Source organism: Drosophila grimshawi, unplaced genomic scaffold, assembly GCF_018153295.1.
Source record: "Drosophila grimshawi isolate 15287-2541.00 unplaced genomic scaffold, ASM1815329v1 contig_311, whole genome shotgun sequence".
NCBI lineage: Eukaryota > Metazoa > Arthropoda > Insecta > Diptera > Drosophilidae > Drosophila > Drosophila grimshawi.
The window spans coordinates 11,885,990-12,171,865 of NW_025063098.1; the positions used below are offsets into that span (position 1 = coordinate 11,885,990).

The 285,876-nt window shown below is 39.5% G+C and overlaps 22 protein-coding genes across 34 annotated transcripts; 10 read left to right on the top strand and 12 right to left on the bottom strand.

The window, feature by feature from the left end:
* Positions 1–12,998: 12,998 nt before the first annotated feature.
* On the bottom strand, positions 12,999–15,048 carry LOC6563700 (probable cytochrome P450 6d5). The gene is made up of 5 exons (XM_001989548.3): positions 14,483–15,048; positions 14,258–14,410; positions 13,766–14,196; positions 13,452–13,700; positions 12,999–13,389 (listed from the first exon to the last, which is right to left on the bottom strand). The coding sequence occupies exons 1-5, from the start codon at positions 15,010–15,012 to the stop codon at positions 13,208–13,210; spliced, it is 1,545 nt and encodes a 514-aa protein (XP_001989584.2). The 5' UTR covers positions 15,013–15,048; the 3' UTR covers positions 12,999–13,207.
* A 60,439-nt stretch (positions 15,049–75,487) lies between these two features.
* LOC6563124 (protein lap4) lies at positions 75,488–139,974 on the top strand. 12 transcript variants are annotated; one of them, XM_032736878.2, is made up of 28 exons: positions 75,488–75,918; positions 83,869–83,986; positions 93,360–93,942; positions 94,003–94,421; positions 98,017–98,231; positions 98,954–99,274; positions 99,334–99,413; positions 99,478–99,755; positions 107,299–107,783; positions 107,850–107,942; positions 108,007–108,210; positions 108,316–108,502; positions 108,597–108,946; positions 109,982–110,266; positions 113,088–113,198; positions 113,950–114,129; positions 115,130–115,288; positions 115,419–115,632; positions 115,700–115,788; positions 115,848–116,144; positions 116,242–116,538; positions 120,152–122,053; positions 125,410–125,536; positions 126,181–126,517; positions 133,350–133,829; positions 134,402–134,537; positions 134,999–135,178; positions 137,170–138,936. In XM_032736878.2, the coding sequence occupies exons 1-28, from the start codon at positions 75,757–75,759 to the stop codon at positions 138,898–138,900; spliced, it is 10,020 nt and encodes a 3,339-aa protein (XP_032592769.2). In that variant the 5' UTR covers positions 75,488–75,756; the 3' UTR covers positions 138,901–138,936. The 12 variants fall into 12 exon arrangements, with proteins under 12 accessions (XP_032592769.2, XP_032592765.1, XP_032592757.1 ...); XM_032736874.1 differs by lacking the exons at positions 75,488–75,918; positions 83,869–83,986; positions 93,360–93,942; ... (4 more) ...; positions 99,478–99,755; positions 137,170–138,936 and adding exons at positions 101,191–101,258; positions 106,837–107,180; positions 139,516–139,829 and having other exon boundaries at positions 107,299–107,942; XM_032736866.1 differs by lacking the exons at positions 75,488–75,918; positions 83,869–83,986; positions 93,360–93,942; ... (3 more) ...; positions 99,334–99,413; positions 99,478–99,755 and adding exons at positions 101,191–101,258; positions 106,837–107,180 and having other exon boundaries at positions 107,299–107,942.
* A 16,744-nt stretch (positions 139,975–156,718) lies between these two features.
* Positions 156,719–157,787, top strand: LOC6563123 (putative mediator of RNA polymerase II transcription subunit 17). Its single transcript, XM_001989545.2, has 2 exons — positions 156,719–156,757; positions 156,832–157,787. Exons 1-2 carry the CDS (start codon positions 156,743–156,745, stop codon positions 157,741–157,743), a joined length of 927 nt encoding a protein of 308 aa, XP_001989581.1. The 5' UTR covers positions 156,719–156,742; the 3' UTR covers positions 157,744–157,787.
* Positions 157,788–158,612: 825 nt separating this feature from the next.
* Positions 158,613–159,284, bottom strand: LOC6563122. Its single transcript, XM_001989544.1, has one exon. The coding sequence runs from the start codon at positions 159,282–159,284 to the stop codon at positions 158,613–158,615; it is 672 nt and encodes a 223-aa protein (XP_001989580.1).
* A 1,220-nt stretch (positions 159,285–160,504) lies between these two features.
* LOC6563120 (keratin, type II cytoskeletal 3) lies at positions 160,505–161,396 on the bottom strand. The gene is made up of 2 exons (XM_001989542.1): positions 161,382–161,396; positions 160,505–161,305 (listed from the first exon to the last, which is right to left on the bottom strand). The coding sequence occupies exons 1-2, from the start codon at positions 161,394–161,396 to the stop codon at positions 160,505–160,507; spliced, it is 816 nt and encodes a 271-aa protein (XP_001989578.1).
* Positions 161,397–162,925: 1,529 nt separating this feature from the next.
* On the bottom strand, positions 162,926–163,867 carry LOC6563119 (rRNA 2'-O-methyltransferase fibrillarin). Its single transcript, XM_001989541.2, has one exon. The coding sequence runs from the start codon at positions 163,865–163,867 to the stop codon at positions 162,929–162,931; it is 939 nt and encodes a 312-aa protein (XP_001989577.1). The 3' UTR covers positions 162,926–162,928.
* Positions 163,868–164,400: 533 nt separating this feature from the next.
* LOC6563118 lies at positions 164,401–165,087 on the bottom strand. Its single transcript, XM_001989540.1, has one exon. It carries the CDS (start codon positions 165,085–165,087, stop codon positions 164,401–164,403), a length of 687 nt encoding a protein of 228 aa, XP_001989576.1.
* A 1,548-nt stretch (positions 165,088–166,635) lies between these two features.
* On the bottom strand, positions 166,636–167,334 carry LOC6563117. The gene has a single exon (XM_001989539.1). It carries the CDS (start codon positions 167,332–167,334, stop codon positions 166,636–166,638), a length of 699 nt encoding a protein of 232 aa, XP_001989575.1.
* Positions 167,335–168,476: 1,142 nt separating this feature from the next.
* Positions 168,477–169,337, top strand: LOC6563286. Its single transcript, XM_001989538.1, has one exon. It carries the CDS (start codon positions 168,477–168,479, stop codon positions 169,335–169,337), a length of 861 nt encoding a protein of 286 aa, XP_001989574.1.
* Positions 169,338–170,735: 1,398 nt separating this feature from the next.
* LOC6563285 (putative mediator of RNA polymerase II transcription subunit 17) lies at positions 170,736–171,626 on the top strand. The gene has a single exon (XM_001989537.1). It carries the CDS (start codon positions 170,736–170,738, stop codon positions 171,624–171,626), a length of 891 nt encoding a protein of 296 aa, XP_001989573.1.
* A 1,645-nt stretch (positions 171,627–173,271) lies between these two features.
* LOC6571312 lies at positions 173,272–174,509 on the top strand. Its single transcript, XM_001997477.3, has 2 exons — positions 173,272–173,688; positions 173,754–174,509. The coding sequence occupies exons 1-2, from the start codon at positions 173,674–173,676 to the stop codon at positions 174,450–174,452; spliced, it is 714 nt and encodes a 237-aa protein (XP_001997513.1). The 5' UTR covers positions 173,272–173,673; the 3' UTR covers positions 174,453–174,509.
* Positions 174,510–176,752: 2,243 nt separating this feature from the next.
* LOC6571138 lies at positions 176,753–177,241 on the top strand. The gene has a single exon (XM_043215189.1). The coding sequence runs from the start codon at positions 176,753–176,755 to the stop codon at positions 177,239–177,241; it is 489 nt and encodes a 162-aa protein (XP_043071124.1).
* Positions 177,242–177,573: 332 nt separating this feature from the next.
* LOC6571137 lies at positions 177,574–178,573 on the top strand. Its single transcript, XM_001989535.1, has 2 exons — positions 177,574–177,588; positions 177,647–178,573. Exons 1-2 carry the CDS (start codon positions 177,574–177,576, stop codon positions 178,571–178,573), a joined length of 942 nt encoding a protein of 313 aa, XP_001989571.1.
* An 869-nt stretch (positions 178,574–179,442) lies between these two features.
* Positions 179,443–180,135, top strand: LOC6563282. Its single transcript, XM_001989534.1, has one exon. The coding sequence runs from the start codon at positions 179,443–179,445 to the stop codon at positions 180,133–180,135; it is 693 nt and encodes a 230-aa protein (XP_001989570.1).
* Positions 180,136–182,579: 2,444 nt separating this feature from the next.
* LOC6563281 lies at positions 182,580–183,364 on the top strand. The gene is made up of 2 exons (XM_001989533.1): positions 182,580–182,594; positions 182,663–183,364. Exons 1-2 carry the CDS (start codon positions 182,580–182,582, stop codon positions 183,362–183,364), a joined length of 717 nt encoding a protein of 238 aa, XP_001989569.1.
* Positions 183,365–190,907: 7,543 nt separating this feature from the next.
* On the bottom strand, positions 190,908–229,347 carry LOC6564439. Its single transcript, XM_032737609.1, has 9 exons — positions 228,754–229,347; positions 210,862–210,971; positions 207,102–207,200; positions 206,151–206,286; positions 205,937–206,073; positions 204,961–205,177; positions 204,218–204,428; positions 193,388–193,782; positions 190,908–192,008 (listed from the first exon to the last, which is right to left on the bottom strand). Exons 1-9 carry the CDS (start codon positions 228,809–228,811, stop codon positions 191,818–191,820), a joined length of 1,554 nt encoding a protein of 517 aa, XP_032593500.1. The 5' UTR covers positions 228,812–229,347; the 3' UTR covers positions 190,908–191,817.
* Positions 199,400–200,225, top strand: LOC6563280. Its single transcript, XM_043215116.1, has 2 exons — positions 199,400–199,416; positions 199,484–200,225. Exons 1-2 carry the CDS (start codon positions 199,402–199,404, stop codon positions 200,216–200,218), a joined length of 750 nt encoding a protein of 249 aa, XP_043071051.1. The 5' UTR covers positions 199,400–199,401; the 3' UTR covers positions 200,219–200,225.
* Positions 229,348–242,857: 13,510 nt separating the features above from the next.
* On the bottom strand, positions 242,858–243,645 carry LOC6564438. The gene is made up of 2 exons (XM_001989530.1): positions 243,631–243,645; positions 242,858–243,532 (listed from the first exon to the last, which is right to left on the bottom strand). The coding sequence occupies exons 1-2, from the start codon at positions 243,643–243,645 to the stop codon at positions 242,858–242,860; spliced, it is 690 nt and encodes a 229-aa protein (XP_001989566.1).
* Positions 243,646–249,199: 5,554 nt separating this feature from the next.
* On the bottom strand, positions 249,200–266,937 carry LOC6564437 (neuroendocrine convertase 2). Its single transcript, XM_001989529.3, has 12 exons — positions 266,228–266,937; positions 255,004–255,111; positions 254,305–254,575; positions 254,191–254,228; positions 252,791–252,867; positions 252,204–252,292; positions 251,524–251,699; positions 251,140–251,453; positions 250,449–250,682; positions 250,216–250,380; positions 250,036–250,153; positions 249,200–249,973 (listed from the first exon to the last, which is right to left on the bottom strand). The coding sequence occupies exons 1-12, from the start codon at positions 266,477–266,479 to the stop codon at positions 249,812–249,814; spliced, it is 2,004 nt and encodes a 667-aa protein (XP_001989565.2). The 5' UTR covers positions 266,480–266,937; the 3' UTR covers positions 249,200–249,811.
* A 1,205-nt stretch (positions 266,938–268,142) lies between these two features.
* Positions 268,143–269,957, bottom strand: LOC6564436. The gene is made up of 3 exons (XM_001989528.3): positions 269,701–269,957; positions 268,633–269,631; positions 268,143–268,562 (listed from the first exon to the last, which is right to left on the bottom strand). Exons 1-3 carry the CDS (start codon positions 269,774–269,776, stop codon positions 268,528–268,530), a joined length of 1,110 nt encoding a protein of 369 aa, XP_001989564.1. The 5' UTR covers positions 269,777–269,957; the 3' UTR covers positions 268,143–268,527.
* Positions 269,958–270,343: 386 nt separating this feature from the next.
* Positions 270,344–272,402, bottom strand: LOC6564435 (sideroflexin-1-3). Its single transcript, XM_001989527.3, has 5 exons — positions 272,038–272,402; positions 271,379–271,496; positions 271,148–271,309; positions 270,946–271,073; positions 270,344–270,878 (listed from the first exon to the last, which is right to left on the bottom strand). Exons 1-5 carry the CDS (start codon positions 272,348–272,350, stop codon positions 270,634–270,636), a joined length of 966 nt encoding a protein of 321 aa, XP_001989563.1. The 5' UTR covers positions 272,351–272,402; the 3' UTR covers positions 270,344–270,633.
* Positions 272,403–277,582: 5,180 nt separating this feature from the next.
* Positions 277,583–283,804, bottom strand: LOC6564434 (probable sodium/potassium/calcium exchanger CG1090). Of its 2 annotated transcripts, XM_001989526.3 has the most exons (7): positions 283,332–283,804; positions 280,282–280,503; positions 279,979–280,219; positions 279,633–279,922; positions 278,189–279,197; positions 277,812–278,000; positions 277,583–277,754 (listed from the first exon to the last, which is right to left on the bottom strand). In XM_001989526.3, the coding sequence occupies exons 1-7, from the start codon at positions 283,332–283,334 to the stop codon at positions 277,744–277,746; spliced, it is 1,965 nt and encodes a 654-aa protein (XP_001989562.2). In that variant the 5' UTR covers positions 283,335–283,804; the 3' UTR covers positions 277,583–277,743. The 2 variants fall into 2 exon arrangements, with proteins under 2 accessions (XP_001989562.2, XP_043071055.1); XM_043215120.1 differs by lacking the exons at positions 279,633–279,922; positions 279,979–280,219; positions 280,282–280,503; positions 283,332–283,804 and adding an exon at positions 279,263–279,364.
* Positions 283,805–285,876: the final 2,072 nt, after the last annotated feature.

Genomic DNA, 285,876 nt, shown 5'->3' on the forward strand with positions numbered 1-285,876 from the left:
CAGAGGCAATTGAATTAAGTTGCTACTCAAAGAGAAATGTGTTTCTTTTTTATAAATATTTGAAAACAAATTAATAATACAAATAGGAACCACTCCAAGGCTAAATACAGCGACAATTACAAATTCGAGGGAGACTTTTCTAGCTTAGCTGCAGCCGCTTTATTATTAGTATTCTGGGACTCGCTTATTAAATTTGGTAATGGCTTATTTTGGCAAGCAAAAAGATTCCTCTGACAAACAAAAATGCAATCAACAAAAGCAGCAGCGGCAGCAGCACACATGAATGCGTACAAATTTCAGTCGCATTTTAGGTATAGCAAATGAAAATGAATACCTTCAAGCATGACCCAAACATAAACTCCAACTGACCACACCCAGTAACTGCAAACCTCATGTCATGCTCTTAGCCATATCCATACCCATACCAATACCCATACCCAGGAAAAATATGCGCTTGCTCACTCACCATTATAAACCAAGAGCAGTCATAGCACCAACAGCAACAGCAGCAGCAGAGCGAAGAGCACATTGAAGATTCCGGTATTCGACATAATGTTGTGGTTGAACTAAACGACTGCATAGAACAAGCTTTTTATGCCATACAGTGCCTGTAAGCAATGTCCACCCAACATCCGCACACTCACACACACACACACAACGCACACATATGTGTATTAAACCAACCCACAGGCATGGGCTGCTTTGCGGTCGGGCATATGCTATTACGGTCTGGCTCCGGTTCTTCCCTCGTTTAATGGCATTCAAATGTGTACCAATTCTATAACGCTGATATTTTCAGCATGCAATGTGATGTCATCTTTTACCGATAATTAAAGTCAGTTTTTCAATTGCAGTTTAAGTTTATCATCAACATAGATAGATACGTCTAAATACAAGATCAACATCCTAGTTGTAATAATACAGCAGCAATGCAGTAGTTAAATAGTCTATAAAATATTGAAGTTTCCCTTGCAGCGCATTTCATATTCGGTTAGGGTCCATAATGGTATCCCCGTTGCGTATTCAAATGAGAAAACCCGCAAAATCCACTTTATGTTCCGGCCTCAAGTATGCGGCTCGACAGTTGATCAGCCGTCAATGCTTTAGTTGCGCTTGGCGCATAATTCGTATTCAAGCTCTATGTGAAAGAATACTTATTTCCGAATATTTTCTGCATATTTATTGTAAGGCAGCTTCTTTTTTTTTTGGTTTCTGTGGAAACGGAAATGGGTCGTGCCACCCCGCAGCGTTGTCTGTCGAACTGCTACGGTCGAATCATTGTCGTTTACCGGAATCTGATGACAATACTTTTATTGTTACCATATTCTGAGTCTTTGCTTATATAATAATTAGATGATAATTGAAAACCCGAAACGATTAGAGAATTTTCCAATTAGCGTTGGTCATCGTATAAATTGTAAACGTGCTGGACAGCTACCTCAAACTCAAATCAAATCGAGGAATACATGCCCTTGTAGACCGCAGATATGCCACTTTTATTCGCACTTTAAAACATCTCGTATAAAGTATATGAAGTACAATTTTGTATTGTAATTAACTATATAATTTGCATTACTTAAAAATTGCTTACATTGCTTACGCATTGACTAAGAAATGATATTTGTCTTGCATTTATTTAAAGTCGCTGGGCATGAAATGTAATATCTTATCTAACAATTATCATGTAACAACATCATATTTTATTTTATGCAAACGTGTCTGATAACCTATTCTGAACCATATTTAATGATATAATTGGTTATGACATTATTTACCTGCACATGCACATTAGCCTGCAGTCAATTGGCCAAACATTTTACTCATATCTAAATAATGGGGTTATCATTCACTCTAAGTTACGGTATCAATTAAATGTTAACGGTTACAGTTTAATGAGCAGAATATACTTCGTCATTTTTTTTAAATTAATTCATTATAATTAATTTTGTTGTTATTTATTTATCGCTTAATATACATATATTAAATGATGTTTTACAGCATTAATAACCTGACTCTAAATACAATTGAATTGCAATTAAAATGTCAAATGCTCTTAAGCCTTTTATATCGCATTTAGAAATATGAAATGTCCATTTAATTTCAATAACATGGAAGACTTTTACAATTATGTTGTTTCTATATACCAATAGCACCTATGTATATATACCACATGCTACATACACATTCACATTCACATTTGTATGCACGTTTGCTTGTGTGTGTGAAGGCGAACACTTTGTGAACTTTGCGATGCTTTCACCCTATGCACTGGAAAGTTCACGCCAAACTCATCAGTGCTGGGATATCAATTTAACCTAAAGTTTGTTTGCCTTGCCAGGCACCCAAGTCTGATTGATTCTGTGGGGTTCAATTACATGGCACATCTTATTACAGACTTCTATCCCATTCCAATGTTGGGCACCAAGTCTGACAATTGGCAGTGCGCTCTTGCATGGCTCCAATTTTCCAATGTATTTGGCATTATATGTGTGCTTTGCGAGTGCTAATGGGGAATGCCATTGGCAAATGAGATTCACATACGAAAATCGAATGTAATGGCTAATGGGCGCTGTTATTGGGAGGGCTGGGCCAAAAGCCACAGACACAGATACAGACATAGACACAGCGACACCAACATCGGCATAAACAGTCAGAGTCAGAGTCACAGTCAGAGTCACAGTCACAGCCGAAGCAGTTGACAAAGAATTTCTGATAATTGACAATGCGAGAGCTGTGCTGATTTTCTGCTTATGAAGTAATAATCCAGCCACGTCAACAAATTTGATTGTCAGCATGAAACACTGACTGGCATCACCCAGCACTTAGATGGGGATATGAACAAAATCACAGTCAGCAATAGCTCCCCCTACTGCCACAGTTGAGTGAAGTGTATAACAAAATCAGTTAGTAAATCCACTCAAATATACGGCACACATTTCCATAGACACATTGACAGCTGCCCGCATGTCCCCATGATCCCCCTATGCCTCCTTACCCTCTGCAAGCCGCACCAAAGTCGCGCCAGCGCCCACCGTGGATTTCTGGCCGGCGGCTGCTCATATGAATAGAGTCAGCGGCGCATCGATTTCACTTCATTTGATTTCGACCAGCCATCGGAGCAAGGAGCATGGAGCATGGAGCATCGAGCAATGCCTAACTGACTGTCTGGTTGACTGACTGACGGACTGGCTAGCTGACTAAAAGACTGATAGACAGACAGATAGATAGACAGACAACTCAATAACAAGTCGAATATCGCACATGCCGCGGGCTGAAGTGCGCCACACGCCAGATGTTTGTTGTTGCCGATGCTGATGCTGTGACGCGAGATTTTCAATTTTGCGTACAGACATAGGCAATGGTCCTTTCGAAAAGCTAACAAATATTTCAATAACGTTCCTTTCTGATTTGGCAGACTTCTTCCGCTGCTTGTGCTAGTGCTGTTGCTGTCATTGTCAAGAGCCAATGTCGTCGAGTGCTTAATTATTTTTTGTGGTTTTGTACCCCCATCTGTGGCTAAGCGCAAAGTGAAATTGCTTGAGCCATCAGCTAGAGCCACCAAAGCCACTGCGAACGTTGCCACGAAGGCCGCACTGCTAATGAAACGCAAGCGAAATTGGATTTTCATGTACATGACAGACAGACATTTGGACATACACAGACGCCGTCAGTCAGTCAGTTATTCAGATAGTCACTCAGTCAGACAGTCGCCTCGATCTAATGGATTGGGCGTTGCCACACGTGCTTGACTAATCATGGCTAATTGAGCGCATATTCGTAATGCGAGCATATTAATTGTCCGCTATGACTAAGCTGTGCGTATAAATAAATCAAGTGCTCTCAAAAGTATTCTTGAGAGTGTCAGAAGAACCCCATTCACACAAAACATATCCTTCAAGCTATTTGTATGGTTTCCAAACGGATTGCTTCCATTTTACGTACTCTACTCTCTACTTTATTAAACTAGTTATTCAAAAACATTGTTTATATAAGTAGCCAAAATAGGAAAATTTTTATCAATCACTCATATGATCTTATCCTTCAATTAATTGACTTGAAAGTATTAAATAGCCAAGTATATCTAAGCTGTAACGTTCAAGCTTGTTCATTAAGAACCAATAGAGTGGGATGGCGGCCTGGGGCATCTGGCACAAAGTGCAATGGCAACTGTAAAATCTTAAGGATTAGATGCAATCAACAATAACAGCAGAAGCAGAAGCTGAAACAGCAGCCAGCGGTAAAGCCCGAACAGCTGGGTAAACTTTTGTGGAGCATAGTATGTCAATTCTAATTGTCATTACGTATACGTAAAGTACACAGAAAGACAAACGAGTTAGCCACTGATACCCAATGACAGACAGCAAACGAGAAAACGAATGGGCTACCGAGTTGGAATGGGATAGGGAATGCGAATGCGTCCGTAGAATGAGTGAAAAGTTTTTCGGCCAAAAGAAAAATGAAAGAGCCAACAACTTAGCTGTCGTTGAAGATAAATGCAAGGGTAAAAATAAAATTTAAAAAAAACGAGAAAGCTGAAAAAAATAGCAACGCAAAAACTAAATTCTCTTTTCTGAAATTGTATGTGCCATAAACAAAATAAAAAAGACAATGAGTGTAGTTTTGAACGCAAGGTCATTAATATTTTGAGTAAATAGCTAGGCGGCTAAACATATATCTATATTCAACTTTGTTTCAGTCCAACTTTCTAAATGAGCATTGCTTATAGTTTTCAAATAATCTGTCTACTCTATAAATCTCTTTAGGACAATTCAATCTGATATATAAGCAACACAACCGCAATCGAGAAACATCAGCGCAAATTCAGCATGAATGCCCATCACTCTGTAGATATACTCATATCCTCGGCAAGTGTATCGAAGTGGGATGAAGTGCAAGCGGCCTGCTGATAAAAGTTGATGGAAACTTGTGCATTTTATAAACTTCAACATATACACCACCCACAGCCAAAGCAGCAGTGTTAAGACAAGAGTAGAGTCAGGTTCGCTGATGGCTCCCATGGTTAGCCAAAGCCAAGTAAAAGACTAATGAAGGTAGTCGACGGTGCAGCGACTACTTGGAAAACAGCAAATCGCTCAGTTTATGCAGCATCAAGAACGTCTTGAGTTTTTTCTTTCTTTTAGGCTATTATATTTTTTGTTTTTTGACTAGATACGGGTAGGAGTAGAAGGGGACCCGAGTCAACGACGACGACATACGGCATCGATAAATTACAAAGTTAAACTAAAATTAAATTCTACGCCAAACAATGCATCTTGCTGGAATCGCTGCTCGTGGCCAACAGTGGCTGTTGTAAGTCTGCTGCTGCTGCTGCTGCTACTGCTACTGGTGTTGCTGCTACTGTTGCTGCCGCTACTGCTAGCTCTGCTGATGCTTCTGCTATTCCGCTGTTCCGTTTTCGGCTGGATTTAAGCTGCCTGTCAGCCAAGGCTCCAGCTCCTGTCCGGACTTTTATATATAGCATTTCCATGCTGGCGACTAATGCAGCTCGGACGACGGCAATGGCGCCCAGTCTCTTCGCCAATGCCATTCATTATGCCGGACATTTTTGCTGGCCATTGGCGACGTTGCTGCTGCTTCTTCTGGTGCTGCTGCTGCTGTTGCTGCTGCTGCTTAGCTGCCAACAGAAACCAATCATTGTGATACTTTCATTAAATTGTTCAAGCTTCGTCTTTGGCTTGCTATCTTCTTGTCCGCCTTTTGTTTATTGATTTTATATGTAATAAACGACATTTGCAATGCATTCCACGGCGCTTCCATAATTTGCACGCCCATGGAATGCAATTTAATTGGACAATGTTGTTTGACTGCGTTATTGTTATCTTCTTGCTGCATTTGTTGGTGCCTGCTGCTGCTGATGCTGTTTTGCCGGAGGTTGCTGCGGGGCAGTGGCCCGTTCATTATATAACAAGCATGTGCTTTGTGGGTGCCGTAAATTTGATTCACTTGTGGGCGCCGATAATTTAAGCGAGATATAGCCGCTAACATACAACACATAATGCACAAACACCAACATCTGTGACTTTTAGCCTGTGCATCGATACTATTAGCGAATATATGTGCGCTGCTGGCTTTGTTTGTGGCAAATGATGCCATAACGGTATCCGTTAGTTGAAATACCAACTGCAACGCTTCAAATCTTTGGTTTCCATTGGTTTGTTTGCTCGTCTTAATTGCATTTCGATTTCTTGTTTAAATAAATGCACTTGAACAGTGTGAGAATCATCGAAACACGGAAAATGTCTTAATTGGAATGCATTGTGCGAATGCCACTGGCAGATAGGATTTTAAAATATATTGAAAAGTACTCATTCGACTCATAGCGTAATAATAATCAATTATTTGAGATGGCACTTAAAGGTAATTGAATGGCAAAAAAAAAGCAAGTTCACATGTTGACAAAAACGATTAAGCTTCAGGAAGTTCACATTTTAACGCCTTTTATATTATATCCGTAGATTTTCGAAGCAGTCAGAATTATGATTAAATAGCTTAATTCCTTACCCAATAAGCCCTTTAAATTCAATTTATTTAAAAAAAAAAACTGAATACCTAGAATAAAGTTTTCATAATCTCGCCAACAGTTTTCAACGCGAATAATTATTACCTGTTCAGTAACCTTGAGTGTTCTTTATATCTCAGCATAGTCATTCAGCGTATCTGTCCAAGGGGCTTTGGGTGTTGAGTGTGAAGGAAGCTGCCTAAGTAGCAGAGGCACTCACAGCACCAAAATGCCAAGCAGTGCAAGCCAGAAAAATTCTTCATGGCGCAGTGCTTTATATTAATGCGACGCTTCCCTGCCACATGCTGCGCTTTTGCCTCAAGGAGCAACTGTAAATTGCAGTTGTTATAACGCAGAGTATACAAAAAAATAAAAATAAAAAACATTATAATAAGAAGTACAAATATGTTAGTCACGCGAGCTCGACGCTATGATATCCTGTACCCAGATTCATGTGTGTTTTTTCATTTAGAGTATTCAAATTTTACTCTCATTTGCTCCTATTTGCTCGCTACATAAAAATCGTTAATTATTCTTATTTAAATTTGAATATTTCTTTTTAATATTTTTGTTGTCAAAATCATATTATGCATGGAATAACTTAAAAAATTTCATATCGATTCCCTTTTTTTATAATTCTTAGCACATTTTTTTGTACGGGGTATTAAAAGAGGCAACTCTTGTACAAATTTATTTACTGCAACTGACACTACAAGGCCACATACTACATTCTAGCCCTCACACTCTCCCTTACCCGCTCTTGCACCCGCGCCCTCAATTGCAATCGCAGTCGAAGTCGCGGTCGCGTTTTCCACTTCTCACTTGACACTCGGCATCTAACCTTTTGCAGGCAAAGCATTTTGCGGAGTCCTTGGGTGGCTTTTTTCGGTTGTCGGCCCTTGAACGTTACATTAAGAGCAAGACTAGGAGAAAGAGATCAAGTGAGAGAGAGAGAGAGAGAGATGGAGAGAGAAAGAGGGACTCGACTTTGTACCACAATTTGTGTTGACATCATCAGATTAAAAATTGGGCGCAAAAACAAGCAAAAATGATTTCTTAGTTGCTGCCACTGTATCTCTTGTTATTGCTGCTGCTGTTGTTGTCTGCCCTCGTCCCGGTCCGCGCGTCCCTTTGACTGCTTGTGGCCTGGCATTTAACTCGTTTCACTTCATAAATTCACTTTTACGTAATAAGTTGGCTCAACCCAGCTCTAAGCCCCCTTTCTTTTTCCCCTCCTTCCGTTTACCATGTGTGTCGCTTCCGCAGAGTCGCTCACTTTGCATTTCGCGGATGGCTGGATCCCGTCCCGACTGCGGCTGCCTTTCTATTCTTTATTTGAGTTATCATGACACATTTCGCTGAATTCAGTCATTTCTTCTTCTGTGCCAGCATCTTTGCACGGCTGTCACTGCGACATGGCGCCAACTAACTGCGTGCGTGTGTGTTATGCGCTATAAGCATATGTATGTGTGTGTGTGTGTGTCTGCCTGTGTGTGTGTGTGTGTGTGTGTGTGTGTGTTATCTTTGCATGTGTATATGTATGCGTGGATGGGTGTACGTACCTTAACAGCCCAATGGGCGCCCATTCCACCATTGCAAAAGGCCGAGTCTGTTTTTGCGCTGCTTGGTTGCCTTTGCCATTTTAAAGCAATTTTCAAACAAATTTACTGTCATTAACCTAGACAGTTGATGAAATTTATGTCAGGCATATCAACATCACGACGTCCCACAACCACACCCACACCCACACCCCCACTTTACCCCTCCAATCAGCAGCCTACGCCTTTGTCTACCCAACTCGGTCGCTGTGTGTGGCATGCGCATGAGTTTCATCCGAGTTTGAGTGAATGACTTCAAAAGCAAAAAGACATTAAATTTTGTTTACACAAACTCAACGAATCCAATTTAATTCAATTCGTGTGTGCATATGTCTTTGTGTATCTGTGTATCTGTGTGTGTGTGTGTGTGTGTGTCTATATCTGTAAGTGTATGTGCATAACCCGTACTTATATATATTTAGTATGTCGACTGCATGCAACAGCAGCAACAACAAATCGTTTACCACAGTTCACTGCCTTACATCATAAAATGTTTTGCTCTCAGTAACTTTACCCATCACTGCCAACACTTTAGAAATTCACCAGACCCATTTCTCTGCTTCATGATTGCTCACTCTCCCTATCTTTCTCATACACATGCACACACATACACAGATATTTTCTGTCTCTATCGGTCTTAGTCCTTTCACTCCTTGCAGACAATCGATCAATTGGGCTGCAGTAATTTGTGGGCAAAGTCGCAAAGTGTTCGTCAGCTGTCGTGCATATGCCAGCAACAAAAACCAAATAAACTGGGACCAGTACAACTATAATAAGTACTACTTATACACACAAGGCATAACGATGCAAACAATAAGAATACCCAGTCTGCCTGTCTGTCTGGCACTCTGTCTGGACCCTTATGTGCCCTTACCGGCATAAGTACAATCCAAATAACTGCAGGCAGCGCAAGTTCTTAATTGTCTTATGAATTATTCAGGCTTCGATGAGAACTTATGTAAATATTACTATTTAAGTGAGTTTCAAATATAAAGCATACATATAAATACATGCCATGATAAGTTATTTCACACCAAGAGCTTCATTTTAAATAACAAGTTTTTATATAATTATTTTTCATTTAACCGAATCCATTTTCATTTTGTGCTTGACTTGTTATATACTTTATAAAATTATATATATGGATTAATGAATTTAAAAATGAAAGCTCGAGTAAATTTGCATTATAAATTTGACAATAAAGTCAGTTAAATATGCCATGACTCTGGCTGGATGACAAATGGCACGGCATAGCTCAAGTGACCACCTAAAGCATGACTCCAAAGAAAGACATTCTGTGCAAATCGTGTGCAAATTTTTATTTAACGATTGTTCGCATCACGCTTTCGCGATCGACTTTGTTGCGACGTCTGTCATAAACAGCAGTTTATGCAGCAGTTCAGTGTTGCCAGCATATTTGTCTGCTCTGAAGGAGATGGAGTACCTCGGCTGGGAAGGGTGTTGCGTAAATTAAGTGACAGTTATTTCGCACGCATCTCGTCCGCAGCATCTCGTACGAGTGCAAACAAAGATGGCCTATAAATCGCTTTAGTTCGATGTGACACAGTTTTCCTGGAAATACCAACCATTGTTAACACTGTCAGCGAGTTGTTGTCATCATAGTCATCGATGCTGTTGCTGCTGCTTCTGTTGGCGTTTGTTAATCTGGCAATGTTTGTCTTATAAATGCGTTAATTTTATGACAAGTTCATTTTATTGGTTTTTCTTGTTTGCTATCGTTGTGTTTTCGCATTGGTTTTTACAAGCCAAACATAAAACGACAAACGACAAACGACAGACAACACAAAGCAGACAGAAAAGAGCAGACATCAGACAAGGCACACACACAACAAAATACTCATTTTGATGGTCTGTTAATTGCATGTTTTAATTGTTGCCTTTGTTCTATCTCTGGTTGTGTGTATGCGTGTGTATCTGCTGTGCGTGCTAGTTGCAATAAACCACAGCCAATAACTTTAGCCATAATCAAGTTCACATACAAGTCAACGACTGTCATAGTATTATATGCTTGTGACTCTATTGTCTTCGATACTCGTAAGTGCAATCCGTTTTAATTGAGTATAGTTCTTGGATTAAATTCATTATGACTTATTTGCAATTGAGCAGTTAACAAACGGTTGCAACAGCAACGTCAATTACTTTACCATAGCTTCACAATACATTATTTAAGCATATCATATTGTTGTACTATGCAGGATATTCTCAAAATTTCTCTCTTTTATGTTTAAGTAAAAGTCAGCGTTTCATTAGTAGGCAAGTGTAATATTTGTTTACTTCTTATCGCATTATGCTTTCGACTTGCACAACTGGAACTTAATGTAATCTTGTTACCAGTTTCTGCAGAGCTCTTCATTAACCACTGAGCAGCCCTGAAGAGCGTTGTTGCCGTTGCGTATACGCCATGCTTGCCATAGTGACTATAATTAAATCATATTCGCTCAGTTGACGTAAGTTCAAGTGTCCTTTTGTAGTTACCCCTTTATTTGGTCGACTCTGCAAAATCTTTAACAACTTACAAATGAAGTCGGTCGCAGCTGAAGACATGTGGTACAAGTTTATGACAATCAATTGCGACACCTGTGCCCCGTCCCATACTCAGCAAGTCTATCGAAAGTCCCTTTATTTCACTTTCTCTATCTCTATTTCTCTGTCTCTATATCTCTAGCAGGGCGAAGCGCTGCACAACTGCGCAGTCAATCATGCATGTGATGTCGCCGCCAGGCTTCAGCTCCACATCCAGCTCTAGCTCCAGCTCCAGCTCCAGCACCGACTGGCGCAGCTACTGCGCTGCCTACTGTCTGGAAATAAGCTCGTTAGTTGCTTGTATTGGCTTTGCCCGCGTCCCCCCTTTCCCTAGCCCCTTCGCAGTCTGTATCGCTGCTGCTGCAACAGAAAAATATGTGCGCTGTGAGCGTACTGATGTGCTTGAGTAGTTGCCTGGTTGGTTGCTGGGCTGGTTGTGCAAACTGCATAAATGTCAGCTTGTTTCCAGTTATCGCACTCTTTCTGGAGCAAGCGAAGAGGCACTCAGGCGTATTGAAATAGAGGTCGCAACAAAAACGTGCGATCTAAACTTTAAAGTATCGACTATTTAACTTAATTTCAATGTCAACTCAACTTTGTTCAGAATGAGTGACATGTCAATGTGTCAACCATGCTGCCGAGCAGCTTTAATATACAGCTGCAATATATTTCGAGTCAAAAATCCTGTAAGCTAGCTTGCTTCTGGTTTTGGATTGCTCTGAACTATCGTATTTAGCTACTTCTTGAACATTGCTCTGTTTTCTCTTTATTTAGGAATACAATAAAAGCTATAATAAACGTAGGTACATTCATAAAAAAGAATTTGTACTAACAAAGATGTATTATTGTTTGACACATTCACAATTTAAGATGATAATAGTTTAAATTTAACATAAATTTAATTCATTAAATAATCATACTTTCTTGGATTTTATATTCATTTTAAGCAATTAGAATCGTTCAGTAGCCACGAATACAATTTACATACATCTCGTATGAAGCGTGAAGTTGTCAAAAGGAATCACTGATGGAACCACTTGATGCAGTTGCTCCCTTGTCGACTGTGCTCTTTTTCATTTATTGTCCCAGTATTTTATTCAGATGACACAAACACAAACACATACACACACACACACACACTCACTGACCAGCTAGAGGAGAGAGGCGACTCGTTCAGAAGTGTCCGGGCTTCCATTCTCGCTGCTTGTCATCAATCTTCCTTAATAGATGTTCACACAATTGAATTATTACATGTGTCCAAGTGGCTGGCAACTGACTGCTTGCTGTACACTCCGCTTACCTCAGACCCCAGCCCTCAACTGCTAGAGCTGTGCGCACTTGACGGTGCTCATATGCGATGGCAACTGCCTCACGTCGAGTAGGACCAACCTCAGACCAACTCGGCTCCCTCTGCCGTCTGAGTTACTGTTTGCATGTGTCAGACATTAATGTTGTTTGGAATGGACGAAACGAAAACAGTTTCTGGACATTATGTGGTTCAGTAAGCAGACAATTGGGTGCTGCTCGAGACTTGCTTAATATTTTTCTATGATTTCGAATTGTAAATATTCTCTTGATGAAATAAAATAAAGCCAGCAATCTTAAGAATAAAATCAGTTAATCCCAAGTACATGATTTCAATCCCATAATATTTGAGAGAAACTCAGTGGCAACAATAAAGTTTGTAGTCTGTGTTGCAGTGCTCAATTAAATACGAAAAGCACTTGTTGAAAAATACTCATAGTTGCACAACTGAGTAGACTGAAGTCAAACAATATGTGTATATTAAGCATATCTTTTGTATGAACATTTTGCATTTGGTGCACAAAGTTTTTAATAAGACGAACATGGTCTTTTGGGAGCAATACAGCCTACTTGGCAGACGGCTGCTGCAGCCACCATCAACTTTTAATTGAGCGGCATTAAAAGTTAGTGAACTTGTCAACGGCTTGTGCAGTAGCCTCTTCCCAGCCTCAACTACATACCCCTTTGCCAATCCCATTTTGGCACCAACAGGCATTACTCAAGTGAAAACTGATTACATGATGCTTACACATAGCTGCTACGACTAATAGGCAAACGTCGAAAGAACTTAATAGAATCTCAGTTTCTATTTAACTATAAACAGGGCGACCTATTAATGAATAAACTTTCACCGCTTGGTGATTGGAGAAATTCGATTTTGTATAAAACGTTTGGTGAATTAATCAGTCAGAGTGATCTGCCTATTAACAGGTATTAAGTACCCTATGAAACAACTATACTCACTTAAATTTATCTCTGTCTTCACATTTGTGGCGAGCTTGCGTTGTGATAAAGTTTAAAGGGTTCTAAAATTAGCTTCAGTATTTTTGTTTATGACAAATTAGTTCATTATTATATTATCAATATGATTATATCTAATGGGTAGATAACCCATGTACAACAGTTGCTATGCTCCTTTCGTCTGCCAAGCTAGAGAAAACATATAACCATCTGAACTGGTGAATTGACGCTCTGGATCGAGAGCTTATAGATTCGATTGGCCACAGTTCTATAGGGATGTTCATTGTACGTTGGTGAGCTTCAACTTCTTAGATAGCTTAACGGGAACACCGCCCTTTGCAAGCAGACCTACTCCGTTAACGGTAAACTCAATCTCGGTCACCTCACTTCGCGTCTCAATCGTATAATTGGTCAGTATTTTGGTCAATGCAATCTTCACATTAATCTTGCCCATTCTGGCCGCTGAAAAGAATTCGATAAAATTAGATTCAGAATTGGGAGCTGTGAGTTAATAACCTGCTTACCAATGCACTGACGCGGCCCAACCCCGAAAGGCATATAGGCCGCAGGGGTATAGTTTTTGTGCTCCTCCGTGAAGCGTTCCGGCTGATATTTGAGTGGATCCGGAAAATATTCGGGATCACGATGAAGGCCAAGTAACGATATAATTATTTCTGTGCCCTTTTCAAGCACTAACTTGCTGTTTGGCAACGGATAGTCCTTGTTGCACATGCGGTTCAGCAACGGTAGACCTGGGTATTTGCGAGTGGTTTCTGTAAAGCACAATAAATGAAGGAAATCAACGTCACGACAACTTTAAGATCCAGCTGAGACTTACCCATAACGCACAATTCCAGATACTTCATGTCCTGTATGCTTTCATAGTTAAGCTCTCCATTGTGCTTAGCAAGTGTCTGATTGATATCATCCATCAGTTTGGCCAGCACATCCGGGTTCTGTGACAACTCGTATAGAGTGAATGCGGCCGTTGATGCAGTCGTTTCATAGCCGGCAATAAAGAATAGAAACATCTGTGCAGCAATGTTATCCTTTGACAGGGACTTGATGCCATGTGCTGCTGCTTGACTCGACCAGACGGCATCATCGTTGCTGATTTGTCCGGTGTTGCGGAGCTGCAGCAATAGTTGCATTAGGTCACGACGCTCAATGTTGTTCTTCTCTCTAAGTGAAATTGTGTGATACACCAGATCTCGCATACCTCTCCGGCCATCAATATGCCAGCCCAGGCGATTGAAAATCTTCTCAACCCTAACAGAAAAAGAGAAGGATAAAACTGTTGTACATAGGGAACGCATTGTTCTTGGCTTACTTGGGATATAAAAAGGATGTTGTTCCACGCAAAAGATTCTTTGCAGTCGGTTTCATAACCTCCCCACTTATACGACGCATTTCATTGTCAGGATTCGAAAAACTGTCCACATCTAGGCCAAATATCGTCGAGGCAATAATATCAATAGCATAGCTGAAAAAACAGTTCAAGGCGGGAAAATACATATATATCCAGTAAATGTGTGTATTTTCAAAAATTGCTTACGATGACATCAAATTCTTCATATCGACTTCTACAGTGCCTGACCGCTGCATTTGGCCATTCAAATGGCCCATCATCTTGTCCGCGACGTCCTCCGCAGTACCAAACATGCCCTTCAGCTTGCCCGATGTAAACGAAGGCGAGAGCTTTGTGCGCATAGTCCTCCAGCTGCTGCCTTCCATGGAGAACAGATCCGCAGATAAGGGATCGTGTTTCTCATCCACGTAAACTCCACGATCGTGAAAATGGCCAAAATCCGTGGTCAGGATATCATGGGCCATTTGTGCATCGCGCACCAGCAGCGCTGGCCTTAAGGTGAGATAGATGCCCACGAAGGGTTTAGTGCTGGCCAGATACATGTCATAGATGGCCAAGCCGAAGGATCGTTTTTTCTGACGCACCGAATCCATGGCGCCAAAGGGTATCTTTCCCTCAATATAGGGGAAACCCTTCCGCTCCCAGAAACTGAAGGTCCTCTTCAGGTAGATGTACAGCAGCGCGGCTGACGCAAGCAAAAGCAGTATCACAATCATTGCGAATATGAAGTGAACGCCAATCGATTTAATTTGAAACTAACTAGCTAAATGTTTAGACAACTTTATAGTCGTACGTCAAATGTTGTCGTCTTATCGCAGTCTGCCAACACACGCGAGCATGATTCTGGATGTTTTGATTATACTTCTTATCGCTTTAAGTGCGTTGTTTGTTTTGGTACGGGATAACCTATCCCAAACAGAACTTTTGTATAATTCATAATGACAATGCACAAATATGTATTCATTTTGCTTATAAGAGTGATAACTGTAAAACGCTCACGTATAGGTAATCTGAATTTTGTTATAATTCACAATGACAAAGCATGCATCTATTTTTTTTTAAGAATGACAACTGTAAAAAGCTAAAGTCTTTAAGTAGAAACTCATCGACTACTTGATACCTCTATTAAATAATTTATCTTATATGATGTACTTAATTAGTACATATTTAATTCATTCTCTTTATAAACTCCAACTTTTCTGATATGAATTATATATATAATTATATATCTTTTCAATTTCGGCCTCAACATTTTAACAATTTCAACGATGATAATTTTTGTCTTGTGGCACTGAATAACAAAACAAAAGTATTGGTAGTTGTTCGCCAGAACAAATTACTCAAAATAAATAAGGGGTATACAAGTGTTTGGTGATGAAAAATGTTCGGAGTATGCTTGTCATGACAAGGAAACACAAATTTTATTGATAAGAGACTTCTACACAAGAATGATTTCCATTCTGCATATAAATATCATTGTATGCCTGTAGGCAACATTTTGTTCACATGACAAAACAACAATCTCGGTATTTTTTGTTTGATTAAATATCTATTTGTTTTGTATATCTGTAGTTATTTCAAGAACAATATTATCTCAAATACATTTTAAGTTACCTTAATTAATTTTTATTATTTATTTGTATTATTATTATTTTTTTTGTAAACATATTATGAATATGACCTCAATTAATTTTATAATAGGGGTGCCTAATTTAACTATGTGGTGAAAGGGGTATCTAGGTATTCTCATAATGACTGAAACTAATCTAGCGTTGATCACAACATTAGACATGCTCGATCCGGTAGGTATTTGCTCTATCAGTGACTGTGCGAATTATACATTAGTTGTTTATATGTTTTGGTTTAACCTATCCCAATACATTAGTTATTATATCTAACACATTAGAGACTTTTTTGTAGCCATGTCCAAAAAAATGTTGTTTTTGGTAAATAGTTACCTTATCAACATTATTTGAGATTATATACAGTATTTTAATCAATAGATCTTATATCAAGCGAACTGATAGCACCTATATTTGATTATAGACTCTATTTTCAATTATTATTTGGCTGAATTTGATACCCAGCAACTATTCAAATATACAATTTTTTAAATTTTTGAAACGAGAATTTCGTGTGGTTATTAAACTAAAATCAAATTATTGTTCAATTGAATTGAGTATAAATACTATCTCATTATGTAATTGGACGCTTTTATCTGACTTATTGTTTAAAGATTGTGCATTCTGACATGAAGCGCGGAAATGCATTTATTGTGCATGAAAATCAATTTCAACGCAGAAAGAGATGAAAACAATACGTACAAAGTCTCGCGCAAATGTCCTGTGCGCGAATTTAAATTTAATATATCAATAATTTAATAAATTGACGTCAGCAGGGTAGAACCGACGCTGCCTGGCCTCCAGTCCCAGGACCCATACCAGTCAAAGACGGTTGCGGAGTTGATGCCAGAGCAGTGGAGTAGTATGTAGTAACAGGTTTGAGTCCCATACATCAACTTGTGTGTTCAGTCATGGCATGTGCGAAATGCAAATGCTTTTGCAATAAGCTACCAATGTAGGTTTGTGTGTGTATGTGATAATCAATAAATCAAAATATGAAACTCTAAAAGCATTTTCAGGTATTAGCCACAAGCTGCGCCAGCTAAACACATTTTGACGCTTCGAAACCTTTTGAAGCCCAGAAACGAGCGACAAATGCGCTTAGTGCTTAGCAAACCAAACGAAAATGCCGTTGGCAGCGGAATGGCGCTGAACCAGCGTCTCATTATAAATTTGCCAGTTTTGCACGTTTCCGCCGAGCCAAAAATGTCACAAAGTTTCATCCGGCTGCACACACACACACACAACGCTCACACCGACTCACGCTCGGAGTGTGGGGTGCGCCTGTCTCTGTTTTTCCTTGGGCTAAATGTCAGCTTTTGTCTTGGCCCGCCAAAAAGTATGTTGAAACAATGTCAAGCATAATTTGCATACAATTTTTATTTTGCACCCTTGCACCGTGCACCCTTGTACCGTGCAACTCGTGCACCCGTCGTGCCTGCCGTGCCTGCCGTGTTGCCTTTGCCGGTGGTCATTATGTTTGCCGGCCGTGTCAGGCACGCACAGACACTCACCCACACTCGCTCACAATGCTCTTTTGACACTAATTTAATTTACGTCACTTCATCTCTTTCAGGCCAGAGCAGTCCAGCAGACCAACCAACTACGTACGTAGACAGCAGGCTGCTCCCAATGTCATAAAATGATATTTAACTTTTGTCATAGTGCTTAACGAAATCAACGCACATCAAAAATACAAATTTCAATTTAAAATACAGATTTTTAACAGTAAATACATTTGACAGCCACGAATACTAATGAGTATTCACTCCGATGTACAGATGTGTGTGTTCCGACAATAAAGAGTTCTTCATTAGTTACTTAGCTGTTCGCTACTGAATAACTTGCCTAAGACGAGCATTTAAAAATATTACCATATTGGTAATACCTTAATTTTGAATTGATTAAGGCCAATTGAAGTCCAACGTATTATTCTTGAGTTATTAGTTAATTCATTAGATCAAGAATCTGGAGAAATGTTTCTCATCCTGCAGTAATAAATTAATACAAATATTAAGTGACACTAAAAAATAATCATTGTTAAATGAATGGTGCAAGTGCAACTGCTGTGCAAGGTTTATAAACAGTGTTGCACTGGTTGAATCTCATTGACTGGATACAACTAGACTCATAAAATTTTACTCACCTACTCACTTGATCTCTAATTGTCATTTTCATTAACTAAAATCTTGATTTAAATACACTTATGAGCCATGGTTAATTTAAGCAGTGCTTGCTCTCTGACGCATGTTTGCTTAATGATTATTTATTCAGAGTCACGTGCACGCCTTAGATTGTTTATAGACGTGGAAAACAAAAACAAACTATGTTTCTAGGATAACTAAACAAACTTTTAAAAATCTTCGAAGAAAACCCGCTTGGCCCGTGATAGTAACTGCTAGAAAATATATAATTTTATGTTCACATAATGTGCTGCCGCCTGAATGCGTTTTCTTGTTGCAAGGCGCACATCTTTGTTGCAATAAGCCATATTCCATACTTGTGTGAACTGTGAAATGTGCGAAGAGTTCATAGACTTAATTGCTTTACGTATGAATGACATATAAAAATCAAATCTGCATACTTAACTTTGTTGCAATATGTCACACGAAGTGCAGGACTTAACAGCTGGCCCATAAATTAATTGTTGGCTTTGAACATATCAACGGAAAACAGCAGCTTCACTTTTACAAATTAACACCCCCGCTTCGCTGGCTAATTGTAATTAATAGTACAGTTCAAGAGGCACACACCTGACGAGGCCACGCCCACACACGCCTGCATCAAACGCATATGGCCACATACACCCGTACACTGCAATTAATTAATGCTACACATACAACTTGAAACATATAACGATTATGACCACTTCCGCTCATTAACCACTTGAAAAATTAACACGCGACCATAATTTATGTGCGTACAGTTTAATTCATGGCAATATAATAATAAAGGGCGTAACTGCAAGTCTTCGTTTAGTGAAATGAAACAAATGTTCCGATTGTCTACTCTAATTGATGGCATTTTAGGCTCAAAATTAAGTGTTAACCTTTGCATTGTTTCTAGTAACAGAATTTGGATATTTATTAATTTATGCGAAGGCGCATTGAACTTCTTCACCCAAACTGCTTGTCATCAAAAGTACTTAATTTAATTTGAAAGTTTAAGCCAATATCAACTCAATTTGAGAAATCTTTATCCAAATTGTTCAGCCAACGGCCAAAAACAAATGCAAACTGCATACATACGCAAAAGAAAAAGGAAAAACACACGGATAGAAAAGGGAGAGGAGTTGGAGTCGGAGCAAAGCAAACAAGGCGAAAGCTGATGTACTGAAGCACCAAGATCTGTTTGCTTTATTGATGGCCAGGATTATCTTTGGTACTATTGAGGAGTGCGTTGGCAACTACACACATATATATATAGAGCATCCGTGTGAGTATTAGTGTGTGATAAGGATTGGTTGGGTGCCAGAAGTGCAGCTATTGCTTAGACAATGATGCTGCTGCTTCAAGAATATTGGCAATTTAATTAATTTAGAAGTGTTTGTTTTATCAAGTGTTGATTGTCTCACTTGTTTGTGGCAGTTACGAGAGTGTCATTTGAAAGACGTTACTCAACCAATAAGACAATGAGGCCCAAAATCGACAAGCTGCACGAACGGTCAAACTGCTGCAGAACTGCAGGACTGCTGCCTGCATCCCGCACAAGCGCCAGTCCCAATCCCCATACCTATCCCTAGTGAGTCGAGAGGAGCAACGTGTGGAGTCGCAAGCATGCAATGCTTTTTATCTTAATCTGCTGCAAATAGACATTAAATGCTATTTCTTTAGATTTATTCAAACAACAAAAGCAAGGACAACATGGAATAGATAGAGCAACAGCAATAGCAACCAACATAACGACAGATTGGCACGAGCGGGCAGCCAAGTGGCAATTTGTGGCTTTGCACGGCAAACCGACATCATCAGCGTTGGCTAGAACAAAAGCCAGACAACTAGCCAGCCAGTGAAATGGAAACAGAGCCAGAGAGTGTAAGGGAGTGCGGATGTGAGGGAGTTGTCGGCATTTGTCCCACGGGCATTGCATGTTTGAAGCAAATTTATTACAAGCAACAGCCCGCAGTCGCAGTTGTCTGGGCCATCAGCACTTGGCTCTGAACAGTTTCGTTTGGCTTCAGTCTCAGCTCCCTCACTCCCTCTTTCTTCCTCTCTTGGCCTGTGGTACGTGTCGCCTTGTATTGAGTGCGAATCAGTTTCGTTGGGTACAGGGTAGAGGGGAGGGTGCTGTCGCTGAGCTGACCCTAGGCCAACTATCGACAAGCATCTTGGACTTGGGCTGTTGACTGTGCTGTCTCTGCTGACTACTTTGCCACTTATAAATTCCAGAAGTACATGGCCCCAACACTTGTTACATCAATTAGACGGCCACACAGTTTCTAAATGTGTGCGTGTGTGTGTGTGTGTGTATGTGTATGTTTGTGTGGCATGGTCAGAATGTGAAAAGAGATTGTTGGTATTGCCATCAAGGTGTCCAACTAAACCGAGTTGCAATGTCAAACGAGCTTAGATGGGCGTGACAATGGCATGTGACTTTAATTATTAGTCGTGAGGCCAAGCGGCAAAGGTTATCAAGTTTGTGGTTGCCTCAAATGGGTGGGACGACAGTACGAGATATGGGTCATAAGGTGTATATACAAAAGTGGGGGAGGGCAATTTGAGTGGTGGTCAAGCACTCTATTTGATTATACGCCTATGTTCCACTAGGGTAATGGAACGTATAATATTGCATTAAAGAAAGTTTAAATGTAATTATCTTCAAAGCTAATTATTTTTAGAAGTTATTTAATCCATCCAGCCTAAATATAGCCTAACTTATTTATAAAGTCTTATAACATTAAGTAATTAATATACTTAAAATGAGCTGTTATTAATTGTATAAAAGTGATTTTTTAAATGCAAAACTTTTTGATTTTATCATGCTGCTTACAAAGTAACTGGTTACAACAATTTCATAACCTTTTAGTTTCGCACCGAGAAGTTCAACACAATGTTGCATGTACTTTTGATCTAATACATTATTAAGGATACCAAACTTATAATGCTATGTACATTCTTAAAGTTTATTTAGCTACGATAATCGTAAATAGATTCGTTGTTACGTAATACATAAGTTTTTAAAAATATTTGAAAATTTAAATTAAAAATTCAAACTTCTAAATGAAAAAGGTTGATGAAGTTAACAAAATTTATTTAAATACACTGAACTCAGGAAATCCAGAGCCCTTAAAAAACATATTTTTTAGTTATGCATCAATTATTGTACAACAAAAGCTAGTTGCATTCATAAAATAATTGGATGCCAGTAATTTAATATAAATGGCATAGACAAACACAGTTGTGATCAATACACATACTTAGCCACTTGTATCCAAATCCAAATTGGCTGTGGCTTAATCAAATCAGAGTCGAGTTGAAGCGTTCATTTGAAATGTTTGTATGCATATGAGTTTGTACATACAAATACTCATATATATGTAGATATATGGTAATGAATATATATATATTCATGCTGTCACATGTGTAGGAGACGTGCGAGCACAGTATAAAATCTATACATAATTAAAATTGTTTGGCCAAATAATTTTGTATCTAAATTTGCGCGTTTTTGCGAGTTTGGGTAATTGCACTCCATAATTTTCCAATTTGAGTGCTGCTGAAGTTTTGGCCACTCAATGGTCATTTGACAGTAATGTCATAAATAATTCTCATTTTTGTGACTATAACCAAACGCCAGCTTGTTTAACTGAACAATGCCTTTTGCTGAGCCACTTTTCAATTTGATTCTTTTATGGTAAATAATTATTTTAGTCTGGCAAATTCGCATAAACTAATATCGAAAATCGAACAGCAATCAAATAAAGACAACAACAAAAAATTAAATAAAATTTCATATATAATTAAAATCAATTAATAAGCTGGCAAATAAATAATGCGCATTAAGCTGAAATTTCAAATTCAAATTCTTAAACACTAAAAACATACCATACTAATGTGCATAAATTAAGGCAGAAAATGTTTGTAATTAATGCTTCATATTTATACCTAAATTTAAGTGTGATTATATGACAATAGTTAATACATTTTATTTATGCATGCGCATATTGATTTGTGGCTCACCTTGCTTTTGCCCAAAATTCAACGCCAATTGCCAATCAAAGCAAATAAATATAGCATCAAATTAACTAATTTCTCTTTTATATTTACCATAATGGTTAAACCGTTTACGGCAATTACAAAACCAAATTGCCGAAACGACCGAATTATGTTAAGCTAAATTGTAAAATATTACAATATTATGAAAATGCATATTTAAAAAGTTATATTATATTTGTAATGTGCATATATATTTCCTAGCTTAGATTATTGTAATGGGGCAATGCAACAATGTTTTTGCTGCCATACGCAAGGAAGTTTCAATGTTGTCTTAGTGTCGTTAAGGATAAGGAAATATTGACGCATTAATACATCGGTTGTTAGAATGCAGTCAATTAAATTAGCATAGTACTAATTTGTTATTGCAATTTGAAGTAACTTGCATGCATCAGTCGTTAATCCTTTCAATTAGCGCGACAAAGTCACGCGGATCAATTTACCATGCCACAAATTCAATTTAGCTGTCACTGCGTCTCGTTCGAACACAAGCCAAACTGAAAATTGAGTACTGTGACCCACAATGAATGTCCACGCTGTTCTGACAGCCGTCCGCCCTTTGTTTGCTCACAGAGTTGGAGGGCATTACTCGCATCCTTCTTTGTGATTGTATAGTGTGTCAGCTTGAAGCAAATGAATATTTAAATCCAATATATGCAAATGCGTTGCTCGCTCTGCTTTAAACAACAGCAGGGCCTTCGCTGACATTGCAGGGGAGGAACAAAAGAGCAAAGAAAAAGAAAAAAAAGTGCAGTCTTATACATATATGTAAATACAGCATTTTCATTCATTTCTTAATTATATTAGTTGTGCAATTTTCTTTAATATCGAAAAGACACAGATAGAAATGTAAAGCTGGTCTGCTTCGACAAAATATCATTCCTGTATAGCTTCAGGGATATCAAGGATAAATATCTGTTGAAAAAAACCTATCCTTAATTAAAGTACCAAAAAAAAAAATGTCTTGTCTGCCTGTAAAAACTTTGTAGAGCAACAAATAAATAAATTGAGCGGCACAAGAAGTGGTATAAATAAAAGCAACTGCCAAAAAGTGCACAAATAGCTGTCATTAGGGGGTACAAAAAGCGGTCTGGCTCTGATAGAGAGCAGGTGCGGCATAATTGCCAAACATTTTGCCCGTTAACCTAATAAAATTGCCAGCACAAAAACAGACGCACACATGGGAGAGGAAGCGAGAAGGCGCAACGGGGAGCCACTAAGAGTCGATAGGAGCAGCGAGTAGCAATAAGAACAACAAGCTTGGCAGCTTAAAATAATTTATTAAGCTTAAAGTAAGTAAATTGCTTAATCCAGGCATATGGCAGGTCAGCAATCGAGCTGCGCTGAACTCATACTGGCCGCACCCCTCATATATAAGTAAGTATGTCTGTGTGGTATGCTCATATGTGAAGCGTCTGCTGGCACTGCTGGCACGCACGGAAGTCAAGTAATGTTAATGTCTGGTCAACTGGAAAAACAAAGTAAATTAATTGTAGGTTCAAAGAACGTCAGGCAGCCGGGGCATGTTCTGGCAAGGCGACGCAAGGACAGATCCCAGCATGAAGCTAAGCCTGCCCCAGCCTGGCGGCCATTGCTGATTATCGAATGCGACGCGGTCACTGAAGACTTCCTGGTTGACTCGTATGCCAGCCTGCGGGACTGCCTTGCTGGACTGCCTTCGTAAGCAAGTGTGTTTTGTGTGTGTGTCTCTGAGTATTAGGTTTTTCAGCAAAGTGCAGCCAAGCGAAACCAATTTCCTATACATTGAAACCAGGGCAGGCCATCGCTAATGCGGCTGAGTGGGTATGTGTGTGTGTGTGTGGGGTGCTCGATTGTGTGTCTGTGTTCGTTTCCTGATGCAACTGCCTCGTTGGGTTGACAAAGCGCGTGTTGATGCGCGTGTCAAACTTGCACTGACTGCCGGAAGTGCTGCCAACAATGTCCGCCCAGCTTAGTGGCAACAGCGCGGCGGCGCGGTGCACAACAGACGGGCGGCTTACTGACACGTAATATATCAATGCGCTCCGCTGGATTATCGGAAGATAGTGGACGCTTGGCTAGCTGAAATATGAGTTTATTTCTGTTAGAAGCTCGCTCCTTTGACGGCTTGCTTATGCAAATACTCCAGGAGAAGCTTTGGGACAACCGTGCAAGCATTAAGCTATAATATTTATTTACTTAGGTCATATGTTATTCAAAAATACCCTCGAACAGATGCTAAACACACATCTGCGTAAATATGTGCATGTATGTGTATGTCTATGTGGGCAGCTTTACTTACAAACATTTCAAGGGGTCCACATGACATATCAGTTAAATTTGTTTTATGAAACATATAATTTATGTAATAAAACTTTTATTAAATAACTTAATCTCTGGAATAGAACTAAATAAAAATTATTTTCTTAGTTTGACTTTCCAATCAAACGTTTAATTATTAGTATTGTTAAAATGAGATCTGGCATTCATTGAAATTCATTCAATGAAAAAATTAAAGTAAAAAAATCATAGCTTAATAAACATTTTAGTATTGAGAAAAAATTGTATAGTCTAACAAATTTAATTTAAGATACTAAACTCAAATTAGTTTTCATAAGCTCATAAGCGAATTAATGGTGTTTTAACTCTAGTAAATATACAAATCAGTTAGAACGCACAGTAAGAGCTTAAAAACTTCGACTTTGGCATGATTGGACTTCAACTGCGATTCAAATTTTCAGTGTTTGCAAATGCCCCAGGGCAGGGCAGCGGGTCGTGACATGTCTGTGTGTGCATGTATGCGAAAGGGCCGCAAGATCCAAAAAATAAAATCATTTGTTGACAATTTGTTTAGCTGCTGTTGCCACTACAGTATTTCTCTCTCTACTGGTTGCCGCCTTGCAAGTTGTTTTCACAAATTATTTGATATGCAAAACACTTTCGGCAAATATTGATTTTGGAAATTTGTAAAAAAAAAGAGAAAAAAACCGACGACAAAATGAAAATACAACAAAGCGACAGCGTCTACGCGACATTGTAGCAGCATTAGACGACGACGGCGACAGGCCAGGAGGCTAAAAGTCACTGAAATTCGTAGCATTCTTTTTGGGGCACAGTGGCGTTGCAGCGCGTTGCCTGTGATAGCACAGCTTCAAGAGTCGCGCACACTGACGTCATAAAGACTGCCTTTTAGCTGAATTGGTATGCACGAACCTCAACTGCAATGTCTTCGCCGCGCAGCGCCGCGCCGTACCGTTCCCGGAACGTGATGTGTGCCACATGCCAATGTGTAGAGTAGTGGATGGTGGCTGTTCGCTTGCCCCGTACAACACTTTAAATTAGCTTTAAAAATGCCCGAACAGCCGTATTATATTTTGTGTGGGATTCACCAAGACTTTCTATGGCTGCTGCACAGCATGGCACGGCACAACACAATTTGAGCTTGCATTTAATTAGCTGTCTGCGAGGCGCCGCAAGTGCAACAACCCGAAAATTTGCATACATAAACGCAGCATGCGGCGACTAAATGAATGAAATGAATCCGACGAACGTCTGCTTGAATGGTACGCGGCCACATTCGCATCTGCATTCGCATTCGCATTCACAATCGCGTTCATTTAGCCATAGTCAAAGTGTTCAGAGTGCTTATAGACAGGGCAGCAAAGTTTTTCGATTTAAGTTCATAATTAAAGTGGAAGCTGTGGCACACAAGCATTGCGAGCGCAAAGTTAAATTGTGTTTAAATTTCGCAAGTACTTGCATTAATTTGCTAAGCCTGGCGGTGAAGGTCACATGCCTCTATGTTCGCCTTTGGCCCAAGGACTGAAGGGCAGATTCTGTACACGCGTGTGTGTGTGTGTGTACTTACACACAAGCACCCATATATACACACACGCCAGTCATATTGGTGTTGAGGCAGTGCGTGTTAAAGGCAATAATTTGGGCACTTTCTGGCAGCCTAACGAATTTATACAGCCGCAACTAACCTGTCACATTGCACACACAGGCAGCAGAGTACTGGACGACATTTATTGAATAACTTGGCGGGCATTTTCAATATTTGAGCTACGCTAATGCTCCTAAAGTTAGGCACCAAACTGTCAACAAATTTCTTGGCGCATTTCATAAAATTGCGGAGAGTACTTGGGCGAAAAGTTTGCACAGTTTTTGAAGTTGTCGGATTGCTGGCGACTGGCTTAAATTGTTGCCCAGCCGGACTGAATATGGCAACGTTGATGACGATGTCGACAGCGTCGCTGACATTGTGCACAAGTTAACCATTTTGGTGGCTTTACAGTTTATGAAAGCTAAAAGCGCTTGTGGGGAAAAGTTGTGCGATTTGCATCGCATTTTCAATGTACACCTTATAATCAGAAACATATTTAATACAGGTTACAATGTACAAATGTCTAAAATCGTCATACAGATTAGATCTATCTGTTCCCCAAAACGTAATGAATATGAGTACAAATGTATTGAAATACGGGTAGAAAGGTAACAGATAAAATAGAATATCTCCGACCCCATAAGCCCGTCTAGTAAATATATTCTTGATCAGTTTAAAAATTCGGTCTTGAAATCACGGAATTTTCAAGCTCAGTCTATCATAACACTGAGTTAACAATTAATTAATTAATTAATTATATTTAAAAACACAATTTTCATTTAGGATTAAAGAACTTCATTTGTGGTCAAATTTTGAAATTATGAATTTGTTAAAAATGTTTGAATAAGGGCATCTGATTGACCTACAGGCGTTCTTAGCATATTTTTATTACCTCTGCTAGTCTGAGAGTTTTTTTTTGCCTTTTGCCAATTGGGTAAAGTTTTTTGCGACTGTAAACGAAAATGGAACCAAAATAAACTTGCGAAAATTAACATAAGGTTTGCAGAGTGATGAGTGAACTTAAAACTTTGCATTCAAATATATACAGAGTTCATTATGCGTACCAAGGCAAGCGCATTTATTTACAGACAAAAGTATGAAAAATCAAACTAATATACAAATTCATTTAAATTATTTTATTTTAAATAAACGCTTTGATATAGCGCATGCTGGCAAATTTAATTGATTTTACAAATAAATATGACGTATACGCAGCATTTAACATACAAAGAAACCGCTTTGCTGCGGCTTTAGAATTAAATTCTTAATACCGCAAACCTTTAATTGCTACTTTTTAATTGGCTTATCACCTCAGAACTCTGCATTGACTTATGGTCCGTCTGACAATTGTGAGAAGAGGAATTCATCGAAATCATTCTCGATGCTATTTTTATTTTCTGTGGCATTTGCCGAGTGCATTCCACAATCAATTTGCATAGCTTTGAGCAGTGGCAAAGCTTGCCGAAGCTGCATAAAATGATATTGTGCATTAAAGTCTAATCAAAGTGTATAGCAGCAAGTAAACAGTTGCCACATTACTCGCCAGCTGTTTGCTTTGAGGCAGAAGCAGACAGTAAAACAAAGTGAAATGTTTTATTTATGGGCGTGGCAGGGGCGTGGAGAGTTGGAGTGTCATATGCGTTGTAGGAACAAGACAAACAATGAGACAATCGCAGGCTTCACTTGCCTCCATCACCGTTCTTGTTGTTGCTGTTAGTGTTGCTGTTGTTGACGCTGTCGTTACACTGTCTGTCAACTGCCAGGCAAATGAACAACTTTAGCAAATGCAAGGCGCTGCCTTTACCGAAGACTGTCACGACATGAAAGATTTGCGCTCAAGTCAAACACACTGACAAAGTCGACAATGACAATGGGGCAGGGGATATGCATACATACATATGTATGTGTATGGTACATAGAGCAAGATAGTCGCATATCACGAACAAAGTAAAACTTTCTAATGTTATTTAAAGCACTTTAAGTGCCATATTTCCTGCTGCTTTTGCTGTTGCTATTGCTGCTGCGTTGCCTGCTTTATTTATTATGTGGTGCTGCTGTGCTTACTTTTGGCACTCCAGCAGGAAGAATCAAGTAGTATTTTATGTTTTCCGGCTGAACTGCAATGCCAACAGCCAGCGGCAACTCATTGCTGCAGTTGCACACCGAAGATCCAGCCTGTCTCACTGCCTTCCAGTCCGTCCGACCAACCAACCAACCGACCAACCGACCGACCAACCGACTGCCTGCCTGTCTGCCTGCATTCCTGCTTGCCAGCCTGCCGGCTTTTATTCAAAAGTTTAGTGAGCCACGCCAGCGCCAACGTCGTCAGTCAAGATTCGCTGTGCTACGCTTAGCTGCTGCTGCTGTTGCAGCTGCTTTTGTGAGGGTATCTCGCCAATGTTTGTTTTATGTTGCAAAGTTTGCCAGCGACCAGAAGCTGCCGCTACGTCGACAAAGCCAACACCAACGCCAACGAATAGTGAGCGGCGACAACAGCAACTTGAACTCTGTTGCCGGGTACCGCAATTTAATAGATTTTCTATGTAAGCCTCTCAAGGCTGTGCTTCTCAGATTTGACACCGGCGACCACACCCAGACACAGACACACAACACCCAAAGACTCTGTTGTTGGTGTACATATGTTTGTGGCTGTGTATTATATATACATATATATATATATATATATATATATGCGTGTGTGTGTGTATACATGCCAAGAGTTATTTTGCACATCACAAGGACACAACACAACTCGACGTTGTGTGAACACCTCAACAACTTAAAATGTAAATAACTTTTCAAGTGGTTTCGTAAAGTTTTTGGCCCAAAGTTTCATTCCCCCAAATACTCAGCCCCAGTGGCTGCCTCAGTGTCAGTGTTTCTGCCTGTGTGAAGTGCTCTAGCACTCAAGTGTTTCGTTTCAATTTTCGCACGAGTTTTGTGGCCATCCCAATACAAATACAAGCCAAATTCTGCAAATTAATTTTGTTTTGATGGATTTTCAAGCGTTGGCCAGATCAAAAATGAAAAAAAGAAATGCTCCTTGCACAAAATAAAACTTGCAAAAACCTGGTGTGAGAACACAAATTTTGCATTAAAAAACTGGTCCAGTCGATATCAATTAAAATACACGAGGCGCTTAGCATACGAAAAAAGAAAAAACAAAAACAAATACAAAAGGATAATAGAAACCGGGCAAATCAACACGAATAATGTTTGTGAAAAATTCAATTTATATGCAACGCAATAACCACAACGACCAAACACACACATATATTCACATGAGAGTAGTTATTAGTATATATGCATATTGGGTCCACAAACACAGGCAGAAATTGGCACAATAGACTGGCAGCCAAACAAAAACAATGTGTGAGGCCTTTTCACGCACCGCTTCACTGCAATCAACGCTTCATTTAAACATTCAGTGCAGCGACAAGGGGAAAATAGCATTTGAACTGGTTAAGTCTGCAACCATATCAGTTGTGACCTATGCAATCGAAAAAGAGTTGACCATCACCAACATGTGGCTGTCACAATCATACGTCATCTGGCAATGACAATTGAGAGCCGCTTGTTTTTGATATATTAACAATACAGAAAACAAAGAAATCAGTCATAGTAGCTTTAAATATAATTGTCCAGCAAAATTGTATATTTTTTTTAACATCCATGCGAAAAAAATTCGTTTCGCTAAAATAATTATGGGATGTAGTTTAAGAGCTCATCATGAAAAATTTACAGAGTTCACTAATTTCAATTTAGAAAATCTATTTTATTAACTAATAAATTTTCCAATCAATTCATCAAAACTCACGGCTTGTAAACTTTGGAAACATCTAACAATTGGCAGGCCTTAATGTCTGTAAACATTTTTGCCGCACAGTGTAATTTCATTGGACTCTAGTGCGTTTTTAATCAATTTTTCTTCTTGCACATTGAAAGCTAACTGAAAACTTCATAAAAACTGTCAATTGAAGTGCCATCAAAAATATTTTCTGCGCAACTTAACTTAATCGCAACATTTTTGGTGAATATTTTGTTGGTGCATTAAAAAAGTCATAAAAACGTAATAAAATAGTTTTGAAATACATAAACTTTAAAACAAGTGGTATTGAAGTAATTGCAGTCTTACGACTTTCAGTGGTTATTTTATTTATCTGATTTCATACCCTGCAACTATAGAATATTATAAATAGGATAAAGTTGATTTAGATAAATTTAAAATCCGTACAAAGTGGATCAGAAACAACATTATTACTTCTCTCGAAAAGATACATCATATCAAAATAATACCTAGTAACGCATTCTTGACTCGGGGATTTCAGTTGTGTTGGACATCATTTTATAGCTAGCATTTTGGGATCTGCCATCATTTGCAATATGTGTAGAATGGAAGAAAGAGTGCTTGGAAAATGTGCGAAAGCGCAAAGTAAGCGCCGCTTATATCCACTTAAATAAATTGATGCTATACTCTTACTACTTGTAAAGTTTTTGCCCCATCGCCCCATTCATTACACTTACGAGTAAAACGCCGCGCGGCAGGAAAATGAAAGCAAACCAAACCAGAGGCAAAGCTGCAAAGCCGCCGCCTGAGGCGTCGTCGTTGTTGGTGTCGTTACCATCGTAGAAAAGGCGCCACTTGCGTAAATTGGCAGCATTGTAGTTGAGGGATTAGTGCGGCATTAAACGCAGTTTTTGCACATTACACGCGTGTAAAGCGCAAATCCACAGTCCGCCAAAGGCGATGCCAAAGTCGTGGGTGTGCCTCAGACCGAGCCTGAGCCTGAGCCCGAGCCCACGCCCGCTGTGTTTCTCTTTTAAGCAATGCCAGACGGCTTACACATACATACATACATATGTACTCCTGCAGACTGAGCACATGGGATTGAGATACGTGCCCGGGGGGTGAATGCTGTTTTGCCAGTTTCTAGTTGGCACTTGGCCCCCGCCTTAACACTAAAAGGATTAAGCGACTTAAGCATGATGTGAAAATTTGTTGGCTGTCTTTTGTTGCTGGTCCACTTGATGGAACACGCTGCTGCTGCCGTCGTCGTCATCTTCTTCTTCTTCACATGCTGCTCCTAAATTGCCCAAAACTTGAAATTGTGTGTGGGAAAAGAGCAGTTGCACGTAAATAGAATTTATCACAAACACAGAAAAATGAATGACTTTTGCCTCCAAGACAATGCTTTAAAAACTCACGTTTTCACAGTTTAAATTGACGCCCATCAGCAGCCAACAAACATGCTGGCCGGAATAAATGTAGATATAGAAAAAAAATATTAAAAATGAAACATATATATTTAATATATGTTAACAATAAATTGCATAAAGAAACCTATTTTTCAAACAATTTTATAAACTGATTAGTTTTATAGAATCGAATAGATGTCGAGAGACCCAAGCTCAGAGCATATCATGGTTTTTCTCATTGTTAGTCTTGGTGTGTTTTTTGCTATATTGACTAGCTTTGCAAATGCGTTTTCAACTGTGCCAGTTTATTAAGATGGAGTTTAGAGTTAAGTACTAGGAATTTAGAAAATTATAACGCCAGAAGCCAAGTAAACAAATTGAGCAGGTGAAGCGAAAAGCAGTTAAAATCATAATTGCTGCAAATACTGTGCTACAGCCCCAAGTCGAATTTAAATTCAAAATTCAAATTTCGTCTGGGCTGTTTGAATTACAATAAATCTAAAAGCGTTTTAACTGCAATGGCTTAGACAGCTTAGGCGCAGATCAACAAATATTCGTGTTGCGGCAAAGCCAAGCCATATTTTAATAAAATTACAGGGATTTGCAGTGCGTGAGCTAGCGACAAACTTAATGCGGCCAAAAATTTGTAATGCTTCGTCATCATAAACAACAAAGCTGCCGCTTTTTTTGTGGCATGGCCAAACAATTTTGCATATGTATTGTACAATATGGTTTAGGTTCAAATGAGGAGAAGGGGCGCTGTAGGGGTAAATGGAGCTTGTAAACATGTGTAAATTCCTGAAATGAACAATCATATGCCAGTGTAATACATCACGCAACGCGCCAGAATTATTACAATGACACGAGCCTCATTTTTGCTCCCTGTGTACTCAGGTACGCGGTTTCAACATGTAGTATGTATCTCACTGTCTGGCTGGTTGACTGACTGACTGACTGAGTGTGTGAGTAACTGAACGCGTGGCATCTGGATGTGTATGTGTGCGTGTGTGTGTGTTGCTGATATTGTTTGCCTGCCACCGGTGCACAACAGGCGGGTGGCAGACAACCTGACAGACACATGAGTAGCGTGCAACATTTTTAAGCAGGCTATTAATATGAAATATATCAGAGAACGTGCACAAGTATGGGAACGGTTATATGTGCGGCGTTTCTGTGGCATGGCGCAATTTGGCGCCGCTCCGAGAGTCATAAATAATGCAAAGTGACTTTGGCGAAAATGAATCTCATGATTGCAACTGCGGTTTCAAGTTGAATGACAATATTACAGCACACTTTCTGATTTGCGCAGCGCAATTTGAGCGAACTTTTCGATATCGAGATGGCTTGTGTATAGAAGAATATTTAATTTTTCTAACATCCTTTCATGTTAGAAAGATGTTCTTGAACTATTTGAAAATTAATATATGAGTTCACATTTTTTTATGAAAATCTTTTAGAAATAAATGCCAAGTGTATTGCTTTCTGGCAGTCAGTAAATCATATTTTTTCCTCAAACATTTCAACTTACTTAACTTTATTGACAACGATTGAACTCTTCTGCTTCAAGCTGCTGATCACACCAAAGATATCGACCGATATCGATATTATATGATGGTTACTGTTATGTTACAGTCTTGGTACTACACTACTTGGCTGCTACAATTTGTCAACCATTCAAGTCAAAAAAATAATAAGTTCAATGGCAGGAATATTTTTAATTAGAGATGTAATTAAAAATGGTTCCATTAAAGCGAACTTTCATTGCATGTCCGAAAAAAATGTAAATATTAAAATCAATAATGCGGTTTACGTGCCATCAACATTATTTACTTAAAATTTCACAAAATGTAGGTTAAACAAAAACATTTGTGATTTGTGTTTACAAATCAGCAAATTGAACAAATTTAAAAGTTGTACATAAGCCAATTGAAAATAAAATAATATTTTGCGAATGCAGCCAAAACCGCAGGATTACCCACCTAGATGCATGCATAAATAATTCATAACCGGTTTATTTGCATGCAAAATGAGCTAGAACAAAAAGCCAAACAGTGAAGTGAGGAATCCAAAACAAAATGAATGCAGTCTCTGCGCTTTTTATAGTTTGCCATGTACTATTTTTTATTTTTGGGTTGTGCGAAAAAAGGTGGCAACTAACTATTCTCTCAGCTAAGTCTGAAGCCCAGTCAACCTCGCTGGGCAGCCACACATTCGGTTTTATTGTTAGTTCTGGCGATGGCCATGAAGCTGGCGCTGTTGCTGCGGTTAAGCGAACCCAACCGGAGCCGATGCCGGAGCCGCTGCCGGAGCCGCACCTTGGTCGCACCCCGGCCGCAGCGACTATCTAGCCGCAGACAAACGCGTAGGGGTGGCCAATGCCACCGCTTCCTGCCACGTGCGCGGACACTCCTACCTCTGTTGCTTCTGCTGCTGCTATTTTTGATGCTAATGATGAGGCAACTCTGTTGCCGGTAAAGCACCCCTGGGCCAAGCTCGACTATTCGCTGCTTGCAGTGGCTCTGGCTTCATGTTGACTCAGCAGTTTTTTGTTCTGTTTTTTCGCTTTTGCTCGGAGTGCATACACAGGCTTAGTTAGGTTCCTTGCCCGTGTGTCTTTATTATGATCCAGGTGGCAGGAAGGCAGGTGGGTAGTATGTATTCGTGTTCATGTCCTGCGGCCATTTGCGGCTCATAAGGCATAAAGTTTCGAGTGGCGAACAGCGCCAAGGGCCACTCTCCTCTGCTCTGGTGTCCAGCCGCTCGTCGCTGACATGCTGAAGGACAACTTTTAATTGAGATAAAATGGCAGCCTCCCCGCCCAGTTCAGTCAGCTAGTCAGCTAGCCAGCTCACCGGCTCAAAATCAGCATCAGAGTAACTTCTAATTTAGTGGCCGTGAGAGCTCAGTTCAGCCAACATGTAAATCAGTGCTCTCTGTCTCTCTCTCTCTCTCTCTCTCTCTCTTTCTCTTTCTCTCTCTTCTAGCACCTTCTGCAGCCGGCCTGGCTCAGCTGACAGCTTCCCTTCTTTCTTGTTTTTCATGGCAAACTTTGTCTTGTTATTGTTGTTGATGTTGTTGGCTTTGCTTTTTTTGTCGCTGCTGTTGTCATTGCAACACTGTGTGTTTGTTGGTGTTGCTGTTGGTGTTAGTTGTTGGGCTAGTAGTTGTAATTTGTGTTTGTGGCCATAAAGTTTGCCCTATATCTGGCCGCACAACAAACACATTCAATTTTTATTCAGTTTCTCTTCTTATTTATTATTTTTGGTTTTTCATGTAAAAAATTGTTGTTGCTTGTAAAATATTTACAGTAACGTTGTGTCACGCTTTTGTTGCCACATTAGCAAAACTTTGGCTGGATGTGGCGCACACTTAACGATTTTGACACGGTATCCCATGGCAACAGCAACACATAGGCTAACAGTCCCAACCTGAAGCGTCCAGGAAACCGCAGAGCTGCTCAGGCGATTAGTGGCCAAGTGCCGTTGTGAGTGTGACCGACCACACATGCACAAGACGCACGCATTTGTAAGATGCAACCAGTAGTACAATGCAATCTGTAAATTCTGGTTTAATTAACCAAATGAATTTACACTTATGCCAAGTAGTGCAGCTGACACCTCGATATTTCAATAGTGCGCTTACTGAGATGCATTTAATGTTCTGTACGCACAAGAAACGTGTTTACAAGCTAAATATTTCATTTTTAATTTTAATTATTGTGTTTATTTTTTAAATTCACTTCCACTGGATAATGCCATTAAAATATGCTGTGCGCTGCTGGAAATATCCCTTTTCGCATTTCGACCGTAATGTTCAACAACTTTTTGTTGCCTACTTTTCGCCGCTTGCTGAAAGGTCATCTTGCTAACAAAAGTTGCTGTTGCAAATTTATTCCGGAAAAAAGTGCAGTTCAGCAGCCATTTATTATCGTATTAAAATTCCTACATTCCACCAACTGCTCCCCATCATCGCTTTGGAGCAGGCGTTGCGGAAATTACAATTTTCGTTCTCGGAAATTAATATTTCCATTTTAAAGGAAAACTTTGCTCTAAATACTACAACTACTCTATAAAACACTGAACTTAAAAAAAATGTTCTTCTTCTGCAACTGAGAAAATGGAAATCATCAACTTGTAAAAAAACGGAAACACTTTAAAATAATATTATCAAGCTTAGTCACTAAATTTCTCTTACAGAAACTGTTTCATTAAAAATTGTTTATCATTGGTAGAGTCCTTTATCTATTGTTTAGGTCTTCTCCTCTGGATGCTTGGAAGTCGACTCTAATGTCAAATATCTGTTATTATATTCAATTTGTTAAATATATTTGTAATTTGTCCATAGAATCGTCGTTATATTTCGCTTCAATGTCAAATTAGTAGTATATGTATTCGATAGGTTTGCTGAATGATACCAAAATAAAAGTCTTGTACAAAGAAAGATAGTTTTGCTTTTTAATCTTAGATGCTAGTTATTAAAACAGATACAGCCTATTGTTTGATCCGTGTTCGTGTCACAAACGAGCAAACAGTAGGCGCCCAACACAAGTAAAGTATATTGAAATTCTTTTAAAATCATTTTTTTGTTGCCATGGCAGCTGTTCAGCGCAATGCATAGCGCTTGAAATCAAAGACTGTGGATCAGTGCTACCAACATCAAGTTGCGTCAATATACTGCAGAGTCGACACTGAATTGTTGGGTCAACCAACCAAATTGGTTGGGCAGGGCAAAAAAAAGAGCAGGTGAAGCCGGAAGCAGCCACACCAAATTGAAATACACACACACAGGCAGACATGTAGAGAACAACACATGCTTACAGTTCAGTTGAGACCGTTTAAAATGTGTAAAAGCGACCAAGGAGCGCCAAGAGGGCCTCAGGCACAGTTTGCGCCATAGATTGCACACGAAATTGCTTCCGTCCAACGTGTTTCATTTAACAGTAAAAATCGAGAAGCTGTTTGTAACGCATTGTTCGGATATTTGATACACAAAAAACTAAAAAAACGTTAAAAGGACACAAGTGTAATCATTTATTCCAAAGTCCGCAAAAAGGACACCAAGTCCACGCCAAAGTCCCATGCCCACATCAACAATTACAGCTACAAATACAACTTCAACTACAACTACAAATATTATATTAGTATATGGCGTGCGTGAGTTTTAAGCCGCTTTCTCATAATGTAGACGTTTTATGGCACACACACGCACAGCAGCCAAGCAGCCGAAAATGACAACGAATTGAAGCAGAAGGCAATTATTTTTATTTACTGCCCAGACGCGCACTATGGCGCCAACATTATTATTGTTGTTGTCGCCAACGCCAACGACGACGACGACGACGACAACGAAGCTGCCACATAAGCCGCATCATTGTCAGTTTCTCCGCCTCATCAACGCAAAAGCCCCCATTCCGATTGCCGATCCCTTCCCTGCTCGTGCCATGCATAAGCAAATTACAGTCGAGAGTTAATTTTTCACTTGCTTAACGAGCGGAAGTTACCATTTTGCACTGATTTGAAAATATGTCGCTGTTTGTGGCATTGGCGTCGCCGTTGGCAATGCCGAGCCACGCACTCACTGCGCCACATTTTGCCGAGCAACGCCCACCCATGAAAGGCTTTTCTCGCCCCGTCCATATCAAGTCCTCCATATCCATTTGTTAATACTCGCATTCATATGTGTATTTGTGTGCTTGCCTATTTCAACTGTGATTGTTTGTCTGCGGCAAATGAATGAATGAATTGCTCGTCGCTTCTCTTTATGGCAAATATGCCAATTTTGGGCGTCTCTTATTATTATCCCTCGAATCGCGCTCTATAAAAATCTCAGTCGCATTCATTGACATTTGCTGTCTATTGTGAGTGGATTCTGCCATATATTTGACTATATATCTGTGTTATTTTGTATGTGTTTGCGGTGTGTTCACTGTTCTGCCCTATGCTCATCAAAATAATCAACCAAAGCTCCTGTTTTCTTTTTTTTTTTATTTTAAAAACATTTCGCATCTACACAATTTACGCGACTATAAAAATGAAGTGGCGAGCACAAAAAACATGTAATATTTTGTAAATAAATATTTGCTCACTCGAAAATAGTCAGGCATATTCATTTTTCTAGGCATTTATTTACAAAATGTGCGCAAAGTAATATCCCATTAAAAAACAGCGTCGAATATACATTTCTTATGATTTAAGATAAATACAATCACAAGTCCTATTTAATGCTGATCTATTAAAATTAGCAATTTACCTTTCCATTTAAAATATCACGCATTTGAAATATAATTAATTTGGCCTATTACAATTTTCCGCCCACACACTTAAAATATAATAAATTTGGTTTTTAAAAGGGCATTAGAAATTCGATATTTGGGAAAAATCCAATAGTAACCTACTTTTTCATCCCCCTTTCGTACTTTACGTCATATAATTTCCCTGATGTATGAAAAAAAAAAACAGAAAAACAAAAATAATGTGGATTTGCTTTTACTTTGCATTAATTAACTAAGCTCTTATAAGAAGAGAGAGTCTAGTCAATGGCCAGCTGCATTTCCATTTTGTTCTGAAACATTAAAATTGATGTGTGTGACTTGAAGATAAGGGAGTTTCTGAAAAGCGGATTAATTATATGGTTTTTGAGCTTATACGCAACACTTATTTGTTTCTGCATATTGATCAATGCCAATATTTGTTTGGAAACTATGCCTGCCATGAATATATTGTTTTTGTGACAATAGGTGCAATAGATACAATGGCTGCTTTCCAATGATGTGGTTCTGGTCAAGCGTTTAATTAATGTACCACCGCAACATCCAATGCGACAAACATGCACATACACACGGATAACGCTGTACCCGCAACAATACTTGCAGCAGCTACACTGAATACCCATGTGTGAATGATTGTCTATCGACTGAGTGCCATGAAGGCTTGAAACTGACTCAACTCGGCATGGGGCATGAGTCAGGAGTGATTTATGTGCTCTACGTGTGCAGCTGTGATCGAATTTCCAATCATGTTTACTAGTACACACACACAGGCACGTTTGTGTGTGTGTGTGTGTGTGCGTGTTTGTGTTTGTGTGTGCTTATCTTGCATAGATAGAGGAGGAGTCAGAATCCATGTAGTGGCGATAGACACGCCGCCAACGTCGTCGATTCGTTGGCCAGCAAACGTCGGTGTTGTCCGTTTCTGTTGCTGGCTGTGATAAAAGCGACAAGAACAACAACAACAACAAAAGGAACAGTAACAACAACATCAACAATACCATCAACAATACAAATGAACATGAATTGTTCTGAACAGGTGCGCACATGACTTCATTTTCTCTGTTACATTTCCCTCTGTTGTTTATTGTGTGGATAGCTGAACCACTGCCACCCTTCTTCTCAGTCGCTTACCCAAATGGCATATGCTTGCTGTTGGTACTATTTATGTTTTCTTTAGCAAATTGTGCGTGCTATGCATTTGCACAGCTACATAATCCAGATTGAAAATTGAAAATCAGCATGGAAAAGTTGTGTTTTTGTCCTTTATGCCAAGCTCACTTACAGCATCTTCGATACCTTAGAAATGTTCAAGAAAGTATTATAACCGACAGAGAATGACACCCAGATATATGGTAACTTGAAGACTTTTAAAAGTTTGCACAGCGATAGTAAGTCGATCGATAATAAGGCAGACAGCAGAGACTGAGTACAAAATAGAGCTGGCACACTTCAAATATGGATGCAGGGTATTTCCTAGCTTAGCTCTCAATTGCTTGGCTTGTTTTTATACGCAAAGTGGCTTTTGCCCTTCCTTTTTGTTTTTGTTTTATTTTAGACTGACCGGCAAATTGAAAATTAACCAAGTTCTCAAAGGGAGCACTCGCCCAGCAGCGACTTTCGATTTACAACCGCTGCGCTGGCCCCAAAATGTGTTTTGCTTCATGGCGCACATTCAGCTTTTTAGCCCACTTTTTGTTGTCGCCTGCTCCCCGTGGACTTCTTAATGTCACTTGCAATATTTAGCCCCTCTTGCTGGGCTTAGCATTCGCGTTTAGTACATATATTTTTGAAGGCTGCAAGTCTGATTCTGAGCTTAGATCTGTAGCTGTTAACGTTTTGGTCGTTAGGCTCTTCCCTTGAGTTTTCTAGAATTAAGGAAATGTACAACGTATTAATGAAAACCTCTTAAAATTAAGCATTCTAGGCTTCTTTATTTGTACTATCCCGTTTTTTAATTTTATTTTCCTTATAAACATTCAAAAGAGTATGCGAAAATTGGTAAGGTTCCATCTGACGCCTAAGTCGCCCTTTTATTTGTAGCATTTTCCATTATTTTGTTGACTTGGTGAAAAATGCTAAATGTTTTCACGGCAGTTAATCTTTGCGAGCCCCTAACGTAGCGTTAAATGCCTCTGGCGTTCCCCAAAGGTGTAAAAGTGTTGAGTGCCCCGAAAATTATGTTAATTATTAAATGTATGCGGCTTTTATTTTAACAAAATTTAAAGTTATTTTGCGTGTGGCATTTTAATTATTTATTTTGATTAATTTACCAGAAAAACGGTCCTTAAAGTTTTAATGCAGACTTAAATATATACAAAAAAGCCTGCATAAAATAATTCCACAATCGAATAATGAATATATAAGTTTGAATTTTTTATTTCATTTTTATTTTTTTCTGAAAGACGTATTTTCAAGTTTTGATGCATAATTAATATGTATAAAAAGGCCTACATAACGTTGAAAATAATTCGTAAATCGCATCATTTTGGGCAAAGATATAGCAGTTGAAATACTAAAAACGCAAAATAACTAAAAAAAAATCGTGAAATAACGCAAAATAAATAATAAATAACCCGAAATAAATAAATAATGGAAAATAACGTACAATAATAAAAAATAGTGCAGAATAACGTGCTGTAAAATAACGTAAAGTAACCCGGAATAACGTAAACGAAGCAATGCAAAATAACGTGAAACACGGCAAAATAATGTGGTATAACGTGAAACACCACAAAGTTTCGCAAAGCACAACGAAATAACGCAAAATAATGAAAAATGACGTAAGATATGGAAAAAATAGCAAAATATTTGAAAATAACGTAAAATAACGCTAAATAATGCGAAATAACCATGCCGACTAAAAGCATAAACTTCAAAAGCGAATACCGCTCGGGGGATTGAAAATCTATGGCAATGTGTTTTCCATTTTACCTCCTGCTGGGTTGTCTACAATTCTATTTCAACCTTTTTTGTTCTGCCGGGAAAATCCTTTGACGGTAGCAGAGCACAAAAAGAGCTTCAGCTTTTCTTCTATGTACAAAATGAAATTAGTGTCAAAATGTTTTTGCGTTGGCTGTGACTGAGTTTTCATGCTGTTTTACACCGGCACCACGCCCCAAAGCGTTTAGCGTGCCTCAAACACAAGAAAGAAAGTGAATGAACGAATGGGCGATAAAATGTGCAGAAACGATGTTGACTACAAAAACAAACAAAAAATTCTATCAACAACAACGACAACAACATCAAGCTTTTTCATTCAATGTTATTTTGAGCTTTAAGCCAGAATAGATTTTGACACCCAGCAGAAAAGGGGCACGGGGTGATGATGTGCAATTTTTTTCACATACTTTAAATGTTTGTCCTTCAATGTCTCCAATGTCTAGCTGTGTGCAGATGTTGTCAAGTTTTCTTATCTTTTTTTTTTTTTTTTTTTTTGTATCATGTTTCACACTTTTACTCATATATTTACAGCCGGTGAAATAAACCGAAACCAAAGGATCTGCTTTTATTGGCTGTGTCACCAACTTTAAACAAGTGAAAGGCGTGGCTAGCTGGCTAGCAAAAGCAAATGATTAACTCATCTGCGCAATTAAAGCACATGCAATTGAACGAAAAATTACCACAACACAACAATTTGCGCCGGTCGGCGAACACTCGACCCAGAGCAAAAAGTTTATTTGCATTATGCAAATGCCGCTGGCAGCGTGGACAAGACAGCATTTTCATGGGGCATAAATAAACATTACATGTTAACCGCAATTTAAATATCCTATAACATTTCTGCTTTTCAACGTGCCATTGCACATTGCAATCTGCGAAGTGCGGCCACACACAAATTGCATAATAAACCAATAACAAAGAACTTTAAATCCATATTTATGCTTGTATTACTACTTAGGTATGTGTGTGCGATTTTCTACAATGCTAAATAGGTTGATAAAACTAAGCGCTGTCATAATATGTTATATAAAACATAAAATGACAGCTTCAGATTTTTTGGCAAAGCCATTTTAAGCTGCCTCAAGTAGTGCACGTGACCTGAAAATTAATTTATTTTTTTGAATAGTTTGTCTGTACTTTGATGTTCATGATATACTCTATCAAAATGAATGCAACCATTTGTTCGGATATGAACAACTTTAAAATAATAATAAATGATAAATTAAAACTGTACTTGCGAAATTATTGTTGTCAATGCAAACTAATCAAGGGCATAAAAAAGTTTTCAAATTATTTAATTTCATTTTATTCAATCGGTAAAATAATTGCAAAATGGTTTGTGTATAAAAATATTATTTGTAAAAATGGTTTAGAAATTGCCTCTTTGATTTGTTTCAATCTAACCAATGTTCTTGTTCCCTGAGGCAGGTACAAAAGTCTATAAATAATATGCAAATCACGTTGCTATTTTTTTCTTTGCACAAAATACAACGGAAAATCAGAAAAAAGAAAAAAGGAAAGTACAAACGCTTTTCAACCAATCGATTTTATTTGTTGGTCGTACCAAAGCAATTCATGTGCTGTGTTTTATTTTTCATTTATTGAAAGCTTCGACTGAAATGCCTTGCACAAATCGACGCCCACGCCATCTGACTGTACTGGATGAGACATGCAACTGGTTGCAAGTACAATTCGCGTAAAAAAGTCGTGCCGCCACCTGCCCTGCACGAGGGGGGCTGGTCTATCTTGACTGTACTCTAATATGTGTTTATATGTGTATTTGGAGTGAGTGATTGTGTGTGTGTGTGTGCTGTATTTTATTTGATGCTATGCTGCTTGATTTTTATTTTGGTGCTTTCTTCATTTGTTACGTAATATCAATAACTCACGCGCAGCTGACACATGTAATAATTCAATCGTGCGGACAACCATTAAACAAGATTGATGATCTTTTTAAAGCGTGTAGTACACTGCACACAGAATATCATAGATCCGACCCAGAGAACCTCGAATAGCAGCAGACCCATTGACGCCAAAAGACGACGCCAGGCGCTTTTAAAGTTTGCACGCCGTGTGAAAAATGAACGCTGTAGAACAATTAAAAGGCCACAGGCAAACAAGGATTCGAGACAGCAGCAGATACAAGTGTCTTTGCTTATTTATAGGGCACTCACACACACACGCACACACACACTCTCACTTTACAGCGATAAGCATTTGTATGATTGATGAACTGCCAACGTTTGGTTGGCTGGCTGGCCCACTGTCTGTCATTCATTGTTCAAATATTTTGATAAACATGGGTAGCCACAATCTTCTCAGTGTGCTCACATTTTATGGCAACCGCAGATTAGTTGAGATTGCTGTGCTTCAACGGCCCCAACCACCGCCCAACACCCCCGACCAGTCCTCACTCCAGATTAAGACAGGCTACAAATTCCGCAGCTGTTAAAAAGCTAACAACGTCACCTTTGGCTGTGGATTGTGACGCATAAATATTTACGGCTGAAATTCCAGCCGGGGCAACAGGCGTCGTCAGACGGCAGACAACTGACAACAGGCGGCAGACAAAACGTCAAAGTGGCAACTGTTTGAGCAGCTAAATTGAAATATCCTCGGTCCTGGCATTGTTGCGGCAGGCTTTGACTCTGGAAATTCATTATGAAAGGTGTAACAATGCCATGGCTAAGTAGCTAATAAAAGCTCGAGTCCCCAAACCTTCAACTTCGGCTGCCAAAGACAAGGGCCAACAGCGCAGTCGTTGGACGCTGTGGTCGCAAGGGGCGGCAAGTGGCAGAGGAACACGGGGCACTGTACTGCTCCCTGGTTGACTTGTTTACTGTCATCATAATTATAAAAAGGGTTTTTACAGCCATCGCACAAAAGCAGCAAAAGGTATAAAAAGCAGGTGAGTTGTCGCTTGGGACTTAAGGCGTTTGGGTTTTTATTGTCACTCTGACACCGTCGCACCCATTGGCATTATCATCAACACGACCTTGGGTCGACAAAAGGATTAAAAGCGGATTATCTTAATATGTTGACAAGATTCTGATTAAAATTGTTTGTGTGTTCCCTTTTTGTCTGGCTGTCTAAAAATAACAGCCCCAAAACCAACAAACCCCATCTAATACAGAATAAAGCTAATCGATTGTAATTCGATATTATTATACAAAAAGATTTACACATTCGACAGTGTTAATACTTTTCTGTGAGTGTAAAGAAAATATGGTTGGACCAAAAACTTTAACCAAGCTTCATTGTCAGTTTTCTTTTAACTTTAAGCCATAAATCCCTTAGGTTCGTTGCTAGGCAAAGGAAAAAAGCAAAGCGTATAAATTGAAAGCTTAATGACTGTTGAGCAAATGGATACAACGCAGGGATACAATCACAAACAAAATTTGGAAAAACCCAAGATAAACACGATTTATTTATTTTATGCCAATTCAAAACTAACAGAAATACTTCACATTTTGTTTGGCAAATTTTGGTTTTATTAAATTTGAGCTTCCAAAAAGGTTTTTATTAGGTTTTAAATTCTTAATATTATAATTCTACTTAAATTTCATCACTTTTAGATGATTAAAATTGATTGACTATAATATTAATGTTCTAGTCCTCAATTTGAATGCCAACGAAATCGTGTCGAGTCGTGCGTGTTCGTGACAGGACACGGGTCCAACGCTGATGCAGACCCAAATCAGAGTGAAACGCCATTCTATTTAATTGACTTTTATACGCAAAAGAAAATACCAAAATAAAAAATGAGAAGTTCATTAAATACAAACAGCTGGAAGCATAAATTTCATAATTCATTAAACATATAGAGGAAGCTGTAAAGCAGACGTTAAAGTTGTCCAATGTTGTTTTTTAATATTTCTGTTTGATTTTTGCAAAATGTTGCCGGGACAAACAAACAAACAAACAAACAGACAGCACAAGTATACTTATACTATATTTACTAAACATTTTTCAAGAGCTTCCGCCTGCAGCAGCGGTTGAAACCTTAAACGTTTTGACTTCAAAAAACAAGTGGTTCAATAACGCCGTAAATATACTAAGATAGCTGATAAATATTACAGCAAGTGTGTACACAACTCTACATTATAGATGTGATTTGAATATTCATATGTATTACATTTAGAGTAGATTTTAACATTTTCACATTTTCCCGTCGCTTTATGAATGACATCACCGAAAGTAGTAAGACAAGTGATGCACATGATTGACAATCTAGCGAGACTGGCAGTAAATAAAAGTAAGTTATTGAGTCAGTAAGCGACATTTGAAGTATGTAAGTTATTCAGAAAAATTAAACAAATAGTTCTTACATATATACACATATTTGTAGAAGGCATAGGCCGCAATGTCTGCCATGTCATTGAAATACTTAATATAAATATAAGCTTGTGCTTGAATTGATATAAATGTCATAGATGCAATCGGATATCTCTTTCCCTTTGTTAATGCAAGGTTGGCGCCGCCGCGTCTGCTAGTCAATTGCTGGCTGCACTTTTGGGGCAAATGTGAATCGCTTAATTTGGTCTACATTTTTGCATCAAAATGTGACAGTTTCCCCCACAGTTGCCTTCGATAAATGTCTGTCAAAGATGCATTTGAAAACTAAACATTTTCAATTAAAACTACTTTGCCAATCAGTATGGAAAAGTATTTAGGTACACCGACAATAGAGAGACAGAGACACAGATATTGAGCGAGAGATAGAGATTGAGACAGAACATCTCATGGCACTCTTCAGCTTGCTTTAGTTTAGTTACTGCGAAATTGCAACTGTAATTATGAACTTTAATCGAAAAAGTTTTTACAACTCATTGCTCATTCCTATGCAACACACACACACACATACACATACACATACGAGCACACACAAACACAGACAGCTGTCTATCAGAGCTGATGCCAAAAATCGCTTTGCCCGCGAACATATTCCAAAGTCCCCTCAGGACTTTATTTAGAGTAATTGGAAACATTAACTAAAAGGAATTTGGGAAAATAGAAACGGCTTTAAAATTGAATTTTTATACCATGATCTCTTTGAAAATGGGTGCAATGAGGCTGTGCAAAAATAAATCTTCTGTATAACACACAGAAGAACGCATACAATCCCATAAAATACCCAAGTCGTTATAGCCATATCCGTCTGTTAACCTGTCTGTCTGAACATGGTTACCTCAGAGATTATTAAAGCTAACGAATTTCAATTTATTATATAAGTTATTAAATAATTAAGGTTATTTAATTTTATCGATTACCGAATTTTCGACATAAAGTATTTCTTAGTCGAGCTCTCTCGACTAGGCTATAATTGAATTTATTAGAGCTTACTAACAGCTTACAAATTAGAATAAAATGCATAGAAAATACAAAATATTTTTAGTTTCGTTACATTTTAATCCGATTTGGAAAAGTCAAACTTTAAACAAGTCAAGTTGGCCGAGCTTGTGCGAAATTTGTTTAAGTGAATTGTGCTCAACTATTTCGATGCTCAATTGTGGCTGCCTGCTGCAGCATTGCCTTCACTCGAAGTGTGGCAGTTATCAAATACTAGCAGTGAAATCCCTAAACAATATTGCCGCCTGTGGCCGTTAGTTGGTTGGTCGGCTGAACCAATATGTTGGCGCCTATGGCTATTCAGGCCGCTGAACGAAACTGCAAAACAAATACATAAACTGCCGCTTTTAGAAAGAAATGCAAGTAGAATCGCATACAAAAACACACACTGGGAAAAAGAAACAAATTTTGGGTCCTGCCTCGGCAAAATTGCATCGAGAGTCACAGGAGTGGAACAAATTAAAATTCCCCCTTTTTTTGTGGTGCTGTTTAACCTGGGTGTGTATTTGGTCAAACATATGTATACCTCTGTGTGTGTGTGTGTATGTATGTAGTAAATGTTGACACGGGCTGCATGTCAATCAAGAGTTGCATAGGAAATTTGGCTGATCGCACACCTTCGTTTTTAGCTTTTCCCTAACGAAGTTTGTGGCTGCTGCGGGCCAAACTTTGCTCATCTATCAAAACTTTCGACAGTGCCTGGCGCGTATGTCTTCCGAGTCCCGCAGCACTTATCTGCATTTTATTTGGTTAATAAATTGAGAGTTTGCAAAGTTTGTGCTGTACGCGTTTACGGTGAATTTGCTTGGTGTCCAGCCAGTTGCCAAGAGCTGCAACAAATTCGTATACTAGTATTAATATGTATACCCTTATGTTCATATTGTTTGTGCCATGTCAACGAATATTCTCAAATCGCCTGCCCCTAATAGACCACTTGTCAACGCACCAAAAAGCTGTCAAGTGCTCTGAACTGCATTTAATGGATACTTTTTTGAATTACTTAAAGCAAACATACTTACATACAAATGTATATGTATGTATACAAACAATTTGTATGTGTGTGTGTATGGTGTGGTTGTCTTTGAGAAATGCAAAAGTTTCAACCTGCGGTTTATCGCGCCGGAACTGAGTCTGCCTCTGTTGTAGAACGTGCTACCTTTGCTTAATTACATTTTGTCGAGCAATTAAATGCTCAATAATTGTTTTGTTGCCCGCTTTAATAGCAGTTATTCAAAGGGCTCAGCCACAGCCGCAGGCACATCAACATCTCTCCCCCTAGCTTCAACCATGCATGCACCCTATTATTACTGCATCCAGGGGGCATGTCCGACGTAGATGACAATCTGCATTGAGTTACTCAATTAGATAATTGTATACAATTCTATAGTCGTCTCTGTCAAAAATATCTGTATACTATTTTAAGCAAAGCTTTCACATTATTGAATGCAGAATATTTCACGTTTACGGGCTGCAGCTATTGAGTTACTTAAATAAATAATTGTGTACAATTATAATTGTATACAATTCTATGGTTGTCACTGTCGAAAATAACTATATACTATTTCAAGCAAACCTTTAAATATATTGAGTGCAGGGTATTTCATAGTGGTTGCCCGAGGATGTTTATGTTTACGGGCTGGAGCTCGGTAAAGGTGCGTCGTGTCTCTGCCGTGTCCGTTTGTCTGCATTATTTATGGCTCTGTAATAATGATCAGGCATTTATCTTGCTCTTGGCCATCGTCTCACTGCCTTCTGTTGTTCTGTATATTTTTTGTGTTTGTTTTTTTAATTTTTCTTTTTTATTTTACTAACCGTGGCATGCTTAACTTTCGAGGGCCAGCGTTTGAGTAATGCCTTAAAGTTCGCTTACACTTAATTAATGCATACACCTATCGGTCTCAATGTGTGGTTGAAATTCCTTTGTGTAAACTAATATTATTGTGAATTATTGTCGCTGTGGCATCATATATCGATTCTAATAGTAAACAGCAGCAGGCGAGCTAAATTCACTTCAATTGTTATGCTGTGTGTACGTGGTTCGCTGGCTCAAATAAGTTGGTCACAATGCTTCTGTCAAGGTCTTATTTTATTTGCTATTCTCCTGTCTCTGATGTACTGGTTTTTTTGGTGCCTGCTGTGTTGTGAAATCAATATGCCAAACCTGTAACAAACAGCTCAAAAGCTGATGATCATCCAGCGCTTTACTTCCACACATCAATCTGATGTCCTTGCTATGCATATATTGTCAGACAAGCATGAGTTCACCTAAGAAAACTGTTGAGTTTAAGTGAATTAAAAAAAGGCCACGAAACCTTGATAACATTTCTAAGCTATGAAAACCTAATTGAAATGTATATCGCATAGAGAGAGAGAGACATCAGTTATGGTCCTAAGTATTGCCAAATGTGTTTATATTAAAAATATACAAATTTTGAAGATTATATTTACTGTAATCAAAACAATCTGATTTGGCATGTCGGTTTTCTGTACTTAAAAATATTCGCCAGCTTGAAATCCATTAGGATATTTGAATTAAGCATTGCCGACATTTAGCATTGATTTCAGAAACCCATACTTTCTATTCCGGGACTCCTTTCCTAGCTGCTTGCTCATCAGCTTATCTGCTGCATGTATCTAAAAAGTTTTGCAATAGCATTTCGCAAAATGCAGTGCACAGAACTTTTCTTAAAACCATAAGATCTGTTCCGGCACAACTCATGGATGGCGTCGTCTATGTGTCTGTCTGGTTTGGTAAGCTGGCTGCTGTCTGGCTGGCTGCTCTAGTCAACCGCACGCTACAACAATTTCCCATAAGAAATTTGCAAACATTCAAGGCAATTAAAACTGTCAGATAGAAATGGGCAAATGCTGCGAGCGGAGTGCGGTCCACTGATAACTTTTGCCATGGTACATGCCCAGTCATTCGGCTGCATGAGGCAAGCAACCAGGGCAGCAGCAGCATCAACAGCAACAGCAGCAGCAGTCGAACCAGTGGCATCAGCGGGCCATGGCCAACATTTTGACCACCGAAGCCGTCGCATTGTCCGTTGGTCCGTTGCCACTCAACAGTCAACAGAGTCAGCTGGTTCGGCTTATAGGCACGCAAAACTTTTCGGCCCACATTAGTTGGGATTTGTGTTTGAGCTGGAATATTGCGCGTTAGTGTCAGATTGGCGTTCTGTTTTTGTTTGTGTGGCCAAAAAAAAAGGGAAAGAAAAAAAAATAAAAATAAAAAACAAAGACTAGCAACAACACGAGAGGCAACAACAAAGGCAAACAACAAGGATGGCACAAATTAAGTGCACACTTCCTTTGCATATTTAAATGCCCCTATATACTTCCGCTTTGAGTGTGGCACGGCCAGCCAGTGTATGCTCATGTGTGCCATGTGTGCAATGAATATGTGTGTGGCCTTGTGTGTGCCTGTGTGTGCCTGTGTGTATGTGCGTGTGGTGGTATGTATTTTTTGACCATTTGTTTGCATGTTGAACACGGCCACACCAACTGTAGTTGCGCAGCTTTCTATGGGCGGGTGGAGTAAATGGTGGCTGCTAGCCCGATGCTAACCATTGTTGTTTGATTTCTAATACTGGTTTGTATTTGCTAAAGCAACTGACAATAATTTTAGCTTTAATTTTGCAGCCTGTGAATATAAAACTCCCATCGAGATAGAGAGAGCGAGCACCGATTTAATCGGTCTGCACACAGACCTAGCCCGAGATTCATAAATATGTATACACGTATTTATTATTCTGAGGTTGGCTGAGTTGACTGTTGTGAATGCTTCGAGAAATTCATACATTTTATAGTACACATACTTTATTCAGCTAGACGAAGCCAAGTAACAATTCGGCTTATACGGTTTAAATTTGAACATTTCAATTGTAAACTATTAAATTTGCTATTGTCGAGTGAAAATCACAATGCCAGAGTTTTGTATATACATAGACAAATTCAAATTCAAAATAGAGATATGTACTTCAGACTAACATTGTCCAAGTACGCATTGCCAATCCGATGACTTTGCCTTTTAATGCCAAGCATTGAACTAAATGGACTATTCGAATTTTATTCTCAGTGAATAACCAGGCAAAGTGCCAGATGCAAGCCGCTTTATAGCTGAATCTGTAAGTTTGTGTGTGTAATATGTGTGAAGAGTACTCATAAACTAAAAATGTGTGTGCTGCAACTTGATAATTTGAAGTTGGCAAGTACCACTGATATGTCGAAATTGTTTCCAGCAGCATTCAATTGCTGGAAAATTGTTAATCCATCAGTTACCAAACAGGCACTTAAGCACACTCATATTGTACCTACCAGCATATCACGCATAGGTTTGATCTGATCATGGTGCCTGTGGACACATCTAAAAAACTAAGAACTAAAAGCTACAATATTTTATTTTATATATACATATTTAAATGGAAAAATATGTTTGGGGGAATTTGCGTCACAGGTAAGCTTATCTCTGAATACTCATGCTACTCAAGCTACCATTAAAAAGATTTCACAATCTCAATAAAACAAATCGATCGTTATAAATGCAACAAAGTTGCTTAGCTCATAAGCTGTACCATTTTAATAAGCAAATGGAGCTAGTCTACCAGCAATAAGTTAGCTGTAACTATTTGTGGCAAAGACTTCACCAAATTTGGCAGGCATTGACAAGTACTTTGGGCTCGGTGGCTGTACTTGAGTTAATTAAGCGCAACAGTAGGCGCTTGACCACATAATTAGCATTGTAATTGGGAAGCTCAACCACTGAGTGCTACCAGAGCCGACAGGGAACGCGTGACTTGGCAACATTTTGGAGAGGCTGCGCCGTCAGGCGGCAAGTCTTTGAACTGATGTTTTCAACTGCTTTTAATTACAACGTTGACATATCTAAGCTGCTTTCGATACAAACAGAGCGCGGCTAATAGGATTATGCTCTGTCATTGCAGCTGCCAAGGAGCTGAAGCAGAAGTTTAGGCATCAAAATGGCACAAATCAAGTATATGCCGCGTGGTGGTGGTGGCGAGATTTATAGCATTGACTTTGGCATAAAGTGTTAAATGCCGCATAGTGTATTTAAAAATAAAGTGCAGACGCGATTGGGAAATCTAAACACCCGCCACATGGCATGCATACTTATGCAGGCGACTGTATTTAATGGCCACTATGCGCTGCGTGCAGAGAAAAAGGCGTAAATTTTGCTAATGGCCTGAAAATTGGGCAATTTTATAGCCTCATGAATAAAAGATTTTCATTTTGCTTCAATTACAGTCAAACACACACACACACACACAATCAGACAGCACATTTTGGGAGAGGCTAGTGCCAGAGCCAGTCATGGATGATGCCAAGATAGCAACCACATACATATACTCACACACGCACATGCACACACACATACGAACACATTTAGTCACTTGCACACACTTGCGACAAGTTGGAGGCCACAATCTTGGATTTATACGGCTTTGAGTGGCATCGTTCTCAAGTCGTCGACTGCCTCTAGTTGGTGCTGGCAGCGCTGCCTATTTAAAAATTAAGAATATATTAAATTTTAATGCCGCCTTGGCATCCATAAAACCAGCAAGTTATTAGCCAGCTTTTCACGTACCACCTGGATACCAGGCTTTCAACATACGGCAATTTGGGCAAAGTCTCTCAAGCCGCCAATCGACCGCCACGATGATTATAAAATTTCCGCTTGGGCGCATATTTTTGTGATTAATTTCGGTGTGCTATGATCCCACCGAAAATATGCATTGTGTGAATAAACTCGTTAATATTTGATGTCACAACCAACCGTGGCAAGCGCAAAGTGGCCCTTTAATACACCCAGTTCCCAGCGCCCACAAAAAAGTTCATGTAAAATAAAAAGCAGCAATTGCCAACCGCATACAAAGTGAATTTTATTTCTGTTGTGGCCACAAACGTGTCAGTTCGGACACATGAATGATGAATTATGTTCGGTTGTCGCCACATCGCAACAATTTCAAACAAATACATTTATAATTTTCAATATCAAAAGCACAAAGCCGCCAATAAATTGCTACCAATAAAGAAATTTAAAGCATTTCACTTAGTGCGAAGTATGAATACACTATTGAAAGCTTATGACATTATATAACCATTTTATATACGAGTAACTACTTGTTATATATAATCAACGCTGTTTCATATTATAAAATAATTATTTCCAGTATTAGTCAACTTTTGTTTGTTTCCAATAATATGGCAAATCTTTTCATTCTATGAAATTCTTACATTTTAGTAAAACAATTTTATTTTTAAATCACAATATGGAAATTAAGTAATGATGCTTAAGCTGGTTTGCCTGCATCAAACGTATTGGGACGAGTGAGAGCCGTACTTTCAATTCTGAATTAAGGAGGCATGCTTTTTGAAAAGTTCGCAATTGGCTGGCTAACAACTGTAATGCGATTGCAACAGGAGCATAAAATCAATTTCAATGCCAAATTTGCAGGCTTACTTTGAGAATGAGAACGATATGAACGGCCCCCGGCTTTTATTGCAACGTCTGACCGTGCCTGACCAAGAGGCGACCAAACCGACGGCGCTTAATTGAAAAACGTAATTAACTTGCATTTTCTGCTTTCGGCGTTTATTGCCGCTCATTTGCAAAGGGCGAGCCAAATGGTTAGTAACTGACCCCCTGACGAAGTTGCAGCTGCGTATTTATTTGCGTTAAGCGTCGAAAATGGTCAATGGGAATTCGGATGGGCATGGTAATGGAAATGGCAATGGAATGGGGATGGGTGTGGTGGATTATGGCTTTGGCTGATGGACGCTTGTTAATTTTGACCGCATTACGTGTGCCAGCCACTGACTAGCTGCAATCGAAATCAGCGGCCTGCAATTGCTGCTGTCAATCGACATGCCCAAAGATAATGTATGGTGCCTTAAATTCGTTGGCGGAATTTAATGAAAATGATAACCAACTGTTGTTTTGCAAAATATCCACACAATTTCGAAAGAATTTAATTTAGTTATTTGCAAAAATCTATTAAGAAAAGTTTAAAAATTTGATTTAAGGGAAATAAAATAAATTGTATAATATTTTTGCTTGGCTTGCGTTTTTGCTACTCCTGCACAATATTAGCTTTATTTAATTCATTAAAACTCGCTTGTATAATAATTATACTTGTATGCAGCTTTTCCTAGCTTCTCGTTCTAAACTAAAAGTGTCCCTGTTCACCAAAGACCGGTGCACGTTCTCTTAGCTCAAGAGCGTTGCTGACGTCATTTGGACAAGGGGTTCTTTGAAACTGAATCCCCTTGGTAAGCCAGACTCACACGTTTCCCCTAATGAAGTGCGTCAGCAAAACAAACGACAAAGGCCGCACTATACAACGGCGGAGAGAGTTCAGTTTGTGGTCCTCATGGAAAACTCTTTGGCTAGAATCCGCTCGTCATGGTGACAAAACCTGACATAAAGTCCGATTATATCGATTGTCGGTCTATACCAGACACTCGATGTGGTCCTGCATTGTCATCTATTTTTTATTTTTTGTTTTATCAGTCGGGTGTTATAAAAATTTATACAATTTAAAGTGTAAGTAAGTAAAAAGTATTAAGTCTAAATAAAACTTATTTGATCCCGAAAATGCCCGCATTGACCAGGTGAGGTTTCAGAACAAGGTTTCCAAGTTGATTAAATAACTCGGGATTATGGTGCTGACTTATTTAATTCACATTCACAGCTCAACGATAATGGATGCCCTTAATTTAAATGTATGCTAGTTATTCTCATTTAACTAAGTATACTTATACATATTTGTAATGGTTTGCCATAACAAAGATTAAAATTAAGTAAAAAGTAGGCAGCTATTATTCACGCCTTGTAGCTTAATAAAGATGACAACAGTTTTTTTCTGGACGCAGGCAAAAATAAGACCGAAAACGCACAGGAGCGCAGAAGAAATGAAAAATACTACCTGAAATTCCATTAATTAGTAATTTAAAATGGTGCACGTGCATGGAATGGTGAGCTACAAAGCTGTATTATATTGATTGAGCGCTTAAGCTTGCTTGTGTAGGGCAAACACGTTTAATTTAATTGTTGATATGGCGACGGTACAAATGAATCAGCCACAGATATAGAAAGAGAGAAAGACAGATGGACAGGCAGAAAGACAAACCGCCATTTGCCAAGGGGAATCGACTAAGAAAATCCAAGTTGACTTTGGCCTGCTGCGCGACATTGCCACATGCTGTGTTCAAATAAGTAAACATGATGGCCGCAAACATACAACCAACAGTCGACCAAAGTTGCTGACTTTACAGCAGAAACTACAACCAACAACCAACAATCAACAGTCACAACTACAACGATAACAAAAACAACGACAACAATAACAACAACAAAGGCTGTAACAGCAAGGATAGAAAATAATCAAGAGCAAGTAATCTGAGATAATTAACTAAATAAGCTAACGTCGCCAAATTTGCTGCGACAGAGCATAAAAGCGGCATGTGATAGCTTACAATATTGTGGTGGGACTGATGGCCGGGAAGGGGGTGGGCGGTGCCTGCGTCATGCTGCGCTCTTAGAAGCATAATTCTGTGCGCAGGTCAGCGGTGCGTATGCTTAATGCCATTGAAGTTTATGTGCAATGCAAAGGCTTTGTAAACTTTAAAGCTTATAATAAAGCGAGGCCCCACAAACATTGGAATATCCATTGCAAGAACTTGGATTGCCTGGTCAGTGAAAAAAATATTAATCACACGCCTGGCAATCCAACTAGCCTAATAGCTTTCAATTGTTGAAACTAAATTAATTAGCTGCTCGTAATTATTGTTGAATATAAATGCGGCACACAACGTTTAAATTTAATTCACTTATTTTGACGTGCAGGCATGCACACAACGCATAAACGAGAAAGAGAGAGAGAGAGAGAGAGAGAGAGAGAGAGAGAGTGGGAGAGAGAGAGAGAGAGAGGAGAGAGGGATATGGGGTGGAGAGTTAATTTGCACATTTTTCAAAATTTAATTAAGTGGCATAAAAATGCTATAAATGAGTGTAAAGCATGTAAATACGACAACAATAATAACATCAAAAGCCTCGTGGCTCCGACTTGATGGATGAGCAGAAAAATCATAATAATAATAAACTGCAAGCAAGCGACACATGCGACTAAGGAATAGGCGAAAGGACCCAGTTTGGGTAGTCCCTGGGCAATAATGAAATTAGTCATTGATTGAAAATATTTGAGCCGTCCGCCGGCTAATAAGGGGAAAATTATTTGCTAATTTGTTTTTGGCATCCCTTTTGTGGATAGCTGGCAAATCAGCTTAAAAAGATTGTTTTAACATGAACAAAAACAATGCGTAAGAGCGCAAAAAAGATGATAAAGCAAAAGAAAACAGAAAAAAAGCTGAAAGTGGGTAGATAATTTGGGTTGGTCAAGCAATATAATTGAATGCTCTACAAAATCAAATGCGCTGCTTACACGATGTATTATAATGTAAAGCTTATAAGATATTGTAAACTGATCGTGTCATTACATCAACTATAAACCTATTCAGAGTAAATGATATCAAAGCTCTACCCAAAATGTCCACCTCAATTAGAGCAATTTTTGCTGTCATGACCCCTATCTAACGATTTCAATGTACAGCTCTGAAAGTCACTCAAGTCAAGTTGCTGTGGCATAAAGTCTCTATTTTGGTATTTTATTTTTTAATATTGCGCTACTTTACTTTTACATTTTGTGTACTTTTTTTCAGTGCCGTATAGGAAGGGGTAGCCAGGCAATTTTCTGCTTAATAAAAATTAAAAAAGGTTCCGGGAACTGTGGAAAGTTTTTCATTAAGCTAGAAAGCAGCAGCGAAGATGACGCTGGCGCTGACGACGGCTATTCGGCTAAAAGTAACAACAAATATGCAGCTCAGCTCAGCTCAGTTCAGCTACAAACTAGGGTGGGGACAAAGACCAGTAGTCAAGACGAGAGAGTGGCAACTGAAGCGAACTGCCGCAAAATTGTATAATGAAGATAAATGTTTATCGCTTTTCAACGGGTTGTGGGGGCGTGCGTTAGTTGTAAGGCGTGGCAGGTTGCCAAAAGTTGGTAACGCAAATTTCAACGCTGATTATGCCAATAAAATCGATGATAAGCAGCCTTGGTCCAAGCAACAAGCAAATTTAATCTGCCCATTAGGTTTAATTTGAGTTGGGTAAAACCTCGTTGACTGCCAACAAAGTTTTTGAATGCGCTTAATGCTGATAAACAAATGAATTGACTAATGCATTGAGTAAAATTGATTGGGCCAAACGAAAATTTACAAATAGATACACACGGCAAAAGACGGAAAGAGAGACAGAGAGACAAATAGACAGATATAGAGGGAGAAAGCGAGGGAGGAGGGAAACTGCTGTGGTCAATGGCCAAATTAAAAGCGTGCCCAAGGTTTGGTGTCACTAGAGAAATATATTTGCACTATTCGGAACTAATTAAAATTCATTTGTCATCCTGCGTATTGCGGTAAGCACTTTTCACATTTCGCATGCTTGCATTATATTAAATTTCAATTGTTTTGTGCAATATCATTGGCAAAAATTAATTTACAGTTCGATTTGTTGTCCACAGTTTGCCGTCCATAATTATACAACAAAAGCATAAGAGGCATTCATTTTAAATCATTTATTTCGGTTAAGCGCTTAAACATTCAAAATTCACTTTATTGATATTTGATAGTTTAAACATTTTCAGTTATAAATGAAAACAAGTTAGCGTGCTATGCTCAGGAGTGATTCACTTACAAGGAAAAGAAAATAATTACATAAATAACCTCTTGATTATTATCTTCTCAACTTATCTACCGAAGTTGTCATGTTTTTTTTTTCAGATTAATGTAAATGAAATATCTTGACGAAATAATAACATTAGTTTTATATATAGAATTATAATAAATATATTTATTTAATCTATTTAAAAGAATTAAAGCATTTCACAAATTACATTTGTCACTTGCCCCACATCCGACTGGGTATAATAACTATTTTAGTCATTTTGGAATTGCTTATTTTCTGTTAAATCCTTCATACTCCTATTATGCTACACAGTTTGTGTCAGTGGGTCGTCGGTCAATGCACTTGGACAGCGATAGCCGTCTAAGACGCAGCGCCAAATGGCAGCCATAGAGAAAAGAAAACGGGGAAAACATATGGCGCCCGCAGCTAGTTACATGCAGCAGACAATGGTAAAGAATAGGCAAAGGGCGCATGAAAAGCAGTTGAAGAAGGAGAAGTAGGAAAAACATCAACAGTATCAACAGCAGACGGCTGTGCGCTCCAGCAAGGGGTTGGCGAGGGGTTAACGGGAAATGGGCATAGAGTAAGGGATGAGAGAAAGGACAGCTGGCAGAGACCAAAAACTTGTTCACGGAAGCAGATTGTCAATGGCAGCACATTTGATTCTTATTTCAAGTTGGATTCAGTGTCGCCAGGTGCACAGTGGCCATAGTAAACAGTCCTGGGGGACGACAGGTGCTTGATGAATGGATACGTGCCATGCGGAAGTTTGAGCCCCTTTTTCAATGAGCTGTTTGGCAGTAGTTTGAATACGTGTTGAAATTACTAAAAACCCTTTCCTTGTCTGCGATTTAATTTGTTCAATTTGCAGCATTTATTGCAACTCACATGTGTACAACTCTTTAATTATACTTGTTGTTTATTTTTTTACAATAAATGCATACACTTATAACAATTTGTTGCCGCCCTCTTGCCTGGGTAAGAGCAAAAAGTTGTGTACAGCGACGGTGCTGGCCCCATCAGAAGTTAAAGCAAAAGCACTTAAGCAATTTCATGTAGATTTTTATTTTTTTCTTTTCACTCGCGCTCAGGTAAGCATTATGGCAACATAACTTTGGCAGCGACTACAACTACTACAACAAAGCAATGCTGCAGGCCAGAAAATAAAAATATAAAAACTAGCTGGTTGTAAAAATAGTATGCAACTAGTATATACCCTGCAGAAAGCTCCGAATGGCGAGTGCAGTGCTTTTTTATATTTATTCTCGAATATTAGTTCAGTTCTGTTTTTATATACATTTTGATCGATTTTATATATGCAGAAGGCATACTCCAGTGTCAGTATATAATGTCAATAAATATTTTACATGCCATGATTACGTTGTCTGTCAACTAATCAAAAATCGAATATAAATATATTAGAGCGTTGTATTCTTATTATCTTTTCATACTGTTTGGTTAACTTTATATCTAGTTGAAAACATAATTGTTTGGTGATTCTTTAGAAAATAATACGCCCAAAAATGTCATGTCAAACCCTATTCTTAAAAAATATCTTATTTAATTTTTGGTCCAAACTTTTCACTGGCGTAACTTTGTCAAAGGTAAAGCGTCTTTCAAAAATTCTGCCTTTGCATTGTTAAAGGCAACATAATCGAGATTTTGATACAAAAGTTGGATAGAAATGTATTAAATGTACTTATGACCTCGTTTTAGTGATGATCTCATCCATACATGAATACGAATATGAATATTACGATATCTTTGATGGAGCTCGAAATTAAAATTGAGTCGATGTTCGTAACACAAATTTGGCTTAAAAGTGGGCTTAAGTACTTTAGTTGTGAGTAATAAAAAATAACATATTATTGTGACGAAATAATTTTAACAAATCAAACCTGAATAAATTTATTATTTTTGTCACCACTAACATGAGGTATATTAAAGTACACAAAGGGATGCCATTCTTTGAGATAAGTTTTGTATTTTGTGCACAAAATACATTGCTGGTGCAACCAAAAATAATCATAAGTTTAAAAAAATGAATTCGAGATGCTGATGACGTTAGATGGTTTGCGACAAGTGCAAAATGCAATTTGATTTTTGATGGCCAGCATAAAAAAAATACACGTCATAAGGCAAATGCCCAATAAGCGCGTAATGGAAAAAAAATAAAGTTGTTTGCCTGTAAAAATTACTTGGGACATAAACTTTTGCCACATAAATTAGAAGTGCGTGAAACATTGGCATATAAATTTAATATGCCGACGGCAGCAACATCGCCAACAACAACAGCACCAGCAACAACAACAACAGCAACAACAAATCAAAAGGACTTTTAAATGCGCACGTCGCTGCAGTAAAAAAGTCAACACATTTTCCATATATATACCTCCAAATTTATGTAATGTAGCTGTTTTATTTATTGAATGTTTAGCGGCACGCTAAAGCCCCTCATTCGCGGCCCAGCATATGGCAATCAGCGTATATTGTTGTATTTTCGTTATGGCTCTTATTGTTGTTGCATGCAAACATATACACAGGCCAAGATATGTGCGTAAATGTACATAAATCACAATTTAAGGGAAAAGTTCATTTGGACAAATTGTGATTTCGCTTAAGAAAGTAAATGCCAAGTTCTTTCGCCACATGTCTGCAGATCAAAGGGGAAGTGAATAAAATTTACATTTTGTCAGAATGAAGTGATAAGTGAATGATGTACAAAAACACAATTGACAGTATGATTATTATTATTGCTGCTGACAAAAAGTACATTTTATGCTAACGATCTTTGCTTAGGGTAGGCTTAACACAGATCAATCCTAGAGAACTTAAAATCATTTTCAAAAATTGATATAAATGGTAGATGCAATAGTTGAAGTTTTTCCCGACTTTATGGATTCAACAACAAGAAGTGCTTAGTATGAAAAGTTGTATCAGCATTTTGCATTTCCACTTTGTTGCTGAAATTTTCTGCAATAACTATCACTTAACTGTGGGCAATGTCCATGTCTTTTGCTGCTCACGACTGGAAAAGATGCAGAGCAGACCAGAACCAAACTGTACAAAGCATTATTTGGCAGATAAGACAAATAGAGAAAGGAGCATGTTTGGCATAGAAACGAATGCAAAGCCGACAGCAGCTTTGAGTGCACTTTAAATTGCTGTTGTTGTTGTCGTTGTTGTTCGTGTAGTTGTTGTTGTTACCGTGTTGCAAGTTGCATTTGCATTTGCATGCCACTCACAACTCACATGCTCTGCATATTACAGGCATTTCGACTTTTGTGTTTACGCATTGTCTACTTTCTCTTCTCTCTCGCTCTGTCTCTCTCTATCTCTCTCTCTCTGTCTCTCTCTCTCTATCTCTCTGTCTCTCTGTCTCGTTCTGTCTCTTTATCTCTGTTCAGCGCTTTGCTATGCAGTTCAGCTCGGTTTTGCTTTGCCCTTGTTTCCCTCTAATTGAAAATATTTTTGTTTGCACTTCATTAAACTTAAATGGCACATAGAAAAGAAATAGTTGCATTTAAGAAAAACTGCAAACAGCAATTGGAATATCTTAACAAAAACTATATGCATATATCCATAAATGCATATACATATACCAATCTATATGATAGCTCAGCATTGTTGTTTTTAATAAAGTCATTGCTTTTCTTGTTCTTGATGCTTTAATCCGAAATGTTATCATTGAAATTCATTTTATTTAAGCTGCACTCGGTTATTGCATTTTTGCATACAAATTTGGTTGCTTTTGTGTGCAGCTCCAGAGGAACCCACCCCATCGACTTATTTTTATATGCTTGCAACTTTTGTGCTTTACTACTCGCCGCACCGGGCTCGTCGTCATGACTCGATGTCTGTGAGCAAATTCAATGGCATTTTGCGCTTTTGGAAGTTTCAGTTGATTCTTTATTGTCAATCGAACAATAACGAAATCATCGGGCAAGTTACGTCAAACGCCGCAGACGCAGCACGGCGAAAACTTTAAGGTAGGCAGCAAGTCAGACAAGTCGCCTGAGCGACACGCCCCAGCAGTGAGATTTATATGCCCTGGCGATGTGACTCAATCAATGGCATTTGTGTTGTGCGACAACGACAACGACATCAACGACAACGACAACAACAACAGCAACTGTGGCAGCAGCAGCAGCAACAACAATGATAGCGACAAGGCAAGAAGAGCGTCAGAGGAGCTGAAGATGCAGCTGAAAATCAGACAGTCGGACGGAGTGAGGCATGCACAGCATTTTGTATAAAGAAATCAAAAATTTATACAAACTTTGCACAATGAATGAGTAACAACAAAGAGTGGGGGCACCGTACCATAGTCATGCATGGGGAGTGCTGGGTGAAATAGAGTCCTCGTTTCATAGCCATTGCCGAAAATTGTTGCAGTTGACGGCCCTTGCTCGCTCTTTGACAGCAACAGCAACAGCAGCAGCAGCAGCAAGAGCATCAACAAAATGGACACAGGAACTAAGCTGCAACTTGCAGGCAGCCGGCCAAGCAACAAAGGAACGAGCCTCAGTCGCCGGACATCTCAGGATGTGTACGAGCATGCCTGTATATAGATATATATATATACATATCTATATATATTTATATGTGTGTGTGTGTGTGCGTGTGTTCCTATAGACTGTATGTGCATGTGCAGGGGAATTAATTAAAAATTCCGAAAATATCCGGTTAACTCTTTATAACCATTTCTCATGCTGTGTGAACGTTTCATCTAGGCCAGCACAAATCTAACAGTATTGTATGCGTATGTGTGTGCTTTAATGTACTTTGACTTTTAAGCCGAACAGGTTTCTATTTTCGAACTATAGCATACAGCAGCATACATGGCATCCTTGCTTATTCAAATTACTTTTGGGCTTGGCCGCTTGCCCAGCCAAACACATAAATTAAATTATTTTGGCTTGGATGGTATACATAATATGTGCTGTTCCTGCTTTAATTGAGCGATTAAGGATGCCAACTGACTTGAACTGAAATTCGATTTTATTTAAGATAAATGCATGAGAAAATATATGATGAAAGAATATGTATACTGCAAGCATTTTTCACGTAGTCATAACTAGATCAATCGATAAGACAGCGAATATCTTTTTGGTGTACCTAAATTAAAGTATATCCGATATAAATATTTTGGTTTGATAAAATAAAAATGGTTCCTTCTAAATTATAGCCAATTTATGACCAGCTTGCAGAGTGCTTTTTACCCGGAACTCAGTGCAAAGAAACAAAAATAAATCAGAATACAAATTAAAAGGACAGCCATTGGCCGGAAGTGCTCTGACCGAGCATGACGAGGCAATTTTTCAATAAAAATGGACGGCACGCTCGTTAAAACCAAAACAATTGACCACATAAATTAGCGACATTAAAATTGCTAGGCAGGATGTCAGGATGTGCAAGCGATTGATTCAATTAATTGCCAAATTAAAATTGGAATTTTTTCCGCAAAAGGGCCCCGAAATGAAAGAAGAAAAAGAAGACGACCAAATGATAGAGGCCGATATTATGACAAAGTTACAAAAGCAAACAATAAACGATTTGTGGGGGCCACTGCCCCAGAATTGGGCCAAATGAGCGCTTGGCCGGATCTGGGCCGACAGAATAGTGACAGCCACCCGGGGGGCCTATGAGACACAATTGAATTTATTATGGCATTTCAACTCGACAAGCATCAATTGAATATAATTTTATCAACGCCCGCCCACTCATACATAACTTGACCAAAGAGTAAGCGAGAGCAAAGATATTGCGAGGGCGGCTCAGTTGCAATAGCATCATTATTGAACTAAACCGATGCTATTGGCCCTCAATGGGCCACAACACGACACATTTGTACACAAGTCCACAAAGCACACACACACACACACACATATACAGACAAAGCTGAGACACAAAGACACTCAGACAGTCAGTCAGTCGAATGCCCTCTGGGTGTATTTTTCGCCACTTTCGCTACAGTCGCCGCTTACGAAAGTGTTGTGTTGACTGCCTTTGATTCTGTTTCTCGCAACTGTCATATCACATAGAACATAAGCACTTATGTATGTTTGTATGTTTGTATGTATGTATTCTTGTATGTTATCATAGAGTGCGAGATTTCCTGTGCAGTTCTCTACGGCAATTTCAGTCTTGTGGCATTTTTTTTTCTCAGGCAATTTGTGCGGCTTTGCAAATCAGTAAATATTTATTTACTATTTATTGAGTTAATATCAAGTTTACAACAATAAACAAAAATGTATGTTCATGTTGCCGGCGATTGAATACCCTCTCTTTAAGGGAGCAAAATCAGGTTTCATTTAATAAGTAGTCAATAAGCGATGGTATTTTTAAATTATGACCAGATTCAAACATTGATCAACCAAACAGATTCAGTGTGTGGCAGGCAACAAAGGGAATTAAATATCGGGGAGGCCCTTCAAACATATACCGTTTTTATACATAATCGTTGGTTGCACGTGCAATAAACCGCAATGTTGTGCGGCAAAAACAACTATTACGACTACGTGCGTGTAACGCACAGGCAGCAAACCGGACATGCAGGACGATAGCCGGGCAACAAGCGCCAATAATGCATGAAGCATTAACAGGAGTGGCGCAGATTTTGCGTATTGGCCGTGTATTATGCCAATGGTTATTAACATGGCTTAATTAGCCACTGGCTTACATAACATGCCGAGCTTAAAGTATTAATTTAAATAATATAACAAGTGCTTAAGGACAACATTTTCAGGCACACTCTGTGCTTATCCAGCTCCCATAGCAAGAATAACAATTTCGTCTATAATATTCAAAAAACGAAAATGCAAATGCAAATAACGAAAATGTGTGAGTAAATTTCACACATAGAAATGATGGAAGAGGATCGCAGAAACCGAGATACTTTTTAACAATGCGTTGAGCAGCTGCGCCTGACTCTCCTGTAGCGCCCATAAAATGTTCGACTTTATATTGGGCTGTCTGGAACAGTATGCACAAGTTGTGGGTCAGCGAACAATGCAGGACGCCAAGCACAGCCGAAACATTCCACACATACGATATAAAATAGTTGATAACATATCTAATATCCCACGGATAGCTGCAATGGCTCAAACAAGTCTAGAACCAATCAGACACAAAAGGGGCAGCAGACAGGCCGATATCGCGGCCAGTACAAAACTTGGAGTAAATGCCAAAATTATTTTTAGTACTTATATTAGTTACAGATTTTATGTATGGACAGACAGACAAACGGAGCTTAGATATGCCAAAAACATTATACGTTCAACTTTGAAGAAGCGTAAAAATACTATAAAATATACTTTGCATACCCTCGCTCGACATACTATAAAATTGCTCAATAATCCGTTGAAAGTCCTTGTGCAGCCAGAGGATCTGTCCAAGCTTATACAACCCTAAAAGATCAACCAACACTGAGCAGAGGTCGTCGGTCAGCTTGTCAACATTTCCATGTAACGCACACAGAATGTGACAGTTGAGGGCAAAAATGTGACCTCTGACGAAATGCTGTAAATAGTCCTGTACGCAGTCTGGCAATTCCCTCTGGATGCAAATATATTAAAACCAAACTGTCGAAAGTAGACATGCTGTAACTCGAGAAACTTGTTCGTCAGCATGTTTGCAGCTTGAGTTGTGAGTGCTTCTGTCTATGTTTCTTATGTTTATAGACAGCGCATTTGACGGGACTGAGCAGCAATTATCAAGGTTTCTAATTGCAAAATAATTGGCATTCACACACATGTTCACATATATACACGTCCAATTGTGGGCTTATTAAATTTTAAGCCCGAATACCGCGCGATAATCAATATAAAGGCTCAGGCTGTCCGCCCCCATTTTGATAGGATGATATGGCATACTAATTAAACTAAACTCAAATGTTTTCGATTAAAATTCAATTTAAATGGCAAATTTTGAATCTTTTATCTATAGAAATAAAATACTTTTTTTTTTAGGAAAAACTACAGCTAATAAACGGAAAATCGGCTTGTATGAGCAAAAATTGTATTATACCCTCAAACCCATTAAAAATTGATAAAAAGGGTATAATGATTTTGTACAGAAGTATGAAACGGGAAGAAGGAAGCGCTTCCGACACCATAAAGTATACATATTCTTGATCATCTTCTATTCGTCTGTATGAACGCGCAGATTTCAGAGACTATTTCAACTAGAAACTTAACATTTTGAATGTAAGTTCTAGTATATATCGCGTATATCAAGTTTATTTGATTTCCACGCCTATGGCAATAAGACTAGAATAATATATTTAAAGGCTGGGTTGAAGGTATCTCGTAGTCGAGCTGACTCGACTAGAGCATGCATACTTTTCGAAAAGCATAGATGTGTATTGATAATAATATTGGTAACTATAATAAAACTATGGATTTGGGGTCACTAATTATGCTTGTTTAAAGTGTGAACAGAATGTGTAAATACACAAATATAGATACATATGTAAACGTATGGCTTCATCGACATTCACACGCACATTGCACATTGCATATTGCGTAGATATGCCTGAATGGCTTACTGTGTGGTCGGAAGACCGTCCAAAATGTTTTTAATATAAACATATCTGTGGATAACATGTTGATTTCATTTGCATTTATAAGTCGAAGAACTGTAAACAACAGGAAGAAAATTTGCGCATTGTGAGCTGCTTATTGTTGTTTGCGCAATAAATTATACTTAATTAAAAACAATTAAAAGCAAATCCAATTCTATTTTGCATAAGACCCTGACCTCAACCATCTTCCGGAATAATACTGAACTTTTGCTTGCTGTTGTTGGCCGCATGTGAATTCCATAGCAAATATTTGACAACATTTTCTAGCAAAGACTAAACAAATCTTTGTTACATTTGAAATATGCAAACATGTGCATACAATCCATGTCCACGAAATTCTCGTACGATGGCTCTGCCAGTGTGCCACTGATAATCTCAGTTTGTCTCTGGCATTAGAGTTGATTTGAAAGATATTTTAATTATTCAATGCCCCAGACTAGTTTAGCAAAAACATGCACACCAAACAACTGGAAATGTGAGGCTCAACAGTTGGCCAAACAATTTGGCAACCATGCAATCAGTGGCCAACAAATTCATGCAATTACTCTGCAACTCATGCAAGTGGGCCACTTACGTCACTGGCCGGTATGGCAAAGCCTCGGTCAAGAGGTGCGACCCACACACACACACACACACACACACACACACATATCTCACATATTCATATTCATGTGTTGTACTATAAATTCGAATTCAAAGCGAAGAGGTCGAAGTGAGAAGATTTGACAAATATTGACAGCATAATTAATTTGTGACTGAGTGTTTGCCGTCGCATATTTAATTATTAACAATAACAATTTAATTATGCAACTTTTGCATTTTACGACTGTAATTAATTAAAATCTTGACAGGACGCCATAGCAGGCTCAATCCCAGCTAAAATACAGAGATCCCAGTGGAATTGGGTACAAACTTTTGCCAGCTAGCCAGCGAGCCAAGGCACATAAAACAAACATTGACACATTGCCACGCCCACCCATCTAAAAGAGTTCACTTTATACTGTATTTTGTATGCTGTATTCTTGTTATTCTGTATTCTGTATTCTGTACTCTATATTCTGTAGCACAAAACTTGCCAGAAACTCAGCTGGCGACTGCCAGTTGCTGGGCAATGGGCAGCTTGTAAAACTCCCAAGAACTTTTCACTCCACGTGGTATTGTTATTGCTATGCTGATGCTACAATCGTTGTCGAGACCATACACTTGGTCCGTGTTGGGTATTATGGACAACTTGACAAGCTTAACTCTTGAAGCACAACAATATACTTAGCTAAAAATCATAAAATTAACAAATTTGTTGAGAAGAAAAAAGATATTTTAATGTATTATATTTTTATGTCTTAAAAGTCAAGTTTGTGAATTGACTTACAAGCATATGTCTCGAACAATGTATGAATTCATCTTTATGCTTTCTTCAATAGGATAAGATACGAAAAGATAATATAAGAACGGACAAGGATAAAGAGAAGACATCATATAGACTTCATCTCAGCAAAATGTTATGATTGACAAAGTGAGGACACAATATTTTCTCTCAAAGCGCAGCATTTGAAAACACTGATGAATTATTAAGAAATTACGTGCTGCCGTGAGACTTAGCTGTTAGTATGTAAAATGTATGTAATATATATTAAATACACTAATGATATTTTTTTCAACTGTTGGTATTGTTTCGTTTTGAAGGTATGCTTAACAAAATTTTCTCTCAAAGTGAAGCATTAAAAAATGTGGATTAATTGTTAAGAATTAACAAGCTGTGAAGAAATTTCATTTTACGTGTGTTGATTTAAGTAATACGTTAATGATATTTCTGCAATTTTTTGATATTAATTCAGTAAGTAAAACCTATTTATGTTATTATTAACTAACATTATATTAATAACATAATAGCTTTTTATTTATCGCTAATATTAATGTAAGTGTATCAGAAACTGCGTTATTTGAATGGTTTTTAGTTTAATTTGCCATTTTGTAGCTGCTGCTGCTGATGTTGGTGGTGGCGTTGCAATGCTCGGACAGCAGTTGAATCCAAAATGAAATACTTGATTTCAGCCTCCATGGAATTTGTGGAGCAAATGCAGCGGCAAGAAGTTGACGCAGGAACCGAAGTTGGAGCTGGCAGAGGAGTGCCAGAAACTTTGCCGCTTGCACAGGAAGTCAACTTGGCATCCTTGCGCCTGCCGACGCCAACACCAACCAGGCTGTATACGGCAATGAACAAGATGAAGATGAAGCTGAAGCTATAAGCAAAGACGCCGACGAGGACGAAGACTAAGACGAAGAGGTAGACGTTGACTGTGGAGCAGTTTACTTAAAATGTTTAGTGGAAAGTGTTTTAAAATACATTAAAAAGTTCACGGCTGCCGTGGCACGCATAGAATTTATGCGAATTTGGTGAACTCGAGAGTGGAAACTTTTTACATTTGCGAACGCCCAATCAAGTTAAATATTTGTTTGGCTTAAGCAGCTGAGCCGTTGAGCTTTTAAATAGCCAAAAAGCACAAACACATATATGTATGCCTATACCAAGAGTATAACATATATATACATATATATCTATATATATGGTGTAATTAATGCCTGACCAAACAGCATATGTGTATGGGTGTGTGATAGCAAGGCGTAGGTAGCACAATTCCAAGAAATCTATATACAAATATGTAGGTATATACTTACATTTGTTGATATAATGCGGTCTTGCCGAGAGCACCTCAAGCTATTTGTGTCAGTCATTTAATGAGCTACTTTTACCATCTCATATTTATGATATCCGGAGAGGGTGCGGGGGTGGCAAAATACAATATTCAGAATGGCGCTGGCATCGAATTTGCTCACGTCTTTCCGTTCTGACGGTGTGCTTATGCCCTGATTTGATAAGCATCCTCGAAAACTGTCGAATTTGCAAATGACGAAGTCGTATTTCATTTCTTTAACAACGCAAATACCGAAATGAATACAGCAGGAGGGCAAAAGGAAAACATGTTCACAAGTAAACAAACAAATAAGTAATTTGTCTATTTTTATTTCCTCGTTACTTGTTTATGAAAAATATTGCCAAGGTGCCGGTAAATAAATAAATTCATTAATTACTGAATTGTAACCAAATTGTAAATTGGCATATCAATTTATTTTACAATTCATTTTACAAAAATTAATAACAAAGTGGGTCAAAGAGATGGATAAGTTATGAAGAGCAAAGCAGATGGAGAAAGGTGAAAGAGATAATGGAAATTGCTTAACCCTTATGTATGCATTCACTAATCGTCATACATTTCCCACAGATGTGCAAAAATTTAGAATTTTGTTTCATTAATTATTTCGTACAATTTTCCTAGCTGCAGTGCAAAAGTTACGTAAAATAATTTTGATTGTTTTAATTATATATATATATACATATATATATGTATATATATTTATTTATATATATGATAAATGCACACAATGGTATTGTGAAATGAATATAAAAACGCATTTAATTATTTAACCCATTTAAATTGAATTGCAAAGCAATAAAAATAATAATAAAAAGCCGAGCAGAGTTCCTGTAAAGAATCTTCATATTGAATTAATTCAACTAATGAACATGGTTGGCAAAAAAAGAATGAAATTAATTTAATTTGCGTCAATTCGCAATTGCAAAAAACACATTATGCAGAATAATCGACATTTCAAATTGTATTATGCCCAAGAATATATGTGTGAAATAACAATTTTGCGAAGCTTTCGAAATGCCCTCTACTTTAATCGAGATAAAAACACACGTGAAATAAATTACTGAATTGAAAGCATACAGTCAGAAATTGTATTTTTTCTATTTGACATTTTATAGTGAAGAATACAAAACCGACCCCACAAGATATATTTATTCTTGATCAGAACTACTAAGCGAGTCGATATAGCCATCTGTGTGTTTGTCCGATTTTGTTAGTCATATATACGCAAAACTTGGAATATATCCGTCCCTCTGCTGAATACTGTGCATAGGCTGCAGATGACGAACTTGGACCACAACAATCAGCCGAAAGATGAAAGGAGGCATGACATGTTATTTTGAACACGCTCAGGAGTATCTTATTCCATAGATTAGACCAGAGTTAATCTGCTGACGTCTACATTTTTTTATCGGAGTTGCAAATGTAAGGGTTTGTAATCCTTTTTTTTATCTAATAAAATGTAATATAATAATAATTTGTGGTACTTTAGTCTCTTTTGCTTTTGCTTTTACTTGGATATGGAAAATTGTGAATTAAATGATATTAATTCAATGAAATAAATTGTTATTAAATATGAAGTATTTATAAATGACTGTTCAACTAAATACATTTTTGTATGCTCAAAGTTTAAACTAAATTCTCATATTGTGGTTCATTGAGCTCAACTGTGAAACTCAGAAACTTGCGAAAGGTGAAATCCAATGACACTTAAACTACATTTGATCCGAGCTTATACTTAACTTTAAGTCGCTTAAAGCTGATTGAAAGGCATCTTCCATCTTCCATTTCAAAACCTTATCATATCTAGCAATTCGTTTCCTGTTGAAGAGATTTGCATTGAAATCATAAAACTCATTCCTGAATGCTGTTTAAGACCCACAAGTGAGACTTGAACACCAATACGCAGTAAATAACATAAAAGGTTAAGCTTTAATGATTATATTTCATAATTTTAATTAGCTATCATTTTACGACATCTCGAAGAACTCCAAATAATTATAAATTCAGCTTGTGTTTAAATATCAGCCCGAATGCAACTGGCCAAACTGGTTAAGCAAGCGATATAGGCCATATTAGAGGATTCGCAGTTGCAAAGGGTTCTAATGGCTTATGCCTGCCGCATACCAGAAAAGCTGGCCAACAACTAAACTTAAGTGGCTACCAAACTAGAACGGAACACAAACGGAAACGGAAACGAAACATATTGAGAGAGTTCGGCAAACAGACAGACTGAGAGAGAGAGAGAGAGAGAGAGGAAAAAGTGTTTCAATGCCAGAGGTTCATTTCCTGTTGCTCTTCGCTTAAGCTTAAGAGCAGATACTCTTAAGCCAAGCGGCCATCAATGTGCTTTATAGTTTTATGCCCTGCTCGCATTTTTGTCAACAATTGGCCCATCTTAAGCGTATTTACACGCTTCGAGTATCAACAGACGACAACAATAAACAAGCGCGGGATGCTTCACACATTGCCCGGTGCCGAAGCGCCAAATTGAATTAATTGCAACGTGTTGTATGAGTACCACCCCCCACTCAATGCCACTCTACACCCCCGCCAGCCTGCTGTGATGGGCATTAAAAACGATAAAGTGGGCAGGTGTGGCCGCAGCACAACATTTTGATGACCATAATGACAACAATTAAATATAAATCACCGACCAGCAACAAGCCAAGGTTATCCACCCCAAAACAGCATCTTTTGGACTTCTTGCGGCACTCGCACTCCTTATGCCACCGCCCGCGCCCCGGCCCACGTCCACGCCCACTCGAGCCTCAGGTTCCGCGACGCAAGCATACAATTAGCTTTTATGGTCGCAGTGTAAAAGAAAATGTCGGTTTTGGCCATGGCCCGGACGCACTTGGCGTATGGTAATTTGAAAATATGGTAATTATGAAGCGGCATTAACAAAAAAGAAATTATATATATATATATATATATATAAAATGTGTATGTAAGTAAAGTTATTTATGTTTGCTTATGTATGTAGAAAAGAAAAACAAGTAGAATAAGTAGAAGAAGAAGAAGAGGCGGCGCCACCTCTGACATCCTGGCTGTCTGTTCTAATTAGGCGCACATAAATTTTGTTACAAGAACAGCAATAAAAGCAACAAATCCTAAATAACAATTAAAACAATTTGCAAGATTAAAAACACCTTACGGTCGATGCTTTAATATTTTAATTAAAAATTCTTTAGCCGCAATATGCTGGCGGCCAGGCACAGTCCGAGGTGTGGCATGCCACTCTCTTTTGTTGCTGTTCCTGTTGCAAATGCCGCGTGTTAGCCATAGCCAGCGGTCGAGTGTTCTGAATGGTCTCCGGAGGCCTATGACTTTGAATTATTGCAGGCCCAGTCATAAATTAAGTGCGCGGTCCACTGAGGGCTGAACGCGGGGTGGCGAGTGGCCCAGGTGAGGGGCAGAGTGTTGTGCCAGTGGCAAGGTGGCAAGGTGGCAAGGTGGCTGCTCAACCTTCTCGAGTGCCGTTTAGCGCGTGCTAATAATCTTAAATGGATGCGAGATGCGATCAACGCGCTCCACTCGAATCGAATTTAAAGCAAAAGGATCTGCTCTTAAAGCCAGCTGAATCTAAATATTTCAAATTGCTTCAAAATTCAAGAAAAATGTTGTAGTTTTTATTGCAGGGCATCTTCAGAATATCTCCCAGTCGGGCTGTCTCAACTGGAGCCGTCTGACTTGTGATAATTAAATTGAAAGTTGTGTTTGCACAACAAAATAAACATTTTAAAAATGGAGACATTCGAGAATTACTAATTGCTCAATGATAAAACTGATGACTTGGAATATTTCAATCAGAGAATAAATACCTTCGAGTTCGCACACTTTGAAAGATTTTGCCGTCCTGTTAATGTCGTTACTCATTTTCGTTCATTTTCCACAGAAGGACTTGTCTGATTTCTAGATTATTTTCTCATTATTTGGCACAATCTAGTTTGTGGCAAGAGCTTATTTGCATGCAATCAACACGTACAACTAAAGTAAACATGCTTCTGGATATCACCACACAAATGCGTTAGTATAAAGTCCACAAGAGATAATAATAATAAATGTTAGTGGAGAGGCAAAAATGGTTGTCATTTGAGGGTTATTACCAGGCCCAACTCCCGTCGAGCTATACGAATAAACAACTGATTGGGGGCAGCGCAAACTTGTTGCATAAACTCCGACACATCCTGTTCCATGCTGCTGCTGCTGCTTGGCCCGCTTGCTCCTTTTGTAGGCAAAGCAATTTGAACACAATAAAGCCGAACCGTCTCTGGCTGAGCCTGCATATTAAATTCACAGGCACTTGGCCGAGGCCTTAAACCGTCGTAAATAAATGCGAAGGCTGCTGAAGGACCAGAAGGAGTTAACCGTTGCGGCCGCGCAATCAAATTCAGATACTTGGTGACGCTCTTTTTGCCCCACAGTGTCCCCTCACATCTCTCTCTCTCTCTCTCTCTCTCTTTCGCTCTCTCTGTCTGTCTATCGGTCGTGGCTGTGGTACTTAAGTGTCGTAAAGTCCTTTTGCGTGCAGCGGCAACAACATCATCGGCAGGGACTTTTATGATTTATGCAACTATCGCCTGCAGCCGGAGTCAGCGTCTGTGCCACAGTCCCAGCCCCAGCCTCAGCCGAAACCGGCGTCGGGACACCAGGACAGCCTGGAGGACAGCCCATTGCCGAAATCCTTGAGGCGCTTATATTTTTTTCTGTTTCTGTTTTTTTTTTTGTTCGTGGCTCTCCAAAATGTGCACTTTTTTTTTATTTAACGTGAGCTGAGCGGTTAGCCTGGATGGGGGAGGGGGGGTCGACATTCATGAATAAAAGATTTTCAAGTGTGCCACCCCCGCCGCCCGCCGCCCGCCACCCAAACACACTCTAAGAAGCGCCCTTCTCGCACTCAGTTTTCTCTCAATTTATTGTGCTTCTGGCCTTGCCGAGTGCAAATAATAAGCAGCAAGTGCACAGCCACGCCCACAACGCCTCCACACAAGCACCTCTCTCGCTTATTCTCTCCCTCTCCACCTCTCCCTCTCTCTCGCACTTACACGCCCACACAATTGCCGAGGACAGATGAAAATGGCGCCTTTGGAAAATTAGCAAAGCAAAGAGTTGCAGTTTACTTGCCATTTAAGCGCCGCACTCGACAGTTGTGTTTGTCAGTGGCAGCAACAATAACAGCCAGCAACAACAATAACAACAACAACCAGCAGCAACAGCAACAATCAGCAACAATAACAAAGCTTCAGCTGAGGTTGCATTCGGTCTTGTTTGCCGTCACCATTTACTTTCTTTGTTTGTTGTCTCTGAAGATCGCTGGGCTGGGCCAGAAGCGGATGCCCAAAATAGCCACCTGGATGTCGGATGTTCACACGCCCCCAAAAAGCAGGCAACACTTTTGTCTTGTGCAAACTGTGCACCACAAATCCCTTAAAAGAGCTGTTGCCTCCCAACATGAGGCTTGGGCAGCATTTGTGCCTTCTACATGAAAATAGCTATAAAGCTATATGGCTATATTTATCCAGAATATTTAGATATTTCAGAATGTATTTATTTTTGTATTAATTATTATTTAAACATGTACCTGAGTATGTATACAAATATTCAAAGATTTATTTCAAATCTTGTTATTTTTACGTCAAAGCTGTCTCAAGATTAACTATTTTCCTTAGACAAAAAAATAATCACAACATAATTTATGCTGAAACTAATAGCTATTTTTGAAGGTGTATTTATTTATTCAATGTGCACTTAAAACAATCCACAAGTATTAAGGAGATTTTAAAAATGAATACTTCAAATTACATTTTGAATTGAAATTACAAAATTATATTTTAGGAAAACGAGAGTAATTAAATAACAAAAATAAAGCAGGAAATGTTGTCAAAGGTATCCTTATTTCGCTTGTAAGTTTAAGTAACTTACAATTATGCAGTGGAGGAGTCTTAAAAACGTGAGAGAGATAAAGCTAAAACTTTATTCATAGCTTTCAATTGTGTATAGACATAAGGTCAATTCCAATTCAAGGCATTGCTTCTCTATACTCGTACTTTAATGGTACTTGGAGTAAAGGCTGTTCACATATTTTGTTGAAAAGTTCTCGAAGGAATTTAATTATACGTGATATGTAAATATCTGCCACATATAAGCAAGTTTTTACTTAATTCTACATTGGGCATTTTAGCAGTTGATTTCAAATCATAAAGCGCGCCTCATTTAATGCCTCGCACTCTCCAGCACTGGGCCTGAAGTGCGGCCAACTTCATACATTCATTTTAAACTGTTATCAACAGTGCCATTGTGAGCTGAACGTGCGGTGAAGAGTTCATCGGCAACATATGTTAAGTAACAGCCTGTTAACAGTTTGCTGATCGAATGCAGTTAGCCGATTATTAAGTGCGACCACACTCTTCGATAACAGCGTGTTATTTTCCTGCTATGCCATGTTGGTCACATCGAACAGTTGCCGAATTGTTTTTGTCGTGAGCGGTTGATGTGGACGGGCGCAGCGTTTCGCATTTTATGTACGTTCATTTCTGTAAACGCCATTTATGTGTATGCGCGCGAGTGTGTATATGTGTGTGTGCTTGCATGCTAGCCAGTCGTTGTTTTTTGCGCCTTTGTACAGTAAAAATTCATATTTAGCTGCTAACGCGCTGCACTCGTAGCAAATGTGAGTGGCAAAATGAAGCGTGCGAAAAAAAAGTGCAAACTGGCGAAGCCGCTTGCCTCGCATCCAGTTGCTGTTGTTGTTGTTGTAGCCTAAGACCAGCATTTTGTTGTTGCGCAGCGCGCATTGTGTGAGAGAGTTGTGTTTGTGCATGTGTGCGTCTCTATCTGTGTGTGTGTGTGCGTATAAATTCCAAAACATACGCTTGCACAGTGGCACCAAAAGTGAGCTCACAATTATTTCCATGCCCGGCTTTGGGCATCTATGTGTGCGAGTGTGTGTGTATTTGGGTGTGTCGTTAGCCGTGTTTATTATAATTTTCCTCGTTTTTGTATTTCGTTGAGTTTTTTTTTATTTGGACCCAAGTGGAGTTTTTGTATTTTATTTCTTTCGTAGTTTTGTATTGTTGCTTTTGCTTTTCGTCTACGCTTCGGGCCCTCTTTTACAATTCTGTCATTCTAAGCCTATTCGCACCAGGCAAGTGTCATTGTGAGCTGTTGTCGCTTCGACTGCTTCTTCACGTTCTTGTGTGCGTACGTGTGTGTGCTTGTGCGTGTGTGTGTGTGGCAGAAGCAACAAATGTGGCCAACAATTATCAAAAGCTGCGATACGTGATAAAATGTGACCAGAGTCCAAGTCGAGCCAAGTGCCAATTAGAATTTATTATTATTCATTATTATTTTTTTCTTACTGCTCTTATGCTCTTTCGCTCGCACTTCGTGTGCCTTAATAAGTCGCTGTGCGCGCTCGCACACACTCTCATGCTCTCTCTCTCTATTTCTATCTCTCACTCTCCGGAGTTACAACAACAACAACTGCAAGGAATTTTAACGTGAGCTGCTTCTTCTTGTTGCCTTTTGCTACCTTTTACAAATACAAAGGCGAAAAGTGGGAAGTGAAATGTAATAAAAGCTTAATTAATTGCAGCAAATTAGCGCAAAATGTGGCTAAAACGTGTGGGATAAAAGTACAACAAAAGTAAAACCAAAACCAAAAAAAAAGAAGAAGCAAATCAAACGCAAAAAGCAGATAATAAAAGAAAACCAAAACCAGCAACAAAAACTGCGCGTGCCTCTGGTGTATCTGTATTAGTGCGTGTGCGTGTGTGTTTTGTGTTTGTGTTTGCGTCCGTTTGCAACAGATGCTGCAAGCGTTACGCTCTGTGTGTGTGTTGTTGTTGTGCAAGGACAACAACAACAGCAACAACAACGACAACGACGCCTAAATCGATAAGCATAAAATACGTCATCAACTGTGCGACAAGCAACAACAACAAAAACCATGTTCAAGTGCATTCCAATATTCAAAGGCTGCAACAGGCAGGTGGAATTTGTGGACAAGCGCCACTGTTCCCTGCCACAAGTGCCCGAGGAAATTCTACGCTACTCGCGCACCCTCGAGGAACTCTTTCTGGATGCGAATCACATACGCGATTTGCCAAAGGTTAGTAAAAAAAGTATATATATATATTCCAGATATGTATATACTTTACATATATATATATATATAATTTGTGTACATTTACTTTATATATAATTGTACTTTACTTTATGCGTAAATAAATCAAAGATATTTCTTCTAGTTATTTGGTTCACTGAACTCTACTCAAAAGCTTTTCGATTCTTTTCACTTGGCTGCAACATCCCTTTGCCTCTGGCTTTGCTCTGCAAGCGAAGATGTTTTTCTTTGCTTCTATTTGCAGCTGTTATCCTTGCTGCCGGGGTTGTTGTCCAGCGCAATTTGCATCGCTCCTCTCCTCTTGCACTTATAGGCCAGTTTGTGGCGCAACGTAGAAAAAGACAATGATTACTGTAAAAAAAGACGTCCGCTCGAGTCAGTTGGGGCGGAAGTCTTAAATTAATAACGATGGAGGGGGGCGCAGTGGGGCGAGTATGTTCTTTGCGACGCAAGTGGCATGCACGTATAATTGAATATTCAATTATGCAACAGTCTGATGCTGTTGCATATACACACATACACACACACACGCACACACTTACATATCGTATGTCAATTATGCACATCAAAAGGCAATAGCGGCCGCTATTCTAATTGGGGAGCAAGTGTCGGGTAAATGGAGGACCATAATTTGGTGATCGGCTTGGCAATTAGCAGCGATTAGCAACGATTAATGATTGCTAACAAACAATTGTGAATCATTTTGTAAATAAATTTGCTGTTGGCTTCCGTTTTATGTGCAGCTGAGAAACAAACAAACAAATCAAGCAAACAACAATTGCAACAAGAACAACAAGTAGCTGGAGCTATAAACAGAAACAGAATGCGTTGACATAGCAACAAGTGTTGGGTTGCCAGGGGGTGTGAGGGGCAGTTACTTGATTGCTTGAGTTGTTCATGTATTTACATAGATACAAATTTACATATAGCATGTACACACAGTTGCTGTTCCCCATCCCGTCCACAACCCCTGCCATGCTTTGTGCTTTGACTTGTGCGATTAATTTGCGGTTACTCCAGTTTATTTTCCAGCCATCACAATAGGCGTACTGAGTATGGAATTAAAAGTTTAGTCGATATTCAAATTGTTGATCAAACTGTCACATGTTCAGTGCGAAATAAATAAATATTCGCTTGACAAATGAGAAATCAACTCAACAAGAAAGTTATTAATTCTCGGACTTTTCTTTCCATCGGAATATTGTTTACATATACAAATATATATAAATATTTCATAGCAGTCCGAAATGAATCTAAAAATAGAACAAACATTAAATTATTTACGTAAAAAGCAGTAAAGTCAACTCAAATTGAAAGGGTATTGAAATTTCGACTTATCTTTGATTTTCTTATGATTGCCGCAGCAATTTCCACTCGACTGTAGTTTTCATGTCTTCAAATTGTGCAGTTTCCCCCTTTCTTATTTTTGTAGAGCTTCCTTCGCGGTTAGCCGCACTCGCTAATGAACTTCTAATGCAAATTTTTGTTGCTCGTTTACATCAATAAAGCGCACAACAAGCGTACACAGAAGCAACAGCATTTACTGGAGCAATGGACCCGCTGTTGCTGCAGCAACAACATGTTGCTGACCGATGACAACAACAACACGAACGACAACAACAATGGACACCCATAATAATGATGATGTTCTCTTTTGCCGCAATCGAAGTTCGTTTGTGGATGCCACAGTCACAGCGATTCTGACAGCGTCGGATGTGTTGCTGTTGGTTATTCTTGTTGTTGTTTGCTGTTGACTGTTTGCTGTTGTTGTTGTTGTTGCCTCTTCTGCGAATTTTATAAGCTGTGATCGGCCGTCAACCCTTTAACTCTTTGAGAGCTACAGACAATTTCCGCGTTGTCATAGCAACAATAAACATCAACGACATCAGCGCAAACGTGCCTCAACTCAATTGCTCTTAACTCGACGACAATCTGCCCGAATCACCCCTTGTTTGACAACACTGGCTATTGCTGCGCCCGCGCTGCTAGCACTGTTGCAAATCCAAAAGCCTCAATTATACAAATCGCAATTATGTTGGATTATGGCTTTAGTTTTTTCCAATGACGAACTCAAAGCAAAACAAATCTGTAAATGTTTATAATATTTTAACCTAGTTTTGCTCGTAAACAAGAAATAATTTTGTTAACTGCTATTTGAAATAAACCAAAGTACGCAATATTCTCACAATATTTTCTCAACAGACAAATTAAGCTGTGCATTAACTTAAACATTAAACTAACTGAAATTACAGCTTGAATATGATAAGCTTGCTATCATTGTAATAATAATAATAATCATCTTTTCTCAGCTTTCTCAGCTGAATATTAAGAGAAAAATATTTTTCATTTGATCCCACATCGCATTTTACAAGCATTTACAAGTAAGAAATCTCTAGTCGAGAGAGATCAACTAGGAGATACCCTGAACCCACATGGTATATACATTAAATCGATTGAAGTACAGATTCTAATATCACTTCAATAATTGTGCTGTATATCAAGGTAAATTATATATCAGTTGGTAAAATATATACCTTATGTGGATATGCTTCCTTCTGCCTGATACATACTTTCATTTACCCATTAATGGGTTGAGTGTATATAAATTACATAAATAATATAAGTTCCTTAACAGACTTCATATTTTTCAGTTGAATTTAGACTAAGCTTAACATGGCACATTGCCATTTCTCGAAGGAAATCACCATCCAATGAAGAAACGTACCTAAGGGGGATGTTGAACCAATATTTGATATGTATTCTCTGCTGCTAATTATATTGTATCTATAATATTTCCACTCACATTCCTATCACTAAGCACCACTGTTGTATTCAAATGGCAATTAACTGGTATTTTGCATAATGCAGTCGCTGCTCACAGAACCTACCTCAAGTGAGTGTTGTGGAAATTTCACATATTCTGTTTTTTTTTTTCACTTATGTATGCTATTGGTTTGGGTGCTCGCAGCACTCATTCATTGCTCTGCTGTTTCTTTGCTGCCAATTAGTCACGCCCGCTGATAAGATATCGGGTAATCGCCTCTTATCGCCTGCCTTGAGGTCTGCACTCCAGCTAACACACAGCTCAGGTTGTGTCTTGCCTTGCCTTCCCCATTTGGTGGACTGGCTTGTCTTTCGCAATTCGAACCGTGCCGCTGTTGTTATTGCAGGTGCGTTTCGTTCGAAAACTTAAACGGCTGTCTGGCTATTGGAACCCAATACCGGAGCGTCGGCAATGACATCATTAAGCAGCAGTAGCAGCTATGAAAACAACAACTAAACAGCTTTTAAAATGGCGTCGCTCTTTTATAGTTTGGCTTAGTTTGGTTTTCTATTTTTTTTCGCTAAACCCACAAGTAACTATTATCCCATAAGCTGGGCCAAATGATAGCAGTGGGTCTTGCAAATAGTTTGGCCAAAAATTCAACATTGATTTCTGTACTTGGCTTTTCAATGGGTCACAGTTGGTTAACTAGCGTCGTCGCTCTATAAATACGATGGAGTCGTCGAGTCGAGTTGAGTCGCTCAAAACCGGTTCCCCTATATATATGTATATGTACATATAATTAATGTTCTCGTGCAATTTCAATTAGTTTTTATACCTCGTAATTGAAACTATTGGCGCAACGGGTATAATTAACGATTTAGTAATTCTAAAATTGAATCTATCATATGCAATATAGTCACATTGAAACAAATTTTCAAAAGATTTCTTTTTGCAGGAATTTAAATTTACATTGGAAAGAAAATTGTTCATCAATCAATTGAAGCACTCCAGAATATTATTTCCATTTAGCTTCGATATAGGGCAACTTCTAGTCAGCCCCACAGTGACTGTGTCAGTTTTAACTGATTTATTTGCTGGCCGCTTTAAAACAATAACACATTAGCTGACGTCAAGGAACCGTTTGTGAGTGCCAACAATTGTGCACTCGAAATACACTTGCCAAAAAACTAATTGCATTAAAACGCTGTAGCGGAAGAGATTTATCGATGGTTTGTTTTGTTTTTGTCTAAACTTAGATAACAGGCGAATGAATAACTGTTATGACAATTAAGAGAAATATGCTGTTGAGTGCTTAAATATTTTAACGGTCGCTTGCCATAGATGTGGTCCTGCAACTTGTGGCTGCGACTGCAGCAACAACAATAACAATAGCTGTATCTATGTGCCTGTCGCAAGACAGACAAGACTGCGTCTTGTGTCTTGTGACTGTGTGCGACGCTAGAAAAATGAAGATGTACAGATTTAAGCAGGCGCACAGCTGCCACAAGCAGGCAACGGGTCTAGACCGTTGTTGCGGATGTCACAGCGTGCCATCTACTACCAGCATATAAAAACTTGTGTGAGTGTGTGTGTGTGTGTATGTTCAGCTGCATGTATCTGCATCTGCAAAATGTTGCAACTGCTGCCGGTTTGCGGAACAAGCATGCATATTCACATACACATATATACATATGTGTGTCTCTTCCAAGTGTAGCTCGTCGTTACTGTTGTGGTTGCTGTTGTTGTTGTTGTGTTCTAGCTCAGCTGGTTTTCGCATTTAGTAGATGCGCCCAGCGAGATATGCGAGTATTGTGTCTAGAACCCGTTTTTGGCCGTTGTGTTTAACTGCGTTGTTTTGCCATTTTTGCTGTTCGCCCAGTCATTTGCAACATGCACACCACCATGCATGGTTCTGTGTGTACGCATTTCTTGTGCCTGCGTGTGTGTGTGTGTGTGTGTTGTGTACAGCCAGATACATTTAGCTGATTACACTTGCAGATACATTATGAAATAACTGAAAATCAACGAAGCGCACTGTATCTCTGTGTGTGTTGTGTGTTTATGTTCTCTGTGTGTATTTCCATGCCTGTCATGGTTCGCTCAGCGCTGTAAACACCCACAGTTTTATAGCATTCAAAAGTTATCTCGGCCTTGCATCTCTGCATTTGCATCTGTATCTGTATCTGTGTGCATGGCTATTCAATGTCGCAAAGTGATTTTCGGAAAATGTGCTTTTAACAAAGCTAATTGCCTTGCCTGGTCTTTTTGTTTGGTTTTCCTACCATTTGCCACGAAATTGAATTATGTGGCTTGTGTTTTACCACTTGATGGAGCTTCCATCGCGCAACGTCACAGAAAACTCATGAGCGACGTTCTGCTGCTGTGATGCAACCCATGTAAACTGCCGCAACTTGTTGGCCTGGCCAACAACACACAATGCTCTGCACTGCAGTCAGCTAGTTGTTGTGTGTGTTGTCTGCCAGCTGCTGCTTGCTGAGCGCCTGCTCCAACTAGATACAATAGTAAAAGTGTGCTGGCTACGAGTGAGTGGGCGATAGTGTGTATGTTCCCATGTGTATACTGTGTGTGTGTGTATGCTGTGTGTGTGTGCATGAGAGAGAATGCTTGCACAAAACTGGTGGTACTTGTGCATTGTACGTGGTACGAATGTTGTTGCAATGCCGGCCTGCCGGCCGGTCTCTAATTTATCGTCATGCAAAGAGAGAGAGAGACTCCTCGCATAGATACAACGAGCGACGCCATCGCGTGGGCTCTTGGGACTAGTCTTGGGTGATGGGGGTTGCATGGTGTATTGAGTGGTGTGGGGGAGGGGGTGTGCAGTACTTGGTTAAAAGTTTACAATTCGCATTCGTTTTTATTGTCATCACGTCTTGTCCTCCTTTAGTGCTTTTTGCTTTTATTTCTTTGGTATTTTGCATTGGCGGCCATTGCACCGCTCGGCTGCCTCCTGGCCGCAGGGATTGCATTCTCCGGTCTTTTTCATATGCAATTTGCATGACTGAATTTCGTGTGTGTGTGTGTTTATGTGTGTTTCTTTACTTTCGGTGCTCATACCCTATACACATTGAAAATTGGCAAATGGGGTATAACGAAATCGTGTAAGGTATGAAGCAGGCCGTAGAAGGCATCTATGACTCCATAAGGTATTCTTGATCATGACTAACGACGAAAGCTGTCTGTCTTTACGTCTTTATGAATAAACGACTCTCAGAGACTAAAGGATTTGGAATATAAGTTCTCATATAGCACGCGCATGTCAAGTTTATTTCATTTTTCGATAACTCTACCTGTTTCGCTGGTATCGATGCATATCTATTTTCGATAGTTGATGTATTATGCACCTTGATATTAGATTGGATTATGATTGGATAAGAAACAAACGATAGTGAAACTATTGCTATCGGCAAGCGCAACCATTTTGTGTATATACAAATATCGGATGTGTTCAGGGTATCTGCAAGTCGAACGCTCTGGACTAGAGTATTCTTGGTTGAATTTGTTTTTGCTCGTTTCTTTTTGTCTTGCTGCATATTTCGCTCGTCGTTGGCTTTTGTCCCTGACAGTTACAACTCTCTGACGCATGATTTGTTGAAAGGCCTTTCGTTTTTTATAAATAGCAAAACTGAATCTGGGACATTGTAGGTGCTCGCTCGGAAGTAGAAAAACAAAAAAGTCGAAGAAAGCCATAAACATAAAGCGCACAAATGTGTACTACCATAAAGGGGAGCTTAAGTACTTTGCTTTTCAACGAAACTGACCAGTGAAAAAAGTGAAAAAGTGAAAAAATCGTTCTTCTTTCCTTTCTTTTGTGTGTTGGAGTCAATTTGTAAAAACGCAAGCTTCATAAAGAGAAAAGTCAACCAGTTAAGCGAATATACGAAAGATATGAATAGAGCGAGTAGTGCAAAAGCAAATATATTTCGTCCAGCGCACCATTTGTATTCATTCTCCATGAATAAATTATTCATTAAATTATTTGCATTAATCAGCTTTACAAATGACAAATTTTGCGTTGTATCATTTACACATCTTAGCATTTTAATACTCAATTTTTAAATTGAAAATTTTTGCAATAAGCAGATGTCTTTTCGAGCCGAATTATGTTGGGTTTAAAACGTCTAACTTCAAGCACTTTGAAACCTTGAAACCTTTATCAAACATTCTTTATATCTACAAATTGGTATTTTGACCACTTTTCAAACAATTCGATTCTGATTTACAAGTATGTACACAGTGCTTGAGCTGGGTGCTTTTGGTTTTGTATACCTCTGTCTGATGTATCTGGGTCATCAACTTTATCGAGTCACTGCCCCAGCGGCAGTCGCAGAAAACTTCTCACTTCCACAGTCATTTAAGACAAGCGAACAAAATTTAATAATGTTTACGACTACAACTACGAATTATTTTCTTTATTATCAATATGGTCGAGACTACTGCTGTTTTGTGTATGGGTGTGTGTGTGTGCTGACGTGTGTGTGGTATGCTTTTTGGGGGCAGAAGTAAGAGGAGTGACCCAACAACGGCCGATAAAAATCGCTGGCACAATGAAAGCAGCGACGCTGACGATGCCGCCCGGTGCGGCTGTTAACCTTGAGGTCTATGACTCAGTGAGTCAGCCACTAGGGGGCGCTGCTTTCTTTTCAAAGTGCCAAAAGATGAGTGAGTGTTTGAGAGTGAGTGTGAGTGTGAGTGCTCCACATTGCAGGAAGGTCAGCCCCAAATGCCTGTCGCTGTGTGATCGGTCGCGACCCTTCACTTTGGAAAGTACGAGGAGCGCCAAAATAATTTATTGTAAATCGAACGTCAAATTGATGGGCCTAGCTGGAAAAATCGTGATGCTCATAAATGAATTGTTGGCGACATGTCTGATGAAAAACCAAAAAATAAAAATAAATAGCAAGAAAACGACTTTAACGCTCGGGTTTGGGTTGCCTGGACCGAACGGGTCACGGCGTTGTACAAATGACAAACTCTGTTGAAATTTATGACCACGAAAACGAACTCGAAGATGAACAGAGACACGTCCTAACGATTGTGTCTTTTGTTTACTAGCGAGACTAGAGAAAGGCTTTCTTCTTGTGCATTGTTTGTCGTCGTGCCGCAGACTAATCCAAGCTATTTTCTTTTTCTTTTCCCTCCGCTTGCAGAATTTCTTCAGATTGCATCGCCTGAGAAAACTGGGCCTGAGTGACAATGAAATTGGACGCCTGCCGCCGGACATACAAAACTTTGAAAATCTCGTGGAGCTCGATGTTTCACGTAACGGTAAGTGGAGCACACAAGGCATGCAACAAGTGCCCGATAATTATTATTGACATTGATGGGTTGCTGTGAGAGCGCCAGGAGGATGCGCAATCTCTCTTCACTCTCTCTCTCAGGCACGAGCCTGTCCATCTAATTGAGCGACAGACAGCTTCGGGATGCTGTTATACAAATTGAGTCTCTTAATGCCCTGACATAAAACAATTGCACATCAAGTCTAATTGTATCAGCGAAGCGGTGGCTTGTGGGCAAAAGTGAATCAGCTTCACCATTTGTGGTGGGGCTTTCTCCCATTGTTATAGAGCAAAACCGCAATGAGTCTCGGTAACCCATTCAAACGTTGACCCAAAATATACTTTCAATTTTTCATATTGCAATTTTTTGACAGATATTCTATGCGGCGATTCAAACGTTTCCTCTTTATAACAACTGCCCAACCAACTGAATGAGCAACACATTTGTTTTCTGTAGAAAAAAGCTTAGTTTTATGTTCGCGCAATTCTTCAATGCAATATTGCACGCACAAGCATCCAGTTAGCAAGCCAGCCAGCCAACCAGACACTCAGCTAGTTGAAAACCGGTGTCAGAGTCGGAGTCGTATGCCCGTACTTATTTATTTTCTGCTTAGGCAAGCACAAATCCGTAAACACTAATCAGTAATTGGAGTCAAGTGCAGTGCGCAGAGAATCGCTGTATTAAAAATACAACAAATGTACACATATGTATCTGTGTATGTGGGGCTATAAAAGCAGGTGTTGCTATAGCAAATACCCTGTGGCTGAACTTAATGTTCCACACATATGTCAATCATTAAGAAACTAGCGCATGTATTATATAGAATAATGTAATTTAGTTCGGGTCTCAATATGTGTTATACATTTAAATTAACTTCCTAGCTCAACTCAACTTTACTCGGTTTAGTATTACTTATCATAAAAGCAATTGTTGTTCTAGCAATTACTCCGAGCTGAATTTAATGATCAATCATTTAAGATCTAGCACATATATTATACAGAAATAAGTATTTTCAATCAGTTAACAATATGTTTTAACATTTTTGTAAATTAGCTCTTAGCGTAACTCAAATTTACATTTCATACAGGGTGTGAACCAAAAATAAAACATGTTTTCATTAAGTGACTTAATTCATTCATGCAATGCATGCAGTCAAGGCCGGAACATGGTATTTAAAATGGAATTGCTTAATGGGCTGTTAACTAACTAAATAAATAACTTAGCAAATGTTATCTATTATGTAACAGTTGGTCCACAAACGAATTTACAAGCAAACTATCGATATGGAAGCAAAATTGCCTTAGAATGCTTTGTTTTTTTGGGATGGTCATTTGAACTTAATGTGAAGCCCTGATCTTGAGCTGACGCCTTTAATAGCCCAGTCCGCTACTGCACTTTGACTGCAAAGAGTGGATACATTTTTGATGACGTTATCGTTGTTGTTCTTATTGGTGTTGGTGTTCTGACAACTTAATGTGGCTTCCTATTTCCGTTTTTGTTTCAGACCCAAAAATACGTAAGCTAAGCAAAAGTATTGCATTACCAGTTCGCCAAGTTGATTGCACCCATTACTCGAAATGGCCTGCATTGCAGTGTTGCTGAGCCAGCAGTTCTTGGCTGTGGCTTGTCGCTTATGCATATGACCCACAAACGATCTGCAAACACACCCAAAGCAAAATAAGTGAACGGGTCTTTAAAGCTCGCCAATCGTCGCCTTGTGCTGGAAATCTGAGCTGATGCGGGTCTGGGTGAAAGGCCGGCTCAAGCTAGAGATGTCCGTAATGGTGATTTTTCACTCGACGTGATCGTAGATATCTAACTTTTGAGATTGTGTTTACAATCATTGTGTGCGCTCAATTTGTTCAGTCAGTCAGTCTGCCAGTCTGTCATTATTTGTTCCTTTTTTTGTATGGGCGGCAGCGGGAAAAGCCTTTCACATTCAATTACCATTGCTGCAATTCAGTTATTATTATTGGCAAGCCGATGTCGCCTGATGGTTTTGAACTCGAACTGGTAATAGTAAAACCTGCAATTGGCAGGTGCAAACACACCTTATATACACACACAGACACTCATACAGACGCGTTCATATTTATATTATAAGGCATTTTAATACGTTCAAATTGGCCGCATCGAAAATAAATATTTCAATACCCAACTGTGGCGCATTCTGTGAAAACGAGTGTGCGGCGCTTGTATTAGTTCTGTAGCCACAACAATGGCAGTGGCAGAAGCAACAGCAACAGCGGTTGTGCAATTGCAGTGAACAACACAACAAACACAGCGAAACGGCGAGCTGCCAAGCGCAGTACGCAAAAGTATTGTATATATACATAATTATATATATACATATATATATGTATTAGTACATTACGTATACTCCCGCTTGCACTTGACAAAAGAATTGGAATTGCCAACAATAACGACAACATGCATAGCATTTGTATGTGATCCGCACAGTGGGTGAATAAACTCTTAAAGCACACAAATATATTGTACAGATCCTAGATGAAAGCAAAACTTGCATTATTTGAACAAGATTTCGTACATTAACAGTCATTATATTCTTCTTACTTACTTTTATTTGTATTTGCGAAATGAATAATAAAACAATTTATAAAAATATTTGACTGGCGATCTTTCCTGCAAACAATATAATAAATAAGATACAAACTTTAAAATTAAAGAATAAAAAAACATGCATTAAAATATAGAAAATAATTATTATTGTATTTTGGAGGACCGCTTACCTTCCAACGAATGTTGAAAGTAGAGAATGCTGTCGCTTATGGGAAATGTACAGGCAAGCAATTTAGATTCTGAAGACATTCGAGATTGTAAGAAATGTTAATAGTAGATTAAGGCTATAAGATACAAATTGACCACAATCTGGACAATATCGATTTTTCTTATCCCAAAAATTTCCACTGTGCAGCGCATTGGCTACACTAACATTGCTAACGAATACATTAATTTGGATAGCTGTGTGCTGTGTGTGTGTGTGTGTCGTTGGGTGTGTGTGCGTGTGTATGCGGGTGTTTGCAATTATGCAGGTGTTATGGACGCTGCCATCGTTGTCGTTAGCAGCCATGAGTTTTTTTTTTAAGTGTACGTAAATCATTATGACAAGTTGACCTGCTTGCGAAACGTTCGCTGGGGGGCGCTGCAGCACTCATTTCATTTGTTTGCTCTATTTGATGCAGTTCAGTTTTCTCAGTACCGCTAATTGTTTGTTTATTTAAGCGTTGTATTTTCTATTACTTAAATTTCGCAAATTTGTTTTCGCTGCAGCTTGCAAATTGTCTGAAACAGATTTGTGGCCTGTTTATTAATACATAATACATAAAACATTTGGAAAGAAATGTATATGCAGAAGACAAGCGCATAACAGAGCTGCTGTCAAAGCAACTGTCGGTTGATAAGCTCAGTTTGTTTGTCTTGTTAGACAGCAAGTAAACAAGACGCCAGTGAATATGACCAGAGTGAATCTGTGTATATTGAGAATATACGGAAACACACAAAAATACAAGTAGCAAGAAACAAAAATATAAGCTTAAGACGACTGTGGGAATACTGTGTTGTTAAATTCCATCAGCTATTTCTGAGCCATGGGAACAACTTCAGAAACCGATTTCAGTTTGACAACAACAACAACAAAATCAACAATAAGAAGAAAATGCATCTTCTAACAAAAAGCCCAATTAAATGGCATTTGAAAGTCATGCAACGATATCCTCGACGATGTTGCACGAAAAGCCAAGCAACGGAATCTATGTCATCTTTTCTTCTGTGCTGTTGCAATTGAGGCGTCAACTGGGTCAAAGTTAAGCTCTGCGCCTAGTGCAACCAAAGTTGCCAACAACGACGACTCATTCAAGTGGCTTTTGCCCAGATTCTTATTTTGTTGTTCATTTTCGCTGACAGTAGACACAACTGTTGTTAAAGACGGTGCTGTTGCTCGGATCTGGGGGCAAAGAACAGCCACTAAGCTGCCGAAGGCCCTCGACAAAAGATCAAAAGAAGAGAGCTTTAATGAAGTATAATGCAAAAATCAGGGTTAAGTTGTGGCTACCCCATATTATTATTGGCCATGACTTGAGCATTGTGAAATGCTCTCGCATACAATTCGCTCTAGTCCAGGTATTATTCCGACGAAGTCTGAAATAAGACATACAAACACATGGTGTGTGTGAGAAGCAATGATTGTTTAATTAACGGGATTAAACAAAAACTATATCAAAAACTCACAAAACTGAAAAATCATTGCTTCTCACATTGTACTTAACCATAATAAATATGTGCATACATATTTCAAACTTCTGCTCGCAATTGACGTCACTGGGCAGCGCAATTAAAAACTAATCGACATACGAATAATATTACTGTGTGCGGGAAACAAATCAAAAATCAAGTACGACATGAAATTGCCTAGAAGCAAAGCAACACGTTGCGAAAATGGCAAAAATGTGTCGGAAAAATAAATATGCCTCCCTGCAATACCAACTAACTTTAGATAAGTGCAAAAGGCGACTTATTGAATACCCTCTTAGTTTATATATACTCAGCATAGCGAATTAAAATGTGACACTTAATTATTGTGTTTCTTAATTAAGTATATTATTTAATAATAAAATAATTAGAGTATATATTTATATTAACTGACTCGACTAGTCGCAAATGACCTCTCTAGAATTTAGTTGCGCCAAAATGGGGCCTCAATATACCCTGCAAATCACACGAAAAAAATGATTGGAAAAACTGTTGCGGTTGGTGATGGGTGAGAATGAAAGGGGGTTCGCGAAAATTAAGTGAGTTGCGGCCTGTCTTGAGTTCACTAAGCCAACGCCAGATGGCGCAGGTGTGCTGCACGAGTTTTTCGAGCTTTTTTTAATTGAAAAACATTTTAATTGATTGACAGCCGCGCAAGCCAAAGTACATTTATGTGTCAAAAAATATATCTTGACAAATGTGGTTGTTCATACTACTGAACTTCTATCGAAACAATAATAAGATCTTAAGCTGTTATTGTCTTACGAGCGTAATAAAAATAATACAAATGAAATTTGTAGCGGAATGTGTGAATACTTTGTGTGGCGTTTTGAAATTGCTACGTGTACAATAAGCGTATAACGTTGCTTTAGGCGTTTTTCTGCGCCAAATGGTAGTGAATATCTTGTTCAACTAGAATACGTGTCGCAAACGAATGCCAAGTTCAATTTAGATTTGCTTGTGACTCAATTCTAGATAATTTTATTAGTTTGTGTTTCAGTTTCTATGATTGCATGACACAACCCCCTTTTGCTCTTCGTTGACGTAGTTAAACATAATTTTCTGTACTGAAAATGTCAGCAAAAGGATAAGAAACATCTTTTGCATTATTAATAGACAATTATCAGGTTAGCTCCACATGGCTTACAAGCAATCCAAACGAAAGAAGTATAATATTAGATAAGCCTATGTTGTTATGTAAATTGTTTGTTTAACGAAATAATTTTCCTTTCCCATTACAAAGAGTGTCTGAACTTTGTGTTGAGAAACTTTTTACTTCATCTTGTTAAACATTTTAATTACGTTTAATTGCACCTGTTGCACGTCGTTGATGGCGTTGCCTGTCGCATCTTAGCATTGTAGTCGACAATTAAAGGCCATTTATTAAGCGCACTCCCTGCACGACTTAGCCCGACTTAAAGTTGGCTAAGTGCAGTCAGCCAGTCCCAGTCCCAGTTGCTGCTGCTGTGTTTGTTATGAGCCGGGCCATAAACCTTCCAGAGGCGACGGAAAGCTATTTCTATTTGCTCGCTGCCGTTTAGGGATTTGCTGGCACTGGATGTGAATGCGACTGCAGCTGCGAATGTGGCAGCGGATGGTAATGTGGATGTGGTTTTGAATGTGGATGTGAATGTGGATGCAGATGATGAGTTTTTCAACAAAACTAGACGGTAAATTGTGTACGGAGCAAAATGAATACGACTTCATGCCATTCATTCACTAAAGTAAATGACAACGTGCCATAAAAGTCGTCATAGATGCTGAGTGCTGCCTGAGCATAGATTAGTACAACTTAAAATGACTGACGGTGAAAATTGAATAGCCTGACGAAGGTTTTCATCATCTCGCAGCAGAGCTCGACATCATCTTCATTAAGTGCAATATGTGCAAGTCATATTGAAAATTGTGACCTCGATATGTAGGCCTGACTGCCTGCCTGCCTGTCCTGTATTTTCTTTGCCTTGATAGCTGACAAATCATTTCATTTTTCATTGATATGACTAGCGGCAAAAAAAACAACAACAACAAGAACAAAAAGAACAACACCAACAAACAACAATGATGAGCACTACGACGACAATATGCTCTTAAAATATTTGCTCGTTCAATGACATTGAAAAGAATTTTCATTTATGTGTGTAAGGTGTGTTTATGCTTGTGTGTGTTTTTATGAGTGTGTGTGTGTATGTGTCTTTGCTTTTCATTCACATTGTTGACGTCGTCGTCACTGACGTTTCGCCTGGCCGAATTTTGGCAGCGCCCAACAGCCTATTCGATCTTTTGTCTCATTCCCATCCCAGTTCAACGAAATGTATGTGCTTTATAAATTCATGGGCTTGCCAGCTTGTTCCTGGTTCGTGTTTTGCTATTTTAAGCAACGCTTCCTCTACATATCAAAATGATAAAATATTTAATATTTTTGGCTCGGCCCAGTAGTCATTTATATGTATGTATGTAAGTTGTTGGCATCATTGTCATTGCATAATTGCACGAAATTGATTACAATTTGGGCTGCTAACTGTGCAGGGTCGATCCAAGCATTTCCCCTCATTTCCGTTGCCACTCAATGAGTTTCCAAATGCTCGACCTTATCCGCAACATCTCTCTCTCTCTGCCTCACCCGACTCTCGTCTGGCTCTGCAGCGGAAAAGGTCAATGTATTGTGTGACGCTGCTGCTGCTGCTGCTGTTGCTGCTGGGCGACTGTCGCCCATCTAATTACCGCCAACTGTGAAGCACTGTTGAGCAATTTGGCTGCCGTCTTGCAGCCGAAATATTAAACGAGAACATACACTCGAATAACTAGAGCATCCCAGGCCACATATTGGTAGTGGAGGGGGCTCCATATGCTGTCAATTGGTAGAGTGTGTTTAAATGTTTATACAAATGTTGGTGTGTGTGTGTATTTATGCTTCTCTGTTTATAGGAAGCATCTAGCTGTGTCCATTTGTCTGCGGCTGTTGGGATTGGTTTGAGTGTTTTGTTTGGTGTGTGTTTGTGTGTGTGTGGGTCTATTGTTTGTTGCCCTCTTGTTGATGGATCGACTTTTGTTTGATGCTGTTCGCGTCTTCGATTGGTCTTGATTGTTTGGTGCTAGCTGCCACTAGCTGTTGCCATGCAGCAGCTATCGTCAAATCAATATATATAATATATACATATATATATCCACTCAAAGACCACAAACAAAATGTTTTGGCATCAAAAAGTTACATTTGGCAAATGATACTGGCAAACAAATGTTCCACTGAATTATAGTTCTTATAAAAAGAATGTAATTGCTTTCATTCATTTCGGCAGATGTTTGTTACATGAAATTTGCGCAAATTATTAATAGGTTCAGGGCATCATGACGATTATCTCTTAATTAAAGCACATTTTTTAATTATTCACACTAGCGAGGCCATTTTGTCAGCATTTGATATGTGAATTTAATTTAGTCATAAGAGCTGCCTTTATTATCTACAGCTAACAGTTGAGTACGACCTCAGCTAACGAATACCCTATAAAATACTCTTATAGAGTGCATAGAGTACGTCCCAAAATTTTGAAGTTAAAACCAATTTGGGTTTTTTTTTTTTTGATTTGAAAACAAAACATTTTCAACTTTCATACCGAATAATGATTGATTGATTGATGATGATGATAAATTGACGTAATCATTTTAGCTCATAACAGAAATCTTCTGAACTGTGTGATTAAATTGGGTGCTTTTGCTTTCCGGTCACAACATCTTCCCCCATTTTACAGGGTATTTAGTGCCACAAACAACCGGCCATTATTTATTTCACATGCTAAATTAACAAAATTGTCACACAATAAGCTTAAATGGTATGGTATGTTTATATGTATATATAAATTTTTAATTAAATTCACTATGAACGTGTTCAGTCGGAAAGAGAGTTATCTGCAGCATTCCACAAATGGATTCAGTAAGCACTTGGCAGCCACACTTAATGCAATTCAGACTTGCACGAATTTGTGTATGTTTGTGTTTTTGTGTGTGTGCGGATTGTGTATGTTCGACTCCGTCACTGTTCACTTCCGCTGCTAGTGCCAGTCAATGTGGCAAGTTCACAACAATGTCCATTGTTTGCTGCACTGCAACTCGAACATGTCCTGCTCGACAGTGCTCTGTCGCCATTATGTGCTGTGGCGTTGAAGTTGTCGCCCAGCAAGTCCCACGTGTCGTATTAGTTACATCAAGTTATTATCCCTCGTCTGGAGCATGTATATGTATGTGTACATATGTGTCTATGTATGTGTGCATATCTATTGTGTGTGTGTGTGTGTGTTGTAACTAGGTCACTTTAGGCGTCGCGTTGTGTTGCTTATAGCTGGAAAGGATTGCGCGCCCACCTGCCAGTTTCCACTGTGTTGACCTTTTGTGTGGGGCTTTGTGGGTGTGCTTTCGCATACATAAACAACCACATGAGCGAGCACGGGCATTGTGCCCACACATACACGAACACACGCCCACACACACACACACACGCGCACACACACACACACACGCGCACACACACACACACGCGCATACTTGCCATTTGTGTGTGTTACATGCCTTTGTCGATGAGAACTCCAGCTTTTGCGAGCACATTTCCGCTTTGGCTGTTGAAAATTTATTCGATCAACAAGTTTCGTTCGTTTTGTCATTTTACGCTTCGACTCGCTCTATCAAGCTGGGGTGGCAATAATAACAATACGTGCCCCCATTGAGTGTGAGAAAGAGCCGAATATATTTCATGAATTTCTTAACCTTTAGTTAAATTATAGTTTGGGTTAATGTATATTCATCATATTGATTGCAATTGTAGAGAAATTTATTAAATTAAATTATTTATTTTTTTAAGTACTTATTTTCTCTACAAAATTTTTTGCGCAGTATGCGTTGAGCTCATATCATATTTATAGCTGATTTATAAATAATTAGATAAGATATTAGGGATGTCCTCTTAGCGCAATTCATGCGTAAGCAATATGGCCAAAGCGCACAGCACAAAGAAGCTCGATAATCGATGAGTAAACAATAGCAACAACAACCACAACAAGTGTTAATGCATTATGTTAATAATATGTGTATTGCTTTGTTACAGATATACCCGACATTCCCGATGACATTAAACACCTGCAGAGCCTGCAGGTGGCCGACTTTAGCTCGAACCCGATACCGAAACTGCCATCGGGTTTCTCACAGCTGAAGAATTTGACAGTGCTGGGGCTGAATGATATGTCGCTCACCTCATTGCCCGCCGATTTTGGTAGTTTGACGCAACTCGAATCGCTGGAGCTGCGCGAGAATCTGCTCAAGCATCTGCCCGAAACGATAAGTCAGCTCACAAAGCTGAAGCGCCTGGATCTAGGCGATAACGAAATCGAGGACTTACCCCCATATCTGGGCTACTTGCCGGGCCTCCATGAACTGTGGCTGGATCATAATCAGCTGCAGCGTTTACCGCCAGAGCTGGGACTCTTGACCAAACTGACGTATCTGGATGTCTCGGAGAATCGACTGGAGGAGCTGCCCAATGAGATGGGCGGCCTGGTTAGCCTCACCGATCTGGATCTGGCACAGAATCTGCTCGAGACACTGCCCGATGGCATTGCCAAACTGAGCCGTCTGACCATACTGAAATTGGACCAGAATCGCTTGCAGCGCCTAAACGATACGCTCGGCAAGTAAGTACAGGAGTCAATGGGTTTTAGACTTTAATAAGCAATTTTAAAATCGTTTTGCAGCTGCGATAACATGCAGGAGCTGATATTGACGGAGAATTTCCTGTCTGAGCTGCCCGCCTCGATTGGCCGCATGACCAAGCTGAGCAATCTGAATGTAGATCGCAATGCCCTGGAGTATTTGCCACTGGAAATAGGCCAGTGCAGCAATCTGGGTGTGTTGAGTCTGCGCGATAACAAGCTCAAGAAGCTGCCGCCCGAGCTGGGCAATTGCACGGTGTTGCATGTCCTCGATGTGAGCGGCAATCAATTGCTCTATTTGCCCTACTCGCTGGTCAATCTCCAGCTGAAGGCGGTCTGGCTGTCAGAAAATCAATCGCAGCCATTGCTTACCTTCCAGCCGGACATGGATGCCGAGACGGGCGAACAGGTGCTCTCCTGCTACCTGTTGCCCCAGCAGGAGTACCAGCCTATAACACCAGGTAAGTTGTCCCTTCTCACTGCCTAATGGCAACCGATAACTGGTAACTGGTGACTGGTGACTGGTGCTTGAGGTCGTGAGTTGGCTGCTTGGCTGTTTGTTCATTGTGTTCTGTTCCTGGCCAAAACGCAAACTTAGTCAAAAGTAAACAATCAACATTGGCCAATAAATAAGAGGGGGCGCTTATCTGGCATACATTCCGTCGAGTATGACCGTATCATGGTACAATATCTGCAATCTATGCTCGCGATAAGATAAGACGCCCCAGCACTTGTTGGACTGCCACCAACAGCAGTGAGCAAGCGAGCAACCAACTCTGGATATCCAGTGGCATTGTGCTTTTTCCAAGTTCCAAAATCTTATCAATTAATTTCTTGTGTTCTGTCACTAAAATTTAAAACGCTATTTGGCTTTAAAAAAAACTTGATTGAAGCACCAAACACTTTTTTTTTTGTACATAAATCAATTTTAAACAATCTTTGTGTACGTTGCTTATACATTTTGTTCTTTTTCGCATTGACACCGTGTGCTGTTTCTTAAACATAATGCACTTCTTCACTCGCATTTCTTAAAACACCCCAACCAAAATAAAAAAATAAAACTTCAAAACAAAAAGATTATCCACCCCAGGCGCTTTATAGATCGAGCGAAAAGTTCGATTCGATGGATTTCTTCGGTTATCAACAGAAAGGTTTGCGTTTTCTGTTAATTATGCAATAACAAACGCTAAAAAATATAAAATTATATATATTTAGTTGCTATTTAACAATATGTATTTAGCAGAGTTGTGTTCCTCTTATGTTGAACTTTTTAAAAGCAACTGTATTTGTTACAAGTTTTCTTTTTTTGCATTAAATAAGATTTTTCGTCTGTTAAAATTGTTATTAACTTTAAAATAAAAGTAGCAGTTCAAATTTTAGATTCTTATTTTGATACCCATACACATACAAAATATCGATACTAAATTAAAAGCTTTCAAACTTATGACGATTATAGGAACCCGTTTGTATATCGAACACAACTTTAGTAAATAGAATGCTTCCTAAAGCGCATATTATAGTCATCATATTCATAGGCTTGTGCATGCCCATACCTTATGCCTGAAACCTTGAGAAGTTGTTTATCTTAGCTGTGAGAACACATCTTGCTAAGACATCTTACTGGAGAACGAGCCAAGACCAAGACCAAGACTTTGATCATTGTTTTGTTTTTGTGTTTCTTCGTCGCTTTATTTCTTATTATTAATTTTTTTTTTGTTTTCCTCAAAATATCTGTTTGCCTAAGGAAAACCGGTTTTGTAGCCATAAAATGACGTCATATAAATCAGATAACAACAAGTTGTGTGTGGAAGTGGGTCCGGGCGTTGTCTACTTGGAAACTTGGAGCTACACCAGATTGTTGTTGGTGGTGTTCAGAGTACACACCCAATAATACACACTCATAACAGAACACTCTGGCTGGCCGTGTGTGTGTGTGTGTGTGCGTGTGTTTGATTTGCTGTTTGATTTGATAATGCTATTATTTGCTGTTTATATTCCATTCATTGGACAGCCGGCATGGAAAATATTTGCCTTGTGCGTGTTTCACATCACAAATCCCAACGCATCGCATCTCATCGCTCATCACTTGAAGCATGGGACTGGGAATGTTGGGTGGCTGGTTAATGCTATTGCTACTGATTCCCATCTGATACACATTCTGTGATTGAACAGCGTTGCCTGTCAGTGGCAGCAAGCCACAGATCAAAGCGTCTTCCTCATAGCCCAGGCGCTTTCTTTGTTTCGATACTCGGCGTCTTCGTCATCCGATTTGGGTGGGTTCTCGAAGTGATGTCAACACTCATGACGTCATTTTTGGGCGAATGTAGAGCAAGATCGACGGCCAGTCCTATTCTATATAGACGAGTAATTGTATGTATATCGCTGCTGCTTAACAATATTAATCGTCTTCCAATCACTCGCACGACTTTTGACGTTGTGTACGCCACCAAAAACCGTACATTGATTAATGGCCTGTCAGACAGCTTGGCGAATGGAACAGTAAAGCCTGGGCTGTGACGAACGCCATTAATAACTCAAATTCTATGGGGAACTCAGATATATTTAAAATCACTGCCTTTTACAAATATACATATATTTTGTTAACTGATAACTGACGAATTAAACAATTGAGTAATCGACTATTAAATACATGAGCGCTAGTAGCTAAAGGAATTATATTTAATACATTGGCTGTCTCCTCAAAGCAGGCTTCACTGTAGTATTCACTGTTAACTGGTATTATTCAACTTGCTGTTTATTGTGGTTTCTGTTTCTGTTTTTTATTTCTCGTTTTAGTTATCCACTCGTTAGTTTGACATTCAATAGTAATATTTTGTAACTGTTTTCGATCGAAAACAAGTTTTGAAGCATACGCAAATAGCTGCTAAAAATACATTGATAATATCATCAGTTCTTGTGTCGCTCTTGAGCATGTTGAATTGAATGATTTACGTGAGTGCATTAAGCATATTTTCAGCAATTAACACATTTGCGTGAAAATGCTCAAGACCATACAAGTCGGATGCTCAATTGAATGTCCATATGTGGGTTAAGCTTTTGCCTCTATGTATATATATATATATATGTATGTTTGTGTGTATGTGTTTGTGGTGCAAGTGGTGTTTGCCACAGCCAGCCTCACTTAAACTATCGTCGTGGAAATTATCCAATTAAAGCTGCGGCTGTTACGGTCAAGACAGACACGCAGCCATAAAAAGCAGCGAATGGGAGACAATTTGGGCACCCCTCTGTCTTATTATTGTTATTATTACAACTAGATTGGGTTATTTACATAAATCTTCATGATGAGCGTTGCCGAATTTACAATGACAACAACAAGAACAGCAATAACAACAAGAAACAGAGACACTTCCCGCTGGGCGTTGCTCATATGTGTAAATTTCTTGCTGTTTCTGTTTTTGTACGTAAAAATTGTAAGTTACGAGCTGGCATTGGATGCAGTCATTTAAGCCAGGGCTTCCAAGACCAAACAAGCAACTACTTCCGTAATAAACAACGATTTGAATATGTTTATTGGTGTGAAAAGCACCTTCCAAGCCCCCACCTCCTACTCGCAACCACCCCCCCGTGAGGTTGCTGCCTATCTTGTATATTTCTGAGTTGCCCACATGTTGCAATTTTAAAATTGTTTACGCTGAATAGAAATTTATGGCGTACAAGCACTCATAAGTGCCTGATGGATTGTAGAGTGCCTGTGTGCCAATGTTTATGCGAAGGCCTCCAACGAAAATAAAAATCAAAATAATAATAAGTATATAAATAGTAGTTGTGCTTATTGTTTTAGTTGCTTTCGTTTTGCTTTTGTTATTTTTGCAATTGATGTATTTATTGATTTTACATAGCCGCCGACAGCCACAGCCACACGCCGTTAAGCGGACCGAGTGTAAACATCTATTATAAACCAAACCGACAGCTTCGACTAACTGTTTAAATGCATGCGCATGCCGTTTGTTGCTAATCTTTTAATTAGTTAGTTCAACATCAATTAAACCAAAATACCTCATGAACAATTTTTTAATTTTTGCCAAACCACAGCACGCGATTTGGAATCAGACTCTGAGCCGTATGAAGAGCGCGAACCTTCACGCACCATTGTCAAGTTCTCCGAGGAGGTCAGCCAGGAGAAGGATACGCCATTTGTGCGTCAGAATACGCCGCATCCCAAGGATCTGAAGGCCAAGGCACAGAAGCTCAAAGTGGAGCGCAGTCGACATGAGGAGAATGCCAATTTGGTGGCACTGCCAGAGGAGGTAAATGATACACAAAGATCAACTGAACGGGTTCAATGTTCAGGTTTATGTGCCCTTAATTGTTTTTAAACAAAGTACACCCGATTTGGGATAAGAGGGTCAGGTCTTGAATTCATTAAATGAACCCGCGACCTCTGCTTAATCAAACATATTTTATTGGCATTATATTATTTAATGCATTTGTATGGTTATGTTTATATTCAACAATTTTTTATTCTATGATCTTATAATTATCGTTCACTTTTGCTACATACATAATTATATTCAAATATTATTCGCTTTATTTTTCACTTTTAATGATTTAATAAGTCAATGATGATTAAGTTAAACAAATTGTAGTTTTATTTAATCGTTGAACAAAATATTATTTTTCTTAATTTACTTGAATAAGTAGCTATTTTAAGTTTAACAATAATTTTAAGTTTATAATTTTATCCAAATTTATAAAAAAAGCAACATTAAAACTTGCCAATATATATGTATATATTTTTGTTACTTTGATTTATCATTATGCTTTAATCTTAATGCAATTTAGATTATTATTTTGTTTGATCTACAATTATATTTGGCTAAAAACTGAAGTATTATATGCATAAGTAAACATATCTTACATTTATATTTAATTTTCTTTTTGTTTTTGATTTTCGAATCCTATTAAATCTTTACACAATTTACATTTTACCTGCACTTTCCTTAAAACTTTATTTATTTATTTTGAACAGAATGGTACAAAATCAGCGGTGGGAGAAATCCCCACTGAGACACGCACCGTGGCGAATAATCACCAACAGATAGTCGTGACTGCTACCAATCACACAACAACTGCACAGCCAGCACACAAACCCGCAGCGGTGGTGAATTCCAAGCCTGTCACAGTGGGTGCTGTTACACCAACAGCAACTGTCGTAGTTGCAGCAGCGCCACAAACCGCACAGGGTGATTCTGTGCCAGCCACGACCAAAACCAACAGTGGCAGCAGCAGCGAGAACCCAACAGCAACAGTTGCTGAGGTTACAATTGCTGACGAACAGGAAGACGAATATGTAAGTAAATACATAATTACTATATGAATATCGATTAACGTTATTGACTGCTTTCACAGGAGACCGATCGTCGCGTGGGCTTTCAGGTGGAGGGCGTAGACGATGATTTTTATAAAAGGCCACCCAAGCTGCATAGACGGTAAGATTGGATAAATAATGATTGGCAAATAGTGTGGCTAAGTAATTTGGGTTTCCCTATGCAGTGATACACCTCATCATTTGAAGAACAAACGTGTACAGCATTTGACCGATAAGCAGGCCAACGAAATATTGGCAAATGCGTTGGCCTCGCAGGAAAGCAATTCACCAACGCCGCAGCATTCGTTGAACAAAGTGCAGTCCCCCATTGAGGAGGATGCCGATGAGGAGCAACTCGAACAGCAGGAGCAACAACCACAGCAACAACAGCCACTGCAACCATTCGATGCTTCGCTCTCTCCAATACCAGCTATTACGGCTGAAACGGCTGTTGCCCCATCAGGTAAGTTATCGTGAACAACTCTTCAAACTTACAACTATTTAAGGGGCTCTCTTAACTGCTCGCAATGCAAGTCTGTGTATGTCTGTGTGTATTGCTCAATCAATAACCAATCGATACAAGTTTCTCTATGGCTTGCAATATTTTAACTCAGCTCATATTATATGAGTATTTATTGAAAGGTATTCTGAATACATTAAGCTCTTCTTTACTGAATGATGAATATTCATTTGTCAGTCAAATCGAAAACTGCAATCAAATAGCTTAAACTTAAGAGCCCTTAAATTGAAGATATTCAGATTAAAACATAAAATGACTGGGAAAACGTATAATTTTTGAATACAAAAAGTTTTTGTAAACTCTGTTGTCCTTTAAAAATGATAATTATTAGTATGGACTGAGCCATTGCCGATTTTCTGTAATTATAAAGCAGACTGCAGAATCTGTAGAATTTTAGGAGAAAGTTTATACTACACTTTATATGAAAAACCTGCTCTTATTTCGTAAAAAATAGCTCGAAAACCAACAAATATCAGATAAAGTTCTGAATCTGCATATGCATTTATATGAGAATGCCTCGTGTGCATTTTTTGTATATTTGAAAAATAAATTAAGATATTTGTAGTTTTGGTCACGTTGAGTTCGGTGACAAAAACCAATATTTTTTGTATCAAAATGCCAAGGTTTGCACAGGTCTTACAACGTCTTAGTTCTAGATAATTCGAATATTTAAAGAAGCATGTTGATATCATCGAGTCGAGACTTGTTGAAGTACCAATTCGACTTAATTACAGCAACAGAAAATTTAAGTTTATCTCCGAGCTATTAAAAGCGCGTTACGTACAAAAACAGAATTGGGCCTACAAAAAAAAAACTTAAAAAAACCACGCAACAGGTAAAAAAAAGCGTTGAAGATTTGGCCCAAAGCTACACACACAAGCACAACTGCAATAATTACGGCCAGTACCGACTCAGTCTGTATATAGGGCTTGTGATTACCAGATAGCGCTATCTATTTGTTGGCTTGCCAAAGCTGATAAAACAAGCTTTATATATAAATAAAGGGGGGAGTAGATAACTAAAGCAGAAACTCAGTGCGAACACTCGAAAGCAAAAAATTGATACATATGTATATATAAAGAGGCAAATGAGCAATGCCTCAAAAGAGCAGCAGCAATAAAGAGCGCAACAAGTTGAGAAAGTGTAAAAAAGAAAAATAAACATTAAATCAAACTGAAAACTGAAATGAGCCGCCTCATTATGGCAAACTGGCGAGTAGCTACCTGAGCGGATGTGTGTGTGTGTGTGTCTCTTCGAGTACTGTGCACTGAGAGAGAGCGAGAGAGTGAGTGAGTGAGTGAGTGTGCAATTGGCAGTCTGTCTCTGGGCCTGTGTTTGGGTCTGGGTCTCGACACTTTGCCCATTTGCCGCTGACTTTAGTCATTTTTTAGTAACGCTTGCGTTTTGTCAACATCGCGAGAGCGCGCGCTAAAAATATCAAGTCGCGTTTGTCTTCACCATTTTACAATTATTTGTTTATTATTATTATCGTCTGCTGACTACACACACACACACCCACACAAGCACTCACACTTGCAACGTAAACAATAGCCATAATAACATTGAATTCAAAAAAAAACTTCACATACCTTGACTTAGTTATAGGCTCGAAAAGTAACAAAAAACAAACCAAAAAAAATAGCAGTTGTTTGTTGAAAGTTTATTTTTAACCAGAGAGTGCGAATTGCTTTTGCTGTTTATCGATTTTGTTTGAGGCTTCCTGTCGCGCCACTGATTAGCCAGTTGCCCGCCTGTTTGGCTGCCAGTGGCAGTGGTCTCACATTGCACATACGCAACGTATGCCGCTGTATGGCCACAAATTGAATTTCAAGTGTGCATGAACCAGCTGCAGTGGCAGCTGCAGCTCTTCTTGCAAGGTCGCCAAAATACTGCTCAAGGTTGTGCTGGGACACAACGACTGTGCAGCAACGTCGTCGTTGCCCTGGGGGCTTTCAGCTGCTTCCGCTATTTGCATTTTGGTTGCAACTCACACGCAAAGAAAAAAGGAAGGAAAAAAAGAGCTGCTTGAAAGGAAAATGTTGTATGTTGTTTATATAGCTCGACTCTCCCTCTCTTTTATATATACTTATACATATTTGCACATGACAAATATGCCAAGTTTATCTGTGTGTGTGTGTGTGTGAGTGTGTGTGTGCATATCCGGTTTAGTTGCAGCTCTTTGCCTTGCTCGCTTCCTTCCTTCCTTATTTTCTTTTTGGTTGGCTGTTCTACAAGCACAATCAACATTTGCACAATACCTTTTTGCATTGCTTTGGCAAACAATACGCTGCATTTGCTGCTGCTGATTTCTTGTAGCTAGTGGAGAGTAACCCTTAAGCAACCCATCTCAACTATATGCTATATATATGTATATATATATATATATATATGTTGTACATATGTACAACGAACTGTGTATGTTGGCCAATAAATAAATCGTTGATAAGCTCAAGGCAATGCAATTGATTTTATGTATTGTGTTGCTGATTGCACGCTGTGCGCCCTTATTGAATTTCTACTCCTGTTTGTTTGTTGGTTTTGTTTGCTTGGGTTAGTTGCTTTGTAACTGAGTACAGTTGATGGGTTATTGCCGCTTTGCAGCTGCAGAAGCCATTTTGCCTACTCGCCGATTTCGATGGATTTTTCATTATGCAAATAAACATATTTATTTCACTTGCGTTCTGTTTTTGTCATAAGCGACTTTTCACACTTTAACAGTTGTAGTTGTGAATTTGATTGGCCTCGCTTCTGAATCGTCCGTCTCACCCCTCTGCCTACGGAATTGACAAGAGCCACAAAAAAAATGCAATAAGTGCCAGATAAAGAGAAGGAATAGAAGATGGTTATGTCAACTGATTTTGCATTACATTTTACAGCGGCAAAATGTGTGGCAAATGTGCGAAATACTAGCAGCTTATTGACGTGTCAAGGGGGTTGTTCGAATGCGGAGGATTCTGGTTTGACGACTGGGTAGGCAACATGTCAACGAACAAATTGTGTGTGTGTGTGATGAGTGTATGGGAAGGTTGAATGATTTAATGCACAGAAAGCGGTTTTAATATGCCAAATTCGTTGATTTGTGGCTTAATTATGCTTAAATGTAATGCAAAGTTAATTATTACAAAGCCAATAAAACTTTACAGTCTTAACTCAATGAACACTGTTTGAGTACAAAATTGGTGAACGTGATTAAACTTTTGAATGAGATTAAACTTTAGGGGAACACGTCGCTTATAGCAACTAAATCTTACTTATCACGTTTATTTCTAGACATTACGTCCATTGTTCTCTCCACCATTCCCACTTCCGTTCATATCTCTGACTTCAGCTCTATTTACTGAACATATCAAACAGCCATCTAAAGACAAATAAAATTGTTAAATGTTCCTTTTATGTCTCTCATCTTGCATCATCTGGATAATAATAATAATAATAATAATAATATTATTATTATAATAAGTGTATTTCTTGTTGGTACTTTATAGTATTTCGTCGATGTTTATGCTTCATTCACAAACGGTTGTGCTCTGGCCAGTGAATAAGGCGTCTATGATGTCATACCTTTTCTTATCAATCCCAAACACACACACTCACACACCCAATGTAATTTCTTCACTTTTATATATTAATTTCTGGTGTCCATTGCTTCGTAATCGTTGATAAGGCCACTTGGCGTACGGGCGGCTGGTTACTCGGAATTACGCATACGACAGGTGGACCAAGGTCATTAACTGACGCTTGACTTTGGCGTCCATGTAATTTTATTTGACTTTTATGTTTTATTTTTGTTGCCGCCAGCCGCCCAAAATGTGTCGCAATGATTCAGTTTTCCAATCGCTGTCGCCTTATCGCAACAGTTCTCAATTTACATTACGGCCAGCTTCAGCAGCAGCGTTTGTTTTCTGTTTTCTGTTTTTGTTTTGGGTTTTGCTGTTGCTGTCACTGTTGTTGCTCCTTATCAAATTGGCTTTAGGCATTCCAAAGTTGGTGTAGTCATACCTGATTAGATATGACCGCGCACCCCCTTTCGGGTACCCCATTGCGAAATGTGTGGAGTTTGGTGGCACCTTCGACTGTAGAGAAACGTATTTATTGTTCTCTTTTTCTGTAGTTTGGTCTGTAACAATAATTCAGAGCATTTTTCCGTTTTTTTTTTTTTTTTTGTTGCCACAAAAATGTGATTCATTAATTTTTGTCACCACATTTAAAAGCGGCGCTTGGCTGGTTTGGTGTGCGTGGTTTTTGATAGCTTTACACTTGCAATTTGTCAAGAGCACTCGCCCAACATGACAGGCAATTTATTACAGCGGCCAGCTGCCTGTTGAGCTACCGCCCGATTCAATGTGCCCCTTGCCCCATGCCCCATGCCCCGTTTTGCGCACAAAGCAGAAAATCCGCTCACGTGTACATCGATTGCTCTTTAAATGCAATTAGGCACTTGATCTTTTGCTATCGGATGGCGAAAACAAAATACAAATGTAATTAAAGGCGATTACGTTTGCGGTCGTTGCCACAGCCCCAGAACGAGAGACAGACAAAGAGAGAGAGGGATAGAGACAGAAAGAGAGATAACGATGAAGAGAGAGAGGAAGAGTCGGGGAGTCTGCAGAATCAATTGTTGGTAGTCAGAATGGAAATGAAAAAACAATATGAGAGAGGCAAATAAAAAGGTGCCTAGCATAAAGTGTGTGACATGCGTCCATTAAATTTGCATAAGGAAAATGTTTTCCCAAGTTCAACTTGTGTCATAAAGAGAATATGTCAATTCTCCACCCGACAGCAACATCAGCAGCAGCAAAGGCAAAGCAAAAGCACCAACAACGGCACCGGCATAAAGCGAACAAGTCAACAAGGCTACCCGAGAGGCATACAATGAAACACTAAATCCTGGCCTCCTGTTCGGGCTTTGGTCAGGAGCAAGTCGAAGCCGGAGAAGCTTGTCATGCTGTCATTCGCTGGCCACAGGACATGCATGGACATGTCTGGACATAAAACAGTGCAGTATGCGAAATATGAGTTGTCTTCTTGCCCATGGGCTAGGTCGGGCCCTGTTACACACATCTACATTGGTGTTGGCTGAGAATGAGGCTGTACCCCCGGTCATTTACATATAAATAACCAATGTATTCGCTTTGGAATTGATTTTCCATTTGCCAACTGTATTTCACATGGACAGACTCGGCAAATTTGCCAAAATTCAAATACGTTCAGGGAATTTTGTTTTGCTGTGTTGCGCTGTGTGAGTTTTCCCAGCAGCTCTTTTAATGAGTTTTCCCGCACATTTAATGCGTTGCCTCATTTCTGGAGTATTTAAATTTAATATGTTTACTCACAGCCCCGTATTTCTTTTACCCTCTTCATTTAAAATACTTATTCTTGAATGCATACTTAAATATATATGTTGTTAAATTTCAAATTGAGTTTCTGAGTGCGTGGAAATGCGAACATCCACTCAGATAATGGGGAGCATAGCCTGATGAGTTGATATGTTGAGTGTGCTTCGATTGTAGATAAAGAGTTTAAATGAAACCCCTTGTTTTCCATAATTGGCAGCAACTGTGAACGTGTTAATTCATTAGATTATTTATTAATTTTGCTGCATTTTAACACTTTCTGGAAAATTCGTATAAATTGGAATATTTCACATTAATATTGCTTACACTTATGAAATATTAAATTGCAACTTGCTTATTCTATGCATTTAAGCCGAGTCTTATAAGCCAACGTCTGTCACTGCTGGTGGCACCTTTTGCATGCGTTGCCTACACACTGGCGTGTGTTGCAGCTTACACACACACACATGCACACCATGGGCAACACGTGCCGTCGCATTTCTGAGTCCTCTTCGACGAAAAAAGAATCGTATTTTGTTTTATGTCTTTTGTTGGCGGCTCTGTGAACAGAAATGCAAACGATTTCTTCATGGCTCTCCTTGCGGGCGCCAATATGTGCGAATATATATATATATATATATATATATATGTGTGTGTGTGTGTCAAAAATCCATAAAACGCTTTTGTTGGCGTACCATCAGTGAAATTGTGGAGCATTTTACACATTTGCCCAACACAAAAATATGAAATGAGAATCTCTTCCTTTTTATTGCCATATTATTTATCTGCAGCTGCTTTATTATGGCTCAAATGAGAAGCCTTTTCTGATAATTCAAGCGGATGGCCAACATAAATAATTGCCATTTTATGATATAAATAAACAGTGAATAAAACCTAATTCATATGAAATGTGCACTTTAATAATTTACAATATTCGGCTTTTTCGAGCTCGGTTTTTTTATTTTTCTGGCCACGTCTGAATTAAACATTCATTGAAAATGCTGGCATCAATTAAAATGCGAGCAACTGGAGCAATTCCAAATTCGCAGTGGCTCAGTTCGGGTTGGCTTATGTCATTAGCCTTGTCAGTCGGTAAAACAGAAATAAATGTACGAAAGTGCCGACGGATTTATTGACTGAAAATAAGCGAAGTAACAGCAGTAAAAGTAGAATTCCACGCGGACAGCAGGGGGATATTTTAGGTATATAGATATATCCTAAGGAGACAAGGAGTATTGGTAACTCACCTGCTTAGGATGAGTTTGGTCAGAGTCTGTGCGACACTCTTCATTTATTTAATTATTATTGGAAAAGTTGCTCGGGGGCCGCGTTGGCGTTGCGGGGGTGTTCTTGCTGCCAAGGTCGTTCACATCATGGTCCACTTTATTGTCGTTTATTGACCCTGTCTAGGGACTCCAGCTGCGCATCTCCCATTTTTAAAACGACATTCACTTCGCCATTCAATTTGCGTAGACATTTTCGTATCATTAATGCGAAATTTATGCAAATTATTGTTTCAAATGAATTGTAATGCCAAAAATAAAATTCAAAAATTGTAATTACACATATATAATTTAATTGAATGAATAAAGATATTTTCCAATCAAATGCACTCGCCTGCCTCTGGCAAACAGGGTGCTTGCGTTATTGCAAAGTGCAGTCAAATATGAAATAGCTTCTGATCCATACAGGGTGCTCCTCCAACAGACTATCAATATGCCAAGCGGCACATATTAAAAGTGCATTCAAGTAGAAACTCAATAAGTGTTGTGCATCATGTTCAATGTTAAAATCAAAGTCAAGGAAGGCAACAACACGCTGCCGCGTAGCGGGCAGCGCAGCAATGTCAATTCCTATCTAGCTGCCACGGGCGGCGGCAGTGGTCGTAGCAGTCCAGCAACTGGCAGCCTGCGCAGCTCGTTGGCCTCCTCGAATGGTGGCTCGCTGCGCCGCAAGGGCAAACACGTGCGAATCGTGACCAGCTACGATCCCGTGGAGCGGGACTACGATCGACTACACAGACAGCAGCAGTTTGGTAAAACATTTGCGTTGCAGTTAAAGTTAAAGCACTTGATATAATTAGGCAAACGTCTGAAGCAAACGTCTGAAGCAACTCGGCAACTAATCAATTTGATCTTTATCGTACCCCATAGATAACGTTGATGGTGTGACGGAGCTGCGTGTGGAACAGTATGAGATACATATTGAGCGCACCTCGGCAGGATTGGGTCTTAGTATAGCCGGTGGAAAGGGATCGACACCGTTTAAGGGCGATGATGATGGCATTTTCATATCACGCGTCACAGAAGCTGGACCCGCTGATCTGGCTGGCCTCAAGGTGGGCGACAAAGTGCTCAAAGTGAACGGCATTGTTGTCGTCGACGCGGATCATTACCAGGCCGTGCAGGTGCTCAAGGCATGCGGCGCTGTCTTGGTGCTTGTGGTGCAGCGCGAAGTGACGCGCCTCATTGGCCATCCAGTGTTCAGTGAGGATGGCAGCGTTTCACATCTTTCTGTCGAGACGCGTCCACTGGTTGCAGAGCAGCAGCCAGTTGCCACACAGGAGCGTTACATTCCGCCCCCCATTCAAATAGTTCCAGAACAGCAGCAGCCTGTGCAGCAGCTAATGCAACAGCCAGTGCAGCAACTAATGCAGCAGCCAATGCAGCAGCCAATGCAGCAGCCAATGCAGCAGCCGCTGCAGCAGCAACAACTGGCGCCTGCCCATAGCTTTTCGGGCAATGTGTTTGCCTCCCCGACGCCAGTAGCAAATGGATTGATGCTGGAGAATGGCAAGGTAAACATACAATTTCACTTGCCACATGATTGACTACTTCATCTATTTAACAATTTGTTGGCAGGATTTGATGCCGCTGAGCTTCATACAATTACACACGACACTCATACGCGATCAGATTGGCCAGGGATTGGGCTTCAGCATTGCCGGCGGCAAGGGTTCGCCACCATTCAAGGATGACTGCGATGGCATTTTCATATCGCGCATCACCGATGGCGGCCTAGCGCATCGCGACGGCAAAATCATGGTCGGTGACCGTGTCATGGCGGTGAGTGAGATTACGACACAACACAGTTGTGCATGCGGCTGAAGAGTGGACAGACGCTAAGAGCTTTTCATTGTTTACAAATGCAACCACCCACCTTTCGCACAGATTAACGGCAACGACATGACGCAGGCCCATCACGACGCCGCTGTTGCCTGCCTCACAGAGCCGCAGCGATTTGTGCGGCTTGTGCTCCAGCGCGAGTATCGTGGCCCCCTGGAGCCGCCAACGAGTCCGCGCAGTCCCGCTGTGCTCAATTCGTTGAGTCCCTCCGGCTATCTGGCCAATCGACCAGGTTAGCACACTCACCTTATGCTTCAATGCGTCGCGCTCTTAACTTAACGCTTCTCGATGTCTCTCTCTTCTTTCTCTCACGCTCTCTCTTGCAGCTAACTTTGGCCGCTCTGTTGGCGATGAGCAGCCCTACAAGTATAACACATTGGCCACCACGCCCACGGCGACAGCAGCGACTACCAACAACAACAATAACAACATTTCTAATACGCTGCCTAGCAATAAGACAAACGGATTTTTTGCAGCTGCAAGTGCTGCTGCGCCAGCTGCAACTGTAGCTGCTGCTCTCGCTCCAGCTGCCACTGCGGCTAACGCACACGTTGACAAGAGCACAGGTCAGCCGGTGCCAGCACCACGTCGAACCAACTCAGTGCCCCTGGGCGATGGTGAGGGTACGTTAAATGGCGCCGCTTCCACCAGCAGTGGTGACTCTGGCGAGGCACAGGTAAGAAGCAGTTCATTCAATTTCTTTGCAGTAGCTCTGCTAGCTCCTCTTAGTTAACTGTTTAGTTGTCTGCACGTCATTTTAATGTTGCTCATAAGCTCGTTCGTCTTTGCGTTAATCATAACCAGGCTAGTCTTAAGTAACCTTCAGGCCAACACTAAAAACAAAAAACAAAAATAAGTAAAAGAACCCAACAACTTGCGCGACAGTTGGCCAAATCAGCAGCAGCAGTAACAGCAGGTAAGTTCTTCCATCATCTTGGCCAACTGATGCGCAAGCTTGGGCCCCGAGATTCACGCAAATTGTTGTTGATACACACATAAACACTCTTTCTATATAAATATATATAAATATTCGAATACAATACCTAATTGTGCTAATACATACTCGTATCTGCCAGATTATCAACCTATAACCCTAGCTCTTAGCCAACACATACATATATACTACATATATACAATAGTACATACATATACTATATAAAATTTGTTTGTGTTTGTTTTGCATGTGCCCAGTGCGCGTCCCTATTCGTGTCTTCTTACCATATATCTTGTTACTTTTACAATTATTGTTACATTTTTGTCTCATGCCCAATCACTCCCAAAAAAAGAACAACAACAATCAACATCGATAAGTACATACATATATTATGCACAAGCAATTTGTGTTTTGTTATCTGTCCTTGGCTTAACAATACCTATGCACCCAGAATGCAGAACAAAACAAGAACTGTATATACATACATATATCTATACATATTTATATATATAATGCTACCACGTACATACATACTATCTATAGGCAGTTTAGCTTAGCACTTAGACCCAAAACCAAACGAAATGTGTAACGAAATTTACAAAAACCAACATATTTTTGTTTCTTTTTCTATAAAACCAAATGTTGCTTTAAAACTGATATTTCCACCAAAAAAAAAAACAATCCAAAAACCAAACCAAAAAACTTGTCCAAATCAAAATACAAAAAAAAACCCACGACAAATCAACCCAATTCCAATCAACCAATGACAACGAGCAGCCTCCGTCACTACGACCATTGACCAGCGATGATTTTCAGGCGATGATTCCGGCACATTTTCTCAGCGGCGGCAGTCAACATCAGGTGCATGTGGCGAGACCAAATGAGGTGGGCGTCAGCGCTGTAACTGTGAATGTGAACAAACCGCAACCAGATTTGCCCATGTTTCCAGCAGCTCCCACCGAAATGGGGCGCGTAACCGAGACCATCACCAAGTCAACCTTTACGGAAACGGTGATGACGCGCATCACCGACAATCAGCTGGCGGAGCCATTGATCAGTGAGGTGACTATCACAACATCACGCATACACTAAACGCAAAACAATTACTAGAAAATTATACCAAAGCTACATATACTAAGCACTGTGTGTGTTAAGTGGCTCCGCGGTCCCTCACTCTTTGTTGAGTGGTGCGACAAAATTGAGACATGTTCCCGTTAACTGAGGCTGCCCCATGGGGCATCATTTCGCTGCTCACTGTTCCAGCAATCAACAACGTGGATGAGAGCTTCTCTTTTCACATACCTATGCACAGCCACAACATACACACCCCACACACAAACACATACACACATACATTCACAAAAAAATCAAAAATCAAAAAAAAAAAGAAGAAAAAAACACCTTTTAAATTTTGTATACAAATGTAATTGGCTCCTTTTTATTGTTGGCCCTCATTTTACTTGTATATCCGCTAAGCACCTACATATATAAACTTATTTGGATTTATTGTAAATAAAATTTTGTGCGTTTTTGCAAACGATTCGATTTAAACGATTGATTCTCCTTGCTTCTGGCACGCTTAACGCTCCAGCATTGATCCTTACAGGATTCCTTCCACCTATCATGTTGAAGCGTTCAACTATGCGATGCACATTATTAAATAATTACTATTGAAATGTTAAGCATTATGCAAAACACGCACATCGAACTAATTGAAATCCCGTATTTATCAATAGTTGTAGTTGTAGTTGGTTTATGGTCTTTAAACTGTTTAAATTGTATACGATAATAAGTATTTTGCATTTGGTAAATGGTGCATGCAAAAATTATATTTATATTCGTATCCTTTACATTTTCTGAATTAAAATGAATTAGCATTAATTGAAAACTAAATGATTTGGTTAACTAACAATTTAACAAAGACCCTTAACTATTAGACTTATTTAATCGTAAATATTATTTATAATGGCATATAGAAATTTATTAATAACCGCGAACACAATAAAAAATTTACATCATAATTTCAGTATTTTTTGTAACATTCAAATACCCGAGGCCATTAAGCTGGGCCAATAGAGCCGCATTCATTTGTCAGTCTGTTTGTGTGTCTTTATGTCTGTTTCGAAGTTAACAAATATATTATAATATTAAAGCTGTATTCTTTTGTTGGTCACAGCTGAAGAGTGATAAAAAGTCTTGTAAAACCAACTTATCTGAAATCGAGTAAATTAAAACTGTAGAATCTATTGGATAAATCTTTTTTCAACAAATTTGGTTTAAATGGATTCAAATTGAGACTGTATTATTGGCAATGGAACGATAAGTTCAAAAAATGTTTTCATTTTCTGGTGATCAATATATTACTCCTGATTATTTGACGTTAAACACGCTTTACTATTTGACATTTGGTTTAGTCTAGATAAGATAGCAATATCTTACATAATACGATCGCAATGGTATTCAATCTTTGGCACGTCAAAGATTACAGTTCCCACTATAAATTGTAATACCAAGGCAGCAACGAAATAAAATGAATTTTCGTTAAATTTTAGATGCCCTTTCTTTAGAGCTTATAGAAGCAAAACTTGGGCTTAGAGCTGTTCTATGTGATTTAACTACAATCGAGTTGTGACTAAAGGCAGCTTTGCACACACTCAGCAGAGCATAAGCCACTCCGAGTGTCATCGTTTAAGTCCCAGCTGAAAATCTCCGTATCAGTGCAGCTCTTGTGGTCGGTTTTCAGCCGCTCTCCACATGAATAAGTAAATCAACAAACTGCTCGTACATTCACATGAGCACAAAATCCATTAAATAATGCACGATGTAGGCAAAGCACAGACACACCAAAAAAAAAACGTTTATTACAAAGTAAATGTCAGGCGGAAACGACCACAATGAATGTGTCGTGTTAGCCGTAGTCCTTGCTCAAACTTGAAGTGAAGTTTATCTTTTACACATTTGTAAATTGGCCAAGTGTGCATGAGTCTGATGTCTAGTAAAACTTGCATTTTGAACTGCAAATGAAATATTTAATTGCTTTAATTTCACTTTGTTTTTATTTGTCATATACTTTTGGCATGTCTGTTCAAATGTCTGGCAGGCATTTGGCCAACGACGTCGATTGCATCGTTGCCATAAGAACTCAATTTGTTTAAGTGAATTTGCCAAAGTCCTGCCCAGCCAAAGAAACCAAAAATACAAATAAATATCGTCAGTTGTTGTAAAGTTCTGTAAGCCAAAGAATATTGTCTGCTATCGAATTATATTTTGACATTTGTATAAAAGGCAGTGTGTGTTAAGTTTTGAATTTCAATTGCATGCGTTAAACCTCAGACAGATCAAAGTCACGTCAGTGACTTCAATTTGTGTATGTGGTTTATATTCCTTATACTTCTATTTATTTTGCTCGTCTTGGTTGTGACGTAGCCACAAACTGTTAGCGTAATGTCAGTTAGCCAAATAATTATTTGACCTCTTGCATGTTGTTTAAATCACATTTAAGTTATAAGCATAAACTCATAATATAAGTATTGTGTTTTTGGGTTCGTAATTCTTCGGTTTTTTGTGGTATGTTTTTTGTTTTTGGAATATTTGACATTAATTGGATGGCTTTTGTTCTGTTTTGTCTTTCTATCTATCTATCCTATTACTAATTATTATTTCAACCTGAAATTCAAAATTTTGTTCATGTAAATATCACCAACAATTTTGCACACACTCACACTCATTATGAGACCACCCACATAAGGCACCCCTCATTCCGTGCTTTTCAGTTCTCACAGTGAATCAAGCAATATTTAATATGACTATTTTTGTTTATCTTAAACCTTTCCATTCAACATTGCAACACTTACTAATGCCGCATTCCATTGTGTCTCTGTAGGAAGTGGTGCTGCCCAAAAATCAAGGCTCACTCGGCTTCAGCATCATCGGCGGCACGGATCACTCCTGTGTGCCATTCGGTACTCGCGAACCGGGCATTTTCATTTCACATGTAAGTTGAACCACCAACGAATTTCGAAAAGGGGCAAGGGTGGAGATGGATGTGGGTGTGGTGTGTACCACTGCGAGGCGAAAACTAGTAACAAACTGCAAATTAAAGCAATTGAGCTGCCGCAACTTGTGGTTGCAAATGAGCTGCACAATTAGCTCGAAATGAAGTCAGCTGCTTTAAGGGCAATTAAAAAAGCCTCGCAGTCTGACGAACTCAGAACTTTTGACATCTGATTGCTGTACAAGCAAATTTATACACTGCGAAATTTAATTAACGATAAAAAAAATAGTGTTGAATAAGAAAGAATAAGAAAGTTACATGTTTAAAATGAACAGTAAAATGTTTGAGTTTAAGGGGTGAAAGTCAATTAGAGCCAAGGTTGTAAGATATAAAACATTTTATTTCAAAGCAGTAGCAAATTATCTCATTGTAGCCAAAAGTGCTAAAATTGAATGTATTCTGCTAAATATTATAATTAATAATTGGTACCATTGAAAGATAATGTAAATAAACTTTTAGAGTACCCAGCACCGAAATTAAACTTTGTCGATATATTTAAAAATCTTTCTTTTCACGATAATGCTAGTTTCAAGTTTCTATTAGTTAAGCAGCTACGCAATACTTAAGTCAAAAAAGTCATAACTCAAATGATATTCATTTTAAACGCAGTGTATTTAATTAAATTTCACGGAGTTTATGTCATACTTAATTCGTTCTACTAAAGCTATTTTTAATCCTATCCCCTACATAGATTGTGCCCGGTGGCATTGCCTCAAAATGCGGCAAACTCCGCATGGGCGATCGCATACTGAAAGTGAATGAGGCGGACGTATCGAAGGCCACACATCAGGATGCCGTGATGGAGCTGTTGAAGCCAGGCGATGAGATCAAGCTGACCATTCAGCACGATCCACTGCCACCTGGTTTTCAGGTAAGCCAAACATCGGGTAGCTTTAGTATTATTTAATGCTCTTTCGGTCTTTAGTTTGCTTTTGTGCCACTTATTAGTTATGCTGTATATAGTATTTGTATTTTGGTCACACTGAATATCTAATTGCTTTGAGTCAAACACCAAAATCCTATTTATACTTCTCTTTCCTTTATGCTCTATGAATGCTTATAAAAACATTTACGATGCAAAGCACATAGAAGTAGTTTATATTAAAACAGAGGTAAGATTTTTCAATATTCTACACCCGGCAACACTGTTGGAAACGCTAAATACACTGATAATAAACTTTATGGTTATAATTTTATTTTGAAATGATTCTTAATTTAACATCTTAACGAACCCTTTATGCAGACATTTTTGTCATATTGATTGAATTAATATTAGAAGGATATACTCAGATATCTTAACACCCGACTAAAGTGAAGTAAATGGAAATTTAATAAATCGTTTTACGAGAGTCAACTGTATATACTTACCTACTTTTTACAATAAACAAATTTGGCCAAACTGGAACTCTTTTAATAAAATACGAGTCTGTAAAATATCAGAAAATACATTTTGGTAGCTTTATAATCAGCATTATAACAAGAAGTTAATATAATTTTTGTTTATTGTTTTGATAGTAACCTAAAAAAACTATAGTATGATGATATGTAATCCGATCACAAACATAACAAAATGTATATATTGACATATTCAAGTAGAAAAAAATGTTTACTTACACTTTCCTTGTTAACTGATACGACCAATTTGTATAAAATGGCCAGGCGGTTGAATCCCTTTTATAGCTTTCTTTATCGCTTATTGTACTATATAAGCCATTTCGTGAATAACTTCCCACTGCTTTGTTTAGCATAATTATCATCTGAATTGTTTTGGCTTAGTCTCTACTCTTATTTATAATTGTTGTGCTCTTAAGCAAGCAAGCCAATGCTAATTTTTATGCTTTTGTTATTGTTGATGCTGGTGATAATCGTAGGAAATTCTGCTGGCCAAGGCAGAGGGCGAACGTCTGGGCATGCACATCAAGGGTGGCTTGAATGGACAACGCGGTAATCCTGCGGATCCTTCCGACGAGGGTGTCTTCGTGTCCAAAATTAACTCGGTCGGAGCGGCGCGACGCGACGGAAGGCTTAAGGTAAAATGCCAGTGCCAGTCCGATTTTTTGGGTTTCATGACAATTGGGAGCAGGGGGTTTGTCTGGTCAACTGGCTGAGGCAGTCAAATTGAATTGGCTTGAACTAAACTCAACTTGTGTGTATCCCCAGGTGGGCATGCGTCTGCTGGAGGTCAATGGTCATTCGCTCCTTGGCGCCTCGCATCAAGATGCGGTCAACGTGCTGCGCACTGCCGGCAATGAGATTCAATTGGTCGTGTGCAAGGGCTACGATAAGTCTAATTTAATGCATTCCATTGGCCAAGCGGGTGGCATGAGCACCGGCTTTAACTCGTCGGCATCCTGCAGCGGTGGCAGTCGCCAAGGTGAGAAAAACATTGAAAATTCGAAATAAACAATAAATTTGAACTTATCACAAATTTAACCTTGCAGGCTCTCGTGCATCAGAAACGGGTTCGGAGCTTAGTCAAAGCCAGAGCGTGTCCAGCTTGGACCACGATGAGGAGGAGCGTCTGCGACAGGTGAGTTCAAGTAAGCATGTCCACTGGGAGAAAACCTTTTAAGCCTCTGCCGTCTACAGGACTTTGACGTATTTGCGGCACAGCAACCCGACATTGTGGCCATGCAAGAGCCCACCAGCCAAACGGGCTTAGCAGCTGCGGCTGCCTTGGTGCATGGCCCACCCTCGCCCTCCCCCAAACCAACCACACCGATTCCGTCCTCTGGATCCGCGATGCCCGCTGACTTGCCGCTATCTGACACAGCAGCCGCGCAGACTGTGGCGCTTATTCACGCCGAACAATCGCACCAGCAACAACAACTACAGCCGCAGACACAAGTGGCAACAATTGGGCAGGAGAAGAGCACCCAGGAGAAGGTTAGTCAACGACCTTAACCTTTAGCTGGCTATCTGGTCAGTTGCTTAATGAGTGCGTCTTCTTTTCTTTTCCGCTTTCGTGCTTAAATCAAATAAGGTGCTGGAAATTGTGCGCGCAGCGGATGCCTTTACCACCGTGCCACCGAAATCACCGTCAGAGCATCATGAACAGGATAAAATACAAAAGACAACGACGGTTGTTATATCGAAGCATACGCTCGACACGAATCCTACCACACCCACAACACCAGCACCACTGCCTCTTTTGCCAGCGGAGTCAACGACCGCTGTGACTGCTGCTGCTGCTGCTGCACCAGTTGTTGCACAGACGCAGACGCAGACACAAACCAATCCCAGCCAGCAACCAACTCAACAGCAACAACAACAACAACAGGTATGTATTTGAAAGCACGTCTTTGCCTAACTCTCCTGTAAATGTCTGTGTGTCTCAATTTTGTGTGTGTGTGTGTGTATGTATGTGTGAGTGTGTGTACGTTACTGTTCCTCTAACCTCTTTAAGCGTGTGTCTGTCCTTTTTGATTTTACTGTGTTACACTTAACATAAATCAGCGCAAAAGCGACTGTCGCGCAAAACCAAAAACCACTCCACCAAAAAACCCTTTCACCTGCATTATTTATTTATGTATTTATTTTTGCTTGCTATCTTCAATAACTTCACTAAAGTTTGGCCTTCAAAATACGTGTTTTTCTATGTGTGTGTGTGTGTGTGTATGTGTGTTTGTCGGTATGTGTATATCTGTGCCTGTTTGTATTTCACATTTTATAAAAATTTGTACATATGACTCAAATTCATATGCCACAACATTTGCCACATCTCATAAAGTTACCACATGAATATAACACTCCATCCACTCAAAATTCACATCACATAATGCTCGTTCCACTTTGCCCCTCAAATTACCTGGCAATTGGCATCAGACTTTGTAGTCGCTAAAGGTCAAATTTGTAGAAGTATGTACTATTTTCGTTTTTACTTGATATTACTTTAAAAAAAAATGTTTAAGTAAAATGAAAAAAGTAAACAGTTTTAACATATAAAATATATAAAAATATACCCGTCCGAGGGAACACTGTCATTCATCAAAATTACAACTCCAACAAACTGAGTGCAATCAATCAATCACACATTTTCTCATGAGTATTCATTATAAATCGTGTTGTATGTATTTATGTTGTTTGATGCATTCTGATTTAATAGTATATAGTACCACATATAATCATACTTAGCAATGCCTCGGGGAGTGGACAATTGAGTGGGGACACGTGTCGCATTTAGGTATGAGTTATAGTACAGTAGAGTGCTATGTGCATGCTGGGGTGCTTTGCATGGCCCCCATATATGTAGCTACAGCTGTTGGCTCTCTCGATAAAGCCGGGATCCAGAGTTTAGGAGCTTCTGCTGGGACCACATGTCCCACATTCAATGAAATGGCAGCAGACGATTTATTATTTATTAGCATATTCGAACGGGGATTGGGGGTGGCAGGCGAGGGTGTGCCAACCACCGATTCTTACGTATTGCCTGCTCGATATTGTTTTTGTTGTTGTCGTTGTTGATGTTGTTGTTATCTTATTTATGCTACTTAAATATTATATCAATTTCTGTTTGTGCCTTTATTGTTACCTTTTGGATGGCTGCTACTGCTTGGGCGGCATTATTATTGTGTATGATTGTTGTGCCTGTTGTTACTGTTATTGTTGTTGTTATTGGTGGATGCTGACTTACCTTAAATCCAGCAGCATTTGAATTTACATTGGCAGCAGCAGGAAAAGAGAAAAGAAAAACATAATATGCATAGATGGCACGTATAATAAATGTGTATTTTTTGTTGTTGTATATATACAGATATATAAGATTCGTATATATATATATTACATATATATATATATATATATATATGTAATTCAAAAACTGCTGAAAGGAATTTCCATTAAAATGTTTCTCTTATCTTCTTCTCGTTCTTCCTTTTTATTGCTCTCAATGACGTGCGCGCCGTTCGCTGCTTTTCAACATATTGTTTTTCCTCATTTTTATATTCATTTTCCTTTTTATTATAATTTCCTTTTTCCGTTTTGCATTCGTATTGCTTCGGAATTGTCATTTTCCGTGGCGTTTTGCGTAGATTTCATTGCAGCGTATTTCTTAACAAGCGGATGTTTCCCACTATAAGACTGAGTATTTAGTTTAAAATACAGGAAAATAAAATTGGAACAAATGCTAAAGAACAACAACATGAAAATAAAGGCAGCAACCGGGCAAATTCTCGTTGTTCAAGATCTTATTTACATATTAAGCCTAGTCGTGTTCAACGGGCAAGGAATTACTAGTTACTTGTTCACTTAACGCAATAGACAGAGGCATATACATTCATAAATATATTCTTATATAGGACAATATGTGCGCTGAAAGACCCTCTTGAAAATACTGAACACACTTGTCGCAGTAAATGGTTTCAATGTCCCTCACCGATTATGCAAAAATATTGTATCTATAAGAGCAGCAACCTAAAAAAAAAACCAAAAACCGAAAAAATTGAATCTTTGGAGTACCGAACCGAATGTGTAATCTTGCAGACAAATTGACTCATTTCCTCATTTACGCAAGTGAAATAAGTAAATTATTTGATTCTTTAAAAATGTTCTGATGATTAAATAAATAAATAATGATAATATTCTATTTCGTTCATTATATCTTTAAAAACAAAAGCAGTCTTGAATTAAGTTTTAACTAACATACCTGCCAACAAATAAATAAAAGCAATAAAACACTCTGCAGGGGAATACAATCGGCTCCAGTAACCACATTCAAAGCCCCTTCCAATTTTTTTAAATACAATACCAAATGCAAACTATATAAATATACTTCAAATTCCTGTGCCGCCTTTTTGCGGCCTTCAGTATTCGCATACAGTATAAGTATTGTTGTCTTTCGATGTTTATAATGTCATATGTGACATGTGTCTATAATTGTATATTATTGTTATATGTGTAACACTGTGCAACAGGCACACGAAACGGTCCAAATACGCAACCAAATCCTACTATGTTAAAAAAGAAACCAAAATGTCAGTGTTATACGAATCAATTTGTATGTACGGATAGGAATAATTCATTTGTTATTGGTTAAAGTGAACTTGTGAGATATTTGTTGCTTTAATGAAACTCGCTTTTAATTTTCAAAATTGGGTTTCTTTTCTGTTGTTCGTTACTGTTTGTCAATATTAAATAGTGGAGTGTGCACATTTGATGTCAATAAATTAAATCTAAATGTTAAAGAAAACTGCAACTTGCCTTATTTCTGGGGTATTCCACAAATTAGTTGTAAAAGGAGAAGATGAGATAATTAAGCAACTACGATTATGGCTTTGATAAATATACAGTGTTTTCATTTCTGCTCCTTAGAAGTAGGTTCAGAACGATTAGAAAGATTAGTTCGACATGTTTTGTACAATTCACTTTTCATTGTAAGTTTTCCCATTGTTCATTTAAATATGTGTTTTTTGTTTTATTTTTCTTTTTTTTTGTTACTTGTCCCTGTCTTTGTTTCGGTCTCGCTGTACACACTCGTTTACATAGTCGCGACAGTTGTGCAGCTCATTCCACATCCATCAAGCAAATTGGCCAGAGCAACGCAAATGCACCAACTCTCATCATCAGGCAGCGACATTGCTAATTGGCTAACAAAAGTGCTGGCGGCCCCGTAACGTGTGTACGTAAACGTTAAGAAAAGTATCGTTGCCGTTGCAGCACCGAATATGTATCATCATAATGAGCACCAAACCATCAACACAGCATATCAACCGAACACACCAACAGTCACAAAAACTCACTCAAAACGCACTCAATTAACGCCGCACATTGCAATTTGTGTTCCATGCTTGTGTGTGTGGCAGCAGTTGCTAAAACGCACCCACCACCAACAACAAACAAACAAGAAACAAATTCGTAAACTAAATGAAAACCCCAAACAATCCAAAATCCAATAGCAGCGCGGAACACAAACACCGGAGCGACTGGCGCCTGGATCACGTTACTCCTATCAGCAAATGCTGGAAGCTCAGGACTTAGAGCAGAGCAGCCGAACGAAAGAGCCAACGGCCACGACGCCCAAGAAGGCCGAACCGGTTTATATTATAGACGACGATGATGATGATGACGATGACGACGACGACGACGTCCAAAACGAGATTGATGTCATTGCCGAAGAGGACGAGGAGGAATCTTCACCTCCCACTGACATGCAGTCGCCGCCTTCATACGTCGACACCGACTCCGATTACAATGAGCGTCCGCGCGGACGCTACACCAGCGATTCGGAGAGCGATTATCGCCCCTATAAGCCGACGCGCTCCGGTCGTAGTACACCGGAATATGGAGGACATCGCAAGTCCGTCAGTTTCGATCTGAGCGGCGATGAGCACTCCAAGTCGGACTATGAACGTTCACGTTCTCGCACACCGGATCGATTCGCACGCGCCTACGACTCAGAGCAGGACACGCGCACGAAGTCCGCCAGCCGCATGCCACGTAAGGGCATCCTTCGCGCCACCAGTCCCAGTTCCTCGACCAGCTCCACGCTGGAGCGTCAATCCGAAAGGCCAGCGCCTATTGTGCCAACAGTGGCGCGCATACGTGAGGTGGAATCCCCACAGGTGCAGCGCGTTTCACGCGCCACATCGCCCGACCGTCCCGGCGAACTGGAACGGGAGAATCCCTTCCGTAACGCCCAGTCTATCGAAGATGATGAATACACTCAGATTGCCAAGGCTATCAGCATGTCGCCGCGTTCACCGCGCGATCAGTTCTTCTTTGGTGCCTCGCGTTCCAGTGAGGATCTGCTCGAGCAGTCGCACTCCAGCGGACGCAGCACACCCAGCACCGTCATCTCCAAATCGACGGAGAATTTGACGGGCACGAGACCTAAAGTGCCGCCACCAACGCTGCCCAAGCCGCAGCTCAAGAAGGCCGATCTAGTGCGCAATGTGGCCTTGGAGACGTTCCAGGCCACCGATGTGGGCCAGGGAGACTTTGCGGTATTCGAGCACGATGCCAGCACAAATACCATACACCAGCTGCCCAAGCTGCCGGTGCGCATGGCCAGCAAGACGACACCACGACCACGCGAGTGTCCACCTCCGCCGCCCGTCAACTACTCCACGTTGCCCCACTCGCCACGGCCCAAGTTCGAGGAATCTGCGTATATGGAGGCTCTGCCGCCAGCGCAACGGCGACCACACGATTTCCTGCACGAGAACTCTCCGGACAACATACTGGTTACGACGGAGCAGCATCGTGACTTTCTACTGCGCGAGAATGAGATGAGGAATCAGCTGCGAGCGCCCCATGAACCAGCACCGCCCATACCATTCAACAGTAGCAGCGGTGGCAGCAACAACAATAACTTTGCGGTAAACAACCCTTTTCTAGATTGTTGTGATACAGACATTGACAGCCTGCCACTGCCCCCACCGCCCCCAATACAATCATCACCACCAGAAACACCACCTACAACGCCCGTCCAGCACTCACGTCATTTGCATGAGCCGCCACTAACCGCTGTCGCCACTAACGCATCAACATCTTATTCTCCCATTGCCAATGCTAACAACAACAACTATTTGATGGATGCCGCGGCACAGCAGCTGCTGATGGCGCCAGCTTCGCCCGCACAAATCTTTCCCACGGCCCAAATACTGCCCGTCCAATATGCCAGCCTACCACAGCCGCAGCAGCCTAACAAACTCACATTGGGTGGTGGTGGTGCGGCACAGTCGCAGTCGCAGTCGCAGCCCATTTTCAATCTGCTGCTGCTGCCCGGCGATCAGCAGCTTTATCTGCAAGCGTCCACGACTTCATCGTCGCCGGCAGCAGCACCACAATTATTACCGGTGAGTGAAACGCGTGTTGCTGCCCCATCGTCGCAGTCGCCGCAATCGAAGCTTCCGAAACCATTGCCATCGCCATCGCCCTCGTATACCACAATGAAATTCCCAACGTTCTCGGAAATTGTGGTCAGTCCCGACAGCAATAGCAATTATCAAAACATGACCACGGCTCGCGTTGATATATCGAATTCGTCGCTGGGCACCGGCAGCAGCTCCTTCTCCATTAGCTCGTCCAGTTCGTCGACGATGCTGACGAAGACACCCACCACAACCACACCATCTGCCGTTGTGGCTCAGCCCTATAGCAGCTACTACGATACAGCCGAGGAAATCTATGCGACCATCGAAGAGGAGGCCATTTACAGTAATACCGCATTCTTTGACTCGCGTCGCAGCAGCGACACCTCCCTTAGCTGTCGGGCCTCCAAATCACCTACGCCGCCGCCTTTGCCCCCCAAGCGACCGTTAAAGCCAAACAAGTTGCGCAAAGCGCCAGCACCCCCCGTGGCCCAGAAGCCGCACGGTCTACGTGGCCTGGGCATGGGCCACTTTAAGCTGCGCTCCCAATCGCAGCCACAGCTGCTAACAATAGCATCCCAAGCGTCCCGCAGCATGCCCCAAACACCCACAACGCCAACAGGCAAGGAGACCACCGTGTAACTGAAATGGCTGTCCACTTGAGTTCAGCTTCGACTGTTGCCTGTTGCTTTATATGTCATGTTGCCAACGAAGCGTTAGCCAGGCTAACTGTGCACCCCACCCTAAGCCTCTCTGCCTTCCTTGCATTTCGCCCATTTTAATTAAAATCCAACACCCTTTTAACCATCAATTAAAAGTGCAGTAGCAAATTAAGCAACGCCCACTGCGCAGCTCTTTAGTAGCTTTTGATATTTCTATTTGATTGATTGAAACCTCCCACCTGCCACCTGACACCTGCCACCCACCACCTGCAACCAGCCGCATCAGTCTTACTAATTAGATACGACTTTTTGTTGACTTTCTCGCCAGCCAGCTAGGCAGTCACTGCAATCCGTTTTCAGAGCAACCACACACAAATTGGTGCTGCTGACATAGATCAGGCAGCCAGTGAAAAGTACAAGAGTAATTTGCGTCCAAGCAACCTGTCTCCCATCTCTCTCTCTCTCCCTCTCTCTCTCTCTTTCTCTCTCTTTCTCTGCCTTCCCCTCTTTCATCTGTTTATCTCACACTTTTTGCTCGGGTCGACTTTAATTTGACGTTGATTGAAACAGTTCGCTGCTTGAAGCACTGCAGCTGCCACGCCACGTTTTCTTCTCGTTGCTCTCCTTTGCGAACACGAATAAAAAGCCAATGAGAAAATTGAAATAAGCTAACACACATACACAGAGACACCTCCGCCCCACCACCCACACAGAGTAGACATACAAAATACAAAACTAATAAAAAATAGAAAGGCAATTTTGTACAATTTTACCATTTATATAGATAATTTTTGCCGTAGAGCTCTTAAGTTGATGTTATTGCTAATTTATTTTGACTAACAAATCGATGAAACAAGTTGAATATAATTTTTAAACGCGTAACCTAAATAAACGATTCTGTAATTCGATATGTTGAATATCTTTCATTTTGTGTTGTCCCCCGTTGCGTTATAAACATATCTAGATATCTAGATCTAAAGATATGTCATTCCTGAACTGGTTCCACTACACATCGCTGGTTCGCAATTCGTTCAATTGAATCAGTGTCAGGCTGAACGCATCACGCTTCTTGCCGAACTCTTCGGCGCCTGGCACTGCACTGATTTCTTACATTTTGCTAAGCGACGCTTTTGGCTGTTCGCGGAGCGAACTGGCAATCTTATCTTATCAGTTAACACTATTAATTGCGACATGCGATAAGCGTTGCCAATCTCAGTGTGAATAGTCTGTGTGTGTGTGTGTGTGTGTGTAACCCACTAACAAAATGATAAAAAATAAAAGTCAGAGGGGCAATGCGTCAGCAAGCTGCCTGAATTATTCAACAGCTTATTGGCTTTTAATGCGCTGGCCAAAACGACTTGACTCGGCTGCAAGCAGACTGTGGATGGTCAGTGGCCACATTCTCAGCACTTTCAATGCTCAATAAATTTCCGTTAGCCCAACCTATCGTCCTGTTCTGCTACAAGTAGCAAAGTAAAGGATGTAAGGGAAGCTGATCACTGCTGTTATCTCAACCTAAGTACGAGTATTGAGCTTAATTGAAAATCGAAAAATCCGATACGAAATTAATTTCTTTGCTAAAAATACAACTCAGCTCCATGCTCGCATCCTGTATCCTTGATAACTGACTCTGAGCTTCTGGCCTGATGCCTGATGGCTTTTGTATATGTAGCCATGTACTTGACGAATCTGTCTCGGGTGGAGGGTTGTAGAGAGAGAGAGAGTGGATTGGTTTGCTAATATCGCCCTCCATGCACTTGTCGTTAGTTGGTCGCTTGGTCGGTTGGTCGCCTCCTTTATTTATGAGACTGGCCTTGGGTGTTATTGGCCATTGTAGTTGTTGCTCTCGTTTATGCATGTGTGTGTGTGTGTGTGTGTGTGTGTGTGTGTGTGTGTGTGTGTGTGTATGTGTGTGTATGTGTGCCATGCCAGCCAAAGGATAAGGTTGCAATTTGTGCAGTTTAACGCTGGCTTTGCTCTTGCTCTTTCTACTGCCGTTTAATGACTTTGTCGTCGTCCACTTCGGAACAGCCAACAGCGTTGCACCCACAAAGTGTAGTTGTCGCCCCTCCTCACTCCTTTGGCATTGGCCTTCTCATATTGCCTAAACCGAAGAAGTTGCATGAAAGCATAAAACAGACAGTACATGACTTTGGATGATAAATGGCCTGAGCCAAGTCCTGTACACTCTGCTGTCCTATTCTGTTTGGTCCTGCACTGCCCAGCCCCTTGCCGCAACCGCAGCTGTAATTTGCAACCCCCGCGACCGTAAATTATATGCCTTGCGGCAAAAACAAAGCTCTGATCTCATCTCGCCTCCAGCTCCACCAACTCTGTTGGCCACTTTATGATTGAAACGCTGGCTGTTGTTCCCCTTCAACTGATACTCCTCTACCTGCTTCTGCTGTTGGCAGCGGACAAACAAATGCTTTTCCATCGTGCCATGTGCTTTTTAATAAACTTGTGCAGTGCCATCAATTTGGTTTATAGTCGTTTTGGATTTCTTTGACTTTCACTTTGAAAATTGCCGTTTTCCAGTCGTTTAATTGAAAATTGCTGAGCAGCAACAGCTGGCAGAATTTTGTACATTTTTTTTTATGAGTGATGTTTTATCTTTGTATTTTTTATTTCGTTTTTTATTTTGCTGACTTTCTAACTAGAGCTTTTGCATTTTTTCAGTTATCACCTGCTGGCGAGAATGCGCCGGTATTGGCAACGCCCAAAAAAACTCCTAAATCGGTGTCCGATAAAAAACGATTCTTTGAGTCTGCAATGGAGGACCAACACAAGCCCACACAAAAAACAGGTGAGTCAACAGTGGATGATCACAAAAACATATAGAAAAGAAAAAGCTTACCAAAAGCGATGCGATTTAAATTCAACATTTTTCTGTTAGATATTCGAAGAAAAAAAAATGAATAAAAAAAACCGTCTTTTATGTATATTTTAAAACACATTATCTCCTAATAATGGCATATACATATTTAGGATAAGACACTAAATACCACAGCCATTGCTTACTAATATACACAATAAATTAGGAATGAAATAGTTGTTTTAGTAGTTTCCCGGCTGCGTATTATACAAGCAATCCTTATCAGGTTTTTGCTCAGTGATTTGTGTAATTAGAATACGAGGCGTGCATCACCAAAGGCATTTGCATGACAAAGCGAAACGGCAGAAGAGCGAACCCGCAATGCTGCTTGCGGTTGAAGTGCACGATTGCAGTTGGGACTTAAGGCCAGCAAGTCAGCCAGCCAGCCGTCCATGATAGCTGTGTGTAGGCAGCAACAGCTACGCTATTTCTTTTAATTTCCTCATTTAATTTGATGTGGTTTTAGTGAGAGTGGGGCAGGGGTAGTAGCTTTTGCCAGTTGCCCCTGCTTGGTAAGGAACTAACTCCCCTGTTGGCCTGTAGATGATTTAAATGAATGTTTCTTTGAATTGCAGAGAAAGTATTTTCATTCCTGTCAAAGGATGAAGTCGAAAAGTTGCGCCAAGAAGAGGAGAAGAAAATTGCAACACTGCGTCGTGATACGAAATCCAGATTATTAGATGCCGCCAATGACAACATTGACAAGGACGATGACAGGCATGCTGATGATAAGCAGCAGGACAACTACGCTGACAACAGCAACAGCAGCTCGAACAACAGCGACAACGAGGACGACGACGACGATGACCACAACGATGCTTATGACGAGCAGGAGACGACCAGCCGGACCAGTCGTAAGGATGTCGTTGATAACGCTTTGCTGGCTCAGCTCGATGAAGCGGAGGACATTAGGTGAGTGCCTGATGGCAAAGTCTTATTGGATTATTGGTGCTTGCGCTCTTTCTGCATTTTATGTTACATTCGATTTCAATGCACAGACACGTCCACAATTGGTAATTCCACAACACAATTATGATAATGAAACACATACACAACCTCAACACATATACACACACATAACATACACTCTTAATACTACATAGTTATAGTTAACGGTGTTTGTGCGTTTCTTTTATCTATTTGCTTCATCTTAACTTTTAAGGTTTCATTGGTAAAGTTTCTACTGCTGCCTTTGGTTTGGTGCTGGTGCCGGCGCAATGAAAAAAAAATGACGCTTTGATTTATGTTGCTCTTATATTAAATTTTTTATATGCATACTGTTACACAATCACACTTACACACCCAAACATATGTTTACATAAGTAGTTTATATTTTTCACTCTTCATGCCACACGCCAGCCAACTGACGGACTTGATCATCATCATCGAAATGTAGAGTGTGTTATTAAATAAGCGTATAGTATGCTAGTTACCTAAGTGGCCCTTATATGTACTACTACGTAGTAAGTACTCTACTCGCATACTTGCGTATATGAATGATATACAGTTTACACCCTAAGCGGTTTAAGTTTTAAGTAGCACTTAAGTATTGTCTGGACTCGTAAATCGCAGGGTGTTTCTAAGGCATCTTGCCACTTAAGAACACGTTATGCTTCTTGCTTACTTTATGTTTTTGTACGCCATCAGACACACAAAGCGAGCGAATGAGAAAGCCAGTTAATTTTTAATAATTCCATTGAGTTGCTCATAGCTTTACATCATGTATAGAAAGTAGGAGCTTTGCTGCCAGTAGCAAAAAAAAAAATTAAATTATGTTCGCATTAGAGCGTTTTGTGCGTTTACTTTGCCACGCATTGCGTATACGTACCATTTTGCCTGCCACACCAAGGCCCACGAGCTGCTCATCTATCTGCTCGTGCTTTGCGTTTGTGCACTGGCATAAACTGGATTCCCTCAAGCACAATGCCAGCTGTTTTTGCAATTGGTTAACTTCATCATACAGCCACCCACAAATTGTGTTTGGTGGGCTTCCCAAGTGGCCAACTGTAAAGGTCGGAGACTCACACGCATAATTTAGTTGAGGCGTTGATTTTAAATGTATTCCAGGTAATCATGTGGGTTGCACCCACAAATCTTTCATTTGCTCCTAAATATTATTCGTATTTTTCTAAAGTGAATCCTATTTACTGCTCAGCCTTTATATCTATAAATAAATTATGATTGCTTTCCGTTTTCGCACTAGAATTCGGTGTGGCTTAAGTCGTTTGAAAGTTTCGACAGTGTTTGGCCGTTTTTACACGTTGTGGCAATTGAAATTAGTGTTGCTTTGTTAAGCTAGCCAGTAGAAAACCGACCAAATCCCTGAGAGTTTCATTTGAAGTTGCATGCAACTTTGAACCTTCGTCAACATTATCAAGTTGGTATATCATTTTGTATGTCAAAAAACAGCTGGGACTCAGCGCTGATGTCATTCTCATATCCGCCAGCTGCTGGCACCCTTCAAGCAGTTGTTTTTATTTAATTTTATTTTTTGCTCGACTGTGTGTCTATGTAGCTGGTATTCCTTACATGCTTATCAGGGGCAACGTGTGTCTAGCCATCGCCCACAGTACGCTTCTAGTTGTTGACTCTCGTATTATGTAATGAGCAACAACAATGTAATTTAATACAATTTTATCCACTCCCCACAATGTTGAACGAGAAAAACACCAGCTTTGAGGTGAAAAGTTTCGAATACCCTGTCAAAATTAAAAAATCAGTAGTATGTTATAAATATAATATTAATATAATTTATTATATTATTGTGGCCAGTTGGAGTTTCATAAAAATCTGGCATTTTAGTTGCCAATGGACTTGAGACTTAGCTTAGTACATAAAACTTGTTGATCGACATTGATATGTAAATTGTACCTGCCCAGATCGCAAAATATGGTAACAGGTTCAAATAGATTATATGATGAACCAAAAATAAATATATAATTTGGAATTTAAATTAAAATTACATGCCTTAAGCCAAGTTATAAAATGTACTGGGGAAATATGTTATTAGGCAACCATTAATTGTGAGATTCTTTCACATTCGATGCGTGTGTGTGGCAACATTCTAAAAAGTTGCGTAGCCAGCGTATCAGGCAAACAAAGTCGAGGCATGTACTTGAAAGGCTGGCAACACGAGATATCATTTAGCGGCACTTTACAACAGGTCACAAGACATCGGAGCCCGCAAGGCAGGCAACTGGCTCAGTCTCTCGCCGTCCGAAGCTTGTTTGCGAATTAAACGTATGTATGACATGTCTCCGGGGAAGGAGGGCTATGAAAATATTACATAAATAACGAAAAAGAACGCAGAGCTATTTTGTCTGAAATGCTTATGTACATTTCATTACGCAAGCGTCTGCAACAGGACATGCATGACCTTCAAGGAATAAACACCGACTGCAAAGTAACATTAATTCTTGCACATTAATCTATATAGGGAAAAATGTTCTTAACTGTTGGCGCGAACTGTTTATCATATTGCCATCAATTCTGTAAATGATCCCTCATGAATTTATACACTCGAATTACCAGCCCAAAACATATCGCCATAAAAAAGAATAGACTTTGCACCTTATTTATACATCTTACATGGCAACGTTCGTAGTCAACAAATCAGTTACAACCTTGAAGCCAAATTTGCGGAGCTTCATAAATTGAACGAGCCGACTGACCAAATGGCTTAAAGCCCAAATATTTACATAAATTTCAATGTGTTATTATGCTGGCATCGTTCGGCCTTGGAATTCATAACGAAGAAAAGAAGATAAACATGTTAATAACCTATTTAAAATTTTCCAGCAAGAATTTCTACCAGTCTGTTTTTTTCACGCATAAATTTACGTTTCGGCCCGACAAAAGAATTGCGTCCGAGAATGAGAAAAAAAAACAATTCATATAGTCATGTATATAGCCACTAAAGCCATATCAAATTAGCCGGCAACGCAATGTTCTCAATGCGATTTGTATTTATATTCAAATTAAACTCGTTTAAATCTATAAAAATTGGTGTAGCACAAAGGCTCCACCAGATCCGTGTTTATGAATTCTTTTTGAGCTTCCGCTAACGTCGGCGTCGATGGCGGCAAAACGCAATCGATTTACTATTTGTGCATTAATCGGCTAATTTATAGTTTGATAATTTATGAACTATTTCTAGATGGTCTGCCGACGTCGCCAGATACCTAAACGCTTTGGCTAACCGCTCATCAGCGGTCAGCGGCCAGCGGCCAGCGACACTCGACTCCCTCACTCTTGCTTTCAATTGGCTTTGGCGGGCTGTCTGGCTGGCAGGCAGTTAGTTTGGCGGTTTGGCGCAGTGGTTGCCCTTGAATTGATCGCGGTGACAAGACAATTGGTCAGCTTTAGTTTTTGTTTTGTTTTCTTTGTATCTTTTTTTCTTCTTGTTGCTGTTCATTTTTTTTTTTATATATTTGTTAGATATTATTTTTTGTTTTTTTGTTTGGTATTTACATTTACGTACGTAGGTTTGTGACCGAGCGCAGCTTCTTGGGCCGCTTTTGTGATTTTATGCAGATGAAAATATTTATGTTTTGTTGATTGCGCATAAATTAATTTATATTTTATGGCGTTGGCGCTACGTTCGGTCCACAAATGGACCGCAGCGCACCGCATATGCAAATCGTCTTTGAGTTTGTGTGAGTGTATTTCTGATATAAAAGCATAATTTGACCTTAAGCTAAAATGAGGGCGTTAATGATGCTTTTTATATGTGTGTCAGTGTGCGTGTGTATGTATGTGTGCTTGTACCTATTTTTTCTTCGAATACAATTTTTGTTTTTCAGTTTCTTTTTTCTCTGTGGCATCTTTTCAAGTGTTTTTTTTTTCTACATATTGTTTGTTATTTTTGGCGCATAAATATTAATTAAAGATGGAAAAACCACAACAAGCAGCGACACCACCACCAAAACCAAATGCAGCTTATAAATTTTATGAATTTTTAATTATTGTTTTCCTGTTTGCAAAAAAGTGCACTTTAATTGTACATCACAAAAAACTTTCTGTTTCTGCTTCTCACCAACTTTTTTCAGGAATCCACTTGACGAAATTGAAGCAGTATTTAGAAGCTAAAATTAAACTAAGTTCCACTCAAAACAATACATACACAGTAATGAGAATGTGACACGTTTATTAACTAAGTTCCGATATCTAACTAACTAGATAATACCTAGCATACGTATAAACAATTAATAAGCGAGAGAATTTGACTATAAGTTACCACAACATAAAACAAAAAACTAACTAACTCTATAATATATATATAATTATAAACACACACTTTTATATGCAGCACCTTTTTATAAAGACTACATAAATCAACTACACACCATAAAATACAGCAGCAACAGCAGCTCACACGCCAACTTAATAATCATAATGTTAATGTTGACGTTTTTCATTTTTAATAGCAATTAATTCTCTTTCCATTAATACAAAAAAAAAAAGTGCACCTTTAAGTTGTATACTTTGCCAGCACTTGAAATTCTTTTACAAACATTTTCCACCCTCACACGCCTGCAGCGTTTTTGAAATACTCACACACCCATACACTTAAACTTAGTGCCTGGGGCATGTTATTAGCATATGTATAATAGTACACACGCATTTTGTATTATTAATAGAGAAAAATAAACAAGGAGAAAATACAAAATAATGATTTTTAGAGCAGGACAAGGAGACTAATTATAACTCTCCATGCACGTTTAGCTAGTGGGGTAAGGAATGAATCAGAGAGAGATGAAGCGATAAAGTAAAATATAGTGCCTAGATGTATGCGTAACTCCAACTATAAAGTTATATTTTTCAATTCCATTGTCCAGCTGTGGGATCAGTCAGTTTTCTTCTTTTTTTCCATATTTATATTATAGTTAGTTTGCAAGTTGCAAGATAGAACCTATCTAATGAAATTGTCTGATGGGCTACAAAACTTGAGGGGTTAAACCAAGTCCACAGCTTGAACTTGAAACTCAAGTGGTATCCACAATTCCATTGACTTTTCTATTAAATATATTCCTGCTAAACGCATTCACGTTAAGTTTATGATATTAATAAATGCGTTGTTGTTGCCAGCGTTATATATTTTTATATATTTTATAGATATTTGTATGAATGTATAGGTATAAAAAAAAACATAAATTTACCATGTATTATTATAATTACACACCTACATTATATATTAAGTATACGTAACACATGCATCATCATCCGCATCAACACGAACTAAACATCAACAACTATTTATGCTCACAAATTCGCTAAAAACATATTCTGAATAACATGTGCCATATTTCTATGTATTTTTTGTTACCACCTCATAAATGGAAATATGTCTACAAATAAATGAAATAAAATAAATCCATTTCAATTTACTGCAGTTTGTAATACAATTCATACTTGGTTACAGTGACGATCCTAACTTACCAACAATTATGTCTCGGTTATGGTTATTTGTAATTATATCTTAAAAAAATTATATAACATACAATAAGCTGAAGCGAAAAGTTCACGAAGGCCATAAATCTATCAATTGCAAAAGTTGAATGCGCTTAAATACTATAAAGTCAAATCCCTAAGACGCCTTGTGCAAAGTTCATTTAAAAGTCGAGAGGACAAGCGAATGAATAAAACAAGCAGAGCGAATCCCAGCGCTAAAATGCAAGCAAAAAAAAAAAGGAAAAGTGGAAATAAAGAAAGTGCAGTTTGGCCAGGTCAAGCCCGGCCGCACTTGGCCAACGGCGTAGCTGGCTTACGATGCGCTTCTTAGCTGTGACAGCTGCTTACTTGAAGGTTGGCCAGGTGCTTAGACGCCGTCGCCGATGGCAGTGTGTAAATTGGAATACATAAATCACTCAAGCAGAAGTGGTTGCCGCTGCCTCACCGATTCAGTCGCTATAATTTCGAATCAAACTTAAACCGAAAGTGTATAGCAATTTGTTTAAGACAAAAGCCACTTGCAGCTCACTCGCTAGAACCATTCTAAAAATCAGAAAATAAAGTTCGTCAGCGGCAGATGCTGAGAATGCGGTAGAAAAGTGCTTAGGGCAAAGAAAAAACTCAGGCAGATGAAGGCAGTCTAAGTGCACTCAGTTTTAAAATTAATTTTGCATACATGAGTCTATATCTCTGATACACATATATACTTCATTTTATGTTTGTCTGTAGAGCGCAAGTTTTACCACTTTGCCGACTTGCAACTGCTTTTGCATTATCCGTCTGGCCATGGCTTGTCTCGAGCTCTGACTCTGACTCCGACTCCGACTGTGCTCTCCGTTTCTGGCTGTGCTTCCGTACTTTGGTTGTCTGCCTTAACACGCTAATCTCCAGATGCCATGTTATTGCACTTGTTGGCAAACTTGTTCAAAAAGTGATTTTTGTCAGTGATGGGGATTTAGAGTAGGGCAAAAGTTTACAATGTGTTTCTTAGTTTTTAATTACAACAAATTTGACTGGCTAGGGCAAAGTTTGTTGCATGGATCAGTCGCTGGCACGTAGACATGTGACTAAAATGAATTAACGTCATTGTTTTTGTTTGCTCTGTAATCGCTCATATCATGTGCTAACCGTATTTAACATTCACATGTTTGTTTGGCCAATCGACATTCTGGTTTATTTTAAATATATATATATATATATGTACAATACAATATATCTGTATATTTATATGTGTTTTACTTTGCACAATTGAAACACCCAAAAAATTACGAATCCACCAAAAAAAAAATGACAGAACCGCACCAAGTCCGGCTCAAACAACGCACGCGCCCAGCAAAATACCCACGCAGCTCAAGCAGCAGCAGCCGCCGCAGCAGCAGTATGTCAAGGCCACGCCCACGACAGTGCCTGCTAGCGATACGCCCAAGCCCTCGTTGCTGCCGAAGCCAAAGGTCAAAGTTGTGATGCCGCCCGCGCTGCAGCAACGCCTTTGGCAGCACCAACAACCACAGTCCCAGCACCAATCTCAGCCCGAGGAGCCAACCATACCCGAGGAGGAGCAAGCTGCTACAACGCCCACCAGCTCCGGCAGTCGCATACCCGTGCGCACATTGAAGGCTGAGCGCCGCGCCCAAGCAGCAGCTGCTCGCCAGGCAGGCGTCAGCCTGGAGGAGTACCTCCTTCAGATGGGGGAGGAGCAGCAGCTGGAACGGAATCACGACACCTCACCAACTACGCCCACGTCGCCTGCGGGCAAAAGCCGCGTCATGATGAAGTAAGTCTTATGCGTGGCGGTCAACGAGTTGACCGGCGTGGAAGCCGAAGTTGATGCAAAGGTCACAGGTCAAATGTCGTAGGAAATCAACAGCTCGTAGGCGTAGCCATTTAGTTTAAGTATCCGTTTGCCATTTAGGTTTGACGGCAAACACATTGTGCACCAAATCACAGGCACACCCACACACACACAGACAGACACAAACACAGCCACAACCACAACAACAAATGCACACACACAATCACAATTGTAAGGCAACTATCACTGAACGGATATTTTTCGACCTAAATCTATGTGTATCAATTTATATATATTTTCGATTCGAGGGAAATACTTTCAATTCTCTATAATCTTAACTTTAATATTGTTTTAGTTTTGTGCGGTGTCTGCTTTAGTCACTTTCTGTATATAAGTATATAATATGGTCTATCCTATAGATACATACTTTTTCTTGTAATTTGCCACTTGCTCTGAAGCACAAGATTAGTTATTCTCTGTTGCAGCTGTCTTAGAATTCCAATCCCTTTCTGCCAACTGCTGTCTAATAATATCTCATTTTTAACCACTCGCAGTGCCGAGAAGCGTGCCTCTTGGCGTGCCGCACGTTTGCGCTCCTTGGAACAGGGCGCGGTCGAGGCGCAGGATGTGATCAAGAATATGCGTAAGATGACCGACGATTTGATCACGCATGAGGCTAAGGCCAGCGAGGTAAGTTCCTAACAATTGTGCCAGCCGCATTTCTTCACACTAACCAACATACAAAGAAAACTCCTCAAAAAAAGAAAAAAACCAATTCCCATTTCCAAAAAAAAAAAAAACAGAAAAATTAACATGCGTGTTCTGCCTGAGGAACTTGGCTGAGTATCTCCTAACCAGCTAATGAATCCAAACCCATAGAGCTACATGGTTTGCTTTACTAACCGCAACATATTACTAAAATTAACCAAAAAATAAATACATTTCAAAATGATTCTCTTTCATGCTCAAGTGTTACTAAGAGCTACTAGTTTACGCAAAATATAGCTAGCAAATATGTGTATTAAACACATTGGAAATTATCCAATGAGGAGAAACGAAAGCTCAACAAAATACATGATACAAATTTGAAATCGCTTTAGCTAAAAACCAAAAATCCATCTTTTCCAAAATATTTTCTTTTCGTAATGCAGCCGAAAATAGTATTTCCAAAAATTGCCATAAAATCAAGCGATGGTCCGGTCATCGTGCGCGAACGTGAGAAAATACTCGATGAGAAAATCGTGCGACGCACTGAGGAGGTACCATGCCCCATAACGGGGCAACCTCAATTGCGTACAGTCGAGTACATTGAGAAAATCATCGAGACGGAGGTTAGCTGAACAAACTGAAAATAATTGTATTATACTCCATATATCCATACATATCGTATATTAATCTAATTGGCACCAAATTGAGTTTCGTTTGCAATGCAAAGCGTTTTATATACACACACACATACACATACATGCAGACATACACATTTATGTATGTATGTACGTATTTTTGGTTGAAAGCCGCTTCTGTTGTGTTCTTGTACTCTTGTAAACGTTGGCTTTTTGCGCTCTCGTTTCGCTGTCGATTTTGTAGTATATTCACGTATTTTGCACATCCTAAAAACACACTTAATGCACTGCACACTGAAGAGCACTCTCAAATGACACTCGTACTCGTACCCTTTGTCATTGTAAATAGCAAACATTTCATCCCAATTCACAGCAGACACACAGACCTAATTATTTTATAGAGCTCATGATTTTTACTGACTGCAGACGGCGGCAAAACTTGCTGCCCTACAAAAAGTATCTCCACATCTTGTAAGTGCCGCACCACAAATGTTTACAAAGCAAATTTTAACATCTACACAGCTTTCAGTTGCACAGTGCCTCGTTTTTTTTTCTTTTCTTTTCTTTTCATTTATTTTTTTTATTTTTGACATTGCGAGAAGCAGTATTTGAAGTCGTGGCGTGGGCTGAAGTGCAACGCATAAAAAGCACAATAAGCTACCTACGCGAAAAGGTACTTCATACTTGAGCTTGGTTATTGTTGTCCTTTAAGTGTCGCGGTTTTTAAGACCACACGCCCCATCGCCCCACAGCCCACGCCCCGTTTGGGTTGTATCTGTTCGTAGGGCATAACCTTCAAAGAGTTTCATTGTGTTTTTTAGGGTTTGTTGTTGTCACGTGTCCATAAAGCGACGACGACCGCCACTTTTACGAATTTGGGGTCTGATTCTTGATTCATTTTAAGTATGCAAACGCATTATAATGACGCTCTGCTTTTTATGGCCAACTCCATTAAAATTAAAGCCAAAGTTTTGTTTCGTTTTGACGCGGCGTCATTTTAATGATTCCAAACGAAATAAAATCCAACACCGCACAACATTTTTATGGCCGATTCTATTTTTAACCACAAATCTGAGTTTTAAAGACCGCTTCTGTCGCTCTTGGTCTATTCGACTTTTCAATTTGCAAAACGGAAGGAAGCGCTACAAACGACAACCGGCTGGAGTGTCAACGGCATACAAGTTTCTGCCCCCCTTTGGCTTAGCTCTGGCAATATAAAATATACAAGTTTGCCATCTCAAAGCTGACCTGAATGCACTGCGGGACGCATGCATTCGTTTCTATAGTTAGCCCAGCGCAGGGCCTGTCAGCGACAAGTCTCGACGCGCCTTATCGTATTTTTACAATGGATTCCTTTAATATTGTCGTCGAGCAAACGCACACGCTGGCAATTTTCTCTGCAGTCATCTACGTCGTCATAAGTTTGTCAGCAGCTGCTGCTTAAGAATCATGCATATTATTTTCCTAGGACCACTTACGCAACTACCATATTTTCATAGCATTGCATAATTTTTATCAATTAATTTTTCCTGAAATATGTTCAAGAACTTTTTTTTTTAACTATTTGTTTTGAGGAAATTCAGTGCATTAGAAGCTCGCTTTATAGTTGCCTTAAGCTTTTTGATATATTATAAAGCAAATAAACTATCAGAGCGTGTAAGAAAATAAAGCTTAATTACAAAATAAACAAATAATTATTGTATGGATTTTCTTTTTTGCACTTTATTCCTTTTTGAATTTCTTTGCCATCGAGCTCTCACTTTAATGTACAACTCATTCAAACCGCACACCACAAATTCGACATATCAATTATATCTTTGTTTTGCACCCACTTTAAAAATATTCATATACATATATCGATTACTGGCATGCTTTTGGTTTTGGTATCTACGCTTGGTGTTGTTTATTGTTGCCTTGTTTAGTAGTTAGTGTGTGCCATCAAATCAAATGCACAACATATTGCATTCCAATTAACATAGGTGGAGACCTGCAAAGAGCGCATCATATCGTTAGAGCTGCAAGTGCCTGAGGCCGACGAAGGAACACTTGATGATACACAACCACCGCTGGAGCTGCAGGCAGATGATGATTTCGACAACGATGACTACGACGAGGACGAGAACGACGACGATGATGATGATGATGATGACGATGATGAGGAGGAGGACACTGCCTCCATTGTAACGGTGCAGGCAAACAGCGACAAACTGTTTCTGCGCCAAGATGCCGATGCCTATGGCCCATCGTCCATTGAGAGCGCCGCGTCGGGCAAGGTACGCATTAAAGCGACGCCACTTACAATGCACCAGACGCTGGCCAAGGAGACGACCATTGTCGAGGTGCTGAATCCCGTCATTGGTGGCGACGGTAGTGCGCGCACAATACAAGTGAGTGGCACGCCCTTCGACATGGATGAACTGGAGGAGGGCGCGACCTCGCTGCTGCGCAGCGAAACTTTTGTGCTGCTCACTGGGGGCGATGGCGGAGGCGCTGGCAAGTCGGAGCTGTCATTAAATGCAAAAATGAAGAATGTGCTTGAGGAGCTGCTAGAGAATAAACGCGTTAAATTGAATTTGCAAAAGAGCCTCGAGGATAACAGTGACAAGGATGGGGAAGACGACGGTGACGACGACGACGACGACGAGGCTGATAATGTATATGTAGATGCACGCGATGACGATGAGAGCGCCTATGTCGATGCCATGGAGGATGTTGTTGACTTTGGCCTTACAGCGGTACCTACAGGTAGAAATAAAGTGGAGGACGATGCCAAGAATGGCAATCAGCAGCTGCTGGAGGCGCTCATAAGAGACAGCAATCGCAATACCATTATGGGTAAACTAGCTAGCCAATTGGCAGCGAACAATGACGACGATGACGAAGAGGAGGACGACGACGAGGAGGAGGAAGACGAGAGTAGCGATTCTTCAGACGATGATAGCGATGAGTCCGATGAGGATGACAATGCCGAAGAGCAATTAAATATTGCCTACGTGCAGGGCGCACAGGTAATCGAGAATCTCAACACTGGGGCGACGGGCAGCAAACTGCAAAAGTCACAGACCTACAACACCATGAGGCAGGCGGAACAGGCACAGGATCCGGAAGAGGCTGTGGAGGAGGAGAAAGAGAAGGAGGAGCAAGCAAGTGGCAAGGCACAGAGTACATCACCCTGTGGCGACACACTTGCCCAGCTACAGGCCGAGCAGCGTGCCCTGGCAGAGATCTCAAAACAGCTGCGCAAGTCTGTCGAGGATTTGCTCAGCGCCGATGGCACCGGTTCAGTGGTGGAAACGCAACGCACCTACACTCTGCCAGCGTCCAGTGACAATGCCGCCGTTGTCACCGTCACCGAGGTGGTGAAGAAACAAAAGAAAATTGGACGCCCCTCAAGCTCTGGTGAATCTGGCGAGGCTATATTCAATCGTCTGCTCAGCGCCGGCGAGTCACAGCGTCAGATATTCGATCAGCAGCAGGGCGAAACTATCACAACCACCACCACAACCACTGAAGCATCGCCGGCAACTTCAGCATTGGCAGCGGCTGGCGAGCCCAGCACCAGTGTGGTAACCACAACGCGCACTGTCTCCAACATTGTCACCAGTGGCATTCCGAGGCTCGAGACAAGCAAGCAGCAAACCAGTCGCAACAACAATACCAACAACAACAACAACCGCAGCAAAAACAAGCGCAAAGCCAAGAAGAAATAGGCGACAGGGTGTGACAAATTGCGCATACCACACATGGTCTGTATGGGAACCAACTACAAACATGCATACAAATATTCTCACGAGCCCCTCACCACCAAACCCGTCCCCCAACTCACATAGATATAGTCACATATCAGCGCATTAAGGAGCATTTAACAATGTGCCGTTATACATAATGAATGTACGTTTTATATATGCCTACATATTACGTATGTACGATATATATATTACATATATGTATATAATTTTAATTAATTGTGCAAACAACGTGTCGTTGCATTTAAAAACACATTTGTTACTAATCAGAAAACGTGTGCCGAAAAAAGCAAGAACAACAACACAAATTCCAAATTAAAACATAAAAAAACATATAAATCAAAACCCTGCGAGCTTTTAACAACATTTAATCCATAAACAACAACAACAAATGTCAATTAAAACTTCCCATGGCCCAAGGAACTAAATAATATAATTGCGATAAACAAAAATCTTATTTAATTTATTTAAATAATTTCATTTTGTTTTGCATTTAAACCTCATTTACATTTCTTTTTTTTATGTTGACAATATGAATTTTTATTCTTTAATAAATTTAATTTGCGTTTTTTGTTTTAGCATAATAAAAAAATAAAAAAATAAAAACGCCCCAGAGCCGGTCAAAAGTATTTTCGATGATCCCTACTCTTACAAAAGTATGCGCCCCGAGCATTCCGACCGCCCACCTTGAATTGGGCCTAATCTTATGCATAGCTCTAAGCGACACAACACTAAAAACCAACAGCAGCAACAACTTGTGGAAAGTTTAATTATAATGTTCGATATATGTATTTATGGTGTTGTATTATTATAGTTGCTGCTAACTTGTAGTTATTGTATACAAAGCACAACAACAATATACAAGGTAGTCATCCTCAAAATGCATAAATTAATTTGTAATTGTAAAAAACCCAATACAAACAAGAAAAAAAGTAATAAAAAAAGATGTAATACTTACCTTTAAAATGATGATATGTATGTAGCGTATAAGTAAGAATACAAACTTTTTATAAACTGAAAAAGAAAAAAGAAAACATTGCTGCAATGTAATAAACAATTCAATTCATTTTTTATTTTGAAATTGATCTTTTTACTATGACACCCACATTCCTGCCTGATTTATATAACACATTATTTCCATTTAAATTATTGCTTTTTGCTCCCACACAAAATACTACTGGAATTATGTCAAATGGCCAAATAGCTGTGCTATATATAACATTGTTGGATAAATGAAGCGACATTCTATTTTTATACTGCTTTTAAAGTGGTGGATTTTAGACTGACATCAAAAGTGCAGCACGTGCCACAAGGCTTATATATGACTAGTCATCTGATGAGTGGCCAAAACCACAATGTGCAATTTTTTGGTTTAAAGAGCTTATAGATTTTTATGGATCGTGTGCATTTTAGATTGGCGATTATATATAAGTTTCTGATATCTTTGAGAATAATAACTCAATGCTTATTAAGTATTACATATACACATATTAAAATAGTAAAGCTAACAGTAACAGCAAAGCTGAGTATGGTTTACCAAATCCTCAGCAAAGGGAATTATTCAAACGTTTCCTGTGGTCTTTGGCGAAAATCGCTATGCCTTAAAATGCTAGATACAAGTTATATTATGCTTTCCGAGGGCGCAAGGGAAATTAAAGGCAGGCATTAAACAGAAGCAACCAATTGAATATGTAGCACTTGTGTTGTCGCCACAGGCAGAACGAGGACGGCATTAAGTTAAATGCTATAACGGAAAACGCTCCCATTTTAGTGAATGCGCAACAAAACAGCGTCGGAAATGTCGCGTCTTCTGCTGAAGTAGTCAAAAAGATAGACGGTTGACAGGCACATGGGCGTGGCAGGAGGAGCTGCTAATGTAAAAATCGTTAGAATTTGTTGTACGCAACGCAACATAACATTCACATCAACTCCGGCAGCCAGCGAGCAGCAAGTTTCAAGCGGAAGCTCTCGACACCGGTAGCGTTGAGCGCTTTGGGGCTTACGTTGCGTATGTGCAATGTGCATAATTCGATTTAAAGTGCGCACAAACTGAGAGGATACGTTATGCACATGTATTTTTTAGGTACTTTCAGCAGGTACCTGTGTCAGCATTTTAAATATTTAATGCCAACCAATTGAATTACACTGCTACAAAAATAGTCATCGGATGCCTCTAGTGGTTGCAGCAGTTGTTGCTGCTGACGTAAGTTCTGCTGCATGTGCAGGCGACGTTGCCAAGTGCAAACTGTTCTGCTCTAGGCAGGTCCAGCGCCTGCTGTGAGCTGAGCAAGACAAATGAATGCGTCAGTCCCGACTCTTGCCTCGTGCATTCCCCATGCATTTACATTTGTGCAACACTTCAACTGCAGGCGCCACGCATGAGAAATGCTGCGGGCATTTTGGTAATGTCGTATCTAATGCTACCAAATACCAAATGTGCTGCGCATTAATCTAAATCTCATTTTTGTGACTGTAATCCAATGTTGTTATGGTTATTGTATTGGTTGCTGATTTTCTGCATCTTACTGTGGGTTGAGAACAACAGCAGCTTGTCACATTCTAATACACTTCACTGATCTGACAATGTAGTCAACGCCATTGCGGGTCAGGGTGGGGCGGAGTACTCATTACATGGACTGTCTGCGCCAAAAACTCCAAACAATTGTCGTCCCCTGTCAAATTTAATAGTATTATGCTTTGTTAAACACAAAATGTCCTCGCACACGCACACACATAAGCTACCCTGCACACCCATTTATATATAAAAAAAATTGTTATGTTGAGCAGGGGATGTATGTTTGTCATACGAAATACAGCACTTGGTGTTTGAAAATGTTCACATTACACACATAAATTCTGCTGTTCTTCGTCGGTGCTAGAAAAATGAAAAATGTCCAGTTTGCACTGCGAGCACATACCATCGCACACGGTCACTCACAAACTCACCCACACACCCCTATATACAGATGCGTACACGCAGGTGTCCCGTGCTGGTTTAGTCCTTGGGTGCGCTCGTAGTACTGTTTGCCAGCGCCAGTTGCTGAGTTATCTAGCAAATAATGGAACGTGCTGTGCAGCTGATGCGTTTTCATAAATTTAAAATAAGCGCAGCAGCTGACACATTACTCGCAAGCAGCAGAACAGCATCAGACACACCAACAACCTTAACGAGATGACAGACGTCTGTGCGACTGCATAATTCGCCATATTATGGTACAGTTTAACTTCTCTGAAAACTATTAACTGGTCGGGAATAAGTTGGAACACGCATTTATTGAGTGTTTCTGCTGTATCTGCTGTGCTCAAAAGAAAATGCTTACAACTGGAACCCTCCAACACAACCAAGTAAGTTCAAATCAAGTTTCGTTTCAAAATTTATTACTAAAAACAGCATTATAATGGCACTTTCGACTAGCCGTTTAGCTTATCATACACACAATGGAGATACATTCATTTGAAACTTAGAGCTGAAATTAATAAGCACGTTTTAGATTAATAGTCAAATACATATGGCCATCACATTTTTATTGGGAAATAGAGTATGGGTTATATATTTTTTATATTATTATTATTACTAAAACATTCATTGTATAGCTATCAACTATTAATCTACATTATAAATAGATGGAAAATACTTAGAATAGATATGGAGTATCTTTTGTGATTACTAAACACTTTTTACGTTTTTTATTCCTACAGTACATTCAAAACACATAAGTTAAATTGAGCGATATTGCAATACCGATGATGCCTGTACCCAAAGAATTATGGTTGTCACATTTACTGCTTTTTTTTTATGTATGTAAATATATATATAAATATATTTTTTTTTTTATTTTTGCTTATATATTCACATAAATATTTCGCTCAGATTGAGATATTCATCCGCAAATTGCACTTGCATAATAATATATGGACAGAGCGCTCCATAAAAATGGGTTACATGGGTACAAGGACAATGAGAAAGCAGTTTGACAGTACTGGCAGCGCATAAAAATGCAATGCTCGTCCTGCAATTTAGATTGCGCCTCTTGGCTCCAGTGAAAGCCGCTCGGTGATGTGCCTATAATGTTTCTATTGTTATTGTTGCTGTTGGTGCTTCAGCCTGTTGCTGTTTACAGCAACTGATGCGCGCATGCGTTGGAAAACTACGGAAACTGTTGCAGTTGGTAGGACAACACACATTGCCCCTAAAAAGCCCAGTTTTATCCGTTTGGCTTATCCAAAAACGGAGCCGCCTTTATTAGCTGCCGCCTCCTTGTGTAGGGCTCACGTCCCCAGGGCAGTACTTGTCGTCGACGTTTTCCTCGTTCTCGTCGTTATTGTACTCATCCCCTTTAGTTGCTCTTAGTATCCTAACCTGAAAGCCCACGCAAGGCTTTCGTTTTCTTTTTTGTTTCAATGCCTGGAATGCTTCGCTACTGCTGCTTTTAAAGCTTCTTTTTTTTTGGCATTCGACTTTGGCGTGCTTTTCTCTGCTGCGCAACTTGGCTTGACTTCGCGGAGCTACCGCTGCGACTGGTTTCCAATTGCAATTTTCAAGGATAAGGATATGCTCGAAACAGATTTATATGGGGGGCTCAGTATGTGCTGAATTTATTAATGCTGTGCGAGCAATGGGTTCGACGAATTTCGCTACAATTGTTAGCCAACATCGGAGTACGCGATCCCATAACAATGTCTCCCAGTCGAGTTATATAAGATGTGGTCTCTGTCATATTGAAGTTCGCAAATCAACAATAAGCTGGGAGTTGAAGCCTAATTGCCTGGCATTTGAATAATAAGATTTGAAATGGAATATACAACTCGGCATAACTAAACATATTTGTTGTTTTAGTTCTGTGACTCAATGAGGTCGATGAAACGAACGGAAGTTCGAGCAGGTGCTGCCCTTGTTAGTGTGTGTGATTCTGAACAACACTCACGTATTCGCATTAACGAACTTCGGTGCTTTAAGTGCACTCGAAAAGAAAAGACCAACATATCCAAAAAGATCCAAGCTGAAATCCTGAGACGTGGTGCAGCATTTGGCCAAAGACAGCCGCTGGCTCCACAGCGCTTAACTTTATCTATGTTTGTGCAGTTGTTTAACATAGTTTTTGAACTTACTGTGGGCAAGAATAGAAGTTAGGATGAAGGGTGGGCTGGTTGTGAGGCATTAATAACATCGTGCCAAGAAACAAAGTCAAATTCTTACTTGAGATAATTATTTGTTATGCTTACATTAAGAGTATTTTATAATTTAGCTTAAGCCCTTCATAGCTGTTTACTTAAGCTTTTACGAAAGCATAATCTGAATATAAAAATATCTTTGAGTAACTTAGTAAATGGCAACACGAAAAATGTGCGCGTAACGATATCATGAAAGCAAACTTGGCGCTTCCATAAAAAAATAAGAAAACAACTCTGTAAATAGAAACAAGTAAGAATGCTGTAGTCGAGTGCGCTCGACTACGATATACCCTGACCGCAGTTCTTAAATACATTCTAGTTTTCTTGGCAAGTTTCCCTATAAAAAGATTTGCACCCGAAAGTGAGTGGGCCTGCAACTCCACTCTATTCTTATAGTACGCCGCCCAAGGACTACAGAGTAAAATAAAAACTAGGGCAGAACATTTTTTATTTTTAACGGCGGTCGCGTCGGTTATAATGCCATATCTTTCTCACATATGCGCTCGCATATTGATGCATATAGAAAATGCTTGCAGCTGCTGGTAGAACTGAGTTCAATATGAGAATATGTTCGCCCATAACTTGGCTGATTCGTATTCGATCTTGATGCAACTTTTGCAGTTGATCAATAATATGCATATGTATATTAGTAAGAAGATTCGGCCTTTAAAAATGTGGCATTTATTGCTATCGGATATCGAAATATATCTATATTCCAAAAACGGATGCAGTTATAGAGCTTTAATCCCAATTTGGTTCCAAGTCACCGAGAATAATAAATTTCTTTCAATTAAGCCATATTAAATTCGAGCAATTGCATTCCAGGCAAGCTGAACTTCAGTTAATTAATTTGCACGCCAGCACACAGTGAATGTACAGATGAATAAACCCTTACAAAGATTACATACAAGCCCTTCATAACAAAAGGAAAATAAATATAAAAAAAATCTGATTAAATTGGTTGGGAATCGCGAGAGACCAAGAGCGTTGCGGCTGCAATTTGCATATATTTGGTTTGTGATTATCGTTGACCACAGATTTAAATGAGGACGTGATGCTGCGCCAAACAGAACTGAGCAGAACAGAGTTCAGTGATGATCTGCCATTGCCACTTGCTGCGACGCGTCGTTTGTGCCTTGCCGCATGTGGCAGATTGAGTGACGCGCGCTCATTAAATTACGCAACGTTCTGGCTACGTCGACATCAACAGCATCATATTGACAACAACAGAATAACGGCAGCAGCATTTCGCTGACGTGGCTAAAGCCAAGGGCTGTTGACGAACATGTGGTTATTTTGCTGGGAGTGTGTGCTCTTTGCACTTTTGCCGTTTAATATGCATTATTTATGCGGGGCGTGTGGGTTCTGGTTCTGGATCTTAACTCATTTTAAGCGTAATGTGATACTTTCATTTTGTTAAATAATTATTTTCAATTTTTAAATCTACTTCGAAAGTGTGAACAATATTATAAATTAATTTCAGCTGTCATTCGACACAGCATATTGTGGTTTTAACATTTCAAATTTTAACTGATGTTGATTAAATTTCATTTAAAAGGTAAAACAACTTTTTTGAAACAAAACTTGAAAGTCTCTCTTAGTGCTCAAATACAATTTACAGAAGGAAGACTCCATGAATAGATTTGTCAAGAATTTGGGTGTTTTCCTTTGGAAAGTTTTGAATTGTCTTCATTGCTTTACCCCTGACTCATCAACTAGAAATCCATCTATACAGCTTGAAAATTATAACGTACACGTAATATGCTATTCAAACAATACAAATTAACTGAACAAATATCTTTGTCGTGGCCAGGAATAGTTGAGCTGCCGCTATTGACTTTCATCTTGCCATCTGAGCTCCAGCAGTAACATAACTGCCAGCAGCATTAGTTTGTTATCAACGCTCGATTACTGAAGAAAATTGAAAAATATTGACGCTGTGCTTGTCTTAAAGTGGATCGAGCTCAGTGAATGAATGCATCTGGTGATGCTACATGCTGACGTCTCCTTTCCAGCTACATCCGTCCGCTGCCTTCCCGCAGTTCGTTGTTTGTAATGATGGATTGTGCTCAGTGCGTCTTAGCTCACAGGGACGTCGTAGTAAAGATGGAAAAAGTTTGCAACTGGCGCCTACGCAACCCAAAGACAATCCTTTTGCTGTGCAAGAAGTAGCCGCCACTTCCATTATTCAACATCTAAACTTTTTGTTTGATTTTACATGGCTCCAGTTGCAACCTCAGAGCCCACTTGCCCCTTAAAGTTCTCGTATATGGGTCACAGTATGTTGTGAGGGCTGGCTGCAGATAATAGCAGACCTTCCGCCAGCAACTGCACTTTTTTTTCGTCAAAATAAATCATTTTGATTGAGTGAGCAGTGTCCTCTAAAATATTAAAGTGAGTGAAACAAACGCCAGATTAAACGAAATAACTGCACCAGCTTTAGTTTGGAAAGCTTACAAACTAAGTTGCTAAACTACATTTGTGAATAGCAGAAGAATTCAATTTAGATATGTTGGGGTGGAAAGAAACTGTAATATGAAAAGCAAAACTCACAGCTGACTCTAAATATTTATTTAGTTAAGTCAAATATGAATTCAATCCAAAATAATCAAACACTCAAACAATATTTGCATAAGCTCATCACTTAAGTAATCACATTTGGGAAAAGTGGATTAAAATCTATTAGTGTTTGATGGTCAAGTGATATATGAGAGGAGAACAACTAACTCATAACTTGTTGCACCTTCTCGGAAACATAATTCATTTGTCAACGAGCCATGGCCGTCCCCGCCGGCTTCTCCGCAATCGCGCTAGTATGGTCAATGCCAACTGTTGCCAGTGAGACAGCGGCGGGCATTCAATTGCAGGATACCGGCTGCATGACTCTATAAATGTATCCGACTTGCTCCCGTTCCTTGTGGCGTCCCTTCCATAAAAGACAAGTGCATGTTGCGCTGGCAGTGTTCCAAACGGTTGCGCATCGGCAGCGGAAACGGAAACGCGCAAAAAATTGCAATGCCACACTAAAGCCCGAACCCTTACACCCTATAACAACTAAGTGGCAAAACATGAACAAAAACTTTGCTCGTTGTGCGGCCGACAAGTTGAAACTAATGACAATTTTGTTGTAATTAGTTGCGGCTTTTACTGCGGTGCGCTGCGACGCGAGTGGCAGCAAGTAAGTTGTCAGAGGACTTAAGTTAAGCAATTTTCATAGTTTTCGTCGCTAGCATTTGCGGCCAGGAAAAAGATTGCTTTAGTACAAATTTGCCGGAAATGAAATTCATTTGTTATTCTTGCCCAGAATTGTTAGGGCTGTGGTTTGGAACAACGAGGGCGTGGGCGTGGTCGTGCGAATGGCCACGGGAGTGGGAGCGGTCGTTACTCGGTTACATTCTGCATGTGCCGTCGACTCGATGGCATGCTTGCTGCATTTTGGCATGCCCATGAGATATTTCATAGCTCTGTCCAGTACCTGGCTTTTAATTATTTTTAATTGCATACAGCTGCTCCTGACGTTCTGCAAAATACATTTACCAATTCTAGCTGGTACCGGCAAGCGTCTTAACAAAGGCAAAAAAATCAATTTATAAATTTTTCTTTAAACGTGGCTACAAAATACACCAATTGCCTTCATTTACATAAATAATATAGTTATCATCAGTTTGAAATGATTTCAGCACGTTGAAAGCTTACGAAATCAATAGTTAATGTGATTCGTTTAAGAAGCAATTTGCCTGAGTTTCAAAAATAAGTGAGTTCATAAATTTGTTGCGAAAAGAATCAGCAAATCAATTCAATCAATTTAATAACTTAGCACTCCTTGTAGAACCTCACAAATAATGCGTTAACTGATTTCCTTATTGTTAAATTCCTTAATGATAATAGTGTTTTACTCGGCTCGACGAACTGAAAGACGACTTCTCATTTGCAACACTAATTATAGCGATGATGAAAAATGTCAGTTTGCATAAACTACACATTTAACCGTGCCTTCCCATGCTCCAAACCTTTTGACCGATTTTATACGCATTGTTGCGCACTTAAGAGCTACATTGTTCGGTTTTATTTGACTGCGTCTCATCGTGGGTTTTTGTGAGTGGTTGTGAAAACCGTTTTAAAGCGCCCACACACACATCGAAGCACATCTGCAGCACACACTTATTTTATGTGCCCAAGTGATTCTTTATTTTACGCGCAATATTTTCTTTTCGCTGCTCAGCCAGAAGCCATACACACACACACACACATACACTTACACACCACATCCACGCACAACACTTGGAGAATGTGCGCCATCTTTGATTGAGGGTGGAACCAAAGCTCAATCTGCTGGTTGTAGTGCGGCACTGAGATATAAAACTGTTCTTACAAATTGACGACCAGAATTCGGTGTTGAAGATGAGTCAGTCTCGCCTTGGGTTAACATTCTGTGGGGAATTTACAGTGTTGCCCAAATGCAATTCCAACAGACTTTAATTATTTTTTGGTAGAGTCTTGACTTTTATACGCAAGCGAGCACATTGGGAAAACAGCAGTTGTTGAAATATTAATAGTAATTTGCATATACACGCGGAACAGGAAAACAGTCTGCGCATTGCGTGCACAAAAATATTAGCATATCATAAAAATTCATTTTGTTGCAAATTTGGTGTATTTTTTAAATTGAGCATCCGCAAAGTTTTGTGTTGCATTATAAACAGAAAGTTGGCCCATCTACTATATAATGTTTTTGAGAAGTGTTCTACTTCGATTCCCTGCCCAGTTTGTCTCTCAATCTGCTGTCCATGTCTGCATATAAATTATGCCCTATTGTACTTGCATTTTCTCTGCACGTTCCAGTTTCTCATGCAGCTGCCTAGACCCAGTCTTGGTCCCTGTCCGGTCCAGCACGCACATAAAATACATCAGTGTGACTGTAACTCGAGTCCCGACAAGTGGAGTTTGTGGCGAGACGAGACACAAAACAAGCCCCAAGTAGTTGCTAACTTGTAGTTCTGATTTACTGATACTGGTACTGGACAACTATCATTTCGCACAGTTTCTGCTCGAGTTTTTCTTGTGCCTAACTTAAACTCAACTGTTCGTTTGCTTGCAATTTGAAGATAATTTAAGCCGTTGCAAAACTTAATGATGCTGTTAATTATTGTATTCCCTGGCTGATTTCCCTTTAATGGTGCAACAACAAAGTCACAGACACGTCTACATATACCAGATACTTACGACTACGGAGGCGGACAATTTGGTGTCATTGTACGGCCATTAGCTTCATTTTTATGTGGCAGAACGCCGCTTGAAATATTATTGTTTCGTTACTCAATTAACACTAATTGCTTGGATCAATAAATTTGTATTTACCTTGCGCTTAAGGGCAAACACCAGAATGGCAATGTCTGCTTGCTAGCCGTTTGGCAAGTTGAGTTGAATCGAACTGCTTAGACAGCAATTTCGTTGCAAAGTAAGTAAGTCGCAATAAGACTCAGATGCCATTAATAAAGTCATTACCGTCTGCCAATCTGCCGCTTTCACTTATCAAATACTTGGAGCTACATCAAATTTAAATGACACAAATACGAGCACAATCGCAGCTGCAATATTCACAGCCAGCCATAAATTTGGTGGCTTTATCTCTCGTTTGACAAGCGGATGTTTCATTACGAGCCGAGCGTTTGGGCACCCATAAGCAGGCAACGCATTTTAAAACTGCTTATTAAACTTGCCAGTGTCACGTACAGCCAGACAAAAATATATATATATATAAAGAGAAAGAGAGAGAGAGAGAATGGTAGGAGAGAGAGGCAGAAAGAGTAGGCTAAGAGGGAGTGCTGCTGCGCTTTAAGTTTAAGTGGCTACTTTACAAAATAGCGCCGCATAAAATAAATTTCTTTTATGTACTTGCAAATTGCCAGCCAAAGTTTCCATATAAATAAATAGAAAAGCGCTTCAGCGACCAAAGAAAATACACAACAACAACATCAAAATAAAAACCAAAAACAAAATACAAAATGCTATTGCGGCTACTTGTAACAAGTGTCAATACTGGTGCGCCCACTATAAACATAAAAATGTTCTTGCCACGAAAAGAAAATTTCTTTAAAAAACTTGTACGAGGCGTGGCAAACGCGTTAGGCATGCTTATTGTTACCATTGCTGCCGTTGTTGTTCTTGTTGTTGCTGTTTTCTTGTATTTTTTGTGTATGTTAGGGGAGGCTTAACGGCAATTGAATGCCAAGTTAAGTGGCGATGTGTGCGAAGGCGTTTTGCTTTTGCAATTTGCAATAACCAAAGGAAGGCCATAAAAATATAGTTGCTTGCCTCTCAGACTGGAACGGCAATATAAGGAGGACGAGCAAGGGATTGGTAAATACTTATAAAGGGAAAGAGAGAGATTGAGAGACTGAGAGTGAGAGTGAGAAGCAGCGACACAATGAGTTTTTGATTACTTTGGAAATTCTTATTTGCCTTTCAGGCAGTCTCCCAAAAAAATCGCGCCCTGAAACTGTGCAAATATTGATAAGCGCTCGTCTGACAGTGTGACGCATACCCACCCATACACAACACATCATATACATACACAAGCAGAAGGATGTGCTCTGTCCTTTATTTGTCTTACAATCAGACAATAGAAGAGCACGTGCTTGCTCATAAGAGGTTTTACATTTGGTTACATTAGTCCAAAGTTTCAAGTAAGCTGAAAATGTAGCCTTGGAAGAACTTATGAAGCGATCAGCTTCGTTTTAAGGGTGAATCAACATCGTTTCAAAAATATTAATAGTTGATTCTAGAATGCGAACCGTTGATTCTAGAATGCGAACCGGGATCCTCATCTTTCCACTTGATTTCGACCATTAATCTATCGAATATTAAAATTTAAAAATTTTCAGCATTGAAAATATGGTTGTTGTCTCAATTAAAGCGTCATAATTCTGAAGAACTTTCAAGTTTTTTGTCCTCACCTTGCATCTCTGTGCGATCTTGGCCTCCACTTAAACTGAAATGTGCTGTCAGCATGTGGTGCTTTGGCTAATGTTAGCGCTGTCGCGGTGAGGTGTTTACGACTATAGACAAGAAAGGCGCGCTAAATTGAAGAATATTTTGCGTAATAAATTTGAAACGTGACGCACGCTAAAATACCTTGATGCTAACTGTGACCCTATGTGAAGCTTATTGATTGAGCAAAAAGTATCAAAACCTTACTCAGCACCAGCCCAGGCAATATACTTTGGATGCATAGATAACTGTCATCGAGGTGGGGGTGAATGTGAAGGCAGCGGCAGCAGCTGACAGCTCTGTCACCTGCTCACGTACGCACAAAACAAGAAACAAACAAACAAAAATGTAGGAGAAAAAATGAGAATCGAAGAAGCATTTGGCATTTGCTGCTTACACGGCCTAGGTCATCAAAATATGATAGCCTTTGCAAGCAATTTATGAATTTTCCAATAGTAAGCCCTGGCTTAGCCACGATTTCCATTTATTTGCCTCGGACCAGGCTCATAAATTATCAAGGCTTAGTAGGGAGTGCGGTTATTGTGGCCCCGGCCTGGTCAAAGACAAGCACGTGCAACGTTTTGCTGATTGATTAAACCGCGTGAAGATCAACAGTGCAGCATCAACTGCAAAAGCGTTTGGAACATTTCACGAATTGTTATTACATCGTTTGCTAGTTTTTCCATTTTGGCACACCTAGAATCGTCTGCTCATCAAATGGCTGGCTCGGGATGCTCGCTGATGCTATGAGTAGACATAGGCTGACGGGCTGACTGTTGGCACGACACACGTGCCAAAGTCACTTTTGATATAACTACATGATGGCAGCACTTAATATGCCCCTCAGTTGTTTTGGGGTCTGGGCCTGCGTGCATGTCCGTCTACTCGCTCACAGCTCACAGCTCCCAGACGTGACGAGGACGGACAATACGCGCTATATTCCGTCTGAGAATGATGCCTGAACTCATTGTCATGTACGGCGCATAAACAGCAACTGGGCGGGCCAAATAGTGAGTAGCAGCGAGAACTGAGAATACTCAATACGACCATTTGAGTCGCAGGCATGCCCGCAACAAGAATACGCACCGTACACCGTATGCTTTCATTGGAAGCATAACAAGCTGCAAAGTTGTCTACCAAAAACATTAAACAAAGCAGTTGCCGAGCTGTCGGTCTGAGGACTCTTAAAATACATATTACAGTCAGCAGACAAACAATGAAAATTCGCAGCTGGTGGCCTCTCCACCGTAATTGAGCTGACACAGCGTGAGTTCGTTACATAACTAGCACAACTGCTGTCAAGTAAATAAAATGCGACAATAATATCTTACACTAGCGTAGAGACTCACACTAAACAATGCAATCAGATTACCTGAATTTCGTTTGAAATTCTGTTATTAATTAATTCAGCAGAAGTTTTATAACATTAAATAAACTGAGAACAATGCAAAACGCATGTTTAAATATTGTGTATACATACGACGCATCATAAATAATTGTTTTGTGCTTACGGTAAGCAAACCGATTCCTTAATCGACGAATCCTTGCTAAATAAAACAATAATTCAATTCATTTTATCACGAATCGATACAAACGAGTTCCGCCTTTACATTTACTAAATTTTAATTAACTACCTAAATTTTATATTTTATATCTATGTACAGGTTATCTTCTAGTCGAGAACTCTCATCCGATCTCTCTCTCTCTCTCTCTCTCTGAGTGTCTCTCTCCATTCTCCTTGTTCGACCTATTCACTTTCAGAGACAAAGAGTGTGTTGACCATTGGATTGCAATTGAGTTAACATATTAAATTCATTAGAAATGCAAATCAACTGGCGAAGTCTTCAAGTTCAATATGGCCATAAAATTCATAGCGGGTGTGCGCAGCACGGAAAGGCCAGTAGACCAGGTGATAGTCGAGCCAAATGTTGTTTAGTTTGTTAACCCGTTTTAAGCCTGAGGCCAACGTCCAAATGCAGTAACCTTTAGCGGCGCGTCGCTCAACTGCCAGATACGTTGGGCCTTCTTATTTTATTTTATTTTATATTTTTACTGCGCCCACTCTATATGAGTTTGCACGACGTATACGCACTCTGTGCTCAATTTATGACATCCAGCGAACTTTCATATGCATATACATACATGTAATGCTTATACATACCGACACGGTTATGGGTGTGTGCGTGAGTGGGTGCTTTATTTTCTAATTACAGCACATGCACAAGAGAGTGTGTGTGTGTGTGTGTGTAATTAGTGTTTTGTATGTTTATATTAAAAGCCGTCGCGTTCACTGCTTAATAAATTAAACGACAATTTGCACATGCAGAAGTCGCTCGCTGGTTGTCAATGTTGTTGTTGTCATTAGACAGTTGTTGCTGGTGCTGGTGCGGGTGCCGTGGGTGCTGCTGTCAGTGCTCGTAAAGTGCTGTTTAGCCGCTGTCCTTACTAGCAACCAAGTTTGAAAAAGCCGCCGCGTTGGCATAGGACGCCGAGGACATTAAGCATGGGCATTATGTGTAGGCATGTTTGCAATTAAAATAAAAAGCGGGGCACAAGTGTCAGCTGCAGCTGTGCCACTCTATGTCTGTATGTATGTGTATATGTATGTTGTAAGCCCTGTACTATGTTTATACATGCATAGATATCCTTAGCTACGACTAAGCCTAAGACTCGTCCTTATTTAGACCACAAAAATAAGTTATTGCCTACTTGTGGGTGCTGAGACGCTCGCAATAAGCTTCGTATTTATGTGCGCACTTTTTGTGCCCCATGTGCTTTGTTTTGTGGGCAATAGGGTATATATCACTTTAGTACCCGCGTCACACAGATTAACTGCTCCATGAATAGGGTATATTACAGTTGTGCATATTTGCATATGCCTTGTGCTGTAACTTTGCGATTTGCTGTGGTCATTTTGCGTTTGAAATGTTGACAAAAAATGCACATATTCTGAATTTTTTAAATATTTATTAAATAAATAAATAATTGTCTGCCAATTTATCAAAAAATCAGCAACATCGAATCATCGATACTTGATTGTTCACACAAAACGCTTTGACCGTTATGGTAAATTGATAAATAAATTGGCCTGATATAAACAAATTGGCAATAATTTGATTTGATGTTATTTTTTGCACAGGTGACGAGTTATTAAAATGTTGTATTTTATGAGCTTAAGTTTACGTTTCAGTTTGGTTTTGATATTATTATTTTATTTATTTTTAGCTTCCAATAATTGCCATAATTTATTTGCATGGCAAATGCGATAAATTTGCATTTTTTTTCTTAAGTCTACGCAAATGTTGTTTAATATTTTGTTCTGCGATATGCGGAAATATTTGCTTAAAAAAAGTCCTTAACTGGCGGCGGCACAAACATTTATGCAAATTCTAAGAAAGAACTAAACAAACTCGTTAAACTGGCGCCACCGACGAGAACAGATTTGCAATTTTTTCAGATAAACTTGATAATTGAGAGAGTTAAGTAATGCTTCAATTTATGGCAAGGCGGTTGTCAAACTTTTTGGCACCCAGCCACTTAAAAGACTCCGCCTATGTTGGCGTTCCCAGATGATTGCATATATTAAAAGGACACAAATATGCTTCTTATAAATATTACTTTTAAAGTGGCTGTGTTTATGGCCAGCTCCTACGCTTTCTGCTACGAAGATTAGATAACTGATTTTTATAAATAAATCGATTGACCTGTGGGACATTAACATAAAACGCTGCTCTCAGCTGGATCCAGGGTCTGGCAGCATTTTATTTATTTATCGATGCGCCAACGTTGTCCAACGACTTTTATCAATTGTTGGAGTGCGTGCGGCGCCCTCTGCTATTTTGTGAACGCTGCTATATTTTTTTGTGTCTTTTTGTTTGGTTTTTATGTTGCTGCTGCGTGCATCTTTTATGAGCGGATGGCGTCCGAGACCTTGAAATTGTAGCTGGTTTATTTTAATATGTTTACATTTATTTAGTTTGCATATGACATTGCCTCCAGCGATAGGCAGCCAAACAACCGAACACCACAAATTCCGAGCATCCCATCAACGCCACAGCAGCGCAGCTTGCTCATGGTTTAGTGGTCTGGGCGGAGCCATAAACAATACGAAGACAAATCAGTTTTGGTTTGAGGCTCGGTCTTTGGCACTGAATCTTGATTGACAACTTCTGAAGCGAAGCCAAACTTTGCTTGGGTGAACAAACACTATCAGCAAAATCATGAATGGAAAGGGAAATGGACAAGTTTCGAAAAGAATTTGTAGAATCAATTAATAGTAGGTAAATCTGTCAAGACTTCACAAAGTTGTCGTTAATATATGGAAAGGAATCCAAATTTTTTGTTACTCATAGCTAATATTGTCCATGATATGCATCAGTTTGGCGCCATTGATTTGCAAGTCTATTCAGTTATCGAAGTTATGGATCTTTCGAATTTTAATGCTGAAATCAAATGAATTATGCAAATGAATTCAACATCAACTATGTTGTTGGCATTTATTTATCTAAAACAGGGCTCCAAAAGTCAAAAACAATAATTTTTATGATATCAATAAAGCATGATGAAAACGTGATAATCGCTGATCAGATTAAATGGTTGTCGCCTGGCGCCAGCTGATTATCGTCGCATAGCTTCAGGTGAAAAACACTTAAAACTTCAAGGTCGCAACGCTTGTTAAGTTTATGGCTTCTATTTTGGCAAGTCAATTGCCTAATAGGCCAACGGGCCAACAAGATCGCTCTTTGAGGGCTAAATGGATGCGCAAAAAATGACAAAAGATTTTAAAATTGATTTCTGTTGGCGGCTACAGGTATTTTATTGGTATTGAGGCCATTGTTTTTGTTTTAACACACTCATTCCTTCGAAAGTAGCCTGATAAACTTTAGGGGTCCCTCACCAAATAATATAACGAAGTTGGACATTCATGCCAAACAACACACTATAAGCGATTGGGAATTTCCAAACTAGAAATCTTTGGCCACATTAAAGTGATTGGGAAGTTTAAAAATAACCACGAACTTGTTTTGATGCGCCGCCAAATCAAAATCGATACCAACACCGATTGGCACCTACTCAACAACTTTTTGCATACAAATATGCATGAAGAAAATAATTTCTATTATTAAATTATCATCGCATCGCAAAATATCGCGTCAACTTGTTTTGCCACTACTGTTGAGCCTGGCCCTTGGTTCGCCAATGCGACTTGCTTTTAAGCAAGGGCTGTGCCCCATTTGCATAATGCCGACAGCGATATTTGAAAGAATAGGCCGATAAATCGGAGATGCGCGTTCGATGCGATGCGATGTTGACATTGCTGGCATTGTCTTAAGCGCATTGGCTCGTCTTTCAGGGCTTCATATCCACGCAATAGACAAAAGCAGCAAAAGAAGTTACTGCTAAATGCTTCGAGTTTTGAGAGTGACAGCAGCAAAAGCAGCAGCAGCAACAGCAGCAGCCGCAACAGCAATAACAACAGCAACAGCAGCAGAAGCAGCGACCACCGCGGCTTGGCCTGTGCATGAACTTCAGCTCGCTCGAGTGACACAGTTTTGTAGTTTTCGTATAAATAGTGGACCTTCGGTGCTTCAAAAGTCAGATACAACCGAACAGTCAAAGTTAAAGAACTTCAATTGAATCCAAAATGCGTGCATTTATTGTAAGTAGCAAGAAACCTGCGAAAATTATCATTTAGGATTACCTCATCCACTGTTTTGTCTTTTTTGTCTGCAGGTTATGTGCTTGGTGGCAGTTGCCTGCGCCGATAAACTTGGCTACAACTACCAGCCCGTCGGACACTCCGGCTCAGGATTGTCGTTTGCTCCTGGTAGCGGAAGTGGAAGCCTTGGGGGCCTGAGCGGTGGTGGTCTGAGCGGTGGATCTCTGGGCGGACTTGGCGGTGGCTCTCTGGGCGGTGGCTCTCTGGGCGGTCTTGGCGGTGGCTCTCTAGGTGGAATTGGCGGTGGCTCTCTGGGCGGCGGCTCTCTGGGCGGCGGCTCTCTGGGCGGCGGCTCTCTAGGCGGACTTGGAGGCGGCGCTGGATTGACTTCGGATGGCGGCAGCATCGGTGGCGGTTCCGGTCTCGGCAACCTTGGTGGTCTGTCAGGTGGAGGTGTGGATGCTCCCGTCTCTTACAACGCCCCTGCCCCAGCTGCTGAATTGGAGAAGGAATTCTTTACCTACACTGCTAACGAACAGGACTTTGATGAGCCCGCAGCTTTGGAGAAGGTGTCCGGCTCCCTGAACAAGGGTCTGCGTGTTATCTTCATCAAGGGACCCGAGAACCGTGGTCTGGAGAACGCTGCTCTGGCTTTGGCCAAGCAGGCTGCCCAACAGGAGACTGCCATCTATGTCCTGAACAAGCAGGCCGATATCGGTGATCTGGCCAACAAACTGAATGCCGTCCGCGGCAACAACAACAACAAGCCCGAGGTGCACTTCGTCAAGTATCGCACTCCTGAGGATGCTGCCAACGCTCAGCGTGCCATTCAGGGTCAGTACGATCAGTTGGGTGGTACCAGCCAGTCCCACAATGGTGGTGTTGCCCCAGTGCTCAACTTCGCCTCCCAGGGTCCTGTGCGTCAGGCCAACGCCAAGTCCCCCGATAATGCCTACCTGCCCACTTCGATCTTCCGCCGTTTCTAAATTTCAGCCAGATTTAGATCAACAGATTAATAATGCCAGCGATCTTTGACTGATTTTTAAACCTAGTTATTGTTGAATAATGATTAAATAAATCCCATTTCCTACATACTTATACAAACGGTTTATCTTTCATCAGGAAGCAAAATGATATATTAGATACAATCTCATCCAATGAGGAATACAAACATTTGTTGTTCCACAGTAATATAGCTAATATTTCTGTCGAATGCCACCTTTTGAGTCACAGTTTTATAAATCATTAGTCGCATATTCACAGAACTCAGTCTTCAGCAAACTTTCTAAAAGGCAACAGTTTATTGCACGCCTTGAATGTTCCGACTAGAAAAAAACCTTGTCATTAATGATCAATAGTCCTTAAGTCGATTTTTATTTTTAAACGGTAATTCCATCCGTTAATTTTGTTTAATGTATTCGTTAAGATCAACTCTTTCACGCAGACATTCCTATTCATGTAAACTGCGGCTTAATCCCTATTCGCCACATGTTAATGGGTATTGAAACTAAAAACGTATGGACTATATACTTTGTATTGTATTAAATAAGGAGAGTGACACCATATATACAAAAGGCACGGATGAAATCATTATTCAATCTTTAATTTATCATCATATCTTCAGTTTGTTTGATATTTATGATTTTAATAATTAGTCTCGAGTTCTCTGATTATTTTTAATTCACGCTGGATAAATATTTACAATAATGTATATGTTACAATTCATGAGATCTTGTTTTCAGAGAGTAACAAAAAAATCTTAACTGTGTTTTTTAAATTCTTTTAAATTTATTGAACAAAAACCAACAATTTTCTAACTTAGCTAATTTCTTTCCAAGTCGAAACTAAGTAACAACTAGTGACGAAGTCGTCGCAGGATTGATGAAGGCAGATAATTGCTATCGGGTTGCTGAACATGTCCAGAGCTCACAGGCGCTGAGGAGCGGGAGGCGAAGTTCAAGGCATTGGCAACACCACCGTTAATGGACTGGCTAGAGCCACCCAGCGAATCATATTGGCTCTGGATAGCCTTCTGGGCATTGGCAGCATCCTCAGGAGTGCGGTACTTCACGAAGTGCACCTCGGGCTTATTGTTTGCATTTTGACGCACGGCGTTGAATTTGTTTGCTAATTCGTTGAGGTCCGGTTGTCTGTGGAGCAGATAGATTGCTGTTTGCTGTTCAGCAGCCTTCTTGGCCAGGGCCAGAACGGCATTCTCATAGCCACGGTTCTCCGGCGCCTTGATAAAGATCACTCGGATGCTTTTCTTGACGGCAGCAGCAATTTTGTTTGCGGCATCGGGATCCTCAAAGTCGGCCTCGTTTGCATGAAAAGAGTAGAATTCCTTATGGATGCCGGCTTGTGGCGCAGCTTTGTAACTAACTGGGCCGCCCAAACTTGATCCGATGCCACTGCTAGAGCTGCCAATGCCATTGGTAGCGACTGCCGGGCTGCTGGGTCTGTAGTTATAGCCTAAGCGACCGGCACTAACTGCTGCCACAAAACACAAAGCAATCAGAGCGCGCATCTTGCCGTTCCCTACTGTTCTGTTAGAATGCTCGCCAAGTCTATATTAACTTAGCTTTTATACCGCCAACGCTAACAGTCGCTATAATTAGACTAGTTAGTCTAGCTAAAATGAAGTCGTCGCGCTCTCTTGAGCCATTTCTTGAGGCGTCCGCTCGCCGATTGCCAGCGGAAGACCCGGTTCGCGACTATGACCACGACTGGCGATTTGTGATTGGTGATTGGCTAGCTGGTTTTTGGAATGCTGTTAATCTGTTAACATAATTTCGCTCTTAACACATTTAACACATTGTTTTGAGCAGCTTCAATCGTGCCGCCGATGCTGTCGCGTCTATTTCCGATTGGCGATTGGCTGATCGTGATTCACCCATAATTGGCTTATAATTTATGCAAAGACTCTGCTGACGCAACCCCAAATAACAGACTTTTTCGTTATATTATGTATATACAGAATCGCTATTTGTTAATGATTTCAACAAAAAAGTGATCGTCAGCACAATAAAATTAATGATTATATTTGTTTCTTCGTGTTTTTCTTTATAGTAAATCAGGTTTTGATCAAACATAAATCTTATTAGCCTCACATATTTGTGTGTTTGTCCTACTGTGTGAGACGCACATGAAATTCCTTTCTAATTGTACATGGCACACATCAAGGTGACAGTGAAAATCAGGTCAACTAACGGTTTATTATTACCGGTCAGCCTTCAGTTATATTAGGGGCTTCATTTATTATGAGGCAGAGCGGAATAAGGAAATTCAATGAGTTGAGAAAAATTGCGGCATTGCAAATTTAATGTACCATGACATCTCACACTTTTTGTTAATACATTTAATATATAAGATAATGACTTATGATCTAAGCATCAAAAAGACATCATAGTCATCAGAGCGAATGCATAATTATTATTGTCAACTTCTACAGTACGAATTCCAACTATTTGGATCAAGCGAATTGTACGCACTTAGAAAAGTGCGCTGTATAAACTGTTACTTTCAAAGTATTATTTCCATTATTGAAATTCGAGTAAGAAATCCATCCCAAATTCACTACATAACTCACATCAAATCCCATATATCCTTCGACACCCTTTTAAAGACATATTTTAAGTTTTCGTAGTAGAAATATTATTTCAAATTCTGTTTAAAAATTAGACAATAGTCAACAATTGGTAACAATAAAGTTCACTTCTTCTGTCAAAGTACACTTAAGATAATAATTTAGCGACGCAGACGACGGAAGATGGAAGTTGGAAGGTAGGAGTTGTCGGGAGACTGGGCATTCACTTGACGCACTGGACCCTGGGAAGCGAAGTTCAAGACGGGGGCAACACCACCGTTAAGAGCCTTAGAAGTACCACCCAGCTGATCGTACTGTCCCTGAATAGCACGCTGAGCGTTGGCAGCATCCTCAGGAGTGCGGTACTTGACGAAGTGCACCTCGGGCTTGTTGTTGTTGTTGCCGCGGATGGCATTCAATTTGTTGGCCAGATCACCGATATCGGACTGTTTGTTCAGGACATAGATGGCGGTCTCCTGTTGGGCAGCTTGCTTGGCCAAAGCCAGAGCAGCGTCCTCTAGACCACGGTTCTCGGGTCCCTTGATGAAGATAACACGCAGAGCCTTGTTCAGGGCGCTGGACACCTTCTCTAAAGCTTGGGGCTCATCAAAGTCCTGTTCGTTAGCAGTGTAGGTAAAGAATTCCTTCTCCAATTCAGCAGCTGGGGCAGGGGCGTTGTAGGAGACCGGAGCATCCACACCTCCACCTGACAGACCACCAAGGTTGCCGAGACCAGAACCGCCACCGATGCTGCCACCGCCAATGCTGCCGCCATCCGAAACCAATCCAGCGGTACCGCCAATACCTCCTATAGAGATACCGCTCAAACCACCACCACTGAGGCCTCCAAGGCTTCCACTTCCGCTACCAGGAGCAAACGACAATCCTGAGCCGGAGTGTCCGACGGGCTGGTAGTTGTAGCCAAGTTTATCGGCGCAGGCAACTGCCACCAAGCACATAACCTTCAGGAGAAAAGAAGAGTCAGAGGAAATGGTTAATCCTTTTGTGCCTGTACGGCTTTAGATCGTTTGTACTTACAATAAACGCACGCATTTTGGAATCAAATATTTTTTCTTGGTTATTCTACTTCGAGTCTCGAATTGCTTCTGTCTTCTGCTTGGAGCGATCTTTATTATTTATACAAATCCATCTTCGAGGCTGGTAAAACCAAAACCACCGCCTTGGCGTCGCTTGCATGGAAATTGCTTTGATGCCACTGTGTTTTGCCGCCTACAAAGCTTTTGGCTCAACAGTTTTATGGTCGATTTGGAATTTTTGTTGCGTTTGAATGGGCAACGGCAACGTCTTCGACTGAGGCTGCGACTGCGGCTGATTGTTTTAGGTTATTCAAATTTTCGAATTTTTTTATTCAATAATATTTACAAGAATTAATATAAACTTATAAAATTAATATGTGACGAGCACATTGAAATACATCTATATGCATACCGATGCTATAAAGATGGGTCATAATTATAAATAATAGGCATAAAATAAATATGTTTCCAAAAATTCTTCAGCAAGGCTACAAGCTTGTTTTATGTAGGACATCACCAGTTGGGTTTTTCCATATTGTTCAATACTCGGTCATTTTTATGTCTCACCAACCTTATGTATTTGTCGTTTGACTAAAATTGATGTTTTTGATTTATTGGCACGATATCAAGACAATAATTTGAGGGTGTACTTAATGAGGTGTTTGAAATGCCGCCTTTTCGATCCACTTTAAAAAGACAATTACGTAATATTAATATTTAATCGCTTATGCTTGTATTCCCATACTTAACATTAATTGTTTACTTAGATTATTAGCATTGAATAAATAACTAGTCACTATAACATTAAACATATCCACCAATTGCATTTGATTGTCCTGAATACCATTCTTAAATTTGGAAGCAAGTTTGTCAGTCTTCGTTAAGATCTAAATACTATTTAATTGTTAAACAAATGATGGATTATTCTCTCCACCACGGATGTTCTTATATAGCTGAATGAAGTTCTTTATTAGTATTTTTTTTAATAATTCAATGACTAACTAAAGTTGTCTGTCAATCTGACAATCAACTCTGAATACATATTCAAAATTTTGCTTATAACTCAAAAATATCCCTTCTGAATATCATTATTCCGCTTTTCAAACATAAATAATAACAGATTTGTCAATATTTACATAATTTAATTTGTGCATTGTTAAGTTTATTATATTTTGCGTAAGCCAAAAACAGTTATTAGTTCGGTTCTTTCATTGGAGAATGGGTATGTCATTTTTTTAAGTGACGCAAAGATCCAACTGCAATAGGCATATTTCATCTGAACTATGCTGTAAAATGTTATTTATTTCCACATTGATTTACAATTCATTCTCTGATATAAAAATGGGAGATCAATAATTTTTCCAATTTTTGCATATTGTAGAAAACAATTTTATTTCCATATTAAAAATAAAACGTAAGATTACAACATACATTTGTGTTAAATTTGAAAAAAAATTTTATTTATTTATATATAAGCAACAGGTAATAGAATTACTCAACAAACAGATACTAGATATTACATATATCCAGTTGTATGGTAGGAACTCTTTACAGACGACGGAAGATCGAGGTGGGGAGGTAGGAGTTGTCGGGAGATTGGGCATTAACTTGACGCACTGGACCCTGGGAGGCGAAGTTCAACGAGGGGGCAACACCACCATCATGAGACTTGGAAGTACCACCCAGCTGATCGTACTGTCCCTGAATGGCACGCTGAGCGTTGGCAGCATCCTCAGGAGTGCGGTACTTGACGAAGTGCACCTCGGGCTTGTTGTTGTTGTTGCTGCGGACGGCATTCAGTTTGTTGGCCAGATCACCGATATCGGACTGTTTGTTCAGGACATAGATGGCAGTCTCCTGTTGGGCAGCCTGCTTGGCCAAAGCCAGAGCAGCGTTCTCCAGTCCACGGTTCTCGGGTCCCTTGATGAAAATAACACGCAGAGCCTTATTCAGGGAGCCGGACACCTTCTCCAAAGCTGCGGGCTCATCAAAGTCCTGTTCGTTGGCAGTGTAAGTAAAGAATTCCTTCTCCAATTCAGCAGCTGGGGCAGGGGCGTTGTAGGAGGCCGGAGCATCCAAAGATCCGCCGTGAGAGCCACCGCCAAGTCCGCCCAGAGAGCCACCGCCAAGTCCGCCATGAGAGCCACCGCCAAGAGAGCCACCGCCGAGGGAGCCACCACCAAGAGAGCCACCGCCGAATCCGCCCAGAGAGCCACCACCAAGGGAGCCACCGCCAAGGGAGCCACCGCCGAGGGAGCCACCGCCAAGAGAGCCACCGCCGAATCCGCCCAGAGAGCCACCGCCAAGGGAGCCACCGCCAAGGGAGCCACCGCCAAGAGAGCCACCGCCATATCCGCCCAGAGAGCCACCGCTCAGACTACCTCCAGCTCCACTGCCAGGAGCGAACGACAATCCTGAGTTGGAGTGTCCGACCGGTTGGTAGTTGTAGCCCAATTTATCGGCGCAGGCAACTGCGACTAGGCACATAACCTGATTTGATGAGCGCGGAAGAAGTGGTCCATTAGTATATCCTTTGGCTTTACTGGTTGACAACTTACAATAAACGCACGCATCTTGAATACTGCTGCCGAGGTTCTGTTGGTTTGAAGTTTGTTTGGTTTCTGTCTAAATTTGCAACGGCGAGTATTATTTATACAAATCCGTCGTCGAGGCTGTCTGCGTAGTTTTGCATTAAACTTAATGCGGTGGCGTCGCTAAATATCTTTTCCGCCTAAAAATAGCTGAATTCGTCTTTTGTCTCGTCGTTTGATTCGACAATTCACCTTTGCATAAATGTTATTATAAGGAAAGTGATAAAAATCTAAATCGTGAGCATAAATATGCAACATTTTCGCACAAAACGGCATAAAATACGTTTAGCAAAAGCAATAACAAATGACTGTAATTTTTGGGTTTACTTCATTTGGTCGATTTTATTGTTTTTTCGTATATAAAATGCTGGAATACAAATATTAATCATTCCAGCTTCATTGGCAAAATTAGCATACAACATAGTTCTTCTAACGCAAACGCAGGCGGCGCAAAATGTTGGCTGGCAGGTATGAGGCACTAGGCGCACTTTGAGCGGCAAAGCCACCATTTCCTCCGCTCGAATGGCCGGTTGGCGCACGAGAGGCAAAGTTAATGGCTGGGGCAACTCCACCGTTGATGTGCTGGCTTGAGCCGCCCTGAGAGTCGTATTGGCTCTGGATAGCCTTCTGTGCGTTGGCAGCATCCTGAGGAGTGCGGTACTTGACGAAGTGCACCTCAGGCCTGGCGTTAGAGTTCTGGCGCGCGGCGTTAAACTTGTTGGCCAGATCACCGATGTCTGTTTGCTTGTTCAGGACATAGATGGCGGTCTGTTGCTGGGCAGCCTGTTTGGCTAGAGCCAGAGCTGCATCCTCCAGGCCACGGTTCTCGGGTCCCTTGATGAAGATCACGCGCAGACCTTTGTCGACGCTGTTGGCAACCCTTTCACTGCCAGCTGGATCGTTGAAATCATCCTCATTGGCCTCGAATGTGTAGAATTCTTTGTTGAGTCCACCCGATGGAGCATAGGATGCGCCGGGGCTGGACTCAGCGCCACCGTAGCTGGGCTCGTTGTATGCAGGGGCGTCGTTACTTGCGGAGGGAGTGTCAAATCCTTGTCCATAGTTATACTGGGCACATGCCGCGCCAAACAGACAGATAACGACGAGGAATCGCATGGTAGATTAGAGAGATGTGTGCGTGTGTACTGAACAGCCAATGGTTAAGACTGAATCCTGATACTGCGCGACCTGCCTTTTATACAACTCACCCGTACCGGGATCGAATTTAGAACAATGGAGATGGGTTCTTTATGGGCACATAATTAAACTAGTAGCTTATGCAAAGTAGTGCGTTTATGAAATGATTATGCAAAACTATTTAACTGGATAGGCTAGTAAACTTTCTGCGCTAAATATGGAATCGTAGGACCGGTTCCTTCTATTAGTTCTAGACTTAAAAACATTGGAATTTAGGTTCCACAGAGAAATTACTTAATAACTATCGAACTTGTTCTTCAAACTAGCACCGTATCCAATTAAGGCATTCTTATCGTAAATGCCAAACTTCATACTATCAATTCTAGCATCCGCATTGAATCCAATATATAAATGCATATTTATATAATTGGAAAAGGTAGAACATTGATGACAGTTTTTGAATAAATTGTTTAGAATAAAATATGCATGACGAAACATCCATTTGTTTGTATACCTACAAATTTGCCGGAAGAAATTAATGAGGCAAATTTGTTTGGCTTTTAAGTAGCTCGGTTATTGCCCTGGCTTCATATGTATTTTAAAATCGACGTCTGTTTAAATCTAGTAACTTTAAAGACTTAAGGCAGTCGTGCTCCTTATATCGGCATTATTTTGTATTAAATTTGAATACGTTGTATTAAATGTCGGCATAGTTAAATTTTAGAATTGATCAATATATTTATATCAAGTAAGAATGCTGTAGTCGAGTGGGCTCCTAGTTGTATTGGCAAATTTCCGTTTCACAAAGTGGTGTGGAATTTATGGCAGGTGCAGGCACTTAAGACTGAAAAAAGTAAGGCAGCGCATGTTATTTTTCCACAAGCCCGAACTGAAATCACTGTTTTGTAAAAAACTCATTCATATACATAAATACATACATATACACAATTTTTGGTAATAATTGGTTGGTAAGAATATACATAAACATATTAACGATCGCGTCGATTATATAATAATATCTATATGCACATTATGTATTAATTAGAAGCCTCTGCTTTTGAAATTGTAACTTTTATTGCTATTAGAAATTCAAATGTATCGATATTTGTAAAACAGATAAACAGATTATCGATAAAATGAAATTAACTTGGTCTGCGCGTGGGGTATACTTGCTACAAAAGTTTGAAAACATTATTAAGTGTAAAATTTTATTTTACATACATATGTATAATCTCGTTGTTTAGCATCGGAATTTCTGTAAATCTTGAAGTAATTTAAGTCGACTGCATTTTCAGCTTTTTGAAAGTTATTTCTTGAGTTTCTAAATATTTATTTATGGCTGTACCAAAGACAATTAAATACTTGAATAAATTATAATTTTAAGAACCTGACGACTCCCAGACGTGTAGATAACTCTTCAGTATTGATGCCCATGCTTCATATAAAATAAGGTTTTTACGTAACAGAAAGATATAACAGTTTTTATTATTCAAATAATTTTTAAACAAAAAGTCGCTTTAGAGCAATTTAAATGCGAAGGCGGCGAAAAATGTTTGCTGGCAGGTAACTGTTTCCGGGAGCGGAAGTTGCTTTGGGGTTTTCGTGAACGGCGGCTGGTGCTTGCGAGGCAAAGTTAAGAACTGGGGCAACACCACCATCGTGATTAGCCGTTGAACCACCCAGCTGATCATATTGTCCCTGAATAGCACGCTGAGCGTTGGCAGCATCCTCAGGAGTGCGGTACTTGACGAAGTGCACCTCGGGCTTGTTGTTGTTGTTGCCGCGGACGGCATTCAGTTTGTTGGCCAGATCACCGATATCGGACTGTTTGTTCAGGACATAGATGGCGGTCTCCTGTTGGGCAGCCTGCTTGGCCAAACCCAGAGCAGCATTTTCTAGTCCACGGTTCTCGGGTCCCTTGATGAAAATAACACGCAAAGCCTTGTTCAGAGAGCCGGACACCTTCTCCAAAGCTGCGGGCTCATCAAAGTCTTCATCGTTAGCAGTGTATGTGAAGAATTCCTTCTCCAATTCAGCAGCTGGAGCAGGGGCGTCATGGGAGTCCGGAGCATCCAAAGAATGGCCAGATGGGGCCAGTGAGCCAGTGGGGTTGCTACCGGGATTGAATGACAATCCTGAACCGGAGTGCTCGACGGGCTGATAGTTATAGCCCAGCTTGTCGGCGGTGGCAATGGCCACAAGGCACATGACGATAAAAGCGCGCATCTTAGTTGAGATTCGGTTGAGTTTGTATGAAGCAATCTTGTGTTTCTGACTCAGAGAATCGGGGTCTTTTCTTTTATAGCTAACTTGCACGTTGTTTTTCGAATTGATAAGATATTGTAAACTGGTTAAAAGGATTAAGTACATTTGGCAGATTAATATGACTGTTCACACAGTGTGCAGTAGTCTCATTTGGTTATTAAATGCATAAATAATAACATTAGTGCATAGAGACTGAGAGGGTCGATCTTAATGCTGAGATGCAAATGAGGGTAGAGGGGCAATGTGTTGCTTTTGATTGCCAAATAAGCGGCGCCAAGTAATTTATTAAATGTCCAATTATCAAATTATCTTATTTGGTGCTGACACCGCTCTGTAGCCCAAGCGGCTAATTAGCTAATCAATCGCAAAAAAAAGATGCCGTTTATTTTTAGCGATGAAGTCGCCGGTACTTCCGGCGCCATTCAACATCCACATCCACTGCCGGCTGCGGAAGGTCGCCTCCACCCGCAACATTAGCATAAATCAGATCACAAAAGCCGCAAAGCTGCAAAGACTCGACAAAGCCTCTCGAACAGGCAATAATAATTTTGCGGATCGTTAAAATATGTTTTCAATAATCCGATTGAGCAGACCTCATTTGCATCTTTTGTTTGGCTTTCGAGCGTTTTCGGGTAACACTCCGAGTTACGTGTTTATTGCACACATTATGAGAAGTAGACAAGTGTAACGCACCGATTTCAATTTACAATCCATTGGCCAACGTCAGTCAAAATCCATGCATTATGAACAGATTTATTCTGATTGTTCAGTGGAGATAAGTATATTCATATCGTCAAGGTTTTTTGAAAAAAACAAAAAGCAGAGATGAATAATTAGAACTATTATCAAATTCACTGTATTAAATTCAAGATGAATCTCATGGACTGGTGACTGCATTGCCATCAAGATCTGCCTCTCCACGAAAATTTATCCAATCCATTCTACTGTATAATTAATGAAGAATTAAGAATAATTGCATAATCTAACCATTTTAATCAAGCCATTTGCATAATGATAAATGCTCCACATGGACAATAGCATAAAAACCATAGAGTCATCTGGCTAAGGCATCACATTCTGCAAACAACTCAGACTGACTAATCATGAGACATTTCTCCGCTATTCTCTGCTGCTGTCTTGTGGCTCTGGCCAGCGCTGACAAGCTTGGCTATAATTACCAGCCAGTGGAACACTCGGGCTCTGGCCTTTCGTTTGCGCCTGGCGGTGCAGCCAGCAATTTGGCGCCTTCGTATGCATCTGAACCTGGCTCTGCCGTGGACTCCGGTAACGCAGGCATCGACCAGCCGTCAAATGTGGAGCCCAGCTATCAATCCACTGGCTCCAATGCTCAGCCAACGGCTGATGCCCCGAACTATGCCGCAGCGCAACCTGAGCTGGAAAAGGAATTCTTCACTTACACTGCCAACGAGGAAGACTTCAACGACCCCGCTGCATCGGAGAAGGTATCCAACTCTCTGAACAAAGCTCTGCGCGTTGTTTTCATCAGGGGTCCCGAAAACCATGGCCTGGAGCATGCGGCTCTAGCTCTAGCTAAGCAGGCCGGCCAACAGGAAACTGCCATCTATGTCCTGAACAAGCAGTCTGATATTGGGGATCTTGCCAACAAACTGAATGCCGTCCGCAGCAACAACAACAACAAGCCCGAGGTGCACTTCGTCAAGTACCGCACTCCTGAGGATGCTGAGCATGCACAGCACGCTATTCAGGGACAGTACGATCAGTTGGGAGGAACTTCCTCACACCAGGATGGTGGAGTTGCCCCTTCCCTCAACTTTGCGTCTAGTGCGCCAGCGCCAGTTGCCGCAGAACATCCAGCGGCTTCCGCACCTGCCCAACACATAGCCCAGCCCGAAGCCACGCAGCCCATTTCCTCATATGTTCCACCAGTGACGCCAGGCAGTTCATATTTGCCCGCGAATATTTTGCGCCGCCTGCGTTTCTAAGATGAAATACTTTGAGCTGTTATCATTTTTGTAACCGAATATCTTTGTTATTGTTTACCTATTGTTTCAAAAATAAAAATTGTTGACTTAAAATATTTAAATTCTTAAATACATTTAGATGTTTGGTTGTTCCACTTCATGTTCATAAAAATGGTCTAAGAAAAACGAGTTTAATCAAGCTGTGTAATAGTATATTACAGACAGCATCAGAACCTCATATTCTGTACATTGTAGTATTTCAAAGAACCTAAGAAAAGGGTTAGTTAAGGAAATTAAAACCAATTTGTTGCAATTCTTAATCTTAATAAGTTATTCAAGAAAATATAAAGATGGTTTGATCTTGAATATATACATTTTTTTTTAATGTGTTTACATATCTAAATTTGTGTGCATTCATAATTTTGGACAACAAAATTTAATTTCAATGCTTGTATTTACATGTAAATATTTATTACTTTTATTATAAATGTATATATGATTTTAAGACATGGTTAAAAGATATCTTCTAGTCGACCGAAATTAAATGTTATATTTTGAATTAGAATACGACGCGCGTCTTTATTAAATTCGTGGTTTATTTTTAGATGGAGTATTTTGGCTTTGTGAAAATGAATTGAATTTTAATTTGGTAACGGATTTGGGTTTTTTCTTTGATATAACAAACAAGTTCAACGGGTTAAATTAGGAAAAGTTTGTCTTTTTATGAAAATTTGCAAATTCAAAATACATGTTCTATGACACCAGTTTATTTCTGAGACACGTTTTTGAATGCCAATACATATGTGTATTGTTTGTTTATATCAATATGGATTTGTATGCCCCACGCAGTTTTATAAATTGATTTCGTATAAATTGTCTGACAAATTGCATGTAGCTCTAACAAACAATATCCAAAGCTGTAGCGCCGAGCAATTTAATATTATTAAGCTCACATACTGTCCCAGAAATAAAAATATTTGTGGCCATTAGGCAGAGTTTCACTTTCAATCATTGCGAGTTCGATTTGCATAACAAAATGAGCGAACAAAAGAATTTGGCTACCGAACAGCCAAACAATTTGGAGCTACTGCTGCCGCCGCAGCTCTGTCGCAGTCGACTGCTCTGTTGGCTTCAAGATGCGTTGTCTTATTTGCATAAAAATTTTCTTTGTAAGCGGAATTTCATCAAATTTTAATCAACGCCACCGCCGTAGCAGCAGCAAATAATCAAAGACGCCTAAATAATAATAAAAAAAAAACATGTTCGACCACATACTGGGACGAACCTTATCTTGATCTTCAGCATGTTTGTTAAACGTTTGTTCTGAGAGTGACATTCATCATGGTATAAAAATGGCACGTCACCTCTTCAGCACATCATTCTGTGCTCATAGCTCCAACTAGAACTAGAACCACAAAGATGCGTGCCTTTATTGTTTTGTGCCTTGTGGCCGTTGCCTGTGCCGATAAACTGGGTTACAACTATAAGCCGGTAGAGCACACTAGCTCAGGATTATCGTTCACTCCTGGCAGTGGTAGCGGAAGCTCCCTTGGAGGACTCGGCGGTGGTTCCCTTGGAGGACTCGGCGGTGGTTCTCTTGGAGGACTCGGCGGTGGTTCTCTTGGAGGACTCAGCGGTGGTTCTCTTGGAGGACTCGGCGGTGGCTCTCTTGGCGGTGACTCTCTAAGTAGTGGCTCCCTCGGTGGTGGCGGACTCGGTGGAGGACTCCTGGGCTCCGGTATTGGCAGCTCTGGTCTGGGTAGCTCTGGATTGGATGGACCCGTCAACTACAATGCTGCGCCATCATCCGAGCTAAACAAGGAGTTCTACACCTTCAGTGCCAATGAAGATGACTTCGATGAGCCCCAAGCTTTGGATCGCGCTGCCAATTCCGTCAATAAGGGTCTGCGCGTTGTCTTCATCAAGGGACCCGAGAACCGTGGCTTGGAGAATGCCGCTCTGGCTCTGGCCAAGCAGGCTGCCCAACAAGAGACCGCCATCTATGTCCTGAACAAACAGGCCGATATCGGTGATCTGGCCAACAAACTGAATGCCATCCGCAGCAATAACAACAACAAACCCGAGGTGCACTTCGTCAAGTACCGCACTCCTGAGGATGCTGCCAACGCACAGCGTGCCATCCAGTCGCAGTACGACTCTCTGGGCGGCTCAAGCCAGTCCCACAATGGAGGTGTGGCCAATGCTCTGAACTTTGCTTCGGCACCACAGTACCGTCAGCCAAACGCTCAGATCCCAGAGAACTCCTACCTCCCATCGTCTGTGCTGCGTCGTCTGCGTTTCCGTTATTAATTCCATTCTTAGCATTTTATTGTTGAATGTCTGTTATCTATTGATTTGTCAAATGTTTCAAATACACTTCTTATTTAAAATGTATGTATCAAATGCTTTTTATCTGCGGTCCCATATAGGTATGTCATCCAAACGATATAGTCGTCTCTTTACAAACGATCGTTGGAGGGGGTTGAATATTATTTCCATGTTTCACTGCCACTAAATTGCAGCATTTAATGTTTGCTGGGGGCCATACAAATTCCAGCATTGTGACGATATCTTCGAAGTCAAATGGAATCCAATAAAATTAACATTTTGTCATATTGTGTGTGCTCCTATTGTACAAAAGGCGCAAGACGAAATTTTTGGATAATAATTAAAATGTTAATCTGCGTGAAGTAAAAGGTTAGACAAACTATTCGCACCTAAATTTATGGCCACTGCAAGACGGAACTATCTTGACTAGGCCAGTCAAAGCCAGTTCAATACATTATGTATGAGTAATAACAGAGCGGCCGCATGAATGGCCAATAACAAGACAAGACAATAGTAGCTATATTCAAGAGCACCCACTATCTTCCATTTGCATAAAAAATAAAAAAAGCCACAATAGCTTATTCGAAATATCATTAAAATAAATTGACTGGCAAATTGTGAGCAAGCTGCAAGAACTCTATTAGACGTCAACAAAACATATTATATCCGTACTCAATTCTTGAGTAACTTGTATACCGATTAATATATTACTGTTGGATTCGATTATGAAAATGATAAAGCTTTACAACATACTTCAAAAATTATACATTTTATATTACTTTAAGGTGACATTCCGCAGCTCAGATACATATTTTAATATGAAGATTTTGCGAAACTTGAGTTGCGAGTTGCCAACCCATAACTTTTGTTATGCTAATCATGTTGAAAAAAGCTAATTATAAATTGTTATTTTTTATGTGCATTTTTTATGTATAATTTACGTATTGTTGCTATTTGTATTAAAATAATTGAAAAAATTTATGTTTTTAATAAACTGTAGGCGAAACAACAAATAAATTTTTCTTTAACAATATATATAAAACAGCTCAGTTGCAACACAATAAAATTAGTGAAATTCGTAATTTTTAAAAAATGAATGATTTATTTTGATGACAATTTTATGCGACTTAGGGATAACAACTATTTTTTTATATTTTATAATTAAGCCTGATTACATTGAAGCGAGTATGGAAAGCTTTGTTCTTGAGAATATTTAATTTGTTTTAAATAAAATTAATTTGCTAGTAAATGTATTTTTAGGATTCTTATGATTTTAATTAATATTTGACTACTGGTTAAGTTAATATGATATTAATCTGTCTGCCTAATCCTTCCACCGTATTTCATTTTTGGTATTTCAATTACATCATTTTATTATTCAGTGCTTAACCAATTGAAATGAAATAGCTCCAAATTTGAATACCCTGTCACCCTTTGTAAAAAAGTGTATATCGAAATTGTGCAAATGTATATAAATAAGTACATGCTTGATCAGGATTTTTTCTACTATTTGTTACTTTTTATTAAGTGTATCGCCTGTAAGAAATGAAAGCACTTACACACGTTCATTTAAGTCAGCAAAATTTCTCAATAAGGCTATAATAATAAATTCAGCATCTGCGCTCAGGGTATCTCGTAGTCTCCCATAGCTACAGCAAACAGACTTGTTTTACATGGGATTCCATGGCCAGTTCGCCCCTGAATGCAAAAGCAAAGGTCAACTGAAATTGGCAAATGTGGAGCAGTAAATGGGAAAAGAAACAAACAAATGGGGGCAACTAGTAAGACACGGCGATAAATTACGAAAAAGCAACCCAACGCAGCAGCGGATTAAAATTGACAAATAGTGCTTAAGTGGTGCACAAATCAAAGATGACAAATAAAAAAGAAATTGCAAATTGATAGTGCGAAAACGAAGCATTTGCAAAACGGTGTGATATAGTATATAAGACGTAGGTGTTAATGATATCGGCAGAGTCAGTTTTGATACGACTAATAGTTCGGAAGTATTATCTCAACATTGTACAAAATGCACGTCCTTATTGTGAGTTATTGAAGGATCTTCAAAGTGACCATGCTTTATAATCTATTGAAATCTTGCTTCCACAGACGCTGTCTCTTGTGGCTGTAGCTTATGCCGGCAATCTGGGATACAACTACCAACCCGTGCAGCAATCTTACCACACTTCTAGTGATGGTTACCACACTTCTAGTGTTGGTGGCCATGATCAAGCTGCTTACATACCACCTGTACAAAGTGCACCCATCAGCCATGAACACGCACCCGTTGAAGAGGCACATCAAGCTGCGCCTGAGCTTATGAAGGAGTTCTTCACCTACACCGCTAACGACCACGATTTCCACGAACCCATCAACAACGATCAGCTTTCAAACAACCTGCGTAGGAGCCTGCGTGTCATTTTCATTAAGGGACCCGAGAACAGCGGTGTGCAAGATGCTGCTTTGGCTCTGTCCAAACAGGCAGCCGAGCAAAATACTGCGATTTATGTGCTGAACAAGCAGGCTGATATCAACGATCTTGGAAACAAGCTAAATAGCCTTCGCTCCAACAACAACCAGAAGCCAGAGGTTCACTTTGTTAAATACCGCACACCGGAGGATGCTCTCAATGCCCAGCGCGCCATCCAAGGTCAGTACGATGAGCTGGGAGGTACCTCATCTCATCACAATGGCGGCGTTGCACCCGTGCTGAATTTTGCCTCCCATGCACCCGCTCAGCCAGCGGCAGAGATTCACCAGCCCTTGAACTCATATCTGCCTTCATCGGTGTTCCGCAGTCGCCTCTAGGAACAATGAACGGATCAACAAACTGATTACCATAGTTAACCATTATTCCTTAGTTACTTGTGCAGTTTTACTAATATAATACAAATAATAAGAATAAGTTGTAAGCATTTTATTATTTGGTAAGCTTTTTGGCAATGCTAATTATGCAATATAATTAGGTTATGAGCCATTTACCTATTACGGCGGGACTATTCTATTATTTTTCTCTATTTGGCGTTACAGTTTGCTGGCAACGAATAGACAACGATTTATGGCTTGTAGATTGCTTATTATAGCATGTGACAAATTGTGGTAAGACCGTCCTTCAAATGAAAGATATTGGCTAGGAAATCGATAAAATCGATAAAGCCACATATCCCACAATTTTAAGACTACAGTCATCAGATTTGGTTGGGAGGCTGTTGGCGATGTCCTTCAAAGATCGGCATGAAATGAACATATCCTTCACAATTTGTAAGCTAGAGTCACCAAATTTTGAAGGTACAATGTTACTAGTTACACTCTTCAAAATTCCAGAAAAGTTCATGACACCGCCCACTCCTGCCCCCAAAAATGATAAAATCCTGTATCTCCCGCAATTTAAGACATATAGTTAGCAAACTTGGATGGAAGATTACTTGGAACCTTCTCTTATAATTTTTTTAGCCACGCCCACACCACCGTCCTTGAAAATTCCCTAAGCCTATATCTACCCCATTTTTAAAGGCAAACTCGGACGGTAGCTTACTAAAAATCTCCTTCAAAGATCGATAATTCTTGGCTACACCCTATTACTTATGGCATCAAAGTATTTCGGTTACACCAGACTGCAATGTTCTCTCTTGTTTATTTACTATTTTTCAGAAATGGACTATTTTTTTTTTAAATAATTTTTAAATTAAATAAAATTCCAGAAAATTTTATTATTTTGTAAATTCATTTTTATGATTTATATGATTTTCATTAAGATTTGACAACTGGTTAAGTCAATATACCGATATCATTCAGCTCATTGCCTTATCCTGCCACTTTATTTAATTTGTGGAAGACTGCATCTGTCGCCCCTTAAAGTATATATTAATGATCAGTATGAAAAGCCAGGTCAATCTTTCCTTAGATTTTATTACTCCTCAATACATGTGCCGCTTCTCAATAAAACTATAATAATATATTCAGCATCCGTGCTCAGGGTATCTCGTAGCCTCTCATAGCTACAGCATGAGCAATTCGCCCTTGAATGCAAAAACAAAGGTCAACTGAAATCGGCAAATGTAGAGCAATAAATGCCAAAAAAATAAAACTAATGGGGGCAACTAGTAAGATACGACGAAAAAACATGTGAGAACAGTGCAATCGGACATGATCGACTGTAAAATACTCTGTAGCCAAGAAATACCAATCTTCGCAGGAGGCGTCTTTGTAGTTTTCAATCTAAATGGTGCAACTTTAGCTCCTAAATTACATATTATATAGGCATTTGCCGTGTTTGGTGTCGGGAGCGGACGTCACGCCAAATTATTTTTCGCCTTTTGTTAAGTGTCTAGCTTTTAAATTGTGTGAGATATATAGTTATAATTTTGGGGAGCCAGAGTGGGAGTGGCCATTATATTTCTTGTATTGGCCATTAAAAGGGAGTTAGCAAGAACATACATTTGATGATTGTGGCTTTAAAGTATATGATCCACAGGTTTCAGCTCTAACATTAAATGAATTGAAAAAATTTACCTTCATACGGATGGACAGACAAACAGACAGCATGACGTACATTGCACAAAACTAATATACTCTTGTTTGTTTGGTATCAGAGTATAAAAAGTATTCAGCGGATTAAAATTAATTAATTAATTAGTGCTTAAGTGGTGCACAAATCAAAGATGACAAATAAAAAAGAAATTGCAAATGGATAGTGCGAAAACGAAGCATTTGCAAATCGGTTTGATATAGTATATAAGACGTAGGTGTTAATGATATCGGCAGAGTCAGTTTTGATACGACTAATAGTTCGGAAGTATTATCTCAACATTGTACAAAATGCACGTCCTTATTGTGAGTTATTGAAGGATCTTCAAAGTGACCATGCTTTATAATCTATTGAAATCTTGCTTCCACAGACGCTGTCTCTTGTGGCTGTAGCTTATGCCGGCAATCTGGGATACAACTACCAACCCGTGCAGCAATCTTACCACACTTCTAGTGATGGTTACCAAACTTCTAGTGTTGGTGGCCATGATCAAGCTGCTTACATACCACCTGTACAAAGTGCACCCATCAGCCATGAACACGCACCCGTTGAAGAGGCACATCAAGCTGCGCCTGAGCTTATGAAGGAGTTCTTCACCTACACCGCTAACGACCACGATTTCCACGAACCCATCAACAACGATCAGCTTTCAAACAACCTGCGTAAGAGCCTGCGTGTCATTTTCATTAAGGGACCCGAGAACAGCGGTGTGCAAGATGCTGCTTTGGCTCTGTCCAAACAGGCAGCCGAGCAAAATACTGCGATTTATGTGCTGAACAAGCAGGCTGATATCAACGATCTTGGAAACAAGCTAAATAGCCTTCGCTCCAACAACAACCAGAAGCCAGAGGTTCACTTTGTTAAATACCGCACACCGGAGGATGCTCTCAATGCCCAGCGCGCCATCCAAGGTCAGTACGATGAGCTGGGAGGTAGCTCATCCCATCAAAATGGCGGCGTTGCACCCGTGCTGAATTTTGCCTCCCACGCACCCGCTCAGCCAGCGGCAGAGGCTCACCAGCCCTTGAACTCATATCTGCCTTCATCGGTGCTCCGCAGTCGTCTCTAAGAGCAATGAACTGGGCCAACAAACTGACTTCGGCCGATTCCCACGCATATGTTAGACCATTGTTAACAATTTTGTATTTAGTTAGTTTCGCAATTTTACAAATATAATACCAATAATAATAATATGTTGATGAAATCTTAATATTTGGTAAGCATTTGGCAATGCTAATTATGCAATATTTCATTAGGTCGTGAGCTATTTACCTTATTCAGCGGGACTATTCCACCATTATTCCCTATTTGGTATTACAGTTCGCTGGCAAAGATTATAAAACGCTTTAAGGCTTGTGGATTGCCCGACAAACGATCGCTGGCCTTTGCTGAGATTACAGCATGCGACAAATTGTGGTAAGATTGTCTTTAAAATGAAGGACTTGGAATTGGATAAAACAAATATATTTTGTAGTTTCTCAGCTTCTTAGCTATATGCTCTGCTGAGCTGGGCTATCAGTATCATCCAAATAGTGGCTACGAAACTGACCAAGCATTAGGAAACAGCTATAGTAGCCAGGAAGCCGATGACCACTATAATGAGCATGCAGATTTCCACAAGCATTTTTATGCATTTGCGGCACCATACGACTCTGGGGATGAGGCTGACCTTGTCGAGGACAAAATTTCGGCGCTCTCAAAGAAAAATTTGCAGGTTGTCTTCATAAGGGCGCCAGAGAACAAGGTGATTGAAGGCGCACTCCACGCACTTGCCACGCAAACCAACGAGGATAAAACTGCGATCTATGTGCTGAATAAGCAAACGGACTCCAACGAATTGGCAAGCAAATTGAGTGCCTTGCAGGCGCAGCACAAACATAAGCCCGTAGTTCATTTTGTTAAATACAGGACGGAAGAGGAGGCTGCACTGGCACAGCAGCAGATTCAGGCGCTATATGGAGGTGCAACTGGTCAATCATTGCATCCCACGCCGCAGCCATCGTTGGGTTATTCACAGCTCGCAGCGCGGCCGTCACAGGATTTCTATTCTCAAGAGCCAATACACCCACCCCCACCTCCGCCACCACCATCACCAGAGCCAGGTTATCTGCCACCGTTACCAAACTATGGCAATATACCGCAACCATATGATGCTGGCGCATATCGGGGTAACATTGATTTGCCTCCACTACCCTTACCAGAGCAGCAACTGGATCCAAGCCCCTACGACTTGGATGCCCGAACTGCTAGAGCACGACGAATTGATTTTCGGGTGAACGAAAGACACCGTTCAGACAGTCCTATGGTGTTTCCCACTGAGACGCCAACTAAAAGATATCTACCAACTATTTCAAATAGTTATCTGCCACCTCGGAAGCGCAGAAGACGAGCCCACTTCTAAACATAAAACTCTGTGTCTGATTAAGACATTAAAATAGTTTCATAAGACTGTCATCATATAAATTTGCATCTAGTTTTTAACACAATAAAAATCACAATAGCTATGGAGGTCTAACGCTGTATCTTCTACGAATCTCTAGAGGCGGATCGAAGACGAGTTGTTAATTGCGATAAGCTGCTTATCAGTTAAAATCTGGAGCGAGACTCGTTTGCTTATTAAAGATGACGCGTAAATTAATACGACCAACTGTCATTAAACTCAGTCATAAAAACGGATTCAAGTGAAAGTTTAACTCATTAATAAGTTGTTGTGATGTCGTGTGGAGGAGGAATGTAGTCAAAACAAATCGCTCCGCCTATGACAGTGGACAACAATCGCGTATGAAAAAATTTGATAACTAATTCAAATTGGGAGCTCATTTGTAAATTTTATGCGAATTAATTCAAGTTCAAATCGAGCTCATGAATCTTTGGCCTGGCTTTGTTTCTTGCAAGCCAACAAAATTTGCATCTCCAAATTGAACGACATTAACATGGATAATCGGATCAGGCAAACACAAAAACCAGAGCAAAAACGTTCGCAAAAATCTTTTTAAAATCCGTAAATAAAAAAAAAACCACATACGCGCAGAAAAGCAAAGAAAAATGCAAACAAAGCGAACGCAGACGAGAAGTCAGTTTTGTTGTTTGTGTCGTATATAAGGATGGTTTTGTTGCTGTGACTGGATTATAAACGAGCTGAGCTTCGAGCGCTAAAAATCAGCCGGTGTTGGCCGCTTAGCAAATCATAACGTGGAACATCCAAGCTCCATAAAATGCGCGCTTTAATGGTAAGAAAACTGAACTGGACTCAAACCTGGAGGAGATAAAATGTCCAGCTATAGAAAAGCAATTTCCACCTTTCATTTGCCACAGAGCCTTTGGCTGTTCCTCTGCACCAGCCATGCCTTTGACCCGAACAACGCCTACCTTCCAGCCAGCAATGATTATGTAGAACGCAGTCCCATTGCCACGGAGTATTTCAGCTACAGCGCACCACAGGAGGAGGATCAGAACTTACCCCTTCAAACAGCTCGACAGCTTGCCAATGCCTTTTCGCCGCCTCATCAAGTTGTCTTCATACGCACTCCGGAGAGCAATCTCTTTACACAGACAGCCAAGCACGTGGCGGAGCGTAATTCCCTGGATATATATGTGCTCCAGCAACAAATGGATACTGCCGCTTTGGCTCAACAAAAGGCGGCCATACAGCAGCAGGCGAGTCCCAAGCCCACAGTTCACTTTGTCAAGTACCGCACGCCCGCGGATGTAAGCCGGGCTTTGAGTACTCTAAAAGGCAACTACGATCAGTTGCCAGGCAGAAGCTATAGCCATGCCGTGGAAGCCGCCAAGGTACTTCAACTTGACCAGCCACAGCGCATAGGACAGCATGAACCTGTGGTGTTCAAAATCTTACCAAAGAACTCCGCCAATTATGAGACCCATGAGCCGGTGACTGAGCTGGAGACCGCCAAGCTGCAGTCGCTTTTTCAGCCATATTTGCCACCTGCCCATCGGCTTTAGGCTTACTAAAAATGGACTAGTTCCAAAGACTGCTAACTTAAAACACTTAGATGAATAAATAGAAATAAAAGCAAATCAATAAAATTCAATGTTTTTGTTCAATTAACAATGTAACATTTACATATATATATAAACATATACCGAACTCAATTTCGCTTAAATTTTTTTAATGGAATTGTTGATGTCAACTTGCATAGTCTGCAAAAGTTCCATAATCCAATTGCAGATTTTCAACGATGTTTAATTAGTTTTGGGCAGAGTCACAACAAGCTTAAGTTTGATTGATGATTTTTGTTTTCTTAATTAAAATGTTGGACTTTACAATTTCAATATCAAACTTTTCCAAAATATTGCATGCTTGAATTGCCTATTCCGAGAATCTCATCATTGGTATAAAGTTGAGCAAACTTTGACGTTTAAGCATACTTCCGTATGTGCAAATCTGATACCCTTCTAGACATATACACAATCTTACTATTATTTGTATTCAAATCATCTGTATATGTATAAGCAAAATATTTACATTTTCAACCATCCGTTTTAATATTAGCTACATTAATCACATCTTAATCCGTTGCGACTAGCTTAAAAGTATATAAATGGAAAAACGTGTCAATATCGAAGGGCGGCTCATCGTTACCAAATTATTACACTCTCGGTCAGGGTATACAAATATTTAGATATAGAGATGACAGCATGGGCGCGGACCTGGCCACAGCTATCTATGGAATGGTATTATGAATAATTAATGACTTGGTTGACAAGTCGAAACATTTCACTTTTGAGCCCGCGCCAGAGTGCGGACGGCAACTCTTGCGGATTATCTTTAAGATAGCTCTTAGATAATCATGAAGGTGCTACTAGCACCACTTGTGTCTATGCTAACATTTTCTTAAGCAATGTGTCTGCTGGCATCAACGTTGTCGCTAAAAAACTTTTTAATGAGCTACGCACGGAGCTGGGGCTGGGGCTGAGGTTGAGGTTGCCCAGCTGCTGTGTTGGGCGATGCGACGCCATCCATCCGTTAAGTTGAACGAAAAGCGCAGCTTTAAGAATGTTTCAACTAAATTATGGCAGCCGCTGGTGGCACTGATGACGATATTGGGGCTGACATCATGTTGTTTTGCAAATTGTTTTAGTGTCAGAGGTCAAACACACAACGCTGCGTCGCTACATCGCCATGTGGCACACTGAAGTGCCGCTGTAAAAAAGGTATTCTGACTGCCACTGCAAATCTGTTCAGCAAGTTTTAGTTTGAGCATTTTAGAGCAGCGGGAGAAGAGACACAAAAAAGAACGTAGCTCGTTAGCGGCGCCTGCCAAAAAGTTTGCCAGTCACGTCAAAGCTGCCAGGTTTTCCCTGTACTTGGGGGAATGCTGTAAGTACACGGCTGCTTTAATCCTGGTTGGCGGCTCATGGCTTGAAAATTCACAGGTGTTTCCAAGGTCCAACCATACCGACTGCCAGCGTCTCAAAATCCAGCTGCAGATGCCAAGTTTGCGTGTTGCCAATCTTGCTAACCAAGTCTTTTTGCTCTTTGTTTGCTTTGCCACTGCCATATTAGGCGTATTTCAAAGTTTAACTCACCTTGAAGGTAGTTTTTTTCCCGAGAGAGATACCCCAGTACTATATTATACAATTATGTTCCACAAAATGAAAAAAGCTTCCTTAATTTTATACAATAATTTTGTCTGTATACCGTTTGACAACCCCTAGCACAAAGTCGTGCTCCTATTCCGAACAATTGATAAATTATTTACATATAGGCAGGATAGTAGTGTCAATTTAAGTTGTTAATTGTAGATGACATGACATATATGTAAGTAAAAATATGAATCAGGGAGTTAATCTACCACGAAATTTGGAAAGACTATGGAATTTATTTTTAGCAGCTTAGTGTTGACCCAGTGCTATCCAGCGTCATACAAGTTATCAGCTAAAATCGGTAGCTATTTATATTGTTTAAAATGAAATATGTGACTTTGGTGTGTTGCATATTATGGGCTTTGGCTTTTATTTTTTTCAGCTTGTAGCCAAAACATTTTGATTGGGGAATGAGGCAGAATGAGACAAAGCGGGCCCATGCATATTTATATGTGTCGTAAAGTGCATTTAAATCAAGATGCGATGGCGTTGAAGTCAAGATAAATGGCCGCAGATACAGACTGGGCCTAGTAGACGGTAACTCTGTTGTATTTAAATGCGTGCGGTTATTTAATGACTTTGGCGTGGCATAAATAACAAATTAATATCGCATTCGCTAACAAGGTCACAGATGCCAGCTACCAATCGCTTAAGCTAATATTTGGTGGGGTGGGGTGTACGCTCTTAATCCAACTGCAGCCGACTGCGCCTATAAAAGCTGCTGCTTCTCCAATTCGCATCATTAGTTTGACTTCACAGCTTCAGTCAAGCAGTGGCATCAACATCAATAACAACTTACAATGCGTGGATTTATTGTAAGTTTCTAAGTGTTCCATTAGAGCAATGGCTATCCAGTGTAAGCTAATCACTTTCTGTTCCATAGCTGATTTGCCTCTGGGCAGCTGTTTGCAACGCCCAAAACCAGGGCTACAACTATCAGCCAGTGGCTCAAGTGGAAGAGAGAGGCGAAGCTCAGCTCTCGCAGCCCATTGAGGCGCCAGTTGCTGCTCCGGTTCCGAGCGCCGTTGTACCGCAGGCGGCTCCACTTGTCGAAGAGTTCCAAAAGGAGTTCTTCACCTATGGCGCACCCGAGGACCAGTTCGACGAGGGCGTCAATAATCAGCAAGTTGCCGACTCATTGAAGAAAAATCTCCGCGTTGTGTTTATTCGCACGCCCGAGAACCGTGGCTTCGAGCAGGCCGCCCTACAACTGGCCAAGCAATCTGCTCAGCAGGAGACAGCAATCTATGTGCTCAGCAAGCAAGCGGATGTTGGTAATCTGGCCAAACAGCTCAACGCACTCAAGTCGACTTCCAGCAACAAGCCAGAGGTGCATTTTGTGAAATATCGCACACCACAGGATGCCGCCAATGCCCAACTGGCTATTCAGAACCAGTACAATCAACTACCAGGCGTCTCACGCATCTCCAACGAGGGACGTGCTCCAGTTTTAAACTTCGCCTCGCAGGCACCTGTCGCGCCAGTGAGCGCTGCTCACGCACCAAGCTCAGAGTACTTGCCAGCCAATGTTGTTGCTGGACAGGATTATCTTCCGCCCGCTCTACGCCGCTTCCGCGTGAAGTAAGCTCTGACAGCGCATTCCCGATGGTTACGATTCCTACGATCATATACACACTTGTATACACCCGTCCTCACACTTGCCATCAATTCAATTATCTAGTTTTTAATAATCAATACACGAATAAAACTTGTTAACTCGCACATTTCAGTTTGTTCTGTCTGCTCATTTCAAGCTAGCTTTCAGTGCCGCCTAATTGGGCATCCTTTGTCTCATTCTTTCTGTCTCTCTCTCTCTCTCTCTCTCTCTCTCTCTCTCTCTCTTTCTCTCTATGTGCTCCAATTCCATTTGGTTGGTTGGCTCGTTTTATGTGTGATTTGTTTTCCAAAGTAAATCCTAGCCAACGGCTATGACTATGACTTCTGTTGGCAACTGCGCGGCGTCTGGCTGTGTATTCGTGCGTTGTCCTTTCATGGCTAGTCCTTGAAATAATAGCATGGATAAAACGGCAGGTATGCCATAAAGCCTAGCAACAAGTTGAGCCACCAACCAGCATAGCAGACTTGTACCATAGCAGACTCGTACACACGCTTGCACACATACCAGCGACACAGGCAGATAGACAGCATACATATGCGTAACGGCTTTAACCGGTCGCCATTTGTAATTGGAATTATTAGAATCGAAACGAAGTTGCTCTACCATGGCCGGAACCCAGTCTCGTTGCCAGCTGTGGTCAGAATAAGTGGCAACGTCCTGTAGCACCTGCGAATGAGCATGACTTCTATCTTGTGATCTGGACGCTGTTTGAATGTCCTCCACTGCCAACTAGTGCACAACGCTTGCCTCTTACACATGTGTGAGCGCGTGTATTATTATTATGTGTGTTTGTGTTTGTGTGTTTGCTTCGATGGCTTCCGGCTTCCGTAGTAGGCAAACTCGTCTTTTGAAAAGCCTCACCAAAATGACCAAACACCCAACCAACCCATCTGCTGTACATGAACTATGCAATGAATTTAGAATGTCGTTGAGAGGAGTCCTTAAATTTCACTTAGATGTAACATAAAACTGGCATAAGCGCAACTCAACGGCGCATGTATTCATGGCCATGACGACATCTGCTATGGGTGTGTGGCTTACCTATCTTTCCAGCTGCATGTGTGTGTGTGCAGAAATCACACGCTTATCAGCAGTCAAGTGCAAGCTGAATCCGTTTACTAGCGCTGTGCAAAGCAAGTACAGTGCCAAATCGCTAAAGCGTAACGGCAACGACAATGTGGCACGTACATTGGGGCAACGGAGCAACAGGGCAGCAGAGCAACAGCAACATCAGGAGCAGCACCAGAAGCAGCGTCATCATGAGGCGTGGTAATGACAGCCCAAGCATAAAAGCCGTTTGCCTGCCTTCCATTTGCCGTCTGACTGCACTCAGACTGTTGCCTGTAATTAAGGTGATATGTGGCAGGCAACCAACCGATGTTGCCTCGATGTTGCTGATGACGATGACAAGGCCGAAGCCGCCAAGTGCGTGCTCTGTGCGTGTCTTATGCCCGCCGGGTGTCGGGTTGCCAACTAAATATTACTAAGTGTGTGTGATGCGTGTGTGTGTGTGTTAATGAGCAGCCTTCTGTGCACACCAAATAAATTATTAATTCGACAATCGATTTGCTCTCAAATATCAAAACTAAGCAGAATTTTTAGCAATATTCTGACACTTTAAAACTCCATCGTTAAATTCATAAGAGAAAATATTAAAACAGGTATATTTATTATATTTGCTCAATCAGAAAACATAATAGATACATAACTAATAGTGAGTTATTTTCGGAGCTTGTTGACAGAATCTTAATATATTAAATATCATCTCGAAATACTATTGATGCTATTCGATGATTGATATTGTATGATTGTGTGGACATTTTGTAAATATGTTTAATGTCTGAAAAAGCATTATTAAAGATACCTAATATGAATGTAGCCTGGCGAAATATTCATAATGCGTGGAGTTGGATATGTGTGATACACCCAATTTAAAATACCACTAATCGATACTGCTGCTGTATTATCAAAAACCATAGCATAATTTCAGGCTGCTCACTCATAACTAATATTTTAAAATTTATAAGCTACTTTATTTGCCAAAACTCTGTCACTCAGAATGCGATTCGCACTGAGCATTAGTATCATCTGAATAAGCTGGATTCTGTGACAAATCGCTGGAATAATACAAATTTCATGAAAAGCGAGGCAACCGTCGAGCACCCCTCAATCACACAAGCTGACAGCTGCGGTGAGCCGACCCAAAGCCCAAAACTGAAAGCAGAAAACAAAACAATAAGTAAAAACTGAAATTTTTGTTTCTATGCGCGACATTTCTGTTTCGATTATTTTGCACTTGTTTGTTTTTCACTGGTAGCCAATATTTCTTTTCGATTTAGCAGTTGTGCGTGCTCTGCCCAAAAATTTTGTTATAAAACTAAATATTTTCGCATCTGTTCCCATGCGGGCAACAGTGTGTATCTGTAGGGCACAAATTGAAATGTGCTTGAAACATTTCGTATCTGTTATTGTTTTACCCGTGTGTCAGTTAGTTTCTTTACCTTTCAGGTGCAGCAAACTTGCAGCCACTCTTTGTCGTTAATTCAGTAAGCGCTTCCGGCCCTGCACCTCCCTCATTGTCAACGGCAGAACCACCAACATATGCAGCTTGCAACGGGACGAAACCAGGTCGCAACCAATGCAGTTGGCAGTTGTACGCAATTTTGTCGCTGTCAAAAAGTTTAACTGCACGTGTCGTTGCTTCTGCTACTGTTGTTACTGTTTGCAACAGTTTCTGCTGCTGGGGCTGCTGCTGGGGCTGCTGCTGCGGGCACAGTTTTGAATTTGTTGGAAAAGTGTTTATTGGTTTGCAATTCGCAAGAGCCACTCTGTGCAAATTGAGTTTTTCGTTTGGCTCTCGATCAGCCCTTGGGACACAAGATAGCTTGCATGCAAAGCAACCGCTTGACTGCCTGTCGAAACTTGCCGCACATGCTTCCAGTTTTGGCTCATTAACTTTGCTACACTCCGAGCCTTTGACCCTCTGTTGCTTTGGCTCTCTGTCCCTTCGGCTAGTTAGTTGGCTGCTGCATATCAATTAGTTGACTTTTAGGTGCTGCCATGTATAATTGAACAAGTTTGAGAGTTGAAGCCTGGTTGAAGCTGTGTGGCCAAACTTATCGCTGGGCAAACCGCATCCTGTTTGCCTCTTTCACTCACAATCATGGCTCATTAGCAGCTAAAGCTGTGGATTTGACTACGATGGCCTTGGCTAATTTAATATTTATACCTTAATCAAGACACCAGGCAGCGCTTTTAACGGCTTCCTCCGTATGCCGCGGCGTTAATTGACCAATTCCATTCAAACCTGCCATCTGCCTGCCACAGCTGTCTGTCACACGAAATTTTCAATCGATAGAGTACATCTGTGACCAGTGAAATACAAACAAACACAATCACACACGTACTGCCTGATATATGTGTATATTTGTACAGCCAGTGGCTTTGATTCCGTAATGAGGCAAGCAGACTCGTTGCACCTTTGTAACGCCCTGGGCATATGAGGCAGGAAATGGGAGACAGCAGACGGACCGTGAGACAGACGTAAAGGCTGTAGTACAAAAAGAAAATGGCTGTAGCTTTGTTCGTGTCCCTGGCCGGATGTGTTTTATGGCCAAGATACCCTTGATTCACCATTTATTTCGTAGTTTATCCTTTCGTTGATTATTGCACAACATTTGCTCGCTCTCTGCTGCTGGTACCCCCTTTGTAATTTTGTCAGACTTTTGACCTTATGCGACCTTACGTTGTTTGCTTTTGTTTACGCATTTCATTGTTGAGTAGCTCCTCCAATATCCATGCACACTTAAAGGTATTACAAGGATATTCGTCAAACACAAAGTTCCCCAACTCTCAACAGATTTATGTATGTTTCTGTCTGTGTATTGTGCTTTTGAGGTTGACACATCTTTATCTTACAGTGGAGCTAAACTTAGCTTTTTCTTAAAGAGCAGCGCTGGCAACTTTTAAGTATCTGATTGAAGAAAATGTACACTTTTCAGTTTTCAACATTTATTTTATAATGTTTAGTTCATTCTTTTTCCACAAATATTTGTATTCATATTTTATAATTATTATATATCAATTTATGTGTATTAAATTGACTAGCCAAGCAGGAGGCGTCATATTGAGAGCTGAATTTTGTTTTAATTGTTTTATTTTCAATTTACTTAAACCTTAAATGTTTTCCTTGTTGTTTTTATTTCAACTTTTTGTATTCGCCTTGGTAAACCTGACTGCTCAACATCGAATTGTACACATTTACTCGTATATACTACGTGCTTAATGATTAATAATAAGTACACAGTTACGTTTTCATTATCTTTATATATGAACTTTTTATGCATGTAATTTGCATAGGTTGCAATTTTTACAAGTGTATCTTTGATGCGCCGTTTGGTATGCCTGTATTTATAAATAAATAAATATTTACGTAGTTGTTAATGCTTACTTTGTGGTACAATAATTTCATCATTGTATTTCCACCGCTGTGGTTTTTTTAGTAGCTCTTATTAATACTATTTACCTATATCTTAAGATTTATAGTACAATTTTCATTACAATATATTATTAACAAAGGGGAACAGAATAAAATTATAAATAAATATTAAATTAATTACATTGTTGACATGTGTATAAGCATGCATTTATGTATATTTAATATTCTATAAATCGAATAAATTATATATGCTTTTTGGTTGTTATTTTGTGTAAGCGTGTAAATCGAACTCTGAGTTATTTTTTTTTTTTTTGCTAATTTCATTATATTTTGTATAGCTTACACACTTGTGATATATATTTTTAATATATTTTGTATAAATGTTGGATTAATACGCAATGATATGTGTAATTGGAAGAATCGTGTATTTGTGTACATGTATATATGCATTTGTGAAATGATGTAGGTACCAGCTGTTTCGATTACAAAAATACTTTTAACTCGAATGCACTTAAATGTGCGTTAGTGTTGTGAATGCCCAAAATGTGACAGACGTACCCTTGGCAGACCAAATATATGATTACATTTATGTGATAATATGATATTTCAAGAGAAATGAATGTGTACAATATGAAGTCATTTGTGTATGTTATTGTACACAATTTAAAGAGGAACAAAATTTGCGATTTTCTTTTTGCTGTTCAATGAAGACTCAGTTAATTAAATTATGCTAAGTGAATTACCCCCGCTACCCACATCGATGTTTAACTGTTAATTGTCACAATTGTCTTCATTGGATGATGTGGCTTGTGGTTTTTCAGTTTCAGTTTCTCACTTGCAGTTGCTCATTGTAAAACCCTCAATAATTTTAATGAAATCATCAATATATGTGAAATAATTGTTTTCTTATAATTTGATTGGAAATTCGCTTACCAAGGTATGAAAAGTTCGTCGGGCCGAAACTTATATGCATATATGATTTTCTTTATGTTTATGTCCACATTAACACAGAATATAGTACAACATTTATGATATGTTTTGCGAATTGCTGTGACATTCAATTACTATTTCTTTTTTTTTTTTGAATGTTCATTGAACTTGTTGATTTTTAAGTTTTCGGGTTTCCCATCCCGTACACACACACACTTATGCAAGTACATATTTACACAATAAATATATATTTTATTTGCTTACATTTCTTTACATTTATAAGCAATATGCATGTGATATTATTATATTTTAGTTCAATGCACGGCCTTATCTCTGAAGAATGAAAGCGTTTATACACGAATAACAGACATCAGAACTGGAGACACAACACGCAGACTTACATATGTATTTATGTATGTATGGTATGGAAAGGTATGTATTGTATATTGAGACATTCAGAGAGTATCGTTAGATGATATGATAGATTTGAATGTGTGATATCAATGGAAAGAAGTGGGAGTCTTGCATAGATTGGTGGGAAATATTAGACCGTAATCTTCAACATAATGACGCTCATGGTAAATATATTCTATTCCTAATAAAGAATTGTGTGGAACACCAAATTGGAAATAATAAAAAAAAAAAAATATATATATATTTCTCAATTTATGTAAAATAAAGAACATTTTATAGGAAAGTAACATAATTTAAATGAATTGACACAATTCTGTTAAACAAATTGAAAAAGCAATAGTCCATAGATTCTCACTTAAAATAAATCATTTATAGTTAAAGCTTATATTTTTGCTTATAAAATCCGAGTGTTATTTATCTGGCATTCGACACCAAATTAACACGATCTTATAATGGATTTAGGTAATGTTATCAATTTAACACACAATATATATGTATGTATGCATACATTAGAATATACCTATGATCTAGCTTTTATTAATGTATATTTTATAAACTTTTTCAATTGTTTTACTTGTTCAGTTAATAATAGACAGCGTAGCATAGGAAGACGTCAATACCTGCATAAGACATTTTAGCCATATCTTTAATATATAATATGTACTTTGTTATATCATTTTGTAACTATATGTTTTGCTTTTTATAAAAAATGTTGTATGTAGTTCGTTAAAGCATTAAGTATACACTACTTTAATGCAATTTCTCTGATATTTTCAAATTGATCTGAAAGTAAGAGTATTTACTGCATATTTGTAAACTAATGCTTTGAACAACCATTAGAAAATGTTTCAACTATTTATTCCGAAAATTTGTTTATGCGGACTTATTGGAGTTATTTCTTTAGCTACTATTTCAAACTGTAGGAAAATTTTCGCAGGCGTTATAAATATTTTACATTTTTTTTCTGTTTAATTTATTTTTTTGCATTTTCTTCAATTTGGAGTTAAAAATATCTGCCTATCAGCTTCGTGGTTACACACTCCCGTAGACGCATATTTATATATAGGTGTATATTGTTTTATCTAAATAAACTATAGGTTGCTACTTGCTTTACACATATTTACTTTGCGCTGTGCAAACTGTGTTTTTATTTATGTTCTTTGTCTTAGATACTATACATACATATTTCAATAGAATGTATGCTACGCGTTAAGAGGTTTCCATTTAGCAATAGACATTTAAAGCGCGTTTAAAAAATATCCTATTAAATATATACTTTTACACATTCATTTACCGTAGCTCACCCAGAAACAAACAGTGAACATCAAATGAAATTATTTTCCTAACTACTCGTACATATTAGTCGATTCATTTCAACAATTACCATTTACAGGGGGCAATTAAGGGCTAAATGAATACAAATAAATAAGCTGTGTAAGTGTAGCAAACTGAGTGTCCCCCGACACCCGACAAAAGGAGCCGCTTTCGCATCATCGGGAGGTCACCCATTTAAGCTGACCCTTTTTAAGTTTGCCACGCGGCGCAGATTGCGCCCATTTCGACGCCTTTTCTTCGTTTGCCATTTCATTTGTTGTGTTTTGTTTTGTTTTTGTTTTGTTTTTCCTCGAAATGTTTTCAACACTGATTGTATTTGTAAGCTTCTTGGTTTAACTGTCTAATTATTTTACATTTAAACAATTAATTTTTGTTTTTTTTTTGGGGGGGGGGGGGAGGGTGGAGTAATTATTTTTTGTTTTTGTTTTTGTTGCTAGGGCCTAATTCAACTTTGCCTTAAACTTAGCGTTAGATTTGCCATTTCGCTGATTAGCCAAAGCATTACAACACCATAAAAAATATCATTTGTTCGCATAACTTTTTTTGTTTGCCTTTTAGGTACATGGGCCCAAGAAGTCTAACGACTGCTTAAGTTTGCAGAAAACTTTTTTTCCATAGTTAATTTGTTTGTTTGATAATTTTTTCGGTCGGAACATTTGCACAAATATTTGGCAGGGCCCAAAAACATGTGGCGCCCATCCAATCTAACTGCATCTGTCCGTCTGACCTTCAAATACAAAACTAACCCCATGTCCAATTGTCAGATTGTTTTCTCGCTGCGTTAAGAACTCTTTGGGAGGACATGGGTTTTATTTTTTTTGGTATGTTCAATTGTAAGCGGTACAAAAATTTCGGTAGGCTACAAAATTGTCTGCTGCTGAGAATGAAACTTCTTTGCTAACATTTGACTGCAACCGAATTACAAATATTTATTTTTGTGGAATTGCAGCCCTGGCAATTGTTTACAAATATACTCATTATTTTAGTTTGCCAGAACAAGACAAATAGTATTATTGTTTATGCACTCGCTCGAAATTGTTCGCATGCTTTCCTCATATTTTTGCTTCACACAATGAGTTAACTTTCCAGCTTAATTACACTGAAATAAATAAAAATTGGTGTACAATATGTGTGTAAAATCCAACTAGCCTGTATGGCTTGTTGATATTGTTCTTGCTTCTGCTACTGTCGGTGCAGTGGGTGTCCTTGGTTTAATTTTTATTTTTTTTTGGTTAATGTACCTTTTTCTATGTCGGTGGTTTCTCTCCTACAGATTGAAAGCAACTATCGCTGCAGATTCTCCCTAATAGCGCAGTGGTGGGAGCAAGAATATCAGTATTGGCGCCAGAGACCACAGATGCGTCAGGATAGCTCCACGCGCCCTCCATCCGGCTGACGTCTCGTTTCCATGGCCATTACCATTGCCCAACGCTGCCATGCCAATGCTGGGTGGTGCCGTCGATGTAGAGGACGCCTGGTGTCCTTCCACCTCGACTGGAATGGTCGGAATGGAGAAGAACATTTTAAATAAATCTTTAGAAAGTCAAAAACAATGGGTAAATCAGGTGGAAAAGGTACTTTGTATACTACCAGCGGTCAAGGTTACCTAACAAAATTAATTAGTGCAGCTAAAAGTCATCTACAGAAAGACAGTGGGATTTTAAAGCAGATATAAAAAAAAAACACATCAAGTTGACAAGGGCGCCGTATAAATAATGAATGTGGAAATAGCTTTCTGTAAACAAACAGAAAAATTAACTAGAAGTGAGAAGTAACGTACAGAGAGAAATCTGCACAGGGCACAACTTTAGTGATAGAATAGTTAATTGAAAAGAATGCTTCGGCCCGATATCAATAGAGTTCTATGTTCAACGAAAATGTGTGGCAGCAAAGTGATAGCCGGCCCTTAAGGCTGCATAAGAAACAATTAAGGATCGGAGCACACTTGACTGTGAAGTGGCCAAAAACAAACGACGCACTTCACGCAATATAAATAACATACGCCCCATAGTTCAGAGGACAGTATGAACGGAACACGCCGTAAGCAGCCACCGGCGATGGCAACGGCAAACGACCGTCTTGAGTCATGGGCCTGGTAATGTGTAAATTATTTCATACAATTTGAGACAATTTACAACACTGGCCGAGTCAACGGCTTTGCTGGCTGAAACAGCACACAAAGCCTGGTAAATATATGAATTAACTTTTGTTATCCCTCCTAGCGATGCAGGAGTGCGGGTGCCATTAAGCGAAAGTTAAACGTAGGCAAACAAAATAGGTGACACACGCCCAAACAGCGTGAAATGGGAGTGGAGGTGGGCTTAGGAAGCAGCTGACTATTTGACTGTAAAGCGACAATGACAGAAATATAAATTACGGCTACATTTCAAAAATTCAAAATGCCAACAGCGTTGCAACGTTGACTTTTGTTTTTCGATTCAATGTGAAATTGTTCCTGTGCCTTTTGTGGTGTTTGGTGTTTTTGGTTTTCTTGTCTACATGAGAGTCATCATGATGAAGGCAAACATAACAATAACAATGGGCACGCATTTAGTCTAACCCAGCAGCCGTACAATGCTAATTTATTTTGTATAAATTCGGCAGAGATTCCTTCCGACATTCCATAATCCACAGTCACCTTGGGCCAGCCCCGCCCTTATGCAAACCAGCTACATTTTTGATGAGCTCATTGCTGGAGCAATTTTACGAAGCGAAGCCCAAAACAAATATTTTGCTTGCATAATATTACACGCAGTGTACAATAAATATATATTGTACATATATACTTGTATATCATTTACATACTTATTCCCATATATACATGGTAATACTTATATGCATATCACGCATACGGTGTGCGTTGTGGCACTCACCTTTCACCGAATACGTTTTGTAATCAGCATACTGCTCTCCCTGCCCAATAGTCGCTGGTATCGTTGAGAGGCATGTGATCTCCATGCGCCCATTGCTGCCAACATGCTGATCCGTTATGTCCAGATTAAGCTGACTAATGCTGAACATGCCCTTCTCCTGCTGCGCTGCTGTGACTGCAGCGGCTGCCGCAGCCACACCACTGCCCCCGCCAGGATGAGACAGCGGACGCTGATAGCCAGCCGCCAGCTGGTTCATGGGTCCTGAATTCGACGGGATGCCCAATTCCTTGTTCAAGTTGGGTGCCTGTGGCCCAAATCCGCCGCTGTTCAAAGTGCTGCGTATAATGCCCAGCGCGTTTTCGGTAATATGACGACGAAATTTGCGGTTTGAATTTCTGAAAAAGATGGGAATGGAACGTGAGTGGGAAAGGTCAAAAATGTTCCTGGAGGTGAGAATCATTCGGAATGACCATCAGCAGCACTATGCCTGAGCTTAATGTGCCAAACACCAGCAATTTGCGCACAAATAAAATCGTAAATATTTGCATTTTATGATTGATGTGCGAGAATACGATAATCCAAACATGGGCAAGTTTCCACATGCCGGTCACGTACTAAAACGAATTAAAATACAATCTACTTTTATAAACTTATTTGTAGTTGACCACACAATCTGCTGCTCACTACAATGTGGCTGGCAAAATTGTCTTTGGATCGATGTTAAGGTCATGGTGTGAATATCTCTGCTTTACTGCGTGTATGTGAAAAAATGTCCCAATAATGAAAAATGTTCCTAAAAATAGTCTTGAAACGATATTTATTAAATATTATATAAACCTGAAATTCGTTGGTTCAATTGAGAGCAGACAACAATTTTAGCTAATTTCTTTATTTATTCATTAAATAATATTTTAATAAATATTAAATAAATATTTCCACCAAATTTACACCTGTTAAATGATTCATAAAATATTGACTGGAGAGCTCACCATCGCAACTATGCACTTACAATTAGTTACTTTCCTTCACTATACTCAATTTTACTGATTAAATGAAGTACATCAAACACTATAAGCTACATACACAAATTTTAAAGTGGAATTGCTAAACTTTCGCGACAATTTCTAAGGGATTTTACCGTGTGGGCATACATCATTCACACATTGAAAGTCCAATTATCCTTTACGACTTTGTTTCATATTTGATAAGAAGCCTGCGCGGCATATAAATGAGTTCGAGTTGCACGGCGAGATTTCGATGGCTGCGGCGGCTTCGTAATTACCTCAACCGTGCGTGCGAGCGTCGACGTCTGTGACGACGTGTTGCTTTATTACAAATGCAAAATGACTGCGAAATTACCTGCTTACCCACAAGACATATACACACACACACAGAAACTCATACACGCACAATGCGTGAGCCGACACTTGAGAGAAAATAATGTGGGGACCATAAAGTTTTATGCATCCAATGTGCTGGCAAACCAATTGTCAGCTGTGTTAGTTTAAAGGCCCAGTGTCATTGGGCTTTAATTGTACAGTGGCGCAAGCAAACAACAAACTAAGAGGTTTTTAAAAATTTTAGGAGATGACATTTCAAGCGGAAGTAATAAGCTTATTTCCGTCTAATTTAAGCAATTAAATCATTTACATTGATGCGGCTGCAAGAGTATATTCAAATTTCTAAGCAAACGCTGCACAGTATCTGAAAATAATATGTAAATATTGTGTAGCTTGGAGTGGAAATGCAAGCATCCTTGACGGAGCCAAAGGATGCGCAGTACAATTTTCAGGGCCCACAAGAGATATCATGTACATGTACAAACACTGTGATTGTGTGTGTGCTACTCTTGAGATGCTTCCGCCAGTTGTTAGCCAGCTGAACAATATGAGCAGGGGGAATGCAACGATATCATAAGACTATCTGCAGTTGTTGGTCGAAAAGAAGAAAAGACTTATTATCTAATCTAGTAACTACAGTTCAATGTTAAGAAAATGCAATATTTAAGCGAACTGCCTTTTAACAACTGAAATATTTTAAAATTCATATTCTCCCATTTTCTAAAAGTTAAGCAGCTTCGAGGAATCATGGGAACTGTATGCACTTCACGCTCAAGAAAACAAACAATTCCAACACATTGCCACCGGGGAAGAACTTAAGAAACAGCAGCAAAAGCAATACAATAACAAGAAAAGCCATCTGCTGGCAGACAGCATCAGCATCAACAGTAAGCTAGTTTAACTAAGAGCACAAACAAATGCCGGGCAAAATTCAAAGTAAATGCACAATATCCGCATAATCCTTTGACAGCGATGCGTTGACGTGCCTGGCAGTTGCAGCGGCAGGACCAGCTGAAGGAAGCGGAGCAGCATTGAGGCAAGCAACAGCTGCAACTGAAACATCATCAATGTGACTGCATGTTATTGGTGTTGTTGTCGTTGTGTGGCATTACTGTTGCCATACTTGTTGTCTTAATCAAATTCCGTATGCAGCGTACTTTTCACTGGGAATACTACAATCGACGCAGCCAGGATGCAGAAGTTGAAAACATAACAAACTTGCAAAGCAATGCAAATCAAGAGGAAATGCGGGCACCGGCGAACACTTTTTAAATATTTGTAGCAGACAAGTTATGAAAATACTATGACACTTTAATTTATACCTTTAACTGTTTGGCAACATATGTTAACTTGGTGCTGACATGCAAAGCCATTTTCTTGGCCTGGTCCTATCGTAGCCATGCCCAAGGCGATAATTTGGGAAATACACCTAATTAATTGGAATATCATGTTGTCTGCTGCTGCTGCTGTTATTGGCTTATGTGTCTGCTACACCAGCGGCAAGGGTTTCAGACTAATATTGCTAACAAACGCAACCAAATGAGTTAAAGGCACAGAGGCAGCGCATAACACAAGAAAACCTTTTAGAAATGTATGGTAGAGTTACCCCAGTCTTTAACACACCCACAACTATGCACAGCAACTCGATATACCGGCCAGTTCATTTCGGAAACAAGGACTCTCATGAGAAACAAGGAAAGTAACTTAAGTGGAAACAAAGCAACAGCTACGTGCCAAATCCCATGAATTTCTTATATTAAAAGTCCTTTGTAATCGAAAACCGGAAGCTGAACTAACCGCAAGTTGGCTACAGCATTAAGAGCGAGCAGGGCAAACACCACCAGATTAGTAGCTCAACTTTTTGCAAACTTTCGAAATCTGCAACGAATAACGAAACGAAACGCAAATCTTTGCCCTCGGCTAAAAGTGCTTTTCGATTCGGGCGCAACATTTCCAAATTTTCTTGTCAAATCACTTTTGAGGTAGCTCCACCTCGACTCGAATTAACTACTCAAAAATAATGTTTTGTGATTGACAGTGACTTACATTCAAATTTGACAAGACCTAATGGATGATTGTCAATTCCGACTGCTTTATACACTTCTTACAACCAATAATATATTTTTAGCAACATCATCAAATTGAAAAGGCCGTAAAAAACATTTAAAATCAATACATTTTTTTAGCTCTTACAGCAGAGTATAAAAGCACACGCCAACAAGCGCCGGTTATAAGTTCAGTCGGTCTACAATTGGGTCAACTGAGGTCGTGGGGAGCAACAACGGTAACTGTCATGGGCATGAAATTATAACTGACACTGACAGCAAAAGATTTTATGTCTCGTCGCGGCATTCCAGTATTCTGAATAATTTATGCACTGCTAAGTGCCTTGGCGTGCAGGGAAGCGATGAAAGAATGGAGGAGAGAGTGTTCTCGCTCATCAGTTTTGCATTTATTTAAATGGATGAAAAGGTTAGATTCATGTTGGTAAGCAAATACAATTGAAGAAGATACACGATTAAACGATTTTTCATTATGAGAGTTAAAACATATTAGTGGCTCGAAAGATAAGCCTAGGTACAGAACATCTGATAGTGGGGCATTCTCCTTACACTAAAAGCACGTAAATATAGATAATGTGTTTAATGTAATGATTTAATAGAAGAGCTCAAAATCCAAAAGGCATCACTTTCCATTGGAACAGTCCTTTTCCGGAGACTGTGAACGCTGCCAAAATCGATCGGAAAATCAACAGCGGACAAATCTTAAAGCATTTTGTTCATGCTCATGTTTAAAAAAGTTTGCTGACAAAATATAGGTATGACAATTGTCGATCCATCCCGATTGACAATGTCTCTCAGTTTGCTGACAGTTGCCCTTGGGACATAATTATGCACTCTGCAATTGTTTTTGCCTCCTGCTTCGTCACTGCTAGTTTTAAATTTACTTCATGTGGCCTTCAATGGGCTAATTTGCTTAATTGCGCATTTATCGTTAATATACTGAATACACACATACATAGACGAGTGGCTACATAAGTAAACACGTATGCCACTTTTGAAGCTCACATTCCCGTAATTAACTTAATTGCATTTCTATTGATTTTCTTGCAGCTTGTAAACAAATTCGTCAAGGATGACGTGTTAAGTGTTGACTCCATTTGGAACCGTTCGCATAAGACTTTTTTAGCTTTCTATTTTTGCTCTCTTTAATTGTGCAAACCTTCATTTCGTAGCAATAGGATGACAATATCATAAATATAAGTAGCAATCGATATTTACCAAAAGAAATGTTTTGCTTAAGATTCAACTTGTGCATTAACTCTTTGCAGGCACTGTCGGTTTGCAAAATCAATAAGCCTAAGACAATGCAATAGTATTTCGAATCCAAAAACATCCAAAACGAATGCGGGTAAAAGTATACCACATTTTTCACATAAAACTTATACTTAAATTTCTTGTGGGTGCGATTGAAAGGGAACGTGAAGTATTGAATTTATTATATTATATACATTTTAATAGCTATTAAAAAAAAAAACTCTAAAGGCCAATTTATATGCGTAAATAAAAATGCATAATAGAGTAATAAAAATAAATCTTGAATCTTGATTTTAGACACATTTAAATGAAGACACGAACTGTGAAAATCCATTTAATGAAAATGGAAGCGTCCCGTGACCAATCAGTTTTAAGCACATACAAACAAAAGTAAACAAAGTGTATATTATATGTTTATGTGATACCACTAATTATATGCACAAACAAAAAAAAAACAACACCAAAATAAATAGATATAAAACGCTGAATTGATGGTTAACTATTAAACGCTGCCTCAAGCGGCGCTTATTAATTTACATAAATACAGTCGTGGGTTGGGTTTTTTTCTTGTAATTTTACGAAATGGCATTGCTGTTTGGGCCAAACAACAGATACAGTTACAGTGGGCTTAAGCTAACGAAACGGCTTATTGTCGCATTGATTTGTGGTTTGTGGCAGTCAGTTCCCACCGTTATTGTGATGCTAATCGATGAAATATTTAGCGTGCATATTTTAGGTATCAGCTCAATTTCCGAATCATTGCCCATGTAACAGTTTTGACATTTACTGTTTTTGTTGCTGTTATATTGCAGTGATATTTTGCAAATGCGTTGATGCTTAAAATTAATTAATTATGACTCCACAAAGTGGCCAAGAATGCAAATTTCGTGCTAACCACGCGAATACCGCTTGTCATTGCCTCATATGGGTTACCTATGCGTTTGGCGGGAATGTCAAATCTCTCAAACTGGCGTTTCACTTGTTTTTTTCATATCGTCTGAGTTCGCTTCGGTTCGCTTGATGCAGCGAAATTTGCAAAAGGTTTTTGATTTATGCAAACTAATTCGTTAGCGGATATGTCTGGCCACCTTAGCATTTTACGTCATTTACAAAACTCCAAAAGCCATAAGGTGGATGAGCGTCCAAAATAACAATAGCCACACACAACGGCCACCGACTGCGCAATCTGCACAAATCTGCAGATCCAATGGGCGGCTGGCATATTACTGCCGGTTATAAAAACGCCCATCGATTGCTTGGCCATCATCACACGCTTTTCGCATCTCGAGGCGTAATCACGCTGGGTGACAAGCGTTGACACTGCATCGGAAATTGGACTTTGAAGCGCCACAGACAAATGCGTGAATTTATCGTAAGCTTAGCAGAGATTTCCCAGTTTTTGATTTTGAACAGTTTAATTGATTTAAATTCTGTGGCAGGTCTTAGCTCTGCTGGCGACAGCCAATGCAGGTGAGAGCGGATATAACTACGGAGCGAAGCATAGTGGAGTCTCTCTGACTGGTGGCTCATCTACAGACTATGCGCCCAACAGCCAATCAGATTACATCAATACAGAGTTCAATAAAGAGTTCTTCACCTTCACAGCACCTGAAGCTGATTTCGAGGATAGTAGAAGCGTCGACGACTTAGCTGCATCACTGAAGCGCAATCTACGCGTGCTCTTCATCCGTGCACCTGAGAATAAGGGACTGGAGAACGCTGCATTGCAACTGGCCAAACAGTCGGCAGAGCAACAGACTGCCATATATGTGCTGACCAAGCAGGGCGATCTCTCCAGTCTTGCCAACAGGCTGCAGAACCTCAACCACATGAATGCCAAGAAACCCGAGGTGCACTTTGTCAAATATCGCACTCCCGAGGACGCGATAAATGCACAGCGCACCATTCAGCAGGAATACGATCGCTTGGGCGGCTCCTCCACCTCTCACAACCCTGGCATTGCGCCCGTGCTAGACTTTGCCACCAAGCCGGATGGGCAACGAAATCAACAGCCACTGCAGCTGGATGAGCGCAGAGGAGACATTAGCATTGATGCTATTGGTGGCAATGGTAGCGTGGGCTCTGTTGTCGCCGAACTGGAAGCACCCGCTGAATACTTAGCACCAGCAGCTGCGCCACCTAGTGCCAACTATTTGCCTGTGAAAAATGCCTAGTGGGCGGGGCCACTCTTCTAAATCAGCCAAATTGTAATACTAAGTTTTGTTCTTAATGTACGTTATAAAATACAAATTTAATTTTATGTATTATCGCTGCAGTTATTGTTCGTGTTAAAGTGGTTGTTGTTGTTACTCCCCCATTCTGATTAATAGCGTATACAATTTCAGCGTCTTGTTCTAGCTGGTATCAGCAAGCACTTACCCCTGCTCTCCGCTGACCACGGCGCCAGCAATTAAAACTAAAAGCGCACTGGCATTGGCCTGGCTTAAAACTGGCCTGAAATTAAAGCGATTGCCAACTGTGCCAGGCATTCCTATAAGCCGCTTCCAGTATCCCCTTGCCCAGTTCACTGAATCCCTCGTTCACAATTAGTGGCTCGGTTTATGACACGTTCGCGTCGGCTACTGCTGACCCGCCCTAAAGGATTACTGCCACACACGCGATCAACGGCAGAGACCAGCTAATTATGGCCACACTGCCCCACTGCCTCAATGCCACACAGGCAATTTCTTGCGCCTCAAGTCGCCGAGTCGCGACATTTAATGGCCGCCCTTTTGAGGGTCAACTCAGTGGCATTTTCAGCACACGAAAAAAACAAACGAAAGACGAAAACCACACTGAAAATTAAATGAAAATTACAAGCTGCACTTAAGGGTGCGCCCTTTGCGAAGTAGAGCAACGAAAATCTGACACACAGTAACAATAAGAAAACAAAGTTCATTTGGTATGTCATTTAGGTAGCCATCAAACTATACAAAATTATTTTTACGATCATCGTTAATATTAATATTGTGATGCAAAGTGATGTATATATATATTTATATATATTTTATATATTTATATATACATATTTACATGTTTTTATGTTTTTGTTATTAATTATTGCAATTCTCTTTACTAGCTGTAAAACACTAGAAATGTACAAGTAATATCACATTGTTAATCAACATCTAGACTTTAAGCACTATTATGGGTTAGTTGTAAAACAAGTCTTACAACATTGAAACTTGTTGTTGTTCTTATGTTCGCAATTGAAAGAAATAAAGGAGATGGCACAAAAGGTAGGCATTTAGGCTGCATGTTCAACACCCTAAATAGACATGCACATTTACACTTTGGTACACATAGATATCCTGTACATGCATATGTATGCATTTATCTCGGCTAGCTTGTGTTTGGCACAATGGACTTACGTGTTGCACAAACATAAATTGTGCAACAGCGTGTAAACTACTTTTTGACTGCATAAAATGCCCCATTCATATGCCCTTGCCTCACTGAGTTTCCTGTGCAAGAGCCACCTTTCTCTGACGTCCGTCCCCCCGCCCCCGCTGTCGTCCTGCCACACACGAGTGCACATTCACCGCTACGTGTTATGCCCTTTATGGCCGTGCCACTGTTGCTGTTGCTGCTTCTACTGCAGCTGCTGTTGTTTTTGTGTTTTTATTGTTACAAAGTTTTTGCTTTCATGCTGCATTCTTAAAGGGTATTCAAGTCAAGCAGTTGAACAAAACTTGCAACCAAATGGCTGCCATTCACTCATCTGTTTAATGAGGCAATGTGCAACTCAATGTGGAGGGCATCACAGCGTTTCAATGCCTGTGTTTGAAATGGCGCCAATTATTTCATCACATTAGGCGGTTAATTATGCTGTATGACCAATGGCACACATGGCGCATACTCGATATACTCTCATAAGTGCTGCAAGGTCGCTGCTCTGGTCCCCCTTGCATTTCATTTGCATAAAATAACATATATAACGCACACATACAAGCCCATGCCAACATTCTCATACACATACGTGTGTGTGTTTGTTGTGGAGTATATTAAGCATAAACTTAATAAACATCGCAGTACACGTCACGACGCATACACACATACACATACACACATACACTCTGCAATTTATGAACACTGTTGCATAAACGTGACTGTTTTTTGCTACCTTTTGCTTTTGTTGGTTGCTGTTGGTGCTTGCGCATTTTATAGTTTTTTTTTTACTTCATGTTCGAGTGTTGCATAAATATTCGCCAAGTTTAACTAGTGGGTGTGCCAGCAATTACGCCCCCCGTAGTACACACATTCGTAAATATTGTGCAGCCTGTAAAAGAAACTATGAATAAAATCCACACAGGGTGTTTTCCAGCCAGAGTGTTAACTAGAGACCTTATCAGACTCCCATTTTGATGGATGTGCATCCATCTTAATCTTAATCTTAACAAATGGTCATACAAATTTGGATGACATTTCATTAAAACCATGTAGAGTCATTAGTCAACAGTGCTTGTTAACCTTAACATTTTCTCAGTTAAACAATTTCATAGTTTTTAATTTTCAATGGCACCCTGTATACATTGTGTGGTACTTTCAAGGCTAGAAAGGGCACTACGCAGGTGCCTCGCACCCGTAGCCATCTGGCTAGCTTATGCTCTGCTCTCGTGAGCGAGCTCGTGCACTTTGTATATAAATTATTGCTTATTAACGTTAAGTATTCAGCAAAATTAGTTTCCCACACACAAGCAGCACACACATGCGCTGCACTATGAATTGTGGCAAATTATACATAAAATGTTTTTACTTTGCTTTTGATTTCACATTTGCACACGGCAAATGCAATTAGCGTGATCCGATTGCCTGGTAAGGAAATGTTGCCACAGTTAATCAAGGTTCACTTAAGAATCAATTCACCAAGTGGCTTTTCTGTGAATAAAACACACACAGCACTCACAATTCGAAAATGGAAATTAGTGTGTGTGTGTGTGTGTATGTGTGTGTTGCATGCTTACATGCTGTAGGGCTTATGTGTAATTTCGCTGAAAGCTTTTCTGGCAACCTGGCATAGTTATATAATGCTGTTTAAAACAGTTTGAGGTTAGGATTGATGTGTGAAACAGCTGCAAAATTGTCATACAGTAAGCGACCATATTTTGATACAAAAATAACTGCAAAATTGTCATCTGAAATGCCGATTGTCTAAATGAGAGTATTGAGTTGACTTTAGGCTGACGGCATAAGCTGCATTTGTATAATTATCTCACAGATGTCTTGGCATGCTCTACTGCTACTCTATTGTTTTGATATGGCACTTTATGCTATGGCCATTTCAGAGCTGGACTCTACGATAGCCATATATGTGTGTGGCATATTTGTAATGCGTACTTCAGTTTGGCGCTTGAATATTTACACAACTTCAAAGACCAAGTGCAGCAGCCGGGCGAACTCTGGTTTTGCCTGTCATTACACTAGCAGCACATACACAATTCAGCACCATCATACTTCAACTTACATACACACACTTAAGCACACACCTGTATATGTATACGCATGCTCATGGCTTTGAAACTTGAGCTGAAAAAGTTAGTATATTGGAAAAGTTTTTCTTCTTGATTTTTAATATCACAGGTGAGCGTAAATAATTTATTACATTCATTTACGTTTCACTTCCAATAGCGCAACGCTAACATTTTCAACAGGCAACGTGGTGGATGGCTGGCGAGAAGGAGAAATGCTCCCTGCCACAAAATGTATTTATACGATCCACAATAAAGGCACAAAGGTATCGGGCATGTGGAATGAGCACTGGCAGCCAGTCAGACAGACGGTTTTAACAATGTGCCAACATCGCGGCACATGCACAAGCCAAATCCTTTTAGACCATAGATAAGAAAACTTTAATAAACACGCCACACACGCAACCTGGGGAAATTGATAAGAATATGAAAAGTTTGTGCTGGGCACTGAGCAGCTGGCTTGGTAACCAAGGGTAACCCGCTGGAGGACCAAGTATGGGAAAGGTGTAAAGTGTTTTAGGTATGGTATGGGATAATGGGTGAAAAACTTTTGCATACTTTTAGGAGCAGCTCGTCGTATGCTTTGCTTTGGACGGCTAAAAGTTGCTGCGTTTTAATTTGTAAACCCCATAAATAAAATTCAGTTTATGCCAAGCATCCCCCAGGGACGGGCTGGTTTGATTAATGGCCCGGGTCGAGACTAACCTGTGCTTCTTCATCTCCATCTGTTGCTTCTTTAAGTCGATATGCTTCTTGTTCATGTCATAGTTGCGCTGGTGTATCTCATGTATTTCACCAATGTCGTGATAATTGGCCAAGGAGCTATACGGATTGTTGTAGAAGCTACCGCCGCCGCCACCGCCATGATGTCCATGTCCGTCGTGCCCATGATGCGGCGCATACTGCGAGAATTCATCTGCAATGTCAGGAGTCAAGAGTAACAATCAGAATCGGGCCAATTAAAGTAAACGTTGCAGCAAACTGCAAACGAGCAATGCTGCTGGCTCTGCACTCAATGACAAACTCGAAATAGTTACATATTTGCACTTTTTGTGCTCCGTCTTCTGTGACCATTTATTAAGATGCTCTACAACTAATATATACTCTACCTATATATTTTTTAATTTTTTATATCTTTTTTTACAAGTTATAAATGCGAAAGGTATGGTATCCATCCAGCTGAGTACTTTACCATACTGACATACTAAATAAAAAATATCCTTTTCTGTCAATATAGTATATAATGGGAATACACATATTTGCAAACTTCAATTGTCATTTCAATATTGTGTTTTTAATATTAAAATATATAATATAATCTACCACAATTAATAATGCTCTGCTAATCTACTACTTTTGTTAAGTACTCTCAAATGAGATGCTTACTTAAAGGGCATAAGGACAAATGATTGCAAACTTGCTAATGAGAGAAGTTGTGGCTTACTCACCTCCTGGACGCGCGCCCCCGAAGCGGAGGCTCTTGTCATAGCGATCGATGTAGTGGTGCAAATGATACTGGGGCTGGTACTGGTTGTAGTATTGCTGCTGATAGTAGTGTTGCAGTTGCTGCTGACTCAGCTGCGTCTGCTGGTGCTGCTGCGTGCGGCGCTGGTGCTTGCCATTGAAGGAGTACACATGATGGGTGCGCACGAACTTATCCTCAACCTGTCAACAGTTCAGAATGGCGGGTGGCATAATAATAATGTTAGCTTGCAATGTTAAATAAAGTGAGAATAAAAGTCATTTCAATGTCAAACTTTTTGCATACGGCTGCAAATTAAAAATGGATCATAACACAGCGGTCAAATCCCCCATCATTCACAACATTCCCTTCCTCCCAACCCACTGCTGCCCCCATTCGCAGTTACATCCTTGAAAGCCACACAGTTACGATGCCCGGGCAGATGGTGGCCGACGGGGTGCTGGTTTATGAATAAATTTAATTTTAGAGTTTACCATATTCTGTGCGCCAGCGGTAGATATAATAAATTTATTTATATTTCATTTCCCATTCCCTCGTCTCATGCTGTTGTCGGTTGTGGTTGTTGTTATTGTTGTTGCCGAGGAGCAGCTGCTGACCCACACTGACTAAGCGTCTCGGACGGGGTCAGAGTCTGTGTAATTAAAATGAAAGCTCCGCGAGCCGCGCATGTAGGCTATAATTATAAAATGGCTTAAACTGATGTTAATCTTAATGCACCAGCACTGGCATTGTGTCGTCCCCTGGCAGTCATTTCATAATCTATATATATATATATATATATGTATATTCTTATAATATCCGCTCTGGCGAAACAACATATTGTAATTGTGAATTCTTATCCACTCTCCTGATTGCTCAACGAATAAAATTCAGGTGCAAACAATTTACCAGCCGTTGTGACAATGCAATCAGGTAGATGAACAGATGTTACAAATACACACCTTTTTCCCATTGATAAGCCATGTAACGTGGGGGGCGGGGCGTCCGCGGGTAGTGTTGCACAAGGCGAAGAGCTTCTCGCCAATTGCGAAGGGTGTACGTTTGCGGAACTTTATGGTGGGTGGCCCTGTCTGAGGCACTATAAACGGCATTAGAATACAAAGAAACAGCAATTAGGGTCGGCCAGTTGAAATTGTTTCGACAATTGTTACGCACAGAAAACGCTCATTAGCTCATCAGCACTGGCCTTGGTGAAGATGGGAGTGTCCGTTGAAACCTCGCAGAAAAACTGGCCCGACAAGTCGAATTGCACATCCTTGAGGGTTACTTGCGTTTCGTTCGAGTGCTCCCACTGTGGCGAGAGAGGAAAACCAATTTAATGACTTACTTTAATAAGAGCATCATTAGCCAATAACTCTAGTTATCGGCCTGCTATAGTATTATACGTAAGGGCATGATAATTAATTGCAATCTTGCTAAATGGCTCTCGACAGCTGTTACAGTCGGCGCAGATTTCGCAATGTAATGGTTAAGGCCAGAAATATGTATCCATAAGATTTTCTGTGCTTCAGTCTAAATTATTTATTTATTGACGCCTTAATTGGTTTTCCAAGAATTGCGGACAGATTGGCTCGTTATGCATTAATCTTGTATTAATGACTTCTTTTCGACCGGGCTATAATTGTATAATAATAATCGTTATCATTTTGAGAAGATAATTTAGCGCTCAAATACAAACACAAAATAATATATTAATTTCTAATCACGATAACTATGAAAGTTATCTGATCAAATGGATTTTAAAATTAAGTACACGCTGGCTTTAATCGCTGACATTTCACTTAATTATAAAATACACTTTCAATTAAGTTGAATGGTTTAGTTTACTGGTTTGCAAAGAAGTAATATTATGCTATTTATGACTTAATAATCTTATTATTATACTTTGGCTAATTATATTATCCCTTCCTGCTTGGTTAATCGTAAGAAAGTTTAGGCAAAAATATTATAAATCATATTTGGTCGACTAGCATGGTAACAATCAATGCGAACAGAGTTATTATGTCAAACTTATATTATTATTTATTTAACAGTGGTATTTAATCTTTGGCTGCTTGAAGTTAACTGCTCTCGTGCGCCCTTCCCAGGCAATTTGTGACTACTTACATCGATTTCAGCTCCCTCAATGGTTGAGTTCCGAAACGGTGGATTGCGTCCACTTATAAACTCGAAGAATTTGCCCTTGTCAACCTTCAGCCAGGTCACCTGCAATCAAACGAATACATTTTAGCATATTAAAATAATGGTGTGTTCCTATTTTATTGTTGCCACGCTGATGTTTCTGACATTGATTGACTAACTGCTTCAGTCTGCAGCTGTTAATAATCCTGTATGAGCAATTTGATTGCATACATGCCCGCACAATTGGACAAACGATGGTGAATGAAAAACAAATAACAAATGAAAATAAAATGAAAAGTACAAAACAAGTGCAATGCAATTTAACTTTACAACAAGTTTCCGTAACTTTTTGCAGCGACAATTAAAATGCGCGTTAATCTGTAGAACTGTAAATAATAGAATGTTCTATTGGAATGCCACCAGCTAACGTCACCAACAGGCTGAGGGGGAAGTGCCATGAGCAGGCTAGGACAAGTGCCGGTGGGACGTGATGGTTGCGTAATTAAAAACTGGATCTATGAAGCAACATAAATGGAAAAAGTAACTCCCAGTGAAATAGCGGCAAGGGGGGCCGGGCTAGAAGCGACTTCAGCAAATATGAACACATAATGTAAGCGAAAAATAAATTTGCAAGCGCAACTTAGAATTGCGCAGAAGTTTTACAGTTTGGGGTGGGCGGCAGAGCGCGAGACAACCCTTGGGGACAGGATGTGAAGCAGAAAAATGGTGCGGATTAAAAATATAAAATCTACATTATTTACTAACTGCACTTTATATTAAGGCTTTGGTTTTACGCACCAGATCAATTAAATGGAAACGTTTGCTTATATTTAATGCATTGAGACAAACTGCTTAATTGACGTCCTGCATACAGTTTACATTGATGGCGTGCGTGCTAGTTAATAATACTAATGTCCTTATTGAATATGCCCGCGTATGGCATGGCATATGCGCAATTTTGGCCGCAAATGTCGTCATTACTCACGCTTGTGATCGATAAAGTACACGCTTCTGGTATATGGTGCTATTGTGGGGACAAAGCAAACATCAACATGCAACCACTGAACCATTCGGTCGAACATAACCATGTTCAAGGGCCCCCTTCAAATGCCCATCAAATTTTATCAGCCACTTGTGGAAATTTTTGAAGCAATTCCTCTTCATATGACATGAACTCATAATAATAGCCAATGTGCGTATAGCAAAGTAATCAAACAGCCCTCCCAACTGCGACAGTATCTGGCGGTTGTAACACTGTCCCCCACTCCATCCACTGCATCTCCGCAGGGATCGCTGTGCTCCTGCCGTTGTTGTTACCGCTGTTGTTAGTGTTGGTGTGTTTGACATGTGTTGGCTTTGGCGTGTCCGCTGTGGCGTGGTCTGACTTTGTGTATATTTTGTTTGAGTTTATTAGCCCGCTTATTTTTGTACTCAGTCGGCAAATCAAAAGCTCACTTATGTGCTCGGCATGTGAAGCGTCAGCCCCGTCTGTCATTCGCAGTGTAATTAGTTTATTTAATTTATATTTTTTTGCGTTGCTTTTGTACACCCAAAAGTATGCTCCAACATGTGTAAGCCGGACGACGGGGCTAACTTCAATTCCATGAGTAACCGTGTTCGCATTTGCGTTTTAATTGCCTTTTTAGTGCCACTTCCACACAATTTGCCACGCTTCGTGCAACAATTCGAATCAAAACCGGCTTACGGTGTGGTGCCCGAGTGGCTGGCACACTCGCTTATATACACAATTATACTAATTAGCCCTTGCTAGGCGGTTGTAGCCACCAAAACGGACAATTGGCCAAATAATATAATGTCTGCATGTAAACATGGCAAATACTGCGTTTATTTTACCGCCCAGCTAATTGTGCAAATATACCGTTACAGATATACATGCATATACACTTGTAAGAGTACAGAAATACAAAATAGGCTTATCGGGTAATAGCAGGCTATCATATAAACGCCCCAAGCGGATTCCTTACCAAAAAAATAATATTATTAATATTTGAAATTCCAGCTAGTTGCATATATACATATAACATATTTCTATATCATCGGTAAAGTAGTTAACTGACTAAATATAAAAAAAATGTTTATATTTGTTGATTGTTTTTCTTTAATATAGATAAGGGCACACTTAACCGAAATGATACAATAGGCAATCAACGTATACCTATATATAATATAGAATACTAATTATGATTATCGCTTCATGAATTCACAAATTAATAATGGTAATTTTTCGAAATTATCCCTTTTTGCTATCAACACGAAAATGAATACGTATTTGTACATTAATCAGCGGAAGATATCAATCGTCAAAATTACTGCCCGTGGTCATTCAAAATTTAAGTTGCTATTGTCAGTACTTTAAACATTTTCAAGCAGTTTCTTAAACCAACACCAAAAACATTTAACTATACATATGCCACTTTAAGCACAAATCGTGATTTTCATTTTAAGAACATGTCCGAATGCTGTGCTCGAGTGAGCTCGATGTATCCAAATTCGAGAAACGGATACAGTTATCGATAAAGTGAAGCAAACTTTATCTGCGCGTGGTATACGAGAATCCATATTCCGCATCTTCTCTAGCTCTTATGGCCTCTGAAATCTGCGAACTCACACGGACAAGGATATATGTATATACTTAATGAGGCCAGAAATGCTTCCATCTGCCTGTTCCATGCAGTTACCCTCAATCATCATACCCTTTTATACCCATTTTGAATCAAAAGCAACTTACTTTAACTTAATTTCGACATCATTTCGAAAATGTCAAGCTCAACCAAAAATATAACTTTTTCTTACAATCACAACATAATAAACTGGACAGAAAAATTATTCTGGACTTTCGCTGAAAAGATCTTTACTTGAACAAATTTATTAGTACTTAGCTAGAAGAATTTCAAAGCAACTACTGTCGAAAAATAAAAATAAAAGCAACAAAAAAATCAATATTTTGTACGCTTCTAAAACACTTAACATCGTGGCATTTTTGCGCCATAAAAGTTGTATGCTTTTATGGTACTTAGAATGAACAAAACGACAACCTCAAGCACAACCTCCATCTCCACATCAAGTTCCACCTTAACATCCAGGCACTTTTGTTGCTTGTGGTTCCGTTTGAGCCTGGGCTTGTGCTTGTGCTTGGCCTTGAATTTGTATGCCACAATTTGTAGTAGTCCCACAAAGTTCGAAACTAAAATGAAAGTACGTAGGCTGACTAAGTCGGGCAGTCGACTACCGCCTGGGTAACTGTGGCAGGAAAAGTAAGCAGCTCATTTGCCATGAATTCAAAGACGTTTCCTTCGGGGCCGTATGCCTGTGCGTGTTACCTGATGTTTCGTGACAGTAATAAGAGACTTGAAGTGAAATTAATTGTCGCAACTGTAACTGTAACTAAAACTAAAGTCAAAACTATGGCGGAAGTTACCAATTCTGCGGGTCGATGCGCCGCTCATTGCTTGCAACCTTTGCCTAACAACTGATTCTCTTGATTGTTGCAATAGTTAATATCTGGCATACAACCGGCACCCCATCTGATGGGGTTAGTCTTTGTCAATGTCTTACACTTGCAACACAAAGTAGTACAGGGCTAGAGAAGTTGCCATGTCTTGGCTGCCATTTCAATTTCAATTTAAAGTTTTAAATGTGATTGCAACATGCACCATTAATACTGTGGAATTTAAAGAACAACTATCAAAGTTACCATTTATTTATTTATTTGCATTCGACTCACCTTGAAAAGAATTTCCGGTATCACGTTGTGACGACACTTGAACGTGGCACTGGAGCCTCGCTCCACATACCTCGGCACCACCAGCTGCACTTCGACATCAGATTGTCCATCTACAAAAATTGAGCAAATAAATTCGCATTTAAAATTGCTGCAAAGGAATTGTTAGGGCAAACCCGCAATACAGGATTCGAACCCGCTGAGCAGCAACCGCAATGACGCTCAATTGCGGCTTAATTGAAATGCCATTAAAATGCACACGCAAAAGGAAAAGCATTTATTTTTAAAGAACAATAACAACAACAGCAAGAGTCTGCCCTGTATATTGTCGGTTCAAGGGGTTGTAGGACCTCACCCGATTTACGACATGAACGATAAATCTTATTTTGTTTGGCAAAGTGCACATGAGTCTTTTTTTGCATGCACTTCGAATAGGTTTCTGTGCGTGTGTGTTGAGTCTGTGAATGTGTATGTGCTGCCGTAGAGTGTCAAATATGTACGAGTGGCATGCAACGGCAGCTGCCGCTCTTAACGGCTCACTGTGACTCGTGAAGCCCTTTGAGGCAATTTACCAACATTTTCATTCTGCTGAATTTGCTGGGCAACACCTGTTTCAGCACTCATTTTAAGAGGGCCGGCAATTTTCAGATAAAAATACATTTTTATTTTGTTTATCAACAAAAAAAGGGCGTTAAAGTGTAATCACACAAGCAGCCAATTTTAAAAGAAGAAAATGTATATAAATGTAAGCTATGTGCATTTTACATTCTCCACTTGGAAAAATTCGACTTGGGTCATTTACGCCAGCTCAAATTTATTTGTATACTTGTTTTTAAATATACAAATTAATTCTGATATAGTGTTAGTCATAAGCTGGTGACTTTAATCTCAGTTTAGTTAAATACGAGCACAAATCAATATTATGATTATGAGATACGTGGAAACTAGTCTAACTAAGTTTTTTAAAAGCAAACTTAAAATAACTCAATACATAACCCATGATAACTGGATAGATAGAGGCAGCACAGTTTCTAGAATGGTGGTTGGTCGACGCTAAGTGCACTTTAATAATATATAGACTTGTGTAGGCATGTGATATTGTTTAGTGGCCATAATTTGCAAATTGGCCGCTAGCAAATCGATAAATTAATTTGCAATGTGGCAGTGAGCGGCGTCGCCAATTCCAATCATAATTAAGACACCAAATGGTAAAAAGCAAACACATTGCCTTCTTTACTTGGGTGCGGAGGGTGGTAGGGTGGGGCAACAAAGTGGAGCCAATTTCATTTTCATTTATTCACACCACGCGGCTGTCGTCAGTCACGCAAAATGTCAACGACTGGGTAAGTAAAAAACGTGTCAGTCGTCGCGAAAAATATGGAAAAAGCGGAAAACAAGAAAACCAAATGAAATGAAGCACGTCAAGTGCATGACAGGCAGAAGGCAGAAGGTAGAAGGGGAAGGCGGGCTAGTAGGCAAGCCGTCAAGCATGGCAACGTTGTTGCCCTTTTGGTTGGCAACTTGTTGCAATATCCAACAAACATGCCACGCTTTCATTGGTTTTGTGGCATTGCCTACAGCATGACGTCTATCGTGCGTGCGTTTGTATGTGTGTGTGTGCTCATACGGCAGTGAGTGTGTGTGCGTGTGTGTAGACGTGCTCGTGCTGCACGCTAACGAGCCGTAATTCACGAAATTCAATCGAACCCAGCTGGCCAAGACGCGACATTCAAGCCGCAGCAAGTCAGCAGCTAGCAGCTAACAGCTAGCAGCCCTACAAGTTCACACTCATCTCCCGATGCTGCAGGGTCAAAGAGCAGACAGCAGTGGCACGAACTCAAATCCGAATTGACTGACTTTTTGCCAGTTCGTGCCTTGATAATCATGTCAAATATTTGGTATTAGCGTCGCTACGCTCATCATCAATTTTCTATGACCAGCACTGGCAGATGTCCAATACTTATTTCAGAAATAAAATAAAACAAAATAGGAAAAAATGAAAACAGAAAATGAAACAAAGTTTTCAGCTCGTTCGCTGACAAAGATGTTGACCAACAACAATTATTGCTTTGCTGTCTGCCAGTCACAAAAATATTCATTACTGCTCCTACCGAACCTTAAAGTTAAACTCTTAGCTTGACTTGACAGCCTGGCTGCCTGTGTTGCTGACTGCCTGCCTGGCTGACTGTAGTTCTTGCGAGTTGCTTGTTGCTTACTGGCTGGGCTGGGCTTGGCTGCGAAAAAAGTAACACAAAAAATGAGCTCACTTTGACAACGATGGCGGCAACATTTTGTTGTACGTGGTGTACGTGTTTTACAAGCGGAAATTGATGATTTTCCTTGAGTTGGGCGACAATAAAGCGTGCAGCATGTCAGCAAAACGCAAATAATCAATCAATCAGCATTAATCAAGGCGGGAGTGGGCGTGCTATGCCAACAACGATTGCAACTGTTGCCCATGGCTGGGTTTGGCGGCGCATCAACATGAATATCTAAATCAGCATTTTTAATATGCTGGAAAATCAATTTAAAGAGTACCAAAATTTGTGAATTCATATGCATATGTACAACATAGAAAGTGGTTTTGGTTTTAATTGAACTTCGAAATTTCCAATACAAACATAAATCGAGTTCAAACAGCAAGTAGAGCCAGCCTTGTAATCCAATTACAACGTTTGCTGTTATGATTGGCATAGAATCCATGCAATGAAAATAACTGGCATGATGGGTTTTCCGACATGGTGGTGTTCAGTGTGATGCCCTAGGCGTATGCATTGCATGCGACCACTTCCAATATTTAATGCGATACAAAAATCTCACCTGAAGGGATCAAGTTCAAATATGATCACAGAGTGTTTCCGTAACTGCTGGTAACCTTAATTTCCTGCATGTTTACAAAGTGGTAATGACCAGCGACTGTCATTGGTGATTCTATCAAATGCAATGTATTTTCTTAGAGCTGAGAAAATCGATTACTTTTTCCACTCCCAGATTTTATTTCAATTTTTCTGCGGCAATAAGAGGATTCAAAATTAATCCATTGCAGAAAAGTTTTCCATTTCGCTACTGCTTATAAAAAATGACTTAAGGATATTTGTATACCTGGCGAAATTGTTTCGCACCTTGACTAGATACGATTTTTTCAATCCGGTTTACTTTGGGCTTAAGCTACTGCCGCTGCTGTCTATCTGATTCGTATAGTGAATAGATTCATGTTGAACATGGTACTTAGACAGCTTGGTTAACTAACAAGTCAGCATGACGATGTGTTAAGCTGTTGTCTCAATTTTTGTTTTTTTATAAGATATTTGTAAAAACAATAAGAACATTATATTTTGTAGGATAATATTCATTTTAGAACAGTTTTCTAAATATTTTTTGAGAGTGTTTGAGAGCGTAATATCTTTAATCAGCTGCATGACCATTCGATATGCGCTGTAATTAAAAATCCATAAGACAGTGATTGATGGCGTCGGATGGACAGATAATAAGGATAACTTCAGTTTTGGGTCAGCTGGTGGCATGCGAACCGTTTACCTGTTGGTTGGTTAGGCATTAATTGGGATAACATAAATAAATTAGTGGAACAAAAATAAACAGAAAGAACAACAATGACCGAGAAATGAGCGCGCACCGAAAGCCATAACAGAATTTGTTGTTTGATTGTATTCATATATTCAATTGATTGCTAAATCAATATTTAAACTTTGCCAGCTTGTCCTGGCTCGCAATTCGCCTCAGGACCCTCACATAAACACCGAAAAGCAACGAAAGCATGAAAAAACTAGGGCGGATAACCATCCAAAGTTGTGGCCCATTGGTTGGTTGATCGTCGGGATGTGGCACGCCTGTTGCAGTGACAACGCAGAACGCAATTATAGCACTCAACTTGGAGTGGTGGTGGCGCACAGCTCAGGGCTAACAGGCAGGCGCCTGTTGGCCTGTCCAGCTGCTGTCTGTTTTGGCTGGCTGTTGACCAAACACGCTGTTGCTTATCAATATAATGTTCAATCATTACGGTTGATTGACAGACCAAGCACAATGCATACTACCTCAACACAGACACACACACCCACGCAGAAGCACATTCTACAGAAGTTCATTGACGGACAAACTTGCCAATCTAATTCTGCTGCCAGTTTATTTACTGGAATTGCATCAAAATGCGTTGCTTCAATTAAGTCAATGATATTCACAACTAATTCAATTTATAATTGATTATTAACCATATGCTTGTTTGATATTTGCGAGTTTGTTAAGACGAAGACGATGCGGCTGTTGTGGCTCGAATAGAACAACACAGCATTAAGCAGGAAATGCAAATATTTTCAGAACATCTCACATATAGACAAGCAAACAAATCCACACACCCTCACACCTACATCCCATACCTACCCTAACAACAAAGAGGAGGGGAAAAAAACTTTATATAGCTTTGTTTAACAAAGGAATGGATAAAGGATAAAAGTCGTCATGTTGCAGAGGCATTCGTTGGGCAAATTTCGGATCCTATTGCTCTTGTTATATCTAAAGAACAAGAATGGGGCTGGAAATGGGATACAATGGGAAGGGGTGCGGTTAGGCGGGCAAAGTAAGGTCTGCAGGCAACGCGTCGGTGGCATAAAGTAATTTTATAGAACAAATCACAGGCATTAGTAGATATAAATCCCGTTTATCCTTGCCTGTGTATGCGCGCGTGAAATTTAAATATGTAGCGGACATAGTCGCCAGACAGAGACAGAGCAAGATAAAGAAGGAGAGAGTGAGAAAGTGGGATAAGCAAACGATTTCAACAATAGAGGACACAAGAAAAATTGCCGAATTTGGGTAGGAAGTGGCCTGCACGCTCCTTGAACAACGGACGGGTGCGAAATTCATTGCAAAAATATATTATATACATAAGTATTTAAGCTATTGTTTTTATGAGAGCTAAAACGCCTGCGAATATTCTAGTATGTTAGTTATTATGTATGCTTTCTAATTTCAAGCCATTGCCACAAGTTGGCATTGTGCAAAAAAAGCTATCCGTATATCCCAGAAGTGAACTAGTTTCATGTTATATTCTTATTCTGCAAACTTTTGAAATATAGATTTCTAATTTGTCATTTATGACATAAATTTATAAAACATTTTATGATTGCAAATATTCTCTGGATTTCTATAACTTCTACATTGTGTGACTCTACTTTTCCGGACATCTTTTGGTCACAATTCCAATTTAATATTTTGATCACATTTGTAAAATGAAATCAGATTTATAAAATAGAAAATATACAAAGAAAATAACCAGCGTGAATATCTGTCACGCACACACACACACACACACACACACACACACACACACACACACACATTCAAACACAGTCAACCGACAAATTTAGCCAATGTAATGGTCAAAACAAGCAAGTGCCAGTGCGCTCCGGGAAGCAATCTTCTCGTTCTGAACATTTTATCTCAACATCCGGCAGCTCTGGCTGCGACTACGGCCAACTCAACACAACAGCAAGCACAAACAGCAACAAAACGAAAAAGAAAATAGGGAAGAAAATAGAATGAATCCGTTTATAAGTAAGTACATAAGAAAATGGCTTCAAGGGCACGTTCTGGCGGCTGCACACAGCCATCAGCAGCAGCATCACCACCACCAACTACAAACACAGCCGTAGCCTACCAAGGCGCCCAGCACGTAAGGCACAAACAGCACGCCCAGTGCCCATTTACAAGGCCGTGGAGCAAACACATGTAGGCCATGAATCTCATAACGATGGTTAGTCATGCGCCACAAGGCCCCCAGTAACTGTCTCTGTGTGGGTGTATCTGTGTGTGTGTGTGTGTATATGTGTATATGTGTTTATGTGCGCCCTCAGTTGCCGGACCAGTGAGCGCGACCTGGACTTGTGCCTGTACCTGGCTCGTAAAGATGCAAACCATTATAGAAATGAAAAGCAAACGAGAAACAACGACGACAACGACAGCAATGTTGGCAAACACATAAAAAAATTTAAATTACTTTTAAGCGAAATTATGTTTTGTTAATGCGTTGACCAACACCGGCAACAGAGACGCCATTGCCAAAAAGCCAGACTGTATAACTCTGCAAAATTAGCAATACGAATTTTTCCCCTTTTTGGTTTCAATTTCAGTTTCAGCTTTGGAGCTTGGTCAGCACAGTGAATGCGTAATTTTATTTCTAATTGCATTGTGTATTGAAATTTGTGTGTATGTGGGTGTGTGTGGGTGTGTGTGGCTTTGTGTGCGTCCACAAAATGTAATTTTAGTACCAGATTCTAACATTTTTGCAGTGGTTGCGGATCATTTGTCACAGCAGCTGCGCGTACAAATTTATTTGTTCTACCCCGTTAAATTGCTAGAAATGTATATGATAAAGTTGTGCAAATGTTTGTAATAAAGGAAACGATGAATGTAGTATATACATTCTGGTTCAGTTACAAAAAATGTAAGGCTATATGTTTACCATATAGTTAAGAACCATAGTAGCCATACGCTACAGGATAAGTGTTAGTCAAGCAATCTGAACTGTTCACAATTCAAACTTTTCAAACTATTTTCACACACCATTTTCAGGAAAACTGGCTTAAATCATTAATGACACGAGAAACTGTGTTTCAAATTGAGTTTCACATTTTTCAAATATCTTTTACTCTATAAATGAGGATTTATTTGTACGGAAATCTGTGAAAAACACAAATAGCTGCAAGCCTAGTCACAAACAATTGAGAAATATTTATTATTTTCCATGACACGCACAGCTGCTGTTTTTGAAATTCTAAATTAAAAACTTTTAGCTCAACACTGTGCGGCTGAAAAGAAGTGGCATTGTCGCCCACCTGAACAATTAATTAAAAGCCAGCTGCAGAGTGGACGGGAAACCCAGCGATAGACATTTGCTCGGTGACCGATATCAAACACAGCCACACCATACCACAACCCCAGTTGCATTGTTTTGAGTTACGTATACGCAATTTGCCTAACAGAATTCTTTGCACATTGCCCAAATGCCAGTATTTGATGTTGCTCTTATCTCTAATCTACCCAGGCATTAGGGCTGCGACACAAACATGGGCCAAGTGACGGCCGGCATAATGTAGAAGCCACAACAGAGCCTGTGGCATTTCCAGAGCTCTCTGATGATATTGACATTTATGCTCGACACATAGCCTATAGCCCTGCAGCCCACAGACCCACCTCAGAGCTCAGTACGAAAGTTGTGTCGTTCCTTCTCTTTTTTTTTTGTTAGCTTCATCTTTTTTAACCAAAATGTTGGGCACTGTTTTTGTTGACACTTGACAGCACCTGCTGCCTGCCTGCCTGCCTGCCTGCCTGCCTGCTTACCTGTCTGCCCACGTCCTCGTGTCTTGTTTTGAGCAAAAGCCTGCGGGTGGCCAGAAATTTACTATTGTGAGTATGAACGATTTCGAGCTACATTGCAAGCACGATAAATGCGCATTAGAATCCGAGTTGAACGTGAAACGGCGCAGTTTGCTGTGTTGAGCACGAACAATAATAAGGGCATATTTGCTTAATGCTAATAAAGAGCTGACCAACCCCACAACTTGTTGAAACAAAAGGCGTACCGCAGCAAGAGCACCATAGTCCTTGCCCCAATCAATGCCAACTGGTTATTGTTTGCATTCCAATTCCAACTGCTGTTGATGTTGATGCTGCCGCAGGACGCGGACGACATTTAAAAATCAACGCAAAGTGCCTTTATTATTCGACTCGTGACCGTCCCATGCCAAAGGCTAGCATATTTTTATACTCCCTCAACCAAGAAAACACTGACAAAAGCCGTAACAATCGGCCCGGACCATCAAAAAAAAAAAAAAAAGAAAAGAAAAGGGAATTTATATATATATGTGGATATACATATATATGCAAGTAGTCTGGTTAGGTTAGCCAAACACGCTGCTAGCCATCTGTTTGCTGGTGATTCTAATCAATAATTTACGCATTTTCATTTCCTACAGCCCAAAGGTGGCATTAGCATTGGGGGTCGCAATTACCAGCACAGACATGCCAGCCATTCAAGTGTGTCCTTCTTGAGTTGCTGTGTGTGTGTTAGTATTGCTGTGTGTGACTATCCTTGTTTCGGGCTCTTTTGCTTAAGGCATATTCCCCGACTTGGCACCATTTGCTGTCTGGTCGTATTCCCTGACGCCCATTTTCCCAACTCGACGCTGCATAAATTGTTGGCTTTGTTCTTAGTTTACAATGCAAAAGTTTTGAGGGCTCTTAAAGTTTTCTGTATGTGTTAATTTGCACATTTTTTTTAATATTCTATTATTTATGATTAATTTTAGACTGTACGTACTTTTGCATTTGGCATTAGTTTCACAAACCCAATTATAGCTAAGCAGCCACGATTTAGACTCCTTCTGCTGTGGTCTTATTTTTTTATTTGTTGTTATGCTATTACGCTTCTGGTAATTCCTTCAGGATTGTGTTTGCTTGAGTGCGCATGTGGCTGCCAATTGACGCATATTTGACTTTGTGCTTAAGCGAGTTGCTTTCCATTTTTATTTTTTTATTTTTTTGTTGCCTTGGTGTGCGCCCAAAATAATACTACACAATTATTGAGCAGCGCCGAGATTCGGCTGTGGTCTGTCAGCGCTGATTGCCATCTCTTGAGCTCTGTCAATTGTGGCGTGAAGCACAAAAACGGCAACACCGTCAAAGCATCAAGAATACTAAGCAGCTTAGCCAGCACTTGGTATTGGGTTTGGCTCTGAATTTTAAATGCTCGCCCGGATAGGACACATTCCTAGCCAAGCTGAGCAAATGAAGTGCGTGCTTTGGATATGGCTCAACTGGCGTTAATTAAAGCCAAGCTAATGCTTAAACTGCATAAGTGTGGCAATTAATAAAGCTTCAAAGCGAGCTCAAGTTCAGCTCCAGACTCATGCCCAAAAGTTCATTCGCAATCACATACGCGTACACATTACGTATACGCCGCGTGCGCCGCAGGCAGCAAGTCAAGTATCTTTGGAATCAAGGCGCATATTCATACGCATTCCACATTAATATTATTAATTGAATTTGACGCATGAAATATTTTATTTATACTCAACCCTTAGGCTCGCACCTAGGCTACGTGCGTGTATGTATATTTCAGCAGCAGCCTTGTGGGGTGGATATGCTGCTAAATCATCGACTTATGGGCTCATTAACAGCTCTAAAGAGTAACGGTGAGGCAGTTGCTGTTTCTGTCATAGCGCCGAGTCACCTGCCGCATATTAACTGCAGGCATTAAACATTGTTAAGAGCCGCAAAATCATCGCACTTACGGTCGACACACGCTACAAACGCCACACTCTGGCTATTGCACAGTTGGTTAGATAAATGACTGGTTTTCCACACACACTCGCGTACACTCTCAAGCAAACATAAGCCGCTTCATTAAGAGCTAACTACGAGAGCTGCAGAATCGGAGCATTTTACATGAAGAGTCAGTCAAATTAATTAGACAGCTGTCAGACTGGTTCCCGACTCAGTTTTCTTCTGCCTGTTCCATGCCAAGCGTATGCGCATCAGGACCTTATACCAAGACGTTGAGTATGTGAATTTAATATTCATGTGATTATGTGCCACAATTTGTGGCTTAATTGCTCTGCAAATTTATCAATATTAAAATACCTTTTATAATCTGTTTTTAAAATTAGCAAACATCTTTAGTCTCGAGCTTATATTTTATGTCTAATTACGCTGAAGAATTCCATATTAAAAAGTACATATGTGTGGGATTGGTGTATCAATAGACGTACATATATATATATATATACATATAAGACAAGTAGTGAACATTGAGTTCGTAGGAATGCTCCAAGCCGATAACATCTAAGTCATATTTTCTCGGAACGTAATAAATATTCTATAACATCGAAAGTCTGACTAAACTAGTACTTATTTTGCAAGCACTACCCCTTAGTCCAAATATATATGTAGATTATAACTTAGTTTTCTGCATGTCTGTATGTAAGTAAATTTCAAAATTAACGTTATCATTCTTATATACTTTATATTTGTTTTATAAAATAATGTAAAACTCTTCAACAATTCAACAAATGCAATTATGTCACTAGATAACGGAGACATACCTCGAACCCCTTCGATTAAATACATATGTATATGTATATGTACAACCAAAGCGAATATTTTTCTGAATATTTTTGTTATGGCTTATGGATGATAAACGATTAACTTCATAGTTTTTGGATAAATCATGTGAAATCAATGTCTGGTTTGTCAAGTATACAGTACAAGCCTGGCTAGTTTCGACAACTCCATAACATAATTGCCAAGAGTAATCCTTTTTTGTGCTTGCAGATTTCTTGACCACAGGCACGTTGTCAAAACTTGCCTATGCAACACAAAACTATGAACGAACAAAAAAACCTCGTTTATGAGCATTCACCGCACAGCGTGGCTTGTTCTATTGTTTGTCACCACAATTCATGCGGCTCAGTCAATTTTCAGAAATAACACTCTATTTGGCCCATATTTGTTGTTCATCAAACACAGTAGCGCCTATCGGAAATGGCCCAATAACACAGCTGCTTATGCTATTGTGTGTGTCATGGGTTTGTGGGCGTGCCTAGATTTCTGCAGCTTTAGCTAGTGTTTTATTGCCTACTTTAGTGCGCCAGCACACACACACATACACACACAGAACGCTGCTTGGCAGCTCTTTATGTGAACCGTTAACAATACATACTTTCAAGTGAGCGCACACACACAAGCACAGTAATAGAAAGTTGCAAAAACACACACACAAACACACATTGACAAGCACGGTAGTAGCAGCCGAGTGGAAAAAACAAAAACATTTGCCTTTCATTTGCGTCCCCTTTGCATAATAAAAATGTGTAGTTTACTCTTTTTTGCAGCAGCTCGCACCGAACTCTGCCGCAGTCGCTGTCTCAGCCACAGTTGCGTTGTCGTTGGCGTCGTCGCCGGCTTCGTCGTCGGCGTCAGCCAACATTGCTAGCCCTTTGTTTCCACATTTGCTGTCGTTATTGTTTGTTTGTTTGCCAACTTGTTATATTCTCATGCGTGTGTGTGGGTGTGTGTGTGTGTGTGTGTGTGTGGGTGATTATTTGTGTATGCGTGGGCGAGTGGGTGCGGCTTGTATGTGTGACATTTCCGCCTATGTTTAACTTTTCACTCAGAATGCGCTACTCTAACATTAAGAGAGAGCATTTCGTTTCATTTATTTTTTTGGCATTTTATGTGTAATTTTTTTGCTTCAGTGCTGAGACTTAATAAAGTTTTTAGTGCCTAGACATGTTTTTGTTTTAATTCCCACCACTCACACAAACTCACACACACACACACACACACACACACACACACACACACACACACACACACATACGGACACAACGTTTTTAATTAATTTCGCCTACTGCTGGCAAATGGTTGCCTCGACTGTGTGTGTGTGTGAGTGTGTGTAATGGCAATAAAATAAAATACATATGCGCACTGGTCTCGCTTCGGCAGTGATTAAATTGTTATAGCTGCTCACATTGCTGCCTGATAAGAACACTTTAAAACCCGAAAGTTGATTACGGATTCGTCTGAACCGACTTTATTACCACATTTGTTATTTGTAAGTCACGCCTCGGGTCATTTCACACAAGTTAAATACGTTTATATATATTTAAATGTATTTTATTTTTCGTTAATAATTCAAATATAATTACATTTTCACACCACATTTGCACTAGAAACTAATTTAAAGTTTGCGAATGCAATTGGATATTTATTTTTGATATGTATAACAAATGCTGCTAGTAAATATAGGTTTGAAATTTATTCGACATGCTGATGCTATAAGCGAAGCAGCGATTTAGAGTTCACTCGAAAAAACAACGCACGTACTTAGTCGGAAATGCCTTTCTCAATCCATTCTTAAGCTCTTAATGACTGGCGCACTTTGGCAAGATTGAACTTAGAGGAATGCTGTACCGGAATAACAATCCTCTGGGCTATTTGGGCGTTTTGTTGTGTTTTGTCTTGTTTGGCTTGACCACACGCCACAGTTGTGGGCACAGTATTTTCAGATTTTTTGGGCACAAATTTATGCGCTCAATTTAGCCTTTGATTCTGGCCTGCCTGCTCAGAAAGGCCTTTTTGAGCGTCCGGGCAAATCCCATAAGTCCCCCAACTTACTGTCATTGCTAACCAGCAGGTCTCATTCATTTTGCATGAATTGCCAGCAGCGCTTGACTTTAAAATGCTTTCGACCTTTGCTAAAACTTTTCTCTGTCAATGCTAAAACTTTGTGCCAAAAATCAAACTGTGGGCTGTAATGAATGCCTAGCAATATTTGTCTGCCCAGCCGGAGCTGAGAACTCATCGTTTTCCAATTTCTGCTCTACTCTGCTCTGCTCTGCTCTATTTTACTCTACTCTACGCTACTCTACTCTATATGCCCGAATAATTAACGGTTCGCTGCTCTGAATCCTAGCTTTGAACACATTCCATGCCTGTTTGTCATTGCTGAGAGTCAATTTACATTTGGCCAGCAGAACCCGATTTAGCATTGTTGTTGTTAAGAGTTTGCTGACCCATTGCCATTGCGTGCCATTTGGCAATTTATGGCTTTTTGAAATTTATTAGAGGTCTGCCAATAACAAATATCTGCCAGCAGTGCCAACGCATTTTCTTGATTTGGGTTGAATTAGCTGGGATTTATGCTGCAGTTGCTGCCCACAACTTGCCTACACTTCCTGCCGCTTTGCTGCCTTATTAAGGCTCATTAAAGCAGTCGCAACAGAAGAACTTCAAAGCATTTCACTCTTATTAAATGCCTTGGGCAGCAGCAATCAAATAAAAATCTCAAAGTATTTTTTTTTTCGCTCTTCCTCAAATTTTTATTTATGGAGAAAAAAGGGCGCGATTCGCTGTCAACAAAGGCAGCAGGAGCCGTAACTGTGGTTCTTAATAAACCGATAAATTGAGTGAAAAATGGTAAATCGATTTCTTTTCTTGCGTTTATTGTTATTACGAAACTGTCAGCCCAAAAGCAGCAACTAAAAGAAATGATTGCAGGAGAAAAAATAACAGAGATAAAGTGGGAGACGATGGCACAACCTTTGCAAATGCAGGCAACTTCTTTAGCCAACAGCTACGTAAATCCTTTTTGATAAAGTGCTTTCAGTCTTTTGGCACTCAGTCTCTTGCCACTCTAACTCACAAAACAGCATTGGTTGACTGGCAACTTTTGCGCTATTTTGCCCAACTGTCGCATTATGACCATTTTCAGTGGCAACGCCTCGTTGGTTTAGCAGCTTCCGACTTTTCTTTGGTTGAGTTCGCTTTAGTGGGGGATTTGGCAATAAGACGCTATCAGATTTATGCAGCTCCTGCGAAGCGTAATTATTTGCTGACATTTTAATAGTTTTCAATTTAATGCTTCTTCTTTGTCTTGGAAGCTACGCTTCAATAAATACTTGATAAATGAAGTAATATAAACGGATTTCTTAAAAAATAAACAACATATTTTGATAATGTCACAGACATTTTAAAATTTGATACGTTTACAAATTCTTGTCAGCTTCATGAATATTTGAAGTGCGGCACTTAGGCATAATTGTTTTGCAAGAGTTTGCGTTCTTATTTTATTTTGTTCCATTTTTGTTTTTTATTTTAGGTGCCGCCTTTAGGCAGCTGACATCTGTCCACACACACACACACACCCACACACACACACACACACACACACATACACACAAACACACACACACATATGCGAAAACATTTTTAATGGCCGCAGTTTAACGACATTGCCCAAAACATCATAAATAATATAAATAATAGCTAGAGCCGAAATATAAAATTCGTTCTGCATGTTCGTTGCCTCTGCGCATTTGTTGCCGTTACCAACGCAGTGACAATTTGTCGTATGAGCAACTTTTTGATAGGCTCAGTGGTTGCTGCTTTGCTTTGCCTGTCGATAAACTTCTATACTGCATACTCTCTCTCACTCTCTCTCTTCCCCTATCTTGCCAATTTGGTAAGCTGCACAGACCCAGCTCGTTCTTGTGAAGGCGCCGCCACCCTGGGGCTTTTAAGTTTGACGCTCGTTTATAGACTTTGCACACTTTGCATTTACTTTACGGTGCCGCTGATGCGGCTGATAATAACACCAAGTGGCGTATGCGCAATGCCAGGCAGGTAAAACAAGCCAAAGCCGACAAGTAAGCAGAGGAAAAAGAAAAAAAAACTTACCCAAAGTTTTTACAACTCGATACACACACGCCAGCCCAAATGCGCCAAGTCGCCGCATAAGACCGTATCCCAATTTTAGCTCTGTACTGTACAGAGACGTCATTTAGGCATTGCCGGTGATTTGGCATCTGGGCTTTACGGAATTCCGACCGCAACAGCTCTCGGCTGCTTGGTAGCTAGGTGCTCTCCATTGTTTTCCTTTTGCCGAAGCTGGTTTTATAACTTTTTGATTGTCTTTGCGCCAAATTTGTGCAAAATTGTTCAAGTCGTTTGCCAAATGCTTTCTACCTGCTGCTTGGCCAAATTGTATGTCACACATTAGGGCTAGGAACGGCAGTCGGTTGACGTGTGCTATATTTACTTTAATCTGATTTTAGCCGCTCAAGTTAACTTCGACGGTAAGCTGGCAAAACTTCGCCCTTGGCGCTCATATTTCGGCAACAATTTATAGACAATTCCACAATACTTATGTATTGGGTGTGTCAAGTTTTAAAGTCGCGACTTAGTCAATTCAAGTGGCTGTCGACCAAGAGGCAAAAAAAAGTTTCATTAGATATGCCAAAAACGTCTTTGCACAAGTCAAAATCACGGCAAGGGTCGCTGCAAGGCGACGGCTTGTTGTGAATTGTCAAAGTCGACAAAATGTCGCCCGCCAGGCAGCCAGACAGACAGACAAACAGAAAGACAGACAGGCAGGCAAGCAAGCAGGCTATTGTGTGGCAGAGCCAGTCGCACAGTCACATAGTCTGCCAGCCAGTTAGTCAGTCAGCTGCAGGCAAAATCTTCTCTCAGTCTGTCCACCACTCTGTGTGTGTGTGTGTGTGGTTGTTTGTGTGTGTGCACAACTTGTACGCCTCTGGCTAACCCTGTCATTGAGGTTGCACAGAGCACACACTTGTCTTGTTGCTGCTGCTGCTGTTGGCTCTTATAACTATTACATTTATATGGGTATGCTCACATTAAGCATACGCAATGAAGGCCAGCGTTGGGCTGATGTCACTATTGTGGCTGCCAGAGGTTGGCATAATATTTGTTTGTATGTACACTTTATGGATGCAGCTCACCCTCTTTCTCTATCTTTCTCTCTCTCTCTCTCTCTCTCTCTCTCTTTCTGTCTCTCTCTCTCTCTCTCCGTTTCTTTGCTTATGCAGCCAAACATATTTTTATTTTCCTTAAATTTATATATTACATTTGAAATTAACAACTAAGCAAACAGTAATCAGCATTAAAACAATGATGATGATAATGTTATTATTAGGCACGTCACGTATGACCTTTTCTCAGTGGCTCAAGTAAGTAAATAGTGGAGAGTTCTCAAAAGTGAAGGCCAACACAACACAATTAGACTCTGGTCTGCGAACTACGATGCTGGTTAGGGATAATACAACTACTTAACTTTAGCCGCCAGCCGATATGAATAATTTAATCGGAGCAATTTTAGCTACAGCAAAAAATCAATAATAATCGCATCAGTTACTTATGCTACCTTTGAATTACATTTACTTCAGATGGAGACGTGTTTTTTTTTAAATTTTCGAAGGCATCCAGCGATCAGAGCTGCTAATGGTCTCTATGTGTGTGAAGTGTAAGTGTGTATGTGTGTATGTGTGTGTGTGTGTGAGTGTTTGTGTGTGTGTGTCTGGGAAACTTTCACTTGCTCTAGAAAGCTGCCAGAGACAGACACAGACAGCTCCCTATAAGGTTCATTTCGCTTAACGACTCGAAATTGATTTTACTGTGGCATCGTCACATTTTATATGCTGCTTCCCCGTATCTCAGCTATTGGCGGTGTAATATTGCTCAAACGTGCTTTACGACACAGTCACCAATCCTTGTTGCTTCATCATTGCTGTTGCTGTTGCTGCTGTTGCTGCCACTGCCACTGCTCCTTGGTGAATTAATTTTTCAGCGATTACGTTGCCTCAGCAACGTGTAATAGATACCAAAGGCGAAAGGTTGATTTTGGATGAGCGGAGTGTGAGTGGATGCTGCTCATTGAGTTTTTGATTAACTTTCGCCCTCAAATGAAACAGTAATTAAATTTAATTTTGTGGCATGCTTTGCAACAGTCGTAATTAATGTAAACCGCCGAGTCACTTATTGGTTCAGTAATTATACTAATAGAATTTATATATACATAAATATTGTCAAATTACCAATTGGTATTTTCAATTAAGTTGTCATGCAGTTTGCAATCAGATACTTCCCGTCAACATAATAAATACTGAAAAGTAAGGTAAGAGTGGTAGGTACAAATATTTGGCATGACACAACAATTTATTAAAATTAAAATCTTGTACAAGCCATAAAATGCCCAGATGCATACGAACACGTTCTATACACAGTTTGTATGTATGGATGTTTATAGCCGACACAGTCCAGGCATGGCCGTAGTAGAATGTTATGAAGTAAATAATCGAAGCGTGCGCTCTGAATTATTCATGAGACTAAAAAAAATACACAGAGCAGAAGCAGCAGGAGCAGCGTCAAAAGCAGCACCAGCAGCAGCAGCATCGACAGGAAGCAGCTGTGTACCAAGGTATTGAAGCAGCAACTGACCGAACGCGGACATTCCATTGGGCAAGGTCGGTCGCGTTCCAAGAAAGTCAAGACGACTCCGTGACGCTCCAAAGGGGATGCTTGCGACCATTGCATGCCTCCACACCATTTACAATTAGCCAGCTGGTTTTCTGCCTTCTTTTTTTTTGCATATGCATATTTAATTTTAAATGGGAAATTCTATAAATAGATGGCTTTATAATTTGAGGATAAGAAAAACTGAAAGCCTCCTGTAAAATTGGCCTTTCAAATTTCAAATATTCAAATTGTTGTTGGTTAGTTTAAGTGTATAACTTATTTATTTACTTTCTCAAATAACTACAATTGGTTAATTTTAAGCTTACCAAACACTAAATTGCAGTTTTCCCATAACAATGTGTCATTTATATATTTCTTAATATTCGATTTTGCAGTACTTAAAACGATTTCTGTGACTCTCAAACTTTTGAAATTATTTGCAGTCTTTCTTAATAAAAAAAAAACGACAAAGCAAAAAGGAAATGTTCTGATTTCAAATAGTTTATAATTCATTGTCTGTCGAAGTTTGCCACTTTGAAACTTTGCTGGAAATTAAAAACTAGTCTGCGCTTTTTGTTTGTTGACATAAATGGCATTCAGTCGTGAAATTAAGTGTTTCTTTTTTTCTTTTTGTATCTATTTTGCAAATAGCTGTCGACAATAATATAGTGCAATAATCTATTTTTCCTATAGAGTAGTGTTTATAAATGGTTTGTGATAAATCGGCTTACAAAGAACTGTGGTTACACATAATAGGCTTATATGTGTATCAATATAAATATCAATACATATGTATATATACATCAATATAATTCCCAGTTGTCGCCAGTCATTTTGGGTTCTGTTGCAATTAAATTGCGCAAGTGGGAATCATAAAATAATCTTGAATGGATTCGTTGAATTCGTGTTTTATTAAAAAAAACACCTTGATGTGTCGATAAACTGTTTAATTCAAACTGCATTCATGGGAATACAAAAAGAGATGATTTTATGATCAATTATTGATGAGCTCTTAATCGAAACCCAAATTGTCATTTCCCATTCGTTTGACAATGTCCTGGAACTTACTTATTGGTTGAGTTCCCAGTAATCCTAGGCATAAAGCGATTATCCAAAAATTAAACATATTTCCGATGTTTGTTGGTTGGTTTTCTGGTTTCGGATTCGTGGGTTATCAATTTTGAGCTGTACCCAATTATGCAATACACTGTTCTGCACAACTATTCAATATTTACAATTTAATCCTTCTTTTTTATTTGCACACAATTGAAGTCAGCTTTTGTTGAATTTACCAAATCGGTGGTACGAATTAGTACGAATTAGTTTTGGCACCAAATAAAAACAATGTACAAATCGCCTTTGTACGACACACTAAATGAATTTCACACGATTGCATTGATCCAAAAATGGAGCAGTTACATTTTCGCTGTGTTGCATTAAAAACGGGCACAGCCCCGTTGATCAAAAGCAGCCAAAGGATCTGTGCAGCGCTTTAATTTCCAAGAGCTTCGTTTAAACTCGTTAAAGACACTTTAACACATACACATACATATACACACACACACAAATGCTGTGTCTTGCTTTACACTTTCGCTTTCACAGCACACACTACACTACACAGCACGTTTGCAGTGCAGCCGCTCTGCTGCTCTGATTGGCTTTACAAGTGAAGGAAGGGCTCTGACTTATCCTGGTCTGTTCGCACGCGCGCACTTGTTGTGCCCGTCACAAGCGTTTATCCTAGACTGAAACGGCCAGAGCCGAGACTCGACGAGGCTGGAATATCAACGGCAACAGGATATACACCTACACGGCGCACGAGCGCAATGTGGGAGTAGCATTTCCAATTAAGTGCAGGCCACACGAAGAGCCCCAACGAGAGCTAAAGCTTTCCAGCTGCCGCGAGAGCAGAGCTTTTACGCTCTTTTATCCGGCCAGTTGTTGCGTTACCGCAACAGGCTATTCAATGTCCTTATCCCAACTGGAACCGGCTTGCGGCGAAAACGGAAGCAACAGGCTGTTGAAATTACTGTGGCCATTTGCTTGTCAACCGTTGCTCCTCCTCTGGCACCGTGTATGCAACCAAAGTGGCCGTTTTAAATGCATTAAATGTGGCAGAAACTAACAACGATGCCACATCGTTTTTGATTGCTTTTTGAGCTGCCAAAGCTCTGCCAAGCATAGTATTATTTACCCACACAAATTACTTATTTAAAAAGAAACAATGGTAAGAAAAAAGTAACCAAAGTACGTACAATCAAATGTGCACATTTCTACTTAAATATTATTGCACTAGGCTATCAAAATTTAAAAAACAGGCACTTGCTGCAATCATAAATTGTAGCACATAAATTATACTTAATTAAATGATAATCAACTTTCAAATATATTATATATTAGCTGCAACATTGTGTGAATATACGTAAAATATTGCGATTAATTTCTGATCTGTGGCTTACCATGGATTTGTGGTTTGTCAAAGTGTTCATACTGCAATGCACGTGGGCTAAAATTGTTGTATACATTTCCATTCAATTAGATTATTAAGGAAGTACACAGGAGACACATTATTATCACCAATAAAGCTTCTCATAACTTATAAAATATGAATATTTTTTAGGAAAATTTTGATCTTAAATCATGTAGAGTATAAATGTGATATGATATTTCGATATGAATCCTACACAAATACAATTCAATTGTTATGTTAGTGTATCGTACTGTGTATTAATACTGCGCTCTTAAATTATTTATGTATCATTATCAAAAAAAATCTATAATTTTACAATGAAGTATGTCAATATATGAATTTATGGCTAGCTAATAGTATTTGTTTAACTTTTATTGCTTACACATAGCTAATAAATATACATGGTATTGCTGTTGCTTTCTGATAGCAAATAAACATATAGCTGCATGCGAGACAAGTAATAATAGTAGGAATAGAATATAATAGTAGGTATTCAGTATGTACATATGTAAAAATGTAATATACATATTGGTGATATCAATAGCTATGTCTGAACCACTATAAGCTAACTACTAACACTTCAAGTTGTCAATGATGAGTTTTCATTATTCAAAAATCAAAAATAGTTCCATTAAACATAATTTGACAATTTTATTTATGGATCAGCTACCATTAACAACTTTTTAACCTACAAATTGTATCATCCTATTTTTCGATTTCCTCGTTCTCCACATGGCTAAAAAAAAGATAACTAAACAAATAAGGTATATACTTAAGCCGACTTTAATTACACTACTAACCAGCTATAAGTATACAATTTTCTGTCCCTTTCCACTTTTTACTTTGGTTCTCACTTTCACCGCTAATACACTTGACGACAGGCGACTATCGGTTTGGTTTAATTTGAGGAAAGCTTTAAGTGTCTTTGGTCCCTCAAGTCTCTCAGGAGCCGTCCCTAGACTTTAGCTTTTGACACTACGGCGTATCAATTAGTCATTAGGCACAACGCAAATAAGCTGCCTTGAAAAGTTTTGTAAGACAAGCCGGATATAATTTGGCCGCACTGCTTGCGTTATCCTTGCGTTACCAACAGCGTCCTGACACGTTGCGTGGTCCTTGCCCGCATTGCGCGTTGAATTTTATTACATTCTACTTTTAAATTAAGAACAGGACCAGAGGACGTGGCCATAAAGTTTTATGCTCAACACACAGAGAGAGAGAGACAGAGAGGGCGACAGAGAGCTCGAAAGAAAGCAAGATAATTTGTACAGGACGGGGTGCTGGGCTGTATGTATCCTGTGGATTTAACTTTCGCCATGTCCACTTTTAATTACAAACAATCAAATCAGCTTGTTTTTGCTGCTCCACGCGCCGCCGACTGAAGTCAGCTCACGCTGTGGCACCGTCCAAAAGTAGGGGTGTTGGGGTAAAGATGGGTGGGGTGATCAGGGGAATGTGTCCAGCTATGTCATTGTGACAGGTTGGAGCCGCGGACTGTTTGTGCATTTTTCAGTCGACAGTGGCTACAAAAGTAGACAGATATCCGCACCACACACACACACACACACATTTTCCGCAGGGACCCTGCCGCATTTTCGTTTTTGTGCTCTTGTTCGTCTGTGTGTGTTTGTTTATGTTTTAGATGGGCGACTGTCATCATTAGTGACCACAACAAAAGTTGACCGAGCGCGTAATGAGAACCTGGTATCTCTACTCGCACCATATCTGCGGTCAGTGTGTGTTTGCTGGCTGACACACATATTTTTTGTACAAGTCAGCTCATGCTATTAAGTCATAAAAGGCGTGGCTCGTGGGTTACCTGTCCGCGTTAATTTTTCCAAGTTGCCACCCACAACAATTTCCCGTTAAATACCTCCTTACACATCTTCCCATCCAACTCCGCAATTGTCATGAAGCCATGCAGTCAATCGATAGACTCAGTGCCAAATTGATGTATGATAAATGTCAGTCACATAAATCTCAGCCAGGCACAGTCAGAATCGTAAAAATATCAATTTCTTCCGGTTGTATTCTGTGTGGATGCATCAAAATTGAAAATAGAAATACTTACTGCTATGCATAGATAAATATTTGTTATGTTGCCTATTTGTATTTGTATATTTAAATGCAAAAACTGTTTTTGATAAGCGTGTAATTTTTCATTGTATTTGCCACAAATATTGTGCAATTGGCAATTTGTTTGTAGCATATATGAATTTTCAAATTAAAATTGAATTTATAAAAAACAAAAATATTTAAAAAATGGAAAATGAAAATATTATTTGATTTTATTTCTTTAAAGAAAATTGATTGCCAATCTAAGCAATTTGACCATCACAAACAAGTTCAAATCATTTTCAAAGTATAACTGAAATAGATTTTGGCTTTATTTTAGCAGTAGATTATATATGTTATAACTTTAGACTAAACTGTCTGTAGTTAATTGGTATGATGTGCAGAGATTTTACTTTACAATTCCATACAGGGGCTTACACGGCCTAATCTTATTGTCAGAAATTTTAATGGGCACAAGTCTCAAGAATATCTCACTCGCAGCCAGGTCATTGACTGAGTGCTTCTTCCAGGAATGCCCAATCCGCTCCGGTTGCCCACTCGACGCCGAAACGGAGCCATGGGCAATATGTGCTGTGCTCGAGTTTTGCACGCGTGTCCTTGGTAATATGTAAGTTAAGCCTACAAGAAACAAAAGCTCGACCGAGGCAACAAAAAAACCAACAACAAGAGCAACAAGAATAAGAATGGCAACAACAGCCGCAAACAGGGCTCATTTACACGGGAAATAGCCCAAATGCAAAAACCATTTAAATGCAAATTAAGCAGCAAGTGAAAACATGTGAACAAAGCTGCCTATGTACTAACACACACACACACACACACACACACACACATACACGGCGAATGCATGGTGCTGCCTCGTATTGGGAGGCATGCCAATGCTTTTGGTATCAAGTTTGCTGCTGCCTGTGGCTTTGGCTTTGGCATTTGGTTTTGGCGCTGCCTGCTCTAAATGCAAAATAGTTTAGCGTTGTCAGGGCCACAACAAACTGCCTGTTGATGTTCTTGGGGGGGACGGGTGTGTACGGCTGCTGCCCATGTCCTTATTTGAATAAATTCATATGCATAAATGGCCACAGTTTACAGTGATTATCCCATAGGGGCATAGCAGTCAATTGCAGCCGACACACACGAACAGGCGCACACACACTCTGCTGCCTGGGCAGTTGCTAATTGAGTCAAAGCTTAGGATTTACACATTGCCTACCTGTGGCAAGTGGCCAGTTGAAACGCCTCACATCCTAACCCATTGCTGCCCTACTCAATGAAGCAATGCAGCAACTGCTGTATGCATATTTCCATGCATTGGATGTCGGCTTAATGAAGCAACGTGACAGAGCTGCAGGTGTTGGCTTGTCGGACTTTGCCGCTTCAGCCGTCTCGACAGCCAATGTGCCACTCAGTCCGGCTTCAGTTGTTCAGCCGAGCCGCAAACGTGTATGCAACCAGGCGCCAATAACCGACAATTGCACTCAACAGTTGAGTGAGCTCAGATAGCGCCAATGAACCAACGGCCACTGACCAGGCAAAAACCTTTAGGCAACGACATCAACAGCAGCAGGGGGTGCAGTAGCGTACAGCAGGGGGAGCAGAATATACTGCTGACGCACTGAGCAGGTTGTATTCCACAGTTCTAGTTCGCTATGCGATAGCCTTTGATTACTTTACACCATCCAACCCGTATGTATGTGTATGTTGTGGAATGGTACTGCACCTGGGTGTGTGTTTGTGTTTTATAGAGAATGTTTACTTTAATTCTGCGCACAAAACAAACTATGGAAATCCACCCATATACGACCACTTCAATTCTCAATTATTTCTGCACATCAAACAGAGTGCAAAACAATTATGTTCACTTTAAAGTCTGTTTCTTTTTTATTACTATTCAGTTACATGTTCAGTTTTTTCTCCATCACAATTATAACGATACTTGCTGCAGTCCTTTGGGATTTACTCTCCAAGAAAGTGTACTTAGTTTCTGGCAGATTATTAAAATTAAGTTTAATCTGTTTTACACTTTTACAATCGTTATTAAATCGTGCTGCTTAACATATTATGTGTCATAGAAAACATTTTATTTTTAATATTTTAAAATACTACCCGTTTCTCGATTACATTTCAACGAAAACCCCTTTAAAGAGTAAAATCTTAGTGTATATTAAACCTGCAGCTAGTCACTTAATAAAATTTGATTATGACATCCGTATCAAAAAGTTTAAACGTAAAATTTTGTCATCTGTGGCTGGCAGAGATGTCACATGCCAATGAAAGTTTTGATATTCTCATTTTGCTGTCAGAAGACCACAGGCACATCATGATTGTGCTCACAGTTCATTTGATATTAATATGGACACTCGTTTTGGGCTACTGTTCCTCCTGCTCCTGCTCCTGCTGCTGCTCCTACTCCTGCTCCTAGTCTTACTCCTGTTGCCGCTGTTGCTGTTGTTGATGCTGTGGGTGCTGCTTTCACCGCTACATATGTTTTCATTTGTTTGACGCTGACGATGACAACCCTCATCAAAAGTTGGTCCGATGACCGCTCGATTGTTCGGGCGACTGGTCAACGGCTGTTGACAGGCCACTTTGACATCGTGTGGTGTGGGCGCGTGTCTGTGGATGTGTGTATGCTTGTAGTAGACAGATGGACAGTGATATATATATAATTAAAAGTAAGGCCAACGTGAAAGGCTAGGCAAAGTTTTAATGACACACACGCACAATTTAACTTAATGACAGACTACAAAAGATTGCGATTTGCGACATAAAAGCAAACAAGTCGCTTTGAGGTAATTCATTAATCCGCCACCCAACATACCCATGACTAATTCAATTTCAATGGAGCAACTCTCCGGCAGATTTGTCCCCAGCAATGAAGCAATTGAAATGAAAAAAAAAAAGAGAAAATTCTGTAAAAAGGTGAAAATGTCAATGAAAGACAAGTCCTCGAAAAGGAGGAGAAAGAGAGAGAAAAACCTATATACAAAGCAGAGTATGATGACTGGGGAGCAAAAGAGCAACGCAAAGGCACACAGCACATTCAGCAACCCACACAAACGTCATTTGTAGTAATTGAAATGCTGTCGAACAAATAGAGCAAGAGAATTGGAAGTGAGAGAGAGCGAGTTAGAGACAGAGAGAGAGAGAGAGAGAGAGAAAATGAGAAGAACAACTATATAAAGTGCCTTGGGATACGGCACTTTAAGTACACAAATATGGCGCTTGCGGGCAAAAAATCGGTCTTTCTTGGTGCGTCAGAATGATTCCCGACTATGCAAACTGAAGTCCGCTGCGGCTGCTAGGTGCAACAGCAACAGCGCGCGGCAACAAGCGCGCGGCAACAACAACGCGCAACAACAACAGCACTTGCACATGGGTAAGCTCCATTCACAGACGACAAGTCGAGCATGTGTTGAGCACGTGTTTTACACTCATGGCGACGACGCCATCACTTGTGCTTGTACTTGTCCTTATACATGTATTGTATGCCATTCGTGCAAGCAGCGTCAGAGCCAAAATCAACAGAAAACCGCCACAACCCCCGGGGCGCCTCAGATGCAGCGCATTGTGTGCAGTCGAGCATGGCTTCGGGCCGGAGCTGGAGGGTAAATGCATTTAGCCCCGCTGGCTGAGATGCGCGTTTTGAATGACGTTAATGCAGCTTAGCTGGCATCTGCACACATAGCACACACGTGCCTAACAGCCCAACCACCACCCCAACACCAATCAATGCTAATAGACAGTGCCTAGCGACCCAATGTATCTATGGCTTTTATTGCACTCAGATTCATTCAAATGATGGCTTATGAAAAGCTTTAATGCCGATGGCAATAAAATACACATATGGCAGCGTGTTGTGTGTGGAGCAACACCTCGTATACGCAACTTTGGCTAATTGCTGTATTTATGCGATTGCCATTGCATGTGTGCCACCATTTATGGCAGCTGCCTGTGGCTACAAAGATAAATGCATTTTTTTACAGTCACGCAATCAAGTGGCATGCAATCAAAAGTGCAGTTGGTTTTTCATGAGATGAACTTTCGTGAATAATTTCAATACAATAAATAGACAACATATATTGGATTACCATGAAAAAGCATATGTTAATTAAATAGAATGCTTCTTTAATAAACTATAAACTATAAAACATATATTCTTTTAAGTGACGTATCAATAATTTATTTACTGAATTCACTTTATTATTTAATAACTATATTTCTAAAACAAAAGTTTTTGTCTCTCTAAAAACAAGTGCTTTTCTTAACTTAATTCCAAAATTTATTCTTCTAAAATTTAAAAAATAAATATCTAATTTTCTGGTGCGTACACAGAATTCTTACATTAGTTCTTTTTTATGTATAATATAATCCAATATTAAATAAAGTATTCACTGAGCTACTCAGCCTCTAAGGCAAACAACAGCTAAACTTTAATATATCAGTAGAGGAAGCAAATTTCATAACTATTTTCTGAATTTGTGAAAGTGTTTTTTTTAAATCACCGTCTTACATTTCTACTTTTTAGAAATATATTCTATTATTAAGAAGTATATTTCTGAAAAATATAAAATAAACCTTTCTAATTTTTCCCGTATATGTCGAAATTATTTTTAAAAAATACAAGAATTTCAATTTTTTCTCATTTTTAGTGCCATTTTAGTTTTAAAAAATTAAAATTATGATATCTACATAAACTCAAGAGAAAAAGAGATGTGTTTTAAGCAAATGCGATCTTAAACTTTTAGCAGAATGATTCAAGCATTTAATAGCAGGCATTAGCTGCAGCTGTTGAATTCGTTTTGCTGTTGTTCTACACGTGCAGTGAGAATTGTAAAAGTTTAACCAAAACATCGAACGCGCCATTTGCCTTTGGCAATTGAGCAGCAGATTCTTTTTGGCTACGGGTTTAGTTTCATGCGATTCGATATCGGTGGCTCCTTGGTTTTCCTTTGTATGACATCTGTGTTTGCGTAACAGTAACAAATGATGGAGCTGCGACACTTCAGTAATTGCACACACAGATACAATCACATCACACATATGTATTCAGAGTCTGTGCTGTTGCGTGTTGTCTTTATTTAAAGGTAATTAAGTAAATGGAACTGAATTCAAGCGAAACTAAAAAAGTTAGCTCAGTTTACAAACGGGCAGAAGTAGCAAAAAAAAACACATAAATAAAACTAGAGGACGGATGGGAGATATTCTTTACTAAATCCAAACACTATTGTAGTTATTGTCACACTGAACGACTTATGTAAAATCAAGTTTGTGACAACTTACAAATACTTAGTAGTAAATGTGAATAGTTAATCTCCGCCCAAGATTAATAAAAAAATGTTTACCCCGCCCCAAAATATCTTCTTTGCCTGCTGGTATCAGTTGGTATTACATTAAAAACAAAGTATTCCGGAATTCGCTAATATTTATATATGCTTGTTATGCAAATTGGCTGTTAATATTTTGTTTATTTACTTTGTTTTAAATTTTGAAAATTGTAAATTCATTACGTCGACTACCAAACTAATACTTATATTTTCAATATCCACAACAAGAAGGCACTTTGGTGAGAATATAAAACATAATAATAAATATTTTAAGAGCTTTTGTAGCTTCTTGTCCAGAAAGCTCGAATAGGAAATACCCTGTACCAAAACCTTAACGTATTATATAACATATGCATTTTTGTTCACATGAAAAGACGGACTGATCAATAACGACGAACAGACAGACGGATATGACTAAGGCAAATCTTTTGTTACTGCTAATCAAGAATTTGTTTACTTTATGCTGTCAGAAATGCTTCCTGCTTCTTGTCACATACCAATGGGCACAGGGTAAAATTCACACAAATGATATTAACCCTCGATTGGAATTTAATTTGCGTAAAACTATAATAAAAATTAAATAAATAAAAATAAAAGGATATTCTTGTCACATTTGACTGATTTGCCAAATTTAAAATGAACTAATCAGCATTCAGTCATGGTCGGTGCTTTAAATAGAGTTTAGTAAATGCTCAGGCTTACAGAAATTCAATCCGCAAATCCGTTGCCAGGGCACAGCTGATTATTCAATTCACTCAACTACTTTTGCTACTCGGACGAATTTCAATAACTCAGCTTGACTTGCCGGACTGCTAAAAATGGAAAAGTGAAGCTGTCCAGTTTGTCTTCCAATGGGCCAACAATTTGATGCTGCTGCTGTCTACGGCTATAGCTATAGCTACAGTCAGATAGACAATTGATGCCGTGCATGGGTTGGCATTCGTGTTAAACGGTGGCAACTTGGTAAACGTGACTCTCCTTTTAGCCATGCATCTCGAGGTCGGTATGGCCCTCAGTGTTACATGTGTGCATGTGTGTGATGATAAGTGCACACATTCAATTGCATATTCAAATTATTTGAAATCGCATTTGTCTGTGCGTGCAGGTAGCCAGCACGTGCACTTTCTACACCTAATGCCAATGTTGATTTGCATGAGTTATTTGGCGCTTAAGTAAATTTAATAAAATCTATATGCTCAATGCTACACATGTGAATGTAAGCATTCGAACTCGACTCGACTCTGCTCGCCTCGCTACTGTCACACACAGAATACCATTTGGGTTTTCAATTAAATTTATGGCTGGCAAATGCCATGAATGCCCTACCACAACCCTCCCTTTAAGACCAAACAACTTGTGACTGGCAACTGGTAACTGGTAACTGGTAACGGCAAAGTTCATTTCGGCGTAAAGGACGAAAATCGATTAGATTCAAATCTTTTAATAAGTTTCATTTCCGTTTTGTGTTGGCTTTCGTTCATGCGCTGTCTATGCCTGAGTGGGGCAACATGCCGACCCTTTGATTACCCCAAACCTCGTGCCCGTGGCAACCACACCTATTTGCCTTGTGGCTTTAAGTTTTTGGTACAGTTTATTAGCCGTATTAGGTCGCGCTACGGAAAATATAGTTCGAATTATAGCCATAAATGTTGAGAGCTGCTTGCCTATTGTCGACACTCAAGTGGTTGCAAACCAAATTAGGTCAACATAATAATATGCCTACAATGCCACATATACATATTTACTAACCTAATAACTGCCTTCGATTGAGGATTGACGATTGACTGGAGTACAAACTGAGTATCGATTTGTCGAACTGCAAATGCGATAATGATTATGTTTCCTTAATGCTGATGGTTGTGTATATGTGTGTATCGCGACAAAAGCAACAGTTGAACAGAAGCCACCAATTTCCCCCATTCATACTACGAACACTCTCAGCCAAATCATTCATATTTAATAAGCACGTCAAACACTAAAAGCCACATGCGGCGATTTTGAATTGATGCTTTGCCACGAGTTGTAATTGCACGCAAGGCAGGGCATGTGATCGGTCAATCTATGTACAAATACACGTTTATGTATACATGCTTATGGTATGCATGTCTGTATATTGGCATACTTGTGAGCCCTGGCAGGGCATTGAGTACTGCTAGCGAACAACAATTAGCTTGACAGCTAAGAACGAGAAATCAGCTTTCAAAATCAATTTGTGCTCCAAAAACAGAAGGATAATGATAGACACACAGAATTGTGCTTTACAAAACCCTGTCAGGCCATTAGAACACAAGCACACACACACACACACACACACACACACACACACACGCACACGCACACACATTGCTACTATGTGTTGTTTGCACGTCCCAACCAGATGTCGAATCTGGGCAGCGCTTTCAACGGCTTCTGGCTTGTCTTTTTGGTCGTCTTACGGCCGTGGCCCTTCTTTCATGTCAGGTGGCTTAATTGGCTGTGAGATGACAAAAGCGGACATACACCCGCACGCACACACACACGCATACACACATACATATGTGCAGGGACACACCTTTGTAAAAATTGAAGTTAACTTGACTTTCAAATCATTCACATTGGCTATTATATATATATAATATTTCAGATTTATTTATATATGTAATTATAAACATATAAATTGTCATTTAAATTAAAGGTTATATTTAATGTAAACCTGAAATACTTTCAATTTATAATTAAAATTCTCATTTAATGGTTTGTCATCAATAATGAATGATGTGGCCATACGTCAAGTCCAGATTTGAGGCATATTCTGAATTCTTTGTTGTGTTTACTATATTTCGCACTTCTCGTTTGCTGCGGTGAAAGCTTTTGCCACATTAACGACGATACGAGTAGTGACAGTTGGTGGAGGCAGGACTCGGGCTGGCTTCACACGCAAGGATATTAAATGTGTTTTAACACACGGCTTTGGCTTTTGTTTGGCCTCACTTTAATCTTGATTCTCAAAGATGGATATATACATAGTTTTCATCATGTAATCGTAACGCATCTTTTATACATTTAAGTAAATAAGTATATATATTTATATATATCTATTTACTATGTGTTGTGTGAGTTTAATAACAATTAAAAATAATCGATATGGTTGTCGAGCAGCGTCAATGTAACCTCAATCGTAGACAATTAAATTTAGAGCACAAGTCCCCGGTCCAAGTACCTAAAACAATAACAATTATTTACATCGGATTAGAGCTGTTGCCAACACGTCGACACTTGGCCAACATTTTTGTTGCTCCGCCAGCAATTTCAATTCCCATTGGCCAATTGCTGTTGTTTTTGTTGCTGATGGCCCTAACCGCAACGCAAACTGTTTGTTTAATTAAAATGTAAAAGGCGAACAGAATAATTTTCTTGCCATGCTCTCTCTGCTCTCTCTTCGATGCGGTGAAATATGATGCAAATCATGAACCCTCTTCTGGTCCACGTCAAATGCCGCTCATTTGTATTAATATTGCTTAAGCCCGATTGAGACTATATATCGATGATATTGTGCTTGCTCCTTGGCCTAATCGCTACCATTTTGTCGGCACTTTATTTTACTTTTATTTGCACGCCTTTCGCAAGAGTTTAATTTTCATTACTTACTCTTCATTTGGTTTTTTTATAATTACGAGACAATACCTACTTCTTGGCTACCTTATAGTGCCTAGATAATTGCAATGCCCCCGCCTCACCCCTCCCTATCTACTGGTCCCGCAGACACCTATTATTACGCAGAGCAAACAATTGAATTTGAATTCATTTTAATTGACAATTTACGCTTTAAAAGTGTAAATTTATCTAGAATATAAATTGTGTCTTTAAAAATTTATGCTTTCAAGCTGCCGGCTTAATTAGAGTCAAATGATTGCGCAAATATATTCAAACAATCCAACTTGCTTTTCTAATATTCTCGTAACTCATGATGAATACGAATATCTTATAAATAATATAAGTTGCTCTCAATGTAAAATTCATAAAAAGCTTGTCCTTTTGCTGCTGCTATACATACTAAATTTAGTTTACGAATAACATAAGTAAAATTTACTTCACTTAGCTTATGGAGAAAAACAGGAAATTAATCATTTTTATTCTTTCATTTCCACTTCTTCTTGCGTACTTAACTTTTTAGCTTAATTTGCAAAATAAACGTTTTATTGCACTGAATAAATAACGGGAAGCTTTAGCTTCAAAGGCGAAAAGCACAGCCAGAAGTTAATCATATTTAAAGTTTTCACTATCACTAACTAAGAAAATTACAATGTGTCCTGCGCATTCAGTGGCAATTTTAGTTGACTTAAGGCAGACACGCGCTATTCTTTATATAAATATATATAATCCTTACGCAGATGATACTTAATTAAATCAGTGCAAATATTAAATATATAGTCATTTGTGAAATACTACAACTTAATTTCTTGTAACATATTTAGTGTTGTAGTTTATCGGGCCTGCCCCAAATTGTGAAAACGGAAAAGCTTTTCGTTTTAATATTCAAAGCGCCATCAACGGAAACGGGAGAATTTTGCTATATAGATACATAGATATTTCGGTTGTCCTTAAAAATGTAAAATAGAATCAAGCGACCGAATACCAAAAGAAGAAAAATATTTCAAGTTAGAGCTTCAAGCTAGGACGTACATAGATTAGGATTAATAATATACAATCTAAGAATTCAATCACATCTTAATTTTTTTATTTTTCAGTAACTATTGCATTTTTACAATATATTGTGTCATCGACAAGACAACTACTACTTTTGTGATCGAATCATTAAACGCATTCAAAAACAATCTGGTTCCAACTTCAAGCTTCAAATAGTGAACAAAGAAAAGAAAAAGAGTATAGATATGGAAACACTTCTAAATGTGATATCTATATGAACCAGGGTGTTCAGATTCAGTCCTGAATATTTAGATTGTGTTTTGCAAAGGCCATAGTGAGACTTCTACTTATATTTACTTAAACATAAGAAAAGAGCATAGATGTGAAAACATATCTATAGTTGATACTTATATGGTATGGGAGTTCACATTCAGGTATATACGCATAAGCTAATCTGAAACACCTGCACTAGGAACGACGCCTCTAGCAATCTGTAAGATGAGCAGCGCCTTAAAAGACTGCCAACTTCAACTTCAAAGGGAAATTGAAACCAAGCTACTGTCTCAGAAGTGCGCATCACTTGAACGCTGAACATTATGTTAATAAAATAAAAAAGATAAAACTACAACTACTATGTTAACTGACTAAGGTAACCTAGATATATTTACAAGCCAATCTGCTACGCCGCAGGCAAATATTTGGAACCGGATACCGCCTGGGCCGGAGCGTCTTCCTCCTGCTCGCGCCTTTCTAGTGCCGAGCTAAAGTCTAGGACTGGTGCCACGCCCTCATCGGAGCTACGCGAGCTGCCGCCCAGCGCATCGAATTGCTGCTGGATGAGTTGCTGGGCACGGACAGCATCCTCTGGCGTGCGATATTTGACAAAGTGCACCTCTGGCTTATGGCCAAGTGTCTGCTTCTCGGATTGCAGTCGCTCGGCCAGCTGGCCAACATCCGCCTGCTTGGTCAGAACATAGATGGCGGTGCGTTGTTCGCTGGATTGTTTGGCCAGCTGCAGGGCGGCATTGGTGAGGCCCTGTTGCTCGGGTGACTTGATGAAGAGCACACGAAGATTACGCTTCAGCATGTTGGCTATGTGTTCGGTGGCCTCGCGGTCTGCAAAGTCCTCCTCGGGTGCTGAGTACGTGTAAAACTCCTTGTTGAATTCATCCGCCGCCGCCAACTGTTGCTGTTGTTGTTGCGGTTGCTGCTTCTGTTGCTGTTGTGCATGCGTTGCACTAAATCCTGTTGCCTCCTCATCGATAAGGCCAGCAAAGCGCCTATCCTCAACAGCAGCCCGATTGTAATTGTAACCCAATTTCAATGCGCTTACAGCAGCAACTAGCCAAATTAGCTGCAAAATACATAGCCATGAGGATAGCCATTAGTTATTCGAGTTATTCCATTGCGATAACCTGGGCACTTATGATTTCAATTTGGTCAAACACTTACCAGAAATACACGCATCATACACTTATGGTTTGCTAATGCTGCTATTGTTGTTGCTGTCGCGCACGGATCTGTTGTGTGCTACGAAAAGTTGCAAACTGACGTCCAGAGATGAGGGCTAGCTGATTTTTATACGCGCATTTAATTTTAAATGGCCCAAAAGAGTGAAAATTCCGAATTGTAACTAAAATGATAAATGATGCGAACGCTTGCAATACGCCAGAGTGATTTGGCCAAAGTTTCAGTTTCAGTTTTCGGATTCAGTTTCCATTTTGATTTCGTGCCCAATTCAGCTGTTGCAATCGCGCCACGAGCAACCAACTATAACAACAAGCAACAATCGGCAACCAAAAACAGTTAATCAAAGATAAATGGGCATTTAAGCGTTAACACTGCGCCTCGGGTCTGCACCCAATGGGGCGTTGGTTGCTCTCCGTTACATAAACACCATGCTTGGCAAACTACAGATGTTTTGCTCTGGCGGCCAAACATCAAAGCGACTGTGTGCCACCAAAAACTATGCGGAAATATGCATAATTAATTAATTAGTCAACAGACAGCAGATGGTAAAATCATTTTGATTTTTTGATTTTGATTTTGATTTTTGATTACAATTTAGCATTTCTTGTGTGTGTGAGTGAATCTGTCTATCTAAGGTATATATTAAATATTTAAACTGCCAGGCTAAACAGTGTGCCTTGCTCTGGATACAGATGGGCAAGAGCTAAGCAAACTGGCTAAGAACAACAAATCTGCACATTGTCTTGCTTACAAACTCGCTTAAATTAGATATAAGTGACACCCTGGAGACACACTGCACTGCATAAACACTACTGCATAAATTATATTTAACTACAAACATATACACTAAAACACACACACAGCAACTATTGTCTCTGGCTGCTATAATATAGTATCCAGACTTGTTAAGTAATTGTCTTGATAGCTGCACATAAATCTGATTACGTGTATGTAGTGTATGTGTAGGTGTGTGTGTGTGTGTGTGCTTGTGTTGGTTGTGTTTGTTGTGCTTGTGTGTATCTGTGTGCCGTTACCATAGAGGATGCGCTCTGATTGATAATGGTTGAGGTTAAGGGCAGCCAAATGACCATTTAGCTGTCAATTTAAATTCATCATAATTGAGCCTAAGGCGAAGGATGCTCCTGCCCAGATTTATCGGCCCAAATAAGCAAACAATTCTATCATTGTGCTGGCTGGAAGCAGCAGCAACAGGCCCTAGACTCTATTTGACCAAGTCCACAAAACAATGCCCATTTATGCACATAACGAGACGACATACATATATCAGCACAAGAGGCAAATGTTCATTTCGGTGCCAGTAGCGGACAGAGTTTTGGTCACTGGGGCATTTAGTTTACCTATGTATTTGGTAAGTGTGCACAATTTGTTAAAATAAAATAATAAAAAAGCCTCCAGACTCAACGATACTTTGTTTAATCACTTTTGCAGAGGGCTAAGAAATAAAAGTAACAACCAAAAAAAAACAAAAAAAAAATGAAGGACAGAAAAGTTTTTGGGACAGTTGCTGAGGCAGCTATTATGCCATTGATATAAACACCCGCCAAAAGCTGCGTATCCAAAGTTAAATAACATGGCCTAGGGTCAGGTTGCCAGGTGCTTGTTTTCCTTGTACGGGACCATTCCATGCCCACTGCTTGTTTATATATAGACCAAACGCAGAGGCAGAAGAAAACGCAACTAAGCCGAAACAATAACAAATAGCAACAACAGTCAAAAGTTGCCACAAAACAAGCGAAACGATAAAGTAAATTATAAGATTTTCTTCAGTTCGTTCAATTCATTGGCCGTTGGCTAATTTTTGTGGCCATCAATAGGTCCTGAAGTGGACTGGGTAATTGATATTGGCGTGTGCGCAGTTAATTAAAATTTTTCAAAGCAAGCACGTGCCTTATTTATCCTATTTAGCCTATAAATCATGACATCAACAGCCACAATACATACAAACACACACATATATACATAATACATACTTACATAAATACATAGATACATAAATACATACATACATACATACATACATACATACATACACATATACATATGTATTTATACAAACAGCTAATAATGGCAATTACTGCGTAAAAACAGACAAGCTATTATGGATATTAGGCATAACCTTTGCAGGCAAAAGTTCAGCAGACAAATGCAATTGCGCCATAATCACTAGTATACATTAGTAAATGGCCACAAGCACTGGCAAGTGGCCAAAACGGCCGTAATTGAACACAGTGTCCCACAATTGTTTGCGTGCTCTTGACCAAACATGGCTCTTATCACGGCCCTATTAAAATGCTATTATCAACAAAATGAAACAACAACAAGAATATTGACATTCTGTCTGTCTGACACAGGTTCACAGTGCGTTAGCCCAATTTTGTCCATGGTGAAAACCGGCTAAAAGCTAGGCATTAATATTAATGAACTACTCGAGACTGCGATGCGATCCAACGCGACTGCGGCTGCGGCTGCGAAACACGCGACCCCCGGCAGTTCATTAAAGTGTCAAATACTCTGGCTCACAGTAGCGGGATTCCCCCCTACCACAATAATCTTCTAAATAGAAAACACAAATTTATTTAAAAGCAACAGCACAAAACGAACAGCAGCGCATAACAAACATGACAACAAACCTGTTGCTGCTGCCAACTGCCAACTGCCAACTGCCAACTGCTGCTTGATGTTGACGCCCAGCTTAGCTGTCATTATGAACGTGTCATAAATCACTTGTTGCCAAATTATTTACATGTGTGCGACAACAACTAACTGCAAATCAAATAACTATTTCAAACTACATTTTTGCTAGTTAAGCTGGTCAGCACATTAATTGCGCATACGCAATGGGTTTCCAGTGTGTTCCACATGATTGATGACATTGCAGCGTCAAAATTACTAAGCACGAACATCAATTTAGGTCTTTAACTTTTCAATAAGAACAAATTAGACATGGAATGCTTTACGTTGTTAGATAGTGTGAAATGATATGCAAAATTTGACAGACCAAGTAAATGAGTGGCAAAATCATTTCGTTTTCCAATTTGGCATTTTAAGGCTAGAGCCTCAGGCTGCATTGGCAGGCCAGCATCAACGTTAACGTCATCGTCATCGCCATCGTCAAGACATATAGACGTGGTCCCAACACCCTCAAACAAACTCCAAGACGCTGCTCCCTGTCTGTCTTGAACGTTAAAAACAATTAGTATGACAATTTATCAAATGCCCGCAGGCAAATGATTTATTAACGCACAGGCTGCCATACTACCGAAAAAAGAAGGAAAAAAAATAACAATAACAGCAGCAACAAACCAACTCACCCATTTTTGTGGGCCACAACGCGCTTTTGCGTAGGCCGCATTTTTATTTGCTTTTGCGGGTGCGTCCGATGTTTGCTCATTTCCTTCCTACTTCGGGGCCTTTTACGTTGCGCAATTTATAGTTAATAAACATTTCCGACAGCCAAAACTTTAATGCGCCTCTCGCATCGACAGAATATAGCTTTAGTCTGACATTTCCCTTTTAAATAGCTACAAAAGAATGCTTTAATTGTGGCTCAGTTTCAAAGTGCGAATATTTAACAAGAAAGTTACTGTTTCCCTTTTTTTTTGTAATTTTACTTCAATCCCCATTCGGGTTCTTCTTATTATGGGGCATAAATTAAAAAGAGATTGAATGGCATTATTAACTTTCGCTTCCTTTTCTCGTGATTCCATCAAAGTTAAGAACTAATTAAACACGAATTCATGATTCGTCTTAATTTCACAAACTCAACAAATTCCACTAATTCTCGATGGCAAAGGGACAAAAAAAGGCCCAAAGAAATGTCAAAGGTATATGTACATCAAAATCATGCTTAGATCTGATTTTTGTGGTCAAACCCACCCATATCACACTTCACATTTCCAAAAACAAATTATAATGTTGCCTTTGCACACGTGCATAGTTGAAATTGGAAGTTACTGTGTACTTACATATTTGTATTTCCTTTACCAAAATTGTGTTTGCCACCATATTACATGCTTGTTATGGCATAATAATTGGCTTTAATTAATTATATTTGGACTGCATGTCCTGAAGGTGGCCAGCTGAAATAGTTCTGCATAATTAATTGAGTTTTGCCATCATAAGCAAACACTTAGAGCAAACATACAACAGAGTGACTCAATGTGAGAGTTTGAATGCTGAAGCTTTCGTACTCTATCAGTTAAGTGTTGGAAAAGGTCGTTTGAGTGCGGGGCAGAGCTTTCGTGTGGAGTGTAAAGCTTTTGACGTGAATTTTAATACAGTTTTTACTTGTTTCGATGGTTCAAAGCCAAGCTAATATTTAAAGCTTTTGAGAAGCTGCCCAACATACATATTTTTATTTATATCTCTGTATGTATGTGTTAGTTGGGTCAATCTGAAATTTCCGCTTGATAAGAAATCAAACTTCCGGTTAGGCCGTTTTCCAACTTTTATTTACAAAATTAAATAGATTTATTTTTCATGTCCATTACAGGAGAATCAAAATAGCCAAACTATTATTTAATAAAAAGTAACAAAACCGTTTTCTATGGCAAATAATAAATAATGCGCGAAAATATCTCTGTTCAGTGTGTTTAACATAAATACTAGACATTATTTAATTTGCAACTTCATTTAAGTGTATTTGTGTATTTTGTATCTACAACATCAAAGATAACTTTACATCAATATAAGTTATTTATTCTGATGATATATATATATATATATATGTATATGTGTGTTTGTATATATATGTATATATATATATATATATATATATAGTATACATTTTAATAGATGTATATAAATATGTACTATATTTAGCCACTTTTCTTGAATGTATTTGTATATTTATGTATAATATTTATGTCACGGCTCATTTTTGATCAAAATCAACATCGCTTTCGGTTAATAATTACACATGTAATCATGTATATATGTATATATCATATATATGTATTATATATGCATATATCATTCATTTGCACTTTAACCAATGAACTTTAACAATGTCCTTTAATGTATTTAGTTTCTGTATACTAAACAAATCTATCTCTGTTGTTCTGTTCTTGTACTTTATATTTATCATTTATCATGTTTCATGCTTCCACTTCCATCAATAACACACTCTATGTATTTGTTTATATTTTTATAAAGTTTATAATATATACCATTTTTATGCTCGCTATTATTATTTTCTTCTTTGTTTTTTGTTTGGCCCCCGAAAGAAACTGAAAACTGCGTGTGTAAATGCAATTTACATGCACAAACACGAAAACAAAATACATACATATATATAGCAAATAGAACACACTTATAGAGAGATTTCTGGAAGCGGTGCGCATCTTGGACTTCATCCACATTTGTAAGTTTAACATTTTATGTTTATATTGTATAGGGAAATTAAAATAGCTTTTAAAATACTTCAGCTATAGAAATGTTATAAGGTATGTATGTAATTATGTATATATATATATATATATATACATATATATATATATACATATATATATATATATGTATATATATGTATATAGTTAGATATAGTACATTTACAAGACATTTTAATTGTATAAGAGAGATAAGATTTGTGTACTCAATGATTCCCTCGCTCTGTCGCTCAAATACTACTACAGTAATACACGTATGCTATACCTGTTTTCAAATGATTTTTGCTGCTTATCTTTGATAGTTTCTACGGGTTTTTCTTTTGTTTTGTTTTGTTTTCTTTGCTAGGATTCAACACTATTTTTTTCGAATTTGTGGGTATGAACAAAATTTGCAGTCGATATAAGAATAATGTGCGCTTGAAAAATTCCACAAATTGTTATCTCGTCAACTTAAGAAAAACATTCAGCGTATTCTGGTCTGGTAAAAGCTCATCGAATTAATTAACTAAGAAAAATGTTTGAATATAATGCAATTGAAGACCATTTGAGCTTTGAGCTCCATCAATTTTCAATTGTAAAAACGCTTAAGAAACGTAGACATCAAATTAAGAACTCAATTCTATAAAATATATGTAAATTTTCAATTAATCCCATTTAAAACAAAACACAGCCAGCACATTTCTTGCAATTCATACTACTAAACTCAATGATATAAGCCAAGATGACTAATGGACGACGTTGCTCACGGACACATTTTACTTCATCTTTTTGTCCTCGTGCGCCTTCTTAACGATGGCCAGCTTTGAGTGCGGCGAAGATGGCGACAGGGTGCGATAAGGTGCCTCCTTGGTGCCATGCAGAACCAGTGACCATTCCACCAAATGCCCGAGTCGCGTTTGGGCCGAATTAAAGCGTGCCTGTCACACAACGAGATATTTTAAATCACAAATTATTGACTGCGCGATAAATGCGAAAATACCTCCAATTTCCATGTGCCCTGTGGATACTCGCCCCAGGAGTGTGTGGTCATGAAGGGCCATTTGGTGAAACCGTCGCGATGATCATCATCATTGGCACGACGCGACAAAATCATGGATCTGGATGCGAAGGTATAATGTGAAATATTGCTTAGTTCAAGTAGAGTATACTCTCCACTCACTTGGTGCCCATGGGAGAAGTGAGAAACAGCTCCAGGTCGCCACGTCTCGAAGCATTTGCCGTGATGACCGCCTGTACGTGCTCCAAATAATTGACTTCCGTGTCGCTGCCCTTGCAAGCATCCGTTTTGATTTCCCAAAACAGGGAGCGACCCGTTATAATTGGCCTACGCGACGCAAAGCAGCAAAGGTTTAGCCTTAATGCAAACTATGTTAAGCCATATCGTGCACTTACTGAGCCCTGTTAATCTCGCCGGCCTCACAGTGATAGCGTGCTGGCACCGAGTGCCACTGCTTGGCCAGGGTCACCATGGCACCCGCATCGAGCACACCGAACCCAAAGAGGTGATTGAACTCCAGCCCAACGCCATTCATGGTCCAATAGAAACGACTCTTGGCATCGAACAGCGAATTACGCTTTGATGTCAGCACAGTCAGATGCTGAATGTCTCGCCAAGTCAGCTGCGGACTGTTGTTGCCAAGTATTCAAGTGGGATTAGCATAATTTATATAAGAGTTTAGAAAAAAATTTCTATATTCCACACGCTGGCGTTAATATACCCATTCAGTCTCATATCGAATGTAAATCTCTAACATATTAAGAAAAAACTAAAAACATCACACTTTCTCACAATATCATTTCTAAAACGGTATATTCTCAAAATATGTATTCGTTAATTCGTATTTTCTCAAACATTTTCGTTTGCCTATATTTTATATAAACTCTATACGCAAAAGTTAGTTCAACAAGAAAATAATTCATATATGGTTAATATGAAACTATGTTTTGGTTAAACAAAATCTGTGATTTCATGATCTTTATGCACATATAGACGAACGGATGGACGGACAGATGGTTCCTATATAGGACCTACTGCGATGCAAGAATATAGCAATAAGAACAACACCAACAACTCCATACTTACTTCGCTTCTAAGGCCAGCGCAAAGACGCCAGCTGCTTCGGGCGCTGCGGCACTGGTGCCCGAATGGGTTGTCGTACACTTGCCATAGAGGTCGGTGGTGGCAACGCCAGTGTTGGGATCCTTGGCACCGTTGCTGAATGTGGATGCTAGCGTTGAGCTGCAGCTTTCATCGTAGTGGGCGTTCTGGCCATCGTTGATGGCGCTGTTTATCGAAATAGTCCACATGGAGGCTGCATAGCCATCGCAGTTGCAGTCATCCTCCTCGCCGCCATCGCCAGAGGCCCACACATAGATGTTGCCCAAACCATTGCGTCCCTGTGGGTGGCCAGCATTTAAAAACGATTATGACTCCATCACCAAGCTAAAGCTAAATGGATTCTCGTACCTCATTGACACCCTGTACGATGGCGCGCATGGTGGCATTGCGCGGTCCATCCACTGTTTTGCCATCGTCGGTGGGACCCCAGGAGGCGCTGTATATATGTATTTTATGGGGCTCATGACCCATTGAGTTGGCTTCGATTAGGTCGGTCATATAGGGCTGATCCAGCATGCGTATGCCTGTGGAGCATCGATAAGAATGCATTAATCTTAATGCTCCAAATTATAAATCAATATTTATAGTCGTCTATATATATATATATATATACGTATGTATATATGAAAGCCACCAGCAAACTGTTGCTAGTCGCTTTTGCTTTTTTGCACTTGACGCTTTATAGCAATCGTAAAATAAAAACACGCAATGTGCACGATTATCAAATATTTCCGATTTCTCATATGATTTTTCCCACTCGTGCTATAAAAATGACAGATAAGATTCGCTTGATTTATGCAGAGCATGGTCCCCTTAGAGATTCTCTTGATTTCGGATATACTGCGTATACACATTTATTTTTGTCAACTAAGTGAATTACGGCAATATTTGTCATATGTATGAACTCCCTGTTGGACGTTGCGTATTCGTGATGTAATACTTTTAGTGCAAATTTTGAAGACGCACAATTAATTCAGGCGCCGACTGTTCCCACGTCCTGTATGTGACCCACTGCCAAATCCACTTACCTGCGATTTTACTGTCATAAGCAACGCCCACGCCGCAAATTCCATTATCTCTGGCAGCAGCCACTTCGCCGGCGCACCGAGTTCCATGACTGTCAATGAAGAGTGGAAGTAGAGAGAATGGTAGAAGGGTAGAAGGAAAAACAGCGAAAAGGGATTGGTGACCTTGTCATCCATTGTGGTAAGGAGTGTTTAGCAGAAAGAGGCTTTCCAGCCACTATGCAATAAACATCATAAGCACAAAACAGCAAACACAAACAAGAGCTTCAACCAAATACCCTTGAGTGCCAACTTTGAAATAACAAACGCAAAAAACAGAAACAAGGCAAACAATTAACAAAAGCTTGTTTTATTTGATTTAAAGCTGCAGCAAAACGAAAAAAACTTATCAAATTGTTTTGAAAAAAGAAAGAAAAACAATTTTTGGGTACAGCTGCTCCCTTTTTCTTGTACACAATTAAATTTCTAAATGTCAATCAGGCAGGTGGAAAATTATTATAGTAGAGCAACATTTTTGCGAGTTTCAGTCTATTGTCCCTCTCCCTAATGAATAGAAGGCCACCAAGCACTGAGGTCTTGCCACAACTTACCTGTTGAACCAATCATCCGTGTAGCGGGGATAAGGGAATGCATCATTGCTGCTAAAGTCATAGCTGGCTTCGGCGTTCTGAAAAGGAGAGGGATAGGGGGAAAGAATAGAAGTGAAAGGGGTGAGCGAGAATGCTATATTAATCTCCAGAGTTACGCACACGATATAACAAGCGAAATGGGGTGAGTTTTAAGTGCGTTTTGCTGTTTCATCATTAATAGGCTCTGAATAAAACTGCCCTTTATAATTTGCTGTTACGTACACGAAGCACTGCAATTGTGTACGTGTCAAACAAGGCAAATGTAAATGTACACTACGAAAAAAGTTCGCACTGAATTTTTGATTGTTATAATATTGTTATAATAGTAATACAGGCAAAAAAACAACTTTCCATTTTTGCAGCATACTTTCTGCATAATAAATTTCGTGTAGATTATTTTCTGAGTTTACATGTATAAAATACAGCACAAATCAAAAGTGCTCGACAAAAATCAAGAATGCTCAAGAACACATTCCGTTTGCAGAATATATGTGTGATGAAAAGGAGAAAATGTTTCCCTAGGTAATTTTATCTTTTTTTTTAGCACGTATTCTATTTCTGTCTATTGAAAGGTCACAAGTAGTCTTTACGAATTTACTTTTACAAGAAGTGCTGTCATTCAACTGTTTTTTCTTTGCGATTTATTTTTGAATACCTTTCTTTTTAATCTTTACATATATATGTATGAAATAATGACGTGAATCTTGCGCTTTCAAGCCAACATAATACAAATTTCATCGCACTCACTTTATTATTATTATACACTGATCGCAAAAGGAAAATACAAATTTTTCTACAAATTCTTTTTGAATGCTTTTTGCGCATTTTTTGATATCAAACAAAATGTGGTACTAAAATGTGCAAATATGTCTAAAATTATCAGACATTTTATTGATTATGAATTATTAATTCTGTTCTTAAGAAATTCAAGGGCAACTGGTTCTAGTTATCCAACACTAATTATAGAAATATTGTGAAAATATAATAAATTCACCGAAACTCAATTGTTTTGGCTATTTATCAAATATCTTCTTACTTTATCTCAAGTCTTTAAAAAGAATTCTGAATTGCATTTGAATCAACATTCTCAATTTAAACTGCACACGCATATGGTTAAACTTAATCAGTTTTCCATTTTCATTAAATTGTCATATTGATTTAACCAGTAATATAGAAAAGATTCCGAGTTTCTAATGGATCCCGGCCAAATTAAATAAAACCGAACAATTACTGCAGCTTTGCACAAATCGCATTTGAAAGGGGTTTATTTGACCATAGCATTCAGCAAATATACTTTGCAATGCTATCAACCCACAAAGACAAACACATATGCGTCTTTTCAAGAATACGCAATTACTCACATAATTGAATTTCAAGTCCGGATGCATGTAGTCCACTCCTGCACAGTGCAAAACGAAAAAATAGAATGGTTTAAAATCTGTCATCCGGTTCTGGATCCGCTACTTGTTACTTGCCGTCATCCATGATGGCTGTGGTCACGTTCTTGCCAGTGATACCCTGGGCCCAGGCTGCCTGCACGTTGAGATCGAGGCGCACCTTACCACCATTCTGTCCGGTGTTCTTCAGATACCATTGCATTGGAAAGTACGGATCCGTTGGCTCCACATCAATGGCATTCGATTCGCTCAGTGTGGCCGCATAATGCAGGCCATGAATGGCGGGTATTGCAGGTCGCAGTCCACGCTTGACACGCTTGAAACCCGGCTGTTGCACGGCCGTATGCACCTGTAAAGCAATTATTGCAAAATGTATTCATGTATCAATATTTATAACGTAACGCTGACAGCTGTCGACGGTAGTGACAAGCCAAACCGAACTCATTTATGGATCAACATTATGCGTCAGTCTAAAATGCTAATCTCGTTGTGAAACTCGTCGCTGACAGGCCAACAAGCAAACAAAGCACAACAACGAATCTGCATAATTTGCATTTGCATAGCCATTGTTTGCCTCCTGTTTCTCTGTTGCATTTTGAATAGTAATTATCGATAGTTGTACTCGGGCACGTAACGGACAGACTAACAGCAGGATGAACGGACAACGAAAGTGAACTTTGGCATTTCTTGCAAAACCCTCTCAACGAATTTTGCAATGAACCCAGGTTATAATTTTCACTTTGGATCTTACAGCTTGTGTGGAACAGATTTACTCACCGAGGGATGGCTCTTGAGGGCACGCGTGTGCGTCAGGCTGCGACGGGAACGGGCGTGTGGCAAGGTCCTGTGCTTGAAATGGAACTCATGTCCATCGGCGCCTACCAGCTGCAAGTATAAAAGTAGCATTTTCATTAAATGCACAGCACACTCGTTCTAATTGAGATTAACACATTAATTCGCCTCGTTCAAATATTGCTGCGTCAGCCATAATTGAGCCATAATTGACTTTAGCTGGCTATTCCCTCAATGCCTCCCATATAAGTTTCTATATATTTATATATATGTATATGTATGTGCATATGTATATGTGTATGTTTAAGTATGTGCGTGCTTGTGCCGATAATTGCGTTTTAAATTGCAAGTCATGGGCATCATCCTCACAGCATTATCATCATCATTCAAGAAGTAGCCCTCGTCCTTGGCTAGGCTTTGGTAAATTGAGAGTTTGCAGCTTTGCTGGCCTACTCTATTCCTACAATTTATTTTCCATTCCCTCAATTCCAAAACGCCGTATATCGAGTTACGCAAGATACTCGCATGTGCCAGGCCCCTGGTCCTGTACCCGAATCCACTGAGACTCGGCAGCAACGCAAACTTTTAATTTGCCCCTCAAACCACGCCCCAACATAAGGGGGCACAGTAATAGAAAGCCTACAATTTATTGGTACAAAATTGAGTTCAGTCTAACTTTCAAATATCAGGCAATCTCATAAAGCTGTTCATAACAAAGCACTGTGTTGAAAATAAATGGCTTTAAAACTGAGCATAACTATAAATTAACCGTGAAATAAGAATTGGATCATCGGGCTTAAAATGAAAATGTTCAATTAAAAAGATATTCAACTTTTTATAATAGTTTCAAACTTTACAACGCTATGAGGCCGACAGAATGCGAAATACTTCGTTGTATAAGAAATACAAAATATATGTATATCTTGGTATATCTTATAAATGATATAAATATATATTTATAAATACCAACAATTTTCTTCCATCAAATTTCTAAGGTTTAATTAGGGTCTAAAATTTGAAGCCAAACAACACGCATATCTTATAATACCATATCTTATAAAGCATGAACCTTATTATTTTCCATATGGGTGACCGTTGTCTTGCTGACTATTGTTGGCAAGTTGTGCACAGTGGAATAGTTATTCTGGGCAACGCATTATCTAAATACCCACTGATGTTGAATAATTACCAGATATCTGGGGGATGCTCTTAGGAATTAATAAATAGATTAGCTTTTGCAGCTACCAACGCAACTATTGCGTGGGCGTATCATTTACGGCTGATAAGAACAGCTGCTGAGCTGCCTACGCTTTTTTGTTGTTGCTCAACTGTACGCAATTAGAATGCGTGGCTTCAGCTGAGTTATGGCTGGAATTTATGTAAAAGCCAACATCAACTTTTTGCTATATATATTTTTTGGCGAAGGCTTGTTTGCATGCTCTTTGCAATCTGAGTAGATGTCAGCATTTAAGCAGCATGGGCTTAACGCAGAGCTATGGCCACAACCTATCCATCAGCCCGTTATGTATTTAAATTGCAAAGGGATTTTTGCTGATGAAGGGCTTTTTCAATTCCGACTCATCAGAAACCTAAAAAATTCTATATTTACTTATGCATTTGTCTGCTTCAATATAAGTCGCCCAACGGGAAATTTGAGGCTACAAATTGGATAATGTGAATCGACTGATGTCAACGACTGATGTATGTAAAATAAAAGCAAATATTATGCATTATTTTCGACGCAGACACCAAAATAAACGAGTTTCCAAATTCTATTAAATTCTCATTTTTATTATATCTTGTTATTGTGTTGTCCTTTTTTTGCTGAAGAGCCTTTGCAGCAAATTTGCAGGCTTTTATGAAATAAAACCGAAAGTCGATGGCAATGAATTTAAAGAGCAAATGTTTCACTTATTATTCATGAAATTTTCGGGGCATGCCACATCAGCAGCATTGCTGCTGTCCATGGCCCAAGTGGGACACCCAACTGGCAGCCAGCTTTTAGTTTACTCAGGCCAAATTAGGAGGACATTGTGCCCAACCGAGGGTCATCAATCCATTGAGGTTTGTCAATCGTACACCACTGACACAGTGTCAATAATCTAGAGCAACCCCAAGGGGGTCTGTTGAGGGTTGAGGGTTTATTTAGTCTATTTTTATGTGCTGTTAATTTGTGCGTTAAGTACGCTGGTAACTGTAACAGCTGGCCGGCTTTTAGCTTTTAGCTTTTAGCCATTGCCTATTGCCATTTAAGCGAACTGGTGGCCAACTGGCAACTGCCAACGGCCAACAGATAATAAAAACATTGCGCATACGAGCATTGCAAATTAATAAGTTCAAGCCAAGTCATCAACTGATCCCAACAGCCAGATGCGACCAAATTGTGAACATATTTTTGTAGCAAGTCTGTATAATTTTAGCATTATTAACAATAAATGAAACATATGGTTGCGAAAAAAGAGTCGAAGAAAAAATAATAAATAAACATGATGCCTGAGCTTCGAGTGGATTGAGCTGAACAAAAATAGCCATACAACATACAACAGGGGCAACAACTCCACTCAACTTAATCATTGTTTTAGTTGTTGTGCGTGTGTTGTGTTATAAATATAATGTGTCACAGTGGGTGATAACGTGGACAGCAAAAGCAAAGTCAGGCCAGGCAAGCAGACACTTCATGTGGCATGCCCCCAGCCCCAAAGTGCTGCCGCAGCGAACGTGTGAGATACTTAAGCCAAACAACACCCACGCTCATTTAGCAAAATTTGACAAGCTTACATGTGTGTGTATACGTGTGCCGAAATGGCGTCTGTAATAAGTTTTATTTTGCTCGCAGATTACAGTTTATAACTAAATGTGAGCTGAATTAAGCAGATGGATGAGGTGGTGCCACTGTCCTTGTCCACGCAACTTGTTGCATGAAGCGGTAACTAAATTTACATATGCATATATTGTAACCGAACAAAGGCGCTGTATTTGCATCTAAGCAACAGACTCACACAGCGTGTGGGCGATATTGAGCCCTCTCCTATCTACATGTGTGTGGCATGCGACACGTCATCTCTCAACCGCTGTCGGCGGGTATATATGGATTTTCGCTCAGCCCACCAAGTGCATTGGTGGCACTGGTGGCAAGAGCAACAACAGCACAATGTGCCACGAGTAAACAAAAGCAACAGCCGCCGCTGCATTCATGTCTTTTATTTATGTGTTTTTGATATCCTTGGAGGCAGCTGGTTGCATGGTATCTGGCAGCGTGGCAGGGGATGCTGCCATCTTAAGCAAGCCGACAACAAAAGCTTAAAGTCGACAAAATCATGCAGGAAAACTTTTGTTGATTCATACTCATTGAACCCTGAATATAAACCGCAGTTCTCATAGTGCCAATGCTACATATATATCTTAATAAAGCTATTATTAGCCAAAAGGTATAGGTTACAAAGTTAAATTGAGTCGAGTTAGTTTGCTTCAAATACTTAAGTTTCGCTGAAAAGTAGGCAACGCTTTTGTTAGCAAGTTCAAACCACTATTTCCATTCAGTGGCAAACTTAACCCATATCCAAAACTATTAATATGTGCTAGACAACAGAAATAAAGATCATTTGTCAAATTTGCCATACAAGAATCCATTTCAGAGTAAATGCCAGGCAGCGCCCTATCTGCGCTTAACACTTTATCGGTAGCCAACTATTAATTCTGGTAGCAATCGAGCAAATGACTACTGCCATGCAACTGGCATGTATTATGTACATTAGCACTTATACACACACATTACATAAATATAGATATAGATATGAACTACATTCGACACATATATTAAATAAATATGGATAGATACGAGCCACATGCAATCTGATAGTGGGCACTGCAATTCAGAATGAAGAGTGGCATATCTGGTATAGTATTTAATGTAATGTACATATTGGTGAATAAAACACTTATTTGAGTTTCAAGCCAAACAAATATTATATATTGAGTCGTTAAAATTATAAGCCATTGTTTCACTGCTTGTTTGATCCATAGAGTTGGTAAATTGACAGAAATTTTGCGTAAATGTATAGATGTATAGTGAATGAATGACTATCATATACAATTAAGAGGCTGAGTGACTTGGGCAGAGATCTTAAATATTTTCATTATTATACCCTGAGTCCATTAAAAATAATAAAAATGTGCAGAAGAATGTGAAAGACAGAGTGAAATATATACGACTCCATCTTTAATTAAATTGTAATAGGCCTATAACAACTTGGTTCACTGTATCTCCTAGTCGAGCTCTCTCGATTTGATTCTTTCTTGTTTTTAGAACCTAATACTCACTGTTGTGATTCTAATGTTATATAAGCTCAAATATTTTAATCTATAATATTTAAAAAACATGTACAATTTAAGTGAGACTTAAAACTAGAATTGAGTTGAGACCAGGACTAGAAGCATTGATTTTGTTACCATTTTAAATGTTTGATGATAATTAATCATTGATAAGCAACATTAGTAACATCTAGAAACCATTTTTGAATCAGCGCACAGAGTATTTCAATTGCTTTCGTATCTGAATTGCACTAATCATAAATCAAAAATATTTTTCTTTTATTACTTATACAATTTACATACCTTATCGGAGCAGGTAACAAAGTTCAAATCATGCAGGGGTTTAACGTCAGCTGCTGTGGGCTTTGGTTATTTTAAAAATTTAATTTAAGACCCGCCAGCATATGCGACCAGCCTATTCTGTTTTGGCAAATAATGCAAACGGAGCAATATTGATTGCCAGCTACGGAAGGCAGCAAAAAGCGTCATGTAAATTTCACAGAGCCAAAATTTATAAGACGCACAAGTAAATATCTTTATATATACACATAAATTTGTGAAGGCTGCGCTGAGGCGGCAAATGAATGAAATGCAAATGAATACCGCGAACTTCTGAATAATTCAGCAGGATACGGCGCGAAAGCGAAGACAAACAGCCGTCATGGCAAACAGGCTTTGATTGAGGCTTTAGGCATGTGCCAGTCATTGTCCTGTGGGCCACGGCTGATAGAGCTTTGATTTGTTAGCGAATTAGCTGCTAACTAGTTGGACAAGTCCAAAGCATGGCAAAAGTTTGCAACGCAACGTTTTTTGCGATCAGCTAACATGAAAATGAGTGAATTTAATCGGCGTTGCAGTCGCAGTTGGAGTCGCAGTCGTAAGTGCAACAGCTACTAAACATTCTATTAGCAGTAAGCGGCACAACAAGTGGTTGTCACGACAGTTGGCAGAGCTTGTCTGGCATTCGGGGCAAATTTTAATTAAAAGTGCAGTCTTGAAAGTGTAAGTAGGTGTACAGCTGGTTGACATGGCAACAGAAACTCATTTCGCAAGTGGGTCACATCGTGCTTACAAGCCAAACTTAAGGCCAGGCCAGCAGCACAAAATCGATGAATACACTGAAAGCAGTTGGTTGGTTGGTAGGTTGTTTGGTTGTTTGTTTGGTTGGTTGGCACGGCCCATCATAATCACATAAGTCCATTTGCTATTTGGAGCAAAGACAACATTCCCTAGCTATGGCAAGTACAATAATTATCTGGCGCACTGTTGACATTGACATGCTGTTTGGCGCATGCTGCGTTTGCGTGATTTTCTACACATCGTCAGCACACATGTACACACTCACACACACACACTGATCACACAATTAAAGGAGCAGTGCTGCTGCCTGCTGTCTAATCACATTTAATTACTTTATCTAATCTTTTCTTACTTCGTTGTTTTTTTTTCTTCTTGTCTGTGCACCAAATAATTCCATTGAAATGTAATTTGCCGCATTACAAACCAAAAAAAGAAAACTTTGTTGTCTGCACTCAGACATTTGGAAAGAGGCGTTCGTTGAGTGAAATGTTTAAAAATACTTGAAAGTATGTTTGAAAAAAAAAAATAAACATGTTTTAAAAATAAAATTAGAATTCGCCTCCTCAAATTTTGCAGACTTGAAACGGTTTTTTATGATACCAAAATCAAATTTAACAGCTCAAAAGTGTAGCTATACTAGTAGCTAATTAAAAGCAATTATTAAATTGTGCAAGATGAATGAAAAATAGTTTGCCCCTTTTTGCTAGCAATTAGCAGATAGTGAACCCAAAAACTTTTTAATAAGCATTAGTGCTAAATTAGGGCCCCGACATAAGCATTAAATTTGCATCAGGAAGCACATTCACATAAACCAGCTCAAAAATGATACGGGTATAACGAGTGTGTCACGAGGTATATGTAAAATAATACCCCATATCCTAAACGAGAAACTTGCAAATATTTGCCAAAAGTTGGCTTTTCCATTAGAGTTTACCAACTGTTGGCCATAAAGCGTCAAATGGAGCAGGAGTAAGAGGATGCGACACTCACACTGCGGAAATTGTTAGCGTGTTTGAGTGGCACACAGCTTAGTGGTACTTACACATAGCACGTATATTTAATTCGGTCGTCAAAATTGCTTAACTTATTTCAAAATGATTGAAAACTCTCTCTTAATATGCGACGACTAACCGAAAACCGCTTCATTTTATTGGCAAACTATTTGTCACCAAGACTTTAATATATATAGACTTTAATATATGTATATATATATATATATATATATATATATATATATATATATATAGATAATACTCAGAGCCAGGCATGCATTGCTAGAGCTTAGTCAGAAACCAATTTATACAAAGCGTTGGGCATCGCTCGTGTCCGGCAAGGGCTCGATTCTAAAAATAAATATATATAAACTGGCATCGACTTGGCCAGCAACGCTGCGTATATATGTTATTATTTTCTTGCCTGCTGTTCAGCGTTGTCTGTGCGTGTGTGTGTGTATGTGTGTGTGTCTGTGCGTGTGTGTGTGTGTGTATGTGTGTGTGTCTGTGTGTGTGTGTGTGTGTGTGTGTGTGTGTGCGTGTGCATAACTGTGGGTGTTTGTCTGTGCATGTCTGGTGTTTGTGTGCCTGCGGTTCTTATATTTTGAGATTTCGAGCCCAGCCTTATCCCTGCACATGCCTGGCCGACGTGCAAGTCCTTTGTTTGTCTTTTATTTGCCAACATATGTTCGCCTTGAGTTACAAATTGCTGGCAAATGTCCGTCCCGTTAATTCGCAGACGGTCTGAGAAAGCCCGCAAAATTTGTAAACTCGTTATTCATTTTGCATAATAAATGAAATGAAAATAGCCGTAACAACTGAAACTGAAGCAGAAACTGATGCATTCACTTGAAAAGCCAAATAAATTTACCAACGTCATGGCTCTGCGTCATATAGCCATTTTTCATGATGGCTGCCACCAACTGCCCACCTTAACGTCTTCAAAATATATGTATTTGTATCTTGATTATGCTGGGCAGTTATCTGTTATCTTATGAACGCTGCATATTTTATAAAATGGAAAATATGGACTGAAATTGCAGCTATGCATAATTAACGAGTGCTGACATTCCTCAAACTTGATGTGGACAAAGTTGAAAGAGCTATGCCAGAAGGCGTCCTCATTCAAGTTAGTTGCATTCCCACAACTACAACGACTAATTTAAACGACTCTTGAGTAAAAGTTCCTTTCAAAATAAAAGTATGCATAATTCAGCAGATACTTATGCTTACAGACAACATTTCTGGTTTTAGTTGAATATTTTATTACCATTTTAATATATATAAATATTTGTCATTGCATGAAATAGATCATTTAAGAAAAAGGTATACTTTATATTTATATAAAAGTTATAGAAATTAATTATGGTTTATTTATTTTATTTTCCTAGTTTGTTTGTTCTATAAATAAGTTGGCTGAGAGGTTTGTGTTAGTTGATTACAATGGTATCGATTGGAATAATATGACAAAAGTTTTGTAAATTAATAACGTAATTTGATTTGAATAATACAACTGACCTGAATTTGGTACAAATACAAAGAATAAATTTCAACCCTACACAACTTAAAAGTATAACCAACATAAGCGGGAGTTTAGACCCATATTAGATATATATTTAAGGCTCTAATCTGCCGTTGTCGTATTGTGCAAGTCAGAATTAAATACGTGTAGTAAAGGTGTGGAGCCAACAACAAGTTGTTCTTGCTGTTGTCAAGGCTTAGTATTGCTTGGCAAACAGCAACTTAACGCTTTATGCAAGGATTTGTGGCACAGTGACTGCTGACAAGCGGCGCACACCACAAACAGGGGACAGGTGGCATTGTTAGGTGGATTTGTTAGCTTTTTAAGTTATTACAGACACCAAGGAAAAAAAGTACACAAAGCACACATTGCAGAGAATGTGTTTGCCCAACGGCTCGGCCCAGCTATCAGGTAAGTAGGAGATACAACTTCTAAGTACCACAAACAAGAGCGGTATAAAAAAAATAAAAATAAAAATATGCGCTTTGAAGCATTAGCCAGTCAGCAACAACAGCAGCACTTTGTGAATTCATTGTTAGCCGTTAAAGAGGAGAAATCACCTACCATAAAACCATACTGATTGCGTAGGCAGCTCTGATTGATTGTATGTTGACTGTCCCTGCTGGCTGACTTAAATCAAAAACATATGTATTTACCAAAGCACGAAATTTACTTATACTCCACATACATATATATATATAGATTGAAAATGTAAACGAAATATGCACATTTACTGCAATATTTATCGAAATTTACACATGTAAGAGTGAAGCTAATGGCTGATTGTCAAAAACTAACAGTTTATTGCTGATAGGGAAACAACAACGAAAGTAATAAAGCCTCAATACAATCAGCGTCAGTCCGATAGATAAAATCCAGCGCCACTTGATACACAGCGTATACGCAATATCGATTTGAGCAGCCAACTGAGCATAAGCCTGTTTCCTATTCCCCGGCCCTAAAATGCCGTGTATTGTCGTTATGCTTTTTCCCCTTTTCCCCTTTTCTCATTTTGTTATTTTTTGTTTTGTTCCTTGCGTATTGCGTGATTTTTGCCAGCAGATAACGTTTGACGTAAGAGCAACAGATTTTTTTCGGTTACATGTACGGCAATTTTATAACTGAACTCCCCCTAAAAGTGAACTGATGGCATTTTGCCGTTTATCTGTCTGCAAGCATCGGGAGCGAAATATATGGGAATGCGTACCGGAAGTCCAGTCAACACCAATTTCTAGCTAAATTATAGTCCATATTTAAGCCGAGTATGCAGGTATAATATGAAATGGTTGGCTGTAAATATTGCTTAAACAGCACTCTCGGGGCAATACCAAATAAAATGCTGTTCTTAACGAATAAAAAAGATTTATAAGGTAATGTATTTATTTACATAAATTATGAGGGCCCACAGACTTTGAAAGTTATTACATAATCCGTTAGCATAAAACTTTGCCCATTTACCTACATTCAAGATGTACCACAAAATACATAATTTTTGTAAAGAGATTAAAAATGTTAACAATAAATACATTTTTCAGTGGGGAAGTCCAAAATTAACTTTTCACTTACAATTGAACATTAAAAAAAATGTAAAATTTCCCGTTACATCGAAATGATATGAAAACGGCTGAAATGAAACTGTGTTTAAATTAATTGCAACCAACAAAAGACTTCAAATGGTATGAGAATAAGATTGTAATAAAATCATGAAAGTGTCGGTTATGCAAAGCAGGGCTAATGAATAAAGCTATCCGATCTCCGAAATAAACTTAATGCTATGCAGTTTTTGTATATACTCGTAGATTAATTCTGAATCAAAGGCTTAGGAAAATCAAAGTTTCCGTAAATCGCCGTCCATGAATCCCACAATAATAATAATAATAAATATAATATTAATAAAATAATATTTATAATTATATATAATATATATTATTATTACACTAACGCATATTTGTAGATATGTATTTAATTATAATACGTATTAGTTTTATTTGTTTTGCACTAAGCAAATTGCCACTATTGGCTAACGAGAAACATTTATAATATTAGTATACTCTTTGATCATTGTTAAATCTTAGGAAACTCAAGCCAACTTTCCAATGGCATTTAATTAACTATTATATGTTTTATGCAGTTTCAATGCGATTACTTTGTTTTAGTGGGCGGGCGCTTGTGGCTCACATAAACAAGGATAGCCAGTAACCCATTCAACGGGAAAAAGAAAAATATTATTTTTGCCCCATGAATAAAATTGCGCAATTGAATTTTGTTATCACAGCTGTTGCTGCTGCTGCAGTACCTGCAATCGGTTTGCATTGTACATTTGCCCTCTTGTAGAAATGTCTATGGCGCAATGAAGGTTATCGCATATATTGTTGAATAACAACAGCCAGGACACAGGATGGGGCAGCTGAACTCAGGTGGCCGGTCATCGCAGCGAATAAGGCAGGCAATATCGACTTACATATAAATCAGCAAATTATATAATGAAGATTGTATAAGCTAATTGGATTTAGCGCCTGCTTCATATTTCTTTACTGACGTCGTCTAATTAAGTTGACACAAAATTTGTAGATTGTTTTTGTTGTTTTTGCTATTTCTAGTGTATCTAAATTATTAGCGTGTGTAATATATATGCAACAAGTGGGTCGGGGCACAATAGCTGTCAGTAACAGGCGTGTGGCAAAATATTACCAAACTGCTGTGAGACAGTGCCGCTAATAGCCATGTCAAGTGGATGGCTGTCAACGGCAGGTGAATGCGTAATGTATGCATTATATATATGTGTATTAAACAAGTGTGTTGTTGTTATTGCTATTGTTGTTGTTGATGTTGTTGATTTTGTGTTCATCTGCAGTTTTTGACCTTGTGCTGAATTCGTGCGAGCAACTCATGAAATGCTCAAATTTGCGCCTCAACGATATGCAATGAAAATGTTTTGCGCGGCTGCCGGAAGTTGGGCAAAGTCAAAGTTTTCATTTTAATGCTATGTATGCCAGGCACGTGCCTTGCCACACTTAAACACACACACACACACACAAGTACACAAGAGTACATGCACGCCCACTTAAGCATTCACAATTAGCCAAGCAGCCCCATTTAATGGTTGTTGTTGTTGTCGTTGTTGTTGTTGCCTCGTTCTGTCTGTTTGAGCTTGGAGAACATGCACAAGCCGTCGGCACATGAAATCATTGATTTTTCACAGCAACAAAAAAAGCTGACTGACTAACTTGTGTTTTGGGCGTTTTGTGTGTGCGTGTGTGTGTGCGTGAGTGTGAGTGTGTGTCACCTCGGTCAGGTTACTTACCGGTCCCAGATTGTCGAAGCCATACTTATCGGCCACCTTGTGGGCGAAATCATTGTCAACGCCCCGACGGAAGCGCACCAGGAAGGAGCTAGTAAAGACGGCCTGATTGCCCAGACCGCCAGCGCCTCTGCCGCTGGCTGCTTCCACTTCGGCGAACTGCAACAGCGGCAGCAGCATTAGCAGCGCCAGCAAACCGATGCACAGCAGTCGCCATGAAGCAGCAAAGCTCCATGAAGCTGCCGCAATGAACATTGCACGCGTTTCGCTCGTGTTTCTTGTTTTTTTCTCTCTTATTATTTACGTCTGTTTCCCTTAAGACTTTGTTTGCGCTTTAATTCACAATTTGCAACGATGGGGCAACGCTGGCGTCACAAATTCGTGCACACTTTTCTGTTGGTTCGGGTAGTAGTAGCTTTGCTGGGGGGCCAGGTTAGAGTGTCAAAAATAAAGGCCGCGCTTCACTGGACCCACACACGCACACACTGAGGCACAAATGCGTTCGTTAATTCGTTCGTTCGTTTGGTGTTTGTAAATAATGAATCCTTCAGAGGCGGCCGGTAAAACACTTGAAGCGTGTACCCTGCAGGACTGATTTGGCAATCGAAATTAATTTCTTGTCTTTCTTGTTATTTTCTATCTTTTTCCTTTTTTTTCTTGATAGAATTTGTTTGTGTGTGCGCTGTGTGGCTGCTCTTTGCGTTGATTGTTGTGCGCTGCCACGAACTTCACTTCGCCGTTGCGCGCTGAAAACTGTTTGACAGTGTCGGCAGTGGACGCCATTATGAATATATGTGCGCCATGCGCCGCACCATTCAAAAGCATTGTGGAAAAGCTCGCACTGAAAGCTTCTCGCATGCGCCCACACACAGTGCATTTCATTTGTCACTAGTGCTGTGCTGCTCGCACGCCCAGCTGCTGCTCCTTCGGTCTATGGAGGCTTAAGCTCTGCTCCTTTTAGCTTTCTTGTTTTTGTTACTTTTGCAGCTTGCTTAGCTTCTTTGTAGACGTCACCAATTTGGTTGACCTGCTGTTGTCGCCTCTTTTGCCTTCTATTTTGTATCCCTTGTGCGAATAATAATCGTCGCCCCTCTCCACTTGTCCCTAGCATTCATTTTCTTGCGTGTATTGTTTTGTTGGTGTTGATATTTTCGATTGCTCGGCTTGTTGCTCGGCTGCGATTGGTTTATGCTACGCATTGTCAACATATGGCAACATACTTTATGCTCCAGATTCATTGCATTTCATCAAAGAGACACACACACACTCACACACACATACACACTCTCACACACACACACATACACTTACTCAGATATGTATGCATATGAATGTTGTGTATGTGTGAGTGCTTGAATAGCCCTATACAAGAATAATAGCTGAAAAGAGGTTCAACTTTGACCTTAGCCCGAATGAAATGAGCTGCTGTCAAAGCGTGCATTAAGCTTTTTAAATGTGCGCAATTGGGAGCCAAAGTTAATGGCCATAAGCTGCAGCTTGTAGACCCTTTAAGGGCTACATATTTAATTACATATTGCAGTAATCCTTTTGAAACCATAATGCGACAAATGGCTGGAGCATAATTAGAATAGTCCTCTCTAGGTTAATTTATTTAGAACATTACTTATTTTTATTTACTGTATTTAAACACATAGTACACTAAATTTTTGTTGTTGAAAAATTTGTCCACAAAACTATACTAAGAATCAGGGAGACTCTGAGCATTATATTAATTTATATTTCTATCTTCACAGGTCCTCTCACAATGATTAAAAAAATAATTCCAAATCTATTATATAAAGTTGTGAAAAATATAACCTAAATTTTATTCTAAATGATTAAGATTAAGTTTATTCATAATAAGCATAAATTCATTAATGATGGAATACCTTTTCTTACAACTAGCAACTATCCAAGAACTAATCATAAGTCGTATCCACGAACTTAAAGCTGATCATACTGAATTAATTATCTCCATGGGACTCTCAATGGTCCCAGCCCTTCCGCATTGAGCCCAACTCTTTAAATCACTAATCGAAAGCATATGGTTGATAGCGTGAGCGGGCCGTAAACAACGCAATTAGTTGTAGTTTAAATTACAATTAAGGTTTAATCAAGCTTACACTTAAATTTACAAAATAGCTTTAGAAGTATGCATTTAATTAAGGTATGCGCAGTCTGTGAAGCAATGGTGAAAAGCAAAAAGGCCAACGAAACTTGAAGAGTGCCAACTTTTTGCGCATCACAATCTGTTGCTGGTTGAAGGGAAGCCGTTGGAACATTTTATTGTGGGCGTCGCAGTTTCATTTCCGCCTGCCGCCAAAAAGATTGCCTCGCGCTATAAATAGTCGACATTGATAACTATAACTATATATATATAAATATATATATATGAAATTATCACTTACCAGTTGAAGTGGCCGGCGACAAGGTATGGGAACTGGCGTGTCGCTTGATGCGCGGTGTATCTGACATGCTAGAAACGCCTGCAGCGGCGGAGGAAGTGGAACAGGAAGCGGAAATTGGGGCAACGCCACAGCTAGAAACATTATGGCCGACGGTGACATCAGCGCCTGTCTTACTCGGCATCGAGTTGTAACGCTGCAGCGAGGTACGGGGCTTTTTGGGCTGAGTAGCCTCCAGCATGGCCTCGTCGAGGGCGGTGAACCAATCCTCACTTTCGCTCTCATCCTCCAAAAACTTCATATAGAATGACGACTGCTTCTCCTTGTGCCTCTTCAGATGACTGGTCGGTGTTGTGGCGGCAACAGACGACGTCCGCTTCGGCGACTGCTTTGACTCCAGGTGCTGTGTTGCCTCAAGCAAAAAGCAATCCGTATCCGAATCGTTAAAAAAGTCTGACAATGCATCTGCTGCAACTGCCTCAACTGCCTTTGGAACTTCCGGCGTTGCAGGCTCCATGTGTTGCTGATCTAGCTGCCTGTGCAGCTGGTCGCATCGTTCCCTGAGCAGCTCATTATCGCGTATCTGCTGTGCCCGCCAGTGTCGATTGTCCAGCTGTTTGCGGCGCAGCTCAATGGCTGCATCCGCGCGCGCCAGTTTTCTTCGCTCCCGGTGTCCGTAAGCATTTGGGCCAAACTCTTCCGAATCGAAGCCACTGTCCGAGGTCGTGTTGACCTTGTCGCCGTGTCGCGCATTATTATCGCAGTTCCAGCGCCAGCTGACCTCCGGGCTGCCCGTGACGAGCGTCTGCGAGAACAGGCAGCTGGGCGACAGGCTTGTGCGTGGCGAGAAATCAATGCTATCGTCAAATGTGTGCATCGTTCTGTGCGGCGGCGTGCTCTCCACACTATCCCGCACAGTCACCGTTGGCGAACCAGGCGAACCCTCCGCTTCCCTCTCCGTTTCCTGTGTTGCGCTGGCGCGAACGCGACTTTGCGGCGAGGCTGCATATACAAATTTAATACAAATTAAGATTATCGTTGCTCGATGCTGAAAGAAATTTTCTCGCCTACCACTGTGTCGTTTGTGCAGCAATCTGCTGCTCAGCGTTAATGAGCGCCTTTTGCTTACTGTTGACGCGTTTTCCATTTACGAACATCAATTGAATTCATTTAAAACATTTAGCGAATGCGTCGTAAAATGCGCTCAATTCAATACCTTTGGTATTTTTTGGTGTCTTTTGATGTTAACAAAGTATCGACATATCGATAGACAGTTGCTGAACAATATTTGAACGGTTGTTTTAACGTAATTATCGATTGAAGGCGGAATTTCAACTTAAATAACTAACTAACTGATGTATTTTAATTCCAATTCGAAGAAAATCCAGTCTTAGCAGCTAATTGAGGTGGTTCCATAAAACGATAAACAGACTACGTATTAAATAAATAAATCTGAAACAAAATACATTGCAACTGAATCCGATATATATATTTCTTATTTTTCGTTTTTGATTGAAAATCATTTAGTATCTTTGTTGCTGTCAGAAAGCTGACTGCTGCGACACGCAAGTGCTTCACAGCTTCAAAATGTTGCCAGACACTCAAGTGTAAATTATAAATCTGACTACTGCAATACGATAGGGCTGCACAGAATAAAAGATTTAACAGCCAAGATGTTGCTGGTTTTTTTTTTCAAATAAAAAACCATCACTTAAATTACATTCATTTTATTAACAATATTTGCATAGCTAATAAATTTATACACAACTCTAGTCACATGCTACTGCTGCTGAGTAATTGTTGTGTATAGACCACAATATTTAGCTAAATTGATTGTGTTACCTTTGAAATTCATTTAATATATCATTTAAAAACACACTGACTTTAAATGCTTCAAAATAAATGTTAAATGCATAATAAGTAAATAAATAACATCATTAGATACAATTATTGTCCAGCCAAAAAAATCTCGATTCACTTCTGCTCGAACGCACGTTGAACAAATTACAATCCCTTGTTGTACCAAACAGTTTCCAAATCCGGCTGTTTTTTTTTTATGGATTCGCGTACCTCGGTCTCCAGACTGTCCACTTGGACGGCAGCACGCTGACTGAAGAATGCACAGCCCAAGGGCGTGGCAAAGAGTAGGATAAGACCGCAGAAGAGCGTTTGAATGGGAGCATTGGAACGAGGATATCGCTTGAGGAAGCCGTTCTTCTCCAGCTTATTCATCAGCATAGGTGTTAATGCTGTGAAAAAAACACACATAGATTATAGTACTGTAAATGCAAGTGCAATATTTATGCAATAACTTACTCATTCCGGGCAACGCCATTGCAATGCGACTGACGACAACAGCTGAAATTCCCAGAAAAGCGGCCTTCTTGGATATGCCAACCTCAGCGTTCTTCTCATCCAACAGAACGACTCCATTGCGCAACTCCCTATATATCAAATGATAAGGCTTGAGTCATATCTGATAAGATATATATCTGAAGATTGCTGAAGATATACTCACTGCATTCGCATGCAAGGAATGTTGATGCAATTGGCAGCTGCAACTGCAACAAGCGGAACCAGCCGACCGATCAATGGATTCATATTCTTCACAGCTCGGTTCAGGGTGAGCGCTGTGCCCAGCGCACCACTCGTGGCCAGGCAGTATGAGGTAATCAGTTGCCTGTGGAACAATTGAAGAGTACATCGCTTAAATTTTGGGCTCAGCTTTCCTAGCAAGGGAAGCACCTACGATTGACTAATTGGTGATGTGCCCGAGCGATTTGTATAGTTGACAATGGCGTTGAACGTTTGATTGAACCACTGCCAGAAGACAACGGCCGGCGTTGTTTTGTAGAAGGTCATCATGCCTAAATAAAAAAATAAAAAAATAAAAAACACAACATAAATAACAACAACAACATCATTATTACTAGTTTATTAATCAAAGCGCGGAAGCGAATAGTTGAAATTGCCAAATGAAAGCATATTTGAGATCAGCACACACTTGGAAAAAATGTAGCTCTTTGCTTAAGAAAACTAAATGTTTGATAAGGAAAGATAAGATTCTTTCCATTTTAGCTATTTCCAGATATGATTCAAGTCAGAAACTCCAATACATAGTAAGATATTTAGATTACAATTCTTTATCTTTGGTGCCCTTTTCAATAAAAATAAAAATGTTTTCTATTAATTTGCATTTAATATATTCCCATCAAAAATTTAAGTTTTTAAATTAACAACAAAAAAAAACATTACAAAATATGATCATAAAGAGTGTTTATCAATTTTTAAATAATTATTTTTATATCATGTTTTTTCATTTCTCTGAGTGTATGCTGTCGATCTATAGATCTATAGGTCAGGGACGTTGTTCATTAGCAACTAGATTGGGGGGTAAATAGTACTTACAGCCAGTGATAAGCATGTTCATTGGCATCTGTGCGGACATGCGACCAATGATGATCTGTTTCTCGCCCGTCTCCGGATGAAAGGCCGAATCGTACAGATATTTGGCCCTCCATATATCATCCATAGATTTCGCTTCGGGCACATCTTTGCCAGCGCGATATTTCTGGACTATTTGGCGAGCCGTCTCCAGTTGTGTATTGGTTGCGAAGACGTTGAGGGGATTGGTGACCAGAATGAAATGCTTCGCACGGCCCAAATACGTGCTCTGATCGAATTTGGGCTTATCAATATCCACACGGGGTAAAAGTGCCATTTTGTTGTTGTTGTCTTTTTTTTGTTGTGTCTGTTACTGCTGCTGAATTATTGAATTAAAATGCAGATTAGATAGATCCGTCATGATTAAAAGGAATCGATAACATAATTAATATAGACTCTATCTGATCTGTCAATAACTGTAAAAACCAATTTGCTTCTTTTATCGAGTGAAAGAAAGCTAAAGAGAGAGAGAGAGAGACAGAGAGAGAGTGAGAGAGGGAAAGAGATAGATAGAGAGACAGAGCTGTTGCTCTGAAAGCAGCTTATCAATGGCCGCAATGACCCAACAGCTTCATGCTAATCACCAGCAAACAAGTTTCAAACTCTGGTGCAGTAAATATGCTCATATTGAAATATACAAAAATATGTACGTCTGTACATTTATTATACATTCACAAATATTATTGACTTGACGTGAACCTTTTCGCTTATGCATTCAAAACAAAAACATTTCTTGCCCGATTATATAAGGGCTTTCATAATGTTAATGTGAATAATATTGAAAAATCCATAAATCTTATCGGCGTTCGCCGGGCGCACAGCTGACTTCAGCATAAGAACAACAAATTTCTTGCACAACTCGAGCTAACAATTGGAGAGAACAGGTTGCGACACTGACACACGCGAGTGTGCTTGTGTGAGTGTGTGGCAATATTTGGCAATGGGTTCTTGAAGTTTTCCACGCGGGCACCACCTACACCCGCAAACACATTTACTCACGCACTTCCAAGCGACACACCTCCTAACACATTGGCAGTGAACTTACGACTGAATCGAGTGCTAAGAGTTCCAACGCCGCTGCCGCAGCTGGCCACTATCAGCTGCAGCTCCAGAGAGCTTTTTACGCCTTTCAAGAAGATGTCATAACTATGTCACACTGTTTGTGTGATGACAACAATTGCGTAATTTTGACACCAGACACCAAAACGCATTATTTAAGAGAATAAGTTTAATTGTATATTTTCAAGCAGAAAAATTAAATACACAATATAATTACATATTTAATTTATTTCTAAATCAATTTAAATTCTGATAATGTTTTAAACAGATTGTAAAGCGTATTCACTAGTCAGTATTCTAAAGTTAGTTTCTTTTCATTCTTTTGCTTTCGTGTTTACCTTACGCTTCTTTCAATTTTGTTGGCCTGTGCTGTAGCAAATACCAATGACGACATGGAAAAGAGCGAGGAAGAGATGAAGAGAGAGCTTTTTCTCTTTGTGCTCTGCGCAGCTCATTACCAGTTCGGCTTATGCGTTGCCATAGCTTTTAAGGCAGTCTGTTGTGCCCTGCCAACAATTTCAATTAAATGGTTGTTGACTTACACATCACCTTCATGAATATATATATATATATATACATATATATACCAAAATTTGATTTATACTTAAACAGCTGTTTTAAAATACCTTACCAAAACAAAAATATTAACCAAACCTGGTGTTGGATTGCACCGCTACTACAATTCCAATGCCAATCTTATGGAAACATCAAATTTAAGTCCAAGAAATTATTGGCGATTTTTTCAATTAGTATGTTTTTTGCTGATTAAAATTCTAAGAAATTAATTGAAATATTGGCCCGATAGTGAAAGAATATTTAATTTAATATTGCGTGTGTATATTCATTTATTTTTGAAATCCATTAATAGACTAAACATAACATCAACAGTTGTGTATATTAGCAATAGTTATTCGGTTTCTTTCTTTACAAATAAATGTAATTATTCGTTTTTGTTTATTTGTTATTATTATTCAATATTTGATATATAAATAAATTTTATGCATATTGAAGTATCTCTTAAATGTTTGCAAACAATTATAGTCATAGATAACACAAATGATAGATGTAAATGCAAATATGTATATAATAATAGCATAGATGACATTTATTGTACATTCTTGTAGGTAGTATGTATGTATATTGCTATACGCATATACTATATATATATACATATATATATATATATGTTTAAAGCACGTGTATGTGTGTGTGTATATGTGAATGGGTGTGTATTTGTTTGTTTATTTTTCCATCTCTGTATAATTATGTATAACTAGTTATATGCATACATCACTTATACACTTAGGTAATTAAGTAGTTACAATATTTGCACACGAAATATATATTTAATATCATTTGATTTAGTTGGAGTTTAGTTTAAATTAAATCGAATAGAACATTTTGAACATTAGTATGTGTTTAATTTTGGACGTTCATAACGTGTCAACTGTTTGTTAAATTTGAATTGAACTGCTAATTGAAATAGTTAATTGAAACACTTAACGCTCTGTCAACAATTTAAGTTTACTTCTTGGATTGTATATGAGTGTATTTCTCTTTGATGTATGATTTAATAGTCGTGTATGTATAAGTATCTGTATATGTTGCATATGCCCCTCAAAACGGCTAACATTTTGTTTAACTTTGCCAACACGCACTCGGTATATAGTATATGTATGTATATGTTTATAACTATTTATAAATGTATCCATTTGTATGAAGCTGACATATTTCATTGAGTGGGGAAGAACATTGTACTTGAGAGTTGCCTTTTAGAAGCATTATTTAATAATAACGGGAGATATTAATGGGATTGGTAATTTAAGTGGTTTAGTGGGAGTTTTCAATAGGCGATTGTTCGTACATTTATTGGTTTGATTTTTTTCACTTTTAGTTTCTATACGTTTTTAATTAATTGCAAGGAATTTAAACCGAGGAAGTCAGTTTCTTGGTTATCATATCGGTGCCTTCGACAAATGTTGAGACAACTAAGCGTTTCCTGTGTAAATGTACATCAATAAGTGCATACACTTATATATTGGTTATGTATGTATATGTTCATGTATGTATATAGGTATATGTTTTTCTATGTGTATATGTATGTAGTGCATTGCTCACTATGTAAGTTTGATTTGTATCTTTATGCTAACTCAATAGTATGTTTATGTAATGTTTATTATGTATTTGCGAGTATCTTTTTCAAACTCTTTGCTTGCAGCTAAATTATACTGATTCAGTGTCGTGTCTACCGGGTCTAATAAGACTGCCACTTTCCTTGTGGATGCTAACAATACTATCAGAGCGATAAACTACCTGTTTAGACAACATCGGAATGCATTTTGGCCTTGGCAAGCGATTCCTTTTTGATAGTTTGATCTAAATCTTAAGATTGATTAAGTTAACATAAAGTTCTTCAATTAACATTAAGATGTTTATTCTTAAGTGTACCGCCATTAAACAGCTTACAAGTCACAATGTTATTTATTACAAAGTGTGGGGAGGAAGAAATCCCCTGGAATAATCCAAGCATTTCGTTGTTTTTATACCCTTTTAAATTAAATTTCAATAAAACCAGAACTATTTTATTATTAACGAGTAATTCAGATTTGGGCGTAACGAATTAATATTTTATGATTATTAATGGAAAAATCGATTGGATCAATTATGTCCCCTTCTGAGCCACTGAATCCGCGAAATTCGGCAGATTTCGATACTTAGACAAGTGAATTACTATATCATAGAAATAATAGTTCTCAATGTAGATGTAATGTGTATCTTAAATCGGACGTTACAAGGATGTTCAATATTCGGAAATCCGAAAATAACTATTCCATTTCATGTGCTGCTTAACGGCTGTATCAAGCTAAAAATAATATTTATAAGTTAGATTCGAATTTAATGAGGAATATAACATTTTATACAGATTAGTCTAAAATATATATTAGCTCTTTATTGAGTGAGTTGTTTGTTCAACTTTTATTATAAATATTCGAGCTGTTGTATTTATACTTTTATATGACTTTTTTGGTTAGTTATTAAACCAATAATACATCTAAAATCATAAGATTTACTATGTTATTCAAAAATTGCACAAATGTGTATAAATATGCGTGTATGCATGTATGTATGTAATTTGCACCAAAAATTGACTATAAATGTACATTATTAGAATTATAAATGTTGTATACATATAGAATTTATATATTTACAGTAAAAAATTGACGCCATTAATTGCCATAAAGTTCAAGGTTTTTTTAAAATTGTTAAATACATATTTTGTGTGATTACTGTTCAATTATTTTGGTTTTTTTTTTGTTCTTTTGAAATAATATTCTTGTATTGAAACGCAGGACGTTTATCGTCTATTAAAAATATGTTTTTGTTGAATTTATGCATTAAAAAATATATACATAAATATTACTTTAAGTTTGTTCTCGACTGATTAAATATTAATGCAATAAATACACATGCATGAAACTTTGTATATAATAACAAAAGAAAAAGCAATAAATTCACAAGTCGAGATTGCTCGACTCTCAAATACCCTGTACACTTATTGGTAGGTCATTACTTAATCTCATTGTATATGAATTTTAAATATTTGGAGCAGCTTATGATATATGGCAGCTTTTAATGTTTGTGAGATAGACGAACGGACCACTTAGCAGACGAGCATGTCTTTTGTATATTTGAGGGGCTCGGTACAGGGTATACAGCTAATGCAATTGGTAATAAACTAAACATAAAATTCGTTGATCTTATTCATTGACTTGGCAAACTGCTGTTTGCTTACCTGATTGTATGCCTACTTCATTGATTTGCAAGTTTTCCCCAAAATGTGGCCTCGATATCAACAACGGTAACAGACTTTCAAAAGATGCGAATATTTCAAATATTTTGTATAGTTAAAAGTTGAGAAGGACCACTTACAAACCAAATAACATTCTATAAATTTGCTTTGGCTATGAACAACTTAAAACTCAATGCCTAATTTATAACATTGTCAACATGTTTATGAATGGTTATGTTTCTGTTAGGATTATATATATATATATTTTTTTGAAATTTTGCGTTGTTCCTTTGCTATTACTTAGTGTTGTTCCATAAAACCGTGGCAACAAATTTCATTGATTTGCTGTTTTTGTTTATATACTTGTACTACATATAAAACAATTCTCCCTATCTACAGTGCTATGTATATGCTTATATTTGTTGTTGTATATATGGAGTTTGGTTTCTCTCTTTTGCCTAAATACATTTATGTATGTTGATACATATATACACATATATATATACATATATATGTATATCATTCGTTTTCGTTTAATTGGTGCATGTAAAAATTCATGTAAAACGCGCATTGAGTAACATTTATATACTTATATATATATATATATATATATGTATATATATGTTTATATATATATATATATATTTATATTTATGTTCGTTATGGTACTCTTTGCTCTTTGCTGTGGCTATGTACTGCATGTATGTATGTATGTAAGTATGTATGCTTGTATGTACTTATATATATGTATATGGTACTCGTAATTGGTGCTGGTGATGCGAATCTAGGTGCGTCTGCTATTTAATATGGTAGTCAGTTGTTTAGAACGTGCCTGCAAAAGTCGAAAGTTAAGCATTGAAATTGACAGCAAAATCGATGTGATACTCACTGGGACACTCTGGTGGGTTCATGTAACCAAATACGTTCATCTCGTAGAGCGCAGCGAGCGTTATGAAGAACAAATACCAGACCATCAGTATGATGCCCAAGCGTTTGTCCAGCTTCCAGCCATTCAAATGCGTCGACAGTAACAAGAAGACAACGGTGGAGAAGAGCGAGAGTGTGGAATAGGCCAGACCTATTGAAAAGGTATAAAGAACTCGAACGATTAATATGGTTTGGCTTAAATGCAATGCTACACCAGCTACAACAGTCAAGACACATGCCAGGCATTCACGCCACAATATACAATATAGAATTTAATTAGGATTACGACGACGATAACAAGCACTATTTTAGTTAGAAGCTAGGCGATATCATACATACCCTTGGATATGACATTGACGTGCGAGCCGGGTTTAATAATGGCCGTTTGTATGAACCATGGAAGTCCTAAGCACACTAGTATATCAAAGACATTTGAGCCAATTGCATTCGATACGGCCATGTCGCCGAAGCCCTCTTTGATAACGGCTATTGAGCTTAGGGCATCCGGCACAGAAACGCCAGCAGCTACGAACGTCAGGCCCATCACAGTATCGGGTATGGCCAGCGTCGAGCCAATCACCGTTATCATCCAGACCATAAAATATGAGTAGAACGATATCCAAACCATCGACATGAGAAACGTGAATGGATACCAGTTGCGATACTGATCCTGCCGGCAATCCGGCATTGTCTTCTTGCACAAATAGTGTATCGGATAGACCACATACCAGGCAACCAGTGCCGGCAAGCCGCCCTCAGTGGGTCGCAGCAATGGATCGGGTCGTGGCTCCCGTTGCTTATCCGTCGACTTGTAGTAGTCAACGCCAGCGGGAGCTGCAGCGACCACTTGAGTTTTAGCCGATGCAGCGGCAGATTCGCCTGTTACCACGGAGTCCGGCTGATCCGAATGGTAGGCCATATTCTCTTGGCCCTGGCCCTGGTTAAACTGATTCATGCCCCAATCGTCTTCCGGCGGCGGTTGATTGGCTCTTGTTGCACCTGTTGCCGCCAATGGCTGTGGCTGATTCTCCTGGCCCCACGCCGCATTCGGATCCCAACTGGCATTGGGATCATTGTAGCTCTGATAGTCACCTTGTCCCGATGGCTGTTGTTGTTGTTGTTGCTGCTGCTGTGGACTCGTTTCCGATTCCTTCTGCTGTGCTCCTGCAGTGCCCTGTGTGTAAGAGCTTTCGGGCACATTTTTGTAGGTGACCAACGCAGATTGCTCCTCCTTGCTGGGCAGCTTGAATGGCAGATTCAAACCCATTGCCCAGCGCTCCAGTTCCGTATTGAAATGCAAGGCAATGCAGTAGCCCACATAACACAGCAACATCACCACAGATTCAGCCTATAATTGGAAACAAAAGATATTAAAGAACAAATCTTAAGTTCAGGATAATTGGCGTGTCCAACTTTGAATGTTTTAGCATTCTGGATGTCAAGCTTGCTTGTGAAAATCGGCTGAGTTTTGGAAATTTTTGGAATATGGCTTTGACTCATTAATCGAACTGTGGCAGCTATACGAAATAGTATTTCGATTCGGGCGCCATTTATATCATTTCAAGTTTCCTCAGTATAAATTCACGGCAGAATAACTAGCTTATATAGAAACAGACAAACAAAGCAGACGGACACGGCTATACTCGACGACTCAGCCAATGATGTTGACCAAGGTGACGCCTCCCTCAACAACTTCTACAAGCCTTGGCACTCGATTCGTCGTAGCTTTCAAGATTCTCAGATTTCAAGAACATTTGTCAAGGGATCAACAGTTGAAACTTACGCAAGAGATGACATCATTAAATATAATTATTAGCATGACCAATATGGCCACGCAGTAGAAGAAGCAATCACGGACGAGTGGCCACCAGTTCAGTTGGCAAACTGTGCCGGAGCACAGTGCACAGACGGAAATGACAAACATGATGTTGAACACGGCGGAACCGATGACACCACTGATGCCAATATCGTCCTTGGCAAAGAACACACCAATCACCACAGTGGCCAGCTCGGGCGCAGAGCTGCCGGCGGCCATGAATGTGGCACCTGCCACATCCGGTGACAGCTTTAGCTCTGCAAATAGTTTTATTTATAAATGGATGGGATTCATGGGCTGGAGCCGAGCTCACCCTCGCACAGCCTGTCCAGACTGGCCACAAAGTACTCATCGCACACAATGGCCAGGCCAAAGAACGTGAAAATGGCCACCAGAATGTGTATAATGAGTCCACCATGCTGTCGCGCCCACTTATTCATCAGGGGCTGTGGAAACTGCTCGATAGCCGGCGGTGTGCAATTCTCTCGCTTTGGCCGCCAAGTGGGCACAGCGCCATGCAAATGCGTCGCCATTGTCGTCTCCGCATCCATTTTCTACGGCAACGAAAGTGGGAAAGTGAGATCAGTTGGAGAGAGAAGCATCAGCAACTACTTACCTCAGTGGAGGACAGTGGATTGGGTGTGGTACTCGCGGCTTCAGGCGGAACATTAGCTTCAGTCAGAACATCAGCTTCAGCTGCTTCCGGAAGCATGCCCACATCCAAGGGAAGCTCTGCCTTCTCATCGCCCTTGGCCGAGTAGATGCTCACACAATAGTAGATCAGAAAGAGCAGGCCCATGTTCCACATGCGTGCGCGGCGGGATCGGTGACGAACGATCTGAATATGTTTATATATATAAATATAGAAAGTGTTAGTCAATTGCATTTGATTCCCATTCACTTGTTGTTGTCGACTGCTGGATGCGGATTAGACGCCTTCCTAAGCACACGAAGCGTGCCAAAGACAAAGCGGCACAGACTATGCGGCTTATGTGCTCCACATTGGCGCAACGGCACAACGCCTGCAGGCGTCGTCTCTGATAAGGTCTCATGTAGGCACACACTCTCACACCCGCACGTCTCCACTTACACACACACATAAACATGTAAAAGCGGGACTTATGCATATGTACTAAATGCTAGGTAAACAAGCAGTCAGCTAAGTGATCGGCTTACAGATACCCCATACTCAAAATATGCAATAATAAAAAAAAAAAATTATTAAAATAATAATAATAGAAATGAGGAATTAGAACTATTGGAACTAAAATGAAAAATGTAAAAGCATCGCTCCCAAAAGAGCGCAACAATAAATTAAAACTATTAAATTTAAAGCGTCCAGTCGAGTCGAAACACGATTCATTTTGTTTCATACTTATTTTTAAATAAATCCTTGAATAACAATCATTTTTATTAATTATTATTTAGTTTAGACAGGTAGCCCTAATTTGTATTTCTTTTGCATTTAATCACTTTTTATGCTGGAATTTTATCTCCAAACCACTTTATAGATTACGAATTACCCACAATATTCCTGAGAAGAAACACATTTCGACAATTGTGATTGACCTGTTCCACTAACAACTTTCATATTTGGAGCAAGTAAGTGATTATTTAATTGAGTTTCTAAACAAAGCATTCTAGACCTTAACAAGTTTAAGATATAAATATTATTAGGGCACATGCAAATTTAATATTTCACTAACTGAATATGCCCATTGTTATTACAACATTGTTTGCAGGGTGTTTTTGAAGGGGCTTATGTGTTATATATATGTAAAAAAAAGTTCACTTCTGTGCTATGCTCTTGGCAAGCTTATTAAGTTTATTGCCACTGCGTCTGCCTCAAGTTGGTTGCGTTGTTAGCAGCCAAAGGCAGCTGACTGACTTGAAATTGGATACCAGACCAGACCCTAGGTGGCCCTCAGGCCGGGTTGCAAGTAAATGAGACGCAATAATAAGTGCAACGACTGCAAGTCAGTGAGTTACCAGCTTTTGTGGCTAGCTTAGGCAGTACTGGCCAGTTCTAGTCGCCGTCTAACAGTAAAACCTCATTTCAACGGCTAATTTCGCTGGCATGAAATCTAATATGATGTGTCGTCAAAGTTTCCCAAGAAGTACCAGTCATCAACAACAATTGCAACTGATTTGGCAAAGATTAGAGAACCTATTGATTATTAGCCATATGTGAAGACTGTGGCTAAATTATTCGAAGCCAGATCAGCTGTTGCTGGGTAATATGCAAACTGATTGCTAGGAACTTACTTCGACTTTGATTTGTTTACCCAGGCAATTTAACGAGCAAATATATATTTACTCATTTTGCTGAAACTGTGGCACATTGCAAACTGATAAGCGGCGTGTAAACAAAAGCAAAAGCTGACGCTGCCAACAAATGGAGCATTTCGAAAGCAGTTTGATCCGCCAGCAACTGCTGCATACTTTCCAACACACACACACACACACATATATATATATATATATACATATATATAGAGGGACACATATAGAGGGATATGACATCATGTGCTCTCCTTCAACTCACTTGACAAAATGCGCAAATCGTGACACAAACTACATAAGCGACAACAACAATAAATGTCTTTGAATAAATTTGTGTAGCATTAGAGCCATTTGTTAGCTATTGACAGTCGCTCTTGTTATTGTTGTTGTTGTTGCTATTATTGTTGTTGTTGTTGTTGCTGTTGTTTGTTTGCTGTTGCTGGTTTGATAACAGCGCGAATTTGACGCAAATGGCACAGAGTGCAAGAGAGAGCAAACGAAAGTTTTCACCACAAAAGACGAATTCGAAATCAACCGCCGGGGTGAGAGACAGAGAAAGAGAGAGACAGAGAAAGAGAGAGATAGAAAGAGAGAGAGAGTATCAAAAAGGAGCAACGACGTCGACGGCTACGACAGCTGCGGCGTCTGGCTGGCTGCCTGGCTAACAAAGCCACCACACTACAAGTGCGACGGGAAGGGAAGAAAGGGACTGGTATGGTTGGGCTGGCGCGGCCAGCAGTTCTACAGGCAAAACACGCAGCGCCTTGTGGGCCACTCGGTCATGCCGCACAATATCGATTTGCAGACCCCAACCTCGCCCCCAACCTCCGGCAAGCTTTTACTCACACGCGCTGTTGGCTAAGGTTTCAAATGGTGTGTGTGTGTGTGTTTGAGTGAGGGGGCTTGTTAGTTACAGTTACAGTTATAGCTGGCGTGGATGCTGCAGCAACATCTTATAAAAATAAATGGTTCTGCTAACTAAATACTCGTGTATGTTATGGAAGCGTCATCATTGCTGCTGCTGCTGTTGTTGCTGTTGTTTTTGTTGTTCGTCTGAGGCTGGGCGCTCGGGCTTACATCATATTTTTCTTAACGGCTCAAAACAATAGATAGCGACCTTCCTCCCCCAAAAAGAAAAGCAAAAGTAATCGTGGCTTTCATTGTGTTTGGAGGGGACTAAAAAGCTGGGCGGGAGGAAACAGAAAAACCAGAATCACAGACAATTGAAGGCTGTGACAAATATGCAATTGACTTGGACTTAATATTGTAAACAGTTTGCACAAGCCATTTGTCGTTGGGTTTACATTCACACAAACACGCTCACCCACACATTCATATACACACATGCAAGGCAATTTCATAATCACTTTTTCGTATAGTTACCATTTTTGCAGTAGTTTTAACGTTTCGATGAGCGTTTTTAATTGTAAAAGTGAATTTATATACAATTTTTACTTTGTTTTTTGCGTAATTTGTTCGCGTTTAGTTAGTTTGTGAGTAGCTTGCAACGTGTTTGTTGCGGAAAACAGATACAGAAGAAAAACGGTGCATGGAAAAACATGCGACGATATTGGCTAAGATGTCGTCTTTTCTTTTTTTGGCCCACACAGAGTGCCAGGAATCACGTTACTTGCGTCTCATTTTCATTTACAGCATTTAGATTAACCCGTTTATTTAATAAAATGGCATTTGAATTTAGTTTGTTCGTGCACCATACACAAGTACGACGTGTGTGTGTTTCTGTGTGTGTGTGTGTGTGGCTTGTATGTCACGGAGTGTGTTCTGTGTGTGTGTATGAGTGGGTGGTGTATGTGGTTCGAAACGCGCACGAGCAAGCACAGCTTTGCTTTCGCCTGTGTAGACGGTTCAGCGCAAACTAACGACGGCGCCAACGTCGCAAAGTCTGCAGCAAAACTTTGTGGTCTTGCTACACTGTGAGAAACAAATGCAAACACGAAGCTCGAAAACCACTAAAAGAACAAACACAAGTTTTTATCGCAGCATAATAATTGTGCTTTACGAATAATAACTCTTCTCTAAATAACTCCCTTCCTTCTAAATATTTAATGAGATTTTTTAAAGTGTTGTCTAAAAAATATTTAAGTATATATTTTCGAGTTTCGAGTGTAAGAATTCTATTGTTGAAAATTTCTCCTGTAATTTATGGATAATTTAATTACCGACTATTAGATGAAAATAAAGAACAACCAATTTGAGTACTTTATATTTTGACAGTGTGTAAAAATGTCAAAACGTCGGCGCCATACTCACCACAGCCGAGAGGCGAGGCACGACTCACGATTCACGATTCACGAGTGCCAGCAGGAAATGTGCAAGTGTGGCGCTTAGGAAGTGCTTGAGTGTGCGTACGGCTGTCTGGCGGCTGCAGCGCCATCTATGCGCAGCTTGCAGAGTCAATGGCAAAAGCTGATTGAAATTGATTAAAGCTCGCAGTTTTCGAAACAACTGCGCTTACTTTGAGGCCTTCTTGTTGAGAAATTACATTAGGGACAAACAATGGCCTGGAGCGGCATTTATATTTGTTTGATTATTATTTATATGCGCCCTCCCCCCGTCCGCAACGTCAAGTGTTGCCTGTGCAAACAGCAAACAACAAACAAACGTTCTCAGTTGATGTCTCAGTCGGCGTCAAAGCATTTGAAGTGGCGGCAAAGGACATCAATTGTGAGGATTTTGCCACATTATCCTTTAGATTGTGGCAGACCCGACGGCCGGCTTCTCTGATGTGCAACGTGACATTGCTACATGCGGCACTCTCAGATCTAGCCGCCTAGAGGCGGCTTGCAAAAACAAAACAGGACACTCGGCGTATTTAAAAAATCGCCAGCACAATGACGAATTTACCTGTTGACACCTTCCAAAATAGACAATTCTGCCAATTAATAATGTCTCCAGCTGCAATCCCGGTTACTTATGACGCTTGCCTGCCATTCAATTGTAACAGGTTATAGTTATATATGGCTCAATCACATGTCGGCCACAGTACCACAAAGACTGGTAGCAAGCACACTAGACGGTGCAAAATTTCAAGAAATTCCTGAGAATTGCAGCGGGCAGACCTCTTTGAATTGACAGCTTCAGTAAAGCGGAATTATGACTTTGATTCACGAATCAAGTGTGTAAGCGATCGGCTTAGTTTTCCATTGTGCTTTGAATGGCGATTCTTAACCCATTGTTGTGGGGCATGGGAAAATTGGCCGTAAATTTTTATATATTTTATTATATATTTTTGAATCGTAAAGTTACTCTTTACTTCCGCCTAAAAACTTTAGAAATATTCTTTCTTCTCCCAGATCATGCTTTCTCCAACTAAGTTCGAGTTTACCTTAGGGATATAGATTGATTACAAAAAAGTTTACCTTTCTATTAAAAAAAAAGTAAAATAATATAATACAAATAAAAAGGAAATAATAAAATATATACAAATTTGAAATAATATGAAAATTTGTCCTGAACTCTAAGTTCAACATTACATCTAGCAACGGCCACAAGTGACGGTTAAAATACCACAACTGTCAACATTTCTTACCCAATCTCAACTAAATAAAACTAAAGCACATTAGTGGTAAGCATATCTAAATGGTGTGGAGTCGTGAGCATCCTAAGGGAAGCCTAACCGAACCGATGAAACATTCTGAATGAGTTCCCTCCAGCGCTGTAGGTGGGCATCGCACATGCTTCACGCACGCCACTTTGTTAATGGACAACCGAATTTCAAATTAGTTTATAAACTAAATACAAATATTGTAACTAAAATGCGTTAGCTAATCAATTTCATACGCTCAATTTGTGCGGCGACTGAACGTCTGAGCAGGGGCAAGGACCAGCCAGCCACCTTGGCGACCGCATTTAAGGACATGTCGTTCGGATTGCCAGGGACACGTTGCCCGGTTGTCTGCGGCATACA

What these genes read in the sequence shown, in the direction of transcription:
- LOC6563122 (XM_001989544.1), bottom strand. Translation starts at nt 159,284, where the DNA reads ATGCGCGCTCTGATTGCTTTGTGTTTTGTGGCAGCAGTTAGTGCCGGT.
- LOC6564434 (XM_001989526.3), bottom strand. An exon ending in ATCCACTGTCCTCCACTGAG is followed by an intron (nt 280,220 to 280,281) that starts GTAAGTAGTTGC and finishes TCGTTGCCGTAG; the next exon opens with AAAATGGATGCGGAGACGAC. An exon ending in TTAATGATGTCATCTCTTGC is followed by an intron (nt 279,198 to 279,632) that starts GTAAGTTTCAAC and finishes TTCCAATTATAG; the next exon opens with GCTGAATCTGTGGTGATGTT.
- LOC6563117 (XM_001989539.1), bottom strand. Translation starts at nt 167,334, where the DNA reads ATGCGCGCTTTTATCGTCATGTGCCTTGTGGCCATTGCCACCGCCGAC.
- LOC6563124 (XM_032736878.2), top strand. Translation starts at nt 75,757, where the DNA reads ATGTTCAAGTGCATTCCAATATTCAAAGGCTGCAACAGGCAGGTGGAA. An exon ending in AACGGCTGTTGCCCCATCAG is followed by an intron (nt 99,756 to 107,298) that starts GTAAGTTATCGT and finishes CGTACCCCATAG; the next exon opens with ATAACGTTGATGGTGTGACG. An exon ending in CAGCGGTGGCAGTCGCCAAG is followed by an intron (nt 115,633 to 115,699) that starts GTGAGAAAAACA and finishes TTAACCTTGCAG; the next exon opens with GCTCTCGTGCATCAGAAACG.
- LOC6564436 (XM_001989528.3), bottom strand. Translation starts at nt 269,776, where the DNA reads ATGGAAAACGCGTCAACAGTAAGCAAAAGGCGCTCATTAACGCTGAGC. An exon ending in GCTGCACAAACGACACAGTG is followed by an intron (nt 269,632 to 269,700) that starts GTAGGCGAGAAA and finishes TTGTATATGCAG; the next exon opens with CCTCGCCGCAAAGTCGCGTT. An exon ending in GTCGCCGGCCACTTCAACTG is followed by an intron (nt 268,563 to 268,632) that starts GTAAGTGATAAT and finishes GACTATTTATAG; the next exon opens with CGCGAGGCAATCTTTTTGGC.
- LOC6563285 (XM_001989537.1), top strand. Translation starts at nt 170,736, where the DNA reads ATGCGTGCCTTTATTGTTTTGTGCCTTGTGGCCGTTGCCTGTGCCGAT.
- LOC6563282 (XM_001989534.1), top strand. Translation starts at nt 179,443, where the DNA reads ATGTCCAGCTATAGAAAAGCAATTTCCACCTTTCATTTGCCACAGAGC.
- LOC6563119 (XM_001989541.2), bottom strand. Translation starts at nt 163,867, where the DNA reads ATGTGCCTAGTCGCAGTTGCCTGCGCCGATAAATTGGGCTACAACTAC.
- LOC6564439 (XM_032737609.1), bottom strand. Translation starts at nt 228,811, where the DNA reads ATGTTTAATTTTTGGATAATCGCTTTATGCCTAGGATTACTGGGAACT. An exon ending in TGAGCTAATGAGCGTTTTCT is followed by an intron (nt 206,074 to 206,150) that starts GTGCGTAACAAT and finishes TGCCGTTTATAG; the next exon opens with TGCCTCAGACAGGGCCACCC. An exon ending in CGGGGGCGCGCGTCCAGGAG is followed by an intron (nt 204,429 to 204,960) that starts GTGAGTAAGCCA and finishes CTGACATTGCAG; the next exon opens with ATGAATTCTCGCAGTATGCG.
- LOC6564437 (XM_001989529.3), bottom strand. Translation starts at nt 266,479, where the DNA reads ATGTTCATTGCGGCAGCTTCATGGAGCTTTGCTGCTTCATGGCGACTG. An exon ending in CCCTCAAGAGCCATCCCTCG is followed by an intron (nt 254,576 to 255,003) that starts GTGAGTAAATCT and finishes ATTGCTTTACAG; the next exon opens with GTGCATACGGCCGTGCAACA. An exon ending in ACGGATGATTGGTTCAACAG is followed by an intron (nt 252,293 to 252,790) that starts GTAAGTTGTGGC and finishes CTTCATTGACAG; the next exon opens with TCATGGAACTCGGTGCGCCG.
- LOC6563286 (XM_001989538.1), top strand. Translation starts at nt 168,477, where the DNA reads ATGAGACATTTCTCCGCTATTCTCTGCTGCTGTCTTGTGGCTCTGGCC.
- LOC6571138 (XM_043215189.1), top strand. Translation starts at nt 176,753, where the DNA reads ATGAAGGAGTTCTTCACCTACACCGCTAACGACCACGATTTCCACGAA.
- LOC6563700 (XM_001989548.3), bottom strand. Translation starts at nt 15,012, where the DNA reads ATGATTGTGATACTGCTTTTGCTTGCGTCAGCCGCGCTGCTGTACATC. An exon ending in ACATCCTTTTTATATCCCAA is followed by an intron (nt 14,197 to 14,257) that starts GTAAGCCAAGAA and finishes TTTTTCTGTTAG; the next exon opens with GGTTGAGAAGATTTTCAATC. An exon ending in TCTGGAATTGTGCGTTATGG is followed by an intron (nt 13,701 to 13,765) that starts GTAAGTCTCAGC and finishes TGTGCTTTACAG; the next exon opens with AAACCACTCGCAAATACCCA.
- LOC6564435 (XM_001989527.3), bottom strand. Translation starts at nt 272,350, where the DNA reads ATGGCACTTTTACCCCGTGTGGATATTGATAAGCCCAAATTCGATCAG. An exon ending in ACATCACCAATTAGTCAATC is followed by an intron (nt 271,310 to 271,378) that starts GTAGGTGCTTCC and finishes ATTGTTCCACAG; the next exon opens with GCAACTGATTACCTCATACT. An exon ending in ATTCCTTGCATGCGAATGCA is followed by an intron (nt 271,074 to 271,147) that starts GTGAGTATATCT and finishes TTTGATATATAG; the next exon opens with GGAGTTGCGCAATGGAGTCG.
- LOC6563118 (XM_001989540.1), bottom strand. Translation starts at nt 165,087, where the DNA reads ATGCGATTCCTCGTCGTTATCTGTCTGTTTGGCGCGGCATGTGCCCAG.